The sequence below is a fragment of the Amphiprion ocellaris genome, chromosome 3, assembly GCF_022539595.1.
Source record: "Amphiprion ocellaris isolate individual 3 ecotype Okinawa chromosome 3, ASM2253959v1, whole genome shotgun sequence".
In the NCBI taxonomy this organism is placed as follows: Eukaryota; Metazoa; Chordata; class Actinopteri; family Pomacentridae; genus Amphiprion; species Amphiprion ocellaris.
Window position 1 is genome coordinate 25,243,802 of NC_072768.1, and position 242,662 is coordinate 25,486,463.

At 39.1% G+C, this 242,662-nt stretch overlaps 8 protein-coding genes across 18 annotated transcripts; 7 read left to right on the forward strand and 1 right to left on the reverse strand.

Moving 5' to 3' along the window:
* The first annotated feature begins 4,350 nt into the window (after window positions 1-4,350).
* On the forward strand, window positions 4,351-37,175 carry tdrd12 (tudor domain containing 12). Its single transcript, XM_023263410.2, has 38 exons — window positions 4,351-4,443; window positions 4,757-4,826; window positions 7,970-8,134; window positions 8,237-8,373; window positions 9,500-9,619; window positions 9,823-9,878; window positions 10,046-10,131; window positions 10,244-10,421; window positions 11,755-11,819; window positions 11,909-12,036; window positions 12,142-12,207; window positions 12,318-12,369; window positions 13,515-13,585; window positions 13,747-13,809; window positions 13,949-14,005; window positions 14,763-14,843; window positions 16,080-16,140; window positions 17,415-17,522; window positions 19,604-19,789; window positions 19,895-20,048; window positions 20,199-20,326; window positions 21,798-21,989; window positions 24,493-24,621; window positions 25,252-25,369; window positions 25,509-25,648; window positions 26,824-27,041; window positions 28,504-28,585; window positions 29,054-29,235; window positions 30,550-30,757; window positions 31,311-31,403; window positions 31,536-31,708; window positions 31,792-32,079; window positions 32,491-32,558; window positions 33,721-33,802; window positions 34,036-34,149; window positions 35,609-35,762; window positions 36,956-37,028; window positions 37,102-37,175. Exons 2-38 carry the CDS (start codon window positions 4,803-4,805, stop codon window positions 37,173-37,175), a joined length of 4,374 nt encoding a protein of 1,457 aa, XP_023119178.2. The 5' UTR covers window positions 4,351-4,443; window positions 4,757-4,802.
* Window positions 37,176-46,711: 9,536 nt separating this feature from the next.
* On the forward strand, window positions 46,712-92,311 carry ankrd27 (ankyrin repeat domain 27 (VPS9 domain)). Of its 3 annotated transcripts, XM_035945026.2 has the most exons (29): window positions 46,712-46,801; window positions 46,897-47,037; window positions 56,268-56,390; window positions 60,159-60,269; window positions 61,589-61,897; window positions 62,035-62,094; window positions 66,388-66,441; window positions 66,872-66,937; window positions 67,501-67,577; window positions 69,568-69,689; window positions 72,119-72,197; window positions 72,822-72,954; window positions 73,068-73,160; window positions 74,857-74,978; window positions 76,595-76,677; window positions 77,206-77,321; window positions 77,884-77,976; window positions 78,667-78,864; window positions 79,737-79,796; window positions 80,696-80,812; window positions 81,139-81,183; window positions 82,923-83,039; window positions 83,145-83,339; window positions 86,982-87,101; window positions 87,214-87,387; window positions 87,862-87,955; window positions 88,221-88,299; window positions 88,415-88,478; window positions 90,005-92,311. In XM_035945026.2, exons 3-29 carry the CDS (start codon window positions 56,289-56,291, stop codon window positions 90,677-90,679), a joined length of 3,558 nt encoding a protein of 1,185 aa, XP_035800919.2. In that variant the 5' UTR covers window positions 46,712-46,801; window positions 46,897-47,037; window positions 56,268-56,288; the 3' UTR covers window positions 90,680-92,311. The 3 variants fall into 3 exon arrangements, with proteins under 3 accessions (XP_035800919.2, XP_023119162.2, XP_035800918.2); XM_023263394.3 differs by having other exon boundaries at window positions 46,729-47,037; XM_035945025.2 differs by lacking the exons at window positions 46,712-46,801; window positions 46,897-47,037 and adding an exon at window positions 52,213-52,356.
* Window positions 92,312-96,577: 4,266 nt separating this feature from the next.
* On the forward strand, window positions 96,578-108,918 carry LOC111564057 (palmitoyltransferase ZDHHC7-like). Of its 2 annotated transcripts, XM_023263395.2 has the most exons (8): window positions 96,578-96,704; window positions 99,634-99,720; window positions 99,899-100,207; window positions 101,884-102,008; window positions 102,118-102,214; window positions 103,581-103,662; window positions 103,757-103,887; window positions 106,237-108,918. In XM_023263395.2, exons 3-8 carry the CDS (start codon window positions 99,905-99,907, stop codon window positions 106,414-106,416), a joined length of 918 nt encoding a protein of 305 aa, XP_023119163.1. In that variant the 5' UTR covers window positions 96,578-96,704; window positions 99,634-99,720; window positions 99,899-99,904; the 3' UTR covers window positions 106,417-108,918. The 2 variants fall into 2 exon arrangements, with proteins under 2 accessions (XP_023119163.1, XP_054865358.1); XM_055009383.1 differs by lacking the exons at window positions 96,578-96,704; window positions 99,634-99,720 and having other exon boundaries at window positions 99,899-100,036; window positions 100,114-100,207.
* A 1,470-nt stretch (window positions 108,919-110,388) lies between these two features.
* On the forward strand, window positions 110,389-115,087 carry tmed6 (transmembrane p24 trafficking protein 6). The gene is made up of 4 exons (XM_023263420.3): window positions 110,389-110,640; window positions 112,480-112,606; window positions 113,621-113,796; window positions 114,714-115,087. The coding sequence occupies exons 1-4, from the start codon at window positions 110,428-110,430 to the stop codon at window positions 114,945-114,947; spliced, it is 750 nt and encodes a 249-aa protein (XP_023119188.2). The 5' UTR covers window positions 110,389-110,427; the 3' UTR covers window positions 114,948-115,087.
* A 3,999-nt stretch (window positions 115,088-119,086) lies between these two features.
* LOC111564060 (mixed lineage kinase domain-like protein) lies at window positions 119,087-139,136 on the forward strand. 4 transcript variants are annotated; one of them, XM_023263399.3, is made up of 13 exons: window positions 119,087-119,241; window positions 120,120-120,261; window positions 125,128-125,185; window positions 126,541-126,994; window positions 128,438-128,515; window positions 130,882-131,059; window positions 132,549-132,649; window positions 132,736-132,871; window positions 133,661-133,745; window positions 133,823-133,965; window positions 134,213-134,262; window positions 135,225-135,365; window positions 135,509-139,136. In XM_023263399.3, the coding sequence occupies exons 4-13, from the start codon at window positions 126,547-126,549 to the stop codon at window positions 135,571-135,573; spliced, it is 1,425 nt and encodes a 474-aa protein (XP_023119167.2). In that variant the 5' UTR covers window positions 119,087-119,241; window positions 120,120-120,261; window positions 125,128-125,185; window positions 126,541-126,546; the 3' UTR covers window positions 135,574-139,136. The 4 variants fall into 4 exon arrangements, with proteins under 4 accessions (XP_023119167.2, XP_023119168.2, XP_023119170.2 ...); XM_023263400.3 differs by lacking the exon at window positions 120,120-120,261 and having other exon boundaries at window positions 119,093-119,241; XM_055009063.1 differs by lacking the exon at window positions 119,087-119,241 and having other exon boundaries at window positions 119,886-120,261.
* Window positions 139,137-139,269: 133 nt separating this feature from the next.
* Window positions 139,270-157,465, forward strand: rfwd3 (ring finger and WD repeat domain 3). Of its 4 annotated transcripts, none has more exons than XM_055009061.1 (14): window positions 139,270-139,655; window positions 140,012-140,123; window positions 140,943-141,244; window positions 142,019-142,281; window positions 142,435-142,490; window positions 146,160-146,357; window positions 147,950-148,041; window positions 148,589-148,703; window positions 149,958-150,210; window positions 152,295-152,445; window positions 152,530-152,706; window positions 152,883-153,097; window positions 154,095-154,309; window positions 155,292-157,465. In XM_055009061.1, exons 3-14 carry the CDS (start codon window positions 140,943-140,945, stop codon window positions 155,433-155,435), a joined length of 2,181 nt encoding a protein of 726 aa, XP_054865036.1. In that variant the 5' UTR covers window positions 139,270-139,655; window positions 140,012-140,123; the 3' UTR covers window positions 155,436-157,465. The 4 variants fall into 4 exon arrangements, with proteins under 4 accessions (XP_054865036.1, XP_054865037.1, XP_023119154.2 ...); XM_055009062.1 differs by having other exon boundaries at window positions 140,015-140,123; XM_023263386.3 differs by lacking the exon at window positions 140,012-140,123.
* A 6,032-nt stretch (window positions 157,466-163,497) lies between these two features.
* On the forward strand, window positions 163,498-212,996 carry glg1a (golgi glycoprotein 1a). Of its 2 annotated transcripts, XM_023263392.3 has the most exons (26): window positions 163,498-163,859; window positions 175,557-175,586; window positions 177,033-177,119; window positions 180,624-180,839; window positions 184,886-185,089; window positions 185,728-185,799; window positions 186,149-186,335; window positions 186,894-187,108; window positions 188,882-189,003; window positions 190,681-190,782; window positions 192,324-192,477; window positions 193,152-193,193; window positions 194,451-194,675; window positions 196,680-196,742; window positions 197,055-197,168; window positions 197,479-197,567; window positions 198,870-198,987; window positions 200,450-200,542; window positions 201,069-201,206; window positions 202,557-202,680; window positions 202,814-202,956; window positions 204,792-204,893; window positions 207,304-207,411; window positions 207,562-207,682; window positions 208,666-208,772; window positions 210,043-212,996. In XM_023263392.3, the coding sequence occupies exons 1-26, from the start codon at window positions 163,527-163,529 to the stop codon at window positions 210,208-210,210; spliced, it is 3,477 nt and encodes a 1,158-aa protein (XP_023119160.1). In that variant the 5' UTR covers window positions 163,498-163,526; the 3' UTR covers window positions 210,211-212,996. The 2 variants fall into 2 exon arrangements, with proteins under 2 accessions (XP_023119160.1, XP_023119161.1); XM_023263393.3 differs by lacking the exon at window positions 193,152-193,193.
* Window positions 212,997-220,256: 7,260 nt separating this feature from the next.
* si:dkey-234i14.3 (fibulin-7-like) lies at window positions 220,257-237,455 on the reverse strand. The gene is made up of 7 exons (XM_023263373.3): window positions 237,229-237,455; window positions 234,297-234,456; window positions 231,173-231,343; window positions 230,823-231,086; window positions 228,923-229,060; window positions 228,701-228,836; window positions 220,257-223,499 (listed from the first exon to the last, which is right to left on the reverse strand). Exons 1-7 carry the CDS (start codon window positions 237,310-237,312, stop codon window positions 223,139-223,141), a joined length of 1,314 nt encoding a protein of 437 aa, XP_023119141.3. The 5' UTR covers window positions 237,313-237,455; the 3' UTR covers window positions 220,257-223,138.
* Window positions 237,456-242,662: the final 5,207 nt, after the last annotated feature.

The window sequence follows — 242,662 nt, forward strand, 5'->3', positions numbered from 1 at the left end:
ACTTTACCTTTGTGTGTTTGTGTATTGAAATTTTATTATTTAATGTTATTGTATGAAACATATATATATATATATATATATATATATATATATATATATATATATATATATATATATATATATATATATATATATATATATATATATATATATATATATATATATATATATATATATATATATATATATATGCGTAAAGGCGTATAAATTTCATGTTGCTAAACACAAGTCTTAGCAACCCAGTCATGATATTGTAAGAAGTGCTATTTCAATGAATCAAACCTTTAAAATCTCAGGTAGGACATGAAATAATACTTTGTGTGGAATACTCGATGTGGTCCTGAAAGTACAGCCTTTGCCTCTGTTGACAGGGCCAAAATGAAAGTGGCATACTCCTTGAAAAAACCTTTTCAATTCTAAGTACATTTTGAGTGAAATCATCCTTTAAAGCCGTAAGTTCTGTATTTAAATCGTAACTTGTGTACTTTAGTGATCATCTATTGTGGTAACTTTCAAAAAATGCTCGAAATGTGCGACCGGAAGTGTGCAGCCCTCTCCGTACAGCCTCCGGCTCTGCAGACGTACCATTTTCCTTTGAAAAGAGCCGGATCTTGAGGTGCCGTTTCTTTCAAAGAGCCGTTCAAAAGACTGGCTCCACTGCATGAAATACCAGATTATCTGCCCTGTCAACTGCCGAAAACCTACCAAGTTCCTGGCAGTTATCAGCAGTTCACAGGCTGTGAATTCCAAGTTTGCCTGTGCTGTAAATTGTCGAGGGTGGGTTTGTGGAGCAAGGGGAGGAATGAGACTTCACACCTAGGGCAGGCAGAGGTGTGAAAAACTAATTAGCATCTGGCATGCCTGGCGTCACTCAGGACACCCACTGGATGAAATTAGACATGGCAACATAAAAACATTGTGTCATGATTAGTTGACTATCTCCATTCCAGCATGTTGTCTTGGATGAGCTCGATGTACATGCAATGTTGACAATGTGTCGTCAGATGTACCCTGAAAATTGTGTAACTACAGTTAACCGATTCCCATTTCATGTGTCATACCAGAATTGGAAGACATTTTGCATTCCACCCATCAAATTTCAAATAATCCATGTACAAAATACTAAAACATGCGGTTGTTGTGTAAATTTACTCGTCCAGGGACCAAATCTAAAAAAGTAGGAGAAAAGAATGTTTGAAAATATTTTGAAAAATACCAAATAAATCTGGAGTTCCCCCTAAAATCCCACTTTTCTCTTGTCCCACCCCATTGATGACCAAATTGAATAACAAAGAAAGCACTTAAAGTGAAACCTAAATCTCCTTTTTTTTTAGTATTTTTTTTTCATTGATGTCTCTTGTAATTGTGGGATTATTTTTTTAATCAACATAATATTTTCAATAATAATCATTGTGCATGGAACGTATGTCCCACAACATGCACACAACTCTGTCAGCATAATCTTTTTAGCAGGTAGAAGAAGAAGAAACTGGTGAATCATATGATGCACTGGAATTAACATCACCAAACTGTTTTCCAAAAGAATGGGTAGAGCAAAGCTATGTCCTCTGTTCTATTTTTCATATATTCATAATACTGTCAACCTTAACTGAATGTCTCACTCTACCTCATGCAACCCTATTATGCATATTATCAGGACAAGACAAATTCTCTTTTGTTTTTCATTTTTTCCATCAGTAAGTTTGTCCTCTTGGTCAGCAGTAACAGCTAGCTAAATATCTAGCTTCTACTCCTGAGAAAAAGCTAACATTAGCATGGACTAGGAAACCTGTTACTGTGATTAGAGTAGGGTTCGGAAACAAAACATGGATGAAATGGCATTAATCTGTAAGCTGAGCCAATCAAGCTTTTGATAGTTTATTACCTATTATTGATGACTATATTATTATATTATGAAGCAGTTCATAGCTATTAATGTCATGTCAAAAACTATTCCATTTAGACATGTCATTGCAAGAGTTTCCTGGCTTCATCCTCATCCAGACAGACATTTTTATGGAAAGCCAGTAGAAGTTTGGAATGTGCAGGGAACAGATAGCTCATATCCATCATCATTTCTCCCTGTTGAGGGCATTGTTGGAAGATGTGTGGTAAACTCATCCACTGTAGAGTTAAGCAACATAAGAGAACAGGTGACTGTTGTAATGCTGCTCTGCATGGTGCTTCAGATTTAGGGTACTGACAGTGTTGAAAGTGCCTGTGATGCGCTTTGATTTTACTTTTGGAAAAATCTGTATGAACACTGATTAAAATAAAGTGTAAACTGTATAGTTTTGTGCGTGTCCTTATCCTCTTAAAAAAGACAATGCTCGTGCGAAAAGTACGACGAAAATCCCTCTTCCCATGCAGTGCTCGTTGTTATATTAATTTTTTAGAAGTCAATCAGGGTTTATTCATTTTTATTTAGGAAACAATCACTGGTAGCAGTTGTAAGATAGGATATGGATCAAATTTCAAACTTATGCATTCCACCAATATATACTTTGTTGGTGGGAATTATTCTGAAATATTGATAATTTCATTTGGCTTGTGTTTTCACTGTAAACATTCCATAAGGTGGTGCCATATCCCCAAGCTTTGACAGTGAGATCACTATTTTGAATTTTCCCTCACCTAAAAAAAAACTTTGTGGCACAATAAAACTATGCAGGCTTTAAATGTGCGATATGCACATCAGTGTCATTATAATTTATAGTATTGTGTCCATACAATACGGTGGCCGAGAGGTGCAAACCAAATTTACATAATGCAAAACACTTTTACAACCTCCAAGACAAATTTACAAGCGACAAAACACTTTTACAAGTCCAAAAACACTTTTACAAATCCAAATGTAACCGGAAAGGGAATGTCCCAACTCCGGGGCTGAAGCGGAAGTGACGACGAGGAGCGGCTAATGCACTCTGTCGGTCTGATCTGCGCCATTTAAACACTCTAAAGACCGACCACACGGAAAACAAAACCGCGTCAATCGGTTCATATGTTCCCCACAAAACGGGCAAAACATCACCCGCTCGTTGTCCGTTGCATTAGCCGCTCCTCGTCGTCACTTCCGCTTCAACCCCTGAGTTGGGACATTCCCTTTCCGGTTACATTTGGATTTGTAAAAGTGTTTTCGGACTTGTAAAAGTGTTTTCGAACTTGTAAAAGTGTTTTGTCGCTTGTAAATTTGTCTTGGAGGTTGTAAAAGTGTTTTGCATTATGTAAATTTGGTTTGCACCTCTCGGCCACCGTAATAAAATATTGCTTTCTGCTGCAATTTTTTTTGTGTGTGTCATTGATATATGAATTTTATGTTAAAAAAAACCAAATGCATAGCCTGCATTTTAAAATACATGCATATGGTACATGAGTCATTAAGTAAATAAGTATAGTAGTTGTAAACTATTTTTATTGTGCATCTTTCCACAGATATTAGCAAGTCCAGGAATGATGTACCAGTACAGCCCAATTTTAATATATTCTCAACCACTTTGATGGGACAGGAATCCGCAGCATCCTGCTGCTGTAGTGGTAGTGGATTGTGAATGGCAGGAAACCAAACCACTTATGTTACATGTGATTGAATTCCAGTGTTGCTTATGTGACACATTTCAACACTGGCCCTGATAACCTCATTATTTCAATTGATGCATTCTTGGTAAAAAAAAATAAAACCCAAACAAAACCAAAAAAAAAATTATACACACACACACACACAAACATATATAAATAAATATTTTTTTTAAAAAAAAAAAATATATATATATATATATATATAAAAATAAACATGTAGTGTATATATATGTACATATTTATTTATATATGTGTATATATTTAGTATATATATCATTGTTGTCGTTTTTTAATGTGCTCCTGTGACTCAGTCTATGCTAAATCAACACTAGCCCCACCTTGGCCCCCAGTAAAATTGGCCTCGAACCGCCACTGCGTTCACGTGAAGGTAGCGTGAACAGCTCAGACTCATGGGGCACAAGGGTGACACATGAAGAAAGCGCGGGCAATTTGCATACAAATGGCTTGCAACTGCCAACCTTTTCTCATCGTTCACTCAAATGAGCCGTTCAAACGACTGACTCGTTCACAAATGTCACATCTCAACCACTCGCTAGCTTTTACCCTCACACATACACTAACCACAATCCCAAATATTCACAAATGTTCAAAGAGCTTAACCTGGCAGCTCAAACTCTGGTCATAAGAACTGCCGCCAAATATATAAACAATCCGTTAACGTGTCACCGTGATCAGAGGGGCCAGTCTCTCCAAGACCAATCCAACTTCAGCTCCGGAGATTGTAGGCGGTGCAAATCACGAAGGCGGGGCGAACGAACATGCAGGACCCGCATGCAGCTGTACCTAATACAGATTAACAGATGAGGAGGAGCACAGCGGCCCAGGGCCCAGCAGGGACCTCTGACGGTCAGAATCAACACTTCTCTACCTTCCCTTCCTTTTTTGTCAGTTAGCCTAAATCGTCTGCAGCACAGAAATTTTTCAGGATTTCACACAGTTTAAAGTGGATGATAAACGAGAAGAAGAACGACGAAAGTGTGCCTAAAATAATGCCCGTCGAAGTCTAAGTACAAGTATACGTTTAGTGTTCATTTTAGTGAAAAGTTGGTGTGTAACTATAATGTTAACTAGTTAGCAGCAGTCGCGGGTCATTCTCAAGTGTGAAAGGTCTTAGGTGATTTTGTCTTCAGGTACTGAGTGTGACTGTATTTTCTTGCAGAGTCTTTGGTTTGAGGACGTTGGTGTGTCGTTGGTGAACCAAAGAAATGCAGGAATTATCAATTGTGAAGGTAAAGAAACTTTTAACAGACAACAATTTACGGTTGCTGCTTTACAGACGTTGCGTTAGCTCAGTGTTTGTCAAATAGTGGGGCGCGCCCCCCTAGGGGGGCGCGGGCGACTGGGAGGAAAAGGTCCTTCAACACGGAACTAATTAGCTGAACTATTGTTTTAACGCCGGCCTGTTTTTCGCGACGTACAACAATACTGAAATTGTGCTGGCCCATAGACTGTATATGCCATAGATATAAAAAAAATATTAATAATAATAATGATCTTCTATATATATCTATGGTATATGCACTGGCCGTTCAGACTCCGAAGTACAGACTCCTGAGAACGGGAGAACGCATCGTTAATGTGCAGTCGGAACACCAGCGTACACGTCACGTACTCGGCTCATCTCCTCCGATTGTTTTTACCAGCAATGTCAAACATACGGCCTGTGGGCCCACCAGACGGTCCATTTCGGCCCGCGGGCCGACTTTACAAATGATAAAAATTACAACATTAACTGTAAATTGTAAATCTGTAAAACTGTAAATTTAAAATAATTTCTAGAACTTGACAAGTTGTTCTGATCATGAAGTAAAATACTAGATTGTTCAGTTCCAGAAACCTGTGACTGAATGTTTTGTATTTTTGTAGATAAACTGTTATCTGGCAGTTACAATGCATGTGTAAATGATGAACTGAGGCATAATAGGCTACTGTTGAAACTGAACTTGTTTTCCTTAAGAAATTTCAGGTTCATAATATTTTGTAAAAAGATAGTTCATTAAATGTGAACATTTTCAGAACGTACTTTTTTTGAACTAAAACAAAGGGGAAAGTTGGAGTTGTGGTTATTTATAGGTTATTATGCTGTGATTTTACTGGTGGGGCCCACTGGAGATCAGATTGGGCTTTATGTGGTCCCTTGACTAAAATGAGTTTAACACCCCTGATCTTTACTGTGAAAAACAACAAAATGGAATCAGATAAAATAACACAGCCCTGCATATTCATGTTTTCACAGATTTTATATATATATATATATATATATATATATATATATATATATATATATATATATATATATAAAAATAAAAATTATATATATATATATATATATATATATATATATATATATATATATATATATATATATACACACACACACACATGCACAAAGTTATTGGGGGGGCACGAAAGTTTTTTGTCCTCCGAAGGGGAGCCCGACAGAAAAAATTTGAGAACCACAGCGTTAGCTTAATTAGCTTAATGGGAATGCGGGCAGTTACCATTGTGATGCTGTTGAAAACCGTTGGCAGTTCATTTTTGATGCTGTGTGCTTCGTTAATAAATAGTTTTGATTTTAAAACTATTATATTGAAACGTATTTAAAGTTTCACTTTTTAGTTGTGGTTTTGCTTGTGTCCCTCAAAAACATTTTCAGGATGCGATCATAAGTCGCCTTTTTTGCATTGTGATAAGGCAAACGACCAAGCAAAAAAGAATGCAGTACTAAATCGTTGAAGTTTTCCTCAAAATCTCCAGTACCCGTGTCATATTAACCCCATCAGAACATTTAAACGTGTCTGAATGAAGCAGCAGCTATCACTGTTCCTATTCTGATAAACTAAGCCCGGGTGTCCTCACTGTCCTCTCAATTCATCCAAGACAAACGGTTCAACAAACCAACTACACCAGAAATGCAGTTATTTAATACTATAATACTGCATTAACCAGCAATACTTTTGTGTATCATATTCATTATTCTTACTGCACGGTTCGTTCAGTGTTCCTTCGTTACTGTTTTCACCATAGGGAATCCAAAGGTTGTTGGATTCTCTTGGTTTAAAATTCATAAGGTCTTCACCTTACTATGTGAAGTGCTATGAGAAGACATATGTTGTGAATTGATGGTATATAAATAAAATTGAACTGGATTGATATTAGTAACACACAACTCAACTTTGTAGATAAAATATATTCCTTCAGCTGAGAATCTGTATCACTCATAAAGATATCAGTAAATGATTTGCTTAAAGGGAGATGCTTCCTTCTGCCAATTTAAATCTGAAACTCTGAACAGAACCTGTTCTTGGCGAGGTTAGCTCCACGGCATCAGTTACCATGGAGATCTAGCAGGTTATAGAGAGCCACCTTTATGATCCTAAAACTCTGTCTTTAAGCTCTAGCTACATACCTGCTAACCCGCTAATCTCGCTTCATAGTACAGCTCTCTAACTAGACAAGACAGGTTCTCACTTGTAGAGCTGAGCGCTAATTGGTTCCTGCAACTCTGAAAGTGTGAGTGTAAAAGAAACAAGGATGACAAAGTAAAACAACTTACTGTAATTATTCTTTTTCACTAATGCTGAAGTTTGTCACTAGTTGCACAAAAAAATGGAAAGAATTAGTCATTTTGAACTGTCAGCTGATATGAATAAGGGTGACAACATAAGAACTGACAATGTATGACGCTGTGGTGAGACAGTGTAGTCTTTACCATGTATAGATAAATGTCTGTGGAGACTCTTCTCTAGAGACTTCAGTGTGTGGTATAGTGCTATTACAAGTGAAATGCCACTAATAAATCTGAGAATTACACTTATCAATCACTAGCCTAGTTGTGCAGGAGTGTTGGTTGATGCGGGTTGACCTTATAAATAAATGAGACCTTGCATAAATTTAGTGCATGCCGCTGCCATAATCGGAATGGGCTAAGTAACTTGTATAGATTTACATGTGCAGCCAATGTTCCAGCACAGCTAATGTGTTTTCACTTTTCTAAAATACTGGACTTGTCCATAAAGCTAACCCATCTTCTGATGGGCGCCATGAAGGGTTCCCACCGCAGTCTATCCAATAGGGTGATTTTGTTTGCCTCATACACATGCATAAGGATGCACAAGCATGGACACACACCTGATGTGGCAAATTTGTTAGTAATTTTTGTTTGTCTTTTCATATTTTGTTTTAATGTGGAAATAAAGATATTTTGTTATGTGTTCACTATCGGTAAATAATCACAACACGGTGTACTTTCTGAAATCCTTATTTGCCTCTTTATATGAAATATAAAATCTTGGAGTGGAAGTGATCTTGGCGGAGGTAATGGTGCATGGATTCTTCTGCCAGTTGGAAACGTATCTTTTGATCTCTGCAGATTGAGAACCCATCTTGCCTCTGGGGTCGGGTTGTTTGGGGTTCTGGTGCCGACACAAAGACCACAGATCATTACAACAATATGTTGTCCCAGATGAACCTCTTCTACCATGACATCACACAGGACCTGCGCAAGCTGAAGCCCACATCGTTAGAAGAAGGACAGGTATCCTACAATACCTCCAGTTTGTCATCACCTATTTTTTTATGTGTCTCAACTAATTAGAATAATGAGGGATTTTATGTGTGTTGCCATGTTTCCTCTCAGGTGTGTGTGGTGTATTGGGCAGCGATAAAGTCATGGTGTCGGGCTGTGGTGGAGTCGATCTATATGGACTCTATATCCTGCCAAGCTTGCTGCCGCCTGGTCGACCATGGAGAACGACTCGTCATCTCTTTAGATCAGTAAGACCAGAGCAGCACCAGTCCTTCTCAACACAGGAACACATTAGTTGTACCATGAAGGAACAAATATATTAATTTTTGATTAGGTTAATTGAAAATATTTTTGATTGTATAATATAACTTTGTTGCCATACTATAGCGTCGTTCAGCATAAATGTACAAATATATTCATATCGTTAGGCTTCTTCTTATCGTAAGCCTCTCTCGACACTTGGCACAGATCACTAATTTCAGCCTGAAGAGGTGTGCTTTTTTTGACATGATCCAATGCTTGTGTCCATGAAGTATTTTGTCAGGTAGAAAAGTGCTGGGGGCACCTCATCCCAGTGCTTAGTCAGTTGAGTGCTTCCTCACAGAATTTTGTTTCTGTAACAATAATATCTTGACCACATGTCATCACTCTAACCACCGTAGTGTGGTAAGTATGAGTGGTGGTCTGAAAAGGGGCAATAGTGGCCACACAAACACGTTTCTGAAATTTTCAGTTACAGAAGAAATGCACAGAGCAGCCGCAAATAAATGCATAAGCTTTTTTTCATGCCTGCATACCTTTTTTCTCTGCTTGCAAGCACATTCAGGTCTTACCAACAGACCAATTTAGCACTATGAATGACATCATTAGCAGAGCTGCTCTGTGAGAGGAATGGTTTAACGTGAGGTTCAAAATAAGCATTAATAATGCCTTTCTGAACCAAAATGACCTGAATGATATGTGACAGTCATAAAGATATGTGATGGACTACAATTGTCTACAGATGGCAATATTACTGTAGTAATATAATTAGTTATATAGTTTGATGCGGTATGATACTGAACAGTGACCTGCACAAAGCCCCTGAGAAAGCTAAGGGAGAGAACTGTTGAAGGAACTATGTAGTATATGGTTTTGAGTGCCAAAATATGGCAATTAAGACAAAAATACTTGCTAAATTGGCAGATATAACAATATTGGTACCGTGAAGAGAATATTAATTTTGCATTTGTTTGTCTTAACTTTGTATTATTTTGGGAATTTTTAAGAACATGATCAAAAGCTCCGTTTTTGCCCAATAAAAAGAGTGTGCGTTTGAGTGACATCCTGGCTACATAATCTCTAACTCCAGTGTTCTCATCTTCCACTAACAAGAATCCGACTGGCAGTGCCCAACTTCTTGCAGCTGCCTTTCTGGGTGAGGAAGTTCCACTTGGCAGGAATCAAACCAACAACCCTGCAAGTGTCTGTGTTTGAGGAGAAAGCAGAGCTCATGTAAGACAAGCTGATTGATTGCATACTGTTGATTGTTGTAAACTGTTGAAGGATTGCGTATTTACTGAACTTTATTTAAAAAAACAAAAAGAATTTTAAGTATGAAGTGGTTTGAGACTGTGACATGTGAACAACCCTCCAAGCTTTTTAGATCTTTTCCTCCATCTATATTTTTATTTTGATGTTTTTCTTTTCCTCTACAGTCGGTCCAGTCAATGGGACAGCTCAGCCACACTGTATCTGCACAACCTGCTGCAAGGTGAGCAACATAGCTGACAGATGAATGTTAACTGTGGTATTATGCTTTTGCATAGTAATTTTACATGTTAGAAGCTACACTTGATGTGCCTTCAAACATCGCTGATGTTAAAACATATTTGCAGAATTGAGGATTCTTTTTTTTTTTTACCTACTTTCATCTCAAAGCATCCACTCAGACAGAAGCTGTGTTGCTTGAATCTGAATCAGACTCTACCTCCTTAGAGCTCTACCTGACCATTGGCAATATCAAGGTAAACTTTGAGTTATAAACTTTATTTTTAACACAGAGCTTTAAACAGTTAGAAAGACATTATTGGACCTTGTGTTTTTATGCTTAAAAAAGGATGTCACTTTGTTTTCCAGATCTGTGTGAATGAAGACTTGGTGGCTAAAAAGTTTGCATATTACAGCAGAGATTCTGCTGACAGTGGAGGCCTGGATGAATGGGAGCGGTTGCCTGTCATGTTGTCCTCCAGCATCTTAACCCAAACCGTCTCCACAGCCTCAAACAAACTAACAACGCAAAGCCAACCACGTCCAGGTAAATACAGAAATAGGACTGCTCATAGGTCCTAGGGTGTATGGTGTACACAGTCAGCAGTAGTTTATTGGATGTCTTTATTATGTCAGTGTTTATTCAAGTATTTAAAAGCCATAGAAATTCTACATGAAGTGACTTCAATTAAAGGCTGTAGAAGATATTAGGAAGTCTTCATTTTTATTTGTAAAATGTCTTTATTGCTTTGTCTTGCTTACTGTTTTGTTCTTTGTTTCCACCCAAACTCAAAGATAGTCAATTTACTATCCGATATGAGGAAAAAAATAGCAGCTCCTGGTGTTCCATCGTGGATTCTGACTTTTAAAACATTCACTTTCTGTGTGACATTTAGAAAAGAAAAGCAAAAAAATTTGTGAATCTATATTTGGGCTTATCCCCTGTGAGTTCGTACAGTGTGTTCTACATTTTGGACTGTACGTGGACCATGTGGATATAGGCAGATGAGAAAATGTATGTCAGCCGTTTCACTTTGTGGAAGAGAAAAAAATATATTTTAGTAGTTACATTTGATTGTCATCACTGTATTGTTCATTTTTAATCTTGAAAACAGCGGTTGACAGAATCACCTGATCTTTCCCTATGAAGTTTCAGCAATTCTAATTCAATTGCAGATGTTGGACCTTCTATTTTAAGGACCTTTTAAGAATCTCTAAGCCAACATGGATGATCTCTCAAGTGATGACAAAAAATGCAGTTCCATCACAGCTAAGCCAGGATTAAATGCCTGATCCCATTCCCAAAGTCCCTACCACTCTCGGTCGATCCTCATTCCAGTTTTCTGCTGCTAATGATTAGAACTCTGTGCCACAATCCCTAAAACTTGCCTCATATGTATCGCTCTTGGCGTTTAAAAAATCAGCTAGCATAACACTTCAGGACGACTGCACCTGTTTTTAGCCTTTCTATTGTACAAGTCATTGCGTAATTTGTTTTGTAATACTCTGTGATTTGCTGTGTATGTAGTCTGTCTTTTTTGTTCATCTTGTTTGTGTGCCGCCTCCTGGCCAGGTCATTATTGAAAATGAGAATAAGTTCTCAACTAACTTACCTGGTTGAATAAAGGGTTAAATAAATAAATAAATAAATAAATAAATAAATAAATACATCCCTTTATCTTTAAAAAGTTGCCTAGTAATTTCTATCCTTCCCAGACAGCAACTGTGGTTGTTTTATTTTGGTTTACATAAGTGATGATCTCCAGACAGATGTTTGTTTTGATCTATTCCTCAGTGTTCCCAGTAATTGATGCTAATATTAATTGAAGCAGTTTGTTTTACAGTGACTGTTACTGATTCTGATCTGGTTTTACCCTCAGTGACATCACAGAGACCAGCTGCAGCTGGTGCAGTTGATTGGCTGACAGCTTCCTCTCCACATGAGGTCTGCAGTTCTGCTCACTGTGTCGCTGTTAGTACTGCAGGATATTGTATATTCACGTGTCTTAACCTTGTCCTTCTCTGCTGCTTTAGAGCCAACAGCATGACCTAGAGACCTCAAAGAGAGACTATCAAGTAAAGATCACAGGACAACAGTTGTCTCCCAGCGACCAATCCAGCAATGGCTCAGATGCTGCAGATGCTGCAGCTGCTGCAGAGAGGTAAGTGCTCATTCGTAGTGAAAATTTGAGTCATGGTACATTTTATTGGCGTATGTGTAGTTTGTATAATATACACCTTAGTTACATGGGCTACATATTTTTCAGTGACCCATCAGAGGACACCGACTCTTCTCTAGCTGCAGCTCTGGCTAAAAATCTCAATCTGTTCAGGTGAGAGTTAGCCTCAATAATACCCAGTACGTTATGTGTGACTGAAACTCACAGAACATTTTACACCATCTTTTCTCACTAGTTGTTACTGATAGAGCTCTCTCCCACAGGCTCCAGAAGTTTCTGAATTCTAGCAGTTTCTTTGAACAGGTAGCCCCCAGTGTGAGTACATTTCAAGTGTATTTCAATCTTCAGTACAGTTTTTTGTACATTTTGAACTTACTACGTAGGTCATTCCATCTCAAATCATCAAATTTTCAGAACAATTTCTGCTCGACTATCTCTGATTTGCCAGAATTTTTTTTATTAAAACCTTTGGATGTGTATAAAGATATTTATGAAATTCTATAATCAATCAAAGTTTATTTATATAGCCCTTTACAACAACCCAAAGTGCGACTAACGTGCTTCACTGTAAAAAACAAGAAAATACCTTAAAAACACTACAGTAACTTAAAACAGGACAAACAATCACACCCGCACTCACACCTACGGGCAAATTTAGAATAGTCAATTAACCTCAGCATATTTTTGGACTGTGGGAGGAAGCCGGAGTACCCGGAGGAAACCCACGCATGCACAGGGAGAACATGCAGGAAGACCCTGGGAAGGCCGAGATGCGAACCAGGGTTCTTGGAGCTGCAAGGCGAGAAATGCTAACCACCATGCCACTGTGTAGCCTGTAAAATATACAATAAAACAATAAAATAAACCGCGATAAAACAGCACTAAAATATAACGTAAAAGAAATAAAAGTAATAAAATGTCACCATGCCGCTAGGTATGAAAAGCCATTTTAAACAGAAAGGTTTTGAGTTGTGATATTTTCTGAGATAAGAAAAAAAACTGCCCATCGACCTACCTTCAGCATGTTTTTCACATTGTACTTTTGTTACTGATTGAGTTGGTATGACAAGTTATACTGCAAAAACAAAAATAAATATCTAAATATCTCATGTTACAATGTGGACAACTGTGGCTTACAGACAGGTGCGTCCTATATATGTACAATTTTTTTTCATTTTAAATTTAGTGGGTGCAGCTTATTTTCAGGTGTGCTTAATAGTCTGGAAATTACGGTATATTAAATGGCCACATTCTGTGTTGCCGTGATTTCTGATCATCAACACCAAATAAACAAATGCTGCATCTGACAGTGCCATATGGGGGAATGAACAGCCTTGGTGGAGTAATGCGCTCTCTGAGTGTTTTTCTAGTTCCCAATGGAGCACAAAGCAACTTCACAAACTGGTCATAAATTCTTGAACTTTGAAATCCATAGTTTGTTTTTCTCCCACTTTGGTCAGAATGAAGAGCTGAATGACTGTCGACCTAAGGAGATGACTGCAACCTCAAATGCCTGTGCAGAAGGAGAACTGTATGTTACTATCATGTCTTTATAAATCTAATGCAGTACAGTTTTTGCTTATCACTTTATCATACTGTGACAAAAAAGCTTTGTAACTGTCACCTTTTTCAACCACTAAAGTCTCAGTCTGCTTGTATGTAAATCTTAGCCATATATGTTTTGTCACACAGATTTGCCCCTTTACACACGAGTAATCCTGAAACATCAGATGAGCAAGCATTGCTCCATATGAGGTAGACTGCTGACCTATTTTCTTCATTCTTCAAAGGTCACTTTAACATATTTGAGCTTATTGCTTAGGTTTTTTTTAATGTAATGCTCCCATTAGTACCTGCAGTCTAAAGTGGTACCTGAAGTGATCTGTCTTTTCAGCAGTGGAAGTGAAGCTGAGAGCAGTCAGGTTGGATATCTGACTGCAGACAAAACAAGGTATGTTGCTCTGTAACATGAATAAATACAGTGTAAACATCAAGTGTGCATGCATTTTTGATAAACTGTGGACAAAGACAAATTCTCATCCTTTATTTGTGTGTGTGTGTGTGTGTGTGTGTGTGTGTGTGTGTGTGTGTGTGTGTGTGTGTGTGTGTGTGTGTGTGTGTGTGTGTGTGTGTGTGTGTGTGTGTGTGTGTTCCACTATATAAGTGTGGACATTTTTAAAAGTTATGCATGTAAAGTCAGACCTAAATAAATGTAGAAATTGATTTTCAGTTTTTGGACTTTTTTTTTAAACATTTTTAATCTTTGCAAAAAATATGGGATTATTGGACCTTTTTTTGTTAAAAAAAAAAGATCTTTAGAAGGGAAAATCAATTTGGTGGAGCGAGTAACAACTCACAGACATGTTGGAATATTTTGAAAGAGGCCAAAAAGGCCAAAAACCACCTGTTCAATCTCCAGCAGTGTTTTGTATTTTAAAATGTTATTTTATCCACTGTGTAAACATGAAAGTAACTAAAGTTGTCAGCTAAATATAGTGGAGTGAAAGTATGAAGTAACAATAGAAATACTCAAGAAATGTACAATATCTCAAAATTGTACTGAAGCAAGTGTATTTACCTAGTTTCCACCACTGCAGCTAAATTAAGATAAAATACTGTCAGCATACCAGATACATTCTAATACCAGGTGGAAAGTTGAGTTTGTTTTACCAGGCTGGTCATCTTAATTCTTGTCTTTGTTTTTCTAGCAGTTTAAGTACATCAGTAGAGTCAGAACAAGGAGACGCAGAGGAGACCCAGAGGAGTGACGAGGACTGGGCCTGTTCACGGTCAGCAGCAGCTCAGATGGAAACTTTTCACCACATGCAATTCATGCTGAGTGTTTCCCCTCAGGAGCGAATGCTTCGTCTTAGCCTGTTCAACAAATACATAAGGGTCATTCCAGAATTGGAGGACATTAGGGCTTCAGCATTTTTGAAAAATGAACCTTCTCTTTTACAATTGTCTGCCACATATTTATCAATAATAGCTAATAAACTATCAAAGGCTTGATTGGCTCAGCTTACACATCAATTGCACCATTTTTATTCCATGTTTTATTTGTTGTTTGCTGACCCTACTCTAATCACAGTAACAGGGTTGCTAATCCATGCTAATGTTAACTTTTGCTCAGGTGGAGAAGCTAAATATTTAGCTAGCTGTTACTGCTGACCAAGAGGACAAACTTAGTGATTGAAAAAAGTAACAAAAATTTATCTTATCCTGATAATATGCATAACAGGGTTGCATGAGGTAGAGTGAGACAATCAAGGATGACAATGGTATGAAAATATGAAAAATAGAAGAGAGAACATAGCTTTGCTCTACCCATTCTTTTGGAAAACTGTTTGATGATGTTAATTCCAGTGTATCATGTGATTCACTGTTCTTCTTCTAACAGCTAAAAAGGTTATGCTAACAGGGCGGCATGCATCTTGTGGGACACACGTGCCATGCATGCTAATCATTATTTAAAATATGTTGATTAAAAAATACTCCTGCAATTACAAGAGACATCAATGAAAAAAGTACTACCAGTAAAAGAAAGTTTAGGTTTCATTTTAACGGTTTTATTTGAGATTCAATTTGGGCATCATCAGGGTGGGACTAGAGAGAAATGGCATTTTAGGGGGAACGCCAGACTACATTCTTTTCTCCTGTTTTTTTCAGATTTGGTCTCAGAAGGAGTAAATTTTACACAACAACTGCATGTTTTAGTATTTTGTACATGGGATGTAAAATGTCCCCCAATGTCCTCCTGTTTTGGCTCATTCTGGAATGAGTCATAACTGGACAGGAGAGTTGGTTAATTCTAGGGTGCACTAACTGACAATGTTGGTGCACTCCTCTATAACCTAAAACAATTATTTCTTTGTTGGATTGTCTTGTAAAATAGTCATGTTTGGGGGCAAACAGCTATTTAGCCACACAAAAAAACACTTCATGTTTTTTGCCAATGGTGATGATACCACATTGTTTGAAATGAACAGTTTTTTTTACATTCTAAGCTGTTGTGTCTGATGCAGCCTTTTGGAGTGGTTGAACCCAGAGCCTGTGAACACCGATCCAGATGCTGCAAAAGATGGGGTAGGTTTTCTCAGTTAATTCTAACCTTTACAAAATTCAGTGCAGAAGCTGCTGCTCAGAAAAACTCACAGATAAATTAGATAAATGCTCAAGAACTGTTAAAAGGAAACCATCAATCTAAAGATGGAGGTGGGTGACTGCCTGCAAAGCATATCAGTTTAATTTTTAGATGATGTCAAAGTAATCTACAAAGTGTGGCTTTTTTTTTGGAGAAAATTCCACTTCTGGTTATCTTCCCTTCACTGTTAATGGTTTTTATTCTGTAAGCTGAGTTGAGGACGGCACCTCTGCAGAGCTCCAGACTATGACCATTTAATCACATTTTACAGCCACTGCTACTAAATTGGGGAAGTTGGAGCTACAGCGTGTTTTTGTTGTTTTTTTCCCCAAGACTATATGTTCCTGTGTTTGACTGAGTTTGACGTGGAGTGGTTAGAGTGGAAAGCTAACACGAGGTTGTTGTTGTTGTTGTTGTTATAACAATGTGGAATGTTAATTACTATATCTAGTCAGTAAGTAAGCTCACTCGCTCTCAGCCCTTTGGGGACAATTAAACTAACAATATTTCTAAATAAAAGATAATTCAGACCCTTATGTGCCACGATGGCACAGCATTTCTGATGAGGACAATCCAGACAAGGAATAAGAAAGTGATCTTGTGTTGAAAAAGGTAGAGCTCGTCTTTGTTACAGAAGTGGCTCATGCAGTTTATGTGGTTGACATTACACCAAAGAAAGTAATGCCATGTATTGTGTGGACTGCTCTCGGTTTAGCCCAACATTTGTTTGGAAAGCTGAGTTTGACAAAATGACTGCAAAATTTAAACATGAAATGCTCCCTGCCTATAACTTGATTCTTTTCTTTCTCTGAAAGCAGTGCTGCACTTTGTTTTCCTTTAAAATGTACCATCACATTGTTATTTCTGAACATTGGATGTTTCTTACAAAAGCAAATACCAGTAATACAGTTAAGACAAAAAAATATGAATGCTTGACAAGTGCTCCTAAATTTTGTGTAAGTGCTACTAGCATTTTCTCTGCCAGAAATGCTGAATATCAATACATATAGTAGAGATACTGATCACGTCAGGCAATATGAAGGGAATATGAACAAGGTATAGTTTTGAAGTTAAAAATTCCAGTTCTGTGACAACACTGCCTTCATTTCAAGTGTTTGTGCTGCTCTGCTATGTCCAAGCTTTAAACTCTCCCGATGATGTTTTTACCAGGTTCACGGTCTTATTTGTCCTTGTCTTGTCTTCTGGCTTTTCTCAGGTACCTCCCAGTGATCCCAGTAGCAGTGGGATTCTGGTGCACTCTGCTTTCCCAGTGGAACCCTGTAGCAGCATGGCTGACGCCCCCATCACAGATGCTCTCCGCTTGGTAAACAAGAATGTGCCCTCAGTTTTTTGTTTTGTGTCTGTTAAAAAAGGAAAATAAGACTGAAAACCTATGTTAACTCATTAAGTGTCAAACGGAAACAAACACAAATTTAACTTTCTGCTGATTTTTACAAAATAACATTATCCTCCAGCCAAGCCTTGTTCAAGTCTCTGAACCCTGTCTGAGTGACACCTGCAGTAGTGAGCAAAAGTTTACATACACTTAAAAAGACCATATATATCATGGCAGTTTTGAGTTTCCAATGACTCCTGTAACTCAGTATTTGCTATGATGGTATCATTGAAACACATGCATCTTTGTCTCACACACACACACCCACACACCCACACACACGCACGCACGCACGCACACACACACACACACACACACACACACCAATCATGCATTTTGGTTCTTTCATAAATTTATTATAGATCTTCTGGAAAAAATGCAAAGTCTGCTGGCTGGAAACTTTTGTTCACGACTGTGTGTTCTACAGTACATGTACTTCCATGTTCATGTTTGCAAATGTATCGCTAAGCATATTCTTTTAGCACGTTCATGAACAACACTGCTAGTGTGAAACCATAGTCACCTTGTGTTCTTGTTATATATATCTGTTGTCTCTTTTATCACGGTAGGATATTTTGTTGTTTTTTATTTGTTAGCCGAGTTAGCAGGAACATGTAGAAATTGGAGAGGATGCCTGAGAGTGGAGCTGTTGAACTCCACATTTTTCCATATGCAGATGTTTAATTTCCAACTGACAGAATAAAGTGTAACGATACAGTGACACCTTGAGGTTTAGTGACAACTGTAGCCATAATATTTTTGTTTTGTAAAGTATCAGTGGTACCAAATAGCATTCTGTTCAGTTTATTTAGCGTTCTAGGTGAATTTTATCACAATTATAATATCTGTTGATGATGCTAATGATGTTAGTTTTTTTCATCTTTGCTGTTATCACTACTACTTCAACAAAAGTCTTAATATGTTTATATACTGTTAGTTGTTCTGCTCACTTCAAACATACCCATAAATAGTCTTTAAGTGAGAGTTTGTGTGATGCTTCCCACTTAGATTTAGTAAATCTACTTTAGGAACAGGTTGTGCATTTTTTTAAAAATTATTTTTGCGTTTACTGATATGATGATGATGTGTAGATTTTTAGTTATTTCATTCTGTCACATGAATAAAAACTACTGTGGCATAGGTTTTTGTTCTATTAAAAAATATAAACAAAAAGCTTGGACTGCACAATGGCTTGGTGGTTAGCGCTTTCGCCTTGCTGCTAGAAGATCCTCGGTTTGCATCCCCGCTTTCCCATGATCTTTCTGCATGGAGCTTGCATGTTGTCCCTGTGCATGCGTGGATTTTCTCCAGGTTCTCTGGCTTCATCCCACAATCCAAGAACATGCTGAGGTTAATTGGTGTATTAAGTGGTGTATAGATGATGGATGGATGAATGAATGGAAGAAGCTGCAACTGACTCTGCAAGAACTGATTAGGTCCACCCAAGTCCATGTGTCAATGGTGTATGGGGAGACTCATTTAATGATATTTTACCATGTCAGAGATTTTTACATTCCACACACAGGGTCTATAAATGACATTAAAATCTCAGTAGATGCACATAATTTTTTAAAGTGTGTTCTTGTTAAGAACTGTTTTGAAAACAAGTACTCTACTGATTCACCAGACCTGAAGCATTCAAGACAATTTAAGAAAGAGGTACAGGTACTTCTCACCGTTGGATGATGCTGTAGTGCCTTCAAAAAAGGGGCCAAAGTGCCCCAGATGTCAGCAGCTCAGAATTTTCCTCAAATCTGCAAATTAAATGATACCAGGTGCCAGCCAATCTGCAGGTATCAGAGGTAGTCTTGGTTAGCTTCTGACAGCGTGACTAGGAAGCAGTGATCAAATCCCATATCATCCCAGAATATCCAGTTCAATTTAACAGCAACTGGGATCTACACACTGGAGTCGTTCTCCTGGTGTGACCAGTTTGTACCAGGGAAAAGTTTATGTTAACATTGAGAGCAAACTATGTTTAACCTCCATTCATCTGACTTTGTCTCCAGGTGTTAGGGAGAAAGCAGTACAGCACTTTATCTACAGCTGACCGTTACAGCTGGCCAGCTGTTGCTCGAGGATGCAACACTCTGATTGTTTCCCACAATGCTGACCAGCCACTGAGCTACCTCCCCCCACTTCTCACCCACATTTTACTCAACTCCATCTTCTCCTCAGTCACCTCCAGCTCAGGGGTGAGTACATAAACACCAAGCAGGATTAATAAAACTGGCTTTTTATTGCAGTGCTGCCACCTCGCCATCACCTTCATGTCTTCATGTTGCTGTGTTTGCATCTAGCCCATAGCAGTGCTGCTGTGTCCAGGCTGGGAGAAGGTCCAGGAAGTGTTTGACCTGCTGGAGGAGAGTAATGTTGCCCGGAGCCTCCATCCCGTCAGTGTGCTGCTCGGCATTGGCAAAGATGAGGCCAAGGCCTTCAAGATCCCCAAAAACTGTAAGAAAACCACAATCTCTGTGTTTCACTCTGCTAGTGGTCAGTACAGTGCATTACTCCACATTTTTGAGGTTGTTATAGAAAATGTGTAAATGTTTGTTTCCATGTCAGAATGTCATATAATTATGAAAATTTCTGTGTTTGTACCAGGCCTGCTGTTGGTGACCACTCCTTTCTCTCTGGGTCGTCTGCTGTCTTGTCACTCTTTCCTGTTCCTGCGGCTGTACCACTTGGTGCTCGATGAAGCTGACCAGCTCTTTACTCTTGCACCAGACCAGGTGACAGCTCATCATTTCTACTCAGTGTTGGTGGTTTTCCATAGAGAAGACCGTCTGACATTCTGTCAGAAGTTCTGAACAGCAAATTCAAAATTGGGCTCTCTTTTGTCACGAGTTTCCATTTTTAATTTGGCCTGTACTTGGCTTTGGAGTTCATGTTAACTGACTACAACTATCAGCATCTTTTGTCTGGTGTCACTAACCACTTTAGACAGTTGAAGCCTGCTTAATGATGTTAAATAGTTCTTGTCCAAACAGGAACATATTGATCACGCACAATTTTAGATGGAACATTTACATTTAGAATAATTAAAGGGGTTGGACTTGTATGAGAGAGTTTTTCAAAATCACTCTATGACCTACAGTGGATGGTGGCCTTTATCCCCTCACTTTGGAGAAGTCTGCAGGAGTTCCAGCATGGGAGTTAAGTAATGTACTGCTATGGACAGGGTCAGCAGCAAATTGTATATTAGCCAACTATAAAATTCCTAGCTGAAAATAATCAATTTGAGTTTAAGAGTGCACTATATTTAATCTGCCAAGGAATGTGGTGGAGTTATGTGATGGTCGGTGTTGGTTTGTCCTTCTGTGAATCTGTTAATCTGAATCCGTCTGTGCACATCATTACTCAAAAACGGAATAACAGATTTGGATGAAATTTTCAACGAAGGTCAGAAATGACACAAGGACCACCTCATTAGATTTCGGCAGTGATGTGGCTTATAGTCTGGATGCACGGACTTGTTTAAGATTTCTGTATAATTGCGAGATAGCGGCACGGCGTCATTGCAACTATGACTACAAGTGAATGCTATATCAGCTGCCTGCTGACGATCACATGATTGCAATTGTACTACAAATCGACTGAGACTTACCCATCGGAGATGATAGAAGGAATAATTGATTCAATTGTGGCGGTGTTTCCCAGTGCCATCAATTTCCTCCCCCCTCGGACGATGTTGCGTGATAGGTATTCGTCTCGTGAATTCGCCCAACGTGTCCCCCCGTCGGACGTTACCATAGGAACCGATCCTAATATTGCCCCACCCCCCCCACCGGACGTTACGGACTGAACCGAATATTCGCTTCGTTCCTATGCCCGTCCGTCCGTCACCCTCCGCCCCGTCGGACGTTATGGAGCAGACCAAATATTCGGATATTCGTCATTAATAGGGTCCGAATATCCGGAATCCAGAAACTTCTATTTGGGCCAACCCTACAAACAAGTTCATTGATGGACACAGCAGGAGAAACAGCAAAAAGATTTGCTGCTGACACTGTCCACAGCAGTACTTTTCTTAGCTTCTGTGCCTTTACTCCTGTCCAATTCTTCAAAATGGGGTTGTGCCGACTGCCATCAACTCTAGGTAATGAACTTAGTATGGATAACCCATCTGAAACATTTGGGACTAACTGATTCACATTTAAACACTTGTTCTGCATATTTTTAAAAACAACATTCTCCTGTCAGATGGTGTCCATCTTGCAGCATTTCCGAAAGGTGACCTCCAGCGAGATGACATCTTCCTGTCCTCAGCAGCTGGTTGCCATTGCAAAAAGATGGACCAGTCATATGGAGGGTTTGTTAGCCAATCACATGCCATACCCCTGCATTGTCATAGCTGTCCCTCAGGAAGCTGCTTTCTACGGGAACATTCAGCAGGTCTGTCAGTTCCTTTACAGCAAAAATATTATATTGTTGCCATGATACTGCCATGACACATTTTTCTCTTTAACCCTTTGGGTTCACATTACCCTTGTACAACTGCAATAGTACTCACTTTATGCCTTTAATATTATCTCTGTACCAGATGTATGGAGCAGCTCACTTTACAAACTTTCATGCGGCACATCATTCAGCCATTGTGAGCTGAAACTTGTTTTTTTTTATCCATCCAGGAGCTTGATAATTTGTCACAAAAACACAGTTATTTTTGGGCTACAAATGTGATAAAAAGGTTCAGTACAGTTGTGGTTGAAACAAATGCAGAAACAAATGAAGGGTTTGGAAGCAGAGTTAACCTACTTTTTGTAGTTTTTGAGAAAAATGGGTTCAAAGTTTTGTATTTTCAAGAATGGTCTAACGTTCAAAGCACCACTGTAACACTATATTTGGATTGTGGGTTAGACTACTATGCCACTAAAGTCTACACCATAAAATATTACAGAAATGATAAAAAACTTAGTTTGGATTTTTGCGGGTTAGACCACTCTGCTTCTAATTCCTTCATACACTGCTGGTCAAAAGTTTCAGAGCACACTCATCCTAAACCAGCTCCATGGGGTTTAAGCCTGGAGACTGTGCTGGACACTCCATGTTTGCAAGCTTACCATCTTGTTCTTTTTTCCTAAGGTAGTTCTGGCAAAGCTTGGATTTGCTCAATTTAATTTGTTTTTATTTGATCTCATTACCTCCTCACTGTACTGTATATGTCTTGCTTCTTTTGCATACGTTGAAATTCTTAATATAGTTTTGTTTATATGTACATTCGATTTTCTTATTTATTGTTGTTAATTTAGCTTATTTCAATGAGCCGTCCAGCGGCAGCTATTTGTATTTTTGTCATGCCCCCATGTATCATGACAATGAAGCTATTCTATTCTATTCTATTCTATTCTATTCTAGTCTATTCTAGTCTATTCTAGTCTATTCTAGTCTATTCTATCCTTTCCTACTGTACCCTACCCTACCCTACAAGTTGCCGACCCTGGAACCAGCAAAACAGCCCCAGACATCACGGTTAGGGTTAGGGTTCTGCCTCCATGTTTGACAGTTGATGTCACACACTGAGGAACCATCCTTTCTCCTACTCGACGGCGTACAAAAATCCTGCATGATGAACCAAAGATTTCAAATTTTGATTCATCAGTACATAATGCCTTCTTCCAGTCTTCAGTAGTCCATTGGGGGTGTTTCATGACCCAGGCAAGCCTCTTTTTCTTATTCTGACGTCTTAGCAATGGTTTTCTTGCTGCAACTCCACCTGTCCGACCTGCAACTCCTAGTCTTCTCTTCAAAGTTGAAACTGAGACTTGCTTTCTCCGACCACTATTAAGCTGTGCTTGAAACGGTTGTCCGGTGAGCCGCCTATCACCAAGCTGTTGACTCTCAGAAACTCGTCTTTTGATTCTGTTGTGGCTTTTGGTCTTCCAGACCTCTCCCTGTCAGTTTCCCTCAATTTCCGAGAGCCTTTTGATGGCGAACAAAGCTGTACTGACTGATGCCTTGACTTTCTTCACAATTTCTCTGTAGAAAAGACCTACATTTTAAAGTGTTTTGGTGGTCTGTCTGTCTTCTATTGTTAATTGCCTTTTCCTCACCATTTTTATAGCAACACACTACTTTCTGCAGTGTAATACTGTCCAAATAATTCTCAAGAGGCAGCACTACTTTTATGTAGACAGAGAGGGTTGTAGGTAATCATGAAAAGTTGGTACACCTGTAGTATTTGGTAGCACCAACTTTCAAGGCCTGATCAACCTCCATTGCCGCAGAACAGCTTTTAGTTATCTCATTTCTTGTTCCCTGAAAAGGGCCTTTTTGTAAAATTCTGAAATTTACACTCTTTACACATTTGTGCCATTTCAAGCTATTCATTGTAATTAAACTGCTTGAATTTCAATAAAAGACTGGAAAAATCGGGGTGTTCTAAAACTTTTGACCGGTAGTATATATGGACAGTCGTACATTGTTCTGTTTGTCTTTGTAATGGAGCCCTTTTATGTGGCTAGAAGGCTTTGTTTGTTTTTCAGCTGAGGCTACATTTGTGAAGATCGTTGTTTGTTGTGGAAATTGCATGGTTGTTTAAAAAAAAAATCTCTTTCTATACTTCTTTTCCTTTTGACTTAACTTTGTATTACATCATACAGTATCGCTGCAGTATTCAGATTTAAAAACCCCATGTTGTCTTAAGAGAGTATGTCAGAATCTATAATAAAATAATGAAGGCTAGTGCTCCATCTGTAAAGCTAGAGCCTTAACTGTTTCCATCCAAGCTTGGAAATTTGGATAAAAAAAATACAAAGTAAATTTCTGTTTTTTATGCCAGAGAAATATGATATGCATCAAAATGTATTTATTATGGAGAGCAAACTAAAAGTTACCATAAGGTTTCATGGAGTTTGAGATTTTCAGTGATCTTCCTAAATGTTTTCCCTTTGTGCAGATCACTCTCATGACTCTGGAGAGCAGTAAGATCTCAGTACTGTTGGGTGCATTGGATTTCAACCCTGACGTTGGCCAGAAGACTCTGATCGTAGCAAACTCGGCTCAGGAGGCTGAAGACGTGTTTAAGGTGACAGCTTCTGTTGTACATCTTAGTATATGGCAGTGTGATAAATCTAAATAATTGGGATAATTCCAATTCCTGTTTTTGCATGTGAAAACTTGAATACCTAAATCACAAATCAAACAAACAGTTACTTCAGTAACTTAGATAACTGTTTCCACTATAGTAGAGTAACTGAAGAGAAGTAGTTATATTACTTTAGTGATATGAAATAGATAGATTTTGCAAGGTCTGGTGTCAAATCGACCTGAATATAAAACATCCCCAGATTTAAGATAATTCACCCTTTGCCAACATCGTTTTTTGAAAAGAAGGTACACCCTTACACTCTAATGCTAGTGCAAGATCCTAACCCTAACCTGTTTTGCCTTTTTCCTCGTACCACCCTTAATGCAATGAAAAGAAAGCTCACATCACTGAAGTATTTATTCTTGTTCAGGGGAATCATGAAATACAGCGATATATAAAACACACAGTTGTGTGTGTTTTTAGTCACACTGTGCTCTGTTAGTCTTGAAGCGCACAGCATAATTCTCTGACAGCTACCATTTTTCAAATTGTCTTTTTGAGCTCGTTTTCTGTGAGGATTACGACAGCATCATTAATGAAAGTCCAATATTTCCCCTGTGATATCAGGCTGTGAGCAACAAATCTGCATTCTGCCTCAAGCTCCATGAGGGGTTAACACACCAGTTTGACTTTGCCATCCAGCAGTGGAGAAAAGACATTGGTCCTGGCACTCATGTTATTCTGGGTAAATTTAATATTTTTCTGGATAGCACTACTGCATGGATGGAGAGCACAGGAAAACATTTTCAGCCATTCACTGAAGTTCCATCACAAACAGTGCCTCTGTACATCATTGTCTTTGTTGTTTTAACTTTAATCCCAAGTGACCACCAATGGATGCATGAAGTGTTTGGGCATTAGAGATGCAACTTGTGTTGTCCACTGTGGTTTTCCCACCTCTCCCAAACTGTTTGGCAACCGACTCTTCTGCATGGCTGAAAACTTCAGAAACCTTTCAGAACAAGTAAGGACAACTAAATAGAAACATTTGCCCAATACACTCTTCTTGTCTTGTTTACACTCAGTGAACACTTTTTCAGGAAAAAAAAATTCCCTTTACCTGTCGCACTGCCTGTAGACACCATGGTCCTATTATCATACTTGAACTTGTTTAGTGGCTCTTATCCAGGTTTATTGTCCTGACTAGATCCTTGCTTGCATTCTACCTACTCTCAGATGTACGTTGCTTTGGATAAAAGCATCTGCTAAACAATATTTTAGAGTTGTAGGAACACTGGGTTTTTCATTGAATAATAAATAGTGCAATGGATTGGGGGGAGGGAGGGAGCGGGAGCCTGCCGCCGCTGCAGGAAAAAATCCTAGAGGAAACACTGAACTTTGTCATATCTTTGAGTCTTTTTTATTAATCTGTAAGTGTCTGCATGACTGTGTAGCCTAAAATTTGTGTATGCTATAAGGGCAGCCTGCGCAATCTCTGATCTACTGATTATGTGTGGAACAGAGTCCTCAAAGTGGGCTAGAGATAGTCGATACCGCCTACGTGACTGTATTGTCAACAGCGGTGCATGTGTTTTTCTGCAAGGGAGTAAAATTTAGGCTTAAGCTAGATGGGCTGCAGTGACAAAATAACATAATAGGTTTCTATTCTGTCAGCAAGGATGGAAATCTGATGTTGTAGTGGGCACAGGCTTTCAAAAACTGGACAGTTAAAGATTGTAAAAATACAGCCTGGTCTTCGAATCATCTTCTAGTTAGTACTTCTTGCCTGATGATAATGTGCAAGCCCCCTCAAACTTTGTCAACGTGACAGTGAGGCGAGTGGACTTGAATGGCCTCCCAAGTTGCCAGATCTATATCCAGTTGAACATTTTTCGGGTGAAGTACAGCTGTGAATTGCATCACGAATGTACAGAATTAAATATCTGGAAAATTATGATGTAATCATATGAAGATGGAGCAGAATCTCAAAGAAGTGTTTCCAGCATCTGGTAGAATCCGTACCACCAAAAAATGTATCTTTTGAGCACTATTAGCACAGTGTGTCAACTGCAGTACTAGGTGTATGTAATCATTGCATTAAAGAACCACCAGTTCAGTATCCATGCTTGCAGCTAGAAAATTGTCCTGGGCGAAGTTTTTGTTTCTCCCTCTGATTGACTCTCTATTGTTTGATCCCAGGGTCAAAGAGAGAGCTGCCCTTATGTCGCCCGGTCAGTGCTTCTCATTTCAGAAAGAAACACCCGCCATATTGTTGGGATTCTGCGCTACCTAGGACGAACTAATGCCCTGCTGCCTCCCGAACTGCTGTCCTTCGCTCAGGGCATACATGTGGCCCGGGAAGACCAGAAGACAAACCGCCCTCTCTGCAGCTATGTGAAGAGCTTTGGAGTCTGCAGGTCTTTTTTTCTCGCTTCTTTAAAAAATGCTTTGGATTTTTATTTTGGTATTTGTGTTGATGTGGACAAAAACAAAAACAAATGCTTACATACCACTTCTGAAGACCATTTTTATCATGGAAGTATTGCGTTTCCAATGACATATATCTCTTAATTTTCTGTGATGGAATCATTTAAACCTATGTGTCTGTCTCAAAAAACAATCATGCGTTTTGATTCCTCATAGATTTGATGTCATCTGGAAATATGACAAAACTCTGCTTCTTTAAGGGGTACAAGCCATAACTTTAGTCATAAACCTTAATTCTAGTCTGATTTAGCCATTTCCTTACCACTTTTGATGTGTGTTTGGGGTCAATCTTTTGTTGGAACACCCAGCTAGATCCAAGACCCAACCTTGTGTCTGATGATTTTAGGTTTTACTGAAGAATGTTAGGGCAATCCTCCTCCTTCTTTATTCTATTTACTTTGTGTAAAACACAAATTAAACCGGTACTAAAACAGCACCAGAACAGAATACTACCACTACCATGCTTGATGGTAGGTACGTGTGAAGTCTGCTATACTGTAGTCGCTTTAGATCAAGAAGGACTGAATGTGATGTGATCTCAAGGCTTTCATGTGCAAACAAATATGGCTGTATGAGCAGCTCACCACAATCAACACATGGGAAGACCTATTGGATTGCTAACCAGAGTGATTGTTTCCAGTAAAGCAATCTTTAAATTCATAAAAATTCTTTTTTTCTGACAATTTGGAGATTAGACAGTTGGAAAGATAAAAAAAAATATTTAAAGAATAACAAAGACAATGAATTCTGGGTCTTTAATAATCTGTATGGCTGCTCAATATTCTAACTATTGCTTTCTCACTAAGATGAAAACGTTTTATCTTTATTTTTATTGCATCTATTGGGTGTGTAACTGTATAAACTGTATATTTTCGTACTGAAAATTTTCAGTATGGGCCTTTTGGTTCCACATGCATGTGCACTGAAACAATACAGCCACTGCACCCTTTGCTATCTAAAGTCTGCTCTTTAGGAAACATGACAGTTTCTAAGTTAATTACAGTGATGATCGGACAAAGACTATGTGCTAACCTTGATCAACTACAGCTGGTTTTATGTCGAACTTGCTCACTCATTTGGGACAGCATCACATTAGTGGTATAAGGAAAAACATGAGTGCTGTGCATATACAGCTCCCCATGGCATTTATGCTCTTATATTATGAGCATATTATAAGCTTTTTTTTCATTGTACTGAAACTGAGGTACTTACTGAACTGAGATTTGAGTTTTAAACCCGTAGCATCCATTTATCATGGTTGAAATCCACTAATCCAGGGTGGTCTCAGTTTGACAAAACCAGCTTTATGATAATGACTGATTTAAATGGATTTGGGAAAGTGAAGAGCAAATGAATAACATGATGTGATTATTCTTGGGGTCTCTTCTGCAGAGATAGCAGTTTGTGTCCTGACCGTCACAGATTCATTTCCCAACTGGATCAGTCTGACCTCCCTGCATCTGGAGTCATAGAAGTAAGAGTGTTAACATGTTTGCCTGTGCTGTGTGAGTTTTCCATTATTCAATGGCCATCAGATACTTCAGTCACTGCTTTCTACCATGGTCTATCTGTAAACACTGCCAAAAATATTAAGGGAACAATAATTAAGTGATAGTGGTCACACATTTGCACAAAAAATACAAACGTTAGCCCAGCTTTTGTACTGCACTGATCATGCAAGTCAGTTGTTCTGCTCTTTGCAACCAGTTGCTATGTAAAACAATTGTAAAATCATAAAATAATCAGTAACAGCTTAAATGAAGCTGCAGATGTGAAGATATTAGCTATTATGTGGCTAGAAGCCTTTGTGCATATTCACAAATCAGACAAGATACCAATTATATTTTTTTCTAACAACATTTCTGTAATAGTATAATTATAGTGCCATTTGTAACTATCATCAGTGAATACACTTATAAATTTGGATCTGTATGTCTCCCAGGTGGTGCCTCTCTACATTAAGACGGCATCAGTATTCTACGGTCGTATTGTCAAGAAGGAGGACAGTCGTTTTGACATAATGTCCTCTGAGATGACTTCTTATTATGCTGACAAGAAACCTTTGGCCAAGGAGCTACTGGAAGGAGGCTTATATGCTGTGCAGGAGGACAATGTCTTCCACAGGTCTGACAATAAAATCTAAATACAACACTATTGGATGATCACACTAACTGTTTCACAGATCTCAACACTTGAAACTTGATTATGCTAGTTTGTTAACTAGCTATAAGTGAATTCAGATTGATTTATTTCAAATTTACTGCTTTACAAACTGCAACTTTTATGTCTGGTATTAGTATGAGTCTGTGGATAAAAACTTCAATAATAGGCCATATAACGGCACACAAAATTCTCTGTTTGATATATATCTCAGTTTTGGAGGCACAGCATTGTACATTTTTGGTAGAACAAAGGCAAACTTTTTTTTACATTATTATTCACAAACTTTCAAAGGTGTCCAATTCGCTATAAATCTTATTGTAGCAGTTAAAGCAGTCAAATGACGCAGAATAAAGGAAGAGCTATATACTCTAGCAATTTCAGCTTTACTATTGCCCAAAGTAACAAAAGTCACAGTATTTAAAAAAAAAACAAAACTTTATTTTAATTGTCGTTGGACAAACCGTGCTGAGGCCTGGTTATTATGTTGAATGTAAACTCAACATGGTGGTCAGTTGACTGACAGAAGTCACACTTCGGTTTGTGCAGGAATACACATTAAATTGTGTAGTGCGCCCATCATGCGTTTAATAGAATTTGCACTTTGTCTGCCCAGCTTTGAAGTAAGGATGCTAATTCTTCATGCAGTTAATATTTTAAACAATTCAAAATATATTGACTGATAATGAGATATAGGGCATACATGCCAAAAATGTCAGTAGACATAGACTGTATATAAAAGCTGGATGTAACTTCCTGGTCTAAATGTGAAGCCACCATCAAAGGGCCTTAACCCTGCCCTCTTTCTAACAACCAGTAGGGGATGACTCATCTCATGGATAACAGAAGTCCAACTTAACTTACCCGATTGGTTCTTGCCACAATATGGATTCTAACAGTTACCAAACAGGGCTGTCAACTGTGTACCAACCTGACTTCTGCACAACACAACTGATGGTTAAAATATAAAACATGTTTTGACTTATTTCACAATTTTTTATTTACTACATAATTCTGTATGTGTTCATTCATAGTCTTGATGCCTTCAGTGAGAATCTACAATGTAAATGTCATGTAAATAAAGAAAAAAACATTAAATGAGAAGTGTGTCCAAACGTTTGACTGGTAGTGTAGACTTTTGACAGTAATTGTTTGGATCATAGGAAGAACCAAACCTTGGAATACTAACCCTAAAGTGAATGCCCTCTTCCAAATGTTTTGTGTGAAATGGATGCACGTTAACCCTCAGTAAATAATAAGACTGTCACTCCTTTGCAGGGTGAAGATCATCTCGGTGCCAGACGGACATAATTGCCTGTTTTTCAGCATCTGTGTGTGGTACATTGATGTGGGAAAGGAGGAGGAGGTCAAATCTTATCAAGTCCTTCATCTGCCAGAGCAGTTTCACTCCCTGCCTGGCCAAGCTGTCGAAATTATCGTCTGCCGAGTCAAGCCAGTTGATGCTGAAAATAACTGGCATCCCAAGGTTTCCTTCCTATGTTGTTACTTAGCAATCACATGCACTAACAACACTTATAAAACCAAACTGGTCTCTCCCTTTATTTTTTTTTAATCTCCTAAAATCTATTGCAATACTGGATTGTTTTATGTTTACCATTTTAGGCATTTTATTTGTTGGAATGACTATGAACTCTTCTATCTTGTCAAAATACTTTCAAAGATTTATTTTATGAAAGGAAACATAAATACAAACAATAAATGTCATTGGGTCGTTGTAAACTGTTGACTGTAGTGAAAATTTGAAAGCTGTAATCCGTTCCAGAGCTTTTCATAATGTTTCTGACTGAAGTATGTATGGGGTCTGTTTTCGGGCATGTTCAGACTTCAGCATGAGTTCTCAGATATATAAGTATCATTGTTTCAAAAATAGTTTTATCTGGTTTGTGTTGGATGTTAGACTTCCAAGCTAAACATCTGTGGCTAGTGTATTTAGTGTCCTTCCTGCTGGAGGGCACACAGTTCGATTGTGAACAAAACTCTTTTGTGGCAGTCATTTAAATGGACATGTGTTCCTGCAGGTCACCAGAGCAATCAGCCAGAAAATCCGAGGCCTGCAGCATCGAGGCAGAGCAGTTCTCAGTCTGGGAAACACTGTTTTTGTTGATCCTATGGTAAGGTGAATCATCTCCTTATACAACTACTTCCATCCAAGTAATTGAGTTAATTGTCAGATTACAAAGTTCCCTGAATCAATGCTCTACTTAGTACAATTTGAGGCATGATTTTTATTTTTTTTCCCCCAGGTTCGGGTCACCCAGGTGCCAGGTGTGAAAACGCTCATAAACGAATACAGCATCCAGTCTGAGATCCTGAACACAGGGATGGGAATCAGCAACCCAGAGCATCTGGACCTACTGAGGGCACTGTGTCAAGAGGGTCCGTCTGGCAGCTGCAAGGAGGCAGAGCACACCTCTAGGTAAGTAGACAACTTATGGCAGGCAATAGCTGCCACTTTCACGAAAAGAAGACTTAAACAGCACATTTTTGTTGTGTTAGCAGGCAGGAGGATGGTTTACCATCTCTGATGGTCACGGTCAAACCTGAAGAAAATGCTTTCAGAGTTGCCGAGGTCACGAAGCTTGCTGCTCAAGAAGCCCCTCACTTAAAGCCATGTGAGCCACTTAGTCCAGTATCTTCAACAGACCAGTCCCTGGTCCGTGCACCATCATCACCTGAAGTCCACCAGGTACCAGGCTATGATCAACAAACCCCATTGGACAGCAAGGCTGACATTGGACAGAGAAATATCTCCCCTGCCATTATGAGGTCAGCTGAGGAGATAGAGAGGTTGGTGTTTTCACTGATGAACTCTGGTTTTTCATGTTTCAAAAGTTCATGATTAGCACATAAGTCTTGCAAAAATTTAAAAAAAAAACCATTATAGACATTGAGGCACATTGACTATTGATCATTTATCATTGATTGTGATGTCTTAAAAACTTTAAAAAGCAGGGATATGTAGGTGAAAAGAAACTTCCCTGCAGTACTTTAGTCTCACTTAGTAAGTACACTTACTCTAAATGTTGACTCACTTAATGTCTCAGCTGCCTAACCAAAAAAAGAGAACAAGTACAGAAAGAAAAGCTACAAAATATATAACACAAATGTTTAAAAAGTCCGTCAGAGTTACAGTGTGTCTAATTGTAGTGTGTTGGTCCAACTGCTGCTCAAAAGAGAAACTATGAATTTCATACACAGCAACAAAGATGGAGGAGAACTTTGCCCCGCAACCAACCTGGCTGCCTGTCAGACCCCCTGGGAAAATGGTAAAATCAAGTTCTCTCTACAGATTTCCTCCTCATACAGTAGAATTTTAGTGAGAATTGTAGATGGATACTAAGAGACTCTGTCATTGTTTTAGCCATTGCATGTGAAAAGCTACTTATACCATATGTAATTATGCATCATTGAATTGCTGTGATTAGTCTGCATAATTGATGACGGTGAAAAATCTCATCAGGATTTTTAGTCGGCGCCTATTTTTTTTTTTTCTGTTCACCAATTCATTCTAAAAAAATGTATTATTGAAGTATCACTATGGAATTGCTGCATCATGACGTTAGTTGTTCTTGGTTCCAGTCACTAGTCAGCTGCAGTCAGTGCTACAGTTTCAGATAATGGCAGCAGCAGCAAAGTCTTACTCCGTGTACTCAGTGTTTGTAGAGATTTCCAAAGAGCCAGGAGTGCTTCAGATGATCACAGAAATAAAAGTTGGTACAATGTGCAAAATTTTGGTGGCACACAACAGCAGTTCGAACAAAATGCACCTGAAAAGAATACACACAAGAGCTATTTAGTGCACAGCCACTTTACATTGGTTTGCATCTCTTCTGCCATCTGAGGTCACATAATCGCAGATATCCGGGTTTCAATACGGCCTAATTCACAATAAAATATATAATACGTATTTGCCTGTTTCAGCTGTCAGACAATAGAACAAATATGAAATAGTGACTGAAACACAGCCAGTTATAACTACATGTTAACCACCAGTCGCTTACAAACTGCTGCTCCCACTCAGCAAACACATGTTAAACATGATGACTGTACTGTGAGTTTGGCTGTAGTTTTACAGAATTTGAAGCTGCAGTCAAAATCAGAGGGCAGTTACACAATGAGAAGAAAGGGAGTTGCCATAGCTGCTCTGTGCTTGTAACATATCCACATGTCCCTATTGCACTTTGTTTAATATTCAGGCCACATTTTGTTGCTTTGTCACTTTGTTAAGCAGTTTAATAGAAACTTGGAATTCTTTTTGAGTTGCACTACTGGCTCAAATATTATACCCTGTTTTTTTATCATTTAAATCATGCTGTCAATTTAACTCTACAGTTTTGACTGTCAAAACGTAAACATTTCTTTCCATTTCATACTGTGCTGGAGTATTAAAAAAATATATAACTTGTATGTGTGGAAATATTTTCACAGGTTTGCCTGAAGGTGCTGATCAAAGCAACCACCAGCAGGTCATTAGCCCTGATGGAGCAGATTGTGATGACTCGACTAAAAGGTGAAAAATAGCTAAAGAGAACTCCTTCCTACTACAACTTTTGTCGACACAAAATTAAGATTGACAGTGTTCTGCTTAAACATTGTGGAGGAAAACTGAAAGTAGTGTTGTGCAATCTATGGTAGATGATCCAGCATATCAAAGTGGAGCGTCACTCTTTAGCGTCTGTGTCTAAAAAATGGAATATTATAAGGTCCTCCAATGTCTTTGTTTTGTCTTTGGTTGTGCTGCAGTTTCCACCCTCAGGTCCGCTGGTATCAAACATCCGACTCTGTGACTCTAACAGTGAAGCTGATGAACCCAGAAAATCAACGCTGTGATTTCTACCCTGACCGAGTCGTTTACAGGTCCGTCATCACCAGACCACTAATGATCGTGCACTTACTTTTCATTACATCCACCATTCAGTGGAGCTTTTTATCCAGAACACTTTACACTGGTGGTAGTGGATACATGTTTAGCACGGCCAGCCTGTGTGTGAATTAAACATACATAAGCATAAGTTTGGATGATGGCCGATACAAAGACTTGTTTCTGTTTTGCAGGCTGGTGTAATATCAGTGCAACAGGTCAGATGGAGTTATAGTTCACAGTGTAACATTGTGCAGGAAACTTAATCCACAAAGTCCATTTCTTCCCTTTGTGGGATGTTGGTTGCTTAAGTTGTTCAGTATTCTTCTGTTCTTACTGAATGATACAGCTGTTTTATAGCTCAAAATTTATTCAAGTCCATGACCCATTGTTGCTCATGATAGTGCAGATAAATCTGAAGATACATTCATCTTGAGCTACTTTGAAGAATGAGCACAAATAAAAATGTATTAGGTTAATTCTGTTCAATTTGTTGACTGATTTCTTTACTGCTGTTCTCTTGTAGTTACATCATGGTTTTCAATGTTTTTTGCAAAGACTTAATTATTTTACCCTGTAGTAAAATGTTGTAAAATAATTTTAAGTGGCACATTCTTATTATACAACAGATGGTTGTTGTTGTGCTGTCTTGTTCTCAAGACATCACCACATTACCAATTGTCATTCTTTTGTTTGCAAGCTTTCATTTATGTGCCCTGAAAATAGAACAGTAAATGTTCCCTTCCTATGTTTGTAAATCTAAAATCAACTAATCATTCTAAGGCTACCATTTGTTTTTTTTCTTTGTAATCCTTGTGGATTTTAACAGCTTTGGTGTTCATGAACATGAGTTCTCCATCCTAGTTACTTGATTATTTGTTAGTCTTAGATTAATGAAATTCAGTTTTGAGAATTGCACACTGAAGTCATTTATTGTCCAAAATGGCAAACAGTCTTTTGTTCCAACTTCTCAAATGTGTACATCTGCTGCATTTTTAGCTTCGTCTTTGTCTGGGACTGTTGGTCTGTCAAATAATGGTGTTTGAAGACATTATCTCAGGCCAGCGAAGTACTGATCTACACTTTCAATATTTTCTGGAACAAGTGTTTGTTGTTGTGCAGGGCCCATTGTGTTTACATACACAGACACAAAGATGGCCATTGGGACCATCTGGTTTCAGGCTGATTGACTAAACCGAATAAAAAAAATGCAAGGGACACATACATATTTGTGGTCTCAGATCTGTAACTCTATAATGGATTCCACTTCCTAACTGCTTGACAACATAAGGAAGATCATCCTGGGGAGAGCTGAGGACAGACTGAGGTGTGCCTGAGGGTGAAGCTAATTTCCATGACTAAAAATTTAACAGCTCTGGCATTACAATTGAGACAGAACTGAAAACTCTCCATTCTCCAGTGCATTAATGCTCTGTCTTTGTTGATTGTGTTCAGTGGCAGAGTAAATGGTCGGTCCTACAGAGTCGACTTGGAGCTTCACCAAAATATCGCAGCAGACTGTTGCTACTTGCAAATGAATTCCAATGAGCCAGTTCTCATACTAGTTAAACAGCAGCAGGGATACTGGGAGAGACTCGTCAGGAACAAGGTACTGAATTAACTTAATTCAATCAACCGCAGAAAGAAATGATTTTCACATCGATTATTTCTATAGGTGTTGTATGTGACATTCACAACCACTGAATGCTGCTAGAGCAGGTTTTAATTTCCATTTTACCTAATTGGTCATTTAGATCAGGTTCGAGATGACCAGGTGACGTCCCTCTCAAACCACTTAAAGAGAAATAAATGATCAAATACAATAGACAGAAATACAGGGCAACAGCTTTTATTACTGAGATTGCTCTCTCTGCTAAAGACACCTTGCTTCTATTATATGCTTGCATAGCAAATACAGGGGGTCGGCTTACGTCAGCGTTCCATTCCTACGGCGCAACGTAAGTCGATTTTCACCGTAAGGACTCTACTTAGTACTGTACTTCCTCTATTTGCACTATTTTATATTCTCAGTCCTGCAACACTTGACCACTTTACTTTGTATATAGTACTTTGTTTGATTTTTTAAAATTTTTAAAAAATTTTTTTAAGAGCATTTTTATCTATTTTTATTCGTATTTGCACTGCTGCTAATTGTCGTGTTCTTCCAGACAAATTTCGTTGTACTTCTGCACAATGACAGTAAAGTCTCTTTATCTTTTAACAACTTGATGTAATACTTTCCTTTTGTGTGTTTTTCTGATAGGGCCAAGCAACCAGCCGATGTTCGTCGGTGTTTCGCCCTGTTCCGAGCGTTTTATTATATCTGTTTTCACTTCTGTGGAGATGACTTTCCTTTTCTTCAAAGCACTGCCATCAAAAGAGTCTGACTTACGTTTGAGAACCATAATGAAGGGCAAAAAGTTTGCAAATGTTGCACAATCCAAGGTGGTGTACAACCAGCGAAAGTAAAGAAAGCCGTCGTATAGTGCCGCGTGACGACATATTCGTCCACTCCGCTCGGCAACTACTTCCACGGAACCAGTTCCGATGTAATGACAAAACACCGTACGTTGTAAACCGAGGACCTGACCGTAACCAGTTCAGACATAACAATGAAACGCTGTATGTCGAGGACGTTGTAAACCGAGGACCCCCTGTAGTTGTTTGCAGCTATATTATTGCTACTTTCTTGTTCAAAATCTTGTATATAGAACTTTAAATAGGGAAAGATATTTCTATTGAGGTAACAAAAAACTGAGCAAAAATGTAATGATGAATTTAATAGGTGATTTCTTTCCACAGAACATGCTTGTCAGTTATGACATGGAGCACATTGATGATGATGATGGTGATGATGAAGGCAAAACACCAAATGGTAAGATGCTGAAATCCTGCGAAGAGACAAACTTCAACCTGCATTGAACTCACGTGTCCACTTTTTGTTTCAGGTCTGTGGTTTGTGGAAAACGCGGGAGAAGATAACTGGTATGTGCATTCAGAGAGCAGCAGTGACAGTGACTGAAGATTACAGGCACACCCTTAGGGGAAAAAAATGCTGCCATCACCAGGTTTTTATCTGTAATGAAGGTTCTGTGACATTTGACCTCTTTAATGCTAAAGCATGTACCATTAGGAGAGGTGAGAGACTCCTTCCCATTTTTCTCTCATAGTATCAAAACTTTTGTTTCTTTTTTATCTTAAAGGTTTGTTAGTAGTTGGCAAGCAGCTGGCCTTGTTGCACCTTCTTGTGCTCTGTTTATTATAGCAATGTGTAACGTAGCCTTTACATCACCTTCTGATGACACTACATAGCCTGGTTTATCACTCCAGAGCAATTAATAGAAACAAACCTAATTTGCATTTGTTTTTCTTCAGTTTTTTTGTTTCAAATTCACTCGACAATGATATGGAAGCATGGCTACTAATGACTTGATGGTTACACTGCTTGCTCTCTCTTCCGTGCTACCTGATGTTTTGTTCTCAGTTCCGACACGAACCTCTTGTGTGGGCAGGTTTTTCCAGCAGTTTGTCCCGATTGGCTAATGAGTTTTGAATATAAGTCTGTGGGTGTGTTCTAAATCGCATAATTTTTCTTTTTACTTTTTGATGTGCTACAGCTGCCTTCACAAGGCACATACTGTTTCATGCAGTATTCATATAACTGGGACACACTACTTAGTCAATATAATGCATCTTAACCTTTGTCGCAGTCTGTAATGCAAAATGAGCTGTCCTCTGTCTGTGGCTCTCAGTGGCTCAAGCTTCTTTACAGTTGCGTGCACATATGTGATGTAACTGTGCAGAGGATTGTGGGTCAGAATGGGCCAGAAATGCATGCTGGCTTACTGCAAAATCTGACTGGATGTAGTAGGACATCCAAGTATTTATGGCATACTACATTTGACACACTCTGCATTGGGACATACGAAGCATTTTTCTGACACTTTATTTAGTATTGAAATATGGATATTGAAATACAGCCAGTGACTTTATAAAAGGATGAGCGAACCCTCAGTAACCTCACACATGGGTTTCCTGCCGTGCAGTTTTGAAGCTCAGTCTGTTAGTCACTTTCACCACCAAGTTCACCACACAGCCATCATCTTTAACTCAAGTTTATTGTAGATTTGTCAGACAATGTTTTGTTAATAAAAACACCATTTTAGTGGCTTAGTTAATACATTGTCTTAATGAGCAGTACTTCTGTACTACATCATGCTCCTGTTTGTTGTCTGACAACAAAATCATTTAAAAAAATGTAAATGAGAAGAGCTTTATTGTTCTGCTGTATTTCGATACAGTGTATGTGAGCACAGAGTACAGGAGAGAAGTAAACAGATTCTGTTCTCATTTACATTGTCATTGCTTCAGTAGAAGGCAGCTGGAAATTTCACCTTTTGTCTAAGAGACTTCCTTAGGTCTAACTGTTCTCATTTACATATTTTTAAGTTTCTGTTGTCAGACACTGGAACAAGTAGGAAAGAGTGACTGAAATACAGCCCATTAAGACTACACGTTAACTAGCAATCAGTCCTAATCCTCTGTACTGCTAAAATCCCTTTTTTTTTTTTTTTTTTTTTTAAAAACCTGCAATGTTGTCTGACAAGATAAATACAAGTTAAAAATGGATGTGCTGATACTTTGGCTATATCTACATGTAAAATAATTACTTAAAGTTAGAAGCAACACAATATCTCATTAGCCAATTGGGACGTGCCCCTGAAACATCCCAGCCACATGATTTTGTGTCAGAACTGCAAACAAAAAAATCTGCAAGTGAAAACAAAAGAGCTGATGGCGTAACCGCAAAACTAGCACTAAAGCTTAAAGTCTGCTCAGTAAAGGCCAAATAATTAGTTTGTAAGTTTGAAGTTTTACTTTGGATATTCCTATTTTTGATTAATTGTCTTTGATATTTTGGAAGTTTTGTTTCATTAGCAAATATGATTCCATACAAACTTCTTCTTCAAAACTATTGGGAAGGATTCATCCTGAAGTGGGTGTCAAATCAAATATTTTTAAAAATTTTTTGCTTACCACATAATTCCATATGTTATTTCATAGTTTTGATGTTGACAGTTTTGTTATACAAAAATAAACTCCAATAGTGAGTTTAGGTAAGGTTGTTATGAAAATCTCAAGATTCAAGGTGTTACATACTCCTTGTAAATACCCCTTAGAACAGGGGTGTCAAACACATTTTAGTTCAGGGGCCTCATACAGGCAAGTTTGATATCAAGTGGGCTGGACCAGTTATATCACAGCATAATAACCTACAACTAAATAACTACAAGTCCAAATGTTTCCCTTTGTTTTAGTTCAAAAAAATAGATTCTGAAAATGTTCACATTTAGGGAACTATCTTTTTACAAATCATTTTGAACTATCTGAAATTTCGGAAGAAAAGTAAGTGCAATTTCAACAATATTAGGCCTCATTTTATCATTCATACAAGTGCATTACAACTTGCACGAGTGTATCTACAACTCAACAGTATTTTGGCTTTATGATCCGAGCAGATTGTCAAGATCTAGAAACTATTTGAAATTTATAGTTTTACGTATTTACAATTTGCGGTTGATGTTTTCTCTGTAATTTTTACACTTTGCTAAGTCGTCCTGCGGGCTGGATTGGACTCTCTGGTGGGCCAGTTTGGCCCGCAGGCCATATGTTTGAAGGAAATTAGTGATCTTGGGCTCTATAAATATAACTTGACTTGACCTCAGAAAGAACTTTGGGTGAGACTCTTATGAATCTTCAGCACTCTTATTGACCTGAGTTACTTGTGAGCTTTGTTGGAAGGATACCTTCTAGTAGTAGTGGCACACAAGTTAGTTGACAAACCAGTCGTCGTTCACTTTGTAGTTTTGGGACAAAACCACATCTAACTTGGTGTTGGAAATATTTTTGTGTGTGTGACAGTTACAGTGACGAAGAGCATTTTTAATGTAGAAACGGGCACAGTAGTGTTGTTTTACACTCACTTTAATCAGATACAGGAGTGAAGTCCCTCAAGGTAGAGCTGAAAGTCTCTTCAGTGTACTTCAGCCAACACAGTGAAACATGTTACTGTCCTAATACATAATGAATGACTCTGCTGTAGGACATGAAGTCTGCTTTGTTTTTTAGTGTGCAGTGAGCCTTTCCTTCATGAGGCCAGTAACAACAAACTTCAGACTTAGTGCACTTGAACAAAATAAGTTGTTGAAAACTTAGCTAGACATGCCATATAATGGTGAGATGTCTACTTTATCTTCTGCTTGCAGTAGATGACACTACCCCAAAGACACTTGGTCTGGTTATACTAACTTACAGTATGTATCTTTCCCCTGCTTTCCTGTTTAGGTCAGTTGGTCTTTATTTTTAGGAATTGTAGGACATAAGTTCTTCTGTGCCACTTTTATAGTTGTGTCCGACCTCCCCTGCTGCTCATCTTTCAGTTTGTACATCCACGATTCCTTTCGTCAACTCCTCTCATTACATCTTAGTAGCTCCCACCAAACATGCGAATGGAAGAGGTGAGGAAGGGAATCAAGGAGATACGAGCTGAAGCTACAGGCATTTAACAAAATAAGCCATCGTTGCCTCAGAGCTTTTTAATATGGCACAACTGTACACTACCGCTCAAAAGTTTGGGGTCACCCAGACAGTTTCATTTTTTCCATGAAAACTCACACTTTTATTCATTTACTAACATAATTGCACAAGGGTTTTCTAATCATCAGTTAGCCTTTCAACACCATTAGCTAACACAGTGTAGCATTAGAACACAGGAGTGATGGTTGCTGGAAATGTTCCTCTGTATCCCTATGTAGATATTCCATTAAAAATGAGCCGTTTCCAGCTAGAATAGTCATTTACCACATTAACAATGTCTAGACTGTATTTCTGATTCATTTAATGTTATCTTCATTGAAAAAATGCATTTTTTTTTCAAAAATAATGACATTTCTAAGTGGCCCCAAACTTTTGAATGGTAGTGTAGCTGAGTTATTTCTACAATGGTCTTAACTGATTCTACTGCAGGTCGCTGAAGAGACAGACGTCCATCCCAAACTGTTGTCCAAGCTCATGATTCTGTGCCATTAACACCACCATTCACTTGATGAATAACCCATCTAACATCCAAAAAACAACATTTACGTGATGCATAACCTTACCATCCTAGCCAATTGTGTTGAAAGGATAATTGCTGATTAGAAAACCCTTGTGCAATTATGTTAGCACATGAATAAAAGTGTGAGTTTTCATGGAAAAAATGAAATTTCCTGGGTGACACCAAACCTTTGACCGGTTGTGTAGGTGGTGGTAATATGGTCCTGATAATCTTTTCCAGCATAGTAGTTTTTAATATAACGTTACAAAATGCTTTACAAATCTCTATTACAAACAAGAAAAAAATAGAGCATTAATCATCGACCCAATACAGAGTAGAAGTTAGAATGACATGGCACATACAGATTAGATTAATGAAGAATTGAAGTTTCTTAAAATGGGTTTCAAGTATCGCTTTGTAGAGAGTTAAAAGAAGTCACTTTTCAACCTGATCTTTTTTTTAAGTTTTTACTTTTGTAACTGGTGAATAAATTGGGAATTTTAGTAAACTTCGTCAGCTGGTGGTAAAAAGAGTGTCACTTGTTGGAGGTTGTGACTCTGATTTGATTTGATGATATATTTGTGTTTGCAGAAGTGCTAAGTGGATGATCAAGTGTACAGTGTTATTAGTATTGTTTAAGAACAAATTGTATACTTTAAAAAAAAAATGAGACTAGGAATTCCTCTCGCTTGAGTTCACATTGATCAGAAAACTTGATTATCTGTGCAGTTGCAGGTTCTGTTTTTCACAGTAGAATGGCTTGTTTGGATGGATGGTACATTCTGACTCCGACGTGTTTGTTCTTTATTTGTAAAGCATTTGGTAGAGCGTTTGATTTTATATGAGAATGTGTTTGTCACCAGCAGCACTCAAGGGAGTGTTACTTTTGTAATTCTATCCAGGTGAAAAAATATTCACTGTAATGACTTTTGAAATGAGTTCTTGTTCTCTCTGTGACTACAAAGTCACATTAAAGAACTATACAGTAAGTACCCGCTAAAAGTTTTGGACACAACTACATTTTAAGAGTTATTCTTTAACTATTTTCTGCAGTTTATCACAAAACTGAAGCCTTTGAAAGTATGACATTACACATGGAATTATGTGGTATACAAACTATTGTAAACAAAGGGAAAATTAAAGATGCTCTTGCAACAGCTTTGGGGCTTGTCCACCAGTCGTAAAGGAGTTCTCACACAGGCTGAGCAGTTGTTGGCTGATTTTCTTTCATTCTGCACTCAGTCTCATCCCAAACTATCTCAGTTGGGTTTAGGTCGCTTTTTGTGGAGGCCAGTTTTAATGCTGCATCCCACAGAGTCTGAAGTGCTGGAACTGTGTTTTGTATCACTGTAATGCTGATAATGGTCCCACTCAAGCAAACCAAATGTAAGATGGTGTGTTGCTGCAGTGTTGTGGTATCCATGCCGTTTATGTGCCTTCTAAATACATTGACAACAGTGTCACCAGTAAAGCACAACTCATGGTCTTCAATGCATTAAAAGGAAAAAATCCCAAGAAATGCGTTTTGGTAAGGGTCCCTTGGTAACTAAAGAACCCTTCCAGGTGAAGACCTCATGGATTCTGTTTTGGTTCAGAAACTGTGGGTTTACTTTTTAGCTTGAAAGGGCAGAAACTGAGACTTTTGGGAACAATGACGCAGACACCGAGTTCACTTTTGGTCGGGCCTACGTTTGTTCTCGGATCATTGTGATTCTATCACGTGAATTTAGATTTGACCAATAGGTTTCTTCTGGCTGGAAATTGCAAATGACAAAAAACAGGAAGACACTGTGTTAGAGATGTCAGTGATAAACATTAGCTATTTGTTGTATATTAAGTTTTTTGACGTAAAATGCCTTGTCCAAAATCAAGAAATTGTTAGTTTTTTAAAGAAAACTGCTTAAACTTCTACACCATTCCAAACAGTCTGGGTAATTTCTGCCATGTTCTACTGCATTCTTGTACACTATGATTAAACATTCAGCTGGCATAGTAAGCACTTGTCAGTTGCAAGTCATGGTTTAAACAAACAAGCTTAGTGAGGATCTCCATATTATGGCTGCTGACAAGACAAGTATATATAGTATATAAAGTCATATCCAAGTGTTTTAGAATGCCAGTAGCCACAGTGCAAAGTTGCAACATAAAGGACAAGGTATTTAACACTGACAACATTTCAGATGTGGTAGGAAGACAAAAGTTATCCCTGCACTCTCAAGATTGGTAGAGGCCAAGAAGAATCCAAGGATCAACACCAAGACCATCCTGATAAATCCAAATAGTACTGGTAGTGCCTTCTCAGACACTGAACAAGGCTGATCTCTACAGAAAACAATATCAACATTTTGAGGTGACGAGCCAAAGTCCAGAACTGAATCCTACTGTGAATCACTGGAGGAACACCACCATCATCACCACAGTGATGACAAGGAAGCGTTCCAACCTTGAAGACCGGGAGATCATCACAAAGAGGAGTGGAATAAAATCCCAGTGAAAGCATGCTGGAAACTTGATGATGAGTAACTTCTTTTTCTAAGAAATTTTAAACAAACAAAAAAAAAAAACCCAACTAAAATTATATTAACATCTCGAACGCAATGTCTTACTGTTTCTCGTCACTTATGTGATTTCCAGTCAGAAGAAAGAAACAAAAGTTCGACAAATGAAACTACAAAATCCATTCATTCATCTGATTTTTCTTTACGCCACTTAATCCGAATTAGGGTTGCCGACAGGTCACCAGTCTATCACAGGACCACATAGAGAGACAGACAACCAAGCACACTCACATTCACTCCTACAATTTAGAATTACTAATTAACCTCAGCATGTTTTTGGACTGTGGGAGGAAATCAGAGTACCCAGAGAAAACCCACGCTGCACTCGGAGAACATGCAAACTCCAGTCAGAAAGATTCCAGCTTCGATTCAAACCCAGGACCGTCGAGCTGTGAGACGGCTCCATCACACCATTTACTGTTCATCTCCATAAATCACTTGATAACTATTGTTTTGAAAAATGCTACATTACCTTTGTTATGCTATCTACTGTACATGATTTTGTCAGTGCTGGGAAAAAGTATTTAGCATGGAGGTCAGCTATAGGGAGCTTTAAGAGAGCCTACAGCTAAATGTTACAAGTATGTAAAATGTAAAAAGTCAAAGAATGGAACACTTTTGTACAAGCTTTAGACATTTGTTTCAGGAGTTGTGTGGTTATGGTTTAGATGAAACAAAGAGACTGAGAATTGCATTTTGGTTTGCTGTTCCGTCTGAGTGTTTTTATGTATGTGAACCTTTAACACAGCCGAGTGTGTATCTGTTCCTTCTTGATTTGTTCTGTAAGCATTTGCTAAACATTACTTTGCAAATTCAATAAAACAAATAATTTTTTTTTCAGTTAATCTGAATGCGTTGACTGTTTAGTGTCATACAAGGTACCTCCTACAATGATATTTATTGTATTTACACTGCTGTCCCAAAAGGTTGGGGTCACAGAAATTTCCTTATTTTTTTCTTCAATGAAGACAACATTAAATGAATCAGAAATACAGTCTAGACATTGTTAATGTAGTAAATGACTATTCTAGCTGGAAACGGATGATTTTTAATGGAATTACTACATAAGCGTACAGAGGCCCATTTCCAGAAATCATCACCCCGTGTTCTAATGCTACATTGTGTTAGCTAATGGTGTTGAAAGGCTAATTGATTATTAGAAAACCCTTGTGCAATTATGTTAGAACATGAATAAAAATGTGAGTTTTCATGGAAAACATGCAATCGTCTGGGTGATCCCAAACTTTTGAACCGTAGTGTACCTACAGACGGTGATACATTTCTGTATTTCCAATACAGAATCAATTTTTTTATTTATCTTTGGAAATATCCTGATAATTTGAGATACAGGATTTCATCTTTTCATGAGCTCTAAGCCATAGTTATCAAAATTAATACAAAAGCTTGAAATATTTTACTTGAGGTATAATGACTATATAGTATATGAAAGTTTACATTTTGGATTAAATTTATTTTTACAAAGTTCTAATCTTTTGAACTGCACCTTTATAGTTTTGTTTCCATGTTTAGGCTAGATGTGTTTGGCATATTTGTCGGAATGTAACAATTTACGCATAAAGATTTTTTTTTCTTCAGTTATCCTAGGGGCTACAATCTTTAAATTATAACCCTCGTGGAGTATATACATAACTGACAATGAGCTGACATGAGGTAAGTAACAAAAACACTTTAAAATATGCAGTCATGGAAAAAATGATTAGACCACCTTTGTTTTCTTCAATTTCTTGTTCATTTCAATGCCTGGTACCACTAAAGGTATATTACCTGAAGAACACTATAAACGAGACAAAAAATGCAGCTGATTGCATAATACTTTATGTCCTATTTGACATGCTTAAGCTTAGTTGTATTCCCAGTATAAATAAGAAGCCATTTCATTTCATAAGCAGCACTACACATGCAAAGGCCTAGAGTGGTTTCCTGCTTACATTCAAGCCGTAGCACAACTCAGAAGTATGGTTGCTAATCAGTGACAGAGGGTAAGACAACAGTAATTGAATCATGAGATCTGGCAAACAATTGCAAATAGCAAAGGTGTGACAACAAATGGTAAGAGGGGGATCAGGCAGATAGTAGCACCTGATAAAAGATGAAAGAATTATGGATAACCGTGGGAAATGGACTGACGCGTAACGGTAAGTATCTGTTAAAAAAAGAAGACTCTGTAGCAAAAGGTCGAGAATTATCTTCACCAAATGTCAGAAGCTGGTGGAGAGCATACCAAGATGCATGGCTGCAGTCATCAAAAACAATGGTTATGCAATCAAGTACTAAATCCTGTGTGTATCATGTGACTAAAACACAGAAAAGAAAACATGGAATGCCTAAAGGCACTGTTTTTGGCAGTTCAGAGCCATAGCTATTGATGCAAGAACTTCAGTGATTTTGGTTATTATCAATAAAACCACGGAAAATGGCTAGATATCAGCTCTTAAACTCTTATGAGCTATTTTTGTTATCATAGTTGTCATTGTATTCGTCCAAACAAATGTACATTTACTTGTACTAGGCATTAAAATGGACAAGAAATTGAAGAAAACAAGGGTGGTCTAATAATTTTTTCCATTACTGTATATACTCATGCGCATCTAGAAACTATTGCACCAGATGAAAAATAAAATATAATTTAAAAGATTTTGAATAAAATTATGGCTCTCACTGTGCAAATTGACGTTGAATAAAATCACGTTGTTTGATGCATTGCTAACATTTCAGTCACAATGTTGTAAGACGGTGAAAGTAAATGGACTGGTTATAATGTAGAGCACAGAGCAGGTCCAGTAATCCAGTCATGGGGACAGCTGTTCAGTTTGGGGCAGAACAACAGACCTCCTGACAGTTTGTACCAGTGTCTGGCCGATGGAGGTCACTGTCAGCCAGGGTCAGACCTCCTGCTCACCTAAAGTGAACCATAAACAGCCTGATGAATAAAACCCATCAGTGTACCACGTCTCACGATCGCCGCATTTCCTGGTTAGTAGGGCCAGTAAATGAACGGAATCAGACTGAACACACGTTCATGTAATAAGTGGCTATTTGACAGTGCATTTTTCCGTTTCCTCTCGGAGGTCTGGTAACCCAGACCAAAGGCTCAGCTGCTGCTGCTGGTTAGCCAGATGATCCCGGTAAACAGCTCCTGACAGGCTACTGTAGGTGTCTGCCACTGCCATGCCAAAGCCTGGATGACCCAAGGGACTCATTGTTAACAGGTAAAAACATCCGTCTTACATGTCGTTGCTTGTGTGTGCAGATTCCCAGGCTTGGATTACTAGCTGCCATGCTAACATGTTTAAAACGCTAACGCTGGACATCGCAGTGCCGACTGCTGTCCCGAGCGGAGCTAATGCTAGCTGCTAGGCTACAGTTTACATCACGGTGCTGTTGTTTTAAGCTAGGTGGTTAATTAGAAAAATTCAGGTCTCTTTCTGACAGGCAGTCCAGCTCGCAGCCTGAGCAGAGAGTAGTCACCGCGAGTTAGCTATTAATTTAGCCAAATAGATCCTAATCCTTAGTGCCACCTGTCTTGTTAGCCATGGGATCAATAAACGATGTCATTACCATTGTAGCATATTGATGAAATCGCCACTCCAGTCTCTGTTTAAAACAATGTGAATTTAAATGTTGACAAATATTCTGCTCGTTTCTTGCCGAACACGATAAAATACTTCAATGAAAGTAATTTCAAGCTGCCTTTCAAAACACAAAGTGGGACAACAGACAATAGACCCCCTCAGTCCCACCTACTGTTAGCTACATTTCCAGTGGTTGAGCAGGAGTTTTATAGAAAAACAATACACACAGAGGTCAGTCAGTCATTTTCCGGATGTATGTAAACACCCTAAAAATTCCCTAAAAGTGTTGAATTGTGTGCTTTTGGTGCATGATTTTATAGCTGATGTTACCAACTATCTAATGTGAAGAGACTTATGCTAGCACAGTTTTTTTGTCATTTAGGGGACCACCGTTCAAAATAGTCAAGAAGAATAGTTCTTCTTAACTCTACAGACGATACATCCATAGTTTATTAATGATTTCAACAGCGAAAATTCTGTCCATGTGTGATGATGATTTATCTAACTACAATGACTTTTGACTAATGACTAATTAAATGTGTTTATTGTTACTCCACTACTCATTGAGGAAATCAACAGGCCAACTCACGGCTATGTTTAATAGTGAAAATAAGACCATTTCCACACGCACAATGCGAAGGGAACTCAATGGGATTGGGACTAAACAGCTGTGTAGCTCTAAGAACACCACTGATCAGTGAGGCTAATCAGAAAAAAAAGGCTTTAGTTTGCTAGATAGCATAAAGATTGGACTCTGGAGAACTGAAAGAAGGTGATGTGGTCTGATGAGTCCAGATTTACCCTGTTCCAAAAATGATGGGTGCATCAGGGTAAGAACAGAGGTGGATGAAGTGATGCACTCATCATGCCTAGTGCCTACAAGCATGTTGGGGTTAGGGTTATGATCTGGGGTTGGTCAGGTTCAGCAACTTTATGTTCCCCAAGAATGAAGTCAGCTGACTACCTGAATATACTGAATGACCAGATCTTTCTTTCTGTGGAGTTTTTCTTCTCTGATAGCATGGGTATGTTCCAAGATGACGATGCCAGGGTTCATGGGGCTCACATTGTGAATGAGTGGATCAGGGAGCATGAGACATCATTCATCATCATTTTCACACGTGCCTCCACAGAGTCAAGACCTCAGCCTCAATGAGAATCTTTGAGATTTGCTGGAAAAGACTTTGCACAGCGATCTGACTCTCCCATCATCAATATAAGATCTTGGTAGAAAATTAATGCAACTCTGGACAGAAATAAATGCTGTGACATTGCAGAAGTTTATTGAAACGATGCCATGATGGATGTGTGCCGTTCTCAGAGCTAAAGGCGGTCCATTGAATGAATTAGTCTGCAACTTCTTTTTTTTTTTTGGACATGCAGTGTATAAAACATCCATATGCACAATAATATCACTGCTGCAGTATTCAGCTGTAGAAGTCAACATATTCCTGATAACACACTTGGTACAGCTGAATGATAGTTTGACTTCAGGATCCTGCTCCACTCTGATGCTGCAGGTATTTAATAAAGTCAAGGGAAAGACTCCTGCAAACACCTGGAAGCAACAAACTAAACTTCAGCTCCTGTTAACACTTTGAGGCCTCTGTGTGCACCTGGGTCAACTAAAGGCACATAAACTGTATTTTTTGTGTTCTCTCTGATCTTTATGGACTGTTGCACAGCCGGCTAGCTGCCACTAAGCAGAGCTGTTAGCATCTAATGATGCTTTCATGTGCACTTAGATCCCATATTTGCAGTCAGTAAAAATTGTGACATTGACATTTCAATGAGTGAACTTCACCAGATCTGGGCTGGCCACAGGGTTGGTCACAGAGCTTTTAGCGAGCAACATGGCCACCCCCTCACTGGTCTTGTTGCCAGCACCACTGACTCCTCTGAACACCAAACAGTCACCATGGAGCTGTACTAGACTAAGGCTTTAAGGCCCAGTGTTATTTACACATAGCACTTTGGATAGTCCGTTTTATTGATTCAAATAATTAGTCTGTTTCTGGCTTCTTGTACCACTGTATCAATTGAGTTTTCAACAAGGATTTTATCTTGGAAATGTGCCTGGAAGAGTCTTGTGTTTTCTTAGCATTTCCTTGTTTTGTGTTAAAGCCCACTTTGGTTCAACCACTGGGTTCTGCTTTCACATCTGACTGTGTGACTGAGATCAGATTGAAGGAAGTTACTGTATTTATAGGCCAAAGGTGGCCGAGTCTTAAGTTTCTTATTTCCTTTTAGTGTTCAGTCTCAATCAAAGGAGCTCCTGGATAGTTAGAATACATGTTCAGGCTGCATCATGTGTGCGTCCCTGAGGAGAAGTATGTGAAGTGTTGGTCACTTTTGAGCTGTGGCCTCTGAAAGATTTTTATTGATCCAGAGAAACCAGGGGAAAGCGTTGTCCTCTGTCTTGTCTGCCAGCATATCTGATCTCCCCAGTCTTCTGCTACTGTATTGTCTTTTTGACACCCTTCTGGTTAGTCATAGACCTTATCAGTCTCTGGTTTGTGATTTCACGAGCAGTCTGTTGCTTAATTTTAAAATCAGTTTGTGCTTTGATTTCAATTTTGTGACTTGCCATATGTGTACTGCAGGATACGACACTGCTTTGACGTGAGAGACAGGTTTCAGTCAGCCATAAGACTGTCCTTTTAATAAGGCATCATTATTCTAGAATTTATTGATCATTTTCCTATGTCATGCATAGTGTTTGTGAGGGAAAGTGGCATTTGAAGAACATCTTCTGACTCTTGACTGACCATTTAAGGCATCGTAGAAATTGACTTTATAGCAAAACCAATGTACCAAATTGCATTAAGCTGCACACTTGTGCCAAATAACGAGCTAAGTGAGTGTCAAGAATAACTTACTTGTAATATATTGGTACGTAGCGCTGTATAATGTGTACCGCCACCTGCTTGGAGACCTGGAGAAAACCCACACATACACAGGGAGAACATGAAAACTCCAGCAGAAAGCTCCCGGGAAGGCCAGGATGCGAACCAGGGATCTTCTAGCTGCAAGGCGAAAGTGCTAAACACCAAGCCTATATTTTGATGCAAATAAACTAGTTTTTAAGCCAGATGTGCTAGTGCTAGCTTTTAGATGAGGCAGTTAGTTACTTTTCTTTCTCATGTATGATATGAAACTTAAAATCATTCATTTTGGATCATCCGCCATCAAGATAATAGCTGGCAGATTATTGAATTATAAAAAAAAATATTTAAATTTATACAGTTGCAGTCATCACATTTTCTCCTGCTCTGTTACATATTTCTAGCACAAAGCTTTAAGCCTGTCGCCATTGAGTTTGTGTGTTTGTACACATACATTTGCACCATTTCCTGTCTTTGTATGGATTTATACAACAAGGGTCCTAACTGGAATCAAACTAGTGACATTGTGATTACATATTCAACCTGTACACCATCAGGATGTCCTAGATTTTTCATCTCCAAGTTGTAGTAGATTGTAAATCAGAGTGCTTTGGTCTCAGCCCTGCTGTGATCAGGATATATTAGAGTTGAACTTTAATCTCCTTCTTTGTGGTTGTTTGTTCTGCTGTTGCTGAAGTAATTCCACTTTAGCCTGAGGCTAAGACGTCAGCTAAATGACTGTAATCTGAAGTGTGTAGAGCAACACTGCATGTCGGGCCTGAAGGGATGGACATTCCTCTGTGCCACTGAATGCTGTTAGCTTTAAGCCTGTGAGGTCACGAGAAGCATGAGGGTCACGTGACTCATTCCTCAGTTTCATCCCAGCCGAGCCGCCTGTCATGGGGCTGCTCCAACAGGATAGTATTGTCTCTGCTCCGCTAAACTGGTGCCCAGTTTGTGAGTACTGGAGCTGAGGGAGGATGAAGCTGATGTCAGAGGAGGGTGATGAGGTGAGTCTATGAGCTGCCAGATTCAGAGATTAAACCTTAAGAGTGGTCAGTTTTTAATGGGGTTTGGTTTCTGTTTAGACTTGGGTCACTGGAGCACAAGGACAGAATAGATAGCAGATCTTTTTACTGATGTGAATGCAAGAAGAAATATTTTTATGTCATTCTTACTTCCGCTCTTTTATGGTCACAACTGTTGATTTGCACATTGTCCTTTACTGTGGTTTTTGCTGCTTGCTGCCTAAATAAAGCTTTTTTAAATTGAAATTGGTAAATTTAGAGTAAGTTTTGTTGGTTGACGATTGCATGAGATGTAAAGGATAAAGTGTTTAAATGTGTGATTTTAGTTTTTTTAGCCATACCGGCAGCTTTGTTCTGGGCGTTGCAGTGTTGGGACAGCCAGTCAATCCATAAGGTTGGTTCAAACTAATATGCCTCTAATAGAAAATCAGGGACAAACTGAAGTGCTTTTTTAGACATGGGAAGTCTAACATTGCTGCTTAATCAGTCTGTTAAAGTGACAGCATTTTGTCATTCAGGCATCGGTCGATTTTACATTAATGTTCCTCATAGCTTCACTCACGCGTACCCACCACAGTGACAGAGAGAGTCATGATAAATGAGCAAAAATTGTCATACACTTATAATTGTTCAGTACATCAAGTAATTTAATATGCATAATAAGGCTCTGACAAACAAAAGAGTCTAAACTTATAGCAGGTTATATAATAGTCCAAGTAACAGTCTAGTTTATTTTTGATTCCCTAAACACTAATAATTGTGTCCGTGAGTGATGATATCAATTGCTACTTTGCCAACAGTAAAATATCCCGACAGCTGTGCTGGAGCTCAGGCCTCAACCTGAGGATGACTGTTATGTGCAGGTGATAAATTGTTATCAATGAGGGTCACTGACTCATTCCTCAGTTTCATCCCAGCCGAGCCGCCTGTCATGGGGCTGCTCCAACGGGGATAGTATTGTCTCTGCTCCACCAAACTGGTGCCCAGTTTGTGAGTACTGGAGCTGAGGGAGGATGAAGCTGATGTCAGAGGAGGGTGATGAGGTGAGTCTATGAGCTGCCAGTAAGATTATATATTTATGAACATTTCAGTTTGTAGTAGATGTGAAACTGTCAGACAAAGTGAATGAGAAAGATGTGTTGTAAATTTTGCCTTACAAACTGTCTTTTGTGATATTTTTGAACCAATAAAACTACAGAATTGTAGAGAACATCTTCCCCAAATTGCTTCAGTCAACTCAAATTGCATAGTTTGGACTTAGGGATTTGTTAATGTGACAAGGATGCTCCTTTAGACATGACTATACTACAAGATACTGTCAGATTAACAGAACGGAGTCCATGTCTGGAAGAGGCTTATTGTTCATGGTTCCCAGCAGATGAATTTACAGCGCTTGGGTGATCCCTTCATTTTTTTTCTAGGTGACCCAAGAAAAAAAATGAAGGGATCACCCAAGTGCTGTACGTAGTTTTGTGGTTTTCATTAAAATGTCTCAAGAAGTGTTGGATTATCATGGAATTTAGTTCAGACATTGTTAGGATGTTGATTATTGTCAGACCTTTGATACGGTGTTTGATCTGTTAGTTGGACACGTAAAAGACCAAATGGCAGCTGTTCTTTCTTTTTGTGCCAGTTAGCAAATGTTAGCATGCTAACAAGCTGAACCAAAGAGCTCACAGTGACAGTGCAAACATATCAGTGTTTAACAGGCATAATGTTTACCATGTTAGCATTGTCGGTATAGTAAAGTACTCTGTTTTTGAACCTCTGGTTGGATCGCATTTTTTTTAGATTGCATTTGACCTATAAGATGTCTCCTAAAAGAAATGCAAGACAATAACAAATTTGTCTTTTTTTTTTTATCTGTCCATGTTTTTTTCTTCTTGCAACAAAGAAGCTGTGTTCTCGGGGTGAGATTTTAGAGCTCAGCCTGGGGCCAGTGACATCTGACCGATCACACATTTCCTGTCTCAAGTAGAGAAATCACAATCCTATAGTCATTTTTAAACAGTCCACTCTCAGAATAGTCCTTAGTAAGGAGCTGGAGAACAGACAAGTGTATATTTATTAAAATAATGATGGACCAGTAAAATGAAGGAAAGTATGTGCAGCTGGCAAAGACAAATTTAAAAGAGTTCATGTTTCGCCTTGGGCTGCACAGTGGCTCGGTGGTTAGCACTTTCGCCTTGTTCCTAGAAGATCCCTGGTTCACGTCCTCGCCTTCCTGGGATCTTTCTGTATGGAGTTTGCATGTTTTCCCTGTGCATGCGTGAGTTTTCTCCGGGTACTCCAGCTTCGTCCTGCAGTCCAAAAACATGCTGAAGTTAATTGGTAACTCTAAATTGTCCGTAGGTGTGAATGTGAGTGTGATTGTTTGTCTCTATATGTAGCCCTGCCATAGACTGGTGACCTGTCCAGGGTGTCCCCTGCCTTCACCCTAAGTCTGCAGGGATAGAATCCAGCCCCCGCGACCCTAATGAGGATTAAGCGGTGTATAGATAATGGATGGATTGATGTTTCACCTTTTTTCACACCACATGACAATAAAGAAAAACATGAAAAAATATACAGCAAACAAATGAAATAATGAAAATATAAAGTAACAGACACATTAAACCACCAGTGCTTTTTATGAGGCGGATTCATGGATGTTTGAAAAAGTGGCTGAGCCGACTGAGTTCTGAGTGCTAGGCTGTAAGGAAGTGAGTAAAGGTAGGTGTTCAGTCTTAATTTCAAGACTTGTATGACACACACAGTATTTATAGATTTGTTTCTGTAGTAAGTGTCCACATATATTATTTGACAGGAGGAGAAGGATTTTTTTAGAGATGTGACATGATTTTGTTGGTTGGTAGGTTTTATGCAGTTATGCAAATGCCACCACCCTCAAGATTGTCAGTTTACTGTCTCATGGCAAGAACAACATGAAAAATCCTCACACTGGAGAAGCAGGAAGCAGCGAGTGTTTGCATGTTTGCTAGATAAAGGTCCACAAACAATTAATTGATTATTATCATTGGAGTCACATAACTCCGCCGCGTTCCTTGGCGGAGTTATGTGACGATCGCTGTTGTTTTTGCTGTCTGTCTGTTCGCAACATTACTCTCAAAAACCTACTAACGTAACTGGATCAAATTTTCAGGGAAGGTCAGAAATGACACAAGGACCTAGTGATTAGATTTTGGCAGTGATGCGACTTATAGCCTGGATCTATGGATTTGTTAAAGATTTCTGCATCATTGCAAGATAGCGGCACAGCGTCACTGTAACTATGACAACAAGTGAACACTGTGTGCTGCCTCCTGACGATCACGATTGCAATCCTACTACAAATCTAGCGCTGCGGATCACAGTTTTTAAAGATTTCTTCCATCGGAAATCATACAACAACTGAGCAGCCTTGGCAGAGTCTCTGAGTGCTTTTCTTGTTTAAATAGTTGCTATTTATTTATTTTGTCATTTGACTAACTGATAAATCAACTAAACAGAACATTGTTTAAATATGTGCACTGCTGTAATGAAGAACTAGTAAAAAGTAAAGCCTAACTTATATTGATTACATTTTCAGCATTGTTTTCAAATCAAATGAACTAGGTAGTTGTGATTGTTTTGCTTTGTTTTGTTTTTTTTCCCAAATTTGTAGCCCAAGGTCTCAAGAAATGACAAAGTATCCGCTGAATGTTTCTCTTGTCATTTACAGCTGGAGAGACCATAGAGGGTTATAATGTGAAATCTTCTTACAAATGAAACTCTGCAGATTGAGAGAATGTTTATGGAAAAATAACCCCTCTGAGCACAACTCCAGGAACCAGTGAAAGGGACTTTTTGCCTGGTGGTATCAAAGACTGATAATGAGCATGTATTGAGGCCTTTGTCTTAAGATTCAAATTGGGAGACATTAAGAAATCAGAAGATCTGTTTTAGAGATTTCTTTTCAGTTATTGGCTGCAAATCAATTTCTGATAAACTAAGTATTTTCACATGCTTTTGCTTTGAAACTCAGCAATTGCTGTCATCATCTATCCATTACTATTTATTTATAGTTAGAACAGCAGATGTTGTCAGCACTTCCTGTTTTTAGCTGTTGCAATGGCTTGTTTGTCTGTATGGCAGTGCACGTTGCCAACCTTCAAAAGTCACCTTAAACAGTTGCTGAAAGTTTGACCCAGTTGTATACACACTGCATGAAACAGTCTGTACTTGGTGAAGGCCGCTGTAATATAAACCTAAAGTAAAAGGAAAAATTATGTGATGTTGAACACAGCCATGACAGTAAACATTCCTCACATCGTACTCGCATCTGGAGCAAATTGTGATATGTACACTACCGTTCAAAAGTTTGCGGTCACCCAGACAATTTGATGTTTTCCATAAAAACTTACACTTTTATTCATGTGCTAACATAATTGCACAAGGGTTTGCTTATCATCAATTAGCCTTTCAACACCATTAGCTAACACAATGTAGCATTAGAACACAGGAGTGATGGTTGCTGGAAATGTTCCTCTGTACCCCTATGTAGATATTCCATTAAAAATCAGCCATTTCCAGCTAGAATAGTCATTTACCACATTAACAATGTCTAGACTGTATTTCTGATTAATTTATTGTTATCTTCACTGAAAAAAAACGGCCTTTCTTTCTGAACGGTATTGTAATACCTCTATAGTAACGCTGTAAAAACAAAAGTTTAGAAACTTTATCAAAGGGCTTCCTGTGCCTGGTGCATCTTTAAATGTTTCACCAAAATATGCCGAAGAACTTAGTTTGTTCAAATCTCACCAGAAATAATCTAGAGCATCGAATAAGCTGAAGATTGATTTAGATATACTTAGGTGCACACTCCACCTGCAGCTGACCCAGCAAACTACTTGTTCCTTCACCTCCTCTTCCACCTTTTGAAGCTATGTTCAGTCATGCTAATCATTCCTCTCGCCATCCTCTTCCTCTCCAGAATCCAGATCTCCTGCTCCTTATGGCTGTATATGATGAGAACATCCTGAAGAATCCTTTCTACTTGGCATTAGAGAAGCAGAGACCGGACCTCTGTAGCCGAGTGGCTGAGCTCCACGGCATTGTAAGTCACACCTGCTGTTGCCTTTTAGTTGGCAAGACTTCAAAACTTGTTCATTTGTTATATATTGCCAGGATGTCTGAACACTGTTGGTGGAAAAAGAATGCGCTTGATGCAGAGTTGCAAATGTGTTAGTATGCTTACGGTGAGGCTGATACTGAACAGCTAATTTCTGTGAGTGTATTCTCAAAGATAGAGATGAATCATGAGCATGTTCTCTCTATATTTTGCCTTTTCTCTGCTGTCACAGTTCCAGTCATTGCCTGTCTGTTATCAAGTGTGTCTATCTGTGTTTACTGTTACTGTTGATCAGGTTTTCCTTTTGTGTATCTGTTTCTTGACGATCTGAATACCGCTGTGTGTCTGTGTGATCATCTAACGGAGCTGAATTCGGAAGTTAGCTTCCAGAATAAAATTTTCCAGTTAGACAGAATCCCAGCAGTCTTGGTTACATAAGTAGGGAGTATCTGGGTAACGGGAAAACATCACAAAGCAAAAGCTTCATGGCTATTAAGAAAAGCATTGGCTTCTTACGGAAGACGATTGTAGGCAGTGTCAATATTCTGCTGCCAGCAGAGACTGAAAGGTATTCAAGAAGCATACCGGGGTGACACGACAGAGAAAAAATACACTGGAACTTGAAACATTCAGGTGTAAACTGACCACAACTATCTGTTAGTTTCCCTTCTAGCAAAACCCTACAGCTGATTTCACTGCCCACTTCCTCCTCTGATTAAAGGCTTGCTGAATCTTCTGCATATATTGTGTAGAATAAAACACAATCAACTGTGTCTTTGACTGTGAATAACTCTACATACTGTGGACTTTTCGAGTTAAAGGAGTTAAAAGTGCTGTAGAGGAAGCAGGTCCTTTGACAGACATCCCTGATGTTTGGCAGCCTGCCAGCCTGGATCAGACTCATTACCAGTGTTAAAATATTTTAAACCATTACGCTGTTGAAACAAGTCCTGCTGCATTTTCAAATAAAGCTGTGTTCTGTCCTAATAGCAGGTCGAACTGTGTTCATCAGCAAGGGTTTTTTTTTTTTTGGTTTAGCGTTCATAACTGCTTCCTTCTTTATAGATCATACTTTGTTCGCATTACATTTCTCTGATTAGTTTTACTGCATTAAGGTGATCAAATTATTATACACTACCATACAAAAGTTTGGAGCCACCCAGAAAATGTTATGTTTTCCGAGAAAACTCACACTTTTATTCATGTGCTAACATAATTGCACGAGGGTTTTCTAATCATCAGTTAGCCTTTCAACACCATTAGCTAACACAATGTAGCATTAGAACACAGGAGTGATGGTTGCTGGAAATGTTCCTCTGTACCCCTATGGAGATATTCTATTAAGAATTATCTGTTTCCAGCTAGAATAATCATTTACCACATTATGAATGTCTAGACTCTATCTCTAGTTAATTAAATATTATCTTCATTGAGAAAAACTGCTTTTCTTTCAAAAATCAGGACATATCTAAGTACGATAGTGTAAGTATTAGAGGAAAATTTGACTTTGGTCAGAATTTAATTATGATTGATTAACTGAAACAGGAAGTGCAATCACAGGGAAAGACGGCAAATATCAAATGACCTAAAAAACTGGAAGATTGCTCTTTAAAAGTTATTTTAGGGACACCCCGGTAGCTCAATTGGTTGAGTGAGGGACCTGTAAACAGGAGCTATAGTCCCCGACACAGCAGTCATGGGTTTGAGTCCAACCCATGGTCATTTGCTGCATGTCATTCCCCCACTCTCTTCTCCCCGTGTTTCCTGTCTTTCTCTCCACTTACAACTATAATCAATGCTAAAAAGCCCCCAAAAATAACTTTAAAAAACCCCCCAAACTTACTTTAGTTTGGCAAGATGAGTATCAGGCAACTGAAACAGCAGATGAGAAACAGATGTCAGAACACAGGCCAGCAGCAAGTCTGAATCATCAGGACTCCTCTGGAAACTCAGATGACCTGAACACTGTCAAAACATGAGTAGAACAGAAAAATATATCTAATTTCATTAGAACTACTAATAGATGTTTGACAGCAGACCCTGCTGACCTGGAAAATAAGATGTGCAAGACACAATACAAACCTCAGGAGTTTACAGGCTCTTCAGTCTTGTGACAACATTTTTAGATCCTTAGTCTTCAAACGGCCCAAATCCTGTTTATTACCATGTCAATGTTTGACTTCATGTGAAAGTAGCACAAACTACATGAAATTTCAAAATTAGAAGACTGATTTTACAGTTTATTACAAGTGACCCCCATGTGGGAGGTTTGAAACCAAAAGCCTGCAAAGTCTGCATTATATTATACACAATACTGTGACACTGAAAGCATATTGCAGGGTAAATCATACCAGCAACTTTACTGAAATTCATTGAATTTGTGTTTTCTTCTGGAGCTTGCAAGTATATCATGATCTTCATCAGTAGATGGAACATCCCCAGTGCAGGATTGCATTTAGATTTTTATGAGTACTTAAGGAGAGTAATGCACAGATTTAGCATTGCACTCCTTTAACATACAATTTGGTACAGGAGGACCAGACATATTTTGTTTGTGACTCCACATGTTGTTCTTCCTTGTCAAAACCTGCTACCTACCAACGTATTAGTCTTTGAAACTGTAAATGTTAAGCTTTGGATATATAATACGTTCTTTGCTATTCTTAGGATACACTTTCATACGCTGATCAATCACAGCATTAAAACAACCTGTCTAATAGTATGTAGGATGCTCCATGTGGTGCTGCAACACAAAGAGAACCTTGTCTGCAGCAATATTTGGGTAGATGGTCCATGCCACAGTAAAAACCACATGAATGCAGGAGTCAAGTTTTTCCAGTAGCCATACATTTGACCTGTCAGCTGTTTTAATGTTGTACATACTTTATGTAATATGTCTGACCCCAGAATAAAATACTTTTTTGTAGACATATTATTTCAAAAAATATAAAATTAGTGGGTTTTGAAGAAGTGCGGAATTAGTGCTACGCTTTGAACATTTTCAAAACATTAGTTTACTCTGACGCTTTTAAGGAGTTACTTTTTCAACTACAGGGTGTCCTTAAAGTCTGGACACGTATAGGAAATCTCATTAAGTATATACATTTTTTTTGCCTCCACAGATTAAATATGACTTTGTTGAAAGAAGAAAGAGTTGAACTGGTGCTTTTCAGTGTACATAAAGGATGGACATATCAAAAGATAGGGTTAGGAAAGTTATTTTTGGGGCTAGCATGAATTTTAGCCATGACCAATTCTTTAGTTTCGGCTGATACATTTGGTCATCCAGAACAGGGTTTGTCCACGACACTCTGCCCGTTTCTTTAAACTATTTAACCACCTTCACCACTGTGGAAAAGCCAAGTGGAATCCGTCTTGGATGACGTGTACTAAATTCATCTGCTATCTTTCAATATGTCCATTCTTCATGTCCACTGAGAAGGGCCAGTTCAACTGTTTCTTCTTTTGACAAGCCATTTTTAATCTGTGGAGGCAAAAACATTATAGTTAATGAGATTTCCTGTGTGTCCAGACTTTAGGGACACCTTGTACTACCCTGTAACTATCAATATTTCTACTCACAAACAGTAGTTGGTTTAGGCAAGAGTCCACTCTTTGTGTTATTTTGTGTTTGCCCGTTTTTCTGCTTGCTGACATCAGGCTTGGTTTGGTATCTGATGTTCCTGTTGTTCATTGAGATTCAGATTAATTTAGATAGTTATATAATTTCTTTCTGTCACTTATCACCTGCAGGTTCTGGTGCCTTGTTGTGGAAGTTTGACCGTCAGCAGCTATTCAGACTCTCACTTTGACAGCTATGTCCTGCAAGCTGTGGACAATGGATACCAAAGTGCGGATGGCAAGGTTTGTGTCCTGTCTAGCTGCTCTGCTTCATGAACACCGTCTCCATCAGAGGAAATACACAGTTACTCTTTTGCCTTACGGTACAGCAAACCATCAGCAAAACAGATAAACATTAAAGGTCAAAATGTGGCTGTGAACACACTAATACATTAAGAAAAACTAATACTAGTTTTTCAAAACTCATGATTTAAAACAAGGTATTTCTAGTAACTGTTCCCATGCCGCACTTTTGAAAGACTTTGAAAAACAGTTACCCTTTAACTAGCATCTGATGTATTTTAGGAGTTTAATATCTACTATCTTCAGGGGTATAGTTTCAAGGACTAAGTTGACTATATTGAATATTTCTGCCTCAGGGTTCCTTTGTTGTCCAGAAACTATTGAAACCCATTAATAAATACCACTGTTACATTGAATAAAATGCTCCTTCATTACCATGAGCACACACTGTAGTTTATTCTGACCTAATCCCACATATACCGTCTTGCTGCCCTGAATACTACAGCAGAACATGATGACTAATCTGCCACTGAACACAGTCCCCAACTAATGCACCTGTTCCCTCTTGTTATGTGAAAACTACAGTCAGCAGCTGTTTCAGAAAATCACTGACCTTTTAAAAAAAAAAAAAAAAAAGCTATATATTTGCGAGCTGTTTTTCCAGCTTGATGTCTCCAGTAGTAGGAGCCACAGACAGGTTAGGAAAGGCAGTATTGGCAAACAGACTGTCAATACTGAAAACACATTGTTGTGACATTTGTTGAAAGTTATTCCAAAAAAATACCTGCTGATTATCCTTCAAAACATTGAATGTTAGATTTTGCATCAAATGAAAACCATCCATCCATCCATTGTCTATAGACTGTTTAATCCTCATTAAGGTCAGGGGGGCTGGAGTCTATCCCAGCTGATTTAGGGTGAAGACAGGGGACACCCTGGACAGGTCACCAGTCTATCACAGGGCTACATATAGAGACAAACAATCACACTCACATTCACAGCTATGGACAATTTAGAGTTACCAATTAACCTCAGCATGTTTTTGGACGGTGGGAGGAAACCAGAGTACCTGGAAAAAACCCACGTATGCACAGGGAGAACATGCAAACTCCATGCAGAAAGATCCCGGGAATGCCGGGATGCGAACCGGGGATCTTGATCTTCAAGCTGCAAAACAAAAGTGCTAACCACCAAGCCACTGTGCAGCCCATCAAATGAAATGATAATAATTTCATTAATCAAATTTTGGGTTTGTTACCTCTATTTTAATTTTATTTTGCAGACCTTTCAATAGGTATTTGTCTTTTTGTGTATCGCAGGAGGTCAGGATCCAGGACAGGCAGGTCCAGCTGGGATTTGGTTCCTCAAGTCCTGTGTCTGTCCCCATCCTGTTTGAGGAAACTTTCTACAATGACCAGGAGCAGAGCTACAGCATCCTGTGCATCTCCAGGCCCATGGAGGTGGATCCGAGCCCGGCCGAGGTCAGCTCGCCTCCCCCCTACTGCCTGAAAAGCCTGGAGGATGTCAGGGAGTTCCTGGGCCGCCACGCACAGAAACTGGACAAGTTCATCCAGAGCTTCTGTCAGGCCTTCAAAGAGCAAGAGAGGAAGGGACTCCGACACCACATAGTAAAGCAAACTCTTAAACCTTCTTAGCATTAATATTTTTATTTTATTGCCAACATTTTCGCTTGACTTTTTAGAAGAATTTTAAAGAGGGCTTAGAGCAGCAGTACTAACAGCTCTCCTGTCTTCTTTCCTCTTAGGATTCGGTCAACAGTCTTTACACTAAATGTCTTCAGTGTTTGCTCAGAGACTCTCGCTTGGTGAGTAGAAACCAACCTGAAGGACCAGCTGTCAGCCTGTTACAGTGGAGACTGATGATGATAATGGAAGGTGTTACGGTGGAAACCTGAGATACAGAGACATAACTGGAAATCAGATTTTTGTTACTTGAAACAACAGAAATTTTAGGAATATTTAAGGAACATTAACTCTGACAGTCATTAATTTAAAATCTTCAAATGTTATTCTTCTGTATTTTTTACATAGTCTAATTGAAATTAAAACCCCTTCTTCTCTAATTTACTGTTGTTACGGCTCTCTCACATTGTACATCAGAATAGTGGAAGCCACTATTTGTTCTTGTTTGCAGTATGAACTTGTTTTTCATCACAGGATGGTACAAATGAACAAAAGTCATATGGGGTTATTTCCTCAGTTATCCAGTTGTGCATCATGTGCTGCAGTTAAAAGGATAATTTAGGTTTTTTTCTATTCGGCATATTTCCCAATAATGAGGCTGTTGTGGCTCCATGGGTTGTGCTAATTTTGGACCAGAGAGAAATGGCACAAAACTACGGAGCCCCTCTGGTGACATGGTAAAAAAAAATAAATAAATTGTGGCCACAATATAGCTATAACGTGCCCACGAAATACTAATTCGTTCGCACGAAATATTAATTCGTGGCCACAAAATACTAATTTGTGGCCACAAAATAGGTATAATGTGCCAGTTCGGTAAAGTTGGAAAGATATTCACAGATTCGGACTTCCGGCATCAATAACTCATGAGATATACGTTGTAAAAACATAAACGATGCCTCTTTCAAGTCGTTGTAAGCTAGACAATGTGCTACGAGGCCAGTTTTATCAAAAGTCGCTGTCTTTCAAGCTGCAGAAATAACATTGACGTCTATGCACAGCCGGCTGTGCGACGAGTGAACAGGGACCATCTGCAAATAGCAAAACTGCTGCCACAGCGAAGAGAGACACTACACAAATATTCAATTACTTAACTTTTATACACTGTAGTGTCACCAAAATCACTGGAGCCTTCAATTGTCTCCTGCTGGTCATACAACAACTCTTGGTTTGATATTAAATTAAAAAATCTGAATTTTAAGGAATTTTTATTATTGTCTTATTATTTTATTAGTCATAAAATTCAATAACTTCCCTCTTATGAACTGCAGAAAGATTAAACTCTGTCTAACTATCAGTTGGCTCCTGCTGATCATACTACAACTCTTGGTTTGATATTTAACTATTTTTCATGATTTTTAAGGATTTTTTTTATTAGTATTGAAATTGTTGTTATATATCTCAGATATTTTTGTTGTAACAGATAAAAGTGCTCATCCATTTTTTGGTAGATTGTAGAACATTAATAACCAAAAGTAACTGAATTTTATTTTATTTGGGTTGTTTATTGCCATGTGAAGTTGTGCACACTATTTAGTGTGCATGCTTGTGTGTGAAGTTTAAGGATTATGAGTAAATTAGCTTTGATGGCTCTTCTCTTGTTGTATGTGGTACTATATTTTTAGATCCACAGTGCACCTGTTTGTCCAAATACATGATACTGAATAGTAATGGAACCTGGAATCCTCATCAAAGAGAGGATCAGATAACACCAATATACCAAACTAAACTGTTTAGACTGTCTCCTCAAGTACTGACGATTAGGAAGGATAGTACAAAACAACATGTAAACAGTCACCACAGCATGTAGCTGTTGTATTTGCTCACTTCTGTGTGTCTTTCAGTTAGACTTGAAAACAGATGCTCAAATTTCTCCAAAAGCTTGACCAAACACATGCTAGTTGTCGTAGCATATACCCTACACACACCAGAGATTCATTTGGCTCAATCTCTCTAACAGAGCTGAAAAGTGCAGAATAGGCATGACCAAGAATAACTACTATACCAGTCAAAAATTTGGACACACCTTCTCATTTAATGTTTTTTCTTTATTTTCATGACTATATTGTAGATTCTCCCTGAAGGCATCAAAACTATGAATGAACACATATGGAACTATGTAGTAAACAAAAAGTGTGAAATAAATCAGAACATGTTTTATATTTTAGATTCTTTAAAATAGCCACCCTTTGCTTTGATTACTGCTTTGCACACTCTTGTCATTCTCTCCATGAGCTTCATGAGGTAGTCACCTAAAATGGTTTTCCAACAGTCTTGAAGGAGTTCCCAGAGATGCTAAGCACTTGTTGGCCCTTTTGCCTTCACTCTGTGGTCCATCTCATCCCAAACCATCTGGATTGGGTTTAGGTCAGATAACTGTGGAGGCCAGGTCATCTGATGCAGCACTCCATCACTCTCCTTCTTGATCAAATAGCCTTTACACAGCCTGGAGGTGTGTTTGGGGTCATTGTCCTGTTGAAAAATAAATGATGGTCCAACTAAACACAAACTGGATGGGATGGCATGTCACTGCAGGATTCTGTGGTAGCCATGCTGGTTCAGTGTGCTTTCAATTTTTAATAAATCCCCAACAGTGTCACCAGGAAAGCACCTCCACATCATCACACTTCCTCCTCCATGCTTTACGGTGGGAACCATGCATGTAGAGACCATCTGTTCACCTTTTCTCAAAGACACGGTGGGTGGAACCAAAGATCTCAAATTTAGGCTCAACTGATGAAAGCACAGATTTCCACTGGTCTAATGTCCATTCCTTGTGTTTCTTGGTCCAAACAAATCTCTTCTGCTTGTTGCTTTTCCTAAGTAGTGGTTTCTTAGCAGCTATTTGGCCATAAAGGCCTGATTGGCATCGTCTCTTCTGAACAGTTGATATAGAGATGTGTCTGTTACTAGAACTCTGTATGGCATTTATCTGGGCTCTAATCTGAGGTGCTGTTGTGATTTCTGAGGCTGGTGATTTAGATGAACTTAAACTCAGCAGCAGAGGTAACACTCAGTCTTCCTTCCCTGGGACCGTCCTCATGTGAGCCAGTTTTGTCGTAGTGTTTGATGGTTTTTGCGACTGCACTTGGGAATACATTGAAAGTTTTTGCAATTTTCCGGACTGACTGACCTTCAGTTCTTAAAGTAATGATGGACTGTCCTTTCTCTTTACTTAGCTGATTGGTTCTTGCCATAATATGGATTCTAACAGTTGTCAAATAGGGCTGTTAACTGTGTACCAACCTGACTTCTGCACAACACAACTGATGGTCCCAACCCCATTAAGAAGGCAAGAAATTCCACAAATTAACCTTGACAAGGCACACCTGTGAAGTGAAAACCATTTCAGGTGACTACCTCATGAAGCTCACTGAGAGAAGACCAAGAGTGTCAAAAGCAGTAATCAAAGCAAAGGGAGGCTACTTTGAAGAATAAATAAAATATAAAACATGTTTAGAGTTACTTCACAATTTTTTGTTTGCTACATAATTCCACATATCTTGCTTAATAGTTTTGATGTCTTCAATGTGTATCTACAGTGTAGAAAGTAGTAAAAATAAAGAAAAAAACTTTGAATAAGAAGGTGTGTCCAAACTTTTGACTCGTCAAGTACATCAGGTTGAAATAAACTGGAATTACACGTTGCTCGTAGTTAAAATTGTCACATTTTGCTTCTGACATTTTATTGACAAATAGGGGACACCTTTCCAGTGACACACCTGTAAATGTTTGACTTTCACATGGAGCGCTCATGCATCAAGTGATGAACCTGTAGAGAAGGAGTAGGTTTAGTCTAAAGTTTAGGATAGCTGTGGGACACATTTAAAAGAAATAGAGGGGGAAAAATGAAAGCCATGAGTAGCATGTTAGCAGAGCAGCAGAAGCTGCAGCAGCTTCATCTATGGCTATACAAGATGTGTCTGGATGCAGTATTCTGGCCTGAGATCACGTGTTTCAGAAATGCCCAGAGTCATACAGATAATCACTGTACAAATAGACATAGCACTAAAGTATCCTGTGGCATGTGTTTCTGGTTATGTACAGTGAGTAAAACATGAGACATCAAGATGACTGTGTGATGGATTGATTGAAACAGAAATGTATTCAATCTAGCAGGCGACTGAAAAATGCGCCATACCATCACCCTAAAATAATGAACTGAGAAGTCATGCGTTTTGAATGATGTGATGTCTGCACTGGGATACAAAAACAATGTACATGACTATTGATGTCAGGATGCCAGAATGCTTTGGTAGACTCTCTGTACTGTCATTACATGATGTGTAACACCCTTGTCTCTGGTCAATTTTCTGTCTAATCACAGTAACAGGAGGAGTTCAGCCTCATCCTTTGCAATTACTCACGCATTTCTTTGCATTTACTGGTATGATGATTGTGTTACTTTTCTGCAGAAACTTCTGGCTAAGCAGGAGCTTCAGATGACTCTTCTCAAACAGGCGGTGGAGGTGATGTCACTCTTGTTTCTTTTTCAAACCAAACATGCTGTTTTTGTACCATATCTATTACATTGTCTTTATATTGCTCATGCATTTGAAGTGACCAATAGCATTAGGAAATTAAGATGGATGAAATCAATGTAAACTTAGGTCAGCTCACAAAAATCAGCTTCAAAAATGTGTTTATTATTATTTTTGGCTTGTCCTTTTATATCAAGTCAACTAAAACAGTTGGAATTTATGTCTGGCTTTTGTCTTAGAAGTTATTCTTACTTTGCAGTATAAATCAAAATGTTTATTTCTTTAAAATTGCAAAAGCTCCATCATTGTGTCACCTAATTCACAATAACTAATTCAAAGCTTTGCAGATACATTTTAAATGTCACCGGGATTGTCTGACACCAATTTTCCAACGTTGTTTATCTTCTTGTTTTTCTAGATGTATGTTCATCATGGCATCCATGATTTAATCTTTAACTTTGTGGGAACGCTTGAAGCTAGCCAGGTAGGATTGCACGCCATGATTAAAAAATGCATGTTATAGAAATGAAATGACTGACTTCTGCTGAATTTTTATGCAGTTGCTGCAGCTAGTTGAGTGTACATCACAGTACAGCATTTGAGTTCTATGAAAACTAAAGAAAATCTACTTGTTATTGATGTTCACCACACTTCTGACTCAGCAGCTGGTACAACACCAGAAGCTCTAGAGGGTTGATGCTTTGCAATACTGAGCAATCATTTTGTTACTGGCTTCTTCTAGAGATCCAAATGTGTCTTGTGGTGCAGGTAAAAGACATCTTCATGCAGCAAGTGAAATACTAACAGAAGCTACAGTATAGAACATCAGACCACTCCAACATAAATTACTTTGTGAGATGAAATAAAGGAGATCTCAAGATTTTCCTTAAATCTGTTCATTTTTCTTTTCCATCAGTGTCTCTTGTTGCTGTGATGAAAACAGCACATAAATGATTAGTGCAGCAGCAGTTCCATGTCAATGTCATTGTAATCGTTGATGTAATAGCAGTTTCACACTCTCACTTGTTTATTGCTGCTCATCAACAGGATGCTGCCTTCAACAAAACTACCAGGAGTCTGCAGGAGCTGCAGCAGAAGGACCTGGGAGTCAAACCTAAGTTCTGGTTAGTTCAACACATCACAGCTTCAAAACACAATAGTGTTACAGTTAGAAAAGAAAAGATGGACACCATAACTCACAATTATGACTTCTATATCTTACAGTCACAGCAAAGAATCTATTAATTATGAGAACTTGATCTCAGTACAACATTATGAACAAAAAGAAAAGTACTCAAAGAGCACATTTCCCCATATGGCATTGTCAGAAATGCAGCATTTTTCTATTAGTTATTGATGATAAGAAATCACGGCAACATAGACTGTGACCATTTAATATCAATGCACCCACAAACAAAATGACCTTGCACTGAGCACGGGTGTGTGTTATGCATGTGTATGTTATGTACAGATACCGAATCGCATGACCTAAATATGTAGCGGGCAGCGGGACTTGATGGGACTCAGAAACACTCCCATAATTTTATCAGTTGTTCCTTGTATCATTTCTGACGGATAAGTCCCGATAAATGCACAGCGGTGGATTTATAGTAGGATCGTAATCATGTGATCGCAGCAGGCTGCTGATGTAGTGTCCACATGTTGTCATAGTTACAGTGACGCCATGCTGCTATCTCACAATAATACAGAAATCTTTAACAATCCATGGATCCAGACTAAAGGCCGCATCACTGCCAAAATCTACTCACTTGGTCCTTGTGTCATTTCTGACCTTCCCTGAAAATTTCATCCAAATCCATTAGTCCATTTTTGTGTAATGTTGCACACAGACAGACAGACAAACCAACGCTGATCGTTACATAACTCCACCGCATTCCTTGGTGAAGTAGTAAGGTCCCATTCACAAAATCAATTAATGGGGACAGGGGTTGATGGATAAATCAGACTTCGGATAGTTGTTATATTTCTGATCTGTTGCTTGTTTAAAGTTCACATGGGTCAGATTTGCGAACTTTAAGGGAGGCGTAGACAGAGAAATAAAGACAGAAAGAGACAGGTTCATGGAGAAAGAAAATGGGAAGTCCATTTTTAGACATGTACTCATTTCCAGTAATCTGACAGCAACTGAAAATGTCAGCTTCATGTGTAAATGAGCACTGCTCGCTTTTTGGTAACAGTCGCAGTGCAATCTTCCTGGAGCAGACCTTGGAACACTTTCCATATTAGTTTTACCACGACATAAGTGTGAACTACATGCAGTCCCATTTATTGACAAGCACACACAAGCAAGTTGTGTGAAGTAATTTGGGGAAGGCTTTTTCCACATTTCACCACCAAGTCGAAAAAATCACAGAAAGCAAAAAAAAAAAGTTGCACAGCACCTTTCTCATTCACTTTGATCTAAAATTTCGCATCTAAAAAAAACTTTTCTGACCATGTTGCTTGTATTTATGTGTGTGGAAAAACACAACTATAACATGGGTAGCTTCTTTAATGACTTCTACTTATAAATGATCGCCAACATGGAGACAGGATCAGTCGGAATCTAACAACAGGTCACTGAAAGGAAGCGTCTTCTTGTTATAATGCTTTGTCTTTGTCGCTGAAGTGGACTTCTTGTTCTGTTATTGGTCCAAAGGTCAAAATTCACAGACAACATTTAGTCACCTTTATGTGTTAGTAATGTTTCAGAAAGCTCTCCAAAAAGGTGTTGCATTGAGGAGCTGTACTGTATTCAGATTACATTAATAAACAAATTTAATCCAGAGGATAAATAACAAGCAAACATGGTCGTCTTGAAAAGGAGTGTGTGAATTTGGTTGGTACTTTAACATTTCATTCACTTGACGCATTTCATTCATTTTACAGTAAGTGCAGCCAGACTCAAATATCAGACTTCAGAGTGACCATGAACATACCATCAGATAGAGCTTTCTAAACAGCCCTTTCGTCAAGCATGAACATCCATGCCATCCATGTGGAGGAATTTTTATCAAGTTGTTCTCTTCTAACCTCATTTCACTAAGGAACTTCTAAGGAACTTTTTGGTATTCCTGACCTGTCATCTTTGCTACTGCTGTTATGTTTCTGTAGCATAAACTTGTCACGGGCAAAGCGAGACCTGAGTCAGCTCAACCAGCAGACGTCGCCCCTCCTCAAACTGCTGTGCCTGCGCAGAGTCGCCCTGACTGCCACCCAGACCCCCAGACGCACTGGTAATTAGTGTGTGTGTGTGTGTGTGTGTGTGTGTGTGTGTGTGTGTGTGTGTGTGTGTAACTACACTATTCAATGACATTGTTCTGAGTTCTCCCCACTTGTAGTCGTGGTTGTACTGTTTTGATCGAGGTGCAAACCTTTATATTTCAGTGAAAACTGAGAGGAAAAATGTGATAGCGAAAAATGCCCAGTTCAGAGGGTTAGAACTCCATGTTCTTCGTTTACTTTGCTCCATCTCAGTATCAGACGAATAATCTTCAAGATGTCTTGCTGATAAATTTAAGTTGATAAGTTGAATTTAGTTTGTTTATCTAAATAGAGCTGTTTAGCTGAGCTTCATTTCTGCCACCATTTAACTGGACTGATGAGTCTGAATTTGAAATATTTGACTCTGACAGAAAACAAGGCAGGTTTCTTGCAGTTGTAGAGCGGCATTTGTCCAAATGGAAATGGGAAATTGGTGAGAATGAGTGAAGAAGTAATGCTGAGAAACAAATTATTACCCATCAGAGAGGCATCCTAAATTCCTGGACAACCAGTTTAAACATGCACATAGTCGTATAGAACATAGAGTCCTGCAACAGATAGTTCGACCCCAATAGATTTCATTTCAGCATCATGGAGTCAGCCTGGGATTACATGAAGACATGAACAACGCTGAGACAGCCTGAATGTCTGTCTTAGAGCAGCCTACCTGCCAAGTACCTTGAAAAACTCTGCAAGTGTGTCTCTGACAACTGCTCCTGTTTTAAAAGGAAAACGTTACTTATAACCATCACTAGTTTGTTTAAAGCATCTTCACTGGACAGTTTTTTTTTCCACCCGTGCCTTTTGCATAATGCTAAGTGTAAATCATTCAGTCTTACACATAATTGCGGGTGGTGTGTGACAAATTAAGCACCCCTGAATTAAACTTCTATACTCCTCTAGAGAAAGTAATCAGATCACTTTCAGCTCAGAAACATTTCTTGAAAACTAAAGCTTTAGTCCCTTGAACAAAATGGCATTTATATGCAGTGACCTGACACAGTAAGATATGTGTAAATGTCTTTATCTTCTGTTATTCACATAAAACACCTTATTTAATATTAGGGCTGGGCATGCGTTAAGGCATTAATTAACACCGACAATTATTTTATCGCACGTTAACGTTATTATCAAAGTCCGTTGCTAACTGGCTCTGAATACACAGAGACAAACCATGGATCACAGGAGAGCTGGATGTTGAGCACTACTTAGGATGAGCGTCATCATGTCTCACCCAAACTAACAGTGGAGGGAGGTTTCGGCAGACTGGTTGGATGCAGAAGAAAGAGAGATAAACTAGACAAGATAACAAATGCTGCAGTGAAGTAGTTAGCTATAGATTGCATTCTGATTAGCATTGTGGAAGATGTCGATCTGAGGAACGTTCTTAGGATCGCAATGAATGACGGCATGTATGAACTCAACCTGCATCACTAGCAGGCGACCCACAGGGGCTATAGTCCCCGACGCATAGACTGTTTCTGCTGTTTCCTGATGAAAGAAAACTGTTGCTGCTGGTTCCTGTTCAGAAAACATAAGAATGCAGATTTATGAATGTTAACTTGCTGTTGCTGAGAAGGTTAGCGTTATAATGTTATGATCATGGCTCTGGACTCTGAGGGTAACTTGTTTTTCTATAACAAACCAGATAAAACGTTAATGCCCTTGCTGTGGCAAACGGCTTTGGTTTGATTTGAGTTGACTACATTTATGTTTAAGTTGAAATTTACAAGAAATGTTTTAACTGCTACTGTGTAAAGGGAATACTGCTGTTTAAAAGCACTTTATTTATTTAAAGTGTTGGCAAACCAAATGTTACTGTATTTTCATATAACAATACTTTAAAAAGTGCAGAATACACTATTTTTAAAATAATCATTTAATTTTATGTATAACAATGCCATTAATTGCAGAACATCATGCAATTAATTGCGATTTTTAAAAAATTTTTAGCGTTGCCCAGCACTATTAAATACGTAACTCAGTGAAATGAAGGATTATCAGTGTTATTGGCTATGTTGTGTAATCAGACGGAGTCAGTCGGTCATATCTTGGGACAGGCAGATCTCGCGTGTCCGCTCACTGTGTGTAATCACATCAGCAGACAAGACAGTCCCTGCTCTGTCGCCTATAATGTGTTTGCCCAGTTTGCTTTGGAAAATCCAAGCTTATTGGCTCACAGTAGCCCCGCTGTCAGTTGGCAGAGTAGTGCTATGCATTCCTAATTGATGTTTGTCAAGAGGCCCATTTAGTCATTAGGTTTGGACAGAGGTAAAGTGTACAGCAGCATCAGGACATAGCAAAGATGAAAAGCAGACAGGACAGCTGAGTGAATATAATGAATGCTATTTTTGTGTGTCAGTGTTATTTTCAGTAACTAAATGTGTGCCCTCCTCTGCAGTCAGTATAGAAGCTGTGAGTGCAGATGACCTCCTCTCTGTTGTCCTCTATCTGCTGGTGAAGACGGAAATCCCCAACTGGTGAGCATGGAAGGACATTCACTGTGATCTTAGACTTTATAGGTGAAATGAAGTACTGACTGAAATAAAATACTATATCACAATGAAAATGAAAAAAAGAACTGTACCTTGACCACTTACTCACTGTCTTTTATGAAGACAAAGCCATTCCCAGGAAAAATCTCATACTGGAGATATTAACATTGTTGTATTCATAGTTGTCATCAAGGTAAACAGTGGCTAATTTAAGGAATCCAAAACATAGACATTGTACATAGTTTTGCTTTCTTTACAGTTTTTTTCTCACCATATAATTCTACACATTAGTTGTGATATCTTTGTTTTATTCCACACTGTAAAGCATACTAAAAATAGAGAAAAACCTGTTAAGCAGTAGTAGAGTCCAAATGTTTGACTGGTACTGTGTATTGTTAAGGTTCCCATAAATTGTGATTTTAAACAATACTAGGAAATGAATTGTGTGCTTTAACATGTTTTACATAAGAATCAGAGTTCTCGGTCACCAGTGAGAAAGTCGCTGATTTGGTCATTGACAATGGCTATTCAATATGGTTAGTTCACTTCGTTGATACGGATGAGCTGTGTTCTGTCTTCAATCTTTAAGTTCCTTTTGTACGTCTTTAGGATGGCCAACCTGAGCTACATCAGGAACTTCTGCTTCAGCCACTCCAGCAAAGATGAACTCAGCTACTGTCTGAGCACCTTCGAGGCTGCAGTGGAATACATCAACCTGGGAAAGCTTCAGGACACACACTCTGTGAGGCACAAGCAGACGTACACAGGGATTGAAATTTGATTCTGCCATGCCATGTATCTGAGCAGCTGTTTGACAGTAGTGAAGGTAATCCATGTCTGTTTTTCCCCACTAAGGGCTCAGGTGAGCTCAACGACAAGGCTCTGTTCAAGGAGAGGATGAGTCTGCTGTCTCAGAGCGCTGCCACGCCCATCCACTGTCTGTTTGAGGTGAGCTGCAACACTCAGCAGCTGCTGAATCACAGACTCCATTCCAGTTACTGAACTAAACACCAGGGGTTAATGTCTACTTTGATGCAGATGTACCTCCACCTGCAACTTCCTCAAGTGGAAACCAGATACTGGTGTCAAAAAATTCATCACCAATCATGATAGTATTAATGATAGATCAGAATCTAACATGTAAAATGGTGAAAAACTGCACATTAATTTACATTAGCTGTGTGTGGAGCTTAAAGCTAATGGACAGTGTCTTGCAATCGAGTTTAATAGTTAACAATCCTGCCAAATGTAGGTGTTTCTGCTGTTATAGTCCTGATATTGTAGTAGGTCACCCTCTGTCAAACCTTGGTTGTTTTGTTAGTTACTTGTCAGTTACACATCAAAGGGCACGTTGAGAGTAAAGCAGAACTCAAAAGAAACAGAGATGATACAAGAACTGTTGGCAAGTTACATCTTTAACTTTGGAGTAAGAATTTGCTGTAAGGCAGTGGCTCTCAAGCTGTTTCTGTCAGGCAACTCCTTCAGAGGACTAAATAACTCACTGACACCATATCAAGAGCAGCGGGGAGTATGACATCCTCAGCTGTTGTATGTGGTTTCCTGCCCTTGGCAATTCTATATGCAACCTTCTGCGACGGCGTTTGTGCTTTGCTGTTCACCGATGCAGCTTTTACCACGCGATTTTCCTGCTTACGGTATTCATCAAATTTTCTCAAAAAGAAATCAAGTGGCTTCTTGACGTGACTGTGATGTAATGTCTCTATGTCTCTTGTTAATTTGTTTGGTCTCATACTGACAGCTGTGAGAGTTTTCTGACAAAACACACAGGGGTCTGTCTCTCCTCACCTCCAACCACATTCACTATGAAGCCAAGAGCCTCGTCATATTATCTTGACTTTTTTTCAGGATGTTGTGTCTTGTGTGGTTTCTGCTCTATTTTCCTTTTCGTCCTGGTCAAATATTTCTCCATTCTGTTCAACTATTGACAGCTAACCACCGTGGACAGAGCAGGATGAATTGAGGAAGGTTATAATAATAATAATAATAATAATAATAATAATAATAATGATAACTGTATTTGCATAGCACCTTTCAGAAGAATGTTTCACAAAGTGCTTTGACAGGTAGAACATAGTGATAAAAGAGAACTTTACTGGAAGGTGAGTCTATAAAAGTGGGTTTTAAGAAGTGATTTAAAAGAATTTGCTGATTCGACAAGCCTTATCTCCTGAGGCAGGTCGTTCCAAAGCCGAGGGACCCTGGTTACCGTGACGTTGCAGTTTGAGTATTGTTGTGTGTGCGCTGCGAAAAGGAGGCCGATGTTTCAACAATAGTTCAGCTAATTCGTTCCACGTACATGGACCTATTCCTTCCCGTTGCTTGCCTCTTCGCCCCTCCACTTTGAGAAACACCACTGTAAGGGCTGGATCTGTGGGACTGGCATGCAAAGAACAGCAGCAGTGTAAATAGGTACAAGTTAATGAACTTTATTTTAACAGGGCTCTCAGAGAGCTTTTTAGAATCTTACCCGCAGCCCAAAACCAAAAGTTTGCTATTTAAGACCAGGTACACAAGGAAGGGAGATAAATTCTCATATTTCCAAAAATGAAATAATCAAATATGAGGCACCTTTTACTTCAGATCTCCTGCTCATGCCAAATGTATGTGTGTGTGTATGTTGTAGCACATAGCAAATGGAAATGAAACAGAAGTGGAACGTCTGCTGAGTGAAGGAGAGGGTGACGAGGATGTCAGGATGTGCCATCCTCTCTGCTCCTGTGATCTCTGTGACCTCCAGCTGTCAGGGTTAGTGTCCAGACACACACACTGACATTCTGCACAGCATATGTGTTCTTCCCCTGTCCCAGTGAGCACCGTCTATGTTCTCTCAGCTGGCTCTGAGGCATGAAAATCACTTGTCAATGTATATAAGTACAGGTGTTGGTAACAATAGACTTGATAGTAATTTTAATGCTCTCTTTCATTTGTTGCTGACGACTTCTTAACACATATACAGATGCTGCAAGATGGAAGCACAGTGTCGCTCTGGCCTGTCCTCCTCACTTGTTTTTGTTTTAATGCAGCTAAATTCACCATATCTCAGTTCTGGTATTTTTCAGTTTCTGTTGTTAGATGCCAGAAGTAGTGTGAAATACGTTCACAGCTCAGGACATTGTTCGTTCCTTATACACGTTCTTCAGCAAGGCAAGAGTTTGGGCTGGAGTTTTTCCCAAGTTAGCCAAGAACTTAATATTCGCCCTTCAACATTGTGACAGAGGACACTTCACTCACCTGTGAAAAGGAAGCTAGTCAGTCAGCTGAAGTGTTGCTTTTTCCACATATGTTGAGATGTTGATCAACACTATGATGTGCTTATTGCTGTGTGGCTGATGAATCGTGTGCTCAGCAACAAATGTCCTGTTTCTTTTTCTTGTCACACCTCGTACATTAGAAATGAAACTGTTTTGTTTTCCAGTATTACCCCAGATTACTATTTCCTTTTTTTCTCACACCATAATTTCCCCCTTTCTCCATTTTGTGTGGCATCAGAGCTGTAAATTAGGAACGAAAAACAATTTGCCCTTTCGCTTCCTGTTTCCCATAACCAACCTAAAGGTCCTCCTAATAAATATGGTGGAGAGTCAAAATTGGTCCTCACAAAGATAGCAGTTACTAAAACAACCCTACACAATCACACACATGCAAAGGGTATTTAGTACCATTTTGCAAACAGTGAAACAATATGTGTACTACCGTTCAAAAGTTTGAGGTCACTCAGGCAGTTTCATGTTTTCCATGAAAACTCACACTTTTGTTCATATGCTAACATAATTGCACAAGGGTTTTCTAATCATCAATTAGCCTTTCAACGCAATTAGCTAACACAATGTAGCATTAGAATACAGGAGTGATGGTTGCTGGAAATGGGCCTCTGTACAACAAATCAGCCGTTTCCAGCTAGAACAGTTATTTACCACATTAACAATGTCTAGACTTTATTTCAGATTAATGTTATCTTCATTGAAAAAAACTGCTTTTCTTTCAAAAATAAGGACATTTCTAAGTGACCTCAAACTTTTGAACAGTAGTGTATGTGCAGTAAAACGGGCAGGAACACTTTGTGACTCCAGTTTGAGGCTACTTTCACATAAGTTTTGTGTTCTTGTGGAAATGGGCAGAACAGCAGTGAAATACAATAGGACACAGGAAGATAATAGTCAAAAACTGATGGGACTTCACCAGGTATGAAATTTGCTCCAGTGTTTTGAGGAAAAACAAGACTGTCATCATCTATGAAATTAGGCAAAGCCTGCATTGTTGTGAATCCATTGATCATAAAATCTCTTGGGCTGCTCCATCCTGATTGTCATTGGCCATTAATTACTGCTATAAACTGACGGGTTGTTGACTTTGTGTTTCAGGCGATTGAATGATCCGTCCATCATCACGCCGTTCTCCAGAGATGATCGAGGTTACACACCTTTGCACGTCGCTGCTATCTGTGGTGAGTAGATGCTCTCACTCAGAGAATATGTCATGATTTTGTTTAATACCATGAGCCATACATGATATTATTATTACATATAGAAACTAGAAAAGCACTCAGAGAGTGCTGTACTCTGCCAAGGCTGTTTATTCTCCCATATGGCATTGTCAGAAATGCAGCATTTTTTTTTTTTTTTTTTTTTTTTTTAATGAATGTAGCATTTGTTTGTTAGTTATTGATGATCAGAAATCACGGCAACATAAAATGTGGCCATTTAATGTAGATGTACCCACAAACGAAATGACCTTGCAATGAGCACAGACATGTGCTATGTATGTGTACGTTCTGTACGGATACCGAATCACGTGATCTAACTATGTAGCGGGTGGCAGGAATTGATGGGACTCAGAAACACCCCCACGATTTAATCAGTTGTTCCTCGTTTTTGAGTAATGTTGTGTACAGACAGACAATCGTAACATAACTCTGCCGCCTTCCTTGGCAGAGTAATGATAAACCAACCTGTGTGTGTGTTTTGTTTGTCAGGTCAAGCCCAGCTGATTGACATATTGGTACATAAAGGAGCTCCAGTCAATGCCACGGACTACCATGCCCTAACACCACTGCACCTGGCCTGTCAGCGTGGATACCAGGGAGTCACGGTGAACATATATCACATGACATTAAACGCACACATAAAAGGCAAAGCAGAGGGTAAATGAGAAATAAGCAACAGATTAATAGTAATAACATGATTCCGTAGAAATGGACATTATGCTTAATATAGCATCTCTCTGTTTTAGGCTTCAGTAATTCCACCACCTCGATGCTTTTAGTTTCAACTTTACTTGTTCATGTGTTGGGCTGCACAGTGGCTTGGTGGTTAGCACTTTTGCCTTGCAGCCAGAAGGTTTCCGGTTCACTAAGCGCCCGCTACCACGAAGGTAGAAAGGCGATGTTTAAGTTACTATTTACTTAACAGGGTGGAGCTCTCTCTCATTTTTCTCCTTCAGAACCAGTTTCCAGTTCCAACATGTATGGCTGAATTACTTCAATAGTACAACTTTTCATTGTGTAGTAGTAGTGTAGTTTTTCTGAGCAGTGTGCCATATGTGAGCTGGTGTGCTTGAGCTGCCGTGAGTGGGGATAGGTGAACGGACATAGGGACAGGGGTGACGAAAATCCACAAATTCTAAAGAGTTACATCATGTTTCTGTTTTCTAGCTGCTGCTGCTGCACTACAAGGCAAACGCAGACGCTCAGGACAACAACAGCAATACTCCTCTGCACCTCGCCTGCATGTACGGACACGAGGATGTACGTCAATCACTAAATTTCATTATTACAACCCCCTTTTCTTCCCAGATTGTGGAGTTTATTAATCAGTGCTGTGGTTCCTTCGTCCACAGCGCTAGGAACTTTGTTATTTTTTCTGTAAATTCTGAGCAACTTGGATCATTTTAGCTTCCTATAGAGATAAACTGTATTCACAAAAACTAACCAAACATACAGAAAAACACTGTCTGGTTTGGAACCACTGGATTAGTCAACAAATGAGACATTTTTTTTGGTCAGTTGAATAATTTGGTTACCAGACTGTTGATTTAAAATGCTAAATATTTGCTAGTTAGAGATGCTTTTTTCTTTCTTTATTTTTTTTGCTTTACCTTTTTATATAATTAGAAAATGAATTACCTTTCAGTTGGCTGCTTTTGATTTGGATGTAGTAATTTTTGGTTTTTCTGTATTTAAATTAGACATTAGACAGATAGACAGACATAGATAGATAGATAGATAGATAGATAGATAGATAGATAGATAGATAGATAGATAGATAGATAGATAGATAGATAGATAGATAGATAGATAGATAGATAGATAGATAGATAGATAGACAGATATATAATGAAAATGACTGAGGTTCAGGGGTCAGAAAATTCCTTTCAGTGTGTCTTGGGAAGAAAATTCCCCTCTAATGATGGTCATGCTGTGTGTTGTGTTTGTCAGTGTGTGAAGGCCTTGGTGTACTACGATGTCCAAACATGTCATCTGGACCTTCAGAATGATAAAGGTGACACAGCGCTGCACATGGGGGCCCGCTGGGGTTATGAGGGAATCATCCAGGTGCTGCTGGAGAACGGAGCCAGCACCCACATCCTGAACAAGAGCAAAGAGTCACCGCTGCAGTGTGCACTCAACTCCAAGGTCAGCAACACACACACGGTTGAGAGACGAAGACAAACTGCACCAAAATGTTAAGATGTTTGTTGCGGTTGCAGGTTTTTACTTTGCAGGATGCTGCCTTTCTACAGTTTGAGCTCAATGTCAGTGCAACGCTCTGTACTGAGGCTGGCTCAGGTATCTTTAAGACTTGAGACGAGCTCGTCTAAACTGCACCTGGACTTTGTAGTCAGGAATCTGGGTCTAAAATATGCTGAAGTTCATGGAAACTTCAGCAAATTTTTCCCTTTAAACATTAAATCATCATTTAAAAACTGTATTTTTTGTTTGCTTTGGTTATCTTTGTCTAATATTTAAATTTGTTTGATCCTAAACATTTAAGTGGGAAAAATATTCAAAAAAATAAGAGTTTGAGAAGGGAGCAAATACTTTTTCATGGCACTGTACATCGTATCGGCTTTAGCTTCTTTACACTGGCTCCCAGTATGTTTTAGAATTTTAAGGGCTTATTAATATCTTCTAAGGTCCTTTATGGCCTGTCTTTCCGTTGCATTTCTGTCCTCTTTGTACCATCAGCAATGGTGTGTATAGGCAATGCTTGGAAGGGGAAAAAGTTTTTGCTTTAATGGCTCAAGGCTCTAACACGACCTCCTAGGCCAATGACTGTATATGATTTTCTTCTTGAACATGCTTTTTTATTAGAGCCTTTCTTGATTTAATACTTTGGTTTTATTTGCTGGCTTTTGAATTCCTGCTCCAAAAGCACTGCAAGGTATATTACTATTATTATTACAGATTCTGCAAAAACTTCCTAAACTTCCATCTTTGTTATGCACATAAACTAAGTGGAACACTTTTCAGTTGTTCATCCATGTATGTGTTGTATTTACCCGTAGATCATCATGTTGTTGCACTCAACCCAGAACGGACGTCAGCACAGCGGCAGTGGAGTTGATGTAAGTCTCATCTGCTCTCAGGTCTTCATCAGATAGAACTCCAACCTCACAACAGTTATGACAAATATTCATATGACCCGGAAATTATGACAAATTAGACAACACTAGCAGAGGTTAACTTTAAATTTGTGTGCCCTGCAATGCCAACATTCACTGTTTCATCCTTTCATTATTTTTTTTGTTTTTTCCTTTATGGTTCATTACACATTGAAGCTCCTGCTATGCATATATATAGACGTATGCTTTTGACTTGTGTAATAATCCACTTGATAAGGCGGTGGTAAAAGAGGGTATGATTCTCGACAGAAAATGACACTTGGACTTGTGCTAAAAATGAAAATGCAGCATCAATTCTTCTGTGAACCTGCATGTAGGAGCTCAACCTGTCTGCTGTGCAGCAAAATGTTTCATTAAAAAAAGCTGCTCTGCCACATGTGTAAGCTGGGTACCTGTATGGAGCAGCATGAACGGTGACACTGTTGATTTTTACAGAAACAAGGTGCAATATCATCCCTCTTCAAAGCTTGCATCCATTTTTTTCCATCAAAAAGATTCAGTGTGGTTAAAATACAAATCTTTGTTGCTCAGTATAGCAGGTACCATGTATAAAGAACTCAAGAAGTATACAGTAGCGTTCAAAAGTTTGAGGTCATCCAGACAATTTCATTTTTTCGTGTCTAGACTATTTCTGATTCATTTAATGTCATGTTCATTGAAAAAACTCCTTTTCTTTCAAAAATAAGGACAATTCTAAGTGACCCCAGACTTTTGAACAATAGTATATGTAGTATAAACGGAAGCTGATATTTTAGCTGTACTTCGTTTAAAGTGTGGGGTGTTTGCATTTTCAACATAAGCCTTGATAGATTTTTTTTCACTTTCTTTCTGTTTCCTCTCAGTCTCCCAGTCGATCCCCTTTGGCCTCAGACTGCAGCAGCCGTCGGTCCTCGGTGTCCAGCACATCCTCTCTGGGCTCAGAGGCCAAACCAGAAGGAGATCGAGTTCGACACAGAGAGGTGAACTATGGCACAACACGCAGACAGCAACAACCAGACAGTAGAGAAGACATCTCACTGGCTTGTTCTCGTATCTCAATCAATGAAAAATCTGAAACTGAAATGAAATGCAATTGGAAAAACTACAACGTCAATGATACTCTACCCTGGCTGCAGTAGCTGCACTGGTGATAACTGAAGTGGCGTTCCCCATGGTGGTAGCTGCTGTACAAACAGTTGTACTAACCTTCATGAGAGGCTCCTTGAATACATATTACTTCAGAAGAAGAACAAGGCTGCTGTTGCATCGTCTTGTCTGACGCTCTCTGTGTTTGTTTGCTTGACAGGTGGAGAAGCTGCTGCGTGCCGTGGCAGATGATGATGTGGAGATGGTGAGAAAAATGAGCAGCTTTCTCATATAAACGTCTTGCTTTGAAGAAGTAGACTCGAGTCTAGGGCTGAAGCCATTCCTTGAGTTATTTGACAAATGCGAATACTAAAATTTGTTGAGGCAAAATTCTCTGAATCAAGGCTTTGTTTAAGCTACTACATACTATAGACCCCAGGTCTCTAGCTAGTGGACTGCTGTTCATGTCCTGACCCACGCTTCATTCTATACAGACCACGACCTGTAATCAATAAACTATGAGGGGATTTTAAATTTGACGGGACGCTTCTATTTTAACTTTACGGCATTTATTAGATCAGAGGCTGAACTACAAAGACAGTTTGACATAATCAGACTTTCTTTGTGCGAGTCGGCTTGACAAAAACTAAAACCTCAGTCAGTTAACAGGTATGAAGGTGGTTTTCAACTTTCTTTATCAACTCAGACTTTCTGCTTCAAACTCGTCCACTCAAACAGGAGCCAAATCAACTGACCGTGTGCAGCTGCTTCAGTCAACATGTTGTTTTAATGGAGAACACTGAGGAAAATAAAAATATATAACGGTAAAAAGCTGTCACTCGAAATTATATAAGACAGTAATACTGGTAGAAAACTGTTAAAAGTGTGTAAATGTATTTATTTTACCGATCTTTGCAGCTGATTATTTCTAACAGACAGCTTCACAATAAAACTATCAAACGTCATATATTCAAACTAGTAGCGGGACACGATTAAAAAAATGTGTTTAATTATTTAAAGGCTTTGCAAATATTTGTCAAATAGCAATATTTGACACAAAAAATAAAGTTTTTCAATTCAAATAAATTTTGGTTGACAGATGAATCAATGACTAGACATGTGCGTGTTTATAATTTAAAATTTATAAAATTTTAGAATGGGACACGTAGAAAATGTGATTTTGATGATTTAAAGCCTGTATTTATGGCACATGAACACAAGTAGTTCAAGGACCTTCAAAAAGTTGAAAATCCATAGATTTATTCTGTTTTCATAGTTTCTGATAAACCACCACCTACTGGGCTGGAGTGTGCATCAGTGTTACCAGTGTGCCAGAAATTAGGGAACTGAGAAAGGCGCAATTAAATGCGTAATTTTTTAACACGTTATTTTTTCTGTAATCAATTAATCAAAATTAATGCGTGAAGTCACAGCCCTAATTGAAACATGATAATGTATTGAAGTGCATGTAGGTCTGACAATGTCTCATAATGAAGGAAATCACTTTAATTTGTGGCCAAATTAAAGGGAAACAAATGTTACTGGTTGAATATTCTCTATAATAAATACTAATAAAACCAATCAGTTTTCTTATTTGTGTTCTATCAGTGGCAGTACCAGCAGTTTAAACGGACCAAACATAAAAACATATTTATGTGATTTCTGCATCACCAACTAAATAAATGTACATATATAGTATAGTGCAGGGTATTGTACATATATGGTATAGTACAGAGGTATTCAACTAAAACACAAAACCATGGGAACCTACAACACCACTGTTTTATACATACATGTACAATACACCACAGATGTCCGCCCGTGTTCCACCAAGACGGTTATTTCTGTTTCACAGCGCGCTCACTTCCAATTTTTGATGAGATAACGCGCATGCTAAGCGTGAGATCCGATTACTCGATCAATTACCAGAATATTCATTAATAAAATGCTAGCTGCAGCCCTACTTGAGTCATCACTGTTGTCACCTGTATGTGTCTGTGTTAGGTGCGTTACCTGCTGGAGTGGATGGATGAAGATGAGGAGGATGAAGGAGACATTCGTTCTGAAGCTCTACTCTGCCACCCACTGTGTCAGTGTCCGGACTGCGCTCCCACTCAGAAGGTCTGACAGCTTCTCCGGCAGAAACATGGCAACCAATTTAATTTTTCTACTTGAAGTGTGCATATTGAAAAAGTTGAATAATCCTTATGTGATGTGTGTCTACAGCTGTCCGTGTCGCAGGCCGGAGTTCTTGGCGTCAACAGCTGCAACGTTGACGGCTTCACACCGCTTCACGTTGCAGCTCTGCACGGCCACGCAGCGCTGGCTGCTCTGCTGATCCGCCACGGGGCTAGCGTCAATGCACGTACCAACCAGAGCGCCACGCCGCTTCACCTGGCCAGCCAGAACAGCCATATCCAGGTAGGAACAAAGTGGCCTAGAAGTGGTACAAGTGAGGCTGCAAGCTTTCACTGTATACAGTCATAAACAGAAATTTACATCCAGTGACCAGGGATATCATATATACAATCATTTACTTTTTTCAAATCTGTGCTGGGTTCTTTATAATTTCCCATTGTAGTCTGATGAGTGTATCAGATGGATTAAAATTGGCTCAGAGGAGTTACCAGCTGGAGTCAATTGTAATCATTTATGAGAAGTTAAGAGGCTGATTAACATAACTTTCAACATCACCAACACTGATGATTCAATTTGCGGTGTTTTCGACCCAGCAGATTTTGTCATGTTTTCACATCACCTATAATAACTCTATGAAATGACCAAAATGAATGATTGTTTTCTTTATTTGTGAGAAAAAGTTTTTGAATGATTATATACTGCCACGATATATATGATCTTAAGTATAAGTAAACTTTTGATCACAACTGTATGAACCTCTGTTTGTCAGTGTGTAAAATTAGCCTCATGCTTAATCACAATCATACAGAAGAATTTGTAATATAGGCACAAGGGCTTTTTGATTTTGTGGTAAAGTTACTTACATCAAGTAGCAACTATTTATCAATGCGTCCTCCAAAGCTGCATGTCACAGTTTAATTTGCTACATTCATTTTTCAGGGACTGTGTACCAAAAACATACCGGACCAGATTTACAATATGCCAGATTTAGTTATTAGCACATTGCCATCTGCAGTTGCAGGGCAGGAACACAAAACACAATACAACTAATGCAATCAATTAGTGGTTTACAATACCGTTTTTTCAACGTCCCATGTGACTATGTAGAGAGCAGAGCAGCCGATGGCCCATGTATGTCTATATTATGTTGTTTTTTGTTTTGTATTTCGTATCTGATAAAATACAGTTATAATGTAAATTACGATAACAAGAAAAGCTCTCAGAGCACAGTACTCCGCCCAGGCTGTTCATTCCCCCGTATGGCATTGTCAGAAATGCAGCTGTTTTTTTTTAAGAAATACAGCGTTTATTTATTAGTTATTGATGATCAGAAATCACGGCATCATAGAATGTGGCCATTTAATATAGATGTACCTACAAAATGATCTTGTGCTGAACACAGGTGTGTGTTAATGCATGTGTACGTTATGTACGGATACTGAATTGTGTGACTGAGATATGTCTCAGGCGGTGGGAATTGATGGCACTGGGAAACACTCCCACAGTTTAATCAATTGTTCCTTGTATTGTTTCCGATGGACAAGTCCCAATAAGTCCACAGCGGTAAATTTGTAGTAGGATCGCAATCATTTGATTGTCAGCAGGCAGCTGTCGTAGTGTCACTTTTTGTCATAGCTACAGTGCCGCTATCTCGCAATGATACAGCGATTTTTAACAAATCCATGGATCCAGACTATAAGCTGCATCACTGCCAAAATCAAATCACTTGGTCCTTCGGTCATTTCTGACCTTCCCTGAAAATTTCATCTAAATCCGTTGGTCCATTTTTGAGTAATGTTGCAAACAGACAGACAGACCAACGCAATTGTCACATAATTCCGCCATGTTCCTTTGCGGAGTACTACGACACAAAATTGCGAAATTTAAATTTATTCAACTGTTATTGTCTTAGTCGTCTCTGCTTAAGTAGATTTGCATTCTGTCTGCAGTGCACTTTTTTAAATATACAAACTAGAACTAACAAATGTCCAAGGGTAGCCAAAAAACCAAACCTTTGTAAAGCGACTAATTTTAAATTGTGACATAGACTCTACTTAAGTGCTGGTTTTGCAAAATTCTCTGCTAATTTCATTTCATGTGTACTTCATGTGCTGTCTCAGGTTTGCTAACTCATTTAATAGCAATGTCCTCTGTCTCTACAAATGCTTCTCTTATTGCCTGCTCAGTGAGGCGCATGTTTAGTTTTGTCTCTGCCTCCTTTAGCAGCAGTGTTTTTAAGAAATGTAGTCTTTGTGCACCAATGGAATCGAGGTTTACTGAATTTTAAGCGCAGTTAAGAACCATGGAAAAGAACCCATTAGCTGCAGTAGCAACTCAGGCCCCAGTGTAGCCCTTGTTAACTCGCCTCATAGAAAACACAAAGGCGGATTGCCTCATAACCGCATTTAATCGTGCTGATTAATCGCCTAACTGATTAATTAGTCTGTCACAAATGCACAAAAGTGGCAAATACTGCCTGTATTCATACTAAATATTAAAATAAATACTAAATTTGACATAAATATTTCTATATAATACTATACAATAATCAAAACCATCGCCAACAACTCGGCTAATTTACAAGTTGATGTGATTCCCTGCTTACCGTGACAGTGCCATTGTAAAATGGTGCTGTGCCTCTCTATTGTGTCACACTAGTGGTAAAAATAAAATGTTTACAGTAGTGCTATGTAGAAGTGGGTCAACCACCATACTGTTAACTGCAGCAAGGAAGTCTGCTTACTGCTTCTGACAAGTTCATTTGCACCACCTTGAGGTCAAAACTCAACAGTGCAGGAAAAAGATTTAGAGCATCAGTCTCTATACAATTCTTTCTGTTAACAAATTCCATGAAAATATCAAAACCAACATTGAATGTATTCTCATAGCAGGTGCTGTGTGTGTATCCAGAGCTCAGTATGTGTTATTCCATAGTGCTTCATTGCTGTCTAGAGAATTACAATCACATCAATGAGCCCTACTGCTGTATTAAGTGACACATTTCTTCATTACATGAAGACACACTGCAGTTTATTTAGACTCAGTCGAACATACACGATGCTCCAAATACTTACTAGAGTACCAACTGTGGCTTAATCCACCACAGAAAATAGACGACTGCCTCACGTTTGAATAACTTTTTCTAAACCTTACAGTAGGAGCATTTTTTATATATAATGAAACTACATACACAGCCAGGCAAAAGTTTGGACACACCTTCTCATTTAATGTTTTTTCTTTATTTTTATGACTGTTTTCATTGCAGATTCTCACTGAAGGCATCAAAACTATGAATGAGGACATTTAGAATTATGTAGTAAACAAAAAAGTGAGAAATAAGTCAAAATATTTTATATTTTAGGTTCTTCACATAGCCAGCCTTTGCTTTGATTATTGCTTTGCACACTCTTGGTATTCTCTGCATGAGCTTCATGAGGTAGTCACCTGAAATGGTTCTTCAACATTCTTGAAGGCCTTCCCAGAGATGCTTGTTGGGAATTGAGAAGTAGGAAGCAATGGTTAGAGGAGTGAAGTCAGTCAGTGTTTAGAGACATTGCTGTCTTTGAATTTGTTAATAGGAAAAAACAATCTTGCCAGCCTTATACTATTGAAGCATATGACTCTGCAGGAGAACCATGCTGCAGAGTCATAGTCCCACTGTGCTGAATAAAAGCACAGTGGGACTGTGCTTTAAATTGTGGACGTAAGTTTGTCTTTTCCCTAATGTATTTCATATGGCATTCTTCTCCACTTCCACTACCAGCATTTTACCGTTTGACTCGGGGCATCTTCGACTTAACACCTCCCAAGACAATTTGGATTGGTTTACAGAAATGCATAGAGTTTTTTTTCTTCTATAACGCAATGATAATGACCTACAATGTGAAATTACATGCTGTATGTTTGTATGTGTTTGATGTTTAGGTGGTGAGATTTCTGCTGGAGTGCAATGCCAAACTGAATAAGAAGGATCAGTATGGCAACACACCTCTGATCCATGCCTGTCTCCGTGGAAACCTAGAAACTGCCACCACTCTGTTACAGGTAAACACACCCAACTGCGCCTACACTTTCTCCTAAATAGCAAAGAGAGGATACACCTCAATACGATATAATGTCACTAATATGATTCTTGCATACATGAATGTTTGTGCAGAGTAATGCGCAGGTGAACATTGCCAACCTTCAGGGGAACACTGCTCTCCATGAGGCGGTGCGGGGGGGACACCAGCCACTGGTGGAACTGCTGCTGAGGGGTGGAGCCTCATCCGGCCTCAGGAACAAGAGGCAGAGAACACCACTAGACTGCGCCTATGAACTGGGTGGCAAGGTATTACCATATTTACACTGCAGAGACAGTAGACTGACACATGCTGGGTTTAAAGCTGTGGACTGATGCACATTTTACTAAATGATCAATTATACAGTCAAGTCCATAAATATTTTGACATTGGCACAATGTTCAGCGTTTTAGCTCTGAATACCACAATGAATTTGAAATTAAACAGTCAAGATGTGCTTTAAGCGCAGACTTTCAGCATTAATTTGAGGGTATTTACATCCAAATCAGGTGAACAGTGGAGGAATTACAGCACATTTTAGTTGTACCCTCCACCTTTTTTAGGGACCAGAAATAATTGGACAAAAGGATGAAATCACTTCTGATCCTTTCAAGTGCTGGAGATCTCTCCAATCAGCATGAGATATCATCCTTTTACATTATAAGTGACGATTGATCAGTACACAATGAAGCATTACAATAACGGCATGCGCGTACCAACATTTTCGTGTTTTTTTTCTGCAGAACCATGAAATCCTAAGAGCTTTGCAGAAAGCATCTGGACTTTCCCCTGATGCTGAACCAATGAAACTCCTCTCTGTTCCCAAAGGAGCCCTGGGTATGTAATGTCAGCAATAGTTCATTTCCAAAAGCCACAGATATTTGTAATGTAAAGTGTCATTCACCTCAAAGTTTGGAACCAAACTATCTGTCCATTTTAATTTTCCTTAAAAGTTTAACTTGAATCATGTCATGCTGTATTTTGTCTAAGCCATGAAGTTGTCACTTCATTTTATTGTAAAACTCTAATTAGGATCAGGTCAGAAATCCACTTATCTTCTATTAGTTTTTAATCAGGATTGTATCTGTTGTGGTCACTGCAGCTCACTCATTCGTACAGCGCCTGAGGCTCCAGGATCACTCCAACGGCAGGAAACAGAAGCTGGCCGAGTCCATGAGCAGGTAAACTGTGAACAAGCTTCACCTCCTCAGAGAAATACATCCGAGAAAAACACAAACAAAAGGTGATTTTGTTCAGGAAACTGTTTTAAGTGTGTTTGGATGTGCTTTAATACAGGATCCAGCAGATGAAGAGAGGTTCCTCTGGTCCTTCCTCCAGGTGTTCACCAACCCCAAACCAGGTACACTCTTCACATTTAGACTATTAAAATTCTTCTTTGTTTTTAGTTATGCAAGGAGTGTAGAAAGTAATGTCAGTGTTGGTCCAGACTGAAATCTTAGCTGCTATTGGACAGACACTGATGGACCCCTGTAGAGAATGAATCCTTGTGATACCTGACTTTTCCTGCAGCAGGTCAAAATTTTCACTGGCTCAGCATTTCATTATATGCTGGTGTCACACCACAGTAATGGATGGAAGGAAAAACTTTACATTGTAGTAGCATTCCAACATGACTCACTCTTGTGAAAATTTATATTTACACCACAGGAACTCGGTATGGACTAGATAATCTGATTAGCTTTTGATGTCTCTTGAATTGAATAAATTTGCGTATCTATCCCGCAACAGCTTTTTGTGTTTTTTTTTTAAATTTGCTGTCAGTGGCAAACAAATAGTACTGGAAGGATACATGTTTTTTTTTCTGCCGAGGAACATGGTGGAGTTATGTGACGATTGGCATACATTTGTCCATCTGTTTGTCTTTCTGTCTGTTTGCAACATTACTCAAAAACGGATTAACGGATTTGGATGAAATTTTCAGGGAAGGTCAGAAATGACACATGGACCAAGTGATTTGATTTTGGCAGTGATGCGCCTTATAGTCTGGATCCATGGATTTGTTAAAGATTTCTGCATCACTGTGAAATAATGGCACGCCGTCACTGTAACTATGACTACAAGTCAATGCTACGTCAGCTGCCTGCTGACGATCGCATGATTGCAATCCTACTACAAATCCACGGCTGCAGACATATCAGGACTTATCCGGAAATGATACAAGGAACAATTGATGAAATTGAGAGGATGTTTTCAAATCCAATCAATCATGACACACGCCTGTGCTCAGCACAAGGTAATTTTGTTTGTGGGTGCATCTATATTAAATAGCCACATTCTATGTTGTAGTGATTTCGGATCATCAGTAACTAATAAATAAACAAATGCTTGATATCTAAAAAAAATGTTTGAAATGCTGCATTTCTGACAATGCTATATGGGGGAATGAACAGCCTTGGCGGAGTACTGCATTCTGTAAGTGCTTTTCTAGTTTGTTTTGGAGTGATATGAACCTTATAACCTACAATGTAAACTTAATGACTCCAGTGGGCAACATTAGGTTGTCATGTCCTGCATGGCTGAGCTCTGCCATCTTGTGACTTGACCCAAGTGCCTCTCTTTAGCTGAATGAAACACAGAGATGTAACAGAGGCCCTCAGCCAGACATGAACCAGGGACTCGGTGATTTTTAGTCAGTTTCTTTAGCATAAAAGGCAGTTAAATTGGAACCTTCAAAGCTTGCTAGATCAATAAATAACTTTTAACGTATATTGGTTCCGATTATTGGTTTTCAGCCTTTCTTCGTTGCTCATATTTGATATCGACATTGGCCCTGAAAAATAAAAACATAGTGGTCGATACCTAGTAACAACCCAATACTGCAACTCCATCTTAGTCTTCTGACTTGATGTTGATTTGTCTTTGCAGATGAATCCAGACAGGAGGAGGTTGAGGCGGGGGGAGACTGTGGAGGTCAGCAGCCCCTCAGGAAGCCTCGATGCTGGGCCCCGTCAGAAGGAGCGGCCCCTGGTTCGCTGTCACACCGTGGACTCTGGAGTGCACACGCCAGAGACACCTGAGTCTCCACATGTTCCAAACACGACTGAATACAGTTTAGAAGGTCATGATCATGCAAATCACATACACACTCCCAATACTAGTGAAGGCGTTCTGACAGCAGGTGTCCAGACATCCAGAGATGCAGACTATACTGAAGCCGACACTAGTGAACAGTTTTCCACTGATGTCTCTAACTGCAGCACAGGTAGTGAGACTTCACCCCACCTGCCCTCTGATGCGTTGTCACAAGCCAACAGCTCAACTGACTTGTCTTCTACACACATCCCGACTATTCGCTGTGCTCCACATCACCCTGATGAGCTGTCTCACACCCACCAGCCTGCAAACAGAGAATCAGAGGAGTCCCTTGATGGCCATGCTCAGTCTCTCTCTGCAGCTGAGGCCTTGCAGTCAGAAAGTGAGGATGAAGACTCCAACACCAATGAGCTGCACTCCATCATCCAGACTGATGGAGGCGATTGGAGAAATGGCAACCAAACAGCCAAGACAAGTGCACAGTCAAATCAGGGAAGCTACGACTGAAAAGAAGATGTTGTGGGGCAACTATTAGAAGAGAAGTGAATAAGATAAATCATTTTCTGGTAAATGAGCTGCTCACTGTAAGACATTAGAAAAACTAAATGTTTGCCAAAAAGAAAGCACATAATTTGAGATTAGATGTGACTCTCATCATCTGAATTGATTCATACTGGGTCTGTGTCCTCTAACAGAAACCAAAATCTAATTACTGGGGTTAATTCTCCCAACTTACAAAACAAGATATTTTCTTACTTATCACTGCAGAGCTTCTGGTTTTATTTGTCCAGGTTTTGACCTAACTGACTTCTGGGTGTCTGCTTCTTTATTGGTTGTGAAGGTAATGGTACCTTGTCTATTTAAAATCAGTCCTATTCACTCCAGGGACTGGAGTAGTATTGTTGTATTGGGCTTGTTGTTTTACATACCAGTAAACTCAGCATGTCCAATTTGTGAGTTTGAGTGCCAGGCACAAAAATACTGCAGAGAGGTTTGTATTACTGTGGAGAGATTATTCAAACTCAGAGCGACACTTACTTCATCCTCCATTTCCACAGCAGTAATATAAACAGTGGAACTACAGTGTTTTTTATTCCAAATACAAAAGTCTGCTTTCACCTGTAAATGGCCTTCCTTGCAACTCTGCTTTTCCAGCTGACGTAAAGGAGCAGCTGCAGTTTTTTATTTGCTGATGATCCACAAACCTCACCCACAAGACATTTTCACAGTTACTGTTTCCTTGGTAGGAAGTAGTTTCAAAAGACATTGTTCACCGTGGGAACCAGATTATCCAACCAAGGAGACAACACTCCTACTGAAAAGATCTGTTGTAGACGTGTTCTAAATAATCACATCCACTGTACTGAAGTAGAGGCAGAAATGATCTCAAAACCTTCACAAATGATATCTAAGCTATCAGCATTACTAAGTGATCAAATACTTTTGTAATTTAAACAAGACGTACTCTTTAAAGTCGCAATGAAATTCCTGGTGATCCTAAATAAACCGTAAAATGAAAAGCTCGAAAATATCGTCAGATTTGGGTGAGCAACCGATGAGTTTGAAGCACATTCTTCTTCTAGCCTTCACAACCGAAAAAAGGGATGCAACGTGACTTTTTCATTTCACGCTGTACAGATGTCCTTGCTTCAGTTTTGTTTTAAGCCACTAGACTGTAGCTCTGACACTGAAGCATCAGACTACATTTGAAGAACAGGTTGTTATTGTTTTATTTTACTTGAATACTAGATGCTAGCTTGGTTTCAGTGTTAAAAAATGATTTATACTTTGGCTGGTTCTCTTGTATTCTCTAGTTCACTCCATACCACTCCCCTTATTGTTTTGTCAGGATCATTTGATTTAATTTATGACCTGTGATGGTCGCGAGCACTTTGTTCAGAGAGGTTCAGCTTCTTCTAAATGTTACAATGTTTTTTTTTTGTGCACAAATGTAGAGTGAGTTAATTGACCTGCTGACTCTGCATGCTTGAGCCAATTAATTAGAAATGTTAGATTTTACCTCACTGCCAACTGTTTCCCAAATCATACCTAAAGGTAACTGGTGGGTTTCCTTCCTTTCAGCCATAGATTGTAGTTGATTTTGATGAAAATAAATCTGCAGAGACTTTCTGAAAGTCACACTCAACATTTCATACCATGTTTATTAGCTATATTATCAGTAGCAGCACCACCAATAACATAAAGGCTGTACAATATATGAGACCATGCAGCATGTATAGGTACAGATATATTGTCCTCAAAAAGTATTTTTTGTTGGATTCAACAATTCAGTTTATTCACTGACGAATAATAACATGCCAGAAAGCATTGATTGTGTTAGAAACATATCAGAAATCAGACATGTCAGACATTATCCAAATTGTCTGAGAGCATTAACGTGGTTGTATTTGCCTCAGTATCTGCTCTGTCCAACTCGCTGAATGTACCAGCAGGGAGAGACTTAATTAATTAATTAATCAGAAATACAGTCTAGACATTGTTAATGTGGTAAATCACTATTCTAGCTAGAAATGGCTGATTTTTAACTACATAGGGGTACAGAGGAACATTTCCAGCAACCATCACTCCTGTGTTATAATGCTACATTGTGTTAGCTAATTGTGTTGAAAGACTAATTGATGATTAGAAAACCCTTGTGCAATTATGTTAGCACATGAATAAAAGTGTGAGCTGTCATGGAAAACGTGAAATTGTCTGGGTGACCCCAAACTTTTGAATGGTAGTGTATAACTGTCAAATTCATGTGTATGCAGGTATTCGTACAGAACACTGAATCTGTAAATGGGAAACAAAGTGGTTCAGATGAATCCACACTTAACTATCCTAGCGTGTCTGTGCACGTTGGACAGGTAGACAGGAGGCACTAGGAGCAACAGAGATGGTCATTCTAACTATCTAAATATGCTAACTAGTGAAATATAAACAATCATAGACTTCACCTCTAAAATACAAGTGACAGAATAATTGAATATTAAAATCAGTCTTTCGGCACCAAAATGAGTGTAATGTTTGGTTTAATACATATGTAAAGTAAATGAGCTCAATACAACATGGAAAACTTTTAGTTTGAAACTTTAACACTAGAAGATGTCTAATGTCCTTTAAGAGAGCTATATGTCAACGTAAAGACACAGTTGCAGTACTGTATAACCATCACCATCAGTGTTACTGTTCCCAATAATGTCACGTTCACAGACTTCACCTAGTTCACTTGTTACAAACTGTTTGATCATGGTCAGTTTCAGATGAAGTTGTAACAGACCTTGATATGTCTGCTGATCATCTGTTTGTGTCCTCAGTACTCTCCCTCTTTGTGTCTGCTGTCTTTAGCCCATCACACACAGAAACGGCTTTTTTTTTTTTTTAAATGGTGTCTAATCTAAACTGAATGGATGTCAAAATCTACCAGAGATTAGGTCTTAAGTATTTTTGTACCACTGTTTTTACTTTTAGTTTTGAATGTTTAAAGATGATTTGAATGTGCCTTATTTAATTTACACCCAAATAACTGTTAATAAACCTATGATTTAGACAAACTGAATTTCTTATCATTGGTATATTTTAGGGCTGCACAGTGGCTTGGTGGTTAGCACTTTCATCTTGCAGCTAGAAGATCCCCGGTTTGCATTCTGGGATTCCCAGGATCTTTCTGCATGGAGTTTGCATGTTCTCCTTGTGCATGTGTGGGTTTTCCCCAGGTATGGCTTCCTCCTAATATTCAAAAACATGCTGAGGTTAATTGATCATTCTAAATTGTCCAGAGGTGTGATTGTGAGTGTGATTGTTTGCCTCTCTGTGTAGCCCTGTGATAGACTGGTGACCTGTCCAGGGTGTCCCCTGCCTTCACCCTAAGTCAGCTGGGATAGACTCCAGCCCCCTGCGACCCTAATGAGGATTAAGCAGTGTATAGACATTGGATGGATAGATGGTATATTTTAACTTAAGAAGCCTTGAATAACTGTAGTGAGGCACAGACCAAGAACCATTTCAAAAACTATGAGTGTTCCCAAAAGCACAGTGGCTCCACAAACTGAAATGGAAGAAGTCTGGGAACACCATGAGTTGACAGTCCAGTCAAACTGAGTGAGTGATCTAAAAGGTTGTTGGATGGGTGGCTGAGCACTCTGCTGTTCAGGCCTTTACAGTAGAGCAGCTAGATGGAAGTCATCTAAGCAACAGCCCACATGTTTGTCAAGTCGCATTTAAAGCACTCTGAGAGCATGGGCAAAAAGGTTCTCCAATAATGACACAAGTGAACTCTGGTAACACCTGGGAAACACCATTTCCTCTGTGAGGTGTGGAGGTGGCAGCAGTGATGGTGTTTCTCAGCAGCATGGACAGGGAGGCTGGTCAGAGCTGAAGGAAGCATGACTGCACTTACACACAGAGAGAGCTTTAAGATTTAATAATGAACTGCTGCACTCGTTTGGCTACTATTCAACTTAAAACATCCAGATCCAATTATTTGCTTTTCAGATTTTTTATTGTTCACCCAAGAAAACAGTTCGACCACAGTGTCTATCTAGATTTTGATCATTGACGTGGTCCTTCATATGTGGAGTTTTGCTTGTTGTCAAGGAATTGCAGATGTCAGTGTTGACTTTGGAAACAGCAGGTGAGAAAAGATCTCCACACCAGGGTCATGGCTTCCTATTACAACTGTTGTGATCAGTTTTCACGTTGCATGAAGAGATGGTGAGAACTATAGAAACTGAAACAAATGGAGCCTCCAGCATTAGGGTTAGGTGGCAGAACTTATGATTAATTGACAGTTTCGTAGCTCAACTGGTTGAGTGGGTGACCCATAATCAGGGGCTATAGTCCCTGTTTGCAGTCATGGGTTTGAATTCACACATATATATACATATATATACATATATATACATATATATACATATATATACATATATATACATATATATACATATATATACATATATATATATATATATACATATATATACATATATATACATATATATATATACGGTCTGTTCAAAAAAAAAGTCACCACCTGGATTTAACTAAGCAAATAGGTAAGAGCCTTCCATTGGATAATTACTGCAGTGATGAATATGTTTCAGCTGCAACAACTTATTTAATACTAGCTGATGCAGTAAGGAGCTTCTCATTTCATAAACAACTGTGTTGGAAAACATATCCTATGGTCATGGAAAGGATGTTAATCGGTCTCAGAAGGGTCAAATTATTGGTCTGCATCAAGCAAAGAAAAAACTAAGAAGATTTCTGAAACTACTAAAATCGGTTTATCAACCATCCAACGCATTATTAATACTTGAAGGATAGTGGTGAACCATTATGTTCCATGAACAAATGTGGTCGGAACAAACTCTTAGATGATCGTAGGAAATCAACAGTAGAACTCACGCCTATGTTTAATAGTGAAAGTAAGAGCATTTCCACACACACAATGTGAAGGAAACTCAAAGGATTGGGACTAAACAGCTGTGTAGCTCTCAGAAAACTAGTGATCAGTGAGGCTAATGAGAGAAAAGCTTCAATTTGCTAGATAGCATAAAGATTGGACTCTGGAGCAATGAAAGAAGGTCATGTGGTCTGATGAGTCCAGATTTACCCTGTTCCAAAGTGATAGGCACATCAGGGTAAGAAGAGAGATGGATGAAGTGATGCACTCATCATGGCTAGTGCCTACAAGCATGTTGGGGTTAGGGTTATGATCTGGTTTTGGTCTGGTTCAGCAACGTTATGTTCCCCAAGAATGAGGTCAGCTGACCACCTGAATATACTGAATGACCAGGTCTTTCTATCAATGGAGTTTTTCTTCCCTGATGGCACGAACATGTTCCAAGATGACGATGCCAGGGTTCATGGGGCTCACATTGTGAATGAGTGGATCAGGGAGCATAAGACATCATTTTTTAAGACATGGATTGGCCTCCACAGAGTCCAGACCTCAGCCATGTTGAGAATCTTTGAGATGTGCTGGAGAACACTTTGCGCAGCATAAGATCCTGATGTATAGTAAATGCTGTGACACTGCAGAAGCTTATTGAAACGATATTAGAGTGTGCAACTTTTTTTTGGACGGGCAGTTTAATAAAGGCTAAAAATGCCACAAAAAAACTTTTAAAAAAATCAATAAGGACATATCATGGCAGCATACTGTAAATTAGAAATGCATCAGCATAATACGTCTGTGGATCAGATCAGTGTCTAATCTCAGGTCTGTTATACAGAGCAATAAACCAATCAAAGTCATCATATCGTACCAAAATATGCTGCAGAAAATCTGTTATCAACCCACTGATGACGTATCTATATTAAATAAAATCAAAATAAATGAGGTGAAACATTCCTATTTTAGTGATACATTTGGGGTCAGAGACGGAATTGCTGCTGTCTGAACCCTGCAGGGAAACACTTCCTCCAAAACACAGCAGACAGGAAACTGAACACACTCAGCTGCAGCACGGAAATTTATATGACGACATCTGAGCACGAACTCTCTTCTGCTGTCTGCTGTCTGAGGGTGAGTTATCTTATATAATGTCAAGCAGTTTACGGGGATTTTAAAAATGGCAAAGCCGAACATAAAGGATGTTGGCGTTAAAAAATGCTAAACCTCAGTTCAGTTTCATTAAGTTGTTGCTATTTAATTATATCTCATATCTTTCCGATGGGAACAATAATCAAGCACAAACCGAGTCGTCTCGTAGCGTTGATTACGGCTCTTGCGTTGGTTGGTTTACCTGTTTAGCAAGTGATGGATATTTTAAACAAATAAAATATTGGCTAAAGATGGGTTAAGCTAGCTGTTAGCTTACGTTAGCTAGCACTCATAGAGGCTACAGTTAGCTTCCACAAAAGGACCATTTCACTGCTTCTGTTGTCCCGTCCAGGATGTGGATCTGACACCACAGTACCTGGACCTGTCAGCACCACATGAAGTTAACAGGTTGCTGTGAAGACTGAAACATGGCTTCATATTTGTGAAATTACCTTTTATGCTATACACCTAAACGGGTCTTTCTCTGTGATCCTATCTGGTCCTCACATTGAATACATCTGAATGTTAAAATCACTAAACAGAGCATTTTACTATAGTGTTCCAGGTGCAGTTACCTTAACCTTCAATCTGTCCACTGCTGATCCCAGAGCTGCACTCTGATCTTACAGAGGCTTTATTCCATCATTCCAATTCACTTTGTCAATCATTTTGTTTCTGTTTCTTTTTCAATGAGAACTTTGAAAAATAAAAAGCTAACGTATGTCATTCTAAGGGCTGCACAGTGACTTGGTGGTTAGCACTGTCGCCTTGCAGCTGAAAGTCCCCGGTTTGCGTCCCAGCGTTCCTTTGATCTTTCTGCATGGAGTTTGCATGTTGTCCCTGTACATGTGTGGGGTTTTTTTGGGTACTCCGGCTTCCTCCCACAGTCCAAAAACATCCATCCATCCATCCATTATCTGGATAGGTATAGCCCTGTGATAGACTGGTGACCTGTCCAGGGTGTCCCCTGCCTTCACCCAGTCAGCTGGGATAGACTCCAGCCCCCCGTGATCCTATTGAGGATTAACCAGTGTATAGATGATGGATGGATGTTGATCTAGGGAGACCCTCGTTAAAAGTACCCAGTTTCACTAATGCAGTTTTAATAGGAAGTATTTACTGAGTTCATGTTGTCCACAGGTCCTAATTTGTATTATACAAATTATTCAATCAAGCCTACTCCCAGTAGTTCAGTTCATCCACTAACTAACTAACTTTCTCTGTAAATATTTCTATTTCTTCTCTAAGGAGAAAGTGACTATATCTGTCCACTGTGTGCTGCTCTTTTCTTTGTAGTGCTTTTTTCTATCTGCTGCTGTAACACTGAAAATTTCCCCACTGTGGTATCTATCTATCTATCTATCTATCTATCTGTGTCTGTCTGTCTGTCTGTCTGTCTGTCTGTCTGTCTGTCTGTCTGTCTGTCTGTCTGTCTATCTATCTATCTATCTATCTATCGGATACGACCGAAACAGTCATTTGTTTGACTGACAGGCAGTCAGTGCATGATCAAATGAGGGGGAAAACACAAATGTATTTGTGAGGCTGCATAGTAAGGCGGTGAGAAGGAGAAATGTGAAAGGAGAAAGTTTTGAGAAAATTTCTCAGAGAGTTTGGCTGTCATAAGTCACAGTATCTCTAGTATTGCTTGTACAACAGCAGGGTTGGATGTTTAGGCAAAAATGGCCAGCAGATATTTTTTTTGAACAAATTACTTTTTGCCCTTGCTGAAGATTTTGAGACATAAATACAACACAAAGGATTTTTACTTGAAATTACTGGAAGCACTATGATTTCACACTCAAAGGACAGTAAATACGCTTTTTAAATATTAATGTGGATTGTTTTTTGGGTTACAAACTGCAATTTGTTTTTTGTTTATGCAACATATGCAAATTCACTGTGATTTTACTAAAATAATTATATTTTTTTCTGTTTACATTAATTACATATCTAATAATATTTATTTGCAGGTGGGGGGAAAAAGATAATATTTTACTATGGTGTATGTTTCTTATTGCATTTTATTCCTGGGGGTCCAGTTGGCAGTCCCTGTCTAGTAAATATGTTGGTAGGATGAGAGTTACACTACAACACAATTTGCTATTTTAATACAGTGGTTCCCAACTACATGGTCACCAGAAAAATGTGAGGTGTCATGTAATGAATAATGAAAGAGTAAGGCAGAAGAATTTTTTTTTTTTGCAGCACAAATGAGTATTACATGTTTTTCAGTTTTATCTAAACTGTGATTTTGTAGCAGTATTTTTGGATAATGTGACCTCAAACTGTTATTTAAATAAAATTTGAGCCATTACATTTAAAGAGGAAATAGATATGAAGAAGACAAAAATGTTTCAAACCACTTGCTGTATCATATTTCATTTAATTGTGGAGAAGAAGTATGATGTAGCATAAAATAGAAATGCTCCAGTGAAGCTTTACAAAATTGCACATGCATACACTACTGTTCAAAAGTTTGAGGTCACCCAGACAATTTTATGTTTTCCATGAAAACTCACACTTTTATTCATGTGCCAACATAATTGCACAAGGGTTTTCTAATCATCATTTAGCCGTTCAACACCATTAGCTAACACAATGTAGCATTAGAACACAGGAGTGATGGTTGCTGGAAATGTTCCTCTGTACTCCTATGTAGATATTCCATTAAAAATCAGCTGTTTCCAGCTAGAATAGTCATTTACCACATTAACAATGTCTAGACTGTATTTCTGATTCATTTTATGTCATTGAAAAAACTGCTTTCCTTTCAAAAATAAGGACATTTCTACGTGACCCCAAACTTTTGAACGGTAGTGTAAGAGAATGTTGTTGGTTCTGTCCAACTGCTGCTCAAAGTCCTTTTTTTCTTTGATATCCTTACAGTTTTTATTTGTGTTGTCTATAGCAATGTGTACCGGAGAGAAAACAACTTGTGATGGTGTAGCGGGAAGAGGAGCGATAATGCTGTGAAGTAGAGGCCTTTTCAGGTGAAGTAAGTATGCTTTGTACTGTGCTAGATTTGCTTCAGGACTTTTCCTATGTTTCAAATTCTCTGGCACTCTTACATACTGGTTACTGGCACCTGAGATACAAAAATCTGTCTTTGGTTTCTGGAAAGCCTTTTTCTAGAAGCTCACTGTAATCCACTGTCTTCTCCTTCCCTCCATCAGGGCAGAATGTCCTCAGGCCATCGTCTGAGGGATGTGGAACAGCAACGGCCACTGCTGGATGGGGAGGAGGGCGTAGTGGGCAGAAGTTCCAGCAGTGAAGCCAAGCAGCTCTGGTTCATTCAGGACTGCTGTGGCATGGTGTGTGCCTTCATCACCTGGTTTCTGGTCTTCTTTGCTGATTTTGTGGTCACCTTTGTCATGCTGCTGCCTTCCAGAAGCTTCTGGTACGCTGTGGTCAACGGGGTGGTCTTCAACAGCCTGGCTGTGCTAGCGCTGGCCTCCCACCTCCGCACCATGCTGACTGACCCGGTGAGGAGGCTGAGGGTTCAGGGTGAGACTGTTGGGTGGTGGGTTATGCTGACTAACTGAGGAACGCATCTCCCAGGGCACAGTGCAACACCCGGTCACTGTACAGTATGCATACTACAGTCGTCTTGTAGCGCAGCAAGGGTTTGGTCACATTTGGACCCTTTACTTAGTAACTAGCTTTGTAAGATCAAGATGAGGTGTCCTGATCAGGCTTTGATTAAAGGTTATATCGGACACTGAAAAAACAGCTGTAGCCTTCTACTTTTGACACATGTAATGTATTACTCCGCCAAGGAATGCGGCGGAGTTATGTGACAATCGGCGTATGTTTATATGTCTGTCTGTTTGTCTGTCTGTTAGCAACATTACTCAAAAACAGACTAACATATTAGGGTGAAATTTTCAGGGACGGTCAGAAATGACACAAGGACCAACTGATTCGATTTTGGCAGTGATGTGGCTCAAAGTCTGGGTCCACGGATTTGTTACAGATTTCTATATCATTGCGAGATAGCGGCACAGCGTCACTGTAACTATGACTACAAGTGAATGTTACGTCAGCTGCCTGCTGACGATCACATGATCATTGCAGACTTGTCAGGACTTATCCGTCGGAAATGATACAACGAACACTTGATAAAATTGTGGAGGTGTTTCCAGGCCCCATCAATTCCCACCGCTCGCTACATATTTAGGTCACGCGATTCGGTATCCATACATAATGTACACATGCATAACACACACCTGTGTTCAGCACAAGGTCATTTTGTTTGTGGGTGCATCTATATTAAATGGCCACATTCTATGTTGCCGTGATTTCTGATCATCAGTAAATAATAAACAAATGCTGCATTTCTTTAAAAAAAAAAAAAAAAAAAATACTGCATTTCTGACAATGCCATATGGGGGAATGGACAGCCTTGGCAGAGTGCTGCGCTCTCTGAGTACTTTTCTTTCTCTACTTGACAAAATACTGAAGACTGATGAGCTAAACATTATGGACATGATTAAGTTTAATGAGTTTAGATGGAAGAATGTGACTCCTGAATGTGACTCCTGAAACTGACACAGTCGACTAGAGAGAAGACATCTCACTGTGTTTAGGTTACTGAGATACAGAAACACTCAGTGCTACAGCAGTGTTATATGCTTCCTTTACCTCAAACAATCTTTGGCAGAGTTCATTCTGCAGATGGCACTGACATCCAACAATAGACCATTTTTATTTTTTGCTTGACATCAAGCCACAAATACAGCTACTTGACCCCTACACTGCTCCCTAGGATTGACTAGAGGCTTCTTTCCTTCGCACCCATCTCTAACACCCCAATGTTAGCCCAGTGGAGCACATAACTCTACCACCAACAAGACTGGCGAACCATCACATACTGCAGAACTTTATAGAACTTCAACCAGCTCTGTGTTTAAGGAAGAAACTTTGTCTAAATAGTCTGTTTCATTTTCAAAGAGGTTCGCTGTAAAGCAGTTTTGATAATGATGGTTTCCCCAGAATCTACATTACAGCAGAGAGACTGCTCCCCACTGCTGGAGATAAACAGCATCACAGCCGAGCACGCCAGTCCTTTTGATTTAACTGATTTAGAGGTCCGCCTAAACCATCAGATGTTTCTTATCCTGTCTTTCCACCCTCTGAGTTGTCTCCTTCATCTCCTCAGGGAGCCGTTCCTAAAGGAAATGCCACTAAAACACACCTGGAGAGTCTGCAGCTGAAGCCAGGCGAGGTAATCTACAAATGTCCAAAGTGCTGCAGCATCAAACCAGAGAGGGCTCATCACTGCAGGTCAGGCCAATTCATACAACCTGGGCTCTAGGGTAAAGTCAGTATTTCCTCCAGGATTTCTAAATGTGCCCAGAAAGTAAGTCATGTTCTGTCTGCTCTTCTTCGACAGTATCTGTAAGCGCTGCATCCGAAAGATGGACCACCACTGCCCCTGGGTCAACAACTGTGTTGGGGAGAAAAACCAGCGCTTCTTTGTCCTCTTCACTGTAAGTCCATTGTCTCTGTCCACTTATGACCTAATCCAGAGTTAGGTTTTCACAGGACAACTAAAGATATTTTGTAAAAGTAGCAACATATAACAGTCAATGTTCACATTAACTGTAGGTTAAAGGCTCAGGTCAACGTGAAAACAAGCTTGAAGTCAGATCAAATAAATTACAAGCAGTGTTGCAGCAATGAGTGTCAGAATGTCAGAGGTGAAGCAGCTAAAACGAGATAATAAACTCTTAACAACAGGACAGAAGATAAAGGAAGAGTTAGGAGAGTGGGTGACATTATTTAATTGCATCATAACAATCTTTGCCTCTTTCATTGTTTTAATGTTCATTCCTGACTCCAGGGAACCAGACAGCTTCCATCTGCTGATGGAGAGAGCAACAATGGTACACTTGTATGTGAAGATTGTGTTCAGTGTTTGAGAGTTTAGAAGTGGTAACTAGTAAGTGGTTACTTTTACAGATCCACAATGTTGTTTGTCAAAGAGTCAAATGCTTACTGCATGAAATCACCCCGTCAGTGAATCAGTAATGAAAGAATTTGATGGCTAAACCTATTAATCTATCACACAAGAAGATTTGTTAGTGACAGCAAGTGGGCAAAATTTCTTTTAGTATCAGCCAGCTGTTGTTTACAGTATAGCATCTAAACCTACTCTCATTCTCCACCTTAAACATCAGCCATCTGACACGACAACAGGCTAAAACTGCTGAAAAATACTGAATATAATATGAACCCCTCATCTTCAACATCTGTTTTTTAAACCAAGACTTTTTCAGGACATTAAACACTCATCATTTGGGTTTTTCCTGAGATGCCATAAAACCAAGGACAAGAGAGTCCACATTACTGAAGCTTATTCTGTGGCAAAGGGTAAAACATTAATTGTAGTGATGTGTAAAACCCACTTTTAGATGAATTGTCTATCAGTCACACACTTACTTTCCCTCCTGCCAGACTCGTAAAGTGCTCAGAATCACAGGTAGACAGTTAGCGTTAAGATGCCATTCATTCATCTGTCCTATTTTCCCAAAAATCTTGTCTTATGCCTTATACAGTACAGTACATCTAAAATATGCTGTAATTCCTACACTGTTCACCCGATTTGGATGTAAATACCCTCAAATTAAAGCTGAAAGTCTGCACTTCAAACACATCTTGATTGTTTCATTTCAACTCCACTGTGGTAGTGTACAGAGCTGAAATGCTGAAAATGGTGTCAGTGTCCAAATATTTACCGGTATAGACCTGACTGTATGCCAGTTGATATGTTAAATCCTATTAGACCCCTCAGACCCTGAGATGCTAAAACATCAGCGGAGTGAAGACGTCTGTTGCACTTTCCTTTGTTCACAGATGTATATTGCTATCATCTCCAGTCACGCCCTGGCTCTCTGTGGATACCAGTTCATCACTTGCATCAGAGTCCAGTGGACAGGTGAGTCTTAAACACACAACTCCATTCTGCTGCTTTAACCTTTGTGTTGTATTTTGACGTGGAGTCAGTATAACTGTAATTTTTTTGTTTCCAGAGTGCAGTGATTTCTCTCCTCCAGTGACGATGATGCTGATGATTTTCCTCTGTATGGAAAGCCTCCTATTCCTCACCTTCACAGCTGTTATGTTCAGCACTCAGCTCCACTCCATCTGCAACGATGAGATGGTGAGGATGAAACTCATGCTCTAAACACTCTCCTGTATCATTAATAACAGATAAGAGTAAGCTTCTCATGAATAAGGCTATGTGTTGGGTGTATAAATAAATATTGTCATGTGAAAGTTACTTTGAAGATGTTGCAGCTAAACTAGCCTTGCTTAGCCAGCTTATTCTGTAGAACATTATGACGTGGCTACACCACACTATCATTCCGCTTTAGGCGGAAAAAATGCTCTGGCTTGTTTGTATTTCTTTAAACAAATCACAGTCATCATGGGTGAGACTAAACAAATGATGTGACTTCAGTGTTCCCTCAGAACAGTGTTGGGTGGAATTCTTTTAGTGAGTCATTTGTATGCAGGGAGACCAGCACTGTGGTTAAAATGGATAATCCACTGAAAAAAACCAGCAGAGCTGCCAGACTGCACAATCCAAATCCTTTGCAAAGCTTTCAAGTTCAGTTTCATTTTTAGTGTGCTAGGTTGCTGCTCAGACATTGCTGTTTTTGTCTCCTGGGACAGAGAAAATGGTAACATACAGGTATTAAAAAAGGGAGAATGCCATCTGGCTTATACTTGTTTTACTCTTAATATAAGCAAAACAGTTTCAGCACAAACTTTGTCTACATACACTACCAGTCAAAAGTTTGGGCACACCTTCTCATTCAATGTTTTTTCTTTATTTTCATGGCTATTTACATTGTAGATTCTCACTGAAGGCTTCAAAACTATGAACACATATGGAATTATGTAGTAAACAAAAAAGTATGAAATAAGTCAAAACATGTTTTATATTTTGCATTCTTTAAAATAGCCACCCTTTGCTTTGATTACTGCTTTGCACACTCTTGTCATTCTCTCCGTGAGCTTCATGAGGTAGTCACCTGAAATGGTTTTCCAACAGTCTTGAAGGAGTTCCCAGAGATGCTGAGCACTTGTTGGCCCTTTTGCCTTCACTCTGTGGTCCATCTCATCCCAAACCATCTGGATTGGGTTTAGATCAGGTGACTGTGGAGGCCAGATCATCTGACACAGCACTCCATCACTCTCCTTGGTCAAATAGCCCCTACACAGCCTGGAGGTGTGTTTGAGGTCATTGTCCAGTTGAAAAATAAATGATGGTCCAACTAAACACAAACTGGATGGGATGTCATGTCACTGCAGGATGCTGTGGTAGCCATGCTGGTTCAGTGTTCCTTCAATTTTTAATAAATCCCCAACAGTGTCACCAGCAAAACACCACCACACCATCACACCTCCTCCTCCATGCTTCACAGTAGGAACCATGCATGTAGAGACCATCTGTTTACCTTTTCTGCATCGCACAAAGACACAGCGGATGGAACCAAAGATCTCAAATTTGGACTCATCAGACCAAAGCACAGATTTCCACTGGTCTAATGTCCATTCCTTGTGTTTCTTGGTCCAAGCTAATCTCTTCTGCTTGTTGCTTTTCCTTAATAGTGGTTTCTTAGCAGCTATTTGACCATAAAGGCCTGATTGGCACAGTCTCCTCTGAACAGTTGATGCAGAGATGTGTCTGCTACTAGAACTCTGTGTGGCATTTATCTGGGCTCTAATCTGAGGTGCTGTTAACTTTAGATTTCTGAGGCTGGTGACTCAGATGAACTTATCCTCAGCAGCAGAGGTAACACTTGGTGTTTCTTTCCTGAGGTGGTCCTCGTGAATCAGTTTTGTTGTAGCGCTTGATGGTTTTTGTGACTGCAGTTGCAGATACATTCAAAATTTTTGCAGTTTTCTTTACTTAGCTGATTGGTTCTTGCCATAATATGGATTCTAACAATTGTCAAATAGGGCTGTCAACTGTGTACCAACTTGACTTCTGCACAACACAACTGATGGTCCCAACCCCATTAAGAAGGCAAGAAATTCCACAAATTAACCTTGACAAGGTACACCTGTGAAGTGAAAACCATTTCAGGTGACTACCTCATGAAGCTCATTGAGAGAAGACCAAGAGTGTGCAAAGCAGTAATCAAAGCAAAAGGAGGCTATTTTGAAGAATAAATAAAATATAAAACATGTTTTGACTTATTTCACATTTTTTTGTTTGCTACATAATACCATATTTCTTGCTTCGTAGTTTTGATGTCCTCAGTATGTATCTACAATGTAGAAAATAGTAAAAATAAAGAAAAAACATTGAAGGTATGTCCAGACTTTTGACTGGTGGTGTATGTGTAGCAAGTTTGTGCATCTGTGTGGAGTAAGATTGTTTATCTGTATATAATAAGGTGTTTATGCGTGTAATAAAGTTGTGTGTCAGTTTATGAAGTGGTTGCATGTTTTTACAGAGCTTACGTGCCTGTTTCTAACGAGGTTGTGTGTCTGTCAGAAAATTGAGCGTCTGAAGAATGAGAAACCAACATGGGAGCGTCAGACTCGCTGGGCGGGGCTGAGGTCGGTGTTTGGAGGTCATCCATCACTGCTCTGGATCAGCCCCTTCGCTGGTCTCAGACTACCAACGATTCTCCCCAAACACACCTGGAAGAGCGGCCCAGAGTTCTCTGTCTGATACACCAACGCCTGCAAATCAAACCATCAAACCTTGGTGGCTGTGTGGGGCCTGCATGGGAGTCCAGCAGGGTTTGTGGAGTGCTTGTTTCCTCAGCAACTTCTTTTTACCTGGAGACTGTTCCTCTCAAAGGCTAAAACTCTGACCTTGCTGTGGGGGAGCAAAAACTGATCTTGGACTGATGCTGCTGAATGTGCAGAAAATGTATTTCATGTTTGTATGACAGCAGTCAGATTGTGAATGTTTTTTAATTTGCTCCTTAAGATGCTGGATCTTCTTAGAGCAGTTACTAACAATCGTGAAGTTGGACCATTTCTCTGGAAAATATTGTTGAATGTCAAAGTTCTGTGCTGTGTACATTAACTCAACTGATGGTCAATGAGATGAAACGATAAACAAAATATTACGAGGATTTTTCTTTTCTGTTGGTTTTAAATGCTATGACAAACACGTTTAAGCAGTCACACTAGAAATACACCGTTGTTTCACTTTTCTTATAAACAGAATCTTAAATTGTTGCTTGGTAACCTCTATCAGTCAGTTTAACACCAACGGATTTTATTTCTCTGAGTTCCACACTTTTCCTTAATATCAACCTTCTGTGTTCCACAGAAAATACAATACATTGGACCTCATGTAAGACAGCTCCTATTCTATACTTCTCTGAGTTTTTTTCTCAGGTTTGTTTGTAGCAGGGGCTGCACAGTGACTTGGTGGTTAGCACTTTCACCTTGCCTTCACCCTAAGTCAGCTGGGATGGACTTCTGCTAACAGAAATCACACTTATTGATGGTGAAGCCAAAATGACAATATGCAGTATTTGCTACAAATAGAATAAATGTAAGGAAAAATATTTGATTGCCAGCTATGATGCACACTCATGTTGATTATTTTTCAGTGTTACTGTCCCCAACTGATCAATTTTTCTATCCCTAGAGCCAGATGGAAAGTGGCCACTTTGGTCCAGATGGCTCAACAGCTATTGGACGGATTTGGTTCACACATTTATGCTCCTCTTGCAATAGCCTTGATGATACTGTGATTTTCTGTGTGGCATAATTCATCCAAACCTTCCTAACTACAAGGAAAAAGACCAGAAATATGTTTTCATTCATTCATTGGTAAGCAGTGCATTTAAGAATGTCAGGCTGACCTGTGGACCTGTGGAAGCAATGTATTTCATGTTTCAGGGCATATGTTACCATGGTAACATCACACCCATGTATTAGCATGCTGCCATTAGTACTGACTTCAAAGGACCACTGTGCTTGAGTACAACAATGTAAGAGCTGCAAACGTGATTCATTTATTTATTTAATTTTAATTGATTTCATGAACATACACTACCATTCAAAAGTTTGGGGTCACTTAGAAATGTCCTCATTTTTGAAAGAAAAGCATTTTTTTTTTCAATGAAGATAAGATTAAATGAATCAGAAATACAGTCCAGACATTATGTGGTAAATGACTATTCTAGCTGGGAACGGCTGATTTTTAATGGAATATCTCCATAGGGGTACAGAGGAACATTTCCAGCAACCATCACTCCTGTGTTCTAATGCTACATTGTGTTAGCTAATGGTGTTGAAAGGCTAATTGATGATTGATGAAACCCTTGTGAAATTATGTTAGCACATGGATGAAGGTGTGAGTTTTCATGGAAAACACGCAACTGTCTGGGTGACCCCAAACTTTTGAACGGTAGTGTATCTAAGCTTTAGTTCGTTTTCATTTGTAACTCTTCAGTCACATAAATGTGTAACCCTCTGTACCAACAAGCAGACTCATGACTCATATTGTAGCCCAGGACCACTCCTGTATGGTAAAATGTAGCCACTCAGTGTGTAGAAATCAAAAGTGCATTGTCATTGTGTGTTTAGTATTTGTGGTATGTTTGAGCTGTATACAGTACAGTGGTACAACATATGTTTGGTTTAGTACTATCTGTTTCAAACCAGAGTGACCCTCAAGACTGGATGGTTTTCTCTCACGTCTTTGAACACTGAAACTGACCTCAAAACCACACAGGACCAAAAGTCGATTTTAGTGTTCTTCTATCATTTCATGATGCTTCTTCTCTTGCTCATGAGAGTCTACTTTTATTTCACTAAGTTGTCCTTCACAAACATTTAATTGACTGTCTCTCCCATAATGTTTACCTCTGCAAAAGAAATATGGTCATAGAAAAACTCTTTAATAGTCTTAAATAGTTTAACATAATCCACTGGTATATCTGATGATTTGAAGCTTTTCATAATGGACATATTTTTCTACCACTACCAAAATAAGTACAGCAACTTAGTTTGTGTTTAATTTAGGCAAGTACTGAAACCATGTAAAACATTTTGCATTGGAAACAATTTCAACGAGTCTGCCTTGCCGGTGAATGTATCTATGTTTGAGTGATTGTTTTTATCAGATTAGAGTCTTTGATACATTGAATCTTTTTTCTTACTCTTCGCACATTTAATAAACCAAGTTCATCTCTACCTCTTGAAAACATCTCAGTTTCCTGCTACTTTATGCGTACAAATTATTTTTTGCTACTTGACTGATGCTCACCAAACCACGAGAGTCCAACAACAACAAAGATTGTACTATTGGTCCCCAGAGGATAAGTCCTTTTGACTGAATGGTATTGATAGACCCCTGAAGATGCATTCGGTTATATTTACTTATGTCTGACTTTTCTGCTAACACCAACACCATGAGGTTGACATTTATGAAAAACTCAAGGACTGATTGCAATGACTTTATTTGCAGATGTTGGTGATTTTCAGAGAATGATCTCACAGACCTTGGTGATTATCTGTTTTTCGTCTAATGCCACCATGAAGTTGACATTTGTGGTTTTTACTTAAATCACAAGAACTATGTGATGAGGATTGCCATGAAATGTGGCTCAGTCATTCATGTTTACATCATGCTGAAGAAATTTTACTCTTAGTCCTTCAAAGTTTGCTGTAGTGGGATGTTTATTGGTGTTCTGGTATACGGTGGGCTTACCAATACATAGCGTGAATCTGTGAAGGTAAGCCGACCCAGCACGTTTGCAGAGTACACATTTTATAGGGATGGTCAGAGAGTGGGTCACAGGGTCGGGAGTGGGCCGTATGTAAATACAAGGGTTTGTGTTTTGTTTTTTTGCATATGGTTCATCGGTGACAGAGGGTGGTTGAATCAAGAGGTCTGCCAGACAGATGCAAATAGCAAGGGTGCGACAACAAAAAGCAAGGGTGGGTCTAGTAGACAGTAACAAATAACAAAAGATAAAAGAATTGTGAATAACCATGGGCAATGGAATGAAGGAGTGACCTGTGACACTAGAAGATATCTGTAGCAAAAGGTGTGCTATTTTCTTCAGCAGTCAGGATAAATTGCAATAACCTCGATGACCATTTGACTTTTCATCATCATCAAAGTTTAAACTTTAAACTCGTCCAATATTTATTTATGACCAAATACTCGCAAAGAAAATGCCTTTTCCATCAGCCTCAACTGTGGTTTGTGCTTAAAGCAAAATAACAAATGCTATATGATGGTGTTAATATGTAGCTCAAAGCATTGTTATACTGGAATACAGTTATCAAGCACAGCTGTGGACGCTCATGTTTCAGCATTGTCATCACAGCTGTGGCTCTCTATGCAGTCCCTCTTGTGTTTACATTTAATTAGAATCCTCTGTTACACTAAAACCAAGAATATCCCTTTTTTCAGGATCAAAGCACCCAACAGCTTCTAGTGCAGAAGGAAAATTTCCTATAATTTTTCAAATCTGAATTGTAATTGTAGCAGCCAGAATGTGTCATGAGTCTTGAAAAAAAAGGGACCTTCCTGTTGTTTCTTCAGTTAGGTCTCTATCAGCTCTATTCCATATGTGCAGGCTGCCCTCATTTCCCACTAATGGAAGCAACATTTTGGTTCAAGTTAATCATTTCTGATCTGTCCACGCTTTCACACAGACTCTACATACACGTTTCATTTAGAGAAGTTGTACCCAGTTGTTCGGTCATGTTGTATGGAATTCCCTGCTTGTTTCTTGTCTTTATGATTTGGGGCTCAGGTCATGGTGGGCCCCTGACAGACCCTCACCCCAACATCACAGACCAGCAGCTGTTTTGGGGCGCTGACCAGTACGACTTCTCTGTGGTGCTGCGTGCTGCTGGCCAGGACTGTTTCTGGCACTTTTCTCATTATGGAGAGACATTTTACCTGAACTTCATGGTAAGAAGAAGCACCGAACACACGAATACATTTCTTTATCTTCTTTATGCTTTTTCCAGGATGAAACACTTGGCATTTTCATGAGCTGAGCTTTGTGATCAGCGAAGTCACTGCAGATAAAATTCCTTCTTTCTTTTCAGTTTTCAGTGCAACAGGTGGAGGCTTCAAACAGTATTCTATGAAGGCATTCACGTAGCAGGAAAATCTATCCAAAATCAAAAAGTTCATCTTTAGGAATATGCTCCGTATATTTCATGACAGTGTTAGCTTAAACTTTTTAGATTTTTTTCAATAATTCACAGGATTTTGAGCAAATTCCCAAAAACAACAGTTATATTCATGCCTGTTTTCACCCACAATGCAAATAAACAGTTGCAAATTATCCAGTTTGGCAGCAATTACACATATACAGTACCAGTCAAAAGTTTGGACACACCTTCTCATTCAGTGCTTTTTATTTATTTTTATTATTTTCTACATTGTAGATTAATACTGAAGATTAACACTTTTTTGTTTACAACATACTGTAGTTCCATATGTATTCTTTTATAGTTTTGATGTCCTCAGTATTAATCAACATTGTATAGAATAATTACATATAAACCACTGAATGAGAAGGTGTGTCCAAACTTTTGACTGGTATGTAACTGTGTATGTAGAAGAACTTCAAACCATGTGTAAAACATGAATTGAAATTGCTCCTCACATATCCATTTTCTTCTCTCTGGAGAAAGCTTTGTAATTTTTAACTCACATTATTTGAAGGTCTGCTTCTACTCATGTTTATTGGTTTATTAGGGTCCGAGAACTGAATGGTGCAAAGACCCTATTGAAACCTATGAGTTTCTTTTTCTTATTCTTTTCTTTGGCTGACTTTTTTATTTGGCCTTTTGAAAGCCTAACAATACTCGAAAACATGTGAAACTTTGCACACACATCAGGGCTGGCAAAAAATAATTTGATGTTGAGCCAAACTGGCTCAACAGTGCCACATGGAAATTTTCAAACATTCACTACAGCCAGTATGTGTCGCCTACAGCTATGAAATTTGGTAGGCATATGTAACTTGCCAAGACGCACAAAAATGTATTTCACAACCTTACCTAAAACACGATGGGAAGTTAGCCATTTTGAATTATGGGTCATATTTTGGATGATTTGGACCAGTTTTTGCATTCACAGGCTGATATACAGTGACAGTACGGACATTTTTGATGGCTCATCATGAAACAGGAAGTGCTGTCTAACTAGTCTGTACATGCTCCAATCTGCCTGAAACTTAACATGTGTGATCAGAGTCTGGCCCTGATGAATTCCACAGACCAATGGAGTTCCACAGACCAGTCACAGAGATAGCGCCACCTGGTGGATGGACAGGAAGTGCTGCATATCTAGCCTGTACATGCTCCAATCTGCCTGAAACTTTGCATGTGTGATCAGAGGCCAGCACTCATCACATCCATAGGTCAAAATGCCCTCTCAGTTGCACCGCCACCTGGTGGACATGCTTAGATTCGCTGGCCAGCAAGGATGCAAGGACCCGATCAACGCTGCTTGCAGCTTTAGTTGTATTTGCTGTCTTTTTTCTTTTCTTTTTTTAAAGATACACCAACTTTTCCATGTTAGCTAAGTGTAAAAACATTTTGTACTGGCTGACACTTGTTAGGATTCTTCCTAAAGGTACCGTGGATATTTGGTGAATTTTATGCTGATCTGATCAGCAAATCAGAATTCAAGTTTGTTATGAAAACCTGTCACCACTGCCACAAAGTATCTAATGACCTCCACCATGTATGGAAACATATTCAACCCTGTGTCTGTCTATCTGTCTGTCTGTAGGTCCAGTGGGTGACAGGAGTTGGCCATGACAGACACCTCTCTGTCACCGTCAACGCCCCCAGTGGTTTGTTAGTGTCTACAGTTGATGATGCAAAGGGTCAGATCAACTTTAAAGCCAAAGAAACTGGTCTGTATGATAGTTAATAAAATCAGTCCTGTAGTGACTTCTTCCATTCATTTATTTTCCACTTTTTGAGAATGAAGCTTCATTGTACCAGCCAAAGGAAGCAATGTACAATTTCTTTTTAGATAAACTACATAAAAACAGGAACAAAAGGAACTCTGTAAAGTAAAGTCAAAAATAAAACTAAAATGTGCCTTAATGATCTTCAGTTCCACTTTGAGTTTTAGGGAAGCATTTGTGTACTTTAATGATGTTGACTGAGCAGTGGCTTGAGAGAAAACGTTTGTTTCCGACATATTGTGGTAGTATCCTTTTGTAATGTGAAATCTTGGGCTAGTTATTCATATCTTTGGGTTGTAACATCACAGTAAATTTCCTAATTTCCTGTTTAATTAGTTTTTAATCCATTTTAACACTTTTTAAAAATTTTCCGATTGTGTCTTGTATGTTTATTTTTTTGTCTTGCCTTAATGCCCTTCATGGGCTGTTTAAGGCTCTCACACTCACACTACATTACATAGTATGCACAGTAGTGTGGTGCACAACAAAACACCCCATTTAGATACTGTAGTAATCCAGATTATAGCAAGAACTGCTCAGAAACATTAGTCCATTATTACTTTAAGACATACAATCATCACACACCAAATTTCTCAAAAGTTGTCATGACTCTGCTTCAGAGGAGAACTTCATTATCAGCCTCAGAAATCAACAGTTATCAGCACCATAGATAGATGTTGTGGTCTACACGGTGAAAGTGCTGGCAGACTGTTGGCAAGAGTGTTTTGGATGTCCCCATTAAGTTGGTTGTAACAGTCTTCAGAGTGTGCAAAGATGTGATCAAAGACATGGTGGCTACCGGCCACTTTGAAGAATCTAAAATGTTTTTTTTTTGGTTTTTGGGGTGTTTTTTTTTTTTTTTGGTTAATACATAAATGCAAATGTGTCAATTCATAGTTTTGTCCAAACTTCTGACTGGTACTGTATGTTTTGATTTTCTGTGCTATATCCTTCCAGGTTTCTATCAGATGTGTTTCAACAACTTCCATAACCGCTTCGGCACCATGCAGGTCTTCCTCAGCTTTGGTGTTTACTATGACAACTATAAAGACTCCTCCATTGGCAAGGAGGAGGAGAAGAAGAAGAAGGAGGAAATCAGCAAAGACCTGAACAACACACTGAGCGTTATAGAGGTACATACAGCTTCCTATTGATAAAATGTACACAACTAGGCACAGGACCAAACCAAACATAAGACAGTTTGAAGCCTTACTGTCTAAAACATACACAACTGTAAACACACATATCTTATTGCAGTAGCAGGCACACCAAATTCATCCTGACAAAGACAGATAAATAATGCCAGTTGACCAAACAAACAGGGATCCAGAGATCAATCATGCAGATCATGCAGTACTTTTTGGACATTTGAACACAGTAAAGTCTTAGACTCTGGTCCATGATTTGGGACTTAGTTTCCACATCAAAACAAGCAGTGACACCCTGGATATCTGTTATTTGATAATTCCCCAGAAAAAGGAAAAAAAAATTAAAAAGCAGATTTTGTGTAAACTTTCAAGGCTCATATTAGCATCTGAGATAGATGTTTGGCCAGTTATAGCAAATGGAAAGTCTCACTTTTACCTACATTTAGATACCAGATCTTTTTTTTTTTTTTTTTGTCATGATTTCTTCTTTGGCAAAATAATTTTCTACTTTAGGCACATTGGAAGTTATGAGAACAAAAAAATGCTGAAAAAAGTAATGCAACTTCAAAAGCATAAATTTTCGACTCATCAATTGTACTTCTAGACCTTGGAACTCTGATAATATTCATAGCATGCAGGTAAAAACTTTGCACAGCTCTATTAAATATACTGAAGTTCCACATCAAAAACAGCTGACTCTGAGGTCTGGTGGGAACTTTTTCCAATTTGTTTGATTATATATGGAATGACCCACTAGTAGTAGCTGCAGCAGTGGGATCAGTAGTGACAGTGGTAGGCTGTTAGTGGGTGTAGTAGTACTATCTGTGAAAGTAGTTGAGATGACAAGAGTGGAAGTAATGTTTGTAGTATTTGAATTGGTTCTGTGTGTTGTGCTGTGGCAGGGTGCAACCCACAAGGTGGAGAACTACATCTTCCACATGTTCCGCTACTACAGCTTTGGCCGCATGAGGAAGAGCGCAGACTTCTTCCTGCTGCTGTCCAACTCACAGTACATCACCTGGTGGTCGACAGCCCTCAGCCTGCTCATCGTCACCTCTGGTTATCTGCAGCTCCTCTTCCTTAAAAGCCTCTTTGTCAGTAAGACGACCACTGAGGATGAGAAGCCCCGATGCTGACAGACTCCAAGTCAAAACTTGAGGGTGTCTAAGATGGAAATGCAGCCACAAATTAAGCTGAAAGATTGTGATGTGACTTGTCTTTCTGCTATTTTATTTGTGTGCTTGTGCTTCATTACAAAACATTTGAATAAAGATAATATTTAATCAATAGTGCTTTTCATTGCCAAAACTCTTTACATTGTAGTGCGTAGAAAAACATTATCAATGAAAATTACACCAAAAATATGTACAGTAAATACATTGATGAATAATAAAAACAACTTAAGTTAAAGTACCTATAAAGTTTGTATTTTTAGTCCATCCATTCATTATACACCACTTAATCCTCATTAGGGTTGTGGGTGGGCTGGAGTCTATCTCAGCTGACTTAGGGCAAAGGCAGGAGACACCCTGGACAGATCACCAGTCTATCACAGGGCTACATATAGAGACTAACAATCACACTCACATTCACACCTACAGACAATTTAGAATTACCAGTAAATCTCAGTACGACGAAAACCCACGCATGCACAGGGAGAACATGCAAACTCCATGCTTGCCTAAACTTGCCTTGTCATGCAGAAAGATGCCGGGATGCGAACCGGGAATCTTCTAGCTGCAAGGCGAAGGTGCTGACCACCAAGTCACTGTGCTGCCCAAGTTTAATCCAGTAGCTTACAAAAATCAAGATAAAAATCTGACTAAATAAATACATAGAGCACAATATGATTTTGGTGGTACATAGAATAAAGTGTAATGCAGAATTTTTTGTGGTGGTATCATGTCTGTCCATATTCAACCTCTCAGCATCATCCCTCTGTTGAACACCCGTTCTAAGGACCTGCAGACATTAAGGTATGTTCATGGAGTCCATACAGTCGCCATGACACCCTAACATCATCTACAAGGATGATGACAAACCTCAGAAATGCTATTTAATTAGGGTCTTTGTCTACCTGCCTTCCAGGCCTAACAAGTCTGACCTTGGAAGACATCTGCTGTCAAGTAAACTGGTGCTCACCCTCTGCTGTGCATGTGCCCAAACCAGTAATCAAGACAGTCATTGCATGTGTATAGAGTAACCAAGATCACAGAAATGTGGCACTGTGATGAACAGAAGGATACTGTTTTTGTCGAACCTATACGCACCTTTCTGAATGATAAGCAGGACCAGGGTTACCTGGTGGAGGCAATGGATCAGGAAGGCAGGACATTCTGTAAGATGTCAGTAACACTGAGGTCACGAAGGCTTTCCCACAACTGGTTGGATAGGATTAAAATCAATCTCCTCAAACCTGAGCTATCAGACATGTTTTAGATGTGGTACAGAGGAGGGCTCGTTTTTGCATTGCACCTGGTCATACATGAAGCTTAATACTTTTTGGCATGACTTTAGTGACATTAAGACAAAACTTGCAGGATTTGCCTTCCCACTGGACCCACAAATTTGCCTACTGGGGAACTGTACAACCATTAAAGCACATTTTAAGAACTCCCAGAAGAGATTTTTTGAAATAGCTTTGTGCACTGCCTGGAAGTGTATAGCAGTCACATGGAAGTCTGGCTCCCATCTCCCCATAGCTAGATGGTTAATGGAAATGAACAGTTGCATCCCACTCCAAAAGATTACACATACTCTGAGAAACGAATACAACACCTTTCTGAAGATTTGGCAGGGCAGTCCTACTTGATCTACACTGACATTTTGCCAACACCTTTATCAGACTTATTGTAAAAACAATGGCAAATTGATACACCACAGAGTCACCTGTATAAGCCAGGATTATTTACACACCTCTTACTTTATGTTCTAACAATTTTTTAAAATTTAAAATTTTTCTACTACTTTGACTATTACCTACTCGGTTTGAGGTACTCTTTTAGTTTGTATGTGTACGGGGGGTGTGGGTATTCTGTGTTCATTATTTTGTGTATGTTTCGTTAAATTGAAACATTTCAAAAGCTTATTGATATGCAGATTATATGTAAATCACCTGCTCCTTGCGTCCCCCCTCCACATCAAAACAAATACAGTCGGTAACAAAAAACTTTGTTAAAAAAATTGACTGTAAGAACAAACTGCGTTACAAAAAAAAAAAAAAAAAAACAGTTGTGAAGAAAATTGGAAAATTGTCAGTGAAAATCACATCAAAATCAATCAATCAATCAATCAATCAATCAATCAATCAATCAATCAATCAATCAATCAATCAATCAATCAATCAATCAATCAAAGTTTATTTGTATAGCCCTTTACAACAGCCCAAAGTGTGACCAAAGTGCTTCACAGTAAAAAACACAAAATACAAAAAATACGTAAAGAACAAAATATCATTTTGAGTTCGATTTTTCAGTGGAATTTTTTTCAAAGAGGATTTTTGTTCTTTTACAATGCCAATAAAAGTTGTTTAATTACATATATTTTAATTTCAGTGTTTTCTTCTTCATTGCCAAATTTAATTTTCAAATTACGCTCTCTCCATTTTGGCCGCATACCTGTGCACATAGACACGGAGATCATTGGCCTTAAAATGTTCAGTGATTTGAAATAATTACTCTGAACTGCTTTAAATTCTGAATGAGCATGGATTCATTTGTAAGGGTGGAGTCAGTCACGTTCTCAGTGAAGTTATAATACCATCAACATTGATTATTTATGCACCGTCTCCTCATGCACCTGAAGGCTGAGCTCAGCATTACGGCACTGTGGGAAACTCTATCTATACTTAACATCACATAACATCAGCTCTGTGCAGCCACTTTGATTCACTTCATATCAGCACACAATCAGTAAAAGCTGTCTATAGTGTGCTCTGTAAACATTTCTGAGTAACTGGAACATAATGCATTACTAGAAGCATCTTACCTGCTGTGCAGAACCCCAAAATACAACCTGAGTTTTTCCATGGTGTTGTTGTAGTGGCTCTAGATTCAGAGGTAACAAGAAAAGCACTCTGGCTGTTCAGTCATTATATCATTTCCGATGGATGGAATCCTTAATAAAAAATGACCTTGCGCTGAGCACAGGCGTGTGTTATGCATGTGTACATTATGTATGGATACCAAATCGCGTGACCTAAATATGTAGTGGGCGGCGGGAATTGATGGGACTCGGACAACACTTCCACAATGTAATCAATTATTCCTTGTGTGATTTCCGAGGGACAAGTCCCGATGAATCCACAGCGGCTGATTTGTAATAGGATCGCAGTCATGTGATCATCAGCAGGCAGCTGACGTAGCGTTCACTTGTTGTCATAGTTACAGTGACGCTGTGCTGCTATCTTGCAATGATGCAGAAATCTTTAACAAATCTATGGATCCAGACTATAAGCCGCGTCACTGCCAAAAACTAATCACTTGGTCCTGGTGTTCATTTCTGATCTTCTCTGAAAATTACATCCAAGTCCGTTGTTGAGTAATGATGCAAACACACAGACAGACAAACAGACAAACATTTCACATAATTACTCCATCAAGGAACGTAGCAGAGGAATTATGTCAAATGTAATACTGTAGTTATCTGGATGTTTCAAAACTGCTTAGTGTGAAAGAAGAAAATATTGTTTTGTGTGATTTGGATGAAAAAAAGAATTTTTCCTCAGAAAACAAAAATCAGAGTCAAAGAATAACAATCCTGGAGCCTTGACCTAAAAGCTATGCAGCATCTGTGAGATTCTATGGAGAGAAAAACAATGTCATCTCATCTCAGACAACTTTCACCACAGTTATAACAGAAACCAAACGATTAGATCGTGCACAGTTGTTGTCAAGCACTTCGGTAACCTAAAGGATGCAGCTGAACTGATCTATTGTTTTATTGTTTAACACTCAAACAGCATAATGTAGAATATTTAGTTCGACAAGTGTGCTTAGGTGTTTTAAAATAAAAGCCATATGATATGATGCAATGACGTTAGTACATTGCTAAGTGTACCTTCCTCGCACTACCAGGTCCCTGACCATGAGTGCATCACAGGATTTACATCAAGTTGACAGATCATCAATAAAGCAGTTAGTCAGGAAGCTTCAGGCTTCATCTGCTCTGCACCTCAAGTTATGTGAGTTATGATTCTGCCTCTAGAGTATAACAAACAAATCTGAGGCGTGTCAACGGAGGAGCAGAAGTCCTGCACAGAGTGGGGAGGGACTATAACCGTCAGAAAGGAAGTAGCAGTGAAGGAAGAAGTGAGCAGCAGAAAGGGCAGGGCAAGTTGACAGAGTCCAGTTTCATTTTCTTTCCTACCGCAAACACAAGCAGTCTATACCTGTGTCGATTTGGACAGCCTTCACTGACTTCCTCTTACAGGTAAATTATCTTCTTTTGATCCTCTAATGTAAAGTTCTCTGCTGACAGCTGGTCTTTCATCTGACTTGATGTCTCTCCGAGGAGGTAACTTTTCTGTAGATTGAGCATTTAGATAAGGAGAGTGTCGTCAGATGTGCCTTCTTTACCTTTCTTCAGGATAAGTCAGGACCAGCTCTCCGTTTCTAGGGTTAGATTCTATCTGCCTATTAGTGGTTTACCTAACAGGATTCAGGAGAATGATTAAGCTGGTGTCGAGGAATACTCGCCTAGGTTCTTACTGTCTACTTCCAAACGTTTTACCCTTCTCACTCTGATATGCAGCTCAGCTAAGTAGCCTAAGTAGCCAAGCAACCTATCAGTCACGTCTGTTAACGACAGCTTTCCTCTTATGTCTGTTTGCACTTGGTGATATTCCTAGGTTAGTTTTAGAGGTTAGGAACAGAAAACCTCAAGGGTAAGATTTTAAGATTACTGTTAGGACTAAAGCAACCTTTAGGAACCTCTTAGTTCTAGTGCACACAATTGACTTAACTTTTTACTGGCATGCAAAGCATATGAGTTATAAAAAATACATTAATCTTCTCTTTAAATGCAATATAGCGTTTTATTGAATAAATTCAGCAAGGGCATAGCATCAGTTCGTGATCAGGCAATTTAACAATTATAATTAAAATGAATCAGCTACACTAAAAATTATTAAAACTGAGCTTTTCTAAGAATCTTCTCTAATCAGTATGATTTGGGAGACAGAGAGAACAGACAGCTTGGCCTTAGCTGCCACGCCCGATGTCTAACCTGCGTCTGGACGAACTCAGTAGTGGATCTGGAAACCCCGTACAAAGTCTCTCTTCAATCCAAAAATTGTTCTTCCTTGGCAGGGGGAGCAGAAAAAGTCCCAAAAAACCAATCTTGGTCTTGCAGTTGTCTTTAGAAGCAGGAGCTGGAACAGTGGTGAGGAAACCCAGATGACCTGGGCAGATGAGCTGCAGTGGAAAGTCCCCGACTCTCCCGTCTCTCTGGGCAAGAGCAGCCTCCAGCTGCCGTCTCTGCTACCGTCTTCCTCTTCTAGGTTCAGCGGCTGTTCTTCTTTCTTCTCTTCTTAGTGACTCTGTAGGCCGGTTGGAACTTTTCTTCATCAGTAGAGTTTGGTCTTCTTTTCTTGAACAAAGTCCGGAGAACTTTGCATCCAGCGATGTCCTCAAAGAACTCTGGCAGGCTTAACCCAGTGTTAAGCCCATCGGCGACTCCGACGACTCCGAATACTGTGCCTCTGTCTCCCCTTTTTATACAGTTATCTCTCAATACACACACATTGTCTGATGGCTCAGTTGCTTAATCTTAGCTGATTCATTGTCACATTCCCAATACACACTCAGTGAATGTACTCTGATTACATTACATTTCAGGAGGATTACACATGACTTCCAATGCCATTACTTGGAACTGTATCCTTCATGAGATCATTGCACTTATTAACCAACATAGGTATTAACCATATTTGGAACAACATTCTGTGAGTGAAAATCATTGCCGTTTAGAAGCCTAGTATTGCTCAACATTGGGTAACATTCTAGTTCCTCTTTCTTGTAAGTGCGCAGTTTAAAATCAACTTCCTCTTTTTAGACACAGTACTTATTACTTATAATAATTTCTTTAAATCACTACATTTGTATGATCACACAACATACTTCATATTTAATATTTCAATCATGAACAAATCATTTCATAAAAAATTACCTGTTTAAATCATTCACATCTATCTTATTTCAAAATACACATCTGATTATAAAAATCATTGCTCTGCTTAAGCATAATCACTTGGTTATATTATATGGTTTCTTCGGATAGATCTTTATTGGTCTGCTTTTTTAATGAATGTGCTTATGACTTTTGTTACCTCTCAACCGTGGTTGTTTCTGGGATCTCAAAACCAGGCCTCATTTGACAAGAGTATCTATTCATTTTGTTACAACACTGTTTGTAATAATGTTGCTTTGCTCAAGTGAAACATTTCATGCTGTCTCCTGCCCAAAAATTTGAAACCTAAAACTGACACAAAGACAAAAATAAGCTATTACCTCCAGGGCATGATACAGTGCAAATCACCTCTCTCCTATTCTTGGCTGCCAGCAGTGTTTTTACTGAGGAGAGGCTTTATCAGCTTTGGGTTTAAAGTGGACATGTTATGCCTTCCTTTGTTTTCTGTCATATATATATATGTAATGTTCTAATGACAGATGTTGATGTTAAATGTGAACAAAATTTTAAATAATAAGGTAAGTACACTACCGTTCAAAAGTTTGGGGTCACCCAGACAATTTCATGTTTCCCATGAAAACTCACACTTTAATTCAAGTGCTAATATAATTCCACAAGGGTTTTCTAATCATCAGTTAGCCTTTCAACATTATTATCTAACACAATGTAGCATTAGAACACAGGAGTGATGGTTGCTGGAAATGTTCCTCTGTACCCCTATGGAGATATTCCATTAAAAATCAGCTGTTTCCAGCTAGAATAGTCATTTACCACATTATCAACGTCTAGACTGTATTCCTGATTTATTCAATGTTATCTTCATTGAAAAAACTGCTTTTCTTTCAAAATGACATTTCTAAGTGATCCCAAGCTTTTGAATGGTTGTGTACATATTAAAGCAACCCCTGTGAGAAAAAACTCAGGCTTTAGACTGCTCTGAACAACTGCTTTCAAGCAGTTTTTTCTAGCTTTTCATTCCTCTGCTGCAGGCACAGCACACCTCCAGACTCTGATGTTCTTACTGAATGTATGTACACATTCTCCCAAAACGGATGTTCGTTTTCTAAATGTTTGGTGTAGAAAACAGTCTATGACTGAAACAATAAGACACCAATATATATCATTCCATTATTAAGTAGGTAATTGTGAGGTTTAAGTTGTTTCTGGACCCAGACACAGAAGACAGAGTATATCGTAAAAGGTTAATCTATAAACAAAATCAGTTGTTGAAGGGGAGCAGTGGCAGCTGAGGGCTGCCTGGAGATAATCAGCAGGTGGTGGCGCCCAGTGTGAAAGATGACGTGGAAACTAAGTCCCAAATCATGGGCCAGAGTCTAAGACCTGACCGTGTTCAAATGTCCAAAAAGCTTCTATACAGAGGTTCAAAAAAATCAGCATTCAGAAGCAGCAGGATTTATTGTCGAGAAAAAAATCCAAGAGTAGTTCATAACAATGATTAACACCCCAAGAAAGTACTGAAGATACTGACCTGTGCATTGTCTTTTATGCTGTGAAAGTTGTTCATTTTTCCACCCCTATAGAGTGTATTATTGGAGTGACAGTTTTGACACCATTATACTTTTCTAAATCTAGTGGTCAGATCTTGACATCGGGTTATTATATTTCACCACTAGATCACACCCTACAGAGGACATGCGAATTAGGTTATCATTGGATTATGCTTTACAGAAAACATGCCCAGACGTGTTCAGGCTCTGTTCTGTACTCACCACTACTATTTTTTATGACAGTCTTGAACGAGTGACTGACAATAGGTGGAAACAGTTTAGTTTTTAAACAGGTACATAAACAAGTTACATTGGTATTATCAATTTCTGAGCAGCCAGTTTCAATCGGCTGCTTGCAGGACCAACTTGTTATATTTTCATGGCCAAAGTTAAATCATGGAAATTTACTGAGTACATACAACATACACCTCTTTTATTGCCTTAGGTTTACACCATTATGTTTGTACTCTATATATCATTTTTCGACAAACGTGATTTGTCTTCACACCAAAAATACGTTTTACTTTATGATCTTCCAGCTGTGTGTGTGTGTCCTCCACAGACAAACACCATACTGTCAAAACATCATTCAATACTAGAATAGTCATCATTATGTATTTTATATACATGTTTTAACTCTGTTCTTCAGTTTAATAGCATTTGCCATAATTATATCATCTTTTACTTTTAGAGCATCGTACCCAAAAGCATTACACTACAAAGTGAAGGTTTGAGCTCTTGAAACACTGGAGCACAGATGAGGTGAAACCGCAGTTGGCAACAAGGTACACAGGAGAATCTGCACATGGAAGCACAATAGATCAGAAAAAAATGCAAACATGAAGATAAGAGGAAAGTGGACTTTTAGGGAGGGGGCTTAAACATCAGAAGCTAAAGCTACTGTTTTCAGACAGAGGCTCAATTGAGAGTCTGTATTACAGTGTGAGATAAATGAACTGTAGACTCTTGCAAAGTTACTCTAGCGGAGTCCCAGACTAAGCATTTAGATCTGTAAGTGAGTATCATCTTTCCCTTTTAAGTAGGTGTTTGCTTGGTAATCGGAATCAAAGTATGATGGAGGGAAGAAAGAACAAAGCATGCAGACTGAATAAAGATTAGTGTTTACTGACCCACTAATGAAGAACAACTCTCTGTTGCATGATTTAGGAAACATGCTGACAAACAAGACATCCTTTAATATCTTATTTTTTTTTTTCAAGGTTTTTCCTTTAGTTTGTCATATGTCCAGATAACAAAACTGGAATAATTGAATTACAATGAGAGGAATAAATGAATGAATTGGTGTATTTGTGAACTCCACTACAGTCAGCCAGAGGTGACTGAGGTAGATGACATGCTTACAAAGTGCACGACTTTCACACTACAGACCAAGGTTCACATAGAGTGTCGTCTGTGCTTAGTTTAAGACAACAAAATCTCTTCACATCATGATTGGGTTTTGCTGTGTTTTTCTTAAACATGTACTATTTTTTTGTTTGTTTTGTTTTTGCTTTCAGGAGTTTGCGCTGTAGTGAGATTCACACTTGACGTTTTGGTTGACGAGTAAAGGACAGCAGGGGAATGACTTGAGAACAAGAAAAGCAATCAGAGAGTGCAGTATTCCACCAAGACTACTCAGTTGTTGTATGATTTCCAACGGTTGAAATCTTTAAACAATTTGTGGTCCGCAGTGGTTGATTTGTAGTAGGATTGCAGTCATGTAATCATCAGCAGGCAGCTGACGTAGTGTTCACTTGTTGTCATAGTTACAGTGCCGCTGTGCCGCTATCTCACAATGATGCAGAAATCTTTAACAAATTCGTGGATCCAGACTATAAGCCGCATCACTGCCAAACTCTAATCACTTGGGCTTTGTGTCATTCTTGACATTCCCTGAAAATTTCATCCAAATCCGTTTTTGAGTAATGTTGCGAACAGACAGAACAGACAGACCAGACAGACAGACGAACAGACCAACGCCAAATGTCACATAACTCTGCCACATTCCGTGGTGGAGTAATAATGTTTGAAATACCACACTGAAAGGGTTCATTTCTAGACCACAATAAATCCCTTCTGAGAACTGATATAAGCAATGGACAGACATATAGATGTATAGATAGATTTTGTGTCTTTTTGTCTTGGAATCATGTAATCTGTAAAGTATTTTGACCTGAATAAAATGGTGTGCACTGCTGATTAATGTTGTGTGTGTTGAAGCCCTTTCTGTAAAGTATCATTACTAATATGGACACAAATCTCCCCTTCTGTTTCAACCTAAAACATGTGAAAAAGAGAACCTTCAGCTGCTTCAAAGTCTAACAGAGAACATAAAGTTTTCCCACAAGTACAGTAGGAGTTATTTTAAGACAGTCATCTATACTGCAACTGGTTTTGTCATGAAAATGTTTGTCTTTTTTATTTTTTGGTTTAGTTTATGTTGCTAGGGCCACAAATTACAATCAGCTAGCAAACAGCCCTTAAGAAGTTTTCATTTTTCAGTCAGTCTCAAGGTTTTGTTAATAGTGAGACCTGACCTGAAGATCAAGCAACAGTCTGTGTACTGACAATGTTCTGAAAGCATGACACCTCTAACAGTGTAATTGTCTATCATTACCAGCAAACTGCCAGCAAACACCCTGAAGCACTAAATCTGCCTGAATCCTTCTTCCCATTCAGTAAGTGGAACCTCTATGACACCAGAAAAGTTTCACTTTCAGTTCCATAGTGAATTTTCTTGTAAGTCTGGGTGTGTGGATCAAAACAGGACTGTTGCTAAGGAAACGCCCAGCAATTGTGTTCAGATGTGAGGCTGACTTAGCTCAGCATTAGAGGTCTTCCTGTGGGAATTTTTTTCTTTGCATCTACATTACCAGTCAAAAGTTTGGACACACCTTCTCATTCAATGCTTTTTATTTATTTGTTTTGTTTTCTACATTGTAGATTAATTAAAGATCAACACTTTTTTGTTTACAACATAATTCCATATGTGTTCTTTTACAGTTTTGATGTCTTCAGTATTAATCTACAATGTAGAAAATAATTAAATAAAAACTATTGAACGATAAGGTGTGTCCATACTTTTGACTGGTAGTGTATGTGTAGTTTTATTTGAACAATTTGCCATTTGTTACTTTGACATATTCAGTAAATTGGGCGTAAAATTCTTCTAATGCATATAGGAAAATTATATACTGATATATGGTATTAGCAAAAATTATAACTGTGTTGTCCCATAAAGAATAGCTGCAGTACAGAACCAAGCGACTGGCAGGGATGATTAGGAAACACGTGAATTATTTTTGTCTCAGTTTAGTTTTGTTTTTGGTTTTGTTTTTTGGAGCAGATTGTGTTGGCCAAGCTTAAAGGAGAAGTCACAATATTTTAGTTTATGACCAAACTGTAAAATAAGTTTGTGTAAGATGTGTGACCACTACAAATGTACTTTCAGTGAACCCAAGAGAGTTGGGCACTTTTTATGCATGATACAAAAAGAAAAGAAGAGAAAAAAGATGTCATGATGAAATCGTGTACACTACAAATCAAAAGTTTGGGGTCACCCAGGCAATTTCACGTTTCCCATGAAAACTCACACTTTAATTCATGTGCTAACATAATTGCACAGGGGTTTTCTAATCATCAATTAGCCTTTCAACACCATTAGCTAACACAATGTAGCATTAGAACACAGGAGTGATGGTTGCTGGAAATGTTCCTCTGTACCCCTATGGAGATATTCCATTAAAAATCAGCCGTTTCCTGTTAGAATAGTCATTTACCACATTAACAATGTCTAGACTGTATTTCTGATTAATTCAATGTTATCTTCATTGAAAAAAAACTGCTTTTCTTTAAAAAATAAGGACATTTCTAAGTGACCCCAAATTTTTGAACACTAGTGTACATCGACACCAGACCTGCTCCACTCTGTGTGGTTCAGTTAACTGTGGCTTGTACTGATATGAATTGCCATTCAGCATTGATGTATTTCATTTTATTCTGTTATAAGATAATATCCTATCTGTCTTTCTAGTTGGCCATGGACTGTATAGATCCCATTCTGAGCTTTGCCAAAGAGATCTACGCGCTGGCTGAGAGAGTGAAAGCCAATAAGAAACGCTGCCACCGTGTTTCTGTCCGAGTAAAAGCCTTGGAGGAGCTGGTAAGGTCTATCCAAAAGAGCGAAGCAGTCAGGACCTCTGTGGAGGTAGGAAATGCCCTCAAGGAACTGTCCATCACTCTGGAATCAGCACAGAAGCTCATTAAAAAATATGCATCGGCCAACATGCTGGAGCGCATCCTGAATTCCAACACCCATGGAGACGAGTTCAGCAGTGTGAACGAACGTCTTAATGATGCCTTCCAGATCCTGTCTGGAGCTCAGCAGGTGGAGCACGGCAACTTGCTATACAGGGTGTTTGAACTGACCTCCAGAGAAAAAGAAGATGAGTGTGATGGGAAGGAGGATGACAAGGAGCTGCAGAAGTGTAAGAAACTGGTGATTTGCCTTTGTAGAGCAGGTCGAGCAGAAATCAATTAGCTTACCTTAAAGTGATGATTTGAAATTTAATCCTTGTCCACTGCAGGGCCTTTTTTCACAACTCTTTAACCTTTTTGAAAAAAGCACATTCACATTCTGTGGGATGGATCCTAGAGATAGAAGAGATTTCCATGTTTACATCTTACAAGTGTTCAGGTCATCTAAAAACTTAGAGCCATTGTATGGTTGCAGTGTTTTGGCTGTTCAAGGGTTACAAATACTGAGCACTCTAGTCTGCGATTCAGCCCCAAATTAATAATACCAATTTCAAATTTTGATTTATACTGAATATGTATTTAACCAACAGCTTTCTTCTAGCTGGACATGACATAAACAAGCGTCAAAAGACCATAAGATGCTGTGTTAGAGATGCTAATGATACATTTAAAAAGATTATGTTTTTTGTTTTTGCTTTTTACATTTTACAGAACACCTTCCTCCGTAATCAATCTTTGTTTGCCCCCACATCAATCAGTTAGTTGGTATTAATACTAACACGCTTTCTTTGTGCTTCCACTGGGACTTTGTTCCACTCCTCTTTGGCATGAGCTCTTTGAGGTTGGAAGGCTTCCTTGACATCACTCTGGTCATTTTGTGACCAGGCCAAAGCCGAGGATCTTTCTAGCTGCAAGGCAACAGTACTAACCACCAAGACACTGTGCAGCCCCAGTTTCACATCAGTGACTGTAATAATAGTGACAATAATAATAATAATACTAATAATAGTTGTAGCGACATATAATAATAACATTAATCTGATATCAGGCATTCATGTGTTATTAGGGACCAAGTTGGATAGTTAAAGCTTTCAGAAAAGTCTGAGTTTCCTGGTCGTAACTACAGGTTGGATTTTGACATAAGTGTTAGTTGTTAGCTAGTGAAATTAGTCTTTTCAGTCACACGGACATAACATGAATATGGAATTAATTTTAATTTCTACCAGAGGAGCTGGACTTAAATAGAGTGTTTTTATCTATACCATATCTCCTATTGTCCCCAAACTTTTGCAGTTTACGTGAACACTGCTTAAAATAATAGTGTGCTTTTACTGGATGGAAGTAAGATTTCAGTTATTAATTGCTTACAAAGGAGTAACCCTCCTTAAATCTCAAACTGGAACAATGCACAACAATAGCTTGATTATAACATTTTCATGCAAGAAGCACAAACATCACTTGGGAAAGAGTTCCTTTTGTCTTAATTTGTCTTATTATTACTTTCTTGTCAAAGTGACGCAGAAAAGCAAACATAAACAAGGTCATGGAACTTTTGTTATTCCAGAATATTTATCTGCACTCATTAAAGTTTATCCTGTTTCTAATTGTAAGCAAACTGACTTCTGGCTGAGAGTCTGGCCTCCTTGTATGATGACTGTTTCTTTGTCACTTAGTGCTGCTGGAGTACAAGAAAGATCAGGAGAGACAATTTGAATATGTCAAAGTCAACGTGGAGAAAATCGTGGAGATTTGTGAGTACATCATAATTTACATGTACTGTATGGTAGCGGCAGTCAAAGTTTTGGACATATTTAAGAGGTTTACTTTTTTTTTTACAATCTACAATTAAACTGAAGATATCACAACTACAAAATAACATATAAAGTTATGCAGTAAACAGAAAGTGTCAGTCTAAGGCTGAGGGAGGTGAAGTAGGTGGCTACAGTCACACAAGCACACACTCCCACAGAGAGAAATACCTGGGAAGGGAAAAAAAACAAACAAAAGAAATAGGCGCAAGTACTGTCAGGCCCATGGCATTCAACCAAATTTGAGAGATAAAGAAATCACAGTGTGTATGGAAGCAGGTTTCAAAATGGTGATAAACTACGCAGCGTTGTCTGCTCTGAAAAAAAGAGGGGCCTGTCTGCTGAAGGCTCTGATTGACAGCTTTCACAGCAGCACAGACCAACTGTACTAACCATGCAAATAGATATGAGCTGGTTTTAAACAAACCACACCAGTCACATGTGAAATGACTACTGTGTACAGTGGATAAAGAATAGTTACCTGCCAAAATAAAATAAACTAAGCACAGCGTGCACTCCTTGATGGGCATGTACTGCCAACAGCGACACCAAATGTGCAGCAGCAAGTGTTGGTGGTTATCAACATGATCAATGTGGCTCTTCATAGAATCAGTCCTCCCCTTTTTAGCCTTATCAATCAGAGGAAATTTGAATAAACTGTTAGGCAAAAAGTTCCATTTGCTGGACAGCAGCATAGATAGCTGGAAAACTGTAGGGTGTAGGAGGTGTAACATTCGATCGAGCAGGAGCTGCAAATGTGCTCCAGTTTTTATAGTGTTAGGGGAGAACTCAGCTTTTACATCCAATCTATGGGTTACACTATTTTCTAACATGTACAATGTGTTTAAAAACACATCTCTAAATTTTCTTTACATAGACTTTAAACAAACCAAAACTAGAAAAAGCTCAAATATACATCAGATTTTAGATTCTTTCAAGTAGCCACTGTTTGCCTTGATGACAGTTTGATACAATATTGTCAATATATTAATCAGCTTCATGAGGTCGTCACCTGGAATGGTTTCCAGTTAACAGGTAAACCTTGTTAAAATTTAAGTAGTTAAATTTCTGGCCTTCCTACATGTCTTATAACATTGTGTGTATTGTAAAGTTGTGTTAGTGTAGAGCACATAATTCTATTCAACTACAGTAGTCACCTTATGGCAAGAACTGCTCAGTAAAGTAAAGACAAGCTGTAGTCCATTATTACCTTAACATATGAAGGTCAAATTTCAAGTTTTGAGTTCTTAACACAGCTTTGCATAATAAGATTGACTGAGACTGACAAGAAATAACTTATCTCATTTCATTTCATCTTATCTCATCTTATCTTAGATGTTTTATAAAATCTAAAATAGTCTTTTACTCTTTGTCACTCCAATCAAAGATACGTAACTAATGTGATGGTCATCTCACTTGCAGGCTGTGAGAGAGTCGTATGAGAGAGTTGAAAAGAGTATAGTGGAGTCCAAAAGTCTGTGAGCATTTAGTGGCAGCTTACAGGGCTACAAAATGAAGCTAATGCAGAAGTGCCATGATCTGCAGATCCTTAAACGTCTATTTAAAGCTGACTCCAGAAAAGAGTCAGTCTCTATAGACCCCATGTAAAAATCTCTTCTTCACCACATTCCAGCATTGAAGTTGGTCCAAAAACAACCCAGAGACTACACAGTTAATTTAGACCCTGTTCACAGCAAAATATTTAAACACCTTTGCCCCCAATTTAAATTGGAAAAAAAAGAATTGCAAATAAACTTAACTGTGATGAAGACAGAGAATGTAACACATTAGACTAAAAGTACCGACCAGTAATGAATGTAATTTAGGTTTAAACAAAACATTAACTGCTACTAGTACTAAAAGTAAACACAGAAATTATTTATTTATTATTTGCATTACGGATCTCTTCCTGAGACAGTTTGTTGGCCAAATTTGAGCTAATTTCTACTCACACTCAAAAACAAAACACTTTAAAATGATATATGGAAAAATCACTTCTTTTGGAAGTCTGCATGGAGCTTAGAATTTTTGCTCCTATATATGCATTTGGTGAGACTTCTTCATTTCCTCAGGTCTCTACAATGGAGATGTAAAGGTAGCATGACCCACAGAGACACAATAGTATAAAAATAAAAAATAAAACAAAAATAGCATCATAATCTCTAAATGGTGATGATGTGTGGTATTTAGAACTTGTCCCTGATGCCTACAAGTGGCCACATTGTGCAGCTTTACGACACACTTTAACAAGTCACATGGCGAATACTGGAAAAGTGCTGAATGTAATTTGTGATTATGTATTTTCATAGTGAACAAGCCCAAAGTCACTAGTGTGGACATCCGAATGATTAAACCAGACGAGTTGAAGTACGGATATCCCAAAACACCTTTCATGACAACATCTACCTCCGAGGTCTACAAAGGAGAGTATCGTGGATTTACAGTGGCGATCAAGAGATATACCGACCCCGTGAACACCAGCCCACGGTCTGTCCTGCAGTCATTTTTGATTTTGATCAGTATTTTGGAATCACTTCTGCCTTAATTAATTTTGTCCTGAGCAGAATCCCAGGAATAAGTATATGTAGAGCATGCCTGACTTAAATTAAACTTGTTCCTTCCAAAATGCAGTTTGGATTTTGAAATGCACTGGCGTTCCAGTTTTGTCAAATAGATACCTACAGTTAACCCCATAATTATCACTGTGCTTATTCCAAAGCAGTTTACTGTTGCAGGAAAGTAATTTTCATCGCATCACATTTTTAGATGGCACAGATGTACTCATAAGGTTTAGGCCACGAGGAAATGAAATGGGGTTAATAGTGTTTGAATATGATCAGAATAAGAGACAAGTAAAATAATGTCTCACATAAGTATCAGTGTGGACATACAGTATACAACAGATGTGTTCCCACCCCTGTGCAACATCACTTAGATGTCAGATGATTCATCTGACCAAAGAATGTGCTTCCAGTACTCATCAGGCTTCATTTCATGTTATTTAGCAAAGTATCACCTTGCATTTTAGTGTTAATGAGCGAGCAGTTTTCTTCTTTCGTGGCATCCATAGAGTCTTTATGCAACTGGGCCTGTTTTGTTTTGTTTTTTAACAAAAGCAACGTCATAAGGTATTTGTGTTATAGTGCTCTTAACTTACTTGGAAATAATGCAATTACTGAGAGGTGATATAACTGATTGACATTTTAGTGATATTATGGAGGTTTTCTGTTGTGTACTGTAGTTACTTCATATTCGATTTTCATAGTAAGCACAGAGGAAGAATTACTAATGGATTATTTAGTAAAATAAATCAAAGTGATGTTGAGTTTAACTGAAAATAGTCACAACTGAAATACATTTGAGCGGTGAATAAATAAATGTGAGTGTGTTGTTGCATCTTAGCAGGAACAAGTGTGTATTATACAGGGTGTCCCTAAAGTCTGGACACATAGGAAATCTCATTAGCTATAATTTTTTTGCCTCCAAGGATTAAATATGGCTTTGTTGAAAGAAGAAAGAGTTGAGCTGATACTTTGCAGTGGACGTGAAGGATGGACATATTGAAAGATAGCAGATGAATTTAATGCACGTCATCCAAGGAGGATTCCACTTGGCTTTTTCACGGTGGCGAAGGTGGTTAAAAAGTTTAAAGAAACGGACAGTATCAAGGATAATCCCCGTACTGGATGACTAAATGTATCAGCTGAAACTAAAGAATTGGTAATGGCTAAAATTCATACGTAAAAAATGCCTTCCCTAACCCTAACAAGAACCCCAACCATAACCCTAGCCCTATATATCCATCCTTCACATCCACTGAGAAGAAGCAGTTCAACTCTTTCTTCTTTCGGCAAACCATATTTAATCTGTGGAGGCAAAATAATTATAGTTAATGAAATTTCCTGTGTCCAGATTTTAGGGACACCCTGTGGTATATTTTATTCACTGTCACCATAAACATTTTCTCCACATGTAGAGAGGTTAGGTCTATTTTCAATAAGGAGGTTGACACGATGAAGCGGTTTGAATCACCCAACATCCTGCGAATGTTTGGTATCTGTGTCCGCGATGAGAATGGTGAGTGAGCTACAGCATGTAACTCACATTGTACCTGATATTTTTCAAATTTTAGTATTGTAACATGTCCTTGCCACATCCCATAGGACCCAACCCTGAGTTCCTCATCGTCATGGAATACTGTGAGAAAGGAAGTCTTCGACAGCTTCTTGGCTCTGGTTGCAAACTGTCCTGGACCAAGAAAGCTCGTATGTGTCTGGATGCAGCACAAGGACTCTATCGGTCAGTGTGCTATGACTTATTGTTTGCCTCTCAACAGGAATTACAGAATGAACAAACAAACAACAACAAAAAAACCCTCCCTAATCAATGCAGAAAAAGTTATTTTTATATATATATATATATATATATATATATATATATATATATATATATATATATATATATATATATATATATAAAGAAAAAAAGGACCAGCACAGATTTTAATATCAAATAGAAGTGGACAATGTAGATAAATGTATGTACTTTTAGATTGTAATATCAATATATATCAGGAAAAAGTGAATCTTTGGACACAGCAGTCTTCAAATCAAGGTACTTCATTACGCTGATGCACAAGTAATATATTCATCAAATTTTACAATATAAATCATGTTTATTTATTTGCAAAATTGCCCACAATTGCCTAATAAAGCCATAGATCTGAAAAAGAATAACTATCACGGTATAATTGCCTGAGGGTTGACAAATTTGTACCATAATATATCACTCATATCGCTGAACTATAACAAATAGACCTTGTTAGCTAGAATGTTTTTGACCTTTGCAAATATTTCATCTACAAATGTTGGTCTAGACCTGATTGTGCCATAAAATTTGAACAATGAGCTAAAAGAGGCTAACATGCTCCACAGGACTGCAGAGTTGGTGATACTACAAATCAAACCTTCTTAGCCACTTGATTCTAGGATAATATAGAAATACTGATTATGGAAACTATAAATTAAATATATAGTTGTGATATTTTATGTTTTGAATACACTAATGAGTTTTACTGTTATTTCATAGACTGCACCAGACAGAAGAAAAAAGTAATGTTCATGGATGCATCAACAGCTGCAAGTTCCTTGTTGCTGAAGGCTACAGAGTCAAGGTACTCAAGTGCATGCATGCTGGGATCACTTCCAACTCACAGAACGGTAGCATTAACATTGTGGTTGTTGTTCTCAGCTTGGAGGTTTTGAGCTGTCGAAAACAGAGACATCACTGAAAAAGCAGACGAAGGATAAGGACGTCAGGTCCCTGTGCTACTCCTCTCCCCAGATGCTCAACGACGTTAACCACGTCTACAGCAAAGAGTGTGAGATGTACAGGTGAGCACCAACCAAATGTCGGCAAGGAAAGCTGCTGAAAACCAGCAGTACATGATTTTAAAACGAGCCAGTGACAGGCTTATACTCGCAACCAACATCCAGTGAGTCAGACTAATTAATGGGTGACTTCCCTTTTGTACCTGGTTCTGTAAATAGAACCTACTAGAACCAAATAGATGGGAACATACAATTATTAATGATCTAATTTAACAATGAAAGCATTCCTTTCTGACTTATTATCTTTCAGTTTTGGAATCGTCCTGTGGGAAGTTGCAACTCGCGAGAAACCTTTTGAAGGTGTGTATCTGCAGAGAATTCTGTTGAAAGGTTCAACGTATCAAGTTCTTCAAATACTAACGTATAATCATTATATATGTTCATTATTATATGCTGTGTAGTAGTCCACAAGATTAGTTTTCTGCTACTGCTGGAAACAAATATTTCTTTCGATAACTTTTTTCTTTTTAAACATTTTTCTTTTTCACATTAAGGTGAATGCACTCACCACAGTCATTACAAAGCCATTCAGCCTCCTTTGCAGCTGCAAGATAGTGCACGAACATAACTCAAATCATAGATCCAAACTGTGGTGAAAAAACAGGGTTCAACCTGGACAGGCCACCAACCCATCACAGGGCCGATGCAAACACAGACAACCATGCCCGCTCACATTCACATCTATGGCCAATTTAGAATCACTAATTAACCTAAGTATGTTTTTGGACTGTGGGAGGAAGCTGGAGCACCTGGTGAAAACCCACACAAGGAGGCTCCAGCAGAGATTCAAGCCCACGTGGGAGGCATCAGGGCCAGCTACTGTTCCACTGTGTTGCCCTCTGATACACAGTCACTGCTATAGCCTGAAAGTGGGTGTTTTAACCCTGATAAAGGCTGGACCTAGGCAGAAATATCTACTGGGCTGGACATTTTCACTAAAATAATTCGGCTATCTTGCTAGCTCTTGTTAATAAACACCAAATACAAAGTACAGCTGAGGCTAATGAAAATGCCAATATTTTTGCAGGTATCTGGTCATAAACCGAAGTGTTCAATGAAAGGAACAAAACATTAGGTTTTTAGCAGTAGGTTTAAAGGAACATGAGCATGTGCACTAAATTTTAATGGTAATCCATTTGTTAGTTTTTGAGTTTGCCAACCATAGAGCTACGGCACACCCTTAACTAAAAATACAACTAAGCTAAGTTATGGATTTCTTGACTTCTACTTCTGTCCTTAAAATGTTCTCACGCTCCTTCCAGGTTATTCAGATAAACAAATTTATCAGAAAGTGTGCCACGAGAAATATCAACAACCGCTTCCCGATGACTGTCCTGAGCCACTGGGGCAGCTGATCAATGCCTGCCGGGACTATGATAGCTTCCAGAGGCCATCTGCTGGAGGTAAATTACCATTTTTATCACCATGTTCTGCAAGCTTTTTTTTTTCCACTAACAGAATGGAAAAACTAATTCCAGAGGTCTGTCTGCAATGTGGAAAAACATGTATTGGATAATAAGTGAGTGGTAAATTTTCTCTTCTGCAGTGCTGGTGGACAAACTGCGCAGTGTGGTGGCACAGATGGAGGAGAAGAAAGAAACCCAACTTTGAATAAAACTGGCCTGTAATTTCAGCAAACACAGTTCCAGTCAAAAGTTTGGACACACTTGCTTATTCAGCGGTTTTTCATTATTTGTCTATTTTAAAGCAGATGCCAGCAGTATTGAATTGCACACTTGGATTTATATTGTAGGCAACAGAAGTGAAGGCAAAAAACAAAAACAACAACAAAACACCCTTTGCTTTGATAACAACTTTGAATATTCCTAATCCTCCAACCAGCTTTACAAGGTCATATCACCAGGAGCTTTTTCAGCAGACATTTATATAGTTTGACTATACACTAAACACGAAAATTACTCAAAGAGTACTCTGCCAAAGCTGCTCAGTCGTTATATGATTTCTGACGGATGAAATCTTTAAATAATTTGTGGTCCGCAGCGGTTGATTTGTAGTAGGATTGCAATCATGTGATCGTCAGCAGATAGCAGATGCAGTGTTTACTTTTAGTCATAGTTACAGTGATGCCATGCCACTATCTCACATGACACAGAAATCTTTAGCAAATCCGTGAATCCAGACAATAAGCCGCATCACTGCCAAAATTGAATCAGTTGGTCCTTGTGTCTTTTCTGACCTTCCTGTAAAATTTCATCCAAATCCATTATTCCATTTTGAATAATGTTGCTAACAGACAGACAGACAGACAGGAAAAACCAACATAGTGTCTTAGTAGTGTGGTGGTCCCCCAAGCTCAGCCACGACAGCTTCAATGCATCTCGGCACTGACTCACCAAGCCTCTGGATCTTTACTGGAGAAATGAACAGTGTTCTACCAAAAGATGTTACCTCATTTGGTGTTTTGATGAAAGTGGTAGGAAGGGCTGTTTGACACCGTGGTTCAAAACCTCCCATAGATGTTTAACTGTGTTGAGATCTGGTGACTGTGAAAATTCTAGCATATGAATCCTATAATCCACTCAGTGACTCCTCGTGACCTAAGGGTAGTGTCATTGTCAACCTGGAAGAGGGCACTACTGCCAGGATAGAAAAGTTTCATCATAAGATATAGGTGATCACTCAGAATTACTTTATATTGATTTATAGTGACCCTTCACTCTAAAAGGCCAGGTAGACATAAACCATGGCAGCAGATGTCCCCCAACCTCCTAACAGATGACTGAATCCCCTCACTGTAGAGTCAAACGTTCAGGGTTTTCCTTTGTATTCGAGACATTTGACTATGTTTTCTCCAGAACTCGTAAAATGGTAGAACAAAGTTTGGAAATATAACTGACCATCCAATATATAGTTTGATTCATGTTTTTTCTCCCCTCCTTCGCTGTCCTGCTGATGTTGATGTTGAGGCTTTATCCTGACATTGGACACATTCGTGTTTGAGCAGATAGACTGCTGTAGCTAAAACTTTCGTCTTTGTTTTGTCTTTTGTGCTCACACTGAGTTTGTGTTAGAATCTGTGTTGTGCGATGAGGTGGTTGCTTCTCTATGTTAGGAAATATTTCTAAGCTAATGTTAGCTAGTGTTGGACACTGCTGGCACTGTAGGGTAGTGGAAGAAAGGGATTGAGGCAAGGTACCATAAACATCACAAACATCCTTTAGATATTCCTGTTTGCATGAATATCAGGTGTTACACCGGACTTTAAAGCAGACAAGAAATTCCACTAGTTACCCTTTGACAAGGCTTACCTGTTAATTAAAAGCTATTCCAGGTGACAGTTTTCATGAACATGGTGATGATAATGTGCAAAGCTGTCATCACTGCAAAGAAACTAAACAGCATACTGAAACATATTTTGCTGTCTTTACATGTTTTTCACACTACATAATTCCGTGTTTTATTTCATAGTTTTGATGTCTCTAGTTTGTTTCTGGGCTGCACAGTGGCTTGATGGTTAGCACTGTCACCTTGCAGCTAGAAGATCCCTGGTTCGCCTTCCCAGGATCTTTCTGCATCGAGTTTGCATGTTCTCTCTGTGCATGCATGGATTTTCTCTGGTCCTCCCACAGTCCAAAACATGCTGAGGTTCATTGGTGACTCTAAATGGTCCGTAGTTGTGAATGTGAACGTGATTGTTTGTCTCTATATGTAGCCCTGTGATAAACTGGTGACCTGTCCAAGGTGTCTCCTGCCTTCACCCTAAATCAGCTGGGATTGATTCCAGCCCCCTGCGACCCTAATAAGGATTAAACGGTATATAGTTAATAGATGGACAATTTGTTTCTACGCTGTGGAAAATAGCAAAAATAAACAACTGAATGAGTACATGTGTCCAAATGTTTGACTGGGACTGATGTAATATGCAAGCTTGTTTACAATGATAGTAAAAGCCATAAGTTTCTTTGCTTTTTTTTTTTTCAACTGTGTCTTGGATGGGCATGAATTTTTATGTATCTTCTTACTGCCAGGGTGTCTTGTTTGAGTAGCTTTATAGCTTGTTTAAGCTATAAGGCTAATGAACTGATTCTATATAATCCTGCTAAAATAACTGGGGCTTTGTGCAACTCGGTGTGCAGCTGTATTTTACAGCTCTGAACCACAGACTGGCTGTTTTTTACTGCTCTGCCTCCACCTAGTGTTTACTGGTACCCAGTACTGTATATTTTCAAGGTGAACATGCTAATTTCATGTGTCATGTGAAGTCTGTATTTTTGTTTACTTTAGCTTCACGATTGATAATCTCAGTTAAAAAAAGAAGTGATGATTGATGCAACAGGAATATTGATGTTTATATGCTAAAACTACTTGTAATTTCTGGCATTACTTGTCCTTGCTTGACTATACTGCTTTTTTATTTGCATGTATACTTTATTCTGTTTGCACATGGGATTTTTTGCAGCTCTGGTTCTATAAATGGGAAACAAGAAAGGCACTCAGAGAATGCAATTCTCTGCTCAGTTGTATCATTTCCAAGGGTTGAAATCTTGAAAAAAATTGCGGCAGATATCCTGGCAACATGGAATGTGGCCATTTAAGAGATGTACCCACAAACAAAATGACCTTACATGGAGCACAGGCATGTGTTAGGCATGTGTACTATATACAGAAACCGAATCGTGTGACCTAAATATGTAGCAGGCAGCTGCAATTGATGGGACTCTGACACACCCACACAAATTTAATCAATTGTTCCTTGTATCATTTCCAACGGATAAGTCATGAATAAGTCCACAGCGGTCAATTTGTAGTTGGATCCCCATCATGTGATCGTCAGCAGGCAGCTGAGGTAGTGTTCACTTGTAGTCATAGTTACAGTGATGCTGTGCCACTATCTCGCAGTGATACAGAATTCTTTAACAAATTTGTGGATCCAGACTATAAGCAGCATCACTGACAAAATCTAATCACTTGGTCCTTGTGTCATTTCTGACCTTCCTTGAAAATTTCATTGAAATCTGTTAGTCCGTTTTTGAGTAATGCTGCTAACTGGCAAACAGACGGACAAAGGTACGTCAATTGTCACATAACTCTGCCGTTCCTTGGCGGAGTAACAGATGAAATGGCTCTGACTAATTAGCAAGACACCATTCAGCATGTCCTGTGCACCTTTAAGTTTGCATGTATTCCAAAAAAAATAAAAGATTTTAATCTTGCTAATGTCTGCTGACTTTAATTGCATTGAAGTTTCTCCTGTGTGGCCTACATTTTAAATATGGTAAATCTAAACTGTAAGTTTTTTATTTCACATAAGAGCAGATACCCACTGTTCAGCTGAGAAGTAATGCAAGTACTGTAAGGTAATGCAGTTAAGAATAATTTGATATATTGTGTCCTGTAAATCATTTACTTTTTTTCGATTTGTTAGCATAATTCCCTGTTCCATCTTCCAGCCCACCTGGTGGCGGTAATGCATTTAAAAGTCAGTGTGTATCCACTAAAGAAGAAGACAGCAGACTCCACAGACGCTGCAGGATGGGGCGGGCAAAGCGGGCTGACGCCGGGAGATTCGAGCCATGATCGCGGTCCAGGCTGAATTAGCTACTGTGTGAACCTGAAGTAACCGTAAGCTCTCTGCAGCTTGATCCGCTGCACGTGTTTGTTTTTTTGTGTTGTCATGTCGTTACCCTGTGTGGTCTCTCCGAGCAGAATCAGCGGCTGTTAAAACTTCTCAGGTAGGTTCTCACCGCTCTTGTGCTGCTAGCTCAACCGAGCACATCACAGCTCAAGTTGATAAATGTTAGCTAGTTAATGTCGCCACCGAGCTAACGTTTTCCTCAAAGTTTCTGTAGTATTAATATCGTGAACAGTCGTTGCGTATGTATCGAGCCCATCACAATCCCATTTCAAGACAAAAATGATGTGTTAGTAGCCTCACAACAAATGCTAGCTATTTTAGCGCAATCATACGTGGTTACAAGGAGATTAAATGAAGAGTAAAAAAAAAAACACTTTTCCCCTTTAGTTCTGTAACGTTGATATCATATCAGCCATATCACAGGACAATCGACTGCTTTCACTTGATCTCCAGCAGCTGTTGGCGTTCATTGCTTGGAGGCCTCCCAGACCTCGGGCTGTCGTTCAGTGCTTAGCCTAGGAACGCACCACCTTGTCCCGCAGAACGCTTCGAGAAGGTGTTGATCGTAAGTGATGACAGCGTGATTGAACTAATGAGTTATAAGGGGATTTGTTGAACAACCGTAAGTTGATGACTTCTACATTTTCAGGCGGCAGCTGTTAACATTGTCATGGCGCTAATGGCCGTTAGCTATGTAGCTGTTAGCACAACTTGCAAATTATGTCAGCTTTGGCTTTGTGCAGCTGGTTGGAGCAGAGTTTGGCACTATTGTGAAACCATCTACCAGGGTAAATCACAAACACCGTGAGCACGTTGCAACCTGGTTGCTCGTTAGATATTCGTAATTCTCTCTGTAGGTATAATTTTGTCTTTCTTGTCCAGTGTAGAGAGATAAGTCTGAGCTCCAAGTCTCCACTAGAGTAGGCTTCTGTAGCTGTAACAGTATAGTTCAGGAGGGTTTTGTTTGTGTCTTCAACGTTATAATACAAATTCAAGTGAAATGAGAGTACCCGCTAAAGCAGGACAGCAAGTTAGACTTGAGGAATCCTTGAAGCAGACTTTTGCTGTGCCTCCTCTGGTTGTAGTGTATCAACCAGTAGAGCATTCACGGGTGTTTTTATTGGAGGACATAAATGTGACATATTGCAATTAACGCGTGAATTACAACTTTAGGCTAGTGTATTAACTAGCAAGAGGAGTAGCAGTTCAGTGTGCCATCATTTAACACTATATGCCACCTTTCTTAACACATTTTACAAAGTGATACACCTAATGCAAACAAGGATTTAAAAATAGCACAACTAAAAGTGGTAAAATGCATTACTTTAATATCAGATCATACAGACAGCCAGTCAACACTGAAGAACCTCTTCTTTTTTTGCAGATGGAGGCCATGGAAGTGGACTCCCCTGTGGAGTTGCAGGGAGGAGGCATCGTACAGCCAGAGGTTGCAGCTGTTGCTGTAGGTCAGGCTGAGGATGCCAATGCACCACCTGTCATCTCAGACTCTGGCAGCAGCACTGAGGTGGAGGAGGAAGAAGATGATGAAGACAATGAAGGAGGACAGTCAGCAGCTCGGGTTCCTCCCAGACTTCTTGCCACCTGGGCATTTAGTCAGAGGGCAGTGGGCAGGGCTGCAGCTACACCTTCAGCAGCTCAAGGGGCGCCCATGCGGAGGAGGCTCAGGTACCCAGAACTATGCAGAGAATTCTTAATTTAGGCATTTAGCGCTTTAATTTAGAGTGTCACAGCATTTAAAACTAGACGAGCACTCAGAGAGTGCAGCACTCCACCAAGGCTGTCCAATCCCCCATATGGCATTGTCAGGAATGCAGCATTTGTTTATTATTTAGTTACTGACGATCAGAAATCACAACAACATAGAATGTGGCCATTTAATATTGATGTACCCACAAACAAAATGACCTTGCGGTGAGCACAGGCGTGTTTTATGAATGGGCACGTTATGTACGGACACCGAATCACATGACCTAAATATGTAGCGGGTGGCAGGAACAGATGGGACTCGGAAACACCCCCACAATTTAACCAATTGTTCCTTGTATCATTTCTGATGGATAAGTCCGCAGAGGTGGATTTGTAGTAGGATCGCAATCATGTGATTGTCAGCAGTCAGCTGATGTCATGTTCACTTACAGTCATAGTTACAGTGACACCGTGACGCTATCTCGCAGTCATACAGAAATCTTTAACAAATCCATGGACTTTCCCTGAAAATTTCATCGAAGTCCATGTTTGAATAATGTTCCTAACAGACAAACCAACGCTGATCGTCACATAATTGCGCTGCGTTCCTTGGCGGAGTAATATAACAGCAACTTTATGCTCTGCATAAATTTGACCCAATTCTGACTTTTCACACACCCAGCACCCGGTACCTGTATTTTGTCAAAAACATGAGTGTTCTCCTGAGCTGTTAAACCTATCTCTGTGCTGCAGACAGGGCCTCAGGTTGCACTATCCCAGTCAGACTGCCGCACCGTCAAGAGGCTTCCCAGACTTTCTGCTCCGAGCGCCAGCTGCCAGTGTGGCAGAGCCAGAGTCCGGGAGCACCACTGAGGGCAGTGAGTCTGAGGATGAGGCAGAGGGGGATGAAAACAGAACAGCTGCTGGCATGGAGCCTGTCAACCTAGCCTCTCCTGCTGGTCCTAACCTCAATGCTGCCATCCAGCACATTCCACCACAGGAAGCCAGTACAACCAGTGAGTCTGACCATAATTCACCTCATGTTGTCTGTACTAAATGACCCAAACTAGTTTCTATACATCTGTGAAAAGCAGTCTTCAGCGTATTAGCACCAATTAGGCTGATGTATAAATTAGATTCTTAAATTCTTGCGATTTTTCTTTGTTCAGACTCCAGTTCAGCTGCCGATGGTGAGAGGACAGAAGCTCAAAGTCAGGACGGCCAGGTAACCTTCAGATCTTTCTCATCCCTCTGCTTTCCTGCCCCTTTTATCATGTTCATGTCCAGTATTTTAATGCACAGAACAGGAACTTTTCTATTTCTACAGTTAGCTTTATAGCAGCTACTCTACTTTTCATTTTTACAGAGAGCTGGTAATGATAATGGAACTGTGGGGGAAAAATCAATTTACAAAATAGTTGTGATTATTTTTTTCCACTATTCTGAACTGATGCATAATACCCCAAGTCGTTTTTTCGATACGAACATTTGTATATTGGTCAGACCGTGTGCAGCTTTAAGCTACTATAGCTTAAATAAGCAATATTCACCCAATTTTTTTTGTGCACCAAATTCAGTATACTCAGTGGAATCCATATCCGTTAAATTGGATTTTATTTTTGCTAGAAATTGTTCATTCATAAGTTCTAATGTGAAACTATAGTTGTAAAAACCCTAAGGTCGGCAATGTTCTCTTAAATAAATTAAATAATTAATTAATCATCAGAGCATCACTGGACCAGCTCTCCATCTAACGGGTCCGGTTCCTGCAGCCCAAAGGAACTTCACCCAGGTGGGATTCTGAAGAGCGATTAAGCTGGTCAGCGAGGAAATTCACCTAGCTTCTCACTGCCTCCATCCAGACGCTTATCCCGCGTCCTCTGATAATTAATCTAACTGAGTATCGACTTTTGAGTGGTTAAAATAATTACCAGTCACGTCTGTTAACGGCAGCTTTCCTCTTAACGGGTTTGGCACTTGGTAAGTTGCTAGGTTAAAGTTTTGAGGTTAGGACAATAGAAAACCCCAGGGATAAGTTTAAAAAAGGCCACCCATGACCCCAAAGACTTAAGTAACCTTTCAGAACCTTTTTAGTTGTAATGCACACATTAACCTGACTTTTTACCACCAGAGAAGATATATATATAGTTGATTAATCATTGTGATAGGGATAAATTGAATTTCCAATCTTTTAACTTTAATTGCAGGATAAATGGTTCATTATAATCTTTCAGCAGGGGCGTAGCAATAGTGTATAAATCATCAAACGATCAATCAGACATTAATATTATTTCAATTGCTGAACATGACTCATAAGTGGAACTATGCTTTCATATAAGCAAAGTAATAATCACCCAGACTATGTAATTTAGAGGGGAAGAGCAGTCGACTTGGCTGTAGTCGGCAGCTCACCTGAAGACCGACGAGCCTCCGAGGCTCACCGGCTCCAGGGGGAAGTGGAGGGGGTTCGGTCCAGATTTAGATCTGCTTGTATGCTTTTTTTTGTCGTTTGGGCCAGTAAAAACTTTGTTTAATCCATTCTGGTGTTGTTCCTCACGGAAATAATAGAGTTCAGTAATGTTCCTTCAGTCAACGTTATTTTTAGATCAAAGTCTTTCGTAATCCTCAAACAGTGCAGAAAGAGCAGTCCTTTAGTCCATAATTCAAGTGGAACAGTTATTCCTTTGCAGATCATGTTGAATCACCCGTCCAAGTTGCATGGTAAAATCCCCTTTGCTCAGGGCATTTCTACCCTGGCTTGCATCGAGTGACTACCTCGCAACGACTCCCAGCTTGCTTCTCCATCAGGTGTACTTTATACTAAACTGAACGCTCTCCAGGTTTTGCATATGCAATGACAGCACCACTTAATTACCATACGCAATGATCTCATACTAAATTAACTTGAGCAATGACTTCATCTCTCCCCTATCCCAACTCGTGCACTCCTCCTTGTTTGAGGAACTAAAACTATCTATTTTGGACTGTTTGGGCCCTTCCACTCAGTCTCACTTCTCTATTAATGTACTTTTTCCATCTGCAACTCAGAGCAGGCCCTTGATCAGGAAATGGAGAAGCAGATGTCAGACTTACAAAAATCCCTGAAGTCTATTTCGAGCTTAAAAACTTTTGTCGTGAACATTTGACCCTAGTTCACCTTAGCTCTTGACTTCTTACCTCATTACCAGGTTAAAAACCTCTTAGTTTAACAGTAGTCAAACCTCTTTCTAAAACATCTCACTTTCATAGTAGTTAACCTTTAAAAGCATTTCCATTTCATAAAGCATCAGTTCCTCATATTAATCAAATCTATCAAAAACATCAGTTTCCTCTGGTAACCAAAAACATCAGTTTTCACAGTGAGTTGCTGTTCTGATTTAGTTACTTCTTAAAGATTATAAAAATAGGTATTTGAGTTGGCTTTAACACATTCATTGGGTTATGGCATAATTTGATCATAAATCACAGGTTATAATATCGCAATGTTCCCTTATTTAGCTTTTATTCTGTCAGAGTCTCACCCTTATGTCTGATTCTGGGATCTCATACCTCCATGTAGCTTGACAAGTTGTAACTATTTAAGATGTTCTGCTACAGTTACTTTACAGTAAACACAACATTGTATACATTTAAAAAGGCAGATTTTTTTTTTTTGGGTGAACTAAGACTATTGGAACTTATTTTGGGGAGAATCCAGCTTTTAGAAAGGAGGTTATTTTAGCATAGAAAATAAAACTGCACAAAATGCATTTGTTACAAATTTCACAAATGAATTGTCTGCCATTTCTACATTATTCATACACTTGAATCTTGTTCTTTTTGTTAATTGATATGAAGTTTTTGTGAAGTGTCCCACATTTGATTGTTTTTTTTTTTTTAAATATGTGAAATTTGACATGTTCATTACACAGCTTTCATTACAGGCCAGTTACTACCAGACTAAACCACCTAGTTTCTTTCTGACAAACTATTTTATTAATTCCTCTCACAAGTTAAGTTACCTGCAATAACTTACAGCACCTTATAGTCTTCTTCCTATATGAAAGTTATGGAAGCATCGTTTATTGACTAAAATCACTAGTGAAATTTTTTTTTTTTGTAGAACCAGTGGTTCACTTACGATAACTTAATCCTAGCATGTTCATGCTGGAAAAAACTCCATTTCAAGTCAACCAGTGCCAAACTCCACAAAGTTTTTGTTTTAATAGTTATTGTCTTTTTGTAAGTATTGCATATCTGATGGAGAAACTGAGAGCATGAGAGCCATTTGGACATACACCACCATTCAAAAGTTTGGGGTCATCCAGACAATTGCATGTTTCCCATGAAAACTCACACTTTTATTCATGTGCTAACAAAATTGCACAAGGGTTTTCTAGTCATCAATTAGCCTTTCAACACCATTAGCTAACACAATGTACCACTAGAACACAGGAGTGATGGTTGCTGGAAATGTTCCTCTGTACCTCTATGTAGATATTCCATTAAAAATCAGCAGTTTCCAGCTAGATTAGTCATTTAGACATTGACAATGTCTAGACTGTATTTCTGATTCATCTAATGTTATCTTCATGGGGAAAAAAATGCTTTTCTTTTGAAAATAAAGACATGTGTAAGTGACCCCAAACTTTTGAACAGTTGTTGTTTTTTTTTTTTTTTATCACATTTCCGCCATTGTAACAGAAAAGAGGGTTCAAATTTGTAATTTTTGCCTAAATTATAGAATGAGTTCAGAGGTTTCTTAAACGTACTTTGAAATGCGCTATCTGCACAGATAGCCTCAAGACTTTCTTGTAAATGAATTAAGATATTTTTGTAACATTGGTTGGCTGGTTCTTAGTAGTAAGAGTAAGACTTTTAGATGGAATCTATTGTGTCACTATCTCTTTTCTAGTTGGCCCCAGCATCGCTAGCTTCAGTCCAGTCGTCCCACAGTGAGGAGAGTGATGGCGACACCTGCACCATCTGCTTTGAAGCGTGGACTACAGCGGGTGAACACAGACTGTCTGCTCTGCGCTGTGGACATCTCTTTGGCTTCACCTGTATCCAGCGCTGGCTGAAAGCTCAGGGCCAGGCTGCTAAATGTCCACAGGTCAGTGACGCCACTCTATCTTATCAGAAATCTTTTCACATGGTTCCTTAAGCAGTGTAGTAGTCATTTCCAGATCTGTATAAGTATGGAAGACAGAAAAAAAGAGTATGGAAAACAACATAACATTGTGTTACTAGACTATTGCCCCTTTTTAGCTTTCTAAATTCAGAATTTCTAGGCATGCTTACCACTGTGTGAGAGAGCATGGGCCAGAAAGAGCTTGATGTTGTTGAAAGTAAGGCACGTGTGGTGTGTACTTGAACATTTATTCATCCATAGACCTGCCTCAACACCTGTACATCACAGCCTGCAGAACTTTTTGCCCCAAGGACCTCATAACTGCGCTGGACAGACCAAATTCGTCTGAATGAAATGGCTCTGAATTGATTATAGCATCACAAATAACCAATTATTAAGCTTGGCTGAGCATTTCTCAGTAGTGCAGTGATGCAGTTTTCAGAACAATGAAGTGACTGTTTTTTCTGCGTATAGAAACCATACCTTCATTGTTGTTTCCTGAGAGCACCTTAAGGCTGTGCTGATGCTGTAAAAGTGAAACTCTCTGACTTTTACAACTCATTTTTAGTTCATAGCTATAGAAAAGATTTTGAAAGTATGCAGAGAAGAGCTAAAAGCTGAGTGGTTAGAGTACATACTACATATTTGTAAATACCCTGGGCAGAGAGCTCAGGTTTGAATCCCAGCTCACTGGACCATTTGCTGGATGTCACTTCCAGGCTCTCTTGCTCATATTTCCTGTCTTTCTGCATCATCCCTGTCAATGAAGACACTGAAATTCCTCAACAGAAATCTAATAAATAAATGCGGCACAGCAATAATGCAGTGTTATTTCTTCAGTGTGTTAGAGAAAACAACGTATAGTTTGCACCAATCCTCAATGGACAGAGATGTCGCTCTTCTTTGCCGCTTATAGATTTCACATTGCAGCTTGAACAAGAAAAGCAATCAGAGAGCACAGAACTCAGTCGCTATATGGTTTCTGACAGACTAAATCTTTAAATAATTCATGGTCCGCAGTGGTCAATTTGTTGTAGGATCGCAATCGTGTGATCGTCAGCAGGCAGCTGATGTAGTGTTCACTTGTAGTCATAGTTACAGTGACGCTGTGCGGCTATCTTGCAATGATACAGAAATCTTGAACAAATCCGTGGATCCAGGCTTTGATCCACATCACTGTCAAAATCTAATCACTTGGTCCTTGTGTCCTTTCTGACCTTCACTGAAAATTTCATTTAATTCCTTAGTCCTTTTTTGAGCGGACAGACAAACCAACACCAATCATCACATAACTCTGCTGCGTAATAACATGCTGTGCATTGAACCGTTTTGAATTTGGAGTTGAATGAGCTACTTGAAACTACGATCTCATGGCACTTGTTTGGTGACATAATAGCACACATTCAGTATGTAACATACAATTGGAATTTACCATATATTTTTAAACACTGAACTGTGCTTGAATGTCAAACATGGTATGAAAAATCTACCCAGAAGTTCAGAAATATTGGTGTGGAATATCATTGACACCTGGATAGTGATGATTTAACTCTGTGTATTTTCTGTGTCTTTAGTGTAACAAGAAAGCAAAGCGTTCAGACATCGTGCTTCTGTACGCACCAAAGCTGAGAGCACTGGACAACTCTGAGCAAGAGAGCTTAAAGAAGTGAGTGATGGTTTTTCTTCTTCAACACACCAAACCCCAAACCTGTAAGAATCTTGAATGCCAATGCTAAGAATACTGAAAGGCAGTTATTTTAAAAAAAAAAAAAAAAGGGCCCATTTTTCCTTTCTTTGGACAAATTAATGTCTGTCACTTATTCAGACATTTAAATTATGTGTTGTTTGACATCCATTAGGTTCAGTGAGATGCTGTAACCATTTTGGAGTGATAAACAAAATGCATGGCATTGTACCATTTGCTTAGCCAATATCAACTATTGTAATTTTGCAGCAGTGGCTAGTCTTGACTCGCGCGTTGTTGCCCCCCACTGGTGCAAATGTAAAGTGCAGGAGCACATGAACAGATTTGGTGAATTGTCTTCTTATTAATACCAGTAGTTTAAAACTTCTTGTTCCTAGAATATTTTTGGCACTGACCAATTGACAGCATTTCTTTGAAGAATCTCACCTTTGTTGCTAGTGGTCAGTTGCTTGTCAAGTTAGTATTAAAACTCCTGAAACAAAATCATTTAATTTGTGTGTGCTTGTAGATCTCTGGAGCAGGAGCAATCTCTGAGGAGGAAGGCTGAACTGGAGTCAGCTCAGTACAAACTCAAACTGCAGGTTGTCACCAACAAATACGGACAAGCGCAGCAAGAGCTGCAGGTATGAGTGTCAACTGTTTATTTTGTCCTGAAACTTTGAAATAAACTTGTCAATGGGTTTTCCTATTTTTGGTTCTAGTTGTAATTAAGTAATGAGGATTAAGTGATGTATAGATAATGGATGGATGGATGGATGGATGGGATTTTGCACATCTTTTATTGTAAAATGTGTATGTGTGTTTTCATGGTAGCTTCCATAGCTAATTTTCCTGTGAAGTCAGGAATGTGCCAATTTATGAAATCGGGTATAGCATTAATTATACTATAGTATACTTAATATTGGTGTATATAGTATTGTAGTAGTCAACATTATGGCAAGACCCGCTCAAACAATTAAGGAATAAGACATGAAGATTTGGTGCACCCTCGTTTCTCACATTGTGAGTGCATGCACTTTAAATGTGACATGTACATTACTGTTCAAAAGTTGGGGGTCAGAAATGTCCTTAGTTTTGAAAAAAAAATTATTTTTCAATGAAGATAACATTAAATGAATCAGAAATACAGTCTAGACATTGTTAATGTGGTAAATGATTATTCTAGCTGGAAACGGCTGATTTTTAATGGAATATCGACATACAGAGGAACATTTCCAGCAACCATCACTCCTGTGTTCTAATGGTACATTGTGTTGTGCAATTATGTTGGCACATGAATAAAAGTGTGAGTTTTCATGGAAAACATGAAATTGCCTGTGTGACCCGAAAAACTTTTGAATGGTAGTGTATGTCAAATTGTTCTTTTAAAAAAAAAAAAAAATAAATAAATAAATAAATTAGAAACTTGAATAAGTAGGTGTGTCCAAAGTGTCTGACTGGTACTATATTAGTAAATTGACTTGCAAAGTGAAAAAGTGGATTATTTTCCCTGTTATTTATTTTTTGTGAATCATTTATTATATTGGATTAATGTAGTATAAAATCGTATTACGGCTTCTTGCATCATTTATGTCATTAACGTAAATCAGTATTAATGAAACTACTTTACAATAAGTTGTAGAATTACAAATAATTTGCCATTTAATCATTCATATTGAATTGTTCTAAGTTTGGTCTTTGCAAAGTTTGATTTTGAAAGAAATTCTTCGAGGTACGGAGTTCCTTTTGGATGTAATTCGTAGCTGATTATAATGAAAGGTTAAAAAAGTGGCACCTTTTAAACTTCGTAATTTAAGGGTGTCCACTGCGTGTGATGTTATTTCCATGATGTCAGGAAATTAATGTTGTGATGACTTCCTCTCTCCCTGGTTGTGTAGGAGCTCAAAGCCCTGATGGCCCAGACTGGCCGGAGCTCAGTTCCCTCTTCCTCTACCCCTTCTGCTTCGTCATCGTCAGCCTCACTCCTTCTCAGTCTGTCTCAGAGGGTGGATGGCTCCAAGACACTTCAGTACAGCTTCTCCAAAGGCGTGCTGGTGTCTCAGGCTGGAGGCTGCAGGGTTTTATCCTACTGTGAGCCTCTGAGTTGCCTGTTGGCCTCACAACCTTCCCCTCACTCCACACTGGTGCCTGGTAAGATGCCATCACTTTTTAGTTCTTTCTTTTGACCTATTGGCAGCTAGTTCCTCTGTTTGTTGACCCCTTGGTTAGGAATGTATCTAAGCACATTGTTGAGATTGCTATGGAGCCTAAAGAGCACCTTCATGCTCCCCAAAAGATGAAACCTTTCTATTTTAGACACTTTATGAGATTTCTTCTAGTGCCACCCTTAGGCCAAAAATCTTTACTCATATACTGCAATCACACAATGAAAAACAGCATCAGTACCTACTATTCTGAATTGAGTGTTAACACATTTTTGAAGCTAGTTGGATCTAATGCTAACCTAAGTTAGCTTCTTCTCTTATGTTACATATTTTTAGATAAATGCTTGCAGGGTACGACTCCTTTAAAATGAACTGAAATACTGAATTGCTGTTGATACTACAGTTGATCTTGATGTAGCTGCCAGTTGTGGAACAGTTTGTTCCTACAAATAGTTTTTTGTGTGCGTGTTTCTTTTTTTTTTCTACTAAGTAGGACAAATCATTACATTGGCGTTTCTTTTTAACCGACAACTTAGTTAAGGATGTTTTTACCTTGACATGTTTCAGCTGCCTCTGCAGTCTTCCACAGAACCGTCATCTGACACGTGATGACGTATCTTTTATCAGGTGACAGATCTGTCAGAATCTGTCAGGCCGCCACACCAGCTTCCGACAGTTACTTGTACACCCTAAAGACAAAATAGAACTGGACAAAAAAATTTAATGTCATTTACAAAATATTATGCAAATCATGCGAAACAGCATACATAGGAGAAACACAAGGAAAAAAGGAACATCAGACAGAATGTGAAAAAGAAACAGCTGGACGTCTCACAAGAACACTAAAAGACAAAGTCGAACAAGAAAACTTAAAATCTGCTATCACGGACCACTGCAAGAGAAACACCCACATTATGGACTGGGACAAGTGCAGAATCATAACGTTGGAGGCCAATAAATATAAACGGTGGATAAAAAAGGCTATTGAAATCAGAAAGTGGGCCAACGATTCCATGAAACGGCACAAGGGGGCTTACACATCCCCCTACTCCTGGAATTCCGTCCTCCAGAGACCATTGGACAATGGGGGTGTAGCAGATCAGTCAGAATTTGTCAGGCCGGTCACCTGATAAAAAGACACATCATCACACGTCAGATGATGCTTCTGAGGAAGACTGCAGACGCAACTGAAACATGTCAAGGTAAAAACATCCTTAACTAAGTTGTCTGTTTAAAAGAAATGAAAATCTTATATAAAGACAACTAAATGAACACAATCAATCTAGGACAAGTCATTGTCTGCAACTCGGTATGTCTCCATGCATCTGCTCATAATTACTGGTTAATAATATGACTTGAACACTGCCAGAATACGTACTTCTATCACCAGAGGTGCTTTTCTGGGAATTCGGCAGCTTTTGTAAGGAGGGAGGGAACAATGCATTTCCACCAAGAAATTAATTAATTTTTTTAGCTTCATTTATGGAACTTTAGTTCCTCCACCCTGAAGACCAGAGGGATTAGACCAAAAGTTCTTCTGTGTACATTTCTGTCTGTATCTTCACCACATTTGAAAACCGCAGAAGAACAGGATAATGAACTGTTACCTTGACTTAAGTCAACTGGTTGAGTTGCTTGCCAGCAAGCCATTTAGTTTGTCCAGACAATACAAAACACCCCAGAATGTCCTACTGTGTTTTTTCCCATTAGTTTGCAAGCAGCTTTTCTGCCATTTCACAAAACTTTTGCTGTAGTGTCAGCTGTTGGGATTTTCTTTGAGCTTTGTTAAATTAGTTCTCACCATCTTCTCTGAGCACCACTTCCTTCTTAACTTATTCACTAATGCTCTCCTGTTTGTAAACTACTTTTTGTCAAAGCAGGTGAAGCCAGCAACATTACTTTTGTTTCTCATGTTAGTTATCAACAATAACTGTCAATACATTTATAATGCCACCAAGTTTTCTCTTATGTGAATGAAGCTTGAGTTGAAACGGCTGCCAGGTCTCTGTTTGACCAGTTAGCTCTGCCCTGATAGCTCGCACAGCTAACTTTTCTCATGTCTCCATTCAGGTTGTGGGGTGAAGAAAGTGAGTGTAGTGAACATGAAGGCAAGTCAGTATCTTCCCATACACAGTAAACAGATCAGAGGTCTGTCCTTCAACAGACAGAATGACAGTCTGCTGCTGTCTGCTGCCCTGGACAACACCATCAAACTGACCAGGTATACATGCGTGGGAAAACCTCACATTCACTAAAGTTTTTATGTGTCTTGGATTATAATGTGAGTTTTTGGTGTGTGTTGCAGTCTGCTGACGAACACTGTAGTCCAGACCTATAACGCCGGTAAACCAGTGTGGAGCTGCTGCTGGTGTTTGGACAACAGTAACTACGTCTATGCTGGTCTGACTAATGGTTCAGTGCTCATCTATGACACCAGGGACACCAGCACACATGTTCAGGAATTGCAGCCACTACGTTCCAGGTACATGCACTAAAACATACGGCTAGTATGTTCTGATTGATCCACTTTTAAGAGTGGCTTGGAAAAATTGAGTTTTTGGTTGTTTGTATTAGTGTGGATGTGGTGTCTGTGGGCCTAGAAGATAATTAACTGTCTTTCTTGAGAGATCCTAACTTGTCGGACTCTGATTTTTCCAGGTGTCCAGTGGCATCTCTGAGCTACATCCCTCGGGCGGCGTCCAGCTCGTTCCCCTGCGGTGGGATAATTGCTGGCTCTCTAGAAGGTGGATATTTCTGGGAGCAGGTGAACGAGACCACCTACAGACCACACCTCCTGCCACTGGAGGCTTCCGGCTGCACCGACATCCAGGTAGAGACGGAGAGCAGACACTGCCTGGTTACATATAGGCCAGGTAAGTCTCAAACCCTATATACCCCCCACCTTAACATTAATGTGCTTAAATCTACAAATAATTGTTGATTCTCTTTAATCTTCAAATTTTCTGCATCTAAAACTAATATAAATAGCTGTGCTACTAAGGGTACTTGAATCTGTAAAATATTTTGAATACATTGTTTCACTTCTCACCAGAATTTTTGTATTTCCGTACTTTGCCAAATACAATGGAAAAGTTTACCTTTTTCCTTCACACTTAATACAAGTACCAGGTATAGCGCTATTATATCTGTTAAGTTTTTCTGGAGTTATATACGTTCGGATCAACCAACTGTATTGCAGTAGCCTCAGGTAGGTGTTCGTAGTTCTCAGTTGTGCTTTAGTACATGCCTCCTCCCACTTTTCCATTGGGATGTCTTCCTGTAGGTCCTCCCTCGATGCCCCCTGCTGTCCTGCAGATGTTTCTGGACTCTCCTCCTGAAACAACTGTTATTCATTGCAGACAGATGAAAAATGCGGATAAATAGAAATGAAACATTTTTGTGGTTTAAGTTTTTACTCCATCGAGACTCTGCCTCCTTGGAGGAGGAATAACCTAAACAACAAAAATATCTATTTTAATAACTTAATTATAAACTTTTTGTTTATAAAAAAATTACATAAATAAAAATTGATATTCCTATAAAAAGAACCATCAAAATTACACCATTTATCAGACCCAGAAAAGATGAATATATATACATATATATATATATATATACACACACTACACACACACATATATATATATATATATATATATATATATATATATATATATATATATATATATATATATATATATATATATATATATATATATATATATATATATATATAAAAACTTTTGAATGGTAGTGTATGTTGGTTTGGTGAGCCCGCAGGAATCCTGGATCAGTGCTGTCTGGGAGCAGAACATACGGTATTTATCTGAAGGTTAAGCCCACTTGCTTTACTAATACTGTCTCACACAGGACGCTCCAACCCATCTCTGCGCTGCGTCTTGCTGGCTCTGAACCGAACCCCTCAGCAGGACTCTAGTCAGCTGCCCAGCTGCTCCTGTTCTCCGGTGCAGACGTTCAGTGCAGGCGCGTCCTGCAAACTGCTCACCAAGAACGCAGTCTTCAAGAGTCCAGACGGAGGCGGAATGCTGGTCTGTGCTGGGGATGAGGCGTCTAACTCCGCCATGGTCAGTTGTGTGTGTGTGTGTGTGTGTGCGCGCATACAGAATCAGTGAGGATTGTTGGCTAGTCAGGTCAGAAATATATTTAAATCGGCTCAGAGGAGTCAGCAGCTGTAGTCAATTATAATCGCTCGCAAGAGTTCATGCCACTAAGAAAATTATATTAATAAAATTTTCTACATGACCCAAACTAATGATTTCAGTTGCTGTTATCTGTTTGTGACCCAGCTGTTTTTGTCATATTTCTAGAAAACCTATAAGAAATGTAATCTTGTGGTGAGAAAGACCCGTATGTTTCGCTCATTCCATCATAGAAAATTCTGACTTGTAGGAATCATGGATACTCAAGACTACCATTATATACATGGTCTTCCACATATATATGTAGCATTTGTGGCATTATTTGATGACTTCTGTTGATTATTAACTTGACAGATTTTTTTTTTCCAGGTTTATTTCTAGCCTAAAGCCAAAGTATCTCATAAATGTCCGTGATTGTTTATTTATGTATTGTTTTGTTTTGTGTTTTTGTTTTAAGACCAAGGTTTTTTTTCACAATTTAAAAAAAATATTTCCGTAAAGTTTACATTTTTTTTGTTTAGTTTATTCTTTTTTCCCCTTGTTTTGTTGGTTTTATGCCACTTCCACTTCACCTAAAGTTTCACATGATTTCTTTTTAGATTCATCTACAGGCAGGTATTAAAACGAGGGTGGATACCGCCCTAATGCTTGGGTTAATGTTAGCCAGTTGTTTAAAGTTTTGACAGCCCTTTAGAGTGCAAATATAGAAATAGTAGCATATGATTTATTACTCCGCCAAGAATGCAGTGGAGTTAAGTGATGATCGGCATACGTCAAAAATGACACAAGGACCAAGTGATTAGATTTTGGACTGGAAATAACGCCAGCCAGTTTCTCATCTTCTCCACCCTCCACTTTCTCTCACTCTTCCTCATGTATTTGTATTTTTTGTTTTCCTCCTCCTCAGTTGTGGGATGCCGGCAGTGGCTCTCTACTCCAGAAGCTGCCAGCTGACCTCCCGGTGTTGGACATCAGCCCATTTTCTGTGAACGGCGAGCACTTTCTAGCTACGCTTACGGAGAAGATGCTGAAGCTCTACAAGTGGGAATGAATGAGTAAGACTTGGTGTATGGGAGCTGCTGGTCTCAACCAGAAACCAAAAAAACAAAACCTTACCACAGGCCCAGAGCACCAGAAGAGGAAGCAGTCTGGGTAGAACTGTGGGAAACAATGCTGCTAAACTTTTATCTGTATGTTTACACATGCAAAAAAACAGATTACTTCAAGTGATGGGCCTGAGGAAACCTTTCAGTCATTATTTTAATTTCCTTCCTTTTTAACCGAACATCCATTTGTTACAGTGTGAAGCTTCAATCCAGGGGTGTGATGGACCCATTTCCTTTCAAAATAGTATGACTGTGTTTGCATAAGTCAAGTTGGATTAATAATGTATATGGTCAGTCTGTCAGCAGAGTCCCAGTCACCTCAGCTGGTGGAGTGGTTGGAGGGCTGTGGACAGCAACAGATTTTTTCTTGTTTTGAATCTGACTAAAGCAATTCTTTGGAGAAAAGTACTGTCAGTCTTACAATTAAAATGACTGACACACCAACGTGTTTGCAAGTTGTGTGTCCTTAATTACCAGTCAGGTATATTTAGGCTTTTTGCTGTTCATTTTCAGGTTCTATTCCCATTCATTTCTGACCAGTAGTGAAAGCATTCAGCAGGATTTTCAAACTTGTGTAAGTTTTCTAATCCTTCACAGTCAACATCAAGTCTGGGCAGCAACTGACTTGTATTTTCTTCATCATTTCATCTGCAGATTACCTTCTCAATTATTATCAGCCTTACAAATCCTGTGATGGTTGGGATGTACGTGCAACAGTAATGTAACTTTTAAAGTGAATTCATTCATGTCCACTGCGATGGATTACACAGCTTAATAGACTTTTATACTATACGGAAATAAAAGCTAATGACTGGAAAAGTGACACAACATGAGATTTCTACAAAATGGCAACATTATTTGAAAAATGGTTTAATGTAATTGTAAGTCAGTTGTAGTAAAAGGGTTACATCTTGGTTCATTAACTGGAAACTTTTTAAAGACCATTGTCACTGATGTATATTATGAATCACCATGGCTAATTTTCCAAATCATATCATCACTTTGTAGTTGGATTCCCTCCTGGAATTAGTGAGTATAAGCATTTCTTGTTCAGATTTAAAACTTGGTGGCTAATCAGTAAACCTAATCCATCCAAAAAGCAAATTCCATTCTTATGTTCACGGTTTGGTTTTATATTTACCTTGTCAGTGCAGCTCCTTTCTGCAGCTTTGTAACGAAAATTTGGGAAGTCCTGTCACCACAGAAATGATGCATTACTTTGACAATTAAGTAAAGGTGACCTAATATTGATCATCTAAAACTGATGAGATGGTTTGGAAGATTGACTGCTGTAAATGAGGAGCTACGTGTCATGTTCTGTTTTCAGAGTTCTGCTGCTGTTTCACTTGGAACAATGAAGGCAGCTGGTGAATAGCGTGTAGGCAACAACATAGGGAGCCCTTCAGCTTTTTAAAATCTATATCTAAAATGGGTATGTATGCTTGTATTTCAGCCCAGCAAAGTTAGGCTTAAGTAGGACGTCTCTATCCAACTCTGAAACCTCAGACACCAAATTTTACTATAAATTTTCAGTTGTTTCCAAAAATTGAGCAAAGAAACACAGTTAGCCCAACTTGTTTTCATTAAATCTGACCTCCCACTGCCTTTTGAGCATTTCAGTATTCACTTCACACAAGCACAAACTCACCCTGTCGGTCACAATGATTTATTTTGTTCATCTTTAGTCAGATTTTTTTTTTTTTTTTTTTTTTTTTTTTTTATCTATTGTCCTCTGAACCAGAACTTTAAGTGCCAAAGTAATCTGCTGTTGATGTAAATTTTACTTTCCTTATCTTTGTTTCTAAAGACAGTTGTATATATGTATATTTGCTACCAAACATTTGTGTACACCTTCGAAGGTAATAAAAACTGTTATTTTTCATTAAAGTTGTGACAATTTACCATTTTAAGTCACTGTATAAAACCTGCTGCCATCTTTTTTCTTAATTAAAAAAAAGCGCAGTAGTCCACCAAGGCTGCTCAGTTGTATGATTTCCAATGGATGAAATCTTTAAGAAAAATTTGTGGTCCGCAGCGGTCGATTTGTAGTAGGATCACAATCCTGTGATCGTCAGCAGGCAGCTGATGTTGTGTTCACTTGTAGTCGTAGTTCAGTGATGCTGTGCCACTGTCGGGCAATGATACAGAAGTCTAAGAAATCTGTGGATCCAGACTACAAGCTGCATCACTGTCAAAATCTAATCAGTTGGTCCTTGTGTTATTTCTGACCTTCCCTGACAATTTCATCAACATCTGTTGTTCCGTTTTTGAGTAATGTTGCCAACAGACGGACAGACAAACCAACGCCAATCATCACAAAGCTGCCACGTTCCTTGGAGTAATAAGCATTCAACACCATGATTGAGAATTTCCATCATGACAGTCTCAGAAACACATATTCAGACCTAACAAACGGAGGGGCTTTTTGTATCATTATAGTTCTTCAGAAATAGTTTCCGGTTCTAGCGTGTGTGGCTGAATTACTCTGATCTTTCGACTTGCCATTGAGCTGGTGTGCTTGAGCTGGAGATAAGATAGCTTAAATAACATCAGATTACCTCTGAGGACCGGGGTAACGTCATTGTCTCTAGTGAATCCCTCTTACGATTATTTGGGGCATCTGGAAAAAAGCTTGTCCAGAGAAGAAAAGGTGAGTGCTACCATCAGTCCTGTGTTGTGCCAAGAGTAAAGCATCCTGAGACTATTCGTGTGTGGGGTTGCTTTTCAGCCAAGGCTAAGAACACAGCCATGAATAAAGAATGGTATCAAAACATCCTCCGAGAGCAACTTCTCCCAACCATCCAAGAACAGTTTGGTGACGAACAATGCCTTTTCCAGCATGATGGAGCACATTACCATAAGGCAAAAGTTATTGCTAAGTGACTTGGTTAACAAAACATCCAAAGTTTGGGTCCCTGGCCAGGAAACTCCCTAGACCTTAATCCCATTTACAACTTGTGGTTAATCCTCATGAGGCGGGTGGACAAACAAAACCCCACAAATTCTGACAAACTCCAAGCATTGATTATGCAAGAATGGGCTGCCATCCGTAAGGATGTGGCCCAGAAGTTGACTGGCTGCATGTCAGGGTGAATTGCAAAGGTCTTGAAAAAGAAATGTGAACAATGCTAATATTTACTTGTACCATAATGTCAGTGTATCCATCCATCCATCCATCCATCCATCCATCCATCCATCCATCCATCCATCCATCCATCCATCCATCTTCTACCGCTGGTCCGGGTCGGGTCGCGGGGGCAGCAGCTTTAGGAGGGAAGCCCAGACCTCCCTCTCCCCGGCCACATCATCTAGCTCCTCCCGGGGGACCCCAAGGCGTTCCCAGGCCAGCTGGGAGACATAGTCTCTCCAGCGTGTCCTGGGTCTTCCCCGGGGCCTCCTCCCAGTGGAACGTGCCCTAAACACCTCACCGGGGAGGCGTCCGGGGGGCATCCTAATTAGATGCCCGAGCCACCTCATCTGGCTCCTCTCTACGCGGAGGAGCAGCGGCTCTACTCTGAGATCCTCCCGGATGGCCGAGCTTCTCACCCTATCTCTAAGGGAGAGCCCAGCCACCCTGCGGAGGAAACTCATTTCAGCCGCTTGTACCCGCGATCTTGTTCTTTCGGTCACTACCCAAAGCTCGTGACCATAGGTGAGGGTAGGAACGTAGATCGACCGGTAAATTGAGAGCTTTGCCTTTCGGCTCAGCTCCCTCTTTACCACGACGGACCTGTACAGCGCCCGCATTACTGCGGAGGCCGTAGCAATCCGCCGGTCGATCTCTCGCTCCATCCTTCCCTCACTCGTGAACAAGACCCCGAGGTACTTAAACTCCTCCACTTGGGGCAGGACCTCATCCCTGACCCGGAGAGTGCACTCCACCCTTTTCCGGCTGAGGACCATGGACTCGGATTTGGAGGTGCTGATCCTCATCCCAACCGCTTCACACTCGGCTGCGAACCGATCCAGTGAGAGTTGGAGGTCCTGGCATGATGAAGCCAACAGGACCACATCGTCCGCGAAAAGCAGTGACGGAATCCTGAGGTCACCAAACCGGACCCCCTCAACACCCTGGCTGCGCCTAGATATTCTGTCCATAAAAATTATGAACAGAATCGGTGACAAAGGGCAGCCCTGGCGGAGTCCAACTCTCACTGGAAACGAGTTCGACTTATTGCCAGAGATGCGGACCAAGCTCTGGCACCGGTCATACAGGGAACGGACAGCCTGTATTAGGTGGTCCGTTACCCTGTACTCCCGGAGCACTCCCCAGAGGGTTCCCCGAGGGACACGGTCGAAAGCCTTCTCCAGATCCACAAAACACATGTGGACTGGTTGGGCAAACTCCCATGCACCCTCAAGGACCCTGCTGAGGGTGTAGAGCTGGTCCACAGTTCCACGGCCAGGACGAAAACCACATTGCTCCTCCTGAATCCGAGGTTCGACTATCTGGCGGACCCTCCTCTCCAGTACCCCTGAATAGACCTTCCCGGGGAGGCTGAGGAGTGTGATCCCCCTATAGTTGGAAGACACCCTCCGGTCCCCCTTTTTGAAAAGAGGGACCACCACCCCAGTCTGCCAATCCAGAGGCACTGCCCCTGATGTCCACGCGATGTTGCAGAGGCGTGTCAACCAGGACAGCCCCACAACATCCAGGGCCTTGAAGAACTCCGGGCGGATCTCATCCACCCCCGGGGCCCTGCCACCAAGGAGCTTTTTAACTACCTCGGCGACTTCGACCCCAGAGATGGGAGAATCCACCCCCGAGACCCCAGGCCCCGCTTCTGAATCAGAAGGCGTGTCGGTGGGATTGAGGAGGTCTTCGAAGTACTCCCCCCACCGATTCACAACGTCCCGAGTTGAGGTCAGCAGTGCACCATCCCCACTATACACAGTGTTGACAGTGCACCGCTTTCCCCCCTTGAGACGCCGGATGGTGGACCAGAATCTCTTCGAAGCCGTCCGGAAGTCGTTTTCCATGGCCTCGCCAAACTCCTCCCATACCCGAGTTTTTGCCTCGGCGACAGCCGCAGCTGCAGCCCGCTTGGCCAGCCGATACCTGTCAGCTGCCTCCGGAGTCCCACAGGCCAAAAAGGCCCGGTAGGACTCCTTCTTCAGCTTGACGGCATCCCTTACCGCCGGTGTCCACCAACGGGTTTGGGGATTGCCGCCGCGACAGGCACCGACCACCTTACGGCCACAGCAACGGTCGGCCGCCTCAGCAATGGAGGCACGGAACATGGTCCACTCGGACTCAATGTCCCCCACCTCCCTCGGGACATGGTTGAAGCTTGATCGGAGGTGGGAGTTGAATGTCAGTGTAATTGTCAATAAAAGGCTTTGACACTCATGAAATGCTTTTAATTGTACTTCAGTATACCATGGTAACATCTGACCAAAAGATCTAAAAGCAGTGAAGCAGCAAACTTTGTGAAAACCAGTACTTGTGTAATTGTCAAAACTTTTGGCCACAGCCCATACACTGAAGGAACCTACACTTTTCTACAGGAAATAACAGAAATAACGGAAAACCTTGAATGAGTGGCTGTGTCCAGACTTTTAACTGGTACTGGATATCTACTGATTAATCAATGATAAAAAAAATAACCATAACTACACTATCATTCAAAAATTTGGGGTCACTCAGACAATTTCTTGTTTTCCATGAAAACTCACATTTTTATTCATGCGCTAACATAATTGCACAAGGATTTTATAATCATCAATTAGCCTTTCAACACCATTAGTTAACACAATGTAGGATTAGAGCACAGGAGTGATGGTTGCTGGAAATGGGCCTCTGTACCCCTATGTAGAAATTCCATTAAAATCAGCTGTTTCCAGCTAAAATAGTCATTTACCACATTAGCAATGTCTAGACTGTATTTCTGATTCATTTAATGTTATCTTCATTGAAAAAAATGTTGGGCTTTTTTTGGTTTTTTTTTGATTTTTTTAGATAAAGACATTTCTAAGTGACCCCAAACTTTTGAACAGTAGTGTATATTGTTTTGGCAGGTATAGAAGAAGTTTTAGCCCAGCTATGTAGAGTTGCAGTGCTTTGTCAGCTAAACAATTAGTCACTTGTGAGAAAATCAATTAGTATTTATAAAATATCCTCCCCTCTGAGTTGCTCAGATCTGTGGATTTGCCACTCATCTATGTCATATGTGACAGTAAATCAAAAATCTTTAGCTTTTGTGCAATTTAACTGGAAAAAAAATTCTGTAAATTTAAATTAATGGATGCGTATAGTGGATATTTTTTAAATAGCATTGTATAGACTAAAGTTTTTTATTGTTAATGAAAATACCCACAAATCAATGGCAGATGCCTCTTAATGACAAACATCTTGGTAAGGATCTATGTACTTGTTTAGTCATGAATTGTTACAAAAAGTGGCACCAAAGAAGTACATTTAATTTTGAAGTGAGAAAATACACTTATTAACGTACCCTGACAGACATCGTTTCTTACCACAATCTTCAGCATTTTTGTACTGACATTTCCTCCCACTTATCACCTGACTAAATTGCAGACACTGAATCTTTTTAGCAATATAATCGCAGTTTGTGACAAAAGAAATGTATCTTTCAAGTCGTTCGGCATTTGTCTCATGTGACTGATGTTTTGAAAGGGTAAAATTAGTCTGGTGATGTTCAATGCATTCTTATTGTCAACAAGCCCAATGTGCAGATTCAAACTAATAAAAAAGAATGTATTTCATGTTAACTTGCTGTTGCTGGGAAGATTCCTGTTACAATATTATGATCGTGGCTCTAGACTCTGAGGGTAACTTGTTTTTCTATAACAAACCAGATAAGACCTTAATGCCTTTGCTGTGACAAATAGCTTTGGTTTTATTTGATTTGATAACATTACTGTTTAAGTTGAGATTTACAAAAAATATTTTAACTGCTATTGTGTAAAGGGAATACTGCTGTTAAAATGCACTATATTTGTTTAAAGTGTTTTCAAACCAAATGTGATTGCATTTTTGTTCATATAGCAGTACTTTCAAAATAAAACTGTGGAATACACTACTTTTAAATAAATTTTGTGCATAACAATGCGATTAATCACAGAAAATCATGCTATTAATTGCTAGAAAAAAAATGTAACCATTGCCCAGCACTAGTATTTTTACTTACGGTAAGTGTTTTCTCTGCGTCCAGTATGCCATACCTTATGTCACTGTGCCATTGAGCTCCAGTGTTGTCCAAAGATATTAAAAACGTTATAGTGAGACACACAGTTGCACATGTTCCTTTATTACTATGAACACATACACAGACACAGACGCACATGCACACACACACACTACAGTTACTTTCAGTACTACAAACGCCATCATACTGATCCAATAGCACATCAAATTGGATTCATGGATTAATTCACTGCTGAAAATAGTCCCTATTTAAAAATAACTTTATATTTGTAGGCTATTCTTAAAGATTTGTGAATTTCTCAATAGAAATGACTCACTGCATTGACCACTAGACTAACACATTGTTGGCCATTGTCTTTTGTATAGGATTTACTGATTTATTGAGTGTATTTTGTTAACTGTAAGAGATTATGCATATTGAGGGATTTTGAATAAAATTTTGGTACCTGTACCAAAAATCACATATTGAATGGGAACTGCTTTGCAAAAAATGAAAATGATGATGAATGATGGAGTCACAGTCAGCTGGTGCATCATTTACCATCAAGTGTTTTTTTTTTTTTTTATAGTTACTGACAAAGTGGTTCAGTACCAGCTTTTACACAAATTTAAACTTCTTAAATGTTTTCGTCTGTCATTGAAATGATAAAGAATGGCAGGAAAAGACGTTCCCGTGGTGGTTGCTTGATTGGATGATTGAGAGCAGGGACCCACAGGCACAGACTCATCATTTAGGAGCTGTCCACAGCCGTCCACCAACAAAAACTAAACAGGAAAAAAAAAAAAAAAACCGTCGACAACTTTAATTCCAGTTCCCATATTTCCGACAGCTCCTGAACGCAGCAGCAGGCTGACTGGCTCTGTGAAGATGGCGGACTGTATACGTGTTCCTCTGCTCCTGCTTTTGATGTGCATCTTGTCGTTTGTGCATTCAATTCGAGGAGAAAACAATGTTATTGCCAAACTTGCTGGCAATCCTGAAAACCTACCAAACCCAGCCGGAGTTCTGGGGCCCGCTGCGGGGAACCCGGGAGCCATTGAGAAGAACCAGGGCGCTGGGGCCTCGCTATCGCGGAGGCGCTCTGCCGGCTTGAAGTTGGCTGAGGAGGCGGTGTGCAGGGAGGACCTGACCCGGCTTTGCCCCAAACATTCCTGGAACAACAACCTGGCGGTACTGGAGTGTCTCCAGGACAGGAAAGAGGTAAACTAGCGGGCGTGAGCAATGTGGCTGCTGGGAAAGAAGCAGGGTGTGCCTGCTGAACAAACTAGCTAGCGTTAGCTGCCACAGTTAGCCAGCTGCTAGCCCCATCGTATTGAGAGAACGTCACGCCAAATGTCGGCCAAAAGTGCAGCAATTTACGAGTTATGACATTCAGTGTGACACTAACTGCACAAAGAGGTCGAAAACGTGTTCAGAGTCGTCTCATCAGGGTACTCTCTCCAGTTCGGCATCATGCAATTTTACGAAAGGCATGTAACTTCTTCAAGACTTGCGAGTGTTTGAATCATGTTCCTTTATAGCTTTAGCGTCTCCCAAAATATATCAAACTGGAAAAGCCACAGACTGACAAATGATAATTAAAAAACAATGGAAAATATTAAAATAATCCATGTTTTGTTAACTATTAGTAAACCAAATTTACCAGAAGGCATGGCTGTCACAGGTTCACTCTTTTGTTCAGTTTATTGTTATACACATTGGCATACATCTGGGCTAGCTGGCGGCTAAATGTAAAATTGTCCACGAAAATTTCCAACTTAAAGGCTTACTATCCAAAGACACACACTGACACAGTGTGTTTGAGGCAGACCAGTAACCTGGTAGCTTTTCAAACTGGGTTAGCTTACGTTAAGACAGCTCAGCTTGAGCGAGATGGTAGCTAAACCATTACCAGGGCTTTAGCTCGTTGATTTTTGGCTTGTTTCACACCAACCACATTATATTTAATGTTACCCTAAAAGGTTTCAGTTGCATTCACTTGGGGTAACAGTGAATTGGTAATAGGTGGCAGATGAATTTAGATTTGTAATTGTTTTGTAGTATAAACGTCACTGCAAGGAACATAAAGGAGTTAAAATCCATTTTGTCTGTGGAGTCTCTCATTTCTGCCCTGGCAATGGTTGTTAGTGTCCTCCCTCTTCTGGCTGGGGCAGCACCAGGATTAGTACTCTGAGGATTTTTGGATAGTGACTATTGCCCTTGCATGTTTAGACAACATTTAACCAGGAAAATCAATTAACTCTCCCTTTCTTTTTCAGTCCCAGTGCCTAGGATTCGCCCGTACCATTTTTTTTTTTTTGTATATTATGAAGCTGATTATTTTCTGCAAATACCTTATTTTTCCATTTGAAGATCAAGCTACATGTTTGTATTACAAGTGTTAAATGTTTCATAACATGTCCTATGTAACATATAGTAATACGTGGAAAAAACTATGATCCGTGAGCTGATATTTGGTTGTAGAACAAACAGATTCAGAAAACTTTATTTGTTCCCAGTGAGCAATTAAAAAGGCATGTGGAGCAGGCAGTGCAACAATGATGTAAGAAATTAAGTAGAAAAAAAGAAAGATAACTAATGTAAATAAATAACACACACACCTATATATATATATATATTTAACAGGCACAAATGTAGAACAAGTAAGACAATAATATAATATAAAAAAATAGAATGAAAAGAAAAAAACACAAAGTTACTAACAAGCTAGTGCAAATACGACATTCTAGTGTAAATATGGATGAACAGTGTATACAGGTGCAACAAGCATCTCACCAACATTGAGTGTAGGGCTGTAACTAACAGTTATTTTAATCAAGAAATCTGTCACCCATTTCTTTGATTACTTGATTAATAAGTCACTCAATAATTTGTCACAAATGTTTCAAAAATGTCTGTCAGTGACAAGCTGTTTCCATAGCAGTCCAATAATGAAAGCTATTTAGTTTACAATGAATGGGAGAAGAAAAAGCCATTTATCGCAACCATAATGCTGCAAATATGAAGCATTTGGTGGCTTAGATGAGTTCTATTTTCATACAACCTCGTTATCTGTAAACTGAATTTAACCTAGGTGAAGAGATAATGTTTTCTTGATGATCTGTGAGTAGCTTCCTGGTGACTTTCCACATCTTGCGCCAACTTTGGTCCAAAGATATTATTAAAGAAAGATGGAGGACCACTTAACTCGGACAAGAAAAAAAGTCTCTTTCCCAGGCTTGCTAGTGATTTTCTGAGCACCAGGTTGCATTTGTGAACTTTAGGCCCCTCCAAGGTCTCCTTGAGAGATCAACTCAGGGCCGCTGCTTTTGACTGGGTGGCAACGGATTCCTCACTCATTTGTTTAAGCTCATTAGCTGCTTGTCTGCAGCAAAACTACAGTGGACTGAGACATCACTGTATGCTAGGACAAGAGCTTACAGCAGCTAAGACAGAGCTTGGTTTGTGTCTATTATCTGCTTACTCACAATCACAAGACAATGTCCTCTCTGGTGGTAGACGTCGTTGTGAAACACCCTGTCTTTAGCTTATCTGTGGAAATGTAGGGCAGTGAACTAGTGGCAAAAAGCTAAAAGGCAAACAATGGGACAGTATACAAAGTGCAAGAGCCAGTAAAGCAATCATCTATGAAGCCAGTATTAAAAATGACTACTGATGATATCAGGCTTTGAAACTGCAAAAATACGAAACCGTTTTTGTACTTAAATATAAGGATATGCTATGATAGTAAATGGAGTATCTTTTCTTGACTGTTTGACAGACAGAACAAGCAATTTGTATGTGCAAAATTTGACTAATTTAACTCAGTTTTTTAATTTTGTTTTGATGGTTACAGTGGTTAAGTTTAATACTTTCAGTTTTCTGAAAAAAGGCCAGTCAGCCTACATCATAATTTGCAGTTAAATCAAGAAAAAAATAGTTTGCAGTTACAGTTCTCGCTGGAAGATCACCCCGTTAAGTGATCAATAATAATGGGATTAGTCGCTGCCCTTTACAGTGCACTGGGTGTAACATTTTTATGTAAATCAGTAAACACAGTTTTCTCTGTTATCTGATTTTTTAACTGGAAAGATTTTTTAAAAATGAAATGATGTTCAATCATCTCTGTTAAAAGCTAAGGTAGATGCTGGGGGTGGGGGGGTGGGGGTGGGGTGGGGTGGGGGGGGGTGTTCCTTGTTAAACAGTTCCTTGTTCCTCTGACAAGGTGGCAGTTTAATATTGTCTGCTAATGACCAACCCAGTGTCATGCGCACCAGTTTCAGGCTGTTGGTTTGTTTTTGTCAAGACCTTTTGAAACCTTTTTAATGACACTGAGAATGATGTCATGACTGAAATTGGCATGAGAGTGAAAATAATGTCATATCAAATGTTTTGGTTTTTTTACACAGAGGTTTTGACATAGAAAGAGAGCAAGTGTGGTCCTTAGAATTTTACTGCCCATCTTTTGTGATAATCATTTACTTGTTCCCCAGGATTGGTTGCTCCCTCTGCTAGACCCAAGTAGAACTTCATCATTTTATTTTTTTATGGGGGGGTAAACTTTAAATCTGCATGACTGGGCTGATGTCTTTGTGGACAGTAATCAAAGTAAATTATGTGCGAGTGTGTTCACCACTGTTGAATTTTAAAAAATTGTCTTTGGACCTGTTGCCAGAGCAAATTTTGTTGCAGAATGTTTTATATTTATAGACTACCGTTCAAAAGTTTAGGGTGACAACCATCACTCCTGTGTCTTCCTTGTGCAATTATGTTAGTACATTAATTAAAGTGTGAGTTTTTATGGAAAACCTAAAATTGTTTGGGTGACCCCAAACTTTTGAACTACTTTTTGAATATATATATATATATATATATATATATATATATATATATATATATATATATATATATATATATATATATACACACACACACACACATACACATAATGTATGGAAACTTGATTGATCTATTCATGTGATGATGAGGTTGATCACCTAAACACCAACTCCACATATACAATAACTTTATCAATCCCCGAAGGAAAATTCAATATCTGATAACATAACATATCTGCTGCTTCTCATTTTATATCCTCAGTGTAATATTGATAGAAGGTTGCCCAGTCTTTTCTTGAGGTGATATTTTTCTTTCTCACTCAAAGAAATGATCAGACAAAACATGTTGTGATGTTTGGTTCTGTAGCCCTCATGATATGAAATTAATGCAGATTAAGTCGCAGTAAAGCCGTGTTTTAGGTCGAAGGTGTCATGTCTCTATGCCTGCCATGCCAGCTTTGTTAGAAGCCTGAGCTGCCCAGTTGGCACTCTGCTGCTACGGTTCTCTGGTTCAAGGGTGAGATTAAGAGCTGCTTTTAGACTTGATGCATTTTTGTGTGTCTCTGGCCTGCCCGCTGTCAGTCCTGCTGGTGGCTGTGGTTTTGTGTACGTGGTGCAGAGTCTCTGAGTCCAGAGGGAGGAGGCTCTGGAGATTGAAGACTTTGCTTTGGCCTGTTGGCTGCATGAAGCTTCCATGTGACTGTTTCTGATTCGTCCCACCAATTGGACTCAGTGCCATAATTATCAATCAGCACATTGGAGCTCCAGGACAGCGTCTTGTAAAACAGGCTTTGACCAGTGTATTTAGCTGCTATGCTGTACGTGTTGAAAAGCACAAGGAATGGGACCCCAAATCAGGCAATGTCTGTGATGTTTTGAGTTCCTAGCTTCTGTGCTCTAAAGCTTTGGTGCTCGCTGTTTGTCTGCTTATCAGGACTTGTGTGTTTTCAGCTCTTGATATTTCCCTGTCTAAGTGATGCCAATCTAAAAACATCCTTTACAGAGATACTGCACTAAAATACAGTCATTAGTGATTGTGTTTTCCCATGCTGGCAAATGTTTTAATTGTTGATTACCTATTGAAGCTAAATGATTGTGCTTTTTACACCATTACATTCATCAGATTTAGATACCAACTTACTTGGAATTCATGTAACACAAATGATAAGCTAGCTAGTAGAATATAATGCACTGATTAGAACTGTCAGTTATAAGCTATATTGCAAAAAGTATTTGGTAAATAAAGCAACAATATTTCAGCTTGCCTTGGAGCAAGATTATTACCAGTATGTAATTGCTTTTATTGGCTTATCTTGCATTATCCTAAATAAAGACAGGAGCTTTTAGTTTGTTTTGATAAATGTATTTTGTTGCTCAGCCAAGAAGAAGAAAAAAATGTTCCTGGTTGCTAAGCAACATTCTTTAGTGTCCTTCCAGCATCCAGTCTTTGTCTGACGGTATATTCAGGCTTAATGTTGACCGTGTCTGACACTGTTAAAGTGTTGATCCGACTTCAGCTCTGCTTCTGTTGTGTTTAAATGGAAGTGATATTACCAGCTGTTAAAAAAAAGTCTCGGGCACCTCAGTGCTTGTAGCTCATCCTCTGATGTTCTGTTTTTAGATATTTTTAACTGTTGTTGGGACTTGCAAGTTGCTTGTTAATCGTCCAAGATCATACAACAATCTTTGGCGCTTGAATCACCAAGTAAATTACAATTCTCTCCACGTTTAGTGACAGGCTTTGTGATCTCACACTTCTTTTAGCACCTCCTTCTCAAAGTTGTCATGAAGGTTGTGAAAGAAGGATGTTTGCTCAATGACTGTGGTCTTGTCATACGTCTTCTACAAGTCATTTCAAAAATGTAACCGACTACAACAGGACGGCCACTAACAACTATTTTACCAATTTAGTCAAGTAATCCAAATAAAGTTTCCTAAAAAACAGTGATGTGACATTATAATTTAAGATAATTTTTTTTTGACAAGCTGTAAGTCATTGTGTAGTGCAATACAGTGTGAAATGGAAAGGTTTACATGTGAAAGTGCAAAACTGTAGAGTTAAACTGGAAACTCCAACATGATAAAAATACATGAAAAAGAGGTTTCAATATTTAAGTCAGTAGTATATCCCCAAAAGAAAGTTCTTTTAAACCCCTTAAAGTGAAAAAAATCAACCTGTAAATTAAACAAATTGCAACATAGACATGGTAATTAATTTACAAATACAGGGCAGCTAAACCAAATAAATGTCTTCTTATTGTGTTATTTGTCTTTTATTTGTAAAATAAATAAATAAAAAATAAAGCTGAATTCACAGCACAGCCATTGTCTTTAACTTATGTCTATGGTGACTTTGTCAGACAATGGGAAACTGGGATTTCAGCTGCTTTAAAATCTAGTATTTGTGAGTGGAGTGAGCAAGAGAGAAGCAAACAGGCATAAAATGGTTCCATGCCAAATAGCCTATATGTTTGTTTTTTCCTTTTGAGGTGCATTGTGCTGTGCTGCTGTGGTATGCTATCAAAAACTTTTTTAATAGTATATTACGCAATGATAATGAAGTTACATTGATATATTACATTATATTGTTTTAAAAAATTAAAGATAAAGTTTGAATCAATCTGTGATCACTGTTGGCAAATAAAGATTATTTTAACAGAGCCGCTTAGTGGAAAAACCTTAATGAAGGTGTGTGATTTGGGGACGCTAATTCTTTTAGAAGATGATAAAGTATAGAGACAGAGAGACAAATGTTCATTTTCAATAAAGGCACATTATTATGACAAGGCAGATAACATTTATTGGCTGGTCATTATTTCAAGCAGGATACAGATGCAGTGTACAAACCATTACTCTGCCAAGGAACGTGGCGGAGTAATGGATTTGTTAAAGATTTCTGTATCATTGCAAGAGAGCAACATGACATCACTGTGACTATGACTACAAGTGAACACTACGTCAGCTGCCTGCTGACGATCAAATGAGTGCGATCCTACTACAAATCCACTGCTGCGGACTTATCGGGACTTATCCGTCGGAAGTCATACAACAACTGAGCAGCCTTAGCGGGATACTGCGCTCTGAGTACATTTCTTGTTTTTGTTTTGTGATAATTTGAAGTACTGCCATACTTGGGAAGCCTTGGGTTTTTTAAAGCTTTTACACTGATGTGAGTTGGACACTGGTGTTGCCCTCATTGCTTAAAATTTTAGCCCGGAGTGCAGCTAATCAGTGACTGGAGCCAAAAATGACTTGCACCATGACATAATATGCAATGAATATACAATGAACTAAAGCATAAAAACCCCTCATCTAATATCATTGATGTGGACTGTTCCATGGCTAAACAATGGGTGTAGCTTGAATAGGTGAGGTGTATTTTAGCAGTCAGTAGTTTGCTAAAATACATGTCAGCTATGTGAGTGTTCTTTAATTGTGGCAATTTTCAAGCAGCACTCCTTCAGAAAATACTTTTTTTATTCATTCATTTACACATTATTTAAACATACGTCAGTCAGAGACAATGCATCAGTGCAAAAACTAAGAGAAGGATCAATGTAATGATGAACTAAAAAGCGTAGATGCCTGAGAATCTCACAATACAGTCTCTCATACCAAGCATTTGTTTTAAGCACTAGTTTGAACGCTTGTAGTGCAGACAGTTAACATGGTCACAATATTTGCTCTGCACATGAATGGTCTGAGCAGACCCTTGTGAACTTTGGTGGATTGTCTGGCTTTTGTGGACACGTTTGCAGATGTGCGTTGAGTAGTTCTGGGTAACTTGAATGCAGAAAAAGTTATTTTAACAGTTTGTCTTTGCCAGTGTGCTGCCTCTAGTCCCCCTCGATTAGCCTTTAATTGGCTGCTTGAAAATGAACCGTGCACCACTCCCTGTAACTCCTAGCATGTACAACACACAGTTGCGTAAAGTTCTTGCTTTGAGGCCACTGGAGATGTTCTGCTGACAGTCTAGTTGATGTGCTGATGTCAACTGAAGCATTTCAATTAAACGCTCTTTCCCCTGCTGCGCTGTCTTCAAGCATTGCGTCTGTTTTTGTTGGACTTGCTCTTTTTGAAGTGTGAAATTCTTTTGTGAATATGTTTGTTGTATGAGTTTAAATTGTGAATTTTGTTGGTTAAACAAAATGAGGCTGCAGCTTGTAACAGGTGTTTTCACTCTTTTCTGGCATTTCATAGATTAAACAGTCAATTCTGTGAAAGTAATGATTATATTATTTGATAATTGTATAACCAAAGATAATGTATGTTGAGTTGCAACAATTTTGGCAATTCCTTGAATAATTTCTCAAGTGAAAATGCCAAAAGTTTCCTTTTGTCTTGTATAATGTTAAATTGAACACCTTAGGATTTTTGTTGAACAAGAAAAGCAATTTGAAGACCTGAACTTGGATTTAAGAAATTTCAATGGACATTGGTACATTTTATAGACCATTTAAGTACTGATTGATCAATACAATAATCACAGGCTCTTCAGTTAATACAGATACCTTCTTGGGTTTTTGACGCTCAGAGATTTACTGCCAGAAGTTAATGAAATTAAGCTGGTCCATTTAATTGTATGCTGAATGATATTTAATTTAAACAAGTTAATTATTGCTTTCAAACTGAGAAAGTAGTGCTCAAGAAGAAAGCTATGAACACACTAACGCCCAGCGGCTGCTCTCTGCTTCATGACTCAGAAGGTGTTGGAAATGACTGGCTTCCCTCTGGATTCTCCCCTCCTTTCTGTCATGTGTCATTTTCACTCTTCATCTCCTCCTCTCTCCCACTTCCAATTATAGCTCAACCTCGCTCTATTTTTCCAAGACAAAAAAGGGAGCTGATTAAGTTTAATTGAGCTGCAGCTATTACATTAGATGGAGGCTTTAACAGATTTGTCACATTCAGTGATTGGAGCAACAAAAGAGCCTAATTATTTCAAGTATGTGAATGGGTGTGTCTCTGAAGACTGTAGGTTTTATTTCTGTGTTGTGTATTTTACAGCTGTAACAGCCATTCAGAGATGGATTGAATAGAATTCAAAATCCTTCTTATGACATATAAAGCTCTTAACAACCAATCTCCATCATACCTTAAAGACCTGATAGTACCATATTATCCTAGCAGAACTCTTCGCTCTCAGACTGCAGGCTTACTTGTTGTTCCTAGAATCTATAAAAGTAGAATGGGAGGCAGAGCCTTCAGTTATCAGGCACCTCTCCTGTGGAACCAGCTCCCAGTTTGGGTTCGGGAGGCGGACACCCTCTCTATTTTTAAGACCAGGCTTAAAACCTTCCTTTTTGACAAAGCTTATAGTTAGGGCTGACTGGGTGACCCTGAGGGGGTGAGCTGGTGTTTTCATTTGCATAACTGACTCCCCCTCTTGACGTCCCTTTAGTTTGCCCCTAGTTATGCTGCTATAGGCCTAGGCTGCTGGGGAACCTCTCTTGATGCACTGAGCCCTTCTCTAACTACCTATGTATTTACTATATATACCATTATTGCATTACATTCACTCTGTTTCTTTCTGTGTCCTTTCTCCGAGTGTCCCTGGTCCCAGAGCTGGATGCTGGATGCTTCAGATGTGTGGCTGTGTTTTATGGTCCTTGTGTCCCACCCCCCCACCTCCCTATCTCTACCCCTCTATCTGTATCCCTCTATCTCTACCTCTACCCCTCTATCTCTACCTTTCTACCTCTTCTGTCCCTCTCAACCCGCCCGGCCAGCAGGCAGATGGGTCCCCCCACATTAGAGCCGGGTTCTGCTCGAGGTTTTTTTCCCTGTTAAAAGGGTGTTTTCCTTGCCACTGTCGCCTTTTGGCTTGCTCTGGGGGTCAGGCATATGGGTTCTGTAAAGCGTCTCGAGACAATTTGACTGTAATTGGCGCTATATAAATAAAATTGAATTGAATTGAATTGATTAATTCAACAATTTAAATTTAGAGTTGATTCAGATGAACAGTTTATTTGCTGTTGCCCAACAAAACCCTATATTACCACACTCTTATCAGCTTTACTTGTTAAGAAATAGATTAGAACTTTTGGTTTTCTGAAACATGAAGGCCCCCTGACAGAGCTGGATAGTTGCCTGCATTAGTCACTTTGGGCTCTGCAGCAGTGTAATGTAATGTCTGGCTGTTTATCCCAGAGGTGGGCTGAGTGTGTGCCGATGTGATGGTGATACAGAAACAGAGGTTAAAAAAAAACAGATATCTTGTGGTGTTTGATCCAGCATCAGACTGTCCAGCTCTATCCACGTTACCCAGCCCACTTCTTGTCAACAAACGATTGATTGCAAGTGGGTTGAGTCTGCACAAAAACAAAATTAGGGCAGTACATCTGGGAACAAACTGCATTTTTTTGTTAATTCTAGTTTGGCAGCTGCACAACATAACCTACAAACAAAGTCAGTGTGTTTTATAGGTTAGTTTTTTGTATTCTAGTGATTGCCTTTACAGTTTTGCCGTCATGACATCAACAGTCAATGTCAAGGGATTATAAGCAATTATCAACTGTTTGAGACTTTGCTTTTCTTTGATTCCTTTATTTGTATCTGCTTATTAGGTTTTTGGGCATAACAGTACATAAATTCCACTGTTTGCTATGCACCTCAGTTTTGGAGTTATGGTTTGGTGCACTTTCCAAAGAAAACAAAAGCATGCATAATGCATAAAATACATGTTAAATATTAATATTCCATGGTTTCTCATATGTTCTAATTACTCCGTCAAGGAACGCGGCAGAGTTATGTGAAGATCGGCGCATGTTTGTCTGTGCGCAGCATTATTCATAAACGGATTTTGATGAAATTTTCAGGGAAGGTCAGAAATGACACGAGTTTCACCTGAATATGTTTTGGCAGTGATGCAGCTACTAGTCTGGAAATTTTTGTATCATTGCGAGATAGCAGCACGGCATCACTGTAACTATGACAAGTGAACACTACGTCAGCTGCCTGCTGCGATCACATGATTGCAATCCTACTACAAATCAACTGCTGCGGACTGATCAGGACTTGCCTGTCAGAAATCATTCAACAACTGAGCAGCCTTGGTGGAGTACTGCACTCTCTGAGTGCTTGTCTTGTTCTTATCATATCAGTTAAAGCAACCATACTTGGATATTATCAACAAGAAATAAATAACAAAATAAAACAAATGTTAGAAATATTGATTTTAAGACTTGGATCTGTACTGTGAAATATACAGTATGTAAAATATATCTATTCACTCAAGTGCATCGTATTCATAACTAATAAATATTTTAAAGCCATAAAACACAGCAAAGTAGTATGTCTCTCTCTTTTTGTCAGCACTGGCAACTCAGCATCTTGTCTCACTAAACTTTATTGGAGTTGTTTGTTATGGAATTGGTATTAAACACTAAAACCCGGGATTTTACATTTAGTGAGAGCTCCTTACAGTGCTTGGTCGGTTGACCTTTATATATATAGTGTGAACAGACAAGCTGCATATTGTGGCATTTTTAATGTGTACTGTGAACACATTCTATGGGATTCATAAAATCCCTTTTGAATTTTCAACCTGGAAGTGAGAACCTGACTTCTGACAGCAAATCTGAATGCACACAAAGAAGTTTTTTTTAAAATTATGGTTTTTAATCATCTAAACCTGTTTTTTTTTTTTTTGATTATTCAGAATTCAGTAAAAATTATTGTTTTTATGGGATTGTTAGTCTGCATTCATTCAGCTGCTGGTAGAGGCACAAAGGTAGACAGGCCACCTCAGGTTAACACAGCACAGCAGGAAAACTTGGTCCCCATGTTGCTCTAGAAGCTGCGTCCCAACTCTGAAGGCCACCTACGAACTCGTGCTATTCAAAGATTTACCGTCCCCAAACTGCGCTGCTTCCTTAAATAAGATGCCGGCAGTGGCTTAACCATAATGTCAGTGCCTGATGCTACCGCTAGACTTGTCTAGAAAAGCTTGCAATGGATTATAGGATATTATAAGTTGCAGAAGATACACTGTACCCTCAATGTAAGCAAAATAAGTCCTAAACATGAAGTGAATCTCCAGATTACCATCTAACTTTTTTGTTCTCTTTTCCTCTTTCAGGAAACAGAAATTGCTGCTGAATGCAACCATGTAAGTCTCTACCCTAAAGCACCATTTTCCAGGATGCACCCTGTCATCCTGTTTTTTCATGTTGTGTATGTTAAATGTATAACACCTGACAGTTGTTTTCCAACAACAGGGACAGTAGTTTGCTACCTCTGTTTACCTAAGCACCTGAAATATAAGTAACTTGCAGTTTTCCTTGAGCTTTCTGCTGCACAAGCTTATTAGCTGTTGCGTTTTTATCCTTATTACTTTCAGCACTTCTCATCTAAAGTGTTTTTGACATAATCTAAGGCTGACATCTGACTATCAGCAAAATGCAGCCCAGTTTTAATTAAGATGACTTGGTGACATTTGTCATTGATATCAAATCAATGTTTGCTGAGGGCTGAAGTGAAAAGCAAATATTTCTCACTCTGGCTATATCCTTTAATAGCTGAACATCACGCTTTCACCTCCTACTATACACAAATTAGCCACAACATTATGACCACTGACAGGTGAAGTGAATAGCATAGATCATCTTGTTATATTGCAACACTCTACTGGGAAACTTTGAGTCCTGACATTCATGTGGATGTTTGACATGTACCACCCACCTAAACATTGCAGGTCAAGCAGCCCCCTAACCCTAGCCCCTCAATATCAGAAGTAATCCTTGATGCCAATTCCCATCCTCAGCAGAACAATAGACTCTGACACATCTCCAAAACTGCTCAGGAGCAGCGCAGGGAACACAACAGAGCTAAGGTATTCACCCAGGTTCCACACTCCCTAGATCTAAATCTTATTGAGCATCTGTGGGATGTTCCAGGATAAGCCTGATCTAGGTAGATCCCTCCCTGCAACCCACAGGACCCACAGAATTCACTGCCACCATCCCGGTGCCACAGGACATCCCCACAGGTCCTGTGTCCATGCCCCACTGGGTCAGAGGAGCTTTAGCAGCATAAAGGAGACCAACACAATATTAGGCAGGTGGTCATAATGTTATGCCTGATAGGTGTATGTAACTGCTGGTTTCTGATATCTTGGACCTAAGTTTCCTGTTGATGAGCTGGTCAGGCTACTCCATTAGCAGGACACACACATAATAGGGAGGACAAAAGGTGGATATACTCCCCTGTATATTCAGTCTAAAGAAGACTGGATAACACAGTATTCACCAGGATAACCTCACCAAGCTGTACTGCATGTATTGAAGTATACTAACTCAGTGTTTTGACATTAGATGTAATTACAGTTTTTGACACTAATGAGCCAAAAAAGACATGGTAACAATCTTAACCTACAGTACAGATTCTAAAAGACATAATAATTGATTGCTTGAACACAGCTAAAAGTCCTGGTTGTTAGTCTATTTGCTTGTAAAATTCTATTCAGTTCAATTCAACTATTTTCTTGTGCAGTATAATGATTCAGTTAGTTGGTGTCTGTGTAATCCACATTTTGCTTGTATCTTCTGTTCTCCAGCTTCTGTGGAACTACAAGCTGAACCTGACCACTGACCCAAAGTTTGAGTCTGTTGCAGTGGAGGTCTGCAAGACAACCATTTCTGAGGTCAGTCACTACAACCTAACCTCTGCAGTTTCAGTGAAGAATTGTCATTTCAATTACTGTCGGTTCTTGAGAAAAATCAAACTAGCTTGCCACACTTTTCAAATAGATATGCAGGGCTCCAGACAAACTTTTTTCACTGGTCGCGTCGGTGCGACCAACTTTCTCATTTGGTCTCACCTCCCACCTTGTCACAGGCAAAACACATCAATTGCTGAACGTCTGCTTATCAATAGACATTACTATTTACTAATGTTCCTGAAACGCCCCACATTGCAGGCTGCCGCAGCAGTTGCTTGGTAGCTGCGATGCTCAGACAGGTGTGTGACCAAAAGTGACCTTGAAAAAAGTTAAACTAGGGTGTTTTAATATATATTTGTCCAACATATAACTGAGTGATTTTTCTCTACATGCGATCTTTTCTGTGAGCAGAAAAAACAGCCCATGTATACTACCGTGCAAAAATTTGGAGTCACTTAGAAATGCCCTTATTTTTGAAAGAAAACATTTTTTTTTTTCAATGAAGATAACATCAAATGAATCATAAATACAGTCTAGACATTGTTAATGTGGTAAATGACTGTTCTAGCTGGAAACGGCTGATTTTAATGGAATATCAACATAGGGGTACAGAGGAACATTTCCAGCAACCATCACTCCTGTGTTCTAATGGTATATTGTGTTAGCTAATGGTGCTGAAAGGCTAACTGATGATTAGAAAACCCTTGTGCAGTTATGTTAGCATATGAATAAAAATGTGAGTTTTCATGGAAAACACGCGATTGTCTGGGTGACTGAAAACTTTTGAACAGTAGTGTAGGTGTGCTCTGCATTTCACGAGAAGACCGCATTTTTAAGTGTAAATACCACAATACACCTAAATTTAAAAAAAGCACCGCTTTCCACCACTGTGGTAAACACAGTAGCTGCCTGTGCCGGTTAGAGCGACACAAATACGGCTTAGTGATCCTCATGTACTAGCACAATGCAACCACTTTAAATTTTAACTCGCGCACTCTCAACAAAAGGTAGCAGTCTGGAGCCCTGATATGTTTTCAGAGGGCAGCATTTTGAGACAAGTGTAAATGTTTCTAGAAACTGAATAACAGAAAAAATGTTGAATTTACAATATATTGTCTGTTCATTCTTTTTTGATTTAGGTACACAATGTTTTAATACATGATTGTCACTAGAATGTGCATCATTTTACACGTTAACATACAAAGAGACATCATGTTTAAGATGTATTTTAAGTTACAGCTGAATACTTGTAGATTATTTCTAACCTCTAAAGTCCATAAAGTTTCATGCAACTGCTTTCACCTCAAAACAACAGCAGGTTTCCCGGTTTTATTGATATCAGTTTATTTGTTTTTAATTAGGTTTTGTGGCAATATTCATATACAATTTTGTCTAACCCACTTTTTCAGAATCAGAAATACTTCATTGATCTGGAGGGGAAATTGCTTTATAATAGTAATCAAACAATAAACACATAAAATGACTTTAAAAGGAGCTTAACAACTTCTTAATTTTAAAGCATGTGTTTGTAATTGTTTCATTTCCTTTACAACACATTGGCAGTCTTCCAAAAAATAGAAATGAAGAATATTATTCACCAGCCAGGCAGCACATATGCAACATAAAGAAACTGAAAACACAAGCAAATGCATAGAAGGTCGTGAGGACCCGAAACTGACAAATACATGAATCACTCTTTAGTAATGTTGTAAATTGAGGCTTTATTTATTTATTTTTTTTTAATTTTTTTATCTTGGTTTAAGCTATTCCAATTTAGTCATTCCAATGTGACTGAACATACTGGTTATACTTGTACTGATAGCTCTTTACAACATGACTAATAACTTTAGTGTCCTCCAGAGAAATATTTTGAACTTCTCTGTATGATTTACAGCATTTTGTATTTGCTTGTGTGTCTTACACTTGCAGTGTGTCACTTTATATCTTGTAGGTGTTTATTGATTTACTTGTGGTTTTATTTAATTGGAGCATTTTTCTTTTTTCCAATGCAATATTTTTTGGATGATGCTTTTTGTAGATGTTATTTGGAATACTCCTTTACTATTCAGATATCAAGAAGCCTCAATGAAGCAGTTTTCTAAATGCAATCTATATGCTACCTAGGATGTGAAGGTGTTTTTTTTTTCTTAAAACTGCACTAACGAGGGTTTGTTCATTAACTACGAAGCCATATGAATTGAAAACTGACCTTACAGCTTAGTAATAGTATTGTAGTTGGGAGGTTTTGCCTGCCGACAATCAATGCATGTCAGATGCATAAAAAACACCCTTCTGCCACACGTTTCTGATATGAGACAGAGGGTGTCTGTGTCGCCTGTTATCTGTAACTTCCTTAACTGATAATCTGACGTTCACACCGCATGCTGCGATTGGAAAGCTGTGTGACAGAGGAGTCGGCCATATTACTTCTTGTTGTAGCCACCTTTTTCGGATTGGTTAATTAACAATTTGTGGCATTCTTTATGTATTCAACCCAATGCAAAACAGTCAATAATCTTACAATAAAAAATTGTAACAGATGTTCAGCACTGTAAACTGTGGTTCCACTGAACACAGAACATAAGCAAACCATTCAAAGGGGATTCTATAACACTATGCTTCCATTATAAACAATGAAAGTGGCTAACTAGGCGTGACTGCAACTTTTAAAAATACATATGCTCAAATGTTACAAAAGGCTAGTCTTCTATCTATATTTTTATGTGAGATGTACGTAGCCCTTTCACACAGAAATGGGTGATAAAGTATCTATATTTTGATAATTATAATTAAATATTCATTCAAATATCTTATTTTTACTATACAGGAAATGACTGCTTTGTATCAAAGAGGGCTTCCATTACCGTCTTTATTGCCCTGTCTGCATTTATTTGCCAGCACCAGCTGAAGTTTGCTATAGTCTGCAGATGTCAGCTTACTCATAATACATAAGCGCTATAAAAACCCTAGTTTTACAGCACTGTGCTGTACAACAATTGCAATACAACAATTCCAGAATGAAAGCTCACAGTCTTGTTTTACCACAACTGGATACGACATGTTCTCTGCAGGTGAAACTGCTAAAGAAATGTATTCTGCAGCACATCCCCTCCATGTTGGCTGCATACACTAAATGGTACATGTAACCATGGCATATGCAGTGAAACAGACAGTACTTTGTGGAAATAAATGACTAATGGTATATAGGTCTGGCCAAGTTACCTGATCACAAACAAAAATGAGGATTCTTAGGCCTCCCAGTAAGAAAATGACTTAGTTGTACAAACAAGTCAAACACCTAACGTCTAAGTTTGCCAGATCTGTTAAGATATTCAGACAGAGAAGTGTCTTGGTTTCATTTATGCGTGGCTTGAGGTATTTCATGAGTGAATACGGGTGTACTTGTTAACCACCTCTCAACAAGAAGACATTTTAAATAGTTTTCAGTGTTTGTCCATAATGACGCTATTGTTTATCTTTATTCAGATAAAAGAATGTGCAGCAGAGGAGCTGGGGAAAGGTTATCTAGTGTCCTGTCTTGTGGATCACCGTGGCAACATCACTGACTACCAGTGCAACCAGTATATCACAAAGATGACCAGCATCGTTTTCAGTGACTTCAGGCTCATCTGCGGCTTCACGGATAAGTGTCGCGATGACATCAATGCTCTGCACTGCGGTAGCATCAGCACCGGAGAGAAGGTGAGTGGAAGCACATGTCTGACTTTGAAGATATGTCTGACAAGTCATTGCTTTTAGTTTACTTTAAGGTACAGTCCTCCATAAACTATTCTGACTTCTTTGTTTTTTACATTCTTTATATACCAGTAAATTAATATTTAAATTAGTGGTGGGATGTGGTTAAAAAGTTATTCTAATTAATTACAGGTAGTGCTGGGACTTCAATGCGCTAATTTCAATTAATTAATTACAGCAAAAATAATGCATTTAATAAAAAAAAAACACATTTAATTGCACCTTCCTCAGTTCCCTAATTTTTGGCACACCGGTAACACTGATGAATAATCCAGCCAAGTAGGTGGCGGTAATGAGCCTAAAGTGTGTTTGCCAGCCGTGAAGAAGAAGCACAGGAAGCACTGAATAACATCAGCACACTGGTGAACAGTGAAGGAAGACGAAACCGCAGTGAGCTTGTTGTGCAGAAAGTTTTCTTTTAAAAAATCTTCCTGATGGCAGCTTGGATACAAACGTGATTGTGTGCAAATTGTGCAACAAAGAGTTTTCTTATCACCGCAGCGCTTCAAGCCGACAGTATCACCTCAATGCAAAACATGTTGCTTTTAGCACCAGAGCTAATGTTAGCTACGACAGTCCTGATACCAGCTAATGGCGTAGCCATCCCATAATAGACCACTTTTGAAGACATTGAAAGTGCTTGAGTTTACAAAAGGTCTTAAAATGTTAAATATAATTGCTAGAATTGCACTTAAACTTTGCAGTAGCCTGTGAATGTAGTAGACAGATGAACAATGCAGATAAATATAAATGAAACAGACATTTTTGTTGTTAAAGTTATTACTCCATCGAGGCTCCGCTTCATTGGAGGAGTAGTAACTTAAACAACAAAAATATGTCTTTTAAAAACTTGCTTATGTTATGTGCCATACAGTGGAAAAACCAACTAAATCCAGGCTTTAAATAATCAAAATCACTTTTTTCTATATGTCCCATTTTAAATTTTTCATAAATGTTAAATTATGAACATGTATGTCTATTCATTGATCTGTCAACCACAATTTTATTTGAATTAAAAAACTTCACTTATTGTGTCAGATATTGCTATTTGACAAAGGTGAGATTAATCGCGATTAATTACAAAGCCTTTAATTAATTAGATTAAGACTTTTTGTAAACTCAAGCACTGTCAATGTCTTCTAAAGTGGTCTATTGTGGGCTGGCTACACTGGTGCCGGTACCAGGACTGTCCTAGCTAAGGTATGGTGCATTGCCCCAGAGCTAATTTGCATAAAGTAGTTTCATTTATGCAAATGCGGCGCAGAGAACGGAGGCCCGACTCATCGCAAAACTTTCATTAAACATCTAAACTAGCCATCGTTGAACTAAAACGAGGACAGATTCAGCAGCTTGTTTCTCGCCTCAAATGCTTTCAGGAATACATTTTGCTGAACAGTTTTCGTTGTAAAAGAGAAAATGTGCCACCAAGCCGCCATGATGGTCTGATTTTTTTGGTCTGATTTTCTGCGCTGATTGCGACCTATGTATCTTCTTCGTGGCTGATGAACAGACATTAGGTTCATTACCGCCACCTACAAGGCTGGAGTGTGCATCAGTGCTACCGGTGTGCCAGAAATTAGGGAACTGAGAAAAGTGCGATTCAATGTGTTATTTTTTCTGTAATTAATTAATAGTTATTAACACGTTAAAGTCACAGCCCTAATTTAAATACATATATATTTTACATTTTTTCAAATCAACCTACAATCAATAACCCATAAAAGTAAAATATGTTTCAATTATTTTTGGGGGGCAAATTTATTAAAATTGAAATCTGTCATGTACAAAAATATGTAAACCTTTGATACAATACCTTGTAGAAGCCCTTTTGGCAGTCATTATAGCATCTCTTAAAGCCAGTCCAGTGTTGTCTTGACTGTATGCTTTGGTTCACTACCACACTAAAAAGTGAACCATTGCCAAAGACCTCTTTGTAGCAGCATTCACTTTTTTTTGCAGTTCTGACCAGACATCTCCCTGTTACTGAGAAGTATCCCCATAGCATGAACTTTGAGCTCTGCCCAAATAGTTCAGTTTTTTGACTCATGTAATCAGAAAATGTATTTACTCGTGCTCTCAGTTTCCAAACTTGAAAGACAGTCATGTGTTGTTCACTACAGTGGCGTCTGTCTAGCTGACTGATGGAGTGCTGATGGTTGTCCTTCTAGCAGGTTTTCCCAACTCTACAGAAGACTTCCTCTGATAGAGTGGCTGTTGGCTGATTAACAATGATGATGAATGACAGTCCAGCCAGTCTGGCCTTTGTGTAGGTCTGACCCGGCTCCGGCAGTTCAGTTGTTTATGGTATTTACATAATTGACAATCAGCTGATGTTTACCAGATTTTGTGTTGGATCTCATGAACCCTCATCCTTGCTTCCACTGAAATTTCAAAAAACTACATTCAAAGTGTGACTCAGCTAAAAGGACAGAAGACATGTTTGACAGCAGTTTGTCAGTGAGCAGAGCAAACACGTTTTGCCATTGCTGAGCCAAGTTAACCCTCATAAGCCTGTTAGGCACACAGTTATTATGGGATATCATGTTGGCACAGTTGGAAATCGGAGCAATTTATTTTTTTTGTCAGCGGCAGTCGGTTTCATTATCAAGAATTTGTCATGGCAGCTCATTTCTGTGTGCTGGAGCTGCTCAGAGTGCAGATTAAGCTGACCATGTTGATGATATATTTATGACATATTATATTTATTATTTATATTTATATTATTTATATATATTTATATTTTGACATATATTATATTTAGACAGAGCTGACCTCCGTTCTATTGGCTGTATACACACTGGAAAAATTTGAGACTTTGACAAATTTATTGATGAAGTGCAAGTAGATGTGATGCTAAAATATGAATAGTTGAGTACAGTCATGTGCATTTATTTATTTATTTTTGTTTGTTGGTACAACAAATGATAAATCTTGAATTTTTTGATCTGTAAAAAGTCAAAAACTCAGTTACGTAAGAAAGTTCAAAGAAAACAACTTTTTAAGTTTAGAACTTCATATTAAAGTATTCTATGTTACGTTTTGAATTATTATGACATGAAACTGTATGTGGTTCAGAAAATATCACTAGCTAACTTCTGCAATATAAATTTTTTGTTAATGTGTAATATATTTACAAATTGATACACTGAAGGCCAAAAGTATATATTTTTTTGTTTTTATGATCGCTATCAAAAATTGGATTAAAACGATCAATCAAAGATTGTCTTTTTTGATTAATCATTTTAATCCAATTTTGTTCTTTCTTTGTGTTCCATTGGGAATAAACTTGAAAAATAGTGCCCAGATTAGCAGAGTAGAATTTTGTAGTTTCATTTGGAGAATTGCTTTGAAACTCCAGAAATACTTGGCTGAGACTGTGTAGCAATATTTCTGTTTCTGTGGTACAACTTGTCATACATGTTTAATTTGTTTTGAAAATGCAGTAAACAAAATAACTTTTTTCATTTTTGTAACCAAATACTTCGTACTAAGAAGTATTCTTTGTTATGCTTTGTAATATTGTGACATGTAGCTTCATGTGGTGCAGAAAATAGCACTTTTTGACTTCTGCAATATCAATTCTTTTGTTAATGTGTTTAAAGATGGGACTTTTCATAATGGCCTTGTTTAACTTTTATTTACCTCATCTATGTTCAGAGACTATTTGATCTTCTAGTCCAGTGTTGCAGATTCTGAATCAATGACGTGATTAGAGACAACAGTGCAAATTTCAAACCGGTTTCTTTGCTTGTCCCTGAAATACTGTTGTTCAAACATAACTACAAATTTCAATGGGCATAAAAAAAACGATATAAGAATTTCAAGCAAACCAAAGATGGTTGAGCAGAAGCCGCTGATGATAAGATGGAATGACCCATCGTTGAACTTTTTCTATAACTGTTGTCTTAAAGTGAATCCTTATTGTACCCAAGCTGAGTGACACTGACTGAACTGTACCTGCTGTAACTGTGTAAACGTCACTCTCTGTGCAGGACATCCACTCACAGGGTGAGGTGATCGCCTGTCTGGAAAAAGGTTTAGTGCGGGAGGCCGAGGAGCAACCAGGGGCGCATGCCATCAAGGACGACTGTAAAAAGGCCATCATGAGAGTTGCCGAGCTCTCCTCTGATGACTTTCACCTCGACCGCTACCTTTACTTTGCCTGCAGAGAAGACCGAGAACGTTTCTGTGAACATGTGAGAATTTGCTGACAGTTGAATACACATCTACATGTGTACAGTTTTTACTCAGTTGCTGACCGATTTCTTTGATGAATCTCTCACCGTGCCATCTACATCCTTTCTATTCAACTTAGCACTAATGTATGTCATACCCTTCAAATGCTCATTTCCTCCAATGCTTTTTCTTTATGTGCCTATGTCATGATTTGCAATGTTTACCAATTGTCTAAATTGAGAGGAAAGTTGGTTTTCTTATCTGTCATCTTTATAGCTCTTTACATTGATCTTCAGCTTAGTTTTCAGCTTCGAAAGCGTTAATTTTGGCTTTGAGAAACCTACGGATGTGCTGGGATACACCTCTAGATCCTTGTTACAATTTCACTATCACAGTGGTAACAACAGCAGACTATCTCCTAATTACTAACCCCTCACTGCAATTCATTCATCTTCTCAAGAAAAAAAAGAGAAGAAAAAAGTTGGATATTAAAATGTATTTAATGAATGGCTATTAATGCCAGAGGTCATCTTACCTATTCTTCTTTAAAGTATCAGCCATCCATGCAACATGAATGTGATTCTGAAATTTTGAATCTCATAAATGCAGCAGTAAAAGAGCAGTAGTTAATGGACTGTTGTGTGTCTTGATTTTTCAGACGTTGGCTGGGGAGGGAAGAGTTTACAAATGTCTCTTTAATCACAAGTTTGAGGAAGCCATGTCTGAGAGGGTGAGTACTGTTCACTTCAACTGTTAAGTGTTTAAAACCTGATAGATGAAGCTTAATAATTTTTTTTTATTTTATTTTTTAATCGTAACTAAGTGGCTGTTGGGAAGTACCAGTAAAAAATGTATTAAATCCCTAGGTTAAACGTTTGACAATATCTTGCATTAATACACAGATTGCTAGGAGAGTGCTTGGAGGGCACAATAAAGGCAATGTAACATGGTTTAAACATTACCATTGAAGTCAGTGATGAAATGTCATCTTGTTGTAGCCCAGAAGTTGGACTAAATACCTGCTCAGGCATGCTGTATACTGTATTGTACCATGATGATGACTGTGGCTGTGTCTTCAGTGTCGTGAGGCGCTGACCACCAGGCAGAAGCTGATTGCTCAGGACTACAAGGTGAGCTACTCACTTGCTAAAGCTTGCAAGTCAGACCTGAGGAAGTACCGCTGCAGTGTGGACACCAATATGCCCAGAGCCCGAGAAGCTCGCCTGTCTTACCTCCTGCTGTGTTTGGAGTCGGCTGTACATCGAGGTAAGCAGAATCAACTTTCTCTGTCAGTCACTCTTAGTTAAACCACTGATATATCTGTCTTTAACTGATTGTCTGACAGTCAGAGGCCAGTCTGAGTCCAGTTACCTGTCAGACACTAGTCTGCTTTCACTTGTGATTTATTGAGGTCTCAACTACACTATCAACCTCACACCTTTATGTCCGTCTTTATAAAATGTTGCCTTCTTCAAGAAAAGACTTCTTCTATTGCAAGTAACAGTGAAAAAGTTATATACATTTTTTATTAATTAAAAAGTTTGGATTCAAAATTCATTCTTACAAAAATAAGAAACAGTTATCTTAATGTAAATATTTTCAAAAATATATAAAGTTAAGTTTCAGATTTAGTTTATCTTTTTCATAAAAAGAGTTGCACAGACAATTCATTCTGCATCATTCTAAATGAACCTCATCTTGCTAATTTTGTCAAAACTGTAAAAAGGAAATGCCATAGTAAGGAAAGCTTCATAATGTGAAATTCACTTCATCAACCTGAACAAGCTGCAGCTTAGTGAGAGCATTTATATGTGTGTATTTCAGGTCGTGTGGTCAGTGGTGAGTGTCAGGGTGAAATGATGGATTACAGGCGGATGCTGATGGAGGATTTCTCTCTGAGTCCTGAGATCGTGCTGCATTGTCGCAGTGAGATTGAAGGTCACTGCTCCGGTCTGCACCGCAAAGGGCGAACTCTGCACTGCCTTATGAGGGTCGGTCGGGGAGACGAGGGAGCCATTGAGCCCAACTGTCAGAAGGCAGTGAGTTGAAAATCAGTCTTTACTGTGTTTTTTTCAGTATGCTATGAGGAAAAGTAAAATTTATTTCCAGTCAATATGCACAACACGCAAAGTATGGGATATCGTAATCCGCATTTCTGGGATGGAGAACCTCTATAAATACCGCAAAACAATGTGCTGGTGTATCTTTAATCATAGTTATGTCTGTCTAATGCAGCCACATCTTTTGAAACACACAAATATTTTTAATATTATATATTAAAAATAAAGTTCCACAAATATTTCATGATGATATTTGAGACTGTCTAAAATTTTAAGGGTGTCTCAAAACTTTTTTCCACCGCTGTAGTTATTAGCATTGGTGTCCAGCTTTCCCACTGTTGTTATTTCACACATCTTCAAAGACCACATTAGGTGATGGTAAAGTGTGAACTGATAGCACCACGCTTGATTTGCTGGGAAGAAGACCAGAATAGCTCTGGTCTATTCTCTTCAGCCCCTCCTCTAGTTGGTTGGATATAGTGTCTGCCATGTGCCTGTCTGTGAGATCAGATGTGTACTCTCTGCCCAGGCTCCTTTATTGGTTGGCTGTCTAGCACTTTGGTTCTATCACGTGCTACCTGGAAGGAGGTAGAATCCAGCTGCCTACCTTTGCGGATTTAGAGGCTGCGGGACTTGGCAAGTTTTGCTTTCATCCTGGCCCAGGGAAGCAGTTGTTCGAGTCTCTTAAGCAGCCTCGCTGTACATACGGCTGTCTGCAGTAAGGTTATGTCATCCATGAAGCAGTGAATGGATGGCAATCGTTGGCCTGCACTATTGCGCACGTCTCTGACCATTGTCCTTGCGTCGATCAGAATGATCTCGAAGGAGGCAGTGAAGAGGTTTAGTGAGATGGAGCAAACCAATGCTATTCCCCTGTTGCAGTTGTGTAGTTCTTTAGTGAGTGGCATATTTTCACATCTGCATAGCAGCTCTCTGATGTTCTTGACACAGGCAGGCAGGTCGAAGAAGTCCAAGACAAATCTTTGGTGTGGAACCAATCAGTATGCGTTCTCCAGATCAAGCCATACTGCATGGAGGTCTTTCAGCCTGTCTTTATCAGCCTGTGGACACCTTTTGTTCCCCTGGTGTTGTCTCAAACCTCTGAGTGTTCTTTCCTTCGTGCATCCACAAGCACACAACCAGAAAATCTTCTCTGTCGCCAAGTACCGCTCTAGTTGTTTCTGTAGTATCCGTCCTGATTGGTCCTTCTTTTATCCCATTTCTCAGAGGGCTGCTGGGCAGTTTCTTCCTTTCCATGCTCTTAGTTGAGTTGGGATAGTCCTCCACTGGACCTGTGGGAAGGGTAACTAGCCCACCCACACTTTGTGCAGTCAGACACTATGGCTGGGGACATCCAAAAGAAATGCTTAATTCTGCATAGCGTATAATCATTTTGGTGCAATTACACTTTTGCTGCATTGCTTCTGCCTGTATTTTGAAAAACTGAAACAATTTAGACTGTTTGCTTTGCCATATCTGAGCCTTCAGATAAACAAGCCTTTGTTCATCTGGCAGATTCAGTCTGTACCTTTTGAAAAGCTGTTTTCAAGAGTAATCTTTATTTCAAATGTTCCCAGACATTGAGAACCGATTCTCGATCCAATAGCACCCTCAACTTTATGTGACTATCAGCCGTAGATAATGCTTTCCTACATTACCCAAAATTCATTATAGCACTAGAGGATAGGTTCTAGTGTGGGCTGTCTGTTTGTGTTAGATTCTGTTGTAGATGTTATTGTTTTTTGTCCTCAGCTCCAAACACTGATCCAGGAAGCCGACCCAGGAGCCGACTATCGCATTGATCGGGCGCTTAACGAGGCCTGTGAGTCTGTCATCCAGACAGCATGCAAACACATCCGCAACGGAGACCCTATGTGAGTCCTGCTCTACTGACTGTTACATGTAGGGATGGGTATTGTTAAGATGTTAACAGTACTAATATTCTTACTGATACTGCTCATCGATCTGGTACTTTTATTGTTTCGTTTTTTAAATTTTTTTTAAGAAAAAATATTTGCATTACATACTGTAATGTGATAATTGAAATGTAAAATAAATAGAATTTTTTTTTTACAGCAAATTACTTTATAGACCAGGACTCCAAACTAAATTTTTTCACTGATGCTGAAGCAGTGGTAAATGGTCTGTATTTATATAGCGCTTTACTATACCTGTAACGATACCCAAAGCGCTTTACATTATACATCACATTCACCCATTCACACACACATTCACACACTGATGGCGGAAGCTGCCATGCAAGGTGCTAACCACGACCAATCAGTAGCAGTTAGGGGTTCGGACATGAGCTCTCCAGGCCAGGATCGAACCGGTAGCCCTCCGGTTACAAGACGGCCACTCTACCCACTGAGCCATGCCGCCACTGGTCGTGCGACCAGCTAAAAAAAATTGGTTGCACCATCCACTTTGGTGCAAGCGAAACTCTATTTTTAAAATAATCAGGTACAGACCTTTTTATCTTTGGAACACACGCTAAATAGTTTGTTTTACACACCAGGCAGAGGAAGACTGACAGGGCCATAGAAGAAATAAAAGTACTACTTTCTACCATTATGGCTAACGCATACCTACACCAGTTAGTGTGACACTAAAACAGCTTAATGATCATCATGCCTCAGGAAAGTCTAAAATCATCAGCTAGAATGTTGGGTGTTGGACATAGTTGTGTGTTCCAACAAGACAGTGACCCAAAACATGCATCATTAGGGGTAAAGAAATGACTAAATCAACCTAGAATTAAGGTTCCAGACTTGTCTTTTCAAAATCATGGTTTTAAACCCATCAAGAACCCGCAGACTGTCAGAAAGTCAACAAATTTAGTTGAACTGCACCAATTCTGTTAAGATGAGTGGTCAAAGATACAACCAGAAGTTTGCCAAAAGCTTTAAGACAGCTACCAAAAGTGCTTAGTTGAGGTGAAAAAGGCCAGGGGACATTCAGCTACATGTTAGTGATGCTGTATGTATATTTGTGACCCTGCAGATTTTTTCATATTTCCAGAAGAGCTACAATAAATCTATGAAAGAACTAAACTGCATGATTGTTTTGGTGACAAAGACACATGGGGTTCACTGATTTCATCATAGGAAATTAAGAGTTATAAGAATCACAGGAAACTCAAGACTGCCATGACATGCAGGTCTTTGCAAGTGTATGTAAACTTTTGCTCATGACTGTATATATAGTTCAGTTTGTTCTAGTTTTTCATTTTCTGTTGTCCAGTGTTTTACTGGTGTGACATTTGTTAGACTGCACTGACAACTGTCCAAACTTTCAGTAAGAGGGATGAAGAATAAATATGACTCTGTGATTTAGCCTGCTGTAACCACCCAGATTGTAAATCTCAATCAAAAAAAGAATGCAATGTAATTCAAGTCTACTGTGGGAATTTAAATGTCTGTGAAAATAGAATGTTCTGCACGTTTCATTAAAGATGGGTCATTACTGTATTAAGACAAAACAACTCAACATTTTATATTGATCTGCTTTCTGGATTAGATGTGAATATATTTGTGTTGCTGATCCCGTAGGATCCTGTCATGTCTGATGGAACATCTGTACACTGAGAAGATGGTGGAAGACTGTGAACAAAGACTGTTGGAGCTGCAGTACTTCATCGCCAGAGACTGGAAGTAGGTCCTCCCATCATTTATTCCCAGGCTGATTTAACAATAGAGATGACAAGAAACTTTGGGTCACAGTGACTAAGTTCATATTATTTTTTCAGTGAACTAAAGTTTATTGTGTTCATTTCTTGATGATATTTTTGCTCTTATTCTGTTTAATGCATTTTAAAGTTAGCCTACTGTGAGACTTCTGTTATTTTCTAACAGAATTTAGAGAAATGAAAACATGGATTAGTTTGTTCATTTCCTGCATATGATTCTTTTTACATTTAAAATGTGTTTCAATCAACATACTAGTGCAACTCAAAAAAATAGAACGTTGTTGAAATAGTTTAGTGTTTTACGTCAATTATTTAATCAAATAAAAAAATGAAAAGACTTGTTACATATAAAGTGAGGTATTTTAAGTCTTTTCAATTTTGTTTTTGATAATTACCGCTTATACCTCACAAAAAATCTGTATTCCAGTATCTCAGAATTGGTGCATTAGACTATTTCCCAAGATCAAACAAAAAAAAAGGAAATTTCACAAAGTAATGCATAACTTTAATATACACTCAATACTTGGTTGGGGCTCCTTTACCAAGAGTTTCTGCATCAATGCAGCATGGCATGGAGGAGATCAGCCTGTGGCACTGCTAAGGTCTTACTGAAGCCTAGGTTGCTGTGATGGTGGTCTTCAGCTTGCCTGTATTTTTAGATCAGATGTTTCTCATCATCCTCTTGACAAAACACCATACGGGGTTCTATGGGGTCAGGTGAGTTGGCTGGCCAGTCAAGCACAGTAACATCATGGTCAGCAAACTACTTGGCAGTAGTTTTGGGTCTGTGGCCATATGCTAAATCCTGCTGGAAAAGGAAATCATCATCTCTATAAAGCTTGTCAGCAGATAGAGGCTGGAAGTTCTCTAAAATCTCCTGGTGGATGCTGCGTTGACTTTGGACTTGATAAATCACCGTGGACCAACACCAGCAGATGACATTTTCACCTTCACCCTCTGTGGCCTTCCTTACTTGTGGAGGGTGTCATGATTGTCTACTGGACAACTTTCAATTCAGCAGTCTTCCCCATGACTGTGGTTGTGTGTACTGCACTAGACCAAGAGATGCACAGTATTTGGATTAATTGAATCATACTTTACTCAAACTGGAAATTAAATATTTAAATTTTTTAACATACTTGAATCTTGATTTTCATGAGCTATAAGCCACAGTCATCAAAATTCAAGAAAGAAAAGTTTTGTTACGTTTCCCTTTAAGTGCAATTAAAAACAGAATAGAATACATTTTCACCTTACTTTTTCTTTTGATATGCACTAGTACATTAACATTGTGTTTAGAATACATGCATTTATTGTATGTGTGTTTGTTTATATAATTACGTTCAGAAATGAACACATAGACCAGCCGATGTGGCAGATGTATGTGTGATGTGTTTGTTGCCACATTGCTGCATCATGTTTGAGTTATCAATCAGACATTATGACTGTGTTCTGACAACTGACAATCCAGTTTATCTGTGCATTCCTTTCTGTTTTGTTGCTCAGGTTGGATCCAATCCTGTATAAGAAATGTCAGGGTGATGCGTCCCGACTCTGCCACACTCACGGCTGGAACGAGACCAGCGAGATGATGCCACCTGGTGCCATTTTCTCCTGCCTGTACCGCCACGCCTATCGCTCTGTGGAGCAGGGACGGAGGGTGAGCACCTCTTGCCATCACTGATTTTTATCTGATCTGACATTTCAAACAACCCATTTATTGAGGCTGCAGATAATCATGATGTGTCTTCAGGGTTAGTTTTTGTAAATTTTCATCCCCTAGGTTTTGTGAGATATACAGGTTTTGCCCACCATCTCAAATGCATTTCAGTCACTTAAAATAATCCACAGATGATCAGTCATTCTGAGCTATCTTCTAGCAAATGTAGATTAAATATAGAATCTTCTGTCAATGTTGTTTAATGATTATCCTGAGTTAGCGTTTCTTTTCTCTCGTTACACTGTTGGAACCACAAGGAAAAGGCCCTTGACCTCTGTCACACTGGTGTGGTGACAAATATGTAGGTTGCTGAATATATAACAGATGATTTAACACAAAACACCTGAACAGTCGTCTATGGCAAGATGAAATGGTTAAAACTCAGGTAAAGTGGTTCTTTTGGCTCCTTGCTTGAAAGTTTTTATCTATATTGGAGAACTTTTGTACTTATGCATCCCCAGGATGTTACCTTTAGCAGCAGCTAAATGTCTAAACTAACAGTATATACAGTATGTAAAGTTGTCACGGCAGCTTGTCGACATTCAGAAGACAATGAAAACTGTGGTTAAAGGAAGTCTGTGAACATTATCACTGACTGGAGGATATTCTTGTAGCTCCCCAGTGGGGCGGATGAAGCAGAGAAGCTTGGTTTGACTGTGAGTATGTCTGTCTGCTGAGCTAATGATGATAATCAATGGAAGCGGGACATGCCTGTCATGATATGGTTTGTAGGAGAACTGATTGTCTTGGGTAAATCTTATCTAGTCTCATTGCATGTGGGAGCTGGTTTTTAATTGCTGAAATGAGCTGTTCAACTGATGTGGAGAATCAATACAAAGCTCCAATAACAAAAAACAAGGTTACGCTGATTAATAAACTACCACAAATTGAAATTTTGATTAAAACCAGCAGTGTAATGTGTGTTAGCTGTGCTTAAAGTGATACTCCTCCCAAAATACATAGTTTCAGTATATCTTTTAAAGGCTTGTAGGATTTCTTTGGAACAAAATTCAGTTTTTGTAAAAAATGTTTTCTCCCTTTCAAAGTAAAGCTACACTGGTTGGCTCAAGATCTAGTTGGTTGAAATAAATTCTGCTTGTCACCATGTTTATTGAAGTAAAAGTATCAGAACTGTAGAAACTGTACAAACCACTCATCAACTGAATCCTCTTTTGGTGTCGTCTTTAAAATATGGTCACATGCTCTTCTATTTTAAGTTTCATTTTCATTTTTTTTTTCTTTAAATGGTGACATGTAATGGCAACATCAAGTTAACTATAGATGACTGGTAGGAGCAAACTGTGTGTCACCATCTCGTTTTATTTATTGTCCTTTTTGCTGGGAGAAACTGCTTCACAATAGAGTTACACTCTGTTCTGAAGAGTTGCTTGAACAAACACATCGTTTTGATAAGCTACATGACCTTACTCTTCTATTGACAGCTGACTTACCCAAGCTCATTAACTTCAGGGCTCTTTACTAAAAGAGACTCAACTGAATCATACTAGCATGTTCCCAACTCATGTTAGCCATTAGTTCAGCAGCTGCAGTAGCTTACCTACAAGTCCTGTGAGGTAGTAACAATATCATGAGGTTTCTAGTACATGTTTTGATCGTATTGCATTCTAATTCTCTCCTCAAGCCTTTGATGGTATACTGAAAACATAATAAAAGAAATCATCTACTTTTTCCCGATCTTAATGTCCATATTTTGTCTCTGTTGCCTCTGAATTTCAGAGTGAAACACTTTGTCTCAATAGACTTACTTACATATCTAAAAACTTTTAACAGCCTCTGTTGAGGATTATTTGTAAAGGCAAAATCTAGGGTGGCGCATCACTTTACAACAGAATTTTGGCACTTTATTTCTCTTGCTTTTTGCAAACATTGATGTTGTGATCATCCTCACGCAGCTGTCCCGGGACTGTAAAGTAGAGGTGCAGAGGATCCTGCATCAGAGGGCACTGGATGTGAAGCTGGACCCTGAGCTGCAGAGACGCTGTATGACTGACCTGGGAAAGTGGTGCAGTGAAAAAACAGAGGCTGGTCAGGAGCTTGAGTGTCTGCAGGACCATCTGGAGGATCTGGTGTCTGACTGCAGAGATGTCGTGGGAAACCTGACAGAGCTGGAGTCAGAGGTTAGTCACTACCTAAGTAAATTACTTGAGAATTTAAGGACTATTTATCCTTTTTTTTATAACTTCACTGTAATACTGTAAACTTCTTTGATTTCATGTTTTCTGCTCTCTAATACAATGCAAGTGGTCAAAGTGAAATCAAAAAGTGTCTTTCTGCCTCACTAGATTGACAGTATAATACCTAAATGGTCTTAAGTAAAACTCCATACTCATCATCTAAATCTGTGACTCCTAACCTTTTTGATTTGGTTTGTGAACAATATCAAATCAAATGTGATCAGTATTGGAAAGATTTACATGCTTCATATCACACTGTTGGGTTAACAGTTTTATTTTTGGTAAGTTTTTTTTTTTTTGTAAAGCTGGAGATAAAGGGGTTTGCCGCTTTTAACAAGCTTTAGCTTTATTTTGTAAAAGAAGTTAACCACTGTGAACTGCCTTAACAAAATTCTGGGTCAGAACATTTGGAATGCAAGAAAAGCACTCACAGAACACAGTACTCTGGCAAGGCTGCTCAGTCATATAATTTCCAATGGATAAGTCCGCAGCAGTCGATTTGTAGTAGGATCGCAATCATGTGATCGTCAGCAGACAGCTGATGTAGATTTCACTTGTAGTCATAGCTACCGCGACGCCGTGCTGCTATCTCACAATGATACAGAAATCTTTAACAAATCTGTGGATCCAGACTATATAGCTGCATTACTGACAAAAACTAATGACCTTACCTGAAAATTTCATCCAAGTCTGTTTTTGAGTAATGTTGCGAACAGACAAACACAAGGACAAACGTAAGCCAATTGTCACATAACGCCGCCGCGTTCCTTGGTGGAGTAAGAAACACTTTTTTTATATAGCCTTAATTAAAAGAAAAGGTTTTCTAATAAGTACTGCTTGTTAGTAGTTGTTTACTAGTTATGTTTATATAGAAATAACATGATCGACTGAATCCATCAATGTTAAGCACAGTGTTTTAATTAATTCTTTGCTTATTCCTCATTGTGTTGGTTCATAAAGTTTGATGGTTCATTTTCGGTTGTAGGGAATAACCTGCTATTACATCTCACATACCTGAGAGCTGCACTAAACACTTCATCCATTCAAACTAAGTTACACTAGATTAATAACACAGGACTTTTTCTGTCTATGCTTATCAAAGTCTATTTCGAATGAACCGAATATACACTACTGTTCAAAAGTTTAGGGTCACTTAGAAATGTCTTTATTTTAGAAAGGAAAAACTGTTTTTTTCAATGAAGATAACATCAAGTGAATCAGGAATGCAGTCTAGACATTGTTAATGTGAGAAATGACTTTTCTAGCTGGAAACAGCAGATTTTTAGTGGAATATCTACATAGGGGTACAGAGGAACATTTCCAGCAACCGTCACTCCTGTGTTCTAATGGTACATTGTGTTAGCTAATCGTATTGAAAGGCTATTTGATAGTTCGAAAAACCCCTTTGCAATTATGTTAGCACATGAATAAAAGTGTGAGTTTTCATGGAAAACATGAAGTTATCTTGGTGACTCTAAACTTTTGAACGGTAGTGTATCTATCCCATGATTATCAGTAAACTGAATGGGTTGGATTTTTTGCTTGGTCCATTTCACCTGTAGTTGTAAGCCTCAGTTGTCACAGATTATAGCCATAGTATATAGTATAACATAGATTTGTCAGTTTGCTTTCTTTGAAGGATTTTCAGAGGCCTAAAAGGTTTAAAATCATAAGTTAGACATTTCAGAAAAGAGCATTCTAATTTACATGACAGAATTGTGTTATTTCTTCTTCTACTGCTTTAATCATCTCAAAAACCTCAATTTTATTTTGAGTCCTCCAGGGGTCTCCTGACACCAGGTCAGGAAATACTGCTCTAATATCTGAATATAGCCTCCGTGTCACTGTGAGCTGTGCTGGTGCGATACAAGCAGGTTAAGTAGAACTGAGTGGGCTAATTTTTATTGACTGTTTTGTGCAAATGACATCACTCTTTCCTGTTTTTAGGATATTCAGATTGAGGCGCTGCTGATGCGAGCATGTGAACCAGTCATTCAGGCCTACTGCCATGTAAGTACGCAATAAAGTCATTCAGTTATAAGCCTTTTCAAAAGAGGAATATGTAACATTGCTACCTTCATCAAGCCATTAAAGTGACGACTTGGTGGCAGTGCACACTTGGATGACTTTTATATGAATCTTTCTTACAGTTTTATATTCAGACATGCCAAGTCTGAATATAAAACTCAAAACTACACCTAACAGGGTATAACTTGTGAACTTGTGAGGTATGAAAAGCTTCTGAAAGTGTCTGAATACCATTTACAATACTACCCTCTTTTTTTGTGTTTGTGTCTTTTTCTCCGTTTGTCTGTCTGTCAGGAGGTAGCTGATAATCAGATCGACACTGGTGATCTGATGGAGTGTTTGGTTCAGAACAAACACCAGAAGGAGATGAATGAGAAGTGTGCAGTGGGAGTAACACACTTCCAGCTGGTAAGCAGATGGGTGAAAATGTGTTATGTCGTGCAGTTGTCAATAATAAAATTCCAGATGTTGCTTGGGTAAATAAAGTTGCAAATCAAATTTCTTTCATGAATACATCATCATGCAAAGTCAGTTATGATATAAATGGATGTGTATTTTCCAATATAATATTTCTGACTGATTCTGGAATTTTAAAATTGTAACCAATATTTGAGTTAATGAAAATGTGTTTATATTAACATACATATTTCTGCCTTCAGTAGTTGTCTGCTGAATTCATAAATAAGAAGCAGCTGTCTGCCTTTCTGTCTGTCTACAGATTCAGATCAAAGATTTCCGATTCTCCTACAAGTTTAAGACGGCCTGCAAGGAAGACGTCCTCAAACTGTGTCCCAACATCAAGAAGAAGTAAGTCACACCAACACTAAAACATTTTCGAGACATTACAATATGCACCTTCACACCTGTAACAAGTAGTGAAAATCTGAAAAAACACCATTTTATTGGATATGCAACTATGTCATCCAAGTTAGAAAGGTTCAATTATTATTCTTAAACTGTGAAACTGGTTCAGTGCTCAATTTTTTTTAAGTGTTTTTATAAATGTTGTACAGTTCCTGTAACTCCTGCTGAGGTTTCTCCTGCTGGTGGCTGAATTATAATTATAATGTGGGTTGCCAGCAGCCTTTTTCCATTCAGCAGCCCAGCAAATACTGAGGTAGAGGAACCTGTGGTACAGGTTATGTTTAAGGTTGAAGAGAATAATCTAGAGTCTTGAAAAACACTCTCAGAAGTATTGCCTGAAGTTGAACTGACTGTTGTTTTTGAATTCTTTTTTTGAATTGCTATTATTTTTGAGCCTTTTTTAATTTAAATATCGTAGAGACTGATATTTTAGCATGACAAGGTTTAGTCAACTTTTCTACATGACCAGAACCTATGAAATCTGTATGGATTCATATTGTCATGTCCAGGCTAGCCTCTGTTAGCTTCAGTAACTCATGCAGTCTCTCTTGAAGCATTTCTTTCATTGGTCTCTATGACAAACCTATGTTCTATGAAACAGCATTACAACTGCTTTTGATATTTCCAGTTGTAATGTCTCTTTCACAGCATTCTCTCCTCTCTCGCCTATTGGTATTGCAGACTCATCTGATTGCTGCTCAGCCTGCAGCTTATAGGAAATGGTGTTTGTTGAAATGCCTGTACTTAAAAATAGCATTTTGTTAGAATGCCCTATTTTATTTATTGGTGTAGTTGTAAATGCCAATGGGATTTTTGAGTGAGGTTTCCTTATTTTGAATTCAGAATTTCAGGTTCAGAAGTTCAGTTCTTTGTAAAGAGTTTGAGTTTGGCTCTCTATACTCACAGTGTGTGGATCAGTTGTAACTCCCAGTCAGATTTGTATTTAGACATTTTTGGTAAAGTTTATTCAAACTAGAAAACAACAGTTTTGTCAAAAATTTAGAAAAGCAGCTTTACTTGGTGCAATTTTGCAATGAACATAAGTAAGAAGGTAAACAATTATATGTAGCGATGTGACTTGGAGATTATATTGTAGTCTGTCTGTTCATCAGCAAAGTGAAGACTACAGTTTTAACCACATCTAAAATACTTACTCATCACTCTTTACAGGGTTTTTTTGATAGTAGCTGTTGTATAATACCAAAATCTGATTGGTTGAGTGGTCTTGTATCTTGTTGTTGTCAGGGTGGATGTTGTGATTTGCCTCAGCACCACAGTGAGGAACGACACCCTGCAGGATGCCAAGGACCAGAGAGTGTCCCTCAAATGTCGTAAGCAGCTGCGGGTGGAAGAAGTAGAGATGGTATGTTCACTAACATTCTGTCAGAGTTGTTCAGTTGTCCAGTGTAATATCTAATGTTTAGTTTCCATTGAACTGTTGCCATTGAACTGTTGCCATTGAACTGTTGCTCAGAAGGATACCTGACTGCAATAAATGGGATAGTCTGAATGTCTGACAGCAGTTGTTGTATCTGCTCTCAGATCTACGTCACTTTGGATAAAAGCCTCTACTAAATAAAATTGTTGAATTGTAGTGCAACATGTTAATAAAAAACAATCAATTTAGAACTAAAAGAACAAAACTTGCACTATATGATATATGGCATATTTTAATGGAAGATAAAGATAAATTGCTAAATTTGACTGTGTTCCCGTTTATAATTCCAAAGGTGTTAAAATGCCCTTGAAGAAAATTAACATTGAAACACTATTGAATTCATGAAAGTAAATAAGTGAGATGTCCAGTAAACAGTTTGATGTTGAAGCTTTGAAGGTAAAACGGGCATATATTAATGTGTTTCTTCAACAGACACGGCAAATGTGGGTATATTTGATTTTTTTTTTTATAGGATCAACAAAACTAATAGCAACATTCCCCCATATGGCATTGTCAGAAATGCAGCTTTTGTTTTCTTTTTTTTTTTTTTTTTTAAAGAAATGCAGCATTTGTTTATTAGTTATTCATGATAAGACATCACAGCAACATAGAATGCGGCCATTTAATATAGATGTACCCACAAACAAAATGACCTTGCACTGGCATATGTACGTTACGTATGGATACCGAATCACGTGACCTACGTATGTAGCGGGCGGCAGGAAGTGATGGGACTCAGAAACACCCCCACAGTTTAATCAATTGTTACTTGGATAATTTCTGACTGATAAGTCTGCAGTGGTCGATTTGTAGTAGGATCGCAATTATGTGAACGTCAGCAGGCAGCTGACGTAGTGTTCACTTGTAGTCATAGTTACAATGACGCTGTGTAGCTATCTCGCAATGATACAGAAGTCTTGAACAAATCCGTGGGTCTAGACTACTAGCTGCAGCACTGCCAAAATCTAATTACTTGGTCCTTGTGTCACTTCCCTGAAAATTTCATCCAAATCCATTTTTGAGTAATGCTGCGAACAGACAGACAGACGGACAAACCAACACTGATCGTCACGTAACTCTGTCGCCTTCCTTGGTGGATTAATTAGAGTTGAAATTTATTATTTGTCTTCAGTCTTCTCTTAAAGCTGTCTGACTGAGCTCCTTTTCAGACATTTGTAAAACCTCAGTGGGCCAGCATTAATCATGGCTTTTGTTGAAAGTTACTGCCTTTATGTTCTGAAGTCTCACACTGATGTTTTTATGTCTTCAGAGATACTGAGATGTATTGATTATGCATACTGAGATCAATATCACCTTCACAGATTAAATATTTTGTGTGTGTTGTTTGTGTCTGTATTGTCTGTAAATCCACTCTGAATTTCTGTAGTCAGAGGACATCCGTCTAGAACCAGAGCTGTACGACTCCTGCAAGCAGGACATCAACAGGCTGTGTCAGAACGTGGCCTTCGGCAATGCACAGGTCAGCAGCTACACACACTAACACACTTCTGCCTGTTTACTTCATTATAGGGAAGACACTTTTAGTAATTAATACTAAATAGTAAATATACCTCAACACAAAGAAGATTGAGGAGTATGTCTGAAAAAGTTAGCATTAAGGTTTACAGATGGGCAAGAACCCTGTGCCACCTTCAGTTTGAACATATGTTGAATACACATTTTGTATTCAGTTAGTATAGAATACTTTTCAGTTTCTGTCCTTTGTAGAAACTTGAAACAATACATAAGACTGGTTTCTTTTGATGATTGAAATGTTGTTAATACAAAATAAGGTGGTTAATTTTCTTTCTAAGACCTAGCTGTGTGCGGGAACTTTAAATTTAAAATTGGAAAGACAATAACGTGTAAACCTTATGGCCAATTGTAGCTACGTCTGTCTTTGCTTTGTTAATGCTGCAGTTTGAGAGATATGGTCGGTATCGTGTAAATTTCAAGAGTTTCAGTAACCAACAAATGGGTTTATGTGTCTGGCGGTCTCTTTGCAGGTTATTGAATGTCTCAAAGAAAACAAGCGTCAGCTGACCCAGCGTTGCCACCAGAGGATCTTCAAGCTGCAGGAGGTGGAGATGGTTGATCCTGAACTGGACTACCAGCTGATGAGAGTCTGCAAGCACATGATCAGGGTAGGTCATTAAATTATCAAACTAGAAAAGCACTCGGAGAGCACAGTGCTCCGCCAAGGCTGTTCCCCCAAATGGCATTGTCAGATATGCAGCTTTTTTTTTTTTTTTTTTTTAAGAAATGCAGCATTGATGCTCAGATAGCTCAACAGGTTGAGCGGGCAACCCATGAACAGGGGCTATAGTCCTTGACGCAGTGGCCTGGGTTTGATTCCAGCTCACGGCCTTTTGCTGCAGGTTCAACCCCCCCCCCATTCTTCTCCCTACTTTCCTGTCTGCCTCTTCACTAACCTGTCAAATAAAGCCAAAATGGCCACAGAAAAAGAAACACAGAATTTCTTTATTAGTTATTGATGGTCAGAAATCACAGCAACATAGAATGTGGCCATTTAATATAGGTGTACCCACAAACAAAATGACCTTGCACTGAACACAGACGTGTTATTCGTGTGTAGGCTATGTATGGATACCGAATCGTGTGACCTAAATATGTAGCGGACGGCGAGAAGTGATGGGGCTCAAACGCCCCTACAATTTAATGAATTGTTCCTTGTATCATTTCCGATGGATAAGTCCGCAGCGACAATCATGTGATCATCAGCAGGCAGCTGACGTAGTGTTCACTTGTTGTCATAGTTACAGCGACATCGTGCCGCTATCTCGCAACGATGCAAAAATCTGTAACAAATCCATGGATCCAGACTATTAGCTGCATTACTGCCAGAATCTAATCACTTGGTCCTTGTATCATTCCTGACCTTTCCTGAAAATTTCCTCCAAATTTGTTAATCAGTTTTTGAATAATGTTGCAAACAGACAGATGGACAAACTAATGCCTATCATCCTATAACTCCACCACGTTCCTTGGCAAAGTAATTAGCCCAATAAAGTGAGCATCACATAATCCCCAATATATATCTGTAAATGCACATTTTTTAATCATGCTAGGCTTCTAAGACCAACATCTAATTATCAAGAAGGGGTTCTTGAAATCTTTCAGAATGCACCTTTTGCAGTTTGATTTTGTGGATTTCATATGCTAGACAAAGAGTAGGTGATCAAAGTAAACCAATATTATTGAGCCTATGTTAGGAAAAAAAATCTGAGGAGTTTTTTTTTTTTTTCTTTGTTTTTTTTGTTTCCCCCAAAACAAATGTCAAAAAATGTGATGCATGAAAAAACCCACGGCCAAGAGCTGGAGTCATGGTACATACCAAACTGAGCATTGTGAGCATTATGTCTTAATAGCAACAATTTTTCATTGTGTTTGCATCTTTATTTGTAGTAGGTGTATTAAAGTGTGATGTTTGTTACAGTAAGGTTGTGACTGCAATTGGTGTTTCGTGTGTTTAGCGGTTCTGCACGGAGTCGGAGGGAAAGAACGTTCTTCAGTGTCTGAAACAGAACAAGAACAGTGAGCTGATGGATCCCAAATGCAAACAGATGATCACCAAGAGACAGATCACCCAGAACACAGGTACAGACTCATACATTACAGAGATTGATCTCTTCTACCCAGACATTATTTTACACTGTTGTAAAAGTATACATTTTAAATGCTGACCACGAATGCAACTGCTGAAATTCTGTGTATATGCATGTGTGTACAGACTTCAGGTTGAACCCAGTGCTGAGGAAAGCCTGCAAAGCTGACATCCCAAAATTCTGCCAGTCTATCCTGAACAAGGCAACTGCTGACAGTGAGCTGGAGGGTCAGGTCATCTCCTGCCTCAAACTCAAATATGCAGACCAGGTCAGACATATTCTTTGCCATCTTTACTATGTGCAACATATCCAAGACCATGTTACTCACTTCCAAATTGACCCTCTGTTTCAGTATTCTTTAATTGCAAGATAAATCGATATGTGCTACTTCACTAGGGGGGTAGTATTTAAACAGCTTCTTATCTTAACAAAGATGAGATTATAATTTTGTTTGTATTTATCACTAACTGCTTCCATGAGGTGTTGATGGGGCATTCTCAGTTAAGACTCAGTGAAGTTGGAGATGTCACATTGATCTTTCCGTCGGAAAAAAATGTCTGTGCTTCATTTGAAGCTGTGGGCAGTTTCTGTCAGCCTTCTCAAACCAATAAAGTAATCTTTAAAAAATAACTAATGGATATTGATGCACAATCAATTGAATATTATTCATGAATATTCGTGCTAGGCTAAGGCTATTGCTAAGTGGTTTGCTCTGCCTTTTAGCCTATGGCTAATACAATCTGGAGTACTAAAACATTTTCCTAAAATAAGAGTAACATCAACAACCTGCTCTAACTGACAGACGTGTCTCTAGCAGAGACAATATGCAAAAACTAAAGAAGCACAGCCATCTTCACAAACCAGGACATTAACTACTTTCACAGTGGCTAAGGCTACTCTAGGGGTTAGCGGCTAAGTTCAGAGGCAGTTATAGATTACTTCAAAACGGTGTCAGGGAAACGGTATCAAAAAGTAATGTTTAAGATCTGGGAATTAATGGGCAATAAAATTGACAGATAACAGAGACAAACAGCAGATGTAAGTGCGGAAAGCAAACCGTTATTGATCTCAGTCGATCTCGCAGTAAACAAGAGGGCGCTCCAATATCGTCACTCTTGTATCTATTGCACATATTCAGTTATAGTAATCTTTAATATTGAAGGAGCCTAGTTAGGAATGACGTTGACATTGGCCCTAAAAAACACATTGGTTGATCTCTATCATAGATAAAATGACGTGGTTTCAGGTTGGGTAAATCTGACGTCAAGACGCCTTTTCAAAGTAATTTTTGGTCACACAGCTGTCAAAGTTATGCTGCTATAGCCACTTGGAGCTATAGCAGCGCAGCTCTGCAACCACCTAGCTAACTAATGTAACCTGCATGTGAGGCATTTCAGGACATCTGTAAGTTGTGGTGTATATCAGCAAGCAGATGTTCAGGCAGTGAAGTATTCTGGGTACAATTTAATTATTACATTAGTTTGCCTCTAGTGGATGCTTTGAATTCAGGTGTGGAAGAACCTTTTTTAACTTTTATATTTTATTGCATTTGTATAATAACAGAAACGCAGCAAAAGAAGTGAAAGCACTGCTCTTTTTTAAATTATGAAAGTAAAATATAATTATTTTTTCCTCAAATCAAGTGAATCATCATCATAAGTAATTGTTATCTCAGTGTTGACCAAAGTAATCAAGATTGTCATTATGCCCATGATCATGCAACCCTACTCATGGGTGTTGTAGTCACATAGTGCTGTCAACAATCCTGGAGTCATCTTTGTTAAAATACCAAACTGCTTATATGTAACTTTACAGTAGTTTACAAGTCACCTTGGACAGAACTCCTCAGTATATTTCAACAACGAAGCAGGCTGAGTAGTGAAAGAAATTCTGCACAGGACAAAACATTAACGGCTAAAAGCTAAACTTTAAGAAAGGGTCATAACTTTAGTGTATAGACACATTATTGTATCAGTCAGATAAAATTTTGCTATGTTTAGTGTTTCTGAAATATATTAGCCCATAGAGCACAACTTTGAATCTGGCTCTCAAAATAAAAAAATAACAATATTTGCATGTTTATTGATTTATGTGTTTTGGCAGCGTTTGTCTCCTGACTGTGAGGATCAGATCCGGGTCATCCTACAAGAGTCAGCCCTTGACTACAGACTGGACCCTCAACTACAGATCCATTGCACGCAAGAGGTATCTTGTACCTCTATGTATATGTATCTTGATATATCCTGAAAATATATTTTTTTGAGCAGTTCAAAAAGGTAAACTTTGATAGACAAGGGTTCCTCAGTGTGCGACGTCCTCAACTTATGGCGTTTGTTGTTACGTTGGAACTGGTTACGGGCGGGTCCTCGGTTTACGACACATGGCATTTTGTCATTAAGTTGGAACTGGTTATGTGGAACCGGTTGGCAAGCGGAGTGGACAAATATGTCGTCATGCGGCGCTAAAAGATGGCTTTGTTTTCATTGGTCGGTTGTACACCATCTTGGATTGTGCTGCATTCGCTAACTTTTTGCCCTTCATTTTGGCTCCTAAGCATGATCAAGTAGATCAAGATTGGTATCTCAAAATATTAGAATACGTAATATATCATTTCATCTATCAGAATAACATGTCACTTTTCAGTTCAGTAAAGTACCACTTAAACTGCATAAACACAGTGTATCTCACTCTAATTAAGTACAAACACCCACAGTCATGGGGAGGACTGCCAACAGTTGAAGTTTTGAAGAAGATGGTTGACACCCTCCACATGGAGGGAAGGCCACAGAAGGTCATTGTTGAAAAGGCTGGTTGTTGGCAGAGTGCTGTATTGAAGCATATTAAGGAGAAAGTGTTTTAGAAAAAGGTGCACAATCAACAGTGATAAGCAGCCTTGAGTGGCTTGTCAAGAACGATCAATTCAAGAACTTGAGTGCTTCACAAGAAGTGGCAAGAGTCAGTGTATCAGGAGCCACCAAATGCAGACATCTTCAGAAAAACTGCCACAGCTGTCGCATTCCTAATATTAGGCCTGTCCTGAACCAGAGATGACATCAGAAGGTCTTACCTGGGCTGAGGAGTAGAAGAACTGGACTGTTGCTCAGGGTTACAGATCCTCTTTTCAGATGAAATACGTTTTGCATCACTTTGTGAAATCAAGCTCCTAGAGTCTGAAGAAGGGTTGGAGAGACACTGATTCCAAGATGTTTGAAATCTGTGGTGATTTGGGGTGTCATGTCATCTGCCGACGTTGGTCTACTGTGTTTTATCAAATCCAAAGACTACACAGCATGTACTTCATGCTTTAATATGCTGACAAGCTTTGTGGAGATGCTGATTTCCTTTTCCAGCAGAACTTGGTACCTGGCCACAGACCCAAAACTACTACCAAATGGTTTGCTGACCATGATGTTACTGTGCTTGATTGGCCAACCAACAAACCTGACCTGAACCCCATAGAACCCCTTAATATGGTGTTTTGCCAAGAAGAAGATGAGAAACATCTGACCTAAAAATGCAGACAAGTTGAAGGTGTCCACTGAGTGTATAAATGAACAAACTTTTCAGAAATGGACATTTTGTAAATGTATTGTAAATCCCTTTTTTTCCCAATTTATTTTAGGAAATGTTCTAATAATTTGAGAAACTAGATTTTGGGTTTATATGAGCTCTCAAATTTAAAACAAGCAAATGAAATATTTCCCTTTCATGTAATGAGTAAAGAGTATGTAAAAGTTTAGCTTTTTGACTTAGATTTAAAGAAGAAAATAGTGATTTGAACTTTTTAACAATATTCTAATGATTTAAGATGCACCTGTATATACTAGTGTGAGAAACTGGTGTCACCAGTATTTAATTTGCACGCATTGTAATGTGGATGTCTTACCAGCAGGAGGTGTTAACTGTTTTTAATTCATTACTGCACACATTTCCATTTATAGCTTGGGTAAAACCTGCTGTCATTGGGTAAAATGAACACATTGTTAATTGTTGACGTTCTGAATGATGTAGAGGGTGAAACTGGTTGTAACCTTTCACATTTTAAGTTGTTGGATTTGAAGACATTGAAAGACTAATCAATAGAAAATATCACAGTAGTCACCCCAACTGTGCACAGATGAAACTGGTGAAAATCAAGGAAGCAATACAAAAAACAAAACTATTCAAACATTAAGAATATAAAAACACAATAAAATATAAATTATGGATTCAAAAACAGTTTTTATTTCAGCTCCGTCTTGTACTGTAATGCACTATAGGTGTACTGGTCCTACACTTCAGTCTTAGACATCATTTGAAATTAATTTTAACACAGACTGATCTTAATGAAAACTGACAAGTGGAAATTCATACAGCTGATGCCACTAATATGCAAATCTTTACAAGCTGTCACCACGATCTCTTAACAGATTTTAAAACGACCGTGTGGAACACTTATAGCCACTAAGAGGTCAGTGTTTGACAGTTTGTCAATGTGGAAAATATTACATCGATCCACAAAGGCACAAGATGATTTTGTTTTTTTTTTCTTTTAAAGCAAGAAAAAGCTCAGTGCTTTGCTCAGATGTACTTTAACTTTTTCTATTACTGATCATGTATGTATTTGTTTGTGTAGATCTCCAGGCTTTGTCCAGAGGAGGCAGCTGCTCAAGAGCAGACAGGACAGGTAGAGGAGTGTCTAAAGGTCAACCTGCTCAAGATCAAACAAGAAGGATGTAAGAAGGTAAATGGCCTCGCTGCTCCCTGTCAAGGCATACATATTACTATTTTTTTTCTGTTATTCCCTTTACTCCTTATTCTCTTTATTTTGGTCCTCCTAATCTACCTTTTATTTTCACCTTCCTCCCCCCCTTCCTTGCCTCTCTCCCTGCAGGAAGTGTTGAACATGCTGAAAGAGAGTAAGGCAGACATTTTCGTCGACCCCGTCCTTCACACAGCCTGTGCTCTGGACATCAAACACCACTGTGCTGCCATTCCACCTGGCAAAGGCCGTCGTGAGTCTACAAACCAGCACACCACAAGACTCTGAGACAAAAATCACATGCTGTGGAAATCAAAGTGCCAGTTCTAATGAAGTTTATTAGTTTGCTTTTCCAAGATGGAACTGCAAAGTCAAATGCTCTTGATATCTGACAATGGATTAAAAATTAAAAACAGTATGATCTCCCATTAAAGCAGATTTTTGTTAAAAATAACAGCAAAAAGAAGCCCTGAGCTTTACATTTTAGGACTCAGGACAAACTATTCAATAGCTGTGACTATTCAATAACCCTTTGCAGGCATACCGTGGCATTCTTTTGTAGATTTTAGGTATATCTACAAATTGATGAGACCCTTTCTTTTACCATAGATCTCCATTAACTCTTGTTAGGCTTCACTAACAATGTTGTTGACGAAAACACATTTCTTTTTGGATAGATTTGTTGTTTTTTAAGGTTTCCGGTTTTCAAATAGAATGGAAATGGAATTTTTTTGTCTTCGATATTTCCTTTTGTGATCAGGTACATTTTACCACACAGATTCTCAACACCATTTCAACTGTATGACATTTTTCAGTTTATTACAATTAAATAAACACGTTTGTCAACTTTACCCTTCTATAAAATTCCCGAGATGACACTGCTTCCATCCGAATAAACCAAAATCAATTGCCAAGATGCAGGAAATGAATACCCACAATACAAAAACAGCATAAAATTGTATTAATCACAGAACTGTTAGAACCATCCAAACAATACAACGGCATAAAAGACTAAGACTAAAATAAATTAGGGTCCTTGTGTGCCTTCACAAAGTAGAAGGAAGACGCCCTCACTAATTTAGTTAGTTCAGCGTCAGTGTTAATTTATTAGTTTACGTATAAAACTACATAGTCTCCAACCATTGTTTCTAAATATGTTAACCTGACCTCAAACAATGCAGCTACAAATTAACACAAGATGTCACAGTCATGTCTGTCTGTGCTGTTGTCTCTCAGAAATGTCGTGTCTGATGGAGGCGCTGCAGGACAAACGTGTTCGCCTGCAGCCAGAGTGTAAGAAGAGACTTCAGGATCGCATCGACATGTGGAGCTACGCTGCCAAGGTAAATGAACTACAACTTCTTCACCTTGTCAGTGAAACCCTCTGAAGACTGTAGCAACACAGCTGATGGTTATGTGACAGTGAGCAGGAGACACGCTGAGCTGTTCACACAGAAAAAAACAATAACAGGGACTCGATGGAGACCACCGTATGTAACTCTGCAGCAAAGTGAGGGACTTGCTTTGCCCAGCCTGGCCTAGTCTAGAAATGTTTTCTAAAAATGTAAGATATCCCAAGAAAAGCCTTTGGCAACTTTAAAAAACATCGGTGTTGTTTATTACTAATGGAATAAGATGTTTAAATTGTGTTTTACTTTTAATTTGAATCTGAATGAACAAGCTGCATGAAATCTGTTCTAAGTGACGCATCATTTCACTTGCATTACAATCTGGTTTTAAGTAGCGTCTCTTTTGAAATTGCTAAATTAAACCAAATACAAATCTGAGGGTTTTTTCTCCACCAAAGAATGTGGTGGAGTTATGTGACGATCGGCGTACATTTGTCTGTCCGTCTGTCTGTCTGTCTGTTAGCAACATTACTCAAAAATGGACTAATGGATTTGGATGAAATTTTCAGGGAAGGTCAGAAATGACACAATGACCAAGTGATTAGATTTTAGCAGTGATGTGGCTTATGGTCTGGATTTGCGTATCATTGCGAGATAGCAGAGTGGCGTCACTGTAACTATGGCAACAAGTGAACACTACATCAGTTGCCTGCTGACGATCACATGATTGCGATCCTACTTCAAATCGACCGCTGTGGATGTATCGGGACTTATCCGTCAGAAATGATACAAGGAACAATTGATTGATGAATTGTGGGGGTGTTTTCGAGTCCCATCAATTCCCGCCGCCCACTGCATTTTTAGGTCACGCGATTAGGTATCTGCACATAACATACACATGCGTAACACACCGCTGTGCTCAGCGCATGGTCCTTTTGTTTGTTGGTCCATCTTTCTAATCATCAATAACTAATAAATAAACAAATGCTGCATTTCTAATAAAATAAAATAAAATGCTGCATTTCTGACTGTCATTTAGGGGAATGAACAGCCTTGGCAGAGTACTGCGCTCTCTGAGTGCTTTTCTAGTTTGGTAATGGGATTTTTACACTGCACAAAAAAAAAAAAAAACACTAAAAATTGAATAATTAACTTGCATACAGAGCATTACTTTTTAAACTGATGGAAAAATCTGAGGGCTACTCAGATTGAGTTTTAAATGATCACATCTGATGTGACTCTGTACTGTCCTGACTACCTCCAGGTGGCTCCTGCTGAGGGCTTCTCGGACCTGGCCATGCAGGTGATGACATCCCCGTCCAAGAACTACATCCTGACTGTAATTGGTGGTGGTGTGGCAGTGCTCTTCCTGATGGGGCTGCTGTGTGGCAGATTCACCAAACGAGTCACTCAGGAGCTGAAGGACAGGTAGACTCCGCCCCACTCTGGAGTCAGGACATGTCCACAAGAGAAACAACGCCCCCTGAAAAGGACCTCTCCATCATTTACCCCTACGTACTCTCCCACCTTACCCTCCAAAAGTCCACCGGACAATCTAAACCACTTTAATTTTTGTCACCTCATTTAATTTGTCCTCCCTCCTTTCACCCTCTCTGACATCGCTGTTGGGGTGAACACCCACAATCCCACAGATGGAAGTGGGCATGATCAATGACTCCCATGCCCACTGCTGCATCGTCTTCACCTTTTTTCCCTTTTCTTCCTGAGCTACAGAGCACCGGGGCCTCTTGCAGTTGCACCACAAAGTCACCCGATGTAGATGCAGTATTATTCTGATTTTTTTTGTCTTTTTTTTGCCTCCTTCTTTGCTGTGGGTTAGGGGTGCGGAGAGGGAGGGGGTTGTAAAGATTAGAGGTGAGGATTTAGGGGCAAGGGGGTGAATGAAATTATACTGAGTGTAAATGTGTAGAAAATGGGATGGAGAAAATGCTCATGTATAGAGCAGTTTAATGACTCCCATATTTTAATGACAAAAGTGTGTGTGATGATATGAAAGTGTGTGTGTTAGCGAGTGTGTGCGACCCAAACTGTCTTTCTACCACCATATTGTTCTTGTTTGTCTTTCTGCAAAATGTTTTTGAGGGTTGTGTTGCTCTTTTTTGCTGTTATATGTTGACTTTATCGCCATGGGACTGCCAGGCGGGTGGTGCCAACCAGCCAGCCCTCAATCGAGCCACAGATGAAAAGAGGCGAAGGGGAACCACACTACACATACTCCAGGTCAAAGCTCTTCTTACCATGGAAATTATTTGTGGATTTTGTTTTTGATTTTTTTTTTTTTGTTTAATTTTTGGAAACCGCGTATGCTGCAACCTCAGCTCGTCTCTAATGCAGTCTAATTGACAATTAGTATTTTTGCTTCCTACCCAACCTGTGCCATAAATGCACTATGTCCGTCGGCTGCTCGCAGTTTAGCTGCTCTCGCTTTTCTAGCCGTTGGTGGGACATTTGCTCTACATCGTGCTCGCCTCCCGGAAACACTGGCTGGTTTCCACCACACCATGATCCCAGTCTGAGCAGCCAGACTGGGCAAAGTGGCTTTTTTTTTTTTCCTCCTCTCTGCACAAACTCACAGAGTGGCTATTGCAATTGCGCTGGTGGGTATGGGAAAAACTGAGAGGAATGCAGGAAAAAAAACAGAATAATGAAATAAAAAATGATTCTAGATTATTATAGAGATGTGAACATTTTGTGTAAAGATGATACTGGAATCATTGCACATTTTTTGTTCTTTTTTATATCTATAAATATATATATATATATTGTTTTTTCATAGCCTTATTTATTTGTTTACTAATGGTCAAAGTTTTTTTTTTTTTTTTTCTATGATTTGAATGTCCTCTGGTTGCCTTTTCTCCAGCAGGAGTACTTCCCTCTGGCAGGGGGAGGAGAGGGAGAGAACAGGCAGCAAAGTCCTCCAGGCATCAATCTGCTGTGGCGACTGGCTCATTTGTCTTATAGTGCTGTAAACACCTCTTTGCCACTAAGACTGAGTTAGATTTCTCTGGTGATACTGGGAGAGCAGCTCATTCACAGGATTGTTTGCCTGCTCCCGGTCAGAAAATTCATTTAAGTCTGAGTAAAATAGAGGAGGCTTCCTTGAGGACTCTGTCTTCTGTGATAGTAAACTAATTATATTTGGACTGTTGGTCAGGTAAGACAAGGTATTTGATTACATTTATTCCTGATTTTTCTACAGTTTCTGAAATTTTACTGACCAAATAATGAATCAAGAAAAATATTTGAGATTTGTAGTTGTAGCCCTAAATGGAAGTCCGCCATCATCACTGCTTTTCCTGCTAGGACGGACGAAAATGTCTGCTGTGAAAAGATCCATTACTGAATGGAACAGGTAAACTCTTGTTTCCTGTTTCTGGATCTAGTTTTTCCTCATGCTGATCCTGCAGGTCAATGCCGCAGGAGGAATGCAATTGAGGTGATGATTTAATTGTGCGTCACAGCCTCGTTGTCATCAAGCTTTTTGGACTTTTGGTTTAATAAAGACAGGAAAAAAATCCTGCTTAAAAAGTTGTTGCTGCGTCAGATAAAGCATTAAGTGAGGATCTCTCCTCTCCCAGCTCGACCGGATCATGTGTACATGTGTACTATACCGAGTGATGACATACTGTAAACTACGTACCGTGCAGTTAGCCTGTACCGTTTCTGTTTCTTCTAATTGTTGAAGTTTGGTGTGGTGAGCGCTGCCATTCCTGCTTGTAAATGAGACGTTCAGATTCATTGAACTGCCTTCACTTTTTTTCCATCTGACGTTTTTTTTCAAAAGCGTGCCTAATCACGGTCCTGCCATGGGATCCCACTGTACAGAACATCCCAGAACCCCCTGCAGCCCCAAGCAGAGGAGCACGTGGGCATATTAGTGCATCTGACTGTGTGATGGATGATGTGTGTCTGCGTTTGTGTGTGTTGCCCACAGATTTCAGACTCCACAGGAAGCTGTGTGATCTCTGGTCGGTTCCTTGCTGTTGTCTAGAGCAATGATGACTGGAACGTTGGATTTTAAGTTTGTGATGATTAAGATTTTTTTTTTGTAAAACATTTTTTTTTTCTGTCTGAATCCATGGAGTTCCTGAGTGAATTATTTTCCTTGTCCACTTTTCTTTTTGGTTTCTTTTTGTGGTTCTGTACAGATGAAAATTGGACAGTTTGTTAATAATAATAAAGTCTGCAAGGTTTCTATTTCACTGTCAGTCCTCTTTATTTCAGAAATGTCTGCTCACAAGACATCTGTTATCTTGTGTTTCTAATTCGCAACAAATCCAGTAACAAAAAGGACCCAAACCAACAACAGACTTATTTTACTAGCAAGTATAGTGAGAACTACTAAGAAACATCAGTAAGCTCTGTTGCACTGGCCTGTTCTTTCGTTGCCATTATCGTGTAGTTCCCAACAAATGCACCATTACTCTCTATTTAAGTGATATTTTATATAAACCACAATGTCCAAGTGTTATAGAAAGACACTGAGCCTCATTTAGAAATGAAGCTGAATTACTGGGGTGTTTTTAGAGTTACATCCTTACACATTGTTGGTTCGGAACAGTAAAAAGAATATATAATCTAATTTTCTGAAGACAATGTCCGTGTGCCCGGATCTGTGTGTCCAAAGTCCAAGGGAAACATCCACAAGTTGGCCTAAACCTAACTAACCACAACTTTTTCAGCAAAACCAATGCATTTCTTCAACTCTTCTCTCACGCTGGCTCTTTTTCTTCATGTGATTTCCTCAGGCTACAGACATTAGCCAACAGGAGCACAGTGTCAGGCCTCAGTTCAACAATTTCATTTTAACATTGTCAAGGCAAAAACAACACAAATTCCTCCTAAACACAGTTTTAACCAAATATTTGTCTCTTTAGCCTTATTTATTCTATAATAAATGTATATAGTCCACATTTTTTTAAACATTTAACACCTATGTTTCACTCATTTCTGAACATAAGGGTCATTCCAGAATTGGAGGACATTTACGTCCCACCCATCAAATTTCAAATAATCCATGTACAAAATACTAAAACATGCAGTTGTTGTGTAAATGTACTTATCCTGGGACCAAATCTGAAAAAAAAATTAGGAAGAAAAGAATGTTTGAAAATTTTTTTAAATACAAAATAAGTCTGAAGTTCCCCCTAAAATGCCATTTCTCTCTAGTCCCACCACCCAGATGACCAAACTGAATCTCAAATAAAACAGTTAAAAATGAAATGTAAACCTCCTTTTTGTGGTATTATTTTTTTCATTGATGTCTCTTGTAATTGGGGGAACATTTATTTTAATCAGCATAATATTTGAAATAATTATTATTATGCATGGAACGTGTGTCCCACAACAATCCTCTTCATTTTTAGCTGGTAGAAGAAGAAGAAAACAGTAACTCACATGATACGGTGGAATTAACATCATCAAACAGTTTTCCAAAAGAATGGGTAGAGCAAAGCTATGTCCTTTCTTTTATTATTCGTATTTTCATAACCTTGTCAGCCTTCATTGAATGTCTCACTCTGCCTCATGCAACCCTGTTATGCATATTATCAGGATAAGACAAATTCTTCTTACTTTTTTCCGTCAGTCAGTTTGTCTTCTTGGTCAGCAGTAACAGCTAGCTAAATATCTAGCTTCTACTCCTGAGAAAAAGCTAACACTAGCATGGATTAGCAACACTGTTACTGTTATAAGAGTGTGGTTAGCAAACAACAAATAAAACATGTAGTAAAAATGGTACCATTGATGTATAAGCTGAGCCAATCAATCCTTTGATATTTTATGACCCATTATTGATGCAGAAAATTGTAAAACAGAAGGTTTACTTTTCAAAACTTTTGAGGCCCAAATGTCCTCCAATTCTGGAATAACCCATAAAATTACTTTTAATCCATGGTTTTCATTATTATGAACTCTTTTCTATTCAAACTAAAACATTTAATATTTTACTGGGTTACATCCTCCCCCTCTGATGGTCTGGTGTCATCAACAAACTAATAAACCGAACACTTAACCAGAATTGTGTACTATGACCTAGCATATCGCTTTTCAATCTTAACAACAACACCTTTGTGTACTATTTTCAGACGCTGTTCTCTGTTTTTATCAGGCTCATCATATATCAGACTAAGAACCGGTTTCACTATTCTTAGACAGAGTATCAGATCTAAGAGTCTGTGTGCCCGGATCACTGTGTCGAAAGACCAAGGGAAAAGTCCACACATCGGCATAAACATAAATTACAACTTCTGACTTTACTTTTTCAGCAAAGCTAATGCATTTCTCAAACTCTTAAGTGGTGGAGAATGACCGAGCCAAGATCAGGTGGGACTTCCAGATCCAGACTGACAAGATTGTGGTGGCTAAGCAACCAGACATCGTGTTGTTGGACAAATGCCAGAAGAAGACAGTGGTGATACCAAACAACAGCAACATTACAAAGAAAGAACATGAGAAGCTGGAGAAGTATTAAGGGCTGACAGAGAAACTCGAAAAGATGTTTGGAGTAAAGGAAAGCAGTTGTGCCAATGGTGATTACAACACTGGGAGTAGTGACCCACAAACTGGATGAGTGGCTCTAGCAGATCCCAGGAACAACAGGTCTGTCCAGAGAAGCGTAGTCCTAGGAACAGCGGAGGTACTATGCAGAACCCTCAAACTCCCAGGCCTCTGGTACAAGACCCAAGCTTGATGGGAAAAACACCACCCCCTGTGAGGGGGGTGAGAAGCTGATTAATGTGTATATATAGTACTTCAAAACACCTACAAACACTGATGTGCAAAATCAGTCAGATTCCCTTGGAGCTGGTGTATTTTACAAGAATAAAAGGAGGAGTTTCATCCATCCATCCATCCATTATCTATACACCGCTTAATCCTCACTAGGGTCGCGGGGGGGGGGGCTGGAGTCTATCCCAGCTGACTCGGGCGAAGGCAGGGGACACCCTGGACAGGTCACCAGTCTGTCGCAGGGCTACATACAAAGACAATCAATCACTCTCACATTCACACCTACAGGCAATTTAGAGTAATCAATTAACCTCAGCATATTTTTGGACTGTGGGAGGAAGCCGGAGTACCCGGAGAGAACCCACGCATGCACAGGGAGAACATGCAAACTCCATGCAGAAAGATCCCGGGAAAGCCGGGACGCGAACCAGGGACCTTCTTGCTGCAAGGCGAAAGTGCTAACCACTATGCCACTGTGCAGCCCGGAGGAGTTTCAAATAATGGCAATAAAGTTAAAGTTGTTCATAATCTCTTTTGGAAAATTCTTTGTATTAAGCAAAGAGACATCTTACTTTTAGAGCTAATGGTGATAAAATTCTGGAATATTTTGTTTTGCAAAACTTCATCTTCATTTTTGTTTATTTTTTCCAGTTGAGTTCAACATATCTGTTTGTGAAGGACAAATCCTTAAAAATGTGACTGGTATTTAACCTAAATATCAGGCTGCAGCTCTCAAATGAGACCTTGTCAGTGGAAGTAAAATACAGCATGCGAACATGCACAATAATACTGTTGTGGGTTCTCCATTGTCTACAAATAGGTCCCACTATCTTTGCCATGAACTCTGCACACTCCTGTATAAATATAACCATGGAAACAAGCAGAAGTGCACTCAGACCTCCTATAGAGTCTGAAACAGAAGAAGTTTCCTAAGGACGTGACTGAGGTTTTGCATGTGTCAGCCTGTTATTTACAAGACAATGCACTTTACGTTACTGCCCTCCATTGTTTCAGGGTTTTTAAATGTAGTATTGCTTCCTTTATGCTGACTGTGGTTTCAGCGTATTTCAGTATAGCATGGAAATGAATGAACATCTTTCCTGCTATTGTTTTTATTCAGAAACTTTATCCCAGCACTGGCAACATTATTTGAGCCAATATGTGAAGAAATGAACATTGCACCCACATGTATTCACCATAGGTACAAGTGTGCTGCTGCAACAGCCTCTATCTGAAACTATTAGTCTTTCTCAATAGATTTTGGAGGCTGGCTGCAGGGATCTGCTCACTTTCAGCCACAGTGACGTCCAGCACTGTTTCTGGATGATAAGGTCGAGCTCAGGTCAAGAGCTCTACGCAGGGCAGTTGAATTCACACCAAACTGAGAAAAACATTTCTATTAGATATGTCTTTGTGCACAGGGATTGTTTCATTTTAACACATGAAAAGGACAGACTATGCTAGAAGAACAGGCTGTCATTAAGAACACAGATATCTCAAGTCATTTACAAATCTTCCATTGAGGTGGAAAAATTAAGACAGTGTGAGCAACACGTGCTGGCTGAGACCGTCACTCGCAATGGAGTTGTACAATGTCTTTTTCATTTATTTTTAGCAAATCGCTGTGGGTCAAATAGCCTTTTTTTGGTCACCCACTCATCATATGCTTATACGGTAGAAAAAGCTTTTTTTAATCTAACGTTCAACTGATTAAAATGCTGAAATAGTTAACATAGGGCAAAATGAATCTGGACAGCATTTTTCCTTCAATAAATGAAATCATCATTTAAAAACTGCATTTTGTGTTTTCTTTGGTTATCTTTGTCTTCCATTTAATTTTTCTTGATAATCTGAAACATTTACACGGGCCAAATCAGCAAAAATAGAAGATATCTGTAGGGGGCGAGTATGTTTTCACAGCATTGTATGTAATACAACTGTGTGAATGTGTTGCTCTCATGATTATGCATCCACATGCACCTGTGTGTGTTGTGTGTATGTGTGTGTGGTCACGTGCTGACTGGTGGGGCGAGACATTTTCAGAAAAGGGAGGCACTATGAGGACATTAAAGAAATCTACCATGTCTGCACGAGGTAGAAAACTCACAGTCACTGCGTCTCTACACACACTCATCTTCACAGTTTTTTGCCACTCAAGCTGCTGAACTTTAGAAATGATATGTTACAGCATGTGTTATATTGATGGCTTTGTGTGAAATGTTGGATGTATGTAATGTGTAGAGCACTACTTTGATGACTGACTCACACTACTAGGCTGGCCGACACCATCCTGATGTTGGAGTGTTCTGAGTATTATATGAGTGGTGCAGAAAATCTCTCCCCAGCCTTGAGACAGGAGGCACAGACTGACCAGTGTAGTATCTGATGTGTTACTTGTCATATGGAATTTGGGATGTGTGGTTTATCACAATGGACTGCGTTCTCCTTTTAGAAGGTACCCTTATAAGGGTATCTATGTCCAAGATATTCATTGACAGGGCTCTTGTGTCTAGGAGAAAGATTGACGAGGCCCTCTGTTTGCTATTTCAGTCTTTTAGCTGAAACCATTTGTTGTGACCGCATATTTGACCTCCTTGTCCAAAGCATACAAAAGTGACCTCTGGTTGTTGTTCGGAGGGTTCCTTTAGCTGAATTCTCCCAGACAGTCTCTGTCTGACTGATGCTGTTCTTCCTTATAATAAACATATTATTGAGTAAGTCAGTGTCAACGGACATTTCCTCTTCACCTGCACATCACGGACATCAGAGAAACCACGACACCAGCCACTTCCATAATACGCACTTATTATACCAATGTTTAATAAGAAACACAATATAGGTCCACGCTTGAACAGCTATAACAAAACGAACACTACCGTTCAAAAATTTGAGGTCACCCAGGCAATTTCATGTTTTCCATGAAAACTCACACTTTTATTCATGTGTTAACATAATTGCACAAGGGTTTTCTAATCATCAATTAGCCTTTCAGCACCATTAGCTAACACAATGTAGCATTAGAACACAGGAGTGATGGTTGCTGGAAATGTTCCTCTGTACCTCTATGTAGATATTCCATTGAAAATCATCCATTTCCAGCTAGAATAGTCATTTACCACATTAACAATATCTAGACTGTATTTATGATTAATTTAATGTTTTCTTCATTGAAAAAAAACTTATTTTCTTTCAAAAATAAAGACATTTCTTAGTGTCTGCTTGGTTCTTTCTGTGAATTAACCATTTAAACAACTGTGCTCCTTCCCTGTGTGCTAGAACAACTTCCCCACCAATGGCGGCACCGTTGCTGCATCCTGGGCTTAGTTCCATCAAAGAGGATTGCGTTTTTTTATGGAAATCCACACAAGCATGAGCTTTTGTCTCCCTGTCGCAGAATGATAATGAGGTACAGCCAGACCATTCTCCAGAGGTAGGTCTGGCTATGTAAGACGAGGGAAATGAAACAAACAACAACAAAACAAACAAAGAAATAATGTTGATGGCTCATGAGCACTTCAGGGCATATATAAACACTGTCTTGAATTTTTATGTCCCTATCAGCCTACAACCGTACCACTGGGAAGCATTGGCTCCATTGCAGGGATGAGCCTACATCTGTCCTTTCACCAGCAGCACTGCTAGCTTTGGATCTATGTATGGTCCCCCACAGGTGTAGGTGGTGGTGAGAAGTTTTCAACAACAGACAGCAGGCTGTCGTCATGGCTGTTCTCCATGTTGGGCTTGTAGCTGTCTTCCCAAGTGACAAAACCACTGGCAGAACTAATGCAAATGGTAGGCTGTTCCTGGAACGTGGTGGAGTTATGTGACAACCTGTTTGTCTGTCTGTCTGTCTGTCTGTCTGCTAGCAACATTACTCAAAAACAGGATGAAATTTTCAGGGAAAGTCAGAAATGACACAAGGACCAAGTGATTCGATTTTGGTCTTGATGAAGCTTATAGACTGAATCCTCGAATTTGTTAAAGATTTCTGTATCATAGTGAGATAGCGGCACAGTGTCACTATGACTACAAGTGAACACTACGTCAGCTGCCTGCTGGCAATCACATGATTGTGATTCTACTACAAATCGACCACTGTGGACTTATCGGGACTTATCCATCAGAAATGATACAAGCAACAATTGATTAAATTGTGGGGCTGTTTCCAAGGCCCATCAATTCCCGCTGCCTGCTACATATTCAGTTCGTGTGATTCGGTATCCATACGTAACGTACACATGTATAACACATGCCGGTACCTGCATTTTCGAACAAAAAAATATATATATATACTGCATTTCTGACAATGCCACATGGGGGAAATGAACAGCTTTGGCGGAGTACTGCGCTCTCTGAGTGATTTACTCGTTATAGCTGTGAACAAAGCTGACCTGACATTATATCTCTGTGTTTGCCTCTGTGTGGTTTCACATAACGTGTGTTTTCTGTCTGTCCGTGTGAGAGTCTCTGCACACATGCAGTGTGAACATGCATGACTGTTTGTCTGCATGTGTGTTGTCTGATTTTATGTGTGTGTTCTGTCTGGCTGTTGGAGGCTTCAGGCTGTCTGACAGATCTGTGTTAAATTCCTCAGTCCGAGAGACCAAAACATGTTGAGCTCAGTTTCCACTAAACAAAACTATAGTTTACCTCTTGAATGTCCCCAAACATCCAAGAATACTTTACAGGATGATTTGCTACTTCACAGAACAGACATCAAACCTGTAATTGGCGCAAAGTTTGGGACAAACACCTTTATTTTGTGCTGAACAGAACACATTCAGCAACATAATCAGAATACAAACTTAAGTATAATATCAGCAAAAATCTTCCAGCTTTAACACAGAAATGGCAAATATATTGACTCATTCATAGCCTCAGTGTGTGCCTCTTATAAGTTATCATCATCAAAACATCAAGCCACAGACCTAAGGAATCCTTTTTCAAAAACATATGTGCTTAAACACTTAACACTATTTGGAAAGCATTCTAAGAAAGAAAAGATTTTTCCTACTGTTTGGATGACAAAAAACATACACAACCATTCAAAAGTTTGGGGTCACCCAGGCAATTTCATGTTTTCCATGAAAACTCACACTTTTATTCATGTGCTAACATAATTGCACAAGGGTTTTCTAATCATCAATTAGCCTTTCAACACCATTAGCTAACACAATGTAGCATTAGAACACAGGAGTGATGGTTGCTGGAAATGTTCCTCTGTACCTCTATGGAGATATTCCATTAAAAATCAGCTGTTTCCAGCTAGAATAGTCATTTACCACATTAACACTGTCTAGACTGGATTTCTGATTAATTTTTTGTTATCTTCATTGAAATATCTGCTTTTCTTTCAAAAATAAGGACATTTTTAAGTGACCCCAAACTTTTGAACCGTAGTGATTCTGTTGAAGAATAAAATATAACTAACCTGTTTCTCAGGTTGGGTCTTCAGTTTTCCAAACATAATAGATGTCTAAAGTGGCCTTTTTGCCAATTCTTAATGTATAAGCAGATGCTTAGCTCTTTGACTTCAAAGTGATGATAGTACATAAGAGGCACAAACTAGGAAAACCCCGTCACTATTTTATACTTTTAAATGAACTCAGAATGTATCTCTTGAGTATCATAGACTGGAAGTGTAGCCTTTAAAAAGTACCAAAATATTTATTAAAAACATGATCACACGTCAGCTAATGTGGATTGTAAATGTACAGATATGCACTGCATTCACAAAACAGAGTTTTTTGTAATTGGACAGGGAGAATAACATGATAGTAAGTTTCACTGTGGCCTTTATTTGTTAACATTTTGATAAATGGAGCATGTTGAATTAGCTTTTAACAATTTCTTTTTTGCTGTGCAACATTGGATGTACTGCAACTATCACAGAATAATTCTGATAGTGAAGACATCTTAACAACCTGATGATTCACAGGCAAGTTGTTAAGTGTTCTAATTACTGCCCATTTCATCAATTGTACATTGTCTGGTAACTATAAGATAGTTTTATCTTGATTTTGAGATAAGGATTGTTTGCCATAAGGTAGCCATTATTAAATTAGTTTTTTAATTTCTTTTTCTTTTGTGGATGCAGTGGGCTTAAGTACAGTTAAGCCACAGTAATAATAACGTAAACACATCTTGTTTCTTTAGTCTGAATTTCTACACTAGTTTGCTGACTGACCTGCTGTTGCACCGCTACTATAATTATAACAGCAGAAACACTAAATATCTTTGGTGTACTTGAACTTAGCTATATTATATACAGAATTCATAAAACAGAAGAAGTTCAACAGATTAAGTAACCTACAAAGAGGCCAAAAGCACTCAGTGGTTTGACACCCCTCCCACGCTTCCTTTGTTAAACCTAGAAACTTGCAATAAGATTCGTCATCCTGCCCATAAACCTCTCCATCTGTACGATCCAAGATCATTTCATTTTTTAGAATTGATTTTAAAGACACAGCGTTATAATATAATATCAACAGAACAGAACAAAACAAAACAACACAAAAAACACAAAACAAAGTGTCATACACAAAAACTAAGTAACAATGGGGACCTTTCCAGTTTAACACAAATATAAGTTTTGCTGTTAGTGCTATACAAATGAAATTATACTCAGCACTGCTGCTTCCATGAGCTGTACCGTTGCTCAGTACATGAACTAACACATTTCTAAAAGCACTGAGAGCACCGTTAATTCATAATTTGTTAAAAGTATATTAAAAGACCTCAAAATCCATTAGACACTAAAATAAATGACCAATCATATTAAATAATATGCTGCTGAACTGTTAACTGAGCTGTTAACTTTACAAATTTACATGTTGTGTAGAGTAGTTACTGAACTGAATGTAACAGCTTAACTTAGTGACAGACTGAATGACCTACCCACTGTAGGAGAGCCTGAATCCAAGCTGGACATCAATTTTGCATTCACTTTTATATGTTTGCCATCACCCAAACCGTCGGCCTGCTTCAAACTCAAAGCCTGGAAGCTGATGCTTGTGTGACAGCATTCAAAAATGAATGAATAAAAATTTATGGCAAGTTTAATTCATTCCAATGAACTAGCAGTACTCAGCAGATTTGGTTACAGTACTTCAGTAAATAATGCATGGTCAGGCTAGACTTTGATGAACTTGACACATGAATTTGCAGCAGTAGCTAACAGAAGCTATAGTGGTTCATTAGCTGTGTTGCATCATGCAGTTTAGTGTGTTGGGGTATGAACTGCTCCATAACAGAGTGTGTCGACTGAACTAAGTGACCAGGCCAGTTAGGTAATAACGAAGCCAGTATAGTGTCAGCACAGTATTTTAGTAATTACAAAGCCTCAAAGCCACTGTCATGATATTTTTGATGAAAAATGTGTGAATGAGGTTCAGTGTGCTTCTGTGTGTTGTGTTTGGACCTGTTCCATAACAGTATTTAGTAAATAGGCCTATTTAAAACTCATTTAATGATTTTTCAACTTAAAAAGAGAAGTGACTTCTCTGATTTCAGTAGACTCTATGATTGTTTATTACTAGGTAAACTAGTATAACAATCTGTGCCCAATCCTGATGAAGTTTAAACCTACACCCACTTCTTAACCGTCCCCTCTAAAACTCATATGGGGAGACGAACAGGGTGACCTTGGTGAGGTAGCGGCCCAGCAGGGTGTTGCGCTCCAGCTCGCTCATCTCCACTTCAGCCTCCAGATTGGCTGGACCCTTGATGGGTGTCACCAGGAGTAAGGTGCCGGTCTGCCGGCCTGAACGCTGCACGCTAAAATGACCCCGCCCACGACCACCTGCCAGGCCGAATCGCAGCGTGTCACCCAGCACTCGAGCCGCAGACACCCGGAAGAGGACACGAGGTGCGGACATGTTGGACACCACAGACAGGAAGTGGAAGGAGATGGAGTTTGGTGCTTGAATGCAGGCCGTGTCTCCCATCATGCACGGGTTCCTTTCACAACGCCTGAAAAAACACCAACAGGGTAAAGTTATCTTAGGATTTGGTTCATTCACTTTCTATTAAGGCTTTGCTCACAGCACAGCAGTATTTTTTTTTAACAAGTTTAACCTTTAATATATTTGTTTACAATGTTCTGCTAGTCTGACTCGATGTGGCTTTCTCCTCCCATTTCGCTACCTGTGTGTTAAGATTTTCTAAATCTCCTTTACCACAGGAATCTATACGCACAAAGTTTTAATTTGAATGTTGGGATAATGCAGTTTTTTGGCGAATCATCCACTTAAGTGACAGTTCCTACCTCCCTGTGTGCACCAAAACAATTCCTCAATCACTATTTTTCAGTGGCCATGTTGCTTCATCCTGGGCCTAAATATAAACAAAGATGTTGTTCCCCTATAAGCAGAAAGATGAGGTGCAGCCAGATCACTCTCCTTCACTGATGCAGCGCTGTAGAGATAGCTCTAATAGTGATCTGCTCACTTATACATTACACTCTCTAACAGTCTCCTCTCATGTGATCTTTACAATGTTTAGCTGTCTAAGGACCACAAGTGATTCCAAGCTTACAGGAACAACACAGACTGTGCAGTGATTCTGATGTAGTGGCCGAAACACAATACTCCAATAATACTTTGGGAGAGTCTTCTTCAATGGCTGGATGTTGTCACAAGGTTTTCCTTACCACGGAAAGGATCCAACAAACATCAACCACTGTTGACCAGTAAGTCTTTTCATGTTACTCACCTGTTCATTTTTCCAATAATGTACCACTCCCAATGTTCTCCATCCATCCATGCATTCATGCATCCATCCAGGAAGGAAGGAAGGAAGGAAGGAAAGAAGGAAGGAAGGAAGGAAGGAAGGAAAGAAGGAGGAAGCTGAAGCACCCAGTGAGAATCCACACAGGCACAGGGAAAAGAGGGAGCTCCATATTAAAGAGCTGGGATTCCTAAACTCTTCCTCCAATTCAGGACTGCTTTGAGACCACAGACTGGCAGATATTCAGTGAGGCTGCAACATCAGGAAGGAGTGTGAACTTTCGAGGAGAACACGCCAGCTGTCCTAGACTACATCAGGAAGTGCATGGAGGATGTGACCACCACCAAGACGATTACCATCAAAGCCGTGATGCTGCATTCAGGGACGGGAATGCAGTAGCACCCAGAGCAAAGCAAAGTCCACATATGCTCTTAAGATCTGGGGCCACCAGCACTTCTATTTCCTGAGGAAGCTGAAGCAGGCAGGCCTGGAGGCTGATGTCCCAAGGTCCTCCTACAACTGTGTGGTGGAGAGTACCTGACTTCCTGCCTTACTGTGGTATGGAGGCTGCACTGTAGCAGAGAAGGAGGCACTGCAGAAGGTGGTAAAGTCTGCACAGACGACCATCAGGTGCTGCTTACTATTCATCTGGGACATTTACACCACCGGATGCAAGGAAAGAGCCACCTGCATCCTCCGTGACCCCACCTACCCTGCACACAAACTGTTCACCCCCCTGCCCTTGGGAAGGAGACGACGCTGCATCCAGGCAAAAACATCCAGACTGAGAAACAGCTTGTACCTGGATGCGGTCAGGCTGCTGAACTGCTTCTCCCTACAATAAACATTTGCACATGCACTCTTTCAAATAGTCACTCTGCACTTTAACAACATGCCTTAATACTGCAACACTAACACTGTTAATTTTTTTTACATCTGGTGAGTTGTTGTAGCTCATGGAAGCTGCTACTCTGCTACTGCCTCTCTTCATTGTTTCACTGACCACCTTAAAGCTGTTGCTGCTATTGTTCATTGTTGTATATAGGTTTAATTTATTGTTTACCTTAGTTTCATGTTTACCTTAGCTTTATGTCTGTCTTAGTTTTATTTTCTTTATCCTCGCTCATTATGCATATACTATATATATATTTTTAAAATAAAATCTCACGCTATGAACCAAGAACTGAGAAACTGTTTCGTTCTTATCATGTCTCATAGTTAAAATAACAATTAAAGTGGAGTCTAAGTTTGAGATGTAAATACCTTAAATTAAAGTTGAGTCTACATTTTACATCATGATTCATTACATAACTGTACCTTGAATATATTTTGATAAGCAGCTAAAATAACAATAAATTATGTCAGTGTCCAAACATATATGGACTTAGGTGTATGCTGTCTAAGGGATCTACAAAATTAGAAAAAACAGTATTGTGTTTAACTCGTGGTACATCTCCATATGTCAGCTGAAGATCAATGTAGCTGTGACAAATTTAAGTTATCCACAGTGAGTGGGAGCATACAAGACAGGAGTGGTGGCATGAATAGAGTATACATTATTAGAGAGCATAAATTAATAACTTGTGTGAATTATGTTTTTCTCTCCATGTCCCCTCCTGAGCTTCACAGTGATGCTAACAATGGGAGTATGATGTTTGTGTCCTTCTTTTCACTTCCTGTAAAAAGTTTGTTATTTTTGATGAGTCATGTTGCACTCCGAGACATATCCAATCCAATGTGGTTAGCTGCAGCCCACTAAGACCGCCTACCATACGAAACCACACTTGATGGTTAGCTCGTGGGTTGTATTTGCTAGCAAAACAACATAATGGGTCTGAGGTCAGCCTTAGGTCAAAAACCTCCTTTACATGTCCAAACAAATTGTGGTTGTGGGTCCAGATAGCTGGAATATATTCATGTGTTCTCCCTCCTCCTCCTTATAAACCTCCTGTCTTCTGTCTAATTGAAGAGTATCTGATTGTTCTGAACCACTGTTGCTCTCCAGAGATTTGCCTCTTAATGTTGCCTTCTTGTCTCTGTGTTTTTTATTTCTTTTTTTCACAAGATTTCCTAACCCACTGGCTGAGAAACACCCCAAATTACTACATTCCCGCCACCACGTTTCACCATGGGAATAGTGATCTTGGGTTTGAATACCTCTTCTTTCTCAAAAACACTTTTATATGGCTTTATAGACTTTCCCTCTATTGTGCGCAGCCACAGTGTGCAGATCAACCTCAGTGATGAGCTCTAACAAGACTTGCAATTGACTGACCTGACTAGAGAACTACCGAATCATCTGTTCTCAGTTTGTAGTCTATTAGAATGCTGTAGAACATGTTAGAAATTGCCAGGACCATTTGGAATGTAGAAGTTGCATTTTCTCAAACATCTGTTTCAGTTTCAAGGAATATTACTAATTTTGGACATGACATTTTTAGTAAAAATGCAAAACAAACAAAGCAGCCACAAAAAAAAAACATCTACAATAATATATTGCCATATTTTGTCACTTGCTTATGATATTTCCATCTGGAAAAAACGTAATGATCAAACCAAAATCTGGCCTGAGAATGAATCATATTGGGCTTAACTGAATGTGTGTGAGCATGTTCACAAGTCTGCTGACTGTATTTTGGGTTGCATTAAAAGACTTTATTTAGTCACCTTGTCTTGGACCTTGCTTTTCAGACATTTTCTTTTTTAAATGCCAGCTACTCACTCAAATATAGGGATTGTCCTTCTGGATAGTGACAATTCATTTTTCACATTGCTACCATTTGCTGTGGCCCTAAATGCTGAAATGCCTTTACATCAGTTTGGAAATCTTAAACTTAGAAAAATTCTAAATGTTATTTTTGACCTGAGGTCACAGTCAATCTTCTCTAGCAGATTAACTTTACAAAACCCTTAAGCTAACACTGCATGTGGCAGAGATGCCCCCCTAGAGATTCTGGCCACCACAACACTGTCCTCCCTGCATTACCACAGCATACAATTATGATTCAGCAGTAGGAATAAATCAAAACTCAGCAGTTCGTCTGAGGTCAAACCTCAATCTGACTCACAGCCCAGTTTCTCTTAGTGGAGGGATGCTAAAATGATGGGTGGAAAAGGGAAGTGGTTGATAGGAGGGTTCAGCTCAGTTTTCAGATCTCTCTCTCCTGTCATTGACATTTTATCTCAGTCATTTTCTTCAGCCCAGTTTCCATTCTTTCTCTTTTCTCTACTTACTTTGTTTGCAGTTTCTTTGTGCTCTTTATTTCATTTAAAAAAAATATATTTTAAGGTAACAAGTGTATTAGCTGCTGATGAGTTGTCTAGCTAACAATATCGTCATGCTCAATGGACGACTTGTATTAAATTCACAGTCAATGTTTTGTATCTGTCCATAGCTGTTAAGCCCCCTTAAGATGAATTGCAGTGATTCTTGGATGTTTCATCTTGCACCAATCTCAGGTCTAAATCTTTATTTGTCTTGTGCATGAAGCAGTGGTTCGCAGTTTCTCCTTTCAGATGCTTCTAGGTTTGAACCTGTTGGTTAGCTGAATCCTTTCTGTTTGGAGTTTGCATATTCTCTCTGTGACTGTATATATGTTCGATAACTGGTGATCCTAAATTTATTATGAGTGTGAGGATGAGTCCTTCTCTAGATGCGATGGACTGGGAACCTGGACATACCACTTATCTCTCCATGTTAGCTGGGATAGACTCCAACCCCCAGACCCAAATTGATTCCAAAATGATGGCCATTCATTTGTATATACATGCAAACTCCTCACTGCATCCATAAGCTATAACATTTACTAGACTCCATGCTTTCTTTGATAAAATGGTCTGTACTTATATTACGCCTTATCTAACCTCAGCAAGATTATACAAAATTTTGCAATGTATTTATCATTCATCCGTTTATACAGACACACAATGGTGAGAGAGGTGCAATGCAAGGGCCATGCTCACTTGGGCTCCGGTGTCTTAACCAAGGACACTTAAACACATGGAGGGATGGAAATGCCAACCTTACAATTAGTGAACAACCTGCTCTTACACCTCCAGATTGTGCCATTGATGGCCCATTGACTTTATATTGATGACCACATATAAATGAAAATCTGTTTTCTAGGCTCTTGAAAAGTTTTGCAAATATCAAACCATATGGATTCAAATTTGTTGGCCATTTGTGTGCAGTTTCATAACAAGTTCTATTAGCCTGAAATGTCAATTCGGGTCAAGCTAATCCTGGATCAAGACTAGTTTAAGAAGTTATAATAAACTCCAGTGAGTTGTTTTAATTTGTCACAGAATGGTTGACACTTTAAAGATCTGGTGTGCAATGGTGACACAAAGGTCAGAAAGAAACCTACAGCTTAGTGGAAAACTATTATTAGAGAGATGGAAATGTGAGGAGAAAAGATGTTAATCTGGGTGATATATACTCTTACATTGGTGACGTCTTGATGTATGTAGCATTTTTCATCTCAGGACACTCCACTGCCACACACTGAAAACCTCCGAAAGTGTTCACACACACCTGGTCCGCTGTGCAGTTGTGCATCTGGTTTTCACACTCGTCAATGTCTGAACATGAAAAACCAGATGTGAGAGTTTCAACCACAAGTTCACATATCTCTGGACATTCCTTGACTGATAGGATGACCTCTCACCTGTGCAGCTGCGGCCACCTTGGGCCAGATCATAGCCATCTGGACAGAAGCAGTGGAAGCTTCCAGGTGTGTTTACACACTGATGGATGCAGAGCCGACCGGGCTGACCCAGAGGGAACAGTTGACACTCGTCAATATCTGAAACACAGAACTGTTGTGGTTACAACTAGCCCCACTCTCCCATATTCTGTTCACTGGCCCCCTGTAAAATCCAGAATAGAATTTAAAATCCTGTTTCTAACTCTTAATGACTAATCTCCATCGTATCTTAGAGATCTTATTATACCATATCATCCTAACAGAGGATTTCACTCTCAGACGGCAGGTTTACTTGTGGTTCCCAGAGTTTCCAGAAGCAGAATGGGAGGCAGAGCCTTCAGTTATCAGCTCCTCCTCCTCAGCTCCCGGTTTGGGTTTGGTAGGCAGAAACTTTCTCTACTTTTAAGATTAAGCTTAAAACTTTCCTCTTTGATAAAGCTTATAGTTAGGGCTGTTCAGGAACACCTGAGCTGTCTCCTAGTTATGTTGCTATAGGTTTAGACTGCTGGGGAATTCCCATGATGCACTGGGTTCCTCTCCTTTCCTTTCCTATCTCTTTCTTCCATAGTTATACATCACCATTACATATCATTAACTCTGTGTTTCCCATGAGGTTCTGTGTTTGTTCTCTCTACAGGTGTCTCTGGATATGGAGCAACACATCTGTGATCTGCAGTTTCTGGCCTCGCTGACCTCCAAAACGTTCATTGTTCTGTTTGTGTTGTTTGTCTGTTCTCCTTTTTTTTAAATGATCAACTGTTAATTGATTTTTTTTGCAGACAACAGTTAAGACAAATGAGAAAAGAAAAGAAAAAAGAACCCATCGATAGGGTTAGCATAATAAATTGTTGCCTTTTTTGTCTTTGTTTTCACCCCATTACCTCCACTCCCGGTTAGCCTATTAAATTCACAAAATTGTTCAAACAACAAACACACACACACACACACACACACACACACACACACACACACACACACACACACACACACACACACACACACACACACACACAAAAAGGGCAGAAAAGAAACAAAACATCTCACTCATACATCATTCATTCACTCACTCATTCTACCCTGGCCCAGAAATCTCATGATCACTGCGTACATACCAGTATATCAGTTCATGCAAACACATCTGTACAACATTTTTTACATTTTAACCAGATGAACAGGAAACAAAAAACACAAGAGATGAGCATATAATTCACTGTACAGCCAGAAATAAGAATTGAAGTGTAGTTTGTCTGTTCTCCATCTGCTATCCTGCTAAATTCGTAAGATCTTCATTTTACTACGTGAAGTGCGATGTCATGCCATGCTATACATGACATATGTTGTGAATTGGTGCTATATAAACAAAAAAGTACTCAGAGAGTGCAGTACTCCACTAAGGCTGCTCAGTCGTTGTATAATTTCTGACCGATAAGTCCCGATAAGTCCGCAGCGGTGGATTTGTAGTAGGATTGCAATCATGTGATCATCAGCAGGCAGCTGACATACTGTTCACTTGTTGTTATAGTTACAGTGACACCGTACCGCTATCTCGCAATGATACGGAAATCCTGGGCAAATCTGCGGATCCAGACTATAAGCCACATCACTGCCAAAATCTAATCACTTGGTCCTTGTGTCATTTCTGACCTTCCCTAAAAATTTCATCCAAATCCGTTTTTCCGTTTTTGAGTAATGCTGCTAACAGACAGACAAACGCACACCGATCATCACCTAACTGAATAAAACTGAACTGAATTGAATTAAATGAATAATCAGGAATATAATCTACCGCTAAATCAGCAGTAACAGACCTATTGGTAGTATGTTATTGTAAAATTAGTTCTTAGTCCAAAATATTTATTACCTGTGCAGATGTTGTTGTCACGTCCTGATATGGTGAAACCCACATCACAGGTGCAGCGGGTGGAGCCCAGGAAGTGTGTGCAGTGAGATGGTCGGACAGAGGAGGAGGAGGAGGGAGAGGATGACGTGGGTGATGAAGAGGAATAGGGAGAATATGAAGATGCTGAGGAGGAGGAAGAGGATGCTGACAGAGCTGCAGAGGCATGGAAAGACGAGGAAGAGGAAGGAGCAACAGGAGAGAAGGAGTTGGTGGTGATGTTGAGGCCTGGAGATATAAGAGAAGATAAATGAAAAATGCTTATCAGAAAATATCAGGAGTGTCCTTGAATTATACCTGAACGTATGACTCACGTCTGCACATGGGCTGCTGGCCACTCCACTTCAGAGACTCCAGACACACTCGGGTGCGAGGGCCTATCAGCTCATAGCCGGGTTTGCACAGGAAGTGGACCTCATGCCCAACACTGAACACTCTCCCCAGTCTGCGACCATGAGCAGGGGTTTCTGGTTTGGGGCAGGAGGCTATGAGCAGACAGAGGCAGGTCCATTCATATTCTGAGATGATGTTCCTCAGTCTGAAGAACTTTCTGCTTATTTAGCATTTTAAGTCTTATCTGATATAATACTGCTATCCAGGGCTGCACAGTGGCTTGGTGGTTGGCACTTTCGCCTTGCAGCTAGAAGATCTTCGGTTCGTGTCCCGGCCTGGGATCTTTCTGCATGGAGTTTGCATGTTCTCCCTGTGCATGCATGGGATTTCTCCAGGTTCTCTGGCTTCCTCCCACAGTCCAAAGACATGCTGAGGTTAATTGGGGATTCTAAATTGTCCATAGGTGTGGATCTGAGTGTGACTGTTTGTCTTTATATGTAGCCCTGTGACAGACTGGTGACCTGTCCAGGTGTCCCCTGCCTTCACCCTAAATCAGCTGGGATAGACTCCATCTCCCCACGACCTTAATGAGGATTAAACAGTCTATAGATAATGGATGGATACTGTTATCCAGAGCATCAGCCTCATTCCATATATTCCGAAGGTTCTATTTTTCTGCTGTGTTTCACTTTTTTGGTTAATACACTCCTTAAATCTGTCGCATCTACTTACAGTTGCACACTGCTCTATTTTCTTGATCCACAGAATCTAAATATTGTTTCAGGGCTTTACTTTATATGTTCAGATTTGTACGTATGAGGCAGGCAGGAGTCATCATGGAGGTGTCTGACTGTTCCCAAATTCATTCTACAGCAGGAGAGTGAGTCCACATACATACAGAACTATCGTCCTCCATAAGAAAAACAGGAATTCTTCAACGGGTAATGGGGCCTCCACAATGTCCTGATTTCAGAATCATGCAGCCAGTCTGGATTACACGAAGAGACAGACAGAGACTGAAACTTTTATACAGCATTGTATGTCAAGCTCCTCAATGGCACACATTTGGTAGCATGTTTTACACCATGGAACTACAGTTTACAGCATTCACAGATTAGATCTACAGATTTGAAATGTATGAAGGATGTACTGTAAAACTCTACACATGTTGTATAGTTGTAGTTGTTGCCTAACTCTGATTTATTTCCTGCTCCTGCATTCAAAGTAAGACCAGTTTCCACATGTTTGCTGTGATCTTTGAAAGTGGCACCATAAAGATAACAGCTGTCCACAACACAGTCTGAGAATGACAATCAACACCACCCTCAAATCTCACCACAATCTTGGCAGTAAGCCTGGAGGCAGCACAGCTGTCAGTGCCTTTTTTGGTTAAAACTGAAACTGAAAAGAAATCTCAAATAGTCTTTTCTGGACTTCAGATTGTTTATTTTTTCAGATTTTCTGGTGTTTTATGCTATCACATTCATGTTAGTGACATAAATCTTCCTTACACCTCTGAAGCCACTAAGTCAAACACATCCATCCATTATCTATACACCATTTAATCCTCATTAGGGTCACAGGGGGCTGGAGTCTATCCCCGATGACTTAGGGTGAAGGCAGGGGACACTCTGAACAGGTCACCAGTCTATCACAGGGCTACATATAGAGACAAACAATCACTCTCACATTCACACCTACAGACAATTTAGAATTATCAGTTAACCGCAGCATGTTTTTGGACTGTGGGAGGAAGCCGGAGTACTCAGAGAAAACCCATGCATGCACAGGGAGAGCATGCTAACTCCATGTAGAGAGATTCCAGGAAGGCTGGCATGCAAACCAGGGATCTCCTAGCTGTGAGGTGACAGTGCTCACCAAATTTACCTGAGACCAAATCTGAAAAAAAATTAGGAGAAAAGAATTTTTGAAAATATTCTTAAAAATATCAAATTAGTCTGGAGTTCCCCCAGTAATGTCGTTTTGCTCTTGTTCCACTCTCCTGATGACCAAATTGAATCTGAAATAAAACTGTTAAAATGAAATTCAAACCTCCTTTTTTGGTTTTATTTTTTCATTGATGTCTCTTGTATTCGTGGGAACATTTTTTAGTCAGCATAATATTTTAAATAAAAATTATTATGCATGGAATGTGTGTCCCACAACTCTGTTAGCATAACCCTTTAGCTGACAGAAGAAGAAGAAAACAGTGAATTACATGATATGCTGGAATTGACATCATCAAACAGTTTTCCAAAAGAATGGGTAGAGCAAAGCTATGTTCTCTCTTCTATTTTTCAGATTTCCATAACATTGTCAGCCTTCGTTGAATGTCTCATGCTACCTCATGCTATCATGTTATTAGAATAAGACAAATTCTTTTTATTTTTTTCTTTACTTTTTTACACCAGTAAGTTTGTCCTCTTGGTCAGCAGTAGCAGGTAGCTAAACATCTAGCTTCTACTCCTGAGAAAAAGCTGACATTAGCATTGATTAGTTAGCAAAAAGAGAAGGGTTAGCAAACAACAAATAAAACATGTAATAAAAATAGTACCACTGATGTCTAAGCTGAGCTAACCAAGCCCTTGATAGTTTATTACCTATTACTGATGAATATGTATCAGAAAATTAATTTTTAAAACTGAAAGTTTATTTCTCAAAAAATTTTGAAGCCCAAATGTCCTCCAATTATAGAATGACCCATGTGGTATTTCATTTTACACAGAACACGGAATGATGTCCTGCAAAAAACAAATGGACTGACATGCCTCCTTTTTAGACAAAGTCTAGCAGATGTTTGTATCCAGTTATTGAGCAAAAATATAATCTCAGGCTGATGTAAAAAAAAAAAAACATAATGTGTTTAGTTGGAGATGAGGCAGTTTCTGTTTAGAAATTATCACATGTAAAATTAAGAATGGTACATAGCTTAACCACAGCCTCAGCATAATGTGCCCTTTAAACTACTACTGCAGAAGTGCCAACTCTGGGTAAGAATTTTTGTCTTTATACCTGTCTGACATCAGATTTTCCTCATTATAGTTCACTTTAACTGCACCTTCTCCTACTGAGTGTACTAAGGTAGGATGAAGTGTCATCCCTCACCGTTTTTGCCGCTTTTAAAGATTGCCATGGTGCTGTTGTGCAGAGCACTTATCTTCTTTCTGAGGGAGCGCAGGCCTTGCTGGTAAGATGCCTCGTGTATCGCCAACATCTTCTCCACCTGCCGCAGCGAGTTCAGGAGATCATGAGTGGGTGGACACTCCTGTGGGCAGGATGACGAGAGGTTAGAGGATAGCCTTTGTTGCACCTGGAGAGCATGACAGCATGGCCTCGCACAACTGTGACTTGCAGCATGAGTTCATCTTCTCTCGTTATTTTTGGGACTTTCAATTTGCCTAAAGAAACACATTACTTGCATGAGCATGAGGCCCAACTGTCGAGCTCTTTCTATTACCATTTACACTGCCTGTCTAAAACAAAAGTCGCACAATCTAATATTTCACTGGACCACCTTTAGCTCTGAGAACAACACACACTCACCATGGCATCGGTTTGATAAGCTTCTGCAATGTCACAGTATTTATTTCTGTCCAAAGATGCATTCATTTTCTACCAAGACCTTATATTGATGATGGGAGAGTCAGACCACTGCTCAAAGTCTTCTCCAGCACATCCCAAAGATTCCCAGTGGGGCTGAAGTCTGGACTCTGTGGAGGCCGATCCATGTAGGAAAATAATGCCTCATGCTCCCTGAACCACTCATTCACAAAGTGAGCCCCATGAATCCTGGCATCGTCATCTTGGAACATACCCATGCCATCAGGGAAGAAAAACTCCATTGAAGGAAAGACCTGGTCATTCAGTATATTCAGGTAGTCAGCTGACTTCATTCTTGGGGAACATAACGTTGCTGAACCTGACCAACACCAGATCATAACCCCAACCCCCACATGCTTGTAGGCACTAGTCATGATGAGTGCATCACTTCTTACCCTGATGGGCCCATCACTTTGGAACAGGGTAAATCTGGACTCATCAGACCACATGACCTTCTTTCATTGCTCCAGAGTCTAATCTTTATGCTATCTAGCAAATTGAAGCTTTTTTTTTCTCATTAGCCTCATTGATCAATGGTTTTCTTAGAGCTACACAGCTGTTTTGTCCCAATCCCTTAAGCTCCCTTCACATTGTGCGTGTGGAAATGCTCTTACTTTCACTATTAAACATAGCCGGGAGTTCTACTGTTGATTTCCTACGATCATCTAAGTGTTTATTCTGACCACATTTCTTCCTCAAAGATGATGGTTCACCACTATCCTTCAGGTTTTAATAATGCGTTGGACGCTTCTTGACTTATTAGTTTCAGCAATGTCCTCAGATGTTTTCTTTGATTGATGCATCTCAATAACTTGACCCTTCAGAAACACATTAATATCATTTCCATGACCACAGGATACAGTATGTCTTCCAACAGGGTTGTTTAAGAAATGAGAAGCTCCTCACTGCATCAGCTAGGGTTAAATGAGGTTGTTGTCTGCTGAAATATATTCATCACTGCAGAAATTATCCAATGGAAGGCTCTTACCTATTTGCTTAGTTAAATTCAAGTAGCGACTCTTTTCTTGAATAGGCTGTGTATAATCTGAGAGTACAGTAAGTAGTACTCATCACTGAGTTTTATGAAGAAAGCCCCAGGTTTTGTGAGAGATCCATGAAGACCTTCCCACAACTTCAGAGCTTTCTGATTTATTTTTCATATCAACTGGTTTAAGAGAAAGCTGAGTGTGAACCAAACCGTATTATTCCTGTTATGCAGAGGACTATACCGGACAACTAACTTAGTCCATCTGCAGTGTGTTTCAGGTGTGAGGTCTCTACATAGATGTGAGGTTTTCCAAGCTGCAGTAACGTCTGGGTGAAAACTGGACCAGAGCCTGCCGCTGACCTCAGACTGACGGCTGAAACACACCGCGATGCTGCTGACACACAACGGACATCTGGGTGTGTGTTTTCAGTGTTCGGAGGCATTTCAGTAACAGATGAGAAAAATACTGAAATAATGTTTAGTAAAACTATCTAAGGCTGGAAAAACTGAGAAGATCCAACAGAATATATTCAAATGACAGTTGTTTTCATAGTTGTTTTCCATTTATTCAAGCTTAAATTGCAAATTTTAAGAAACTTAAGCTAGTTTTCCACATAAAAGCAAGATTTTTCTTCTTTTTTTAAAAACTTTTTTAAAACATTTTTTTCCCCATAATTCTTTAACATTAAAAAATTTGAAGTTTTCAGAAATATCTGTCAGCTAAACATTACAACTACCACTGGATAGACAGATAAAGGTTCAATTAAAAAAAAGTCTTTGTGAATCTCTTAAGAGTACACAGTTCTCACCTTCATTTAACTTTTATTTTACTGATGACAGCCTTAGTGGGATTGAACATTTCTTCTCAAGTAAGTTCTGGCCGAGATAGACATCAGTAATAAATTATAGACTAAAAGCTATAATTATGTTACAAGATCAGATTTAAACAAAAATTTCAGTAAAGAAAATCAACTTTACTGAAGAATGCTGTGAAGCTGTAAAGGAAATTGCCATTAAGAATTATTTTGATGATCAGCTCCTGCAACCTCAAGACCAAGAAAGACAAAAATAGTTGTTTACCATTTTCTGCAGCAAAAATCTTGACTCCCTTTGTGATTACTAGGATATTTGCAAATATTGGTCATCTACGTCCATCTTAATAGCTCATCGTCTCTTAATTCACACCTAAGTCACTTGTCTGACTAAATAACAAGTGAATGAAGTGAAATTGACCAAATATGTTTTTTCTAATGTTGAACATCCATTCTGGCCTTTGAACCCATAAAAGAACAAATAGTCTGCTTGTTTCCACAACTTATTGCCTCGATGTGGAAGTAATTTATGAGAGGTTGAATTCAATTCAAATACGAACTTTTACTTTATGAAATTTTTTTTTAGAAAAGTTCAAAAAAAGGCAACATTGTAATGTCTGCAGGCTAAAGTACTCACCTGAGCAGAAGAAAATGAGATGTGATGTAAACTCATCATCAGCACAACAACCCCAACAACATTCATCCTGGACAAAAGCCTCATCCTGATAAAGCAGCTCCTGATGAACCCTCAGTGTTCTGTAGATCAACTCTGAGTCTTCAGCTCCTCCACTGCTTCTCCAAAACTAAATCATCTCCTCCACTGCTGCTTCTTTTCGAAGGCACTTGACAAATTTCTCCTTTACTCACTCGCAACACTCCCTCACCTCCACCCACCTCCCTGTCCGACATTTTCAAGGCGGGAGCTGGAGGAGGATGTGGGGAGGGAGACCAGCACCCACATCTGGGACATGCTTTCACTTCTTTTTTTTGGTCTATCAGCATCCCCAGAAATAGACCCTCAAATTATAAGGAGAAGTCAACAGGCAGTGGTGTCTTTTAATCATCACCCGCACAACAAAGCAGCTACATTTTGGTTAGTATTTCAAATTCAGCTCAGGAATGTGATGACTGCTGCAATTACAGCGACTATACAGTCCCACTTTTTCTTTTTTTTTGAAACCCTAAACCTGCTGTCTTGAAGGATAATGCTGCGTGGCTCCTAAATGACAAGGCAGCTGTATTTGAAGTCGTGGCTGATAGCCCCGTCTGGATTATTCCCTGCCAGAAAAAAAGGATCCTGAAAGACATGTTAGAAGACCCTAAAAGCACCCTGCAGCTACGAGTCTAAGCTTTAACTCAAATAAACTCAGTCATATATAAAGTATGGTAATAGCAGAGTATAAACACATGCTATAATCTTCTATAGGAAGGTTACAGCAGCACATGCACAGATCTGCTGGTTTTGGAAGTATAAAGTTAAATTGAAAGTACTTTAAGAGGCCATCAAAAAAGACTTTGAATGTAATTGAAAAGTCCTTGAATTTGATGTGCAGTGAGTGTAGAGGCCAGCCTATTTTTCAAGGGACACACACGCAACAGAAATCTTATGGGACTTGCAAGTCCTTTAAAGGTTGTTGCTTTCAGTCACAGCAAACATAAAAGGATCATAAGTAAGTGTTCTCTAAAAAATGTTCAGGGTTGTTTATACGAAAGATTGTAGAAAATCTTGACAAAGTTATCTCTTCACCATCTCTTCTAATTTATTCAATTTAATGTTTAATATTCTTAGGAGTACAGTATGAATCAGTGCCACACACCACCATGTTTCTATCCTAAGTTAGGGAGTTTTGAAAACACATAAAACTCAACAATAAAACAGTTAACATTTCAGTTCAATTCAGTTCAGTTTTATTTATATAGTGGCAATTCATAACATACACTACCAGTCAAACGTTTGGACACACCTTCTCATTTAATGTTTTTTCTTTCTTTTCATGACTATTTACATTGTAGATTCTCACTGAAGGCATTAAAACTATGAACTGTGAAATTATGCAGTGAACAAAAAAGTGTGAAATAAGTAAAAACATGTTTTATATTTTAGATCCTTCAAAGTAGCCTTCCTTTGCTTTGATTACTGCTTTGCACACTCTTGGTCTTCTCTCAGTGAGCTTCATGAGGTAGTCACATGAAATGGTTTTCACTTCACAGGTGTGCCATGTCAAGGTTAATTTGTAGAATTTCTTGTCTTCTTAATGGGGTTGGGACCATCAGTTGTGTTGTGCAGAAGTCAGGTTGGTACACAGTTGACAGCCCTATTTGACAAGTGAGTCCATATTATGGCAAGAACCAATCAGCTAAGTCTAGAATAACGACAGTCCATCATTACTTTAAGAACTGAAGGTCAGTCAGTCCGGAAAATTGCAAAAACTTTGAATGTATCCCCAAGTGCAGTTGCAAAAACCATCAAGTGCTACGACAAAACTAGCTTACATGAGGACCGCCCCAGGAAAGGAAGACCAAGTATCACCTCTGCTGTTGAGGATAACTTCATCCGAGACAATTATAATAATAATTTTTTTGAAAATTATTCTTTACTTTGGTGACATTACCTATCATAGTTTAAAACTATGATTCCTGTAAATGACATCAGAACTGAAAACTCTTAAAGGTTTCTTTATTTTTTTTTACATTGACTAGTTGCAGTTTTTTTTGTGTATGTCAGAATTTCATGGTTTTTAAAAATTTTCTTTGTTTAATTTGTAAAAATGTCATCTTTAATGAGTCAGTTCTTACAAAACATTGCCTAGTGAGGGATGCAGTGGAGGAAGTAGCAACTTCATACCACATCAAAACTTCATGGTTTTGATGTGGTAGTTGATCAGTAAGCATTAAATACAGATTTGCAAAAATGATATGTATAAATATATTATATACACTACCGTTCAAAAGTTTAGGGTCACTTAGAAATGTCCTTATTTTTGCTACATATTCCAGCTCCAATAGTCACTTACCACATGAACAATGTCTAGACTGTATTTCTGAATAATTTGATGTTGTCTTCACTAAAAAAAATGCTTTTCTTTCAAAAATAAGGACGTTTCTAAGTGACCCCAAACTTTTGAATGGCAGTGTACAGAATTTAGTGAGCCCCATGTTTGGACTGCAGACTGCTAGCATACATACAAACCTGCATATGGCAATGAAAGATGAACTACAAGCCAGACAGATAGACAGGACGTTCTCTGGATGTCTCCACAGATTGATTGTGTTTCTGCTCTTAAATGCAAAAGACTTGTTGCATTTGTGGGAAACAACATAGTCAGCATTGCCTCTTGTGAAGTGTAACCACAATTTTTTGTTATTTTTTCTTTTCTTTTTTTCTCTCTGCCATCATCACTGAGAGCACAGTCTCTCTCTCTCTCTCTCTCTCTGTGTGTGTGTGTGTGTGTGTGTGTGTCTGTGTGTTGCACTGACCCTATGGTCTGATGGATAAATGCTCATTTAAATGCATGCTGGGAGGCTGTTAGCCAGCTGCTGATGGAGGTAACCTCCAAGATAAATAAAAGAGCCCAGGAGACAGCCCAGCTCTCCTCATAATCATATCTTAATTAGAAAGGACAGCTTTAATTAAAATGAAATCATTTAATGGATTTTGTAATTAAAACAGAGTTAGATGATGGCAGGCGAGTCGGCACAGCAGTGCCTCTGAAACACTGATTAAACCATGATGTGGATTTCATCGACATATTAAGAAACATGAATTCTGGGGGCAAAAACTTCCCGTTTATTACCGTCATTGATATATTATCAATCCTGCTGCTGAGAATTTAACTTTTTGAACCAAACTATGTCTGAGGTGGATTGCGACTTTACATGTAGAGCAGTCCTTGCCTTTTGCAAGGGGAAATTTCACTTTCCTTCCTGGTGCGTGGTGCTCGGTACCTGCGAAGACTTGGTTTATCCACCCGGCACGCCAACTAAGACTTTGGTGCGAAGGAACCATAACTGATTTAATGAGCCATTCGCAGTTTCACTGTACCGGCCGTGTGTACTTAGACTTGCATGGCTTAATCTTTGAGACAAGCATATGCTACTGGCAAATAACCCTCTAAAGCAGGGGTGTCAAACATGCGGCCCGCGGGTGAAAACCAGCACACCAGAGGGTCCAATCTGGCCCGTAGGACGACTTTGCAAAGTGTAAAAATTACAGAGAAGACGTCAACTGCAAATTGTAAATTTATAAAACTAAATTTAAAATAATTTGTCAAGTTGTTTTGATCATAAAGTAAAATACTACATTGTTCAGTTCCAGATACCTGAGACTAAATGTTTTGTGCCTTTGTAGATACTCTGTGATTTGTAAGTTGTAATGTGTAAAAGATAAACTGAGGCAAAATATTCTTGAAACTGTACTTAATTTTCTTAAGAAATTTCAAGTTATTCACAATGTTTTGTAAAAAGATTTCAGAATGCCTTTTTTTGCATTAAAACAAAGAAAATAATTTGGAGTTGTGGTTGTTTTTTTATATGTTATTTTGTTGTGATTTGACTGGTCCGGTGTACTTGAGATCAAATTGAATTGAATGTGGCTCCTCAACTAAAATAAGTTAGACACCTGTGCTCTCTAATAAATACAAAACAATGTTATTAAACTGCGTTTACACAGAGACCTGAGGAACCCATGTCATGGTTGGATGGGTAAAGCAGTATTTAAAATGCAACCATCATCAACAATGCATATGCTGAGCATGTGGTAACTGCTTTTTTATGGAATAAGATAGCTATCAAAAAGACGTGTGCATGATTTTAACCGTTCGTTAAAATCATGCACACGTCTTTTTGATAGCTATCTTATTCCATAGGAGTTGGAACTGAAACTCCACTGGTCTATCATCCATTCCTTGTATTTCTTGGTCTGGGCAGTTCTCTTCTTCTTCTTGGTCTCCCTCAGTAGTGGTTTCTTTGGAGCATTTCCAACTTGATGGCCTGATTCTGAGGTGTGATCAATTTGTGATTTCTGAGGCTGCTAACTTGAGTGAACTCCTAAATGGAAGGTCTCTAATGTCGCAGCAGGTCGGACACTGAAACAGTTTCTGGTTAAACAGCAGCAGGTAGTGGAGGTGCCTTGATAAAATGTAGTAAAAGTAAAAAGTACGAGCAAAATAATAAATATTTCAAATCACTGCTTTTATGCAGCCAATCACTTTAGTGCTTTTGTGTAATTATACTTGCAGCCATTTCTTCAATTTAGTATTTTCACAGTTTTTAAATGCTGTCAGACACATTACAGTACTTCATACCTCATTCATCTGGACAGGCCATGTAAAGTTTATGTTTACTAGTCTATATTGTTTTGCCATGTAGGTGCTAATGGTTACTTGCCAAAAAGTTATCAACTCATGGGCCAGAGTCATAAAATTTATTTGCTGGCACTACTTGCCTGCAGATTCAGTTATGGCATTGTCATGTTTTACAAACAACTAATAGTTGTCATCATATTTGACATTTTTGCAGGCAAAGGCTACAAGATTCTTTTTACTTTTTATGAGTAAAACTTGTTAGGAAACAGGAGATGAAATCATCTTGTGTAGCAAATTTGGTGAAAAGTGCTAGATGTTGGCATAGATAAAATTAACAGGTCTTGGAGCAGAACTAAGCCTCCACCACATAACCTATTACCCTGGTAGGCTTACCATCCTGACCCACATTAGGCTAACCCATCCTACACTGTTTGTCTAATTTTGTCAAATCCCACCTTCTGTCTGTCCTCTCCACATACTTCATCCCATTTTCTCCTCCTCTTCTTCTTCCCTCCATTTATTACAGGTCCAGGTGAAAACCGCCACCTCAGACGAACCCCCATCCTGAGTCGGCTTCAACAAAAATGTCCCAAAACCTCATGGCATCCCAGATCAGTCAACCAGACGACCGCTGCATCCACCCTCATCCTTCCATCCCATCCTCATTAAATCTCTAAGCTCACTTTGTTAAGGTATGGTCCTTGCTAGCAAAGTTCCTTATGCTGGTTTGTGTGCCAGATGAACTGCGACGAGCACAGAAAGTGTTTT

Excerpts from the sequence above, each read along its gene's own strand:
- ankrd27 (XM_035945025.2), top strand. The coding sequence starts at position 52,327 with ATGAAGCTGATGTCAGAGGAGGGTGATGAG. Across the intron at positions 72,955-73,067 it reads AGCTTCAGGACACACACTCT|GGCTCAGGTGAGCTCAACGA; the intron begins GTGAGGCACAAG and ends TTCCCCACTAAG. Across the intron at positions 80,813-81,138 it reads ATCGAGTTCGACACAGAGAG|GTGGAGAAGCTGCTGCGTGC; the intron begins GTGAACTATGGC and ends TTTGCTTGACAG.
- LOC111564060 (XM_023263399.3), top strand. The coding sequence starts at position 126,547 with ATGGACTGTATAGATCCCATTCTGAGCTTTGCCAAAGAGATCTACGCG. Across the intron at positions 133,966-134,212 it reads AAAGAGTGTGAGATGTACAG|TTTTGGAATCGTCCTGTGGG; the intron begins GTGAGCACCAAC and ends ATTATCTTTCAG. Across the intron at positions 134,263-135,224 it reads TCGCGAGAAACCTTTTGAAG|GTTATTCAGATAAACAAATT; the intron begins GTGTGTATCTGC and ends CGCTCCTTCCAG.
- si:dkey-234i14.3 (XM_023263373.3), bottom strand. The coding sequence starts at position 237,312 with ATGAGGCTTTTGTCCAGGATGAATGTTGTTGGGGTTGTTGTGCTGATG. Across the intron at positions 231,344-234,296 it reads CTTTAAAAGCGGCAAAAACG|CCTCCTGCCCCAAACCAGAA; the intron begins GTGAGGGATGAC and ends GTCTGCTCATAG. Across the intron at positions 229,061-230,822 it reads TGACAACAACATCTGCACAG|ATATTGACGAGTGTCAACTG; the intron begins GTAATAAATATT and ends TCTGTGTTTCAG.
- LOC111564057 (XM_023263395.2), top strand. The coding sequence starts at position 99,905 with ATGTCCTCAGGCCATCGTCTGAGGGATGTGGAACAGCAACGGCCACTG. Across the intron at positions 102,215-103,580 it reads GCTTCTTTGTCCTCTTCACT|ATGTATATTGCTATCATCTC; the intron begins GTAAGTCCATTG and ends CTTTGTTCACAG. Across the intron at positions 103,888-106,236 it reads CCATCTGCAACGATGAGATG|AAAATTGAGCGTCTGAAGAA; the intron begins GTGAGGATGAAA and ends TGTGTCTGTCAG.
- rfwd3 (XM_055009061.1), top strand. The coding sequence starts at position 140,943 with ATGGAGGCCATGGAAGTGGACTCCCCTGTGGAGTTGCAGGGAGGAGGC. Across the intron at positions 142,282-142,434 it reads ACAGGAAGCCAGTACAACCA|ACTCCAGTTCAGCTGCCGAT; the intron begins GTGAGTCTGACC and ends TTCTTTGTTCAG. Across the intron at positions 148,042-148,588 it reads GAGCAAGAGAGCTTAAAGAA|ATCTCTGGAGCAGGAGCAAT; the intron begins GTGAGTGATGGT and ends GTGTGCTTGTAG.
- glg1a (XM_023263392.3), top strand. The coding sequence starts at position 163,527 with ATGGCGGACTGTATACGTGTTCCTCTGCTCCTGCTTTTGATGTGCATC. Across the intron at positions 186,336-186,893 it reads GGAGTCGGCTGTACATCGAG|GTCGTGTGGTCAGTGGTGAG; the intron begins GTAAGCAGAATC and ends TGTGTATTTCAG. Across the intron at positions 197,568-198,869 it reads TGTCCCAACATCAAGAAGAA|GGTGGATGTTGTGATTTGCC; the intron begins GTAAGTCACACC and ends TGTTGTTGTCAG.
- tmed6 (XM_023263420.3), top strand. The coding sequence starts at position 110,428 with ATGTTGTATGGAATTCCCTGCTTGTTTCTTGTCTTTATGATTTGGGGC. Across the intron at positions 110,641-112,479 it reads CATTTTACCTGAACTTCATG|GTCCAGTGGGTGACAGGAGT; the intron begins GTAAGAAGAAGC and ends GTCTGTCTGTAG. Across the intron at positions 113,797-114,713 it reads ACACACTGAGCGTTATAGAG|GGTGCAACCCACAAGGTGGA; the intron begins GTACATACAGCT and ends GTGCTGTGGCAG.
- tdrd12 (XM_023263410.2), top strand. The coding sequence starts at position 4,803 with ATGCAGGAATTATCAATTGTGAAG. Across the intron at positions 12,037-12,141 it reads GCTGCAGCTGCTGCAGAGAG|TGACCCATCAGAGGACACCG; the intron begins GTAAGTGCTCAT and ends CATATTTTTCAG. Across the intron at positions 12,208-12,317 it reads AAAAATCTCAATCTGTTCAG|GCTCCAGAAGTTTCTGAATT; the intron begins GTGAGAGTTAGC and ends TCTCTCCCACAG.